We start from the raw sequence: 256,886 nt of genomic DNA on the forward strand, positions 1-256,886 counted from the left end.
CGAATGGCGCCGTGACGCGACGAAAGCGAGCATTCAACTCCCCTTTTTCCGTCGTTGGCCCCGATACGATCCTGCGAATATTTAGTTACCGTGAACTACACTCGTTACCGTTTCATCTTCTTCTGGCAGGTACGTGCGACGATTCCTTGAGTCCTTTCACCCATCCCTGTGTGAATCCATCGCTTCCATCCCCGCTTACCTTAACACTCGCACTCGCGACCTCCTCTTCGCTTTTTGCTTGTCGATCGTCGGTCTGGCGAGCACGTTTCGTCTGTAAAATGCTAAGCGTATCCTTCTGCCTCCTGTGTTTCACTTTGCTTCGTCCTTCTTCGACGCTTTTCACCTCGCACTCCTGCGTTTCGCGCACCTTATCGTTCTCGACTACGTGTTAACGCGCTGACGATTAATTTCGACAGACATAATTTCCTGTCTTCCTGAATGGAATCTCTTAAGGGAATTTCTCTTCCTCGTTTGTATCTTCCTGAAACGTGAGGTTAACGTGGCGTGTACGAGGCCGCTTGATTCCTGTTTTGATGGTTGAACCAGACAACTTCTTTCATATCGCGATGAACTGTTTCAAATAATATTTACACCCTTTTCAGCTGGTTAATTCACAAATTATTTTCGTTCATTATTTAAGTCCCATCTTGTTACTCGATGTCGTTATTGCGTTATAAATATTAGTGTTAAGAGTAAGAATTAATTTTTTCTGCAGAGTTTCTATACTATATAATGGGAATTTTCATCGTGCCGTAAAATTACCCGACAGATCTGTAAACATTTAACTAGAAGCTCTTCCAAAATCACCAACAAAATTCATTAAACCGGAGCGTCTTCAAATCTAATGTGGATGTGGTACCAACACAATAGTCTAGCGTATAATGCAATTGTTGCAGGTAATGTGCTTTGTACAGTATACCATAGTCATTGAATTGGCCGTGGTAAACCGAGAGCTTGCTCTGCTCGTTTTCCTATCCCCCTCCTCTCCACGCTGTTTACCCAGATATTACAACACACTAGAAAATATGAAGCGACGAATTATTAATACAAATCCTCCTCAAGATCTAGAATGTATATATAATATATAAAATGCTTAAATTTTATGCTCCAATGTAACTAAAATATTAAATCTAATATTTATTGAAGTCAAATACTTCAATTACAATAGAAATGAAACGGTATTTGTAAAACAGTATTATTTTGAATCCGATGAAATTCAAAATGTTCGAATAAGTTGTGATTGTTCAATAAATAATCAAGAAAATTGGCAAAACTGCTAAAAATTAATGATATTAAACTTGGTAGTATAAAAATATCAAATAATAACGAAGAAACGACATTTAAATAAAACTCTTAAAAAATTCAATCATGGTAACGTATTTATATGATTTATCCAGCAGATATAATGTGATTGTCAATTGTCTGTCTTTCAAATCATCAATCCACACTATTCTTATCGTATCCAGAATGCATTTCGTGCACAAAAGCATTGTCCCTCGACGACGGGAAAAAATTGGTCACAGCCAGTCGTGCATCAGTAAGACTGCGTCGAGGCCGCTTTAAAAGGAAACACGCGTGTATTTCACCGAGGCTCGTGTGTATAAATACATAAGAAAAAGGCAGGAAAAAGAGGTGGTGACGAGAAGACTGACTGGTACATAATCGCGTCGCGACAAAGAATCCATAAAAGGTTGGGCTGCTGCGTTTTTCGTATAGTACCGAAGAGAAGAGAAAAGAGGAAAAGAGAAGAGAGGAGAGCGAGAGAGCGACTCTAAGCTGAGCCGTACTCGGGTTCCCGTGAACACAATAATGCTCCGCTATTAACCGAGAGCTTGTATTAAGCCCTCGAAAAAAGCTTTCATGCACTTAACGACAAATAATATGAGAAGTGGTACTACGCAGCCGGGACACCCGTCTCGCCGACTTTCTACTACAGATTTCACGCACTCGCCTTCAGTACCTACAAAATAGAATTCGTAATTGTTTCTACCAGTTTTCTTTTTTGATGAAACCCACCGTTTTCTTTTCTCGCTTTTAATTCGATCTGTCAATCTTCCTTGATTTTTAAAATCACTTGTTATACATTTCTTATTTTTGACAACCGCAAACATGAAATCTTCTAATTGGAATTACAGATTTTATTCAAATTTAATGCATTTAATAGAAAATATCTTAAACAATGTAAATTTTGTAGACTGATCCATTAAATCTAATACGTGTAACTTGGGAGCTTTGCACAGATAGAGCTGAATAGAAGAGCTATAAAACGTAAAAATAATGCGTTCTAAGTGAAGTTAGAAACTTTATCTATACTTTCAGGCGCCCGAAATCTTCAGCAATTAGTAGTGTTGTTCCAAATTATATAATGTTATTCTATTCTATATAATGTTATTAAAAGCTGTTGTTCTAGCAAATATAAAATTAAAATTTACGCAAATCGATGTCTTAGAATTTATTAACAATTATTCACATTAAGAAACTGAAATATGATGAATTAACATTAACATAATACAATAGGATATAATAAATTGGGATTAAAAAATTATTGGATCTTAGCTTTTTAATTAGATTAAGAAAATTAATAAAACTACAACATAATGTAAAAGAGATAAAAAGCACAGATACGTTTATTATTTAATTAATACAATAATAGTTTAATATATTTGAACCTTATCGTAATAATTTTCCAGTTTTCTTAAATATTTCTTACTGCTACTTACCTCCTTCAAAAAAATGTATTTCATACATACCACCTCGTATTAATAATTTCAATACAAATTTATAACTTTCCTTCATTTATATTACAGTAAAAACAATTGTTTTAAATATCATAATCCTTGTTCAGTAGAAGCTATCACTATTCATTTTTTAGTAACTAATTTAACGTCAAACTATTCTGACACAAACCAAAAAAATATTAACAGAAAACAGAAAACTTACGTGTGTATGGCGCACGCGCGCGTGTAGTATATAATGATAATGATGATGATGATGATGATGATAATAATAATAATAGTAATAATAATAATATATAATAATATATATTATATATGTACACATATGATAACATCAGTTGTTTTTACTGTATCTATGTACAAATTTTGAAAAAATTATTTGTAAATGATGAAATTATATAATCATTAAAATTAAATCCATCAAGCTTCTTGAAAAATGTAAAAAATCTATCATTTATAAACATGTTGAAATTCTCTTTAAAACTACGAATAAACAAATTTGGAAAGACACAACTCAAATATTATAAATCGTAATTACAATTTGTATTTAACGTTTCAAGTGCTACACATTTAGTTTACCTATCAATCGAGCAACATTGTGTTTTTCGTCTAGCGAAAGATCCTACAAATTATATATAAGTAATCATGTATTAAGGTACATAACCTAAATAGTACAATTTTTAACCAAAGGAATTTGATGTGTAGTATAAATTTTTAAGTCGATTAGTACTTTTTTGAATTGGTATTTCATTTATTTAACTAAGCCCATTTTTTTAGCTTCCACTTCGTAAATTAATAACCTCCACATTTTGACAACAAAAACTTCTGCTTCTTCATCCAATACCTACAACGTATGATATTATAAAATCAATAACAAAAATATTATATAAATAATAAATAATAATAAAATAAAAATTATTTACCATCTGTACATCATCAAGTATGCCCTGAGGCGAGCTGCCGGCCATTACTTTGCTACAAATAAAATCTACCAATGTAGGTTCAGGCTCTCCAATGTATTCAATAATCTTTTTATTAATCCACGGCCTTATCCTCTTTTCCATTAATGTCTATAAAAATAACAAAAATTGATGAAAAATTAATTCATAAATATTCATTCATAATATATATCTTACATTATCTATTACTGCCCAATCAAGTTGATAGCCAAACAAAGCATTTTTATCTGTAGGTATTTTGTCAATGAGGGATTTTATGTGCTTTCTTTTCTCTTCTTGACTTTTTGTACTTTCTTCTTTTCCAGCTTTAGGAGCTTCTTCATTAGATTTTTTCTTTTTCTCCTCACCATAGTCTAGAATAGAATTCATATAAAAATCGTATATTATTGTAATATCGTAGACGAGAGGCCTAAAAGATATCGGGCGAACCATAAACAATGTCGCGAGAAAGCCTAAGTGCCGACAGGCCAATGTATCGTCGATCCTTCAATCGAATAGTTACGCAGAAAAGGCCTGCGTGACCCTAGCTACGAGCGGTCAGTGTTAGTTGAGAAGTCATAGAATGTGAATCGAGAAGTCAGAGAGTTCGAATTGCGTTGTCGAGAGAATGTGGTCCGCGTGAGAGAGTGTTGGAACCGTGGTGACGAGAGTTGCAAATTAACTATTTAGTTGTCTTAATTATAGCACGTTATTGTATTTAGTTCACGTTAAACAACCATCGTTTCCTGTTTAACCAACACCTGTTTAATCCATTTTAAATAAACTAATTGTAGTAAGATCCTACATTATCTAAACGAAAAATATATTTATACTTTTTAATTACCTAAAGGAACTAGTTTGCGCTTCTTTGCGTTATTAGCACCATCGTCATCATCGTCATTATTAAATACGTCTTTAACATCGATCCGACCTTTCTTTTTATTCTGATTCGTTTGTTGCGTACTAACATTAATAGCCGTGCTTGGACTAGCAGGAGTTTTATTACCGATACCATGATCACCTCCACGATTGCCTCCGCTTCCCATGGCGAATGGCACAAAGTTACCTGTAATAAAAGTAAAATGTGGCACACAAATACAGCGTTTGTATAAGTTAAATAAATCACATCGTTTACTCACTACTACCAGTTTTTTCTGGTTCGCTAACGAGAGACATACGCGAATCTTCATCTAATGTGGGTGGAATGGACTGAACTGGTGTTGTTACTGTTTGATTAGAAGGTGACGATCTTGTACCCTTTACACTTTCTCTATCTGTTTCTATAACTTCTTCAGTTTCTTCGCCATCACGATGATGATTCTGATGATGACGATGATGTCTTCGATGATGGTGGTGATGCCGCGGTGGTGTTCTAGATGGTGCCTCTGACTGAGAAACATCATCAAATTGCACACATTCGTCACTATCACTTTCAATTGGTTCAGTTTCTATGGGCGGCATAACTTCTTTTTCCTTTTTCACCACTTTTTCATCCTCTTCGTCTATTATCGTGATAACCGGTTTAGGCTTATACTGTTCCTCCCGTTCAGCTTTTAACTGAAATAAGCAATATCTTCATGTAGAAGGAATAGTCTACATACAACGAAAGATAAATGCATATTACATATCTTAATAAAAATCAATATTATAATTAGTCATAAACCAAAATATCACATTATTTAGGAACATTTTACCCTTTCAAACTCAGCCGCTGGATCTGGATGAGAAGCGTCAGCATAAAGTTTATCGCGAAGGCGTTGAAGCTCTTGACGCTCGGCACAACGATCCCGCGAATCAGCTTCTGCTTCCAGTGCTCTCTCTTCTAGACGACGTGAAAGTTCTTTACCTTTATAATATTTAGCGTCGTCTCTTTCATCATCATAGTCTTCGAGAAATTCTTTCAAGCGTTTTGCTTCCCTTTCTCTCGCTTCCCGTTTTGCTCTGCGTTTCTCCGCTTCTTTCTCATATTCCTTTTGTTTGCGACGTTCCCGTGTCTCCCATGCTCTCAAACGCTCTTGATAAGCTGCTTCTTTTTCTCTCGCTCTTCTTTCGTTCTTTTTCCTCTCCTTCGCCTCTTCCTCTTCCTCCCTTTCACGCATAATTTCTCTTTCAGTTTTCCTTGCTTCTTCTCTTTCACGTTCTCTTTCTCGTTCCCTGTCCCTTTCCCTTTCTCTATCTCTTTCACGTTCTCTTTCCCGCTCTCTTTCGCGGTCACGGTCTCTTTCTCGTTCTCTTTCTCTATCTCTTTCTCGATCTCTATCTCTATCACGATCTCTGTCGCTTCTCTGACGATCCCTCTCTCGTTCCTTAGATCTTAAGAAAAATAGAAAATACTTACAATAAATTTTATATTGTAAATTAATGAATTTTTAAACACTTTCCGGAAATTGTTAAATGTTAATACCTAGATTTAGACCGCCTTTTGTCTCTTCTACTACTTCCGGTACTACTACTGCGACCTTTATGAGACGTGGGACTACCAGGATCGCCGTCTTGATCGTCTTTAGTGTTACTGCCATCACGCCTGTCTCGTCGCTCTTTTTCACGTTTCTCCCGTTCTTCTTTCTCAACAGCTTCTTTCTTCCGTTTAACTTGAGCCTTCTCCTCCTCCTGCTTCTATAAAAAACAAAAATAAAAAAATAGGTGAGACCAAATACTCAAAGCAAACTTATCAGGCTGTGATAATAAAACGCAAAAACTAGCAATCGTATATCCTCCTCAGTTATAAAAATTAAAGGGTAGAAAAAGGTTACTGTAAGTGTAAAGTTAGTTAATGAATATAAAAGTGGTAAAATATCACTACACTATAACAGTGCAGTATTATCATTTCTTTTCTTGAATTCAAAATATAGATGCCCTGATACATACAAAATATTTGCACAAACAATCGATATTATTTAAAAAGTAATATTATACGAATCTTTATATCAACAAAATGATTACTTGAAATAAATACTTCAAAAAGAAGTCTTAATTCGTTATGAAAATTCTTTTAAAAAATATTTTTAACATTTTGTATATTTTTTAAACATTTACATTTTGTATACAAATTTTACTTTAATTTTAGTATCTCTAACATTACAAAGATTGCAATGTTGAACGATTACTAGTTGTACAAAAATTAATCACATATCAAGTATCATAATTCTGTTCATCTCAATATAGTATACTCACTCCTCTGGAGTATGCTCGCTCAGCAGCATCTTACACGAAATCTTGTTTACATATCAATTACCTAAGTGCAGGTATAAATTTTGGAAACAAGCATAAGAAATTTCTTAAGCTCTACTTAAATTAAGAATACCTTAATGCTAACAGACGCATTGTAGAGGCCACCCAATGTACTTACAACATTGCAAATGTGCCTGTAAATCAATAGTGTCTAAAGCTATATAAGTCTAAGAGTTGAAAGGGGTGATATTTAGATTTCTTGTCAATATTCAATAATTATTAGAAAGTATTATACCAATCAGAAGCGGAGTCATCACGAAGAAGGGATTCCACCAAAACACCTTTCATTTTTGCCAAGAAACTGTCACACGTCTGTCAACTGTGTTTTCTTCTGGCTATGCAGTTGATGCAGCAAACTGTTGGATATCAAATGCACAATAGTTTGCCCACCCTTATCGTCCAGTATTATCAACGTAACGTCTTAGAAATAAATTAATATGGTTCATCCTTACTTGATATAATAATAACAATAATGGGTTACTGCTTGGAGAGTCCTAAATCATAGACTCTAATGAATATTACTTTCTAGTGACAAAAAATTATGAAACCTAACGCTGCTTATTCCTTCCTGCTTATGACATTGTTAATAAACCCTATATAAAGCTATCAGTGGACTATGCTATATAAGAAAAAACATATTCAAAATTATGAACTGCTTTCTCTTAGTTTTCAAAATTAAATATCCATACAATAACCCATAGTATTTTAATCTAATAAGGATAGAGTAACTGAGTGCATAAAAGTAGATGCACATATGAGGAAAAAAACAGACTGTTGAAACATGAAATATCAGTGGTCATAGGTATTCAGATGGGCAGTTCACTAACAAAACTACAAGAACCGAATGGTTGTGTTGGCTCATGGTTGTGGAGTTTACTCACGGTGTGAAGTTGACTTGGTCAGTCAGTGTGGTGGTACCGGAGAATGGAGGACGCACCTAGGTACTACATGTCTGATCGAGACGCTGACAGAAGCTGTTTACACAAAATAAAGACAACAACTGAACAGTCGCCATTGTGAAGACAAAATCATTTCATTGTGTGTAGGATTCAGAAAGTCTCGATCCTATTAATAATCTATCTAAGAATATATTATAAAATATGTCAGCGTCAAATTTCTTTGTTCAATGTATAACATTTTTTACCGATCCTAAACAATGTGTAAAAACAAATGGAATGGCACTTTGCTGATCTTCTATATATCTGTACTAAACTGCTAGACATTAATACAAATATAAAAATAAATTGTAATTATCTTTCATAAAAAACAAATAATACAACAATCTTCATTAATTTTATAGTCTCACTCAATGAAAAATTGAATAATCAAATTTTCTAAGAATATAGTAATCTATAATTATTAATTTAGTATTATTTTTTAAACTTATTCGTGTCAACCTCATATAAAGTAATTCTTTTGCTAATTGACTCAAAGAATATATAATCCTCATAGTGATTGACAGCACTGCCATTGAATCAATTAATGAGAGAATCATCTGTGTTATAGAGAACCTTTTTATTACAATTTCAACTATATAATTATAATGTTGCATTTACTTTAAAATATTACTAAAGCCTTCCAACTCTTTATCCTTTATTATTTTGCATTCTATAATACCATTACACAAGTTCTTCATTTTTTAAAACTATAAGAATTGATTTTGTAATGTAATTTCTTTAAAACTAAGCATCATATTATATAAAAATACATTGCATTTTTATAACAATATTGGTGCCAGCAGTTTAGCACAATAACTATAGAAACAGGTAAAGAAATTTGATTATATGGAATAACTTGTATTTAAAATACAATAGCATTAATGCTATTAATATAATGCAGAATTGTATGCGATGAATTAAGAAAATGGAGTTTCAATAGAAACAGATTTATTGGCTACATGATGTCAGCATGTTGTAGAGTTACGAGATTCTCCCGTCTTAATATTGCACATTTCTTGTTTTTTCATGTTTTGTTGGTTGGATATACTCTGACTTACCGACGAGGCTGCAGCTGCCTGCGAAAATACGAGGGATGTGCTGTGATTGACTCCCTTCAGAGCCAATGAGTGAGTGAAAGAGTGGTCCCCACACACAGCATTCCTAGGCGTGTGCGTTTGCTGTGTGCGACGCACGCTGCCTGTTATTATAATTATAGCAACGAGTCACGGCTCCAATTTTTTAGAGCTAACATAGCACACACGCACTTTATCACAATATACTTAAAAGCTAAAGTTTACAACTATACACTTGTAATCCTCTTTTGCCTGCCCAAATGCATTTAATTTTCTATATAAATATGTTGCGAGTTCGATCAATAATTGTCTAACATGAAACATAGATATAATCAAATGCATAAAACGTGTATAAACGTTTATAATACATATTTACAATGCATTTCATTATAGTATTTAAAGCATAAAAACATCTAAATATTTGTCACATACAAATTGTAACTTAGTAACAATACAATCATTTAAAAATGAATTAAACACAATTCATGAATTCACTAGCCATTGATATAATCAAAAAATATTATAAACTTGTTAAACTTAGTACAAACTCTTCACAACTATAATTTAAAAACACATTTTTTTTATTAAATATATAGTTTTTAAAAAAAGTTAGTATATTTCATGTTTTCCTATTTGTAAAGTGATTCATTTTATTTCTTTATTTGAAAAACGAAAAAGAATATTCATATCATGTTTTTTAAAGATAATAGAATAAATACTACAAAGTATTACAAACATATTCTTAATCATTTGCACAAAACAGAAACAGATAAATATTATCTTCATAACACTTACATATTAAATGCAGAAAAAAATAAAAGCTCTATAGTAATATAATATATTGCAGTTAAAATTTTACTTTCAAAGATATGATTCTTTCTAGCAAAAAATTTAAGAAATTAAATATGCTGTCTATCACATACACAGAAGAATGTATAACAAATACTATTGTCCATTAAAATAATTTATATTAGTTAATATAGTTTTTCGCATAAAATAATTCTTTTTAGAGAAGATTACAATATATTATAGAATAATGTTTATAATGCTTCGTAAAAAATTCACATAATCGACACTAACAATTTTACAATAATTGTTAGCATTCTTATACCTAAACTTTTGCAAAGTTTTTACCCAATCCTATTAGACCACAATTCATAATACCTTCTAATATCTTGGTATATCATATCCGACCAAAAAGAAGGGCAGAAAAGTAGGAATGACATAACAAGATTTCTAAAATAATTATGAAAATAATTACCTTCATAACCTCCCTGAATTTTCCAATTTCTCGTGTAATCAAGTCTCTTTTACTTTCTTCTATTTCTGCATCATCCAGGTTCAAAGACTTAGCAACCATTTTTATTTGATGTTCTTCTATAACATATAATTAAAGAATATTTGTTAGTTCTCCAATTTAATTCAATACATTACTATGAATAGAATTAGTACACTACCAGGTGCAGCTTGAGCCATTTCTAAATCAGCGGCATGTTCAGCTATAATTTGATTAATACGTGCTAGTGCATCTGCATCCACTACTCTCATACCCTCATCCATGTAATCTTCACCTTCTTCTCCTTCTGCCCCTTCAATTGATGTTTCATCTTGTAGAGGCGATTGGCCTCCTCTTAATTTTTTCCTTCTTTCTGCTATTATACACAAAGAAGTAACAAATCAAAATAAATGATTAATATGTATATATGTAAATACTGCAAGTATTTTAAATTTACCTTTGAACTGATCCAAAACGACTTTAGCTTTTGCATCAACTTTGACAACAAGCTTTTTTGTACCTATTTCCATGTCATGAAGTAATCTAACTGCTCTAAGACCTGCATCAGGACCTGCATATTCGCAAAATCCAAATGCTTGAACTCTCTTCCATGAAAGCACATGACCACATGCACCCAAAATATGTCGAATCATCACATCAGGTGCTCTTTCCATAATGTTACCAATAAATACGGTAACTGGCGGACCAGATTCTCTTTCACGACGACGATTATTGTCATGACGATTTTGGTTACGTGCATACCGAACAGCTGGAGCTGAGGTCTGCATCGCAGATACGGGTGTTGGAATCATCTATGTTTTATAAATGGTAGTATTCTTAATAATGCACATCTCTACTCATGCAGTCCAGAATCTCCCCTCCCCCTAATAGTATGTTAACCTTTTTCCTTGTATTATATTTTATTATAAAGATAAGACATGCATATATCAAATAAAAAGAACTTAAGATGAAAATTTGTGCCAGAAAACATAACTTTTAGAAGACGTCTCATACAATAATCCTATAGCATAAATAGTTAAGTAATATGCATTCCATTCATAGTGTAATTTAAATACAGGATGTTAATACATTATACAAAACAACTGCATTAACATATAGAAAAATGTTTAATTATGATATAATCAGTGATGTTTAAATTAATAAAATCAAACATTACATGCTTTTGATTTTTCTTTTACAGTAACTAAAGATGCTTATTATTTTTCTTTTAACATTTCTGGCACTTGAATATATTACTTTTTATCTTTTATTTAAGAAACAAATAGATTATATAAAGTAATTACATTATTACGAATTAAATAATACATCAATTTTTAATTAATATTTTAATTATTTAATATATAATCGTTATCATTTGAAATGAACAAGAAAAATGACACATTAAAATATTAGGAGATTAATCTAACAGAGAAATTATATTAAGTTACATTACTTTGTATTAGAGTTTTAGTTAATAAAATAATTAGTTTCTTTATTGAAACCATTGAAAATTTTATTGACAGCAAGTGCAAACGATTGGTAACAGGAGATCATAAATTTACCAACAGCATACAAAACAAACATGCCCAAATTTTAGAATATTTAATTTTATATTTACTTACATGTGCCATAGGCATTACACCACCAATTATTGGTGGAGGTGCACCAACCATGTAAGGCATTGGTGGCATGCCTGGTATTCCCATTGGGGGCTGACCAGGGTAAGACATTTCTTATTTTAAATAATACTATGGCAGTGTTCTCACTAAAATATGTAATACAGTTATTTAGTGGAAGTAATATATAAAAGATATAGTTTTATTTCAACATAGAACTTTTATTAATACTGATATATATATTATTGTAATCCATACTTACAATTATTAGATTTAAAAAAAAAATTTAATGATTGCAAATAAATGAAATCTAATGTCTGTAAGTTGTATTATGTAGTTACAAAAACATATTTTAATCATATTGTACTTGAAATATTTAAAAAATTGACATTAAATAACCTTTGATACATAACAATCTTCTTAAGCACACTTTCTTGAGATATAATAAAATACAAGTATGAATTTAATACTCTAGTAATCAATATTACAAAACAAATATTTGAACTATGCATAGACATATAAACATTACTCAACATGTAAGTTTGCTGTGTGAAAACATGTTTTTCATAGTAATACTTATAGATATCAGAGAAGCCTCTAATGGATGCTTTGGTATTCTAACCATTAAAATGATCTCAACAAAGAACCAATACTGTACTTACATAATATATTTGAAAATAGAAATAAAGCATCAACCATCATTTAACAAATATTTACGTCATTTTAATAGGACTCTAAAGCTAAAGGAATATTACAATAAACACACGAACTGAAACTTCCACTTTCACAAGCCGTCAGCTAGTAATTACTTCTTTTCGTCCATTACGGCTTCATGCGCTGATTGCTTCTAGAAGGCTATGGTTGATGTTACATTTCTCATGGGTTCGAAGACTCATCGTAAAAGAACCAAGCTACATATGCAGCAACTTACGACTTCCACTCTGTAATTTATTGAATTTTTGATAGAACATATTAAAACAAAACAAATTAATATTAAATATTTTAAATTGTATACAATTATATCATTTCCTCAGTAGAGCAGCATTTAGTTTTAATTTTAATTTCAATTTTCATTTTCATTATCATATTTTGTTGTACGAGAGACACCATTAAAATGATATGAAACAAATCTATGTTTAAATAAATTAATGCCAGAAAAACCGGTTTACTTACACATTAAATTGTATTATAATTATATAATTTTTACATATAATTCTTTACAATATTGTTTTACAGATCTACAAAATATTTAGAATTGTGTTGTAATTCTTTTTTTTTATCGTACTTTTCATTATTTACTTAATAACCTTTATACTGAAAATGTAAAAAATAATTACGAAAACATTGAACAGCATTACTAGATATTTAAATAAACATTTTTATACAAAATCAATTAAGGAAATTAATTAAAATACAGTTGACATTTTTCATTTATATACATAAAATTTATATAAATTTGTAATATTCAATGGTCATCTAAGCTTGTAGATGTTACCAGATGCTAATATTATTATAGATGATAATATTATTACATTAGAAAAAAATACATTAAAAAATATATGTATGTAAGAAAATTCATTAATTCTCTTTTCTCTAGGCATTACATTTTTAAAAGTGAACTATCTATAATATAGTAAATCAATTATTAAAACGGATGCTATTAATAAAAATGAATATATTATGTAACAATCATAACTCATCATGTTAGATTAAAATATTGGAAATATAATAAACAATGTAGTGGACAGTAAAATAATATAGCGGGTTTTTTATTGTCAATATTAGCGTTATTTAAATGCTTAGTCAAGAAGATATAAATTTAAGGACGCCCTCTTCAGTTGATCGGTTTCCGTTAAACTCCTTAGTTCATGAAATGGCAGTGTGGTGTATTCTTACGCTAGGTGAAGTCTTTCTGGAGGATAGTCAGAGTTTCAAAACACAAAAAAGAAATACTTTAAATTATTAAAGATTCCGATGTGCCAAACAATTAAAGAGATTTTGTGCGATGTCCTTTAATCCGTCTTCTAAGGTATACAAGCTAAAATGAAAGAGTATTTCATGCTTTTTATTAGTTAATTATTTTAGTTGACAGTTGAACATGGAATCCTTAAAATTATATTTTTTTGTTTAATTTACACAAATAGGAAGTAATATTTTGTAAACCAAGGTAGTGAGTTATATATGAACTCTTGGGAAAGTACTAGAAAAAGCGAAGACAATTTTTATGATAATATTTACGTAATTTGTATTTATTAGAAACCTTATTAGGTAGTATTTAAATAATGCATTTTCTACTGCATCAGTGACGACTGTTGTACAAAAATATAGAAAACACATTTCTACTTTTTTCATCACTACTATTGTACTGTAGTATTGAATTATAAAATTAATTATTATATAGTAATGCATATCTATCTATCAAATTATTATTTTATTTAATTAAAGGGATAAATAAGATAAATTTAATTACATTTATAATACAAAATGGAATTGTTTACAGTATAGGTTATACATATTCAAATATTAATTTGAATAAAATGTATTATTATTTTAGCGTAAAAGTTTAAAGATTTTCATGTTGTAATTTCATAACATATATTAAAATCTTCTATTCAGTTTAAATATATATATAAAAATAATAATTTTATATGTTTCAGTACATAAATATATAACTTTTCTTTTGTATAATTAACAATGTGTATACATAATCAAAAAATAATCAAAAGGATTATGTATTTATATATAAACTCATTGCATTCAACCAGATTATACTTATTTTTTATATCTTATTTATATTGAACATTTCTACTAGTGTATTCATAACAAATATAAAATTTAAATATAGGTTAAAATATAATTTATTTTATATAATGTTTTAATTCATATAAAAAGCAATTATTTGCAGTTATATGATCATTTTATAATTTTATGTATAGAAGAATTTTCTTGTGAAATTATATAGAATTTATAATAAACTATAATATTGTCCAATCTTTTATTCTTAATAAATAGTTAATATTTCCATCATAGTGTAGTGTACAAGTTAATAGAATGTTGAATTTTATATAAATAACTATATAGCGATAATGGCACCAAGACGAGGTGAAGAGATATCTGTTAAAAGAGTAGCAGCATTAGGTTGCAAATTACCTGAACAATTGCCAGCTGGGGAGATATTAACAGATATTACTCAAAACAAATGGAAACTAGGACATGCAATAGGATACGGTGGATTTGGTGATATATACTTAGGTAGTATTCATTACTCAAATACCGTTTGATTGAAATAAAATTAATGCCAACCACGATCAAACAAACAGAAACATATTTTAATAAATTATTTAAATGTTGTATTCACTATTTCATTATCTGTTGCTATTAATATTAAATTTAAAAATTTTACATTACAGCATCAAATGACATTAATGTTCCAATTGGACAAGATGCAAAGTATGTGATAAAAATTGAACCACATAATAACGGTCCACTATTTGTTGAAATGAATTTTTATATAAGAGCAGCTCGTAAACATATGAGTAAGTAACTTAGTTGTATATAACATATATAATCTATGTTTCATATATATCTCCATTATTATGAATTTTAGTTGATACCTGGTGCAAATCACAAGGAAAAAGACGAATAGGTGTTCCAACATATGAGGGATCTGGTTCTCACATATATCGAGGGCAAAAATATAGATTTTTAGTAATTCCAAGATATGGCATTGATATTGGAAAATTGTTTATATCAAATGGGAGAAAATTACCAATTAAACTTGTTAACAGGCTAGCTGTTCAAATGGTACTTTACTATAAAAATAGAAAATTTAGAAATTAGTTAATAATTTTGTAATTTCATTATTTTTCACATTTTTATAGTTAGATGCACTTGAGTATATTCACAGTCAAGGATATGCTCATGCAGATGTTAAAGGATCCAATATTTTGTCGTCCTTAAGTGCAGAAGATATAACAACAAAAAAATTTCAAGCTTATTTGGTTGATTATGGATTAGCTTATCGTTTTCGTACAAGTGCAGGTGTACATAAGCCATTTGTTCATGATGAAAGAAGAGCTCATGAAGGAACATTAGAATTCACATCAAGAGATGCACATCATGGAAGTGAGTTTTATAAATTTGTTATATTTCATTTTTTACAACATAATTACACTTTAGTTTATTACAAATTGATATTACTGTAGCACACTCAAGAAGAGGAGATTTAGAAACATTAGGGTACAATATACTACAATGGTTGTGTGGCAAATTACCTTGGGAAAAGGAAGATAATAGTGTAACATCAGCAATGGATCCAGAAGAAGTCCATGCACAAAAAGAAATTTTACTTTCAAATTTATCATTATTTATGCATAAATGTTTTCCTTATAAAAAAGAACCACCTGGTAAGTTATTGTACTTTGTATATCAATATTTCAAATATTTTTAAATATGAAAAATAATGTAAACCCATTCTACTTTAATTAGACAAATTGCTACTTTAAAAATATTCATGACTGATATATTTAATAAATTTTTAAAATTAAATATTAATAATTAATATTTTTTACCAGCTGCCATTATGGAGTATATGAAATATATTACTGAATTGGGATTTGAAACTAAACCTAACTATTCCTATCTACGTAGTTTATTTCAGTCTGGTTCTAGGCAAAAAAATGATGTTCCTACATGTTTGCACCCTTTAAGAGAATCTAATGAAAATATTTCTTATCCCATGTCTTTCAAACGACCGTACTTACGAGAAAGGAAACCTTGTAGACCTGTAAATGGCGAGGTATACTTTTACATTCTTTATTAGTATTAAATCTTATTTCATAATAAAATAATATGCATTATTATTTTTAGATACGCATAACTCGAAATACACAACCTAAATATCCAGTTGAACGAAAAGAATTTTGTTGGGAAGCAGTGCTAGCGCTTCATCCTGATAAGCTCGCAAAGATTAGTCTACAAACTCCACCTTCACCACTTACACCACCTCCTTCTCCACCTCCTCCATCCTTACCTACGTATGCCATGTTAAGCGTAATTCAGAGAATGAAAGAGAAACAATCAGGCGCATTTCGACATAAATCTTTACCAAAAACATTAGAGTGAGTATATTTAAATTATATACAATAACAGTGTAAAATAATCCTTTTTTTAAACAGAGATCTTAAAACAAAGTGGATGACACCAGCTATGGAACAAATAGTTCAATTAAAAAAGAAAAATTCCTTGACAACGCTTTCTTTAGCGAAGGTTTCACCACGTGTGACACGCTCCCGAGGGGCTCAATTAAAACGTAAGATATTCCTCAAATTTTTCTTATTTATGTAACTGTACTTTTATCTATATTTTATATATCTACGTTTTTTAATTCATTATATATGATCTATTAGGCCTTGGAAATAAAAAATCTTACAAACAAATACAAAGCAGCAAAAGAAAAAAAGGTCCCTCAACATGAGTATGACAAACTTTGCTAAATATTATACGTTTTCATTCCTTGAACAATGGAATCACAAACGAGTTATCTAAATAATGAATGAATTAAGTATTATTTCCTATTAATTCATTTAGATTTTGTAAGAATATACTCTTGATTAAACTCCTGTTTAAAGGACAAAATTTCATTTATTAGGAATGTCTCAGGTGTATTTAGAGCACCAACTTTTGTAAGACTGCTTATATATCATGATTTATTGTTTAACAAACTGTATATTAATATAAGATTTTTTTTTAGTAACTATATCTCGAACAAATGATTATAAATAATTCAGTGGACACTTAAAAAAATTACATTGCTTCCTTTAAGAACATAATTTCAATACAATTCAAAGAAGACTTGCTAACAGGCACAATAATGAGAAATCGTTACTTTTGCATATAAAAAGTATGCAATTTAATGTCATAATAAACAAGTGATCTGAATGTTGCATCGAAAACACATTTCATCAACTTTTAAGAATTATTTGTTTATTTTATAAAATGAGTCAATAGCATGATATGCTGAATAGATAATGTCAATATTTCATTAAGTTGCTTTATTAAAATAAGGTATAGCTTTAGTTTTTAAATTATATTTAATCTTTTTTTCTTTTTTATTGCTATAATTATTTTGTAAGTTATAAGTGACTGTGAGTAAACTATTTTATTATATTCGGACATTGCTAAAGTAATCTAATACTTTGATTTTGTGAGCCAGTCCTAAATGAATTAGTCCTAATTCTCATAAAAATATAGAGGTTAATTTATTAGCAAAAATTACGTAAAATATTTCTTTGAAGTATCACGATATATATTCAAGCATAGAATCCCTAAATATTGTCTATAATATAAACGAAGTTGTAGTATACTTTGAAATAATACAATTAAAAGTAGTGAAATGTAGGTAAAAATAATACAACTGTAAACTGTTATTAATTCTCAGTATTAAGCCAATAAATGCTTACATATGATTAAAATATAACAGTTTATATTTGTTATTATAGTTATACAATATATCAACAGGAATGCGTGTGTAGTATAAATAATATAACTAATATTTTTATTTGGTTCTAGATTTTATATATGTACAACATGTAACTAGAAAATACACAGTTATGCTTCTAATATGTTGCAATATCTCATGTAATATTATTTTATGTCATTTTTTAGTAGAACTTAATCAAACTTGTATTGATTCAGATCTAATATTTACATAACATTGTTACATGAAATACATTATATACTTGTATATATTTATATCATAAGAGCCATGTATAGATGGAACCGTCGATTTATTTACAGTAAATTTGTGATAACTAATTTGTATTTTTTTAAGTTACATGTACCTGTGCCAGAAAAGCAGTGTTGTTAAAGACTTAAAAGTGTATTGTAATTAAATAAATACATGTGCATTTGTAATCTTTTTTATAATGCTAGTATTTCATCATATTCTGATTTATTATATGTCACTAATGTAAGATACCTGACATGAGCTTTTTTTATTTTCATGAATATTATTCTAATTTAGTTATAGAATATGTGATTAAACATTTACTATATTAAGCAAACATTACATATATATTTATTAACAGCACTGCACAAGATTCTTAAAGTATTGTCAACAAGATTATTATAAAAAGAATATAATAAAATTTACTTGCTAATTTGTACTGCATTCTAATCAGGACGATTACTAATAGTATGAATGAATAATAAATAAATAGCAAAAATAATGCATATATACCAGGTATAGAATTTAATTATATGTGTATGTTATACATTTTATATATTATTGTATATTATATTTGAAAAAATATAAAATGTAGTATATAAAATATATTGTTTAAATAAATTTATTTAATTATCTTTTATTTATAGTTACATACTTATTAGTTAATGATTAATATTATTATTGGTAAGATAAGATATTAAAATTATTTTTTGATGTGATTTGATTACATTAAATGGAAGGAAATTTATTGTACTTTGTCACTATATAACATTTATGACTATTTTAATGAAATTATACTCAACTTTTTACTTCAAAAGATCAAAGTATAAAATTATCATAAGTATCAAAATGAAATAAAGAAAAGGTGTCCAAAAATTTTGTAAAGAATAAATATTAAATACAAAAATGACACGATATTTAAAACTAATATCTAATATGTATGCTATTACAATATCATTTTAAATTTTAAATATTACTAGCGCCACAAGTGAATGAACATCAATCATAATCATAGTAATGGGTATAGGTAGTAAATAAGTATACGTACTTAGATGCTACCACACCCGTGAAATATTTTGCGACTTTTAATATCTCACTCAGTATAAAGATTCTTAAAAGTTGTCACTAATAATAAAAATGATAAAAAGCCAAAGACTATATTGTTTTATCTTAATAATTACGAAGAATAAAGATCAGTGCACAGTTAACCTTATTTCTTCGTTTTAAATATAATGTCACCATTCGTTTAGTGATTCAGATTTAAACTATCCTGAAAGAACGTCACACTAATATCTGCAATGTACTTACAATTAGTAGTATAAATAAAAATTGAATTATAGGAATTGTATTTATAAAACATTACAATATATAATGATAATATTATTTCTACTTTTCTATTTCTGTGATCATATACTTAGCCAAAAATATGAGGGTTGTTTTCGAAGTTCCGCGTTGGATCCCGATTTACCAACCTTAATATTAAATCATGCTAATACACCTACAGAATGTATCAAAGAATGTCGTTCACGTTATTATATGTAAGTTATTGTTGTAATATTACTATAACGTTTGTTACAAATGTTATAATATTTAATATTTTTAAAGTAAAATTTAATATTAATTCACATTAAAATTAATAGGTTTGCAGGATTAATGAATGGTCAACAATGCTTTTGTGGTAGTAGGTACGGTAGGAGAGGTATATCTACTTCTTGTACTTTTCTTTGTATTGCTGATCAGAACAATTATTGTGGTAGTCAAGATGCAATGAGTATTTATTCGACTGGACAAACAGGTATATTTTTTAAAAATACTATGTACTTTCATTCTATTTTGATATTTATAAACTTAAAAACATATATCCAGGTCCTAGTCCACCAAGGAGTGCACAAATAATTCACAGTGGATTTAATAATTTGCAAATTACATGGGAACCGCCTAATATCAGAAATGGAAATATTACATCTTATACTTTAAAGGCAGTGGTTGTTGAAACATTTGCTTCAAATTTAGTACCAGCCGTAGAAAGTCAGATTCAAGGAGGAGCTTCAAATAGTACCATTTTACAAGGCTTACAACCAGGCACAAAGTATAATGTATCAATCACTGCTGCAAACACCCAAACAGATAGTGAACCTACATATATTTTGGGATGGACTTTAATAGGACCACCTAATAAGCCAATAATGCCAAAAGTAATAGAACAAACAAGTACCACAATAACTGTTTTATTATCAGAGGGAAGTAGTGAATATGGTCCTGTTAGTACCTACCAAGTATTTGTTTGTCAACCTGGTACAATACCTCCATCAGGTCCTAATGTAACTTATTACAATTATGAAACATCAATACAGCAAAGTCTAGGATATTATATTACTGGAGAATTTGAATCTTCAGAATTTTACAAATATACAAAATTTATAGTAGGAGATGGAAAAATGATTGGCGCATATTATAATGCACCATTAGATACTCAAGTAATGCCACAAATAGGCTTAACAGTAGTTTCTAAATTTCAAAGACAAGTGCAGTATGCTTATTCAGATCTAATTAATAAGCTGACAATTTATAATGAAAGTGGAAATAACAGTCTAAATTTGACAATTTTTATACTATGTATTGCAATTGCTGTTTTGGGAACGTTACTTATAGTTTCAATAATACTTTATTTAACATTGCAAGAACGCCATGAAAAGTTTCGAATAAGGAAACTTCCAGAGCAACAAGAACTTACATTGCAAGGTCCATTGTACGAAGTTGACAATTTAGCATATATTCCAGAGGATGTACCTGAAAGGGTAAATCATTATCAAGAACTGAAAAAGAAGGTATGGATTATACCACAAAACTTATTGACGATTAATGACACTACGATACGTAGAGGGCGATTTGGGACAGTACATACAGGTGTTATTCAAAAAAATGACAAATCTTGTAGTGTAGCTGTTCATAGTATAGCTGACAAATTATTGAAAGTATCTGACAAAAGACATATGTTACGAGAACTAGATGTTTGTATTAAAGCATCTCCTATGAAATATCTTGCAGATCTTATAGGAACATGTGAAACTCATGATACATTACACGTTGTACTTGAATTACCACCTCAGACATTAAAAAATTGTCTATTAGCTGCCAGATCTGGGAACACATTTCCTGTTGAACATATTCTACCTATAGGATCTATGATAGCATCTGCTTTACAACATCTTGAAAATTATAAAATTATACATGAATATCTTTGTGCACGTAGTGTAGGTCTCTCAAATGAATGGATACCTAAACTAATGGGACATGGAATATCCAAATATGCTTTAGAAGATATAAAATATACTCGATGGATGTCTGTTGAGTGCCTTGGTAATAGAAAAAAACACCAACCAGCAGTAGTCTGGGCTTTTGGTGTACTTTTGTGGGAAATGCTTAGTATGGGTGGTACACCATATTCTAATTTTTCGCTTGATAGTGAAGTGGAAGAAGCAATTGAGCAAGGAGTTAGATTACCACAACTACCAGATACTCCTGATCCACTTCACGAAGTTATGTTATCTTGCTGGAATATGGAAAGTCAGGAAAGACCAACATTTGCAGAATTAATAAGATTGGTAGGAATTATGTTTCATTTTATTTTAAATGCATAGAAATAAAATATTTTCTATTTCTTGGTCTGACTATCCCATTTTGCATTTTCAGGAAACCTTAAGCATTTGTCCAGTCACTGCAATTACTGAACCATATATCCCAGAATTAGAATTAAATTAATATCATTAATAAATAAGTGTTCATATTCATGCATTTACGTGACATTATATATTGTATATAACAATTTTGTTAAATATCTTCAAAACCTATTTTTATGTATTCTAAAGTTACCGTTGCATGTAATTTGTGTATACTAGATTTTATATTTTTTTTATAACTTTTTTATACTATAGATTTTTATTTTATACTTCCGTATTTTTTTCTTATAAAACAAAGTATTATAGAAGTATTATTAATACCTTTCCGTCCACTGAAGTGAAATCGAAAAAACGTACGATTTTCATAAAATATAAATTTCTACTTAAAATATAATATAACACAAAGTATTCCTACTTTAAACTTTAAACACTCATAGGTAATGATTATCCGTTTTGTGTTAAATTTCATAATAATTGAAAAAAAACTTCTTAGCATAATACTTTAAATTTTATATTATTGTAAAACACTCGTAGTTTTATTGAAGAAAAAATTTTCATATTTTCAATTGTAAAAACCTTTCTTATGTATATAATTGATAATTTTCTCGCTGGATACAAATTTTACACATTAATAATTCGATTTACCTATATCTAAAAAATTATAAAATATCTATAAATAATAAAACACTGATCTTAACTTTTATACCTGTAAACAATGTACTTACTATTAATGTTCATTGTAAGACTTTATTAGTAGACATTAACTTGAATAAGCATAAACTCTATTGCTTTGTATTTAAATATAAGAACATATGTATATTTTAAATTGTGTAATGTCTCAATTTTTATTTAATGTCACAGAGAAAATGTTACAGTTAATGTTAAAATTAAAACTTTTTAAATTACTTTTTAATCCAAAATATTTTTATAAATGATTTTATAATTATTTATTTCATTATATATTATCTTTCACAATTATATTTGATAAATAATGTTAATATAATTTTTTACAATGCATTATTAATATATTATAATTTCTCTATTCCTCCATTGAATTACAATAATAAAAATAAAAATTTAAAATATTTTACTATTTCTTCTTTAAAAAACATCTTTTAATAAAAATATATATGTTACAATTATAAACTTTTATCCTTAAACTAAAAAGTTATTTGAGAAAAGATATAATTTTAAATATGTATGTGTGTGAAATATACATATACATATGTATGTGTTGCATCAGGTGGTATTGATACATATTTAGTTACTAATATTTACTTTTAATATCGGCCTGATATCACCAAAAATACAGAACGTTTATTCAGCAAGAGTGTATGGCAAAAAGTAATCGTACATAATACATAAAATGTGAAATAAAAAGACATACGATATTATCATTAGATTCATATCTTCCTGGAGCACATGATAATTATTTATTTCCGAAATCCATTTTAGTTATTAATCGATAAAAATGGCTATGTTGATGTTTACACGTTTCATAAATTTGCGAAACGTAATAAATATTAATAATTTTGGTGCTATTGGAAGTATATTAAATATTACACAATGCTCGGTAAATTAAAAATATTAGTGTTAATTAATTCTTTCAATAAGTATTCTTTAATTACCAAATAATTTTTATAACCTTAAAAGTAATAGTAAATTAGACAGTAATACAGATTTTATGATTTTAGGACGTTATCTCTAAACCATATTGTATAAACATTAATGATGACATTATTCCTCATAAATCTGCAAAATTAACTGGAAAAAAAGTTAGTAGTGCTATGAGAGCATACTTAAAACGATCTAATGACTATAGTAAGTTATAAACATATCATGGTACAAGTAATTTGGAAATTTTAAAACAAATCTATTAAATGATAATTATTTATTGCTTTTAGAGGAATTTATGAAAAAACAAATAGCTGAGTATGATATTGGAAAACGATATTTAGCTAATATAATGGGCGAAGATCCTGAGAACTTTACACAAAAAGATATTAATGTAAATTATATTTCTTATTATTATAGTTAATACTCTCTTGATCAACTATTAATATTATTAAAATTGAGTATTTATATATCTTCAACTAATAAGAATCTAATATATCAGATTCTATTACATTATATATTGCAAATAAGAAAAGAGTAATACAAGGAATTGATATCTTTTTAAATTTAATTACTTTTATATGCTAAAATTTGAATTTGTATAAGAATTATTACTTTTAACAGAGTGCAATAAGGTACTTATTTCCATCTGGTTTATATGACCAAGGAGCTCAACCTATGATGCTTCACCCTATAGATGTATATGGGAATAGGAAGGAAGCAGAATTTGATGAAACTGGTAGACCACATCATTTTTTGTTTTACACTACTAAACCTAATTATTATGAAATACTTCATGTAAGCTTTTTTTAAATCTCTTTCTCTGTACATTTTATATGAACACATTATTCTTTATTAAACAAATATCTTTACATGTAGAACATTGCAAAATCAATGATTCATTTAAACAAAATAGAGGACCAGATATTGGAAAGAAATATCCAATCAGCACCAGAGCATAAAATGTAAATGTGCAATTACTTTGACTATATTTATATTTCTAACTCATTCTAAATCGTAGATAAAGTAATATTTTTTCTTTTTATTACTATTGTTTCAGAAATTTAAGTGATTCAGAATGGCTACAGAAGAAGAGCTTAGAAAAGATATTGCTTGAAGAACTTTTAGACAAAGAAGTAATAAATGATATATAGCTCTATAGCTTTATTTTGTAAGCATAATACCTTAAATTCATTAATTTGTTTTAGTATGATTACTTTATAAAAAGTATGCAGAGATTAGTTGATCATCCTGTATCAAAGCATGCAGAATCTTTTATCATGGAATATAGAAGAAAATTACCAAGTATTAATCAGGATATAAAAATTCCACAAGTATGTATATTTTTTGTTGTATCAACTATCTTTCTTTTCTCATTAAAAATGAACATACATTTTATTTTTTTATAGCTTGAATATGATAGTGATAACAGGCCTTTTGTACTTATCGACAGTAAGTATAAAATAAACTATCAATAATATTCCCATAATATTGTAATTGTATGGTTTAAGAACATTAAAATATTATTTTCGAAATTAGAAAAATTATTTGCAAGGAAATTGTTTATTAATATCAAAATTCAAAATCATGACTCTTTTATAGGATGTGCAAGAAAAAATACAAGAGGTGAGGTTAAAGTGATAGGCAATGGATCTGGAAAAATTACCATTAATGGAAAGGATCTCGCGTACTTTGATGATATGCAATGTCGTGAACAGGTACGTATGAAAACAGTTTGAATAATTTCATTTTGCAAAATGTGATAATAGTTCGCTGTTAAAATAATTTAAGTAACTATTTATAATATTCGTATGTGTTCTACATATGAATAATTACGACTTCATTGAAAAATCATTTTATGATACACAAAAAACAAATATTGATAAGAAAATTACAATACACAAAAAACGAATATTGATAAAAAAATTACAATACATATTTTTTATATGAAAATAGGTAAGTATTCTAAATAATTAATATAAGTTGATACTGTTATACAACATAATTGAGGTAAGTACATATTATGTTGCAGAGTATTAGTCAAACTTATTAATTTCAATTTATTACATATCAATTTCTAATGCACATGTAAACAATTTTGTCTAAAATAATATTAATTAGGCATAGTAGTTAATACTATTTTATACTGTACATATAGAGATATATAAAAGTTAGTTATATTAAAATTAGTTTGTTTGATCTCAAAGTTATATTAAAAGTTATACTAAAATTTATAATATATAAATGAAGAATGTGTGTGTGGTTCACACAATGGAATTTGATCAAACAGTTATTTCAAGGACAAATAACTTTCCAATGATGATGTTGAAACAATATATGTTTCTCCGATTTGTTTTTAAGATTTTAACTAAATTTGGGCTAAAAAAGTTATTAATGATAATTATCGTTTATTTGAGATTTCTTAATTTACTGCTTAATCTTCATATTTGATTCCTTTCATTATAAAGAACAATTTAAAAGACTTATTGAAAAATAAGAAAAGATAAGCAGAATTCTCTTTTTTAATCTCCTTTCTGAGATTAGAAAAGAGAAGTACACTTTACATGTAAAAAGATCTAAGAATATATATAACGTGCCTATAGATAAACTTAAAATTAACATTTCAAATTTTCCGTTTCCCGCAGTGTTACGTGTCTTTTCCTCTTCTTCAATTGCAATGAAAAAGATATGTGCAAGGTATCGCGAAAACTAGTAAATATAAATACCAGTCGATCAAATTTTATGGTATATTCATTATTAAAATTTATGAATACAGGATAAACATAAGATACAAAGATGAGAAAGTCCCTATAAATGAAAACGAAACCAAGCCTCGCGAATTGCTGATATTTCTGATGTATGCGATTTATCGTGGTCTCCGCGATCTCAGAACAGACAATGCGTCTAAGAAGCTCGATTCGAGTTCAGTATCAATCGAGTCGTCAGATGGAACGACAGGCTTATGATGTTGTAACAATAACACCTTCACATTGAGTAGTACGGTCGTTCGTTCGATGAAATTGATCGTATTCGCACGTGAATACGATCGAGAAGTGAAGAACGGAGAGAAGAACAGTGATCGATTTTCTTTTCGATATTATTAAGCTATCGGTAAAGAGACAAAATTGTTAAAAGTTTGCACCATGCATCGAATATCGAAACGCGTTTGTGATGAAAAGTCAGTGAAAACTCTTTTTTCGAATTTAAAGAGCCATCCTATGAATTTTGAAATAATTGTATCTGATAATACGAAAAAGGACTTTAAATATTATCTGTTAAAAATATATAAATTCAATCTCGAACGATGAAAGTTGATAATGAAAAGTGTAAATGTTTAAAGCTTGTGTATGTATAAGCAGGATTTGATTTTGGACATATAATAAATGTAATGTGACGAAATAAAGTTACATCCGGTTATTGCAATTTTGTTTTTAATAACATTTTTCAAGTGTTTTCTGTTTTTGTGATATTGAATCATCAACGTGTTTCAGAGTAACAAAAAAATTATCGTTGAGTTAAAAGAAATGTTTAACTACGACTCAAAAATTTTAGTTCAACTTAATTTAGAATACTTTACGAAAATTAATATTTTCAGGAAACTTGCAGAATTTTTATTAGAAGAAACTTTTGATAAAATTAACTTATATTTTAATTAGTTACGTATCACTTAATATTTAAAAAATGAGCTTTCTTTGTTCGCTATCGCATTATTAGATGTATTTAATTTACGTAATTCGTACATTCCTTCTTCATTGCGTAGTTCCGTTAAACGTATATATTTTCTACTTTAGTTAAAAGCTTACATCCTGGATTCTAATCATTTAAGAACGCGAAATACATATGTGTAAACGTCATTCCGTATAGTTTTGTCATGCTTTCAAAATTGAATCGGTATGTCGAGAATGTTTTTGTCTTCGATACTTGAAGGACTCGATCTGTAAATAAATAATATCAGTTTAAAGGTAACGGCACAGCACTTCGCAGTCATCAGTCTATGTGCCCGATTTTCCAATTGTCATTCGCGCCTCGCGTGATACACAGTCAGACGTCATCAAAAAGATCATCTTATACTTTATTGATGGTAAAATTGAAATAAAGCTTTGAAAAATGTTTAAAAACTAAATAAATTTCACTACGATGATTGCGATCAATTGTAAAATTAATGATTTTTCCACTTAGTTTGTTTGCATTTGTAAGATTTTTGAGCGACTTTAAATGCTATAAATGTCTTAATAACATAATTGAAACAAATTGTATTCGAAATCATGATATTATTACCTTTTAACTTTTGCTGCATAACACCATAGTTACTAAATTGAGTCCACAATGCATATCTAGGAATATTATTAAATACATTTTTATAGGATAATAAGATAGAGATTTATAGGATTTGCAGAATAATAAAATATAGATCGCAAAAATTTATATAATGTTATTCGCGGAGGATACAGAAATTTATTATAAACAAAATAGAACGATTTCATTTTACTTTAAATTGAAAAACATTTTAATAAAATGCTGACTATTAGTAAAATCAAAGGATGACTCTTAAACAATAATAAGAAACTGTCAAACTGTCTATGAAAAGTATAGAGTTTAATAATAATTTTAACGTATCACGAACGCTCCAATCGAAGTTCACATTTATTAAAAAAATCTAGCTTTTGTTAAAGGATCCTTAGACGATCCGAAGTATAAATGATAATTTTTCAACATACAAATGCGTCTGATGAATAAGATTCAACAGGATCGATCGATTAAGCAAAGCGACGTCACATAATTTTCTACTCAATGCACGTTCACGAATCCCCATCGACTTCATTCATGAATTAATACCTCGCGAGCCCTTTTACTACTCATGACAATGCTCTTTGTAGATCGATGATGTAATCGCGTAAAGCGCTAACCGAGAAGGATGGAGATGAACCATTCGCAGGCCTCGAATTCGCCACCGGCGAAAAAGAAAGTACAAATGGAGAGGATCATCGATATGGAGGACGTAACGGTATCGATTCCGAATAGTTCAAAGCGTACGACCATGACTTCTCTACTCTTAACACGATGGTTGGCGTCGAAGAGCCCGCATCATACAGAAGTAGAGACAAATTGGTCCTCCGATGACCAAAGTTTGGAATACGGAACTCCGCCTCCTATCGAAGAGCCACATTGCTATTCTATGTGTGCCAGTGAGAGCTCTTGTACAGAGGAAATAAATTGCACCTTGCAGGTAAACAAAGATATAATCAAGAATCTATTAGTGGAGCATATGAGACACATCGGTGGTCGATTGCAACTCCTTGACGATCTGGAGGAGAATAAAATGGATCTAAAGAATCCTGAACATTTCGTAAAATACTATAAACAACAAGAAGTAAACGCTTTGCTACTTCACGCCAGTTTCCTTGGTCGGATAGACGCGATTGCTGGATTGCACAAGTGCGGAGCGGATTTAAACCACTCGGAACAAGGACAAGGACTAACTCCGTTACACTTATCTGCGTTCAGTAACTCTTTAGAGAGTGTACAATATTTGCTCACTAACGGTGCCAACATTCGTCTGGGACGAACTCATACACCCTTTCATTACGCTGCTTTTGGAAATGCTTTTAAAGTAGCTCAATATTTCCTTCAGCTAGGCGTCAGTCAGGAATCTCCTTGCGGAGAGGAGACCGTGTTACACACTGCGGCCAGATCAAACGCTTACAACGTATTAAAGCTACTGGCATCTAATAATCATACCTTGAATAATTTAGACTGTAATGGGTACGCTGCTATACACCACGTAGCGGACAGAGGAGATCCAGCTGGCTTGTTGGTACTACTAGACGCAGGTTGCGAGCTAGATCTGATGACTAAAAAGGGTGACACTGCTCTACATCTCGCAGCGGAGTCTAGTTGTGTGGAAAATGTCGATCTGTTGGTAGAAAAAGGTGCAAATGTTCACTTGAAGAATCATAGAGATCAGACAGCTTTACATATAGCTTCTCGATCTCATTCCTTGGAATGCGTGGAAATATTGCTAAAGAAAGGTGGCTGTGATCCTAATATCGAAGATAGCGACGGAAGAACGCCTTTACATCTCGCATTAGGTAGATCGTTGCTGGCTTATGACGTGACGGAATTGTTAATAATGTGGAAGGCAAATATCAATAAAACCGATAAATACGGTTATACACCGCTTCATATCGCTGCTCTGAACGAATTGTCTCAGTGTGTGGATATCCTGATACAGCATGGAGCGGATCTTAGCGCTAGAACGAAAGGCGGGACTAGCGCATTATCCATTATCTTACGTAAAACGCCGACTTCTTTGAACGTCTTTAAACAAAGATTAGATGCCTCGATAACGCTTCACCAGCATGGTTCAGCCACCGGAGAGGCGGAGCTTCGTCTCGACTTTCATCCTCTGCTGATGCACCAACAACAAGGCGAAATAAGATATCTCGGGACATTCGTGAAAGAAGGATACAAAGAGATTCTAGAACATCCGCTCTGTCAGGCGTTTCTCCATTTAAAATGGCAGAAGATCCGAAAGTATTACGTGGGCAGGCTAGTCTTCTATCTATTTTACGTTCTCATACTTACAGGATGGGTAATGACTGCTTTAGCGCATAACTGTTACAATGAGTCGCACGGTCAATTAGACAACACTCAGCCACCATTATGTGCAAATACCACTGGTATCAACGGGTTTCTTTACAGGCACCCAGCTTTACTCGAAATGGAATGGTATGCATTAATGGTGCTCACGATTCTCGAAGCATTTCGCAAATTGACCAGCATTCCAACGTACCCCTCCGTCCGCCAGTTCTTCACGCAGGCCGAAAACATGGTCGAATGGTGCGTGATCCTGAGCGTATTTGCCACTTCTTTTATCTATACGGGCAGAACGTATGCGTGGCAAAGCCACGTAGGTGCATTCGCCGTGCTTTGCGGCTGGAGCAATCTTATGCTAATGATAGGACAATTGCCAATATTCGGAGCGTACGTCGCGATGTTTACCAGTGTTCAAGCACAAGTATTCAAGCTTTTATTAGCGTATGCTTGTCTCTTAGTAGGCTTCACCGCAAGCTTCTGCGTGATTTTTCCACGCTCGAAATCGTTTAGCAGCCCTCACATTGGTCTGATCAAAGTTTTGGTCATGATGACCGGAGAGTTAAATTTCGAGGACCTGTTTTTTCCTCGGGAAGAAGATGGGAAATCGATCGATTCAGGCGGTACCTCTTGGATTCTACTCCAAGTTTCCGCACAGTTGTCATTCGTGTTGTTTCTTCTGTTCGTTACTATCGTGTTGATGAATCTACTGGTAGGCATCGCAGTTCACGATATAAAAGGACTACAGAAAACGGCGGGACTTGCAAAACTCGTTCGCCAGACAAAGCTTATTTGCGACGTCGAAACGGCGCTTTTTCTCGGACTGATACCAAAACGACTAACGAAACTTTTACGATGGACAGCTCTGCTGCTACCTTCACCCTTGAGAGCAGTTTTAACCGTTCGTCCCCTGAACCCGAGAGAGAGTAGATTGCCTCGTGATTTGTTATCCGCTGCGCACAAGGTCGTGAAGGATAGGAAAAATATGTCTGGAACATTGTGCAGCAGGAAGAGCAACGCTACTGCATATACGTATTTAAAAAGCGAGCCATATTCGACATTTCGTCGACGTTCTCCGGAAGAAGACGTATCCGTCGATGATTACTCGGTCAAAGGAGATTTGGCAGAATTGAAAAAGATTTGTGATAAAAATCACCAACTTCTTCAGGATGTCGTGATGGCATTAATGAATGACAAGCGCATCGTTAACAAAGAAAAGGATGAGAATAATTAAGTTTTTACTCTGAGAATTCTTAGAATCTTAATAGCAAAGATATATCGTGTGAATAATCTGAGGAAGCTTAAATCACCCAATCGACCTTAGAAATGCAGGAATTGCGCATACGTACGTTTAGAATTTTAAGAGTAATCCTCAGTCCATTTTATAATACCATATTTTTCACAATCTTGAAGATTCGCTTATAGAAGATGACAATTACGTGCTTTTAATATTCGGATCAATGTGTATCGACTATCGAGTCCTCTCTAAAATTTTATAAAACGCAACATAATCTTCTGGCAATGACAGAGAATATAAAGTGGAAAATACAAATGATTAAAACGAACGTGTGTAATCAACATTGAGGATCGTTGATTAAACATATGTTTTGCATATTTTTAAAGCAAAATTCATAAAGAGTCATATATGGAGTGGAAACATTATAATTTAACTACTAAATTTGTTCCGTTCCTTTCTTTCCTGAATTTTTATAATTCTCATGGTTGGTGATTTTAAATCCTTTGCGTGTCAGGAATGTCACGAATTTGTGATAAAAGTTGAAAAAGAAGCTTGAGATGAAATATTTAAATAATAATATAACGATTATATTTTGATGTATGGGTTTGTACCCAATATTTGTAAAATGTTGTATTACAACGCATTAAAGTCCGTCCATATTATAAACAAAACTATAAAAATACCTAGAAATCAGATAGAGAACTAACAGAATAAGCTGAACACAACAAAGTATTTTAATACTATTTAATTTTATACTTATAAGAATATCTTAATTGTATAAAAAGTTGTGTAAATAAGACCATGTAATATATATTTTAGCTTTTTTTTTAATCTTAATTTATTACTTATTATACGAAAACATGCAAATAAAGTGATTCTGAAATATATACCTTTTTTAAACAGAAAAATATTTTTTTAACAACAATATTAAGAAAATAGAGTTTCATCAAAGTAATTAGTGCGATAGGTGTTTGGAAATTACTCATGTCTAAATATATAAGAAAGAAAATATAAATATTTATATAATGAAATCTTTCAAAAGGTACAATTTATGCAACGACACAAGCATCGAAGCTTCAAAAACTTATTATATCGTATCTTTTGTAAAATCTTTTAAAGTTAATTGTACGTCGAGTTTAGAGTAGCTTCATTTAAATATTACCTTCAATATTTGAAAGACTTTGCTAACAATATTAACTTTAATTTTTTTTCATATATAATAATAATCATAGTGTAATGATTGTATAAACATTATGACAACGATAATTATAATTGTAAGTTGAGGTTTAGTTTTTTCGGTATATGAATCATACTATTCTGTATGTATGTATTCGACCTATGTATGTACCTGTTTACAACTTTAACCGTAAATATAATTACATGACAGTGATTGGAATTCGCGATAGCATTCATTCGTGGTAATGATTCATTATCCTAGAAAGTAACAATTAATTATTGAACACTGCAATTTTTAACTTTATTCAATCGATGTGTATGTATTTAATAAGTGTTTTAAACATATCTCTATTATGCCAAAAAATATTTATACTATATTTCATAAAATATAATTATTATATATCATAAAATATTATATTATATCTTCTCCAAAAAATAAATAAATATTTTCGTCCTTGAAGACAAAATATTATGATCCAGTTTTGTCCACTCTGCAATTTCAAGAAACGCGTTATTGCCCAACATACTTGCGGATACGTTAGAGAAACGATATTCCTATAGGCTAAAATACGTTTCGAAAGGTGTGTAAGCATCAGACATCAAGAAACATTTTCAAACGGAAAATACAAATCGACATATTAATTAACGTGTATTTACAGTTTGCATCATGTGTTCTATAAGAAGACGATTTTTGTGATCCTTTAATCGTGTCATACCTCGCATAATGACTTTTTTAGATGGAATTTTTTATCTAGTGAACATTCGCCATGCTTTCTAATATATTCTACCGATGTTTCTTAAAATATCGATGTTTTCAACGTAACAGTGACGGTCAATTCAGGTTCTCATATTAAGTGTTTTAATTTACCTGGCAATATCACTGGAAACAATACCTCTATCCTAACAGTGACTTTCAATTTGTAGTTTCCATGTCGAAACAAAAAAAGAAAAGATTGTATTGTAACAAAAAACTGCGTTCGTTTAACCAATAGTCCGAAAAAAGTGCTTTTCTGAAATGACCATTAACATCTTCACCTATAAAAACACTTAACCGTTTCTGGGAATCTGACTGGTAATTAATCTTTCAGCGATTCAATTGTTACTTCTTACAAAGCTTTTTTAATTGTTTCTCTCGATATCTATCCCTTTGATCTGATATAATCCCTAATAAATTTTAAATGTGATCTAGAATTTTCACACCAATTAAAGAAAGAATCTATTTCTATAGCAAGAAGTACGATTCTGAAGTACCCCCATTTATCGCTAATTGAATCGATATGCTTCAATACGGCAAAATTTACATATAAAAGTATATAGTAACGCAAAAAAGTTACCTAACTAGTGCCGACTGCTCTAACAGCTTTAGTTATTCGAGTTTCATTGGTTTTCCATTTGATCGATCGATACAACGAGAGAGCAGCAAGTTCCATTATGCCTTTCGTTCTTCCCACACGATAATTCGCGTATTAAATCATATATACTTTTCTTTTTAAATCGCCGCAGGCTATAAATTTACTTTAACTTGTCTTTTTTTGGACGCATTCAAATTTAGTCATTGGTATTCACGGGATATTCAAGAGCTACTTGGAGGAACCGGTTCCAATTCGTAGAAAATCAGGATCTGAACAACTGGTATACATATATACAGCCTATATAATGATAGAATATAATTACTGACCACGGTGGAATTGAACAAGGACACTAAGTTTCACGTCCACGAGTGTATCTAGATTTTACGGGAATATCTTAAAGAGCGGCGAATCTGTGAAAAGACTCACATGCGCGCGATCTCTTGCAGCGTCTGGTGTTTCGGCTTTAGAGAGCGGTACCCAATGTTGCGTGATACTGGCTTTCTCCGTATTAATTGCCAAAGTATTCAAATAAATTATCGGTGAATTTTAATTTTTTGCTGATCGTAAATGAAATCGTAGAATTATCGTCTAATAAATTATTGTCACAGAGTGTTACAGTGAATTTTTTTTTTTTGTATATGATCCTGTATAGCAAATGCAAATGGAAAAACTGGAAGTTGTAAAATTGGATGAAAAAGCATCGAAGTTGGAAAATTTTGTAAAATAGACAGTGAGATAACAGAGGATTTATAATAGGAAATATAAGTGATTTTTTGTTTGATTGTTGCGTGTTAATGTTGAATTCTTATGTTAAAATAAAGATAATAATGGAGAGAAGAAAAAACCATAAAAAGTATTCGAACAATACGAGGAATACACTGAAACAGAATCATGAAAAAAGATACAAAATTAAACCCAATGATTTTCATAATTGAAGTGCAAAGAAGAATTAAAATAAGAATTACTTAATAATATTCTCTTTTTTTTAAATTTCCTACAAATTTGTTGAGATATACGTTGCATTAAATTTAAAAAAATAATTGATAAAACCAGGAAATATCAAATTAGCACTAACATATTTCAACGAAACATTGTTTCATAATACTTGAACTTTAAAACACATTTTTTTGTTATCATTGCCACTTGTTCTATTGCGAGATGATAGCCTTAATACAATGTAAATACAGGCTTCGTTGTTAAAACGTCGAAAAAAATTAATCAGCATATGACGCAAATAATGGTCATCGTTGTTACATAATCCAAGTTTCATCCTTTGTTTTTATGTAAAAACGATGATTATAAATTCTAAATTTAAAACTACGATAAATAATTATCATAATGAAATAAAATAAAATTCTAATATGCATATGTAAACATTGGGGCTTGGGCTTTAAATGAAGAAGAAGAATTTTCTCGAAGAAATCTTTATTCTATCAAGGATTATAGAGTGATTAACTTACAGTATGAAGAAGGAATCAGAAGAATTCACGTGTACGATAAATAAATAAGAAAAGAATATTTACTAAAAATTGTTTACCGCAACGTTAGTTTAAGTTGATGTGACCTCTATCTCGTTTAGTTTTTAAGTTCAAGGTCCCTATTCGAAGGAGTACTGGCTCCTCCAACGGAAGCGTGTCTTTTCCTTTGAACTTATATATAGAATGAATCCATACGAGTCGACTAATATAAGTCACTCGGGCGAGTGACTCCGGTAGTCGCGTGTGCTGCAATGACGAGAGCATTCTCTTAAAGTGATCTAAATGACTTTGGGACGTGACGTGATAAACGAAGAAAAGAGTGAGGCCGAGGTATGACGATTGGAACGTTCTTTCGAGGTGATCCACGATAGTAGAGTGTGCCTTGTGTTACGTCGCAGTTTCTTCATCATCCTGGTTACAGACGAAAAAAAATTCCTTTCCGACGGATAATGGACGATAAACAGATGTACGAGAACTCCAGCGACATACCGAAGATTAACGTGCAGCGTGCAACGATTAAGGTTAGCGAGGAAAGGCTGCGGCGATACTCGTTAACCAGTTTAAGAGATTGTCGTCTCTCGGTTGACGAAAACGACTATTGGAGAACGGTAGAAGGAGACGCTGGAGCACATGAAAATGTTGAAAAAACGAGTCAGTCAAAAATGAAGCCGCTGGCTAATCACAAAAAAAGGACCAGGCATTATTCATTGACCAGATTAAGAAATCGCCGTTCTTTTCTAAATTTCGATGATGACAAAAACATCTTGACAAAGACAGGTGTTAACGAGACTGCTAAAGACAAAACGACACAAACTTTGAGGCTACCATTACCTGGTGAAGGAAAAACGATACATTGTTCTTTGTCGAATTTGAACGATCCATCAAACGATCTCCTATCCACTAGATTGGCTTCCTTTAGATCCGTCAGATATCGACAGTCGAGTAGCTCGGAGAAAATCGTGATCGATGATATCCCTTTGATCGAAACCACGAACGATCACGTGGAAATTGATGCCGGTACACCTCCGCCAGTTGACGAATCTCTCTTCTACGATAATCTCGACGTATTTAAACAAGCGCAGATCAACAGTAACGATCTTAGATCGATCATGTGGTCGATCTTTACGACTGCAGAAATGAAGATACTGCTCGAGCTAGAAAAATGCAATACTTTGCCGACGATGCCGCCGGGAGAACGAATGAGGAATATAGCGTACATGTGGTCTTGTTACCGTGGTTTAGTGCATCTGCTACCGAAATTGGAACAATCAGGCGCGAGACTCGATTACGTGGAGCCTTGTACAGGCATGAACGCCATCCTAGCTGCTTCGTTAAGCGGTAACGTAGCTTGCATCGAGCATTTGATAAAAAGGGGCGTTGATATCAATTACAGGAATCCAATCAATCATTATACGCCTCTTCACTTCTCTGTCCTCGGAAATTCGCCGGATGTAGCGCGAATACTTCTTGATAACGGCGCAAAACCGAGCACGTATCTTTATCAGGAGACGGTCGAACCAGTTTTACATTGCGCTATCAGAGCAGGTGCTGTAAAAATAGTGAAGTTATTGTTGGAACAAGGAGCAAGCGTTGTCGAAAAGAATCACATGGGCGAGACGCCGCTTCATGTAGCTTGTTTCATTCAGTCGATAAAATGCGTTGAATTACTTCTAGATTCGCCTGGTACCAACATCAACGCGGTGGACCGAGCTCATAGAACTCCTCTACATTTCGCTGTGATGACTACTTATTCTTCTGCGAAGCTCGTAGAACTTCTATTAAAACACGGTGCCCTAGTGAATGCCGCAGACAAAACTGGCTTCACTCCTCTTCATGTGGCGGCCCTGAACGAACAATCTCACTGTGTCGATGTACTGATTTGGGCCGGTGCAGACGTTAGTGCGACCACCAGTGCCGGACTTTCCGCCTTGAACATTATACTTAGGAAGATACCAGAATCTCTTCAGGTGTTCCGACAGAGATTAGATGCCTCGATAACACTCAGAAGACCCGTTCCTCATAACAGAGAGTTCGAAATGAGGCTGCACTTCGATCTACTCTTCCCCAGTGGCAATCAATGCGAGACCAGCTTCATAAACACGTTTGTCCAGGAACGTCGTAAAGATTTACTATCGCACCCATTGGTAATGGCTTTCTTGCATCTAAAATGGGAAAAGATAAGAAAATTTTATTTACTCAGGATCCTAGTTTACGCCATGACCGTGATCTGTATGACGACTTACGTGCTCACGGCGCTAGCTTACAAATGTTACAACTACGACGAGGCAAATAGCTCTAAGATTTGCAGCAGCAAACGTATTTCTGGATTTCTGTTCAGACGACCAGTGATTGAGATTCAATGGTATCTCTTATTAATCTTCACTTGCATCTCCATTCCTAGGAAGATATTCGGTTTCATGGTGTACACATCCGCGAAACAGTACTTTTCCAATATCGACAACGTGCTAGATGGCATCGTTATAATTAGCGTTTTTGTTACGTCATTCGTGTATACAGGACGTACATACGATTGGCAAAATTACGTCGGAGCATTCGCGATACTGTGCGCCTGGACAAACTTAATGTTGATGGTTGGCCAACTTCCAGCCTTTGGCACGTATGTAGCGATGTTTACCCACATACAGTTCGAATTTGCCAAGCTGTTACTCGCTTATTCTGGATTACTGATAGGGTTCACTATTAGCTTTTGCGTAATTTTCGTCGGTGAACCATCTTTTGGCAACCCTTTCACAGGACTCATTAAAGTGCTGGCGATGATGGCCGGAGAGTTGGACTTCGAGGGACTGATCACGCAAATCGATGAAGGTTTAGAAGGAAGCTCCGAGGGACCTTTCGTTATTTATCATCCATTGTCAGTATGCTCTCAGATCCTCTTCACGCTATTCATCGTGTTTGTCACAGTGATCTTAATGAACTTGTTGGTTGGGATCGCTGTTCACGATATTCAAGGATTAAGGAATCATGCTGGTCTCACGAAGCTTGTACGCCAGACAAAATTGATCCTGTTTACGGAGATGGTGTTACATAATAGTTCGATTCCATACGCTTTTCGAAAGTGGATGTCCGATCACAAGATTAACGTGGAAAACAGAAAAAGGGTTTTGGTAGTGAAACCGTTGAATCCTTTGGAGAAAAGGCTTCCGAAGGACATTCTAAAGGCTGCTTATGAAATCGCACAGAAAAACATACCGTTTATGAACGATGATAACATTAATCTGAGCGACCATGTAATGAGGATGAGACAGCAGAGCGAGGACTGCTTTGACTCAAATTTACAACTTGTTATCGAGAATCTGGCCAACAAACTACAGTCCTACGAGGACACGATCATGTTGCTGAAGGAGCAATTATTAGATACTAATAAAATGCTGGAGAGTGTTGTGAAAAATCTGACAAAGGAAAAGAATAATTGAGATCAGCTAGGTACTGATTGAATTGAAATTACCAAAATGTAGTTTAATCTTTGGGAACCATGGACACACCTTAACTGTAGTTAGTTAGTAATGTGCATGTGAACGATTGCAAATGATCAAAAACATATTTTGATGTTTAATGCATCGATCGAAATCCGACAAAATCGATCGACTTAACTTTCTTAGTAAATATAAGTTTAAGTATTATAACGAGTGACATATGGGGGCACAGAACCGAAAGTGAAAGTGAAAGTAGAAAGAGAAATATATTTAATAACAATGAGACATTAAGATTAATGGTATTAACTTCTATTCTTCTTTTTGTACCTTTTAGATAAACTCTTTTATATTCCATATTTGTAATACTTATCAAATATAGACATTAAACTTACAGCAATAGTAATTATAAAAATATAGATAAGTATTTGATAATGAGAAAATGTAGCAACGTTATTCAAAGTACGGTGTTTATTAAATGTATAAAGTACATCACGTTCGCAACATTTTAAAGGGAGAGGAAAGTTGCCAAGAATCAATACCTTTTGCTAACGGACACATTTCACTGTAAGAAATTTTGAATTGACTAGGTAATTGAATTGACTAGTGCATTTTTTAATGTTCAAAACTTTTGCAAAACAGAAATTTTTTATATAGGTATAAAAAATCTTCAATTTATGCACGTTATATAGTAAAGTAACCACGATACGCCCTGAGGTACATAAATTTTAATGATTCTCAAACGAACGCTTAAGTTTTGCTAATTTTAGAGGCAATAGAAATTATTCTTAACTGAACCTATTTTGAATTACAGATCATATTTCCATTAATTTTTACGGAAATGATTGACAAAGTTGATATTGAAGCAACTATTTCTGGTGGGGGTCCTACTGGACAAGCTGGCGCTGTTCGACTTGGTATTGCAAGGGGGCTTCAAAGCTTTGTCGATAGTCAAATGAGAGAAAGAATGAGACTTGGTAAGGAGAACCCAATTTTCTAACTACTTATTTATCACGGTAATTGTTCAATTTCTAGATATAAATTATACTATATAGGAATAGTACTAATTGATTTCATGGAAAATGTGAATTTTTTAAGCTTTCTGAATGTATTTTAATAGTGCATATATTCAATAATGCATTGATTTTCTAAAATATGTATGAAAATATTTCAGAAAAATTGGATTATAAAAAATTTGATTAATATTGATTAATTTTCTAATTGCAAATTAAATTACTTATATTCTTTCTGATAGCATACAATTTTATTTGAAAACACCCTGAAATTAAACTATTAAAAAGGAATTAAAGCGAGTCACTTAGCAAGAATTAACTTTCATCTTGACCCTAATTATTTTAAGCTATTGAAAAGAAAAAAAGTTGTAATTTATTTTTCAGAAATATAAGTTGTACTTTATAACGAAAAATCTTACTACTGTGCATATTAACTGCACGTCCTCTATTAGAACAATGATTTTTACATACAATTTATAATTACAATGAAGTCAGTCACTGAATTCATTCAGCTATGATTATTTAATCGAATCCAAAAATATATAGTCAAATTATCGTTTTGTAAAATTCCTAAATAGTTATGTGCTATAATGAAATGTAATATTTATTATAATTGAAAAATTTCTTCTGTACTATTGTACATTTCAAGAAACATATCAGACAACCCTTACAATTACAATGTTATAAAGCATACTAACAAAATTTTATATGCCTACTACAATATACCCTTTTTATATCCTCTATAAATGACACGTAATAAAATATTCTTGAATTAAAATTAGATTTTTGCAGATAATACACTCACTACAATTTACTGTGTACTCAAAGGATGTAACTGAAAATTAATTGAATTTATAATTTGAATTTTTTGTTATTTGATGTTTCGATAATAATGGAATCGATTAATAAGTGAAATGTCATTTGAATTTATCCTCAAGACTTTTAGTTGTTTCAAAGTTTAATAAAATTTTGTTTAGTTTTACAAATTATCAATTTATTTATACAAGAGAATTATTAAAAAATTACTTCTGTTAGCGGGCCTTCTAACATATGACTGGAGGAGGCGTGAAAGGAAGAAGTGGGGTCAGGAAGGAGCTCGCAGAAAATTTACGTGGAAAAAGCGTTAATTTTCCTTTTAATTTTCCGCACATTGAAATTTATGTATTAAATTTAAATGAATTTTTATAAAATACCCATTAAACATTTCGAGATAAAATGCATGTTAATATAAAGTGGATGTTCTGTAGAAAGTGGGACAAAAAATGATTCATCAATAAAATTATTAACTAAAATTTTTTTAAAGATGTTATCCTTAACCTTTGAAAAACATTATATAATACACATTCATGACCATGACGTTTAAATTTATTAAATTAATTGTATTATATAACATTTTCATTTTGTATAAAAGTTTTATTTTTCCATTTACATCTTTTCAAGAGGTGTTAAGCCGAGTAATTTCATACCTTGGGCAAGAGTAATTCTTGCTATATGAAATAATAATAATCTTTGGTTTCCTAAGTCATTTGATTGGTGTTTTACACTCAATTTGTGCCAAGCTATATTGATAGCTTTACTAGAGAAGAAAAATATAAAAAATAAATGTATAGAAAAGACTATATAAAATTAATGTATTAAAATTTTTAATATACCTATTTCATATATTTATACTAACCATAAATGGAAAAGATAAATTGTTAATACACATGGTTCTAATTCTTCATAGGATTTAAGTACAACTTCATCAAATTGACTAATTAGTAAAATTAATTGATCAACTTCTGCTTCTTTTAAAAGACTTGAATCACACTCTTTTACTAATGTAGCACCAGATAACTCTTCCAAACTGCATAAACGGCAATGAGCATATTGCAATTTTATTCCAGAATTACCTTTCATCTGATATTAAAATATATATTTCACTAAACAACAATATATCACTAAATAGCTTTGAAATATTCTTTAAAAGATTTCAACTTATCTAAATAACTTACATCAAGCATTAAATTCCAATCAAACTCGTAACTGTTCATTCTACTTTGTTTTAAATCTTGAATAATTACACCAGAAATACCCAATATATCAGAAGTCTCATCTATTTTATCCAATGGAATTTTAGTTGCTAAAATAATTGTATAATACGGATATATTTCATTACCACTCCTCAATTATATTTTATGTATGACTATAGATAATATAAACTTACTCTTTGCATCCAATTGTTTTTGTTTCATAATTTCCTTTGCTTTGTTTAAAATATCTTCTAAAAATACCACTGTACCTTGTCGTGTGCTCATACCATGTACTCTTCCAAACTTAACATGTTTTAATCTATTTACCCAAGGTAAATTCATTTTATTTAAAATTTGGATTAAACTAGTAAAATGGTCAGTTTGACCATTTTCTACAATGTAATACATAGCATCAAATTTGTTTCTCTCAAATCTATCAATAGCAGCAGCAATATCTCTACTTATATATAAACTTGTACCATCACTTTTTATAATAGGAACACTTTTTTCTTCGCTCAAAGGCATTACTTTCCTATTTTCATTATCTAATTTTAACAGCTGCATTTCTCCCATCTTATCAATTATCTTATTTATTTTTTTAGCTGTATACATAGATTCCCAATCATATCGATCAAATGTTACACCTATTCTTTTGTATGTTCTTTCCAATTCTAAGACAGTAAAGTGTTTGATTGATTCCCAATTTTTATAAACTTCATTATCTTCTAATTCTAATTGTCTAAATATTTCCTTAGCACTCTCATTTATACTTGGATCATCTTTAGCTAATTTATTAGCATTAACATAAGCTGTGTACAATGTTTTAATGGGATCTGTTTGCATTTCTATATTATCAATGTTTGCCATTTTCATTCCTATATAAACATAACCGAACTGTGTACCCCAATCACCTAAATAATTTATCTTTGTAACTTGATTTTGGCAGAAACTATTTAAATTAGCAATGCAGTTTCCTATAATTGTAGAACGTAGGTGTCCTATGTGAAAGGGTTTGGCAATGTTCGGTGAACTAAATTCTACTATAATGTTTTTATTAATATCCACAAGTGGTGGTCTAACACCAGAAAGATTGCTTTCTAAAATTTGCTTTATATACTTATCTCTTAGCACATTGAAGTGTATAGTATTATCTTGGACTGTAATATTATCAAAATCACCCTTTAAATCATTATCTGTAATATCTTTCACTTTATTTGTTAAATTATAATCTTTTGATTTTAAAGGAAGTACAAAGGTATATGTATCAATCTCCTTATTAAATGTGATACGCAAATTAGACATAATCTTATATTGACATGCATTGTCTATATTTTGTAGTTGTTTTATAATCTAAAAGAAAATCAATTTATATAATTACACATAATTTAATAATTTATTGTATTATAGATATGTAGGAAATTTTTAAATATGATCTTTACGATATAAAAGTTTATAACGTGTAAATATAATGTTAATGCTAGTTACGTTTAATTCAAAATTTAAATAACTCGCATTAAGAATAAAATTATTTCATCCATATATGTAACATATACGTTATTAATTGTTTAAGTAAAAATAAATAGTATATTTAAATATAAAACATAGAGTTATAAAAATTAAACTTCTTAAGATATTAAACACCATAACCAAGGTAATAACATTAAAATGATACCTTTTTAAATATTGCAGTCCTTATGAAGTTACTCATGCTGCAATAATAAAAATTATTCTAAAATAGATCTCTTAATCCGTAAGGCATAAAATCCATTAAGATTAATACAAATATAAGTTTTGAAAACTCCTTTACAGTATCCTATGGAAATCCTTGTCCGTATCGTCATTACGACATATGTACATTTCTACTTATTCTATTTTTTTTCACAAAAATATTTATGTATCGTTTAATTAAATCCAAATTTTTGCAAAGTATTCACATCCATGACATACAATATATTATAAGAATTATAAAAATAATGGTATATGTCAAACAACAATGAAATTATAACCTCTCTACGAAGTCTGTTATGAATCCTCTAAAAATTTTTTAAATTCATTTTCATCAATGCTTATAGACATTCAATTACGTTAATCAGCTAAATATATAAATCATTTGTGTATATTTTTTAAATACAAAAGATTCGGGAGATAAACTTTTCATTTTTAGTATGACATATGACGTGTATTTAATTTTTGTTATTTAAATAAATCATTTATGTAAATAGTACACTAAATCAAATTTTGTAAACGTAACGTATTTGTATTAAAGTATTTTCTAATTTACAACAGTGTACTGTTTTATTTACATTTATTTATTATTTAATATAACTCTGTGTGGAATATATGTAAATATATGTATGGAATAGAAAAGTATGGAAAATCAAATTCACTCTGAACTAATTGTAAAAGAAGAGGAAGAAGAAGACGATGAAGAAGAGAAAGAACAAAAATGTGATACTCCTACTAATGAAACTAAAAGTATTGTGCGTGATGGAGAATCAACAATTGGTATCAGACCAAGACCATTAATTTGTAAGCCAGAAAATGTAAATATTGGGTGCAAGTCTGAACCTATAGAAACTAAATGGCATTGGGCTCCAGGAGCATGGCAAGATGCTACAAGAACCAGTGCCTTCCAACCATATAAGGTATATATAATATCTATATATATCTTATTTCAAATGTTTAAATAAAAGGCATATTATAAATATTTCCCTAACCTAATATTTTTTCCAGCCTCCTACGTTACTTACTAATTTACAAAGAGGTAATACACAAACAGAAATATCTCAACTTTATGGTGGTAGCGATATTACATTCCATACATTAGCTGGCCAAGGTGAACTTACACCTGAACACATACATCCAAGTATGTTATTTTTTTACAAACAAATGGTAATACATATTGTAGTTAATAATTGTTAATAAATTGTTATAAAGGTACTGTTGATACACCTGATGAAAAGGGTTTAACTGGTCTTATGTGGGCTGCGAGATATGGACAATTAGGCAGTGCAAGGCAATTACTTAAAGCTGGTGCGAACAAAAACTACCGTGGTCTCAATGGAGAGACTCCTTTGCATTTAGCAGCTGCTTATGGACATCATGATCTTGTAAAATTGTTGTTAAACCATGGTGCAGATTCCAATGCAAGCGATGAGGTACATGTTACATATAGTAATTTTTCTTACTAAATAAAAATTTTAAATGTTGATTTTTTGTTTTTAATAATAAAGGAAGGAAATACACCTTTGATATATGGAGCAAATGGAGATCATCCACATGTATGCTACGAATTATTATCTAGAGGCGCGGATATAACGCGTCGTAATATGTATAATATAAGTGCTTATCATGCAGCAGTATTAAATAATTCACTAACTGGTAAGCAAAAATCATACAATTAATATTTGCATACACTATATGAAATATTTAAAAAATTGCTTGATTTAATTTTTTAGCTAAAGCAGTAATTGAAAATTATTTGATACAACAAGTGGTAAACATATCACCAAATATATTGCAATAAAGTAATGCAATATAAATAACGTAAATATAATCTTAAAATTTGTATAGGTTTTAACAAATTGTACAAATTACATAGTGATATTTACACTCGAATATTTTAATAAATATTTTTTATTTTTAATTCTATATAATTATTTATAGTAAATGTCTCCTGAAAAAAAGCATATGAATGAAATTTATATTCTCCTACAAACAAATATTCTTTTACGGACAATTTGTTGATTATTTATACATATTTAATAAGTAAATTAAATGGTAAATAAGTTTTTTCTTATTTATAAAAGTCTAATTTAAATAAAATTCTTTGAAAACTATTTACATGCAGTTATTGACTACATTAATTCCCTTCTTTTTTTTATCTACAAAAATCTGTCATTTTTTAAAAAAAAAGTTAGCAAGAAAGTATATAAAAGTACTAGACCTGAAAATAAAAAAATATTTTTGCATTTTCAAGAATGAAAGATATCAAAATATTAAATGCTCTTAATAATAATATTAAAAGAAAATAACAAGAATAAGTGAATGCAAATATGAGAGTAAATTAATGTTTTGTTAAAAACCTACCAATTATGTTCGTATTATTTCTTTGTAGTTAATTATAATGTTCATGTATCTGTGCATGTATGTGTATATATGTATACGAAAATTAAATAAAATTATTTAATATAACATAATTCTTGTACATTGATATAAGTGTAATTCATAAAACTTCTCGTATTCTGTATTTACCAATTACAAAACATCTGTATACACTTTTCTGCAATAGTTCAACATTAGACATGTACTAAATTAAACAAATCGTTTCAGAAGTATGTGTAAATTGCTGGAAATACATTCAAGCATCCATTGATAAAAATAAAGTTTATGTGACAATAAAATTGTAACCTGAATATAAATAAGCTGAAAATCTTTATCTTCAAAATTCCAATGGATAGTGTCCTGTATTTTTGTACATAGCACAAGCAATTATCTTACTCTTTAATAGATACTTTTATACCACTTCGTAGTTATCAGTAAAGAAAACTGTTTCCACTGAATATTTGACCGGACTTTCATCTTCTACAAGTAAAACTTCGGTTACCTACGAAAAATATAAAATTATTTAATTTTTTATGAACATATGAATGTTGAAATTTTATTCCTTGTTGTATATACGTAATATGAACACAAGAGAGTTGCATACTTTTATATTGACATATGATGTCTTTGATGAGAATGAAACAAGAAGGGGGAAGAAATCTGCAGGAGTAGACGACGGTGCTGAGAATTCCATTGAACCTGATTTTGACGTTGCATCAACCACTGGTAAAGACCATGCAAGCATATTTCTTCGTGCTTCGTATGTATATTGACCATCACATTCGTGTACTATGGGATTGCATCCCATAGGTAATGGAATGTTTATCTGAACATCATTTAATTCGAGGTTAACTTGTTCTAATTCATATTCTATGTTCACGTCACATCCACCTTCTCCGTTCTCAGATGGCCAACAATTAACTGTTTTAAGTAACAAAGAAGATTATTTCTTTATTACACAATAATGGATAAAGAATATATCCAAAGCTATATATAATTTGTATTTAGCAAATTATTCCTACTTGAAATAGGTAGTGCTGTTTCATCTTGAGCTTGCAATCGCCATTTTAATACTCCAACATCAGTATTCAATGGAAACGGTTTTGTAGGAATTTTTAAACCTATTTGACCACGTGTCCTGAATAATTCTTTATCTACATTTGGATGTGTTTGTAATTGAATTCCTCTTGAATCTCTGTTTTCTAATTGTACGCGAATTCGACCCCATTTTTCATCCGAAATATGTAATGTTACTAAACCATGCAATTCAAAGTGTTGTAAGCCACCGTCTCGACCAATTCTTACATTAAGACGTTCTTCTTGCCGCAGGTGGACTCTTAACATAAAAAAGCAATTGTTTAAAATTTATTGATAGTACATATACGTATATAAATTAAACTAATTAATATCTTACGGTTCAGTATTTATTATCTGTGGTGTAAGTGATGTTGATTTTGCTCCTGTTGTAGGTAAAGGTGTTGTTACAACATTTTCTCCTTCTTCTTTTAACTGATCTACAAAAGAATCAACATCACGAGATCTCCCTCCTAATTTCATTGCTCCTGGTCCAGTATTAACAGGCTTTCTGTATATACATAAAATAAAGATATGTTGTAGAATATAGTTTTTAATAAAATTACATTTACATTACATTATTTCTTACTGTGTTGGTGTATATGAAGGTCTAACTGGTTCTGGTACAAAATTGGTAGTATCTCTCACACTAAGTGATGATGTAAAGTTACCGCTGCTTCCATAAGAATTACCAAATCCAGGATTTTTAAGACCACTTTTTTTAACTGCTTCCATTCTTTGTCTTTGCAATTCCTTTGCTTTTTCACGCATTTTATTTCTAGCCTCTCTTTCCTGAGTCATTCTTACAGCTTGATAAACTTTTTCTTCGTGTGAATCCATTTCTACAAATGTTCTAATCTGTGCTAAATTAACACTTTCTCTATATCCTAATGCAACTATTTCATCAAATGCAAATATCAAATTGAATGCATTTTCAGCTATTTCAAGCTCATCCATTGAATTGCAATACTCAGGAATCTGTAAATTTATTATGTAGACTTATTAACCAAATTATTAAACATTAGTTAGGAATCAATTGAATAAACAAAATTTAAGTAATAGATACTTGTATTAATTTTAAATTTACAATATACTTACAACTCTTGCAAAAAGCCTCAATGTTTCTAAATCTTCTAATATATTACTAGCTTTTGTTGTAATTAATAACATATATACTTTTTCCAAAGGTTGATAAACATATCTCACAGATTCTGTTTCTACAAATGTATGTTGTTTACCAGAACTCATTAACTTTGGAAATGCAGCAAGCAAACCTTCTATTCTGGCCTTTGTCATTTCAACAAATTGGCGAGAGATAATAGCTAAAATTCATAAAGATTATTAGTTTGTTCATTAATTACAAGTAATATTTAAAAATGCATTTGTATAGAAGAAGCATATCGTATATCACATTTTTTATCCTGAGATCATAAGATATCAATATTTTAAGCATACTTACTATAAATTGTTATTTAATAAGTATTTAAAAATTTATATAAAATAATTAAACATAAATTATTAAATTTACATTATTTAAAAATATCTGTTTATTCATTTATATAATATATAACAATAATATTAAATAACTAATTCAATACTAAATTTATAAATGTTACAATTAAAAAATTAGAAAAGTAACAGTATATATAAAACAAAATAAACAGCTGAATGTATTAAACAAATAAGATCAAGATTGCCCGACAATTAAGACGGTAATAATGTTTGATATCAACACATTTACAGAACACACATATATGCATAAACAGGTGTGGTCAAAGGAAATAAGTATTACTTACTTTTGCCTGCTTTTGTGCAGACTGCTGCAGCAATAAGTACCTAAAATAATACAAAATAATGTAATGTTGAAATACATTTTAATTTTATATGTGTTTAGTTTAGAACCACGAGCAATGATTGACATCTGTGGCAACTTGTACCGAACGGCCTTGTCATAAATATTTTTTACAATTTACGTACATTGTTAATGATTCCAAATTAATGATAGACGAATGCTTACCATTTTGCTGAATTATTTAGTTATATGCTGTACGATTAACCCACTACAATTTTTACATAGGCCAATCTTCCATATACAATAAATATGAGATTACAAACAGAGGGCGCAGTATTCTGACGCGTGGCATAACGAAAGATATGAAATGAATGTACCATGAATTAGGCGATATTATAGAATTGGTATCGTTTTGAAATTTTCTGGTATGTCACAGTATGTTTATGATATAAGTAAATACATAACATGATGTATATATTGATATTTAAATTTGATATATACAGGGTGGTTGGTAACTGGAGGTACAAGCGGAAAGGGGGTGATTCTACGCGAAAAAAGAAGTCGAAAATATAGAATAAAAATTTTTCGTTTGAGGCTTTGTTTTCGAGAAAATCGACTTTGAATTTTCGCTCGGTACGCGTGCGGTACGTTATAACGGATCTCACTGTAGATTGTTGTCTTAATGGAAAAATTAAAAAAAAAAATTTTTTTTTTAATTTTTATTCTATATTTTCGACTTCTTTTTTCGCGTAGAATCACCCCCTTTCCGCTTGTACCGCGCCAATAATTTATCATATCGTAATATTGAGCTAAAATTTAAGCTTGTATTATCCCAAACCTATTCCAAACAATAGAAATACGATATATGGTATTAAAAATACGGTATATATGCATATATGAAATGTGCACAGAACGTTGATTTTGACATGTATCAGTGTCATCGTAATCGGCAACCGTTTTGTAAATAAGTATTCAGAGAGAACCAGAATTATTCGCTTATCTCTTGTGTTAATATAGAACGCTGCAATGACATTGTTTATTATATTAATAAAGTAAAATGAGAAACTACTTAATACTGCACGTATACGTAACTAACGAAGGATACTGTTGATATGAATTAAGATTAATAAATGAAATTTTCCAGCTTGGGTATATGTAGCCAAATATTTTAAGTTAATACTGTATTATCTTTATTAACATCTGTAAATTATGATACAATCACAAAAATCTCGCGACCTTAAATTAGAATATAAACTACATCAACAAGATAATTGTTTTGGATTAACAGAAAATGCAATCTTACCAAAAAATGTAAGTGTATTTTACTATTATGTTATCATTTAACGTTAATAATTGATATATACTTTGTACATAACACTTTATATTATAATGATTTTGTAAAATTTAGAAAGATAAGGAAGATTATAAACCAAGAACATTAATTGATCAAACCTTGGAATTAATTGATCCAACACCCAATATTCATACATTGTTTGTACAATTTAATGAGCATTTTTTCTGGAATGTTTTGCTTCCTGTGGAAGTTAAATGGAGTCCTAAAATGACAAGGTAATTTATTTCATTCAAGGAATACTAAATAAGATAAAGTGTTTATTATACTATATATTATATTTATTCTTACATATTACAGTTGTGCTGGTATATGTACTTTTCATCCTCGAAATCGACAATGTATAATTTCACTTAGTGCACCATTATTAAAGCTTAGACCAAGGAAAGATCTAGTTGAGACCTTACTAGTAAGATTTTTGTAATATAATTATCTTTGATTAATTATTAAAGAATCTAACCAAACTTATTAGCTTTTCTTGAATATATATTACAGCATGAAATGATTCATGGGTACTTGTTCCTCACAAACAATAATCGTGACAGAGATGGACATGGTCCAGAGTTTTGTAAACATATGAACAGAATAAATAAAGCAGCTGGTACAAAAATAACTGTATGTATCTGTAATAAAATAAATATAATAATTTATTATATAATTTTAGCAATTTTTTCATTTTTTAAAATATTTGTTTATGTAGATATATCACAATTTTCATGATGAAGTTAGATTATATCAACAACATTGGTGGAGATGTAATGGTCCTTGTCAAAAGAAAGCTCCATACTTTGGAACGGTACGCAGAGCTATGAATCGTGCTCCAGGTCCAAGTGATTTTTGGTGGAAAGAACATCAACAAACTTGCGGTGGCCAATTCATTAAAATTAAAGAACCAGAGAATTTTAAAACAAAATCTTCAAAGAGTAAAGAGAAAACAAAGTCTTCTCCTAAAAATTATAATCAACCAAGTACTATGTTCAATTGGCTTATGAAAACTACTTCACCTATCACAGAATCAAAAATTGTATCCATTCCAAAAAGTATCAAATCAGTTGTAAATAATCAAAATTCTTTAAATGGATTTAAAAGACTTGGAACTGGTACAAACAATGTTCATGGTTGGGGTACAGGAGGTCCAAACTGTTCAAGTAATTCACAAAAATATGGTAGTCCTAGTAGTATTACTAAAATTTCTAGTACATCTAAATTTTCATCTTCTGGAGTTGTTGGTGGCTCTAATACAGGCCAAAGTAATTTATTGAACAAATTATATAATGTTAATTATAATCAGACTTTAAATAAAAATACTACACCAAGGAAAACAATAAATTCATTAATTAATGCTGTAGAAATGGAGAAACCAATTGCTAAAAATAGTAAATTATTAAATGAAGTACAAACAAAACTTGTGAAATGTCCAATATGCGATAATTTTGTGCCAAATAATGAGATGAATAAACACATAGATTTTTGTTTAAGTTCAAGAAATGAAAAAGTAGATAAAAGTAAAGAACAAATTACAATAAAAAATTCTAATAATGGTAATTTTGCAAATTTAGAAATAAAAGCAAATAATTCGCCATCTGCTAAAAAAAGAAAAAATGAATCAAGTACTTTTTCAAGCAAACAGCTAAAATTAGATCAGTTACAAAATTCTAGGAAAGTAAATTGTCCTATTTGTAGTAATAGTTTTAATCTTATAGATATAAATGAGCATATTGATAAGTGCCTTCTAGAAACAGATGATAACTTAGTTATTAAATTAGATGATACAGATGATAATAATACAAGCATAAACGAAAGTATAATTTCTATTAGTAGTGCGTCCAGTGACGATTCATTCAGTTTCTCAGTTACCGAAAATTCGAAAAACGCTAGTCAAAATACAAAAGATAAAAAAAATAATGTAATGAATACTGTTCCACATAATTGTTTAGTATGTAATGAATTCATTCCTTTTGGAGTCTCATTAAATGATCATTTAGAAGATTGTATTGGGAATGTTTTTAACGACGACATATCTTCATCAATTCATTGTAATAACAGCGAAATGTTGAGTGCAGTTCCTGAAGTATCAATTGAACAGAATAAATATCCTTGTCCTGTTTGTATGAAATTAATAATAGAATCTCAAATGAATCAGCATTTAGATGTATGTCTCACAAATACGTGAATACAATAAATCTATAACATTTCAGTATGATTTGCGTTAACTAATAAGTGTATGGAAGTAGAGTGATATGAATGTTATTTTATAATATGTATCTAAATCCTAAAATTTTGTATACTCTATCGTTTTGTATTATTTAATAAACATTTTTTCTATAAATCTTACTGTTTCATATTTAAAAATAGTAATTAAATTATGTTATTTGATAAATATACAATAAAAGCCGAAAAATATATTCCTTTTAATTTAAGTACATTACAGTAAATAGGACGTAATAATTAATAAGTTGATAGATTACGTTTTGATGTTAAATTTTCTTATATATTAGAAAAATAAATTACAATGAAAGTAATTATAGATTAATATATAAAGGAAGTATATTTGTAAATAACAATATTAAACTTTTGTACAATTTTTACAATACATTTTCTTATCTTATGATCATATATTCATTAGAAACAACAATTTCTAATCATGTTTAAAATGTCTTGTATGTTGATGTACGAACATAAATTACAAAGTAAATATTAAATCACGTTGAATAGTTTTTTATATTAAATCAATTTTTTATAAATAAGATATTAATTTTTCATAAAAATTATAGTTTCTCATATAAATTATTACTGTCAAGAGTGCCTAATGCACATATACCACAGGTGAATTCTAACAGATATGTTGGAAAGAACAGAAGAATTTGTTCTTGTGTCCAATGCATATATAAATAGAGATTAGGAATTATAATATCAATAGTATTGCTGTCCAATCTTACTCTGAAATATAATAAAAATTTATTAAATATAATATAAATATGTGTTTATTGTAGTATTTAATATAGTATAAAATGTTATAACTGTTTTTTAGTATAGTTCTTTTAATTACCTTTTTGAACCTAGTGAATGAAACATGAAGCTTTGTGGCAATGGAATATATATTGTATTATTGTATAATGTTCCTCCAGTTTGATTAGGTATAATTCGTACTGTATCTATTTCGTCATATATATTGATATTAATACCATATAAATCATTTCGTGCCGTCAATGCATATTTTGGATTTTCACTATAACACTGGCCAAGCAACAAAACTTCACCTTTATTGTGAAAAGGATAAGTGATGTTGTGAATTGATTTTATATAGTCTGGTGTCACGACACACGTGCCTAAATTTGGAAGTGATTAAGACAGGTAAGGTACTGTAATCAAATAGAATGAATTCTGCAATGAACTATCTCTCTAAACAATTGTGAATCATGAAAGAAGAAGAATAGCTTACCAAAAAAAGTCTTCAATATTGACAGATCCATGTATTTATGAATTCTAGTTCGAGTTAAAAAATAATCTATAAGATTATAATTATATTCAATTGCTACTTTGTCATTATTAAGCGATAATTCACCAATATCTGATCCTTTCGGAAATGTTGCTGTCACAATAAATTTTTTGGAATTAGGATCTGAACTACTGTTCCCACCAATTAGGTCATAAAAAGCTCGAAATTTCCAAGCTAATCTCATTAAATTTTGTGGTATCTGATTATAATTACATAATTAAGATTAATTTAAAACAATATTTTGAATTATAGATTATTAAAATTGCATTTAAATTATTAAAATTACATTTTCATGTTGTGCAACAACTTGATATTTTCTCAAGGTTGATAATTCTCTTGAAACTTCATAGCAAGCATCAGAAAATGGAGTAAAACGTTTCCTTTTAGATTGTTCTCGACATTCTTCATAAGGCCATTGTGATTCTTTAGCAATTTGTAGCTGCTTTTCACTAATTTCGCCAAGTAGATCTAATGTAATTGAAGATCCATCACATTTGCCTTTTGCTGCATCAGAATATCCCCAAACAGCATTTAATGTAATTCTAGCAGGATCACTTGGCTTAGTGCTTAGGAAATCCCATTCCCAAGGTATTGCTTTTTCTGCTTCTAAACAAAACTAAATAGTAAAAAATGTTGTTATCTTGTTTTATATTTCCCTTAAATTATAATGTTGCATATAAATTACCTTCAAAATCTTTTGACCTGGTATAACTTTAGTCGCTTTAATTTTAATCGTATCGGATATCCAGCTGGTAATCTCGTAAAGTGCGGCTACATTCCACTGTTGAAGAATTTGTGATGATTCTATATTGTAATGTGTTAAAGACAACATATGATGATTTGAACCTTTAATATATTCAAATTTTACCTAATAAAACATGTTCAATGTAAAATTTATTATTTTGTTCACAATTAAAATATAAAAAATTTTAATATACTAACTTGAGTACGCTGTGCATCAATTGTACTAATATATGCAGCTAAACCACAGCTACCTTTTGGTGGTACATATGTGTAATAATCTAAGAAATGAAGGGCTGTTAAAGCAAACTCCAAAAATGGCCATATACTAGAACAATCCAGAATAAACATACAATAAATGATATTCATTGCCTAATAATGTTTATAACAAAGAATATACAGATACATTAATATTTAACTCACGGATAATTAGCGCGATGTGAAGAAAACACATCCTGAATTAGTTTCTCTCGTGATATTACATTTTCACAGTCAAAAAGTTTTACATATACTTGACCTCCTAACTCTGATAATTCAAATTGAAATAGATCTATTGTCTGTAAGAGAGAATTAATTAATATTTGAATGAATAATATTTTTATAGAAAATAAAACTTTTAATTAGTATCTACCTTTGGTTTATATGTTGGTGATTTTGTAATTATATATAACTGAGGACAAGTAGGACAAATTTGACGTAATTTTGATTTAATATTTAATCCTTTTATATTAGTGGATGTTCTAACATGAGCTGTAATTCCCATTTTAAGATGTTCTAAAAAGGTATAATATAAATAATAAAATTCTTAATAAATTCTATATCTGAATATTATTAATATCATACCTCCAGGAGTATTATATGAAATGAATGGACGATCTTTAAATCCAAGTGTAATATTGACTGGAAGATATCCATGAATAGAATGTGCCCTTTCTGCACTATGCCATGTATCAATTAAAGGATTATAATTTTCTATTATTTCTGATTTATGAATAGATGTTCTGAAAATATCAATTGCATAATGTAAAACATTGCAACAAACAAGTGAAATTATAAATTATTCTATTATACCGTAGTATAACATGATTATTACGACCAACTGAAACATGTGTAAAATTCCCTCTCATAGAGAATAACGATGTTGCAATAACTGCAAGTCTAGCATTTGCTCCCAGATCTGTAACTTGCACTGATTCCATTGTTAATGGGATATTAATACGTTGTTGATTAACATGAAACTCCATGTTTTGATATATATGATATATATTATCAGGTAAAGAAGACAAATCTAAAAAAATACATAAAAATATAAATATAAAAAGCAATAAATATTTAATTATGTTCGAAATTTTCGGGACAGATAATTTATAAACTTACATTTAAATCCTTTAATAATATTTGTTTCATTGAGATGAAGGCATAAAACTGTTTTTTCCTGAATACGTGCAATTACTTCTAAATGTACAGGTCCATTTTGCTTTTCATCTAACTTAAATTGTTTTAATATATCCTTCACTTGTGTTGGACCATCTAGATGTGCTGATAATGAATGTAGAAGACCTTCAGCTTTAATATATAACTATATATACATAATGTTTAAAATATTAAAACATGTCACCTTACAGTAATTAATTAAATAATTTTAAATCAAATACTTACAGATACATGATTGATACTAACTCCACTACCATAAGTATTTACAGTTACATATAAAACCTCAGGTATGTTTGTTAAAGGATTAGCAATAACAATACCATGTATCATAGCACCAAATTTTCTATATGTATCTTGATAGTCAAATAAATAGTTACCAGTAATTAAATATGAATTTGTAGTTGGACGAAGTACTCGTGTAAATTGTGCAGCGATCACACCTCTACACATTAGAATCATATATGAAAAAGGTATTTCAGAATTTTATTATTCCAAAAAGGAATTGTATGAATTATGGTCTTACATACATATGAATATAACAAGGATGGGTGGTACGTTCCATAGATTTCAAAATAGTATAAAAATAATTATATAAATGTTGATTGGGTTCACTTTGCATATACCAATATAATGATATTAATCTACTTGGTGTAGGACTAGAAACAACAAGTAGTGTCAATGCCGCTACCCTCATTTCTAAATGCTCAGTTCTATTTATTAAAATTGGCCAATAGACAGGGTATATCTGTGATATAAAATAAAATAGAAAAGTAATATTTAATAGATTTTTACATTATTATCAGAAATTACTTACAACATCGGGTCTTAAAGGAGCAGTTGAAAGTGATGCCCATGCGGCAAGAACACGAAAATGACGTGATTCTGCATTGCTACCACTTGCAATAGGTTCTAAGAATTCAACTACTCTTCCTAACTGTATATTTGCTAATCCTTCTAGCCAAATCATTTTTTTTTCGTATTCCTTTGTCTCTATGAATTATTGTTTTATTATAATACTAGAATAATAATTAAAACAGATATGCGAAATTTAATATATATTTATCACGTACCTGTAAATTTATCAAGATATAAACGTACGTAATCATCTAACATCTCATATGGGCAGTACAATAAACAGGTCTTGTAAATCAATGTGCCATATGTAAGAATAGCAGTATTTTGGACTTCAACAGAAATTTTTTCTGGCAAATTTAGAAACGTTTGTAAATTTACTAATAATTGAACGTCAGGTTTTCGTATATGAAATGGTAACTGAGTGAGAAGTTGAATTGCAGACATATCCGAAACTTTTCTATCTTGGATTAATTCTAATATAAACAATGCAGCTTCTTTAGTGCCAACTTGTGGAAGTGCTTCAAGGAACATATTTCTATAATAACATGAAAAAAATGACAATATATTTTATATGTTATATAAATTACTAAAACTTTAAAGAATTATTAAAAATTTTGAACACCGTATTGTTTCTTCTTTATAACTTGTTCCTGAGATTTTTGTGTATGCATTACGTAAATCAGCAACATCCAGCATTTGAAGATAATAAAGCAATACAGTTATCGTTGTATTATGCAAATTATCAGCCTCTGTATCTAAACCAGGATTTTCAAGTCTCAGACTTAATCGATCTAATAAAGTCCCTATCTATAAAATATGTAATAGCATTATTAGATATCAGTTATAAACGAAGAATTTTTTTTAATCAATAACTTACAGATTTAAAAACAGTATTCTTGTCAAGAGTACCTCTACTTTGAGTGAGATCAACTTCTGGAAGTTCATGTTGTAGAACTTTAAAATATAAGTCTTTAATAGGTATCTTATCTACTGTATCTTTCACCGAAATTAATTTAAAGATCTGTCTGTGTATATCAAGAAATTAATATGAAAGTTTTGTTTATCATAACAAGTTTCTTAGAATAAAATAATTTTCATTTCTTAAACATACCTTGTAAAATGAAAATGTGCTTCTCCAAAACTTTGAAAAGATTGAACATATATACCTCCAGAAGCATTAACAAACAAAATCTCATTTAAAGATCCATTCATCTTAATTTTATATAATCTCTCACTGGACTTCAATATTGGATTCTACACATATATGAAATTTATTGTGTTATAGTAGAAAATAATAAGATATTTGGTAAAATAAATAAAGGTACATATAACATACTTGATCTCCATTGGGACACAACATGTTAGGAACATTTGACCATGTATAATGAGGATGCCCAATACAAGCTCGTGGATCAAAAAATTTTCTTATTATCCATTCATTTTCTTCTTCAGGATTGACAACATATTCAATATTGCACTGACCATAATGATTTTTCTATAATATAATATATTAGTATACTATATTACTGTAAAAATCCTTATTAAATGTAATGACTTACTTCAGTTGAATGAAATGCTGTTTCCTTCTCTAAGTTAGACAGATCTAATTGTAAAATTCCTGCTATACTCCTTTTTATATTTACAGACCATGGTGATATTGCTTCTGTACTAAAATTTTCAATAAGACCATTTCTGTATATAATTTGAAATGGTTTTAGAAGATCAGTCACATCTTCTGAAACAGCTTGATCTTCTCCTTGATCTTGAATTTTACCATTCCAAATAGTCATCTTCAATGACTCCAACTGTATATAAATATCACATATAAAAGATTTTAATAAAATTAATTATTAATTTTACTGTTATATTGTTGCAGATAATATTATAAAAGCAAAGAGAAATATGAAATCAATTTTTTAAATTTTGCTATTTATCAGTTATAAAATTTACCTGCATTGTAGCAACATTTTGTTCTGCTTGAATTTTAAGTTTTCCATTAAAACCCCATGAAGATGATGCGCCAGATGGTAACAAAACACCAGAACTTGAAAGTGCATTGTACGAATATATATACTCTTTTCCTGGTTGAAATATACCATTTGTAACATGATTGTTACAAAAAAGAAAAAATAAAAATATAATATTCTTTAATTTGTGCATTAGTATTTGTAACACATAATTAATATCTGTAAGTAAATATTTTAGATTAATAATGGCTGAAACATCTTTGCTCCACGTAATTTAATTTCATTATTTTATATTCAACTATATTAAATTATTTTCAATGTTTAAATAAATTCAACGAATTACATTATTTATAATACGTTATAATTATGAAGATTATATAAATTTGATTATATGTGTACTTAAGTAAAAGGTACTTATTTATAAAATGACAACAATGAATATTTTGTAATATGGCTTATGCACTATTTAATTTGAGTTATATATAACTAAAAATGTTTATTCTGTACCTGTGAATCTCATGGTGTGCAACAGTAGCTTAACAAAAATGAACTGAGTTCATAGAAGTCAAGAGATGACCCTTGTTGTCCCTATCTCTGTGACCCATGAACACTTCTTCACTATCTATGTGAATAAAACTTATCTCCTGTCTAAATTATCTTCAATCGTATAAATCAACCTACTACATTTTCTCTGTATACTTTTATACGATGTGCAAATCATACATCATAATTTTTCTTAATCATATAAATAATCACTTCAAACAATAACTTAAAACAAAATAATGTTTAACTTTCACATTTCCTCAATAGATTTTAATTATAGTATAATCTTACTCATAATAACAAATGTTACAAAAGCACGATATACCATATATTACTTATATGAATGGGTACACCAGTTTTATATAATAAATGATTTGTTTTTATATAATAAAAGAATCAAAATTTATTTTTTCTACAAAATAAGTTATGTTAAAAGGATTATACATTAGAAACTTTGTTGAAAACAAAAATATTTAGATAACTATGGACTGTCACTATTATACAAAAATATATATTAGCTTATGTACTATACAGTACAATAAATAAAATGAGAAATTTATAAGAATATTTTCTTTAGTTATAATAGGAAAACTATAATAGACACAATCTAATATTTACATATTTATTTTGATATATTTCTATTTTCATTATTTACAAATTACTATTGGAAAGTATATTATATAATCAGAATCTTATTTAATTTATTTCTATACAAAAAATTACACTTTTATATATTATACACTAATTGTACTGCAATTTTTCATATACAAGACCTTTTCAATACAAGTATAAAATTATAGATAGGCATTATTAATGAATATCATAAAATAAAAATACCATAAAATATGATTAAGAAATGCATATGTAATTAATACATTACAAAGGTTTAATTATTTTTAAGATGGACTTCGAATATTCCCAGGCTTCGCTGTAAAAATGAATAATTAATTTAAAATACACGAAAATTTAAGTTTGTAGTTTGCTGATAAAATTGATATATTCTATATATAAAAATAATCTATTCTCAATATACAAAATCTAAAATATCAGATATAGTATCTATGATTATTTATTTAATCATTTATAGCAATTATATATTATAAAAAATAAACTATTACGACTCCAACATAAAAAAGCTTATAAAATTTATACTTACTTATGCGCTGGATTTGCTTGATCTAATTGTTCACTAAGTTGCTGGATAAGTGTAGCAAACATTTTGAGATGCTCTATCGTTTCACCCTGCAACCACGCACGAGGTAGTGTACTCATTACCTATTATATAAAAACATAGTATTATAAAAAGATATTTTCTGAGTAACGTTTACTTAAAAGTTTAAAGAGTTATGTGAAATATGTTGAAATGAGCAGTATGAACATACCATATTTGCTTTAAATAATGCATCAGTTGGAACAGATACTCTTAAACCCGCTAAAAGATATCTATTTAATAATGAACCAAGAGCTAAATTTTTTAATTGTGTGTCTCCAAGAAGACCTTGCCAGCTCAATAAATTTCTTAAAAGTTTCACAGCCATTGCAAACTGCCTTTGAAAAAATTGATGTTTAGTATCTAAAACTCTAAAATATAAAATTAAAAATTATCAGCATTATTACAAAAATATTATTAATAGCTTTAAATAAAGATGAATATTATATACTAACTGTTTTGGAAAAATTGGTATAAATACATCATTTTCAACTGCTGATTTAATTTTCTCCAATATGGCATTAAATAATGTTTCTAATGGCTTGCTTGTATCATTTAAATTTGGATATTCCCTAATAAGACGATTTACTGTGCCTACAAGTCGTAATGTTTGTGATGTAGACATTGGATCCCATATTCTTTCAACTATAGCTATAAATAAAAAGTTTTTGTAAATTATTGCAAACTTCTTAACTGGCATTTTAATTATACTAAATAAAATAATCTTACATGTCAACTTAGGTATAACAATTTTTTCTATTGTAAATGGTACTAATCTGACATCTGGATCTCTTTTAAGTGACTCTTCTGTTTCTTTATTATTTAATGCATATAAAAGTAAAGTGTTATACCATTTTGTTCTCTCTATATCTGCACTTTCCTAAAAGAAGAAAAATTTTGATTTAGAGTTAGTATTTTATTCCGTTATTATTACATTTGTAACTAAAATATATGAAAGTTTGATATAATGCACGTACCATAATAGGATTCCATGTCAATAATAGTAATCTAATAATCGGAGAAATAATTTTAGGTATACATAAAGATACATAAGCTTCCATATAAGCATCTCTATCAGTTTCTCTCCAAGACTCCAATTTTGAAAGTATTCCTCTTATTGTGCAATATTCGTCCATGACGTCAGAAAATATTTCTTTACTGTCATTATCAATTTCATCTGAAAATAAATATAGAAAGAAGACATTTTATAAAAGATAAGAATTAATATATAGTGTTAATCCATACTTGATAGACAATAGTAAACATTATAAATTCTACTTCTTCGTAAACTAAATTTAATTAAACTTGTTAAAGTACAACCTTTTGTTTGTTTAAACGCGAGATTTTGCTGCTCAGTAACTTCGTCATCGCTAGACATTCCATCAATATGTTTTGGTAATGTAGGAGCTAATTCTCTAGCTCTTCTTCGACGAGCTCTTCTTCCTTCTCTCTCTGTAGCTCGACGGATACGAGCTTCAACTTCTGGCCCTCTTCGTATAGGTTGTCCTCCTGTAATTTAAAAAATAATTCATATCTAAATTATATTGATCAAAATACACTTTTCATTATATTTTTTATCAGACACAGGTAATTATATATAATACTGAAATAACTGACTTGCAGCTGTTGTAATCTCTTCTGCTTGATCCCTTGTATCTTGTCGTCTTCTTTCCATTAGTTCTATTGCACGTTCATTATAAAGGTTTAACCAGCGCTGCTCCAATCCAATGACCAGCGGCAACTAACAAAAAAGTTACATGTTAACATTGACACAGTAAATTAACTCAATGACATTGAGAATTGTGTTTGTTCCAGAAAATATTGATATCAAAGTAGTAATATTTTAATAAATATGTTTTAATATTTATTTTAAATAATTTATAAAAGGTGAAACAATATATGTTTTTAACATTTGCTGGAACTTAATCTGTAATTCCACAATCATTGGATATCTTTTGCTTAAAAAATTGGAAATTAATATCACAATTTACTTACCACACATATTAATATATCTTTTCAATTCTTATAAATACTTAAAAATATTTTTACTACACAGTAAATAATTTCTTTATACAGAGAAGATACAGACCCCCGGCAATGCAAATATACATTACATAAATGCTATACTTTTTTCTTGCAAATTCCATTCTTTAGTTTAATATGCATTTTTCTTCTTTTCTGAATCTTATGATATATATAAAAATATCAAAATAAAACAAAATAATACATTTAATAATAATTAAATATCAAAATAATACAAAAAATATGTAATAATAGAGAGAGAAATTCTAATTCATTAATAGATACATAAAATATCCTTTAACTTTTATTTTGTAATACATATTTTTAATATTTTATGATTTATTTAAATATATATATAAACTAAAAGGATATTTTACATTTTTTAGTATTTGAATATAGTACTTTTTAATTAATTATATACTCAGCAACAATTATCATAATTTTAGCCAATGAATACATAACAAAAGTGTTAGCAATATAAAATATTTAAGAACAAAAATTCTAATACTCTAAAGGAAAGCTATATTGCACATTTTTCATCAAGAAATTTACTTAATAAGAAAAATGCATTGTATATATATTTCTAATATGGCTGAATAATTATACAGCCAAAAATTGCATGGAAAACCCCAGTGCACATAAAAAAACGTGACAGCGTATAAACCCACCTTCTCATCAAGACACTCTACCAAGTCAGTGACATACCCACGCAACTCTTGGTAATATCTGAAGCGCTGCGCAAGCTGCGGTGCACGAATTTCAGCATCATCCAGTTCTTTCACAGTTTGTCCTAACTCTTGCTCTAAACGATCCTGATCTAATTGATGACGTCTATGCACTTCTTTTAAACTGTCCAATCTACGAATTATATTTTTCATTCTGATTTTATAGGAATAAAAACTATATCCATGTTTTATAAATTTTAAAAGTTTCAAAACTGTATTAGATCAAAATTTTAATTTAGTTATTGTTACCTTGCACGCATTTTATTCACAACCTCTTGAGGAGTGATTGGTACTATTTTTGTAGGATCTGGGGGTTGAATCACTGGAGGGGGTGGTGGAGCTGGCATCATTACCATTTCCAGAGATATTCCACTTCCCATCATTGAATTTACGTTCATACCCATTGAATATTGTTGTTGCATCATGGAATCTTGTTGCGCTGCTGCAATCTGAACATTTTTATTTATATTATAAATGTAATAGTGCATGCTGCACAATTTTTTCAATACAAATATTACCTGTGCACCAGTCACTCCTTTCCTAATTTGTTGAGCTTCCCACTCTTCTTCTTCGTTTTCGTGTTCACTTTCATCATCAGAAACTAAAAAATACATACAATGCATTCACTTATCTATTTAAGAAAAAATCGTAAATAATAAATAACCAAAACCTAACGTTTTAATGGTACTTGTGAAGCAAGGAAGGCTTCTCTCCTTTTCTCTTTATCACGCGCTTCAGTGTTAACAGTCATATCAATTCGGTCTTGTGAATCATCATCATCACTTCTATCATGATCTTCTTCCCTAATAAGTCTTGATTTACCTTTATCATCGCTGAAAAAATTAACATAGTTATCAAATGTTTTGCAAAATAAATTCAACATTTAATAGCAGTTAATCAAATTGTATAGGGGCTATACCATGTTAATTATGCTACAAAACATATTACCTTTGTTCTTCTATAGGAATATAATCAGTTCCTAACTCTCTTGCCTTTTGTCTGCATTTCCTAGCTGCATGGATCATTGCAGCATCTGGTATGCAACCACCTTATAGATACAAAATAATATTTGTAAACAATGTTATTAGAATATTTAAAAAAATAAATATAAAAGATACAAAATAATGAAAGTTTTGAACATTATAGATACAAATAAAAACATTACATACTTTCAAGAAGAATTTTCATTGTGTCAGCTTTATCTGTATTTCTTCTAAATTTATGACTACGCGGTTCATCTTCCTCTTCATCAGATGTATAATCATCCTTTCCAGCTGCCAATGCAGCTCGTCCATTCAGAATTAAAGGTCCTGCATTTTTTATTTTTACCTAGTAATAAAAAATTTTAACTTAATAGAAGAAATAATAATTTAATCAATTAATTGATTAATAGTTATTATTGAACAGACATAGCTAATAACATATTATATTGAAAGATTAGAAAGTATTTTTGTATTTTAGAAAAGTAAAAAATTATTAAACATTGTTAATATGTAATATTAATATCTTCCTTATAAAAAGATTTAACTAATTGTACACATTTATATTTTAATAATTATATGTACATACATACTTAATATATTTAGAACTTATTTGTATTGCATTATATGAATGTATGTTTATTATGTTAATAGAATCACATTTCACATAAAATATGTTAAAACATTTTCACATTTCAAAAATAACACAGCTTACAAAAAGTAAATTCTAACAAAGTTATATTTGCACATATTGACAATCTTTGTTATACTTTCAGTGAATACTAAATATGAAGTATTATAAAGAAATAAATTTTGATTTAAGAATAACAAAATGTTTTACGTCTGGGAAATTCTAATAATAATAAACATCATAGAAATAGCTTACTACTAGATCATCTGTCTTTATTTCTAATTCTTTTTCCACTTTAACGGACATGTGCGGTTGCTCAGAGTCCATTTGCATTTTCTCTTCACCTTTCTTTTTTCTCCTTTCGTGATCTAGTTGTTTCATCAATTTTTTGCTCCTAGATGATTTCTTCACTTTAAAGACTTCTCCATCATCCGCTGTAAGATAACAGATTATTAGATTTTTATTATATGTAATATTTGGAACCTCTCCAAAGAATTTTATAATTACTGAATAAAATATGATTAATTGAAATGTTTTTAAAATTGCATTAATTTTTTATGATCTCAACATTAAATATAACGAAATTCGTAATTTTAATATCGTATGCAACTTGTTTTAGCTGAAATTATTATAAACATAAGATCCCGAAACACATTTTCATTTTATGATAAATGCATTTGTACATATGTACGTGCATGTACAATCTTCAAAAAAATTACCTTCTTCCAGCTCCTCTCCAAAACTGAGGAGCGTCTGCTTTGGTTTATCCTTCTTCTTTGTTTTCGATTTTACAGGCTGGGTGTCCTCCACTTCCATCCTATTTTCATTATCTTCATCATCGTCGTTGAAAGGTCGACGGCGGATGTTTCTCTTCGGTTTATTAAATAATGACATTGTCCTTAACATCAACCAGTCTGTTTAAACTATTCACACATATATAATATCCTTAGGTTAACTTCTTAAATTACTAATGTTAAAAAAATAATTTAGAATTTCATATCATGTAAGCTAATATAACAAAAAATTTTGTAAAATGTGCATTTACGACTTCATATAACGTATTTTAAATTCATAAATACGCAACATTAATAAAAAAAACGGGACACCTTTGTGAAATCGTAATATGGATTATCCGTTGAATAAGAATCGTTGTAGAATCGGCTCGAAGTAAAGCTTCTAAACTTTGTACACATGAATTTAATGCATTTCTCTGTTTGAGTTACTGATTGGCTTACCTTTGCTTATTTTCATGTGCATTTAATTTTTAGATTAAATTTTCATTTCTTTCGCTAATTGCTTCTGCAATTTTATGATTTCTAATTCTTTTTATATCAAGCTTATTATTTCATATTAGGCTTTTGTTATCATAACATTATAATGTAACTTGAAGAAAATTACTATAATATTACCAGTGTAGACAACACTTACTATAATTTTAAAATGTACTAGAGACATATAGTGTAAATTGAGCGATTATTTTGTATGAAATTAATAGAAATTATTTAACATGTTTTTAATATAATATAGGTATGTTTTATTCGTTAAATTATGTTTATATCAGTACTATAAATTTTATACATTTTTTAATACTTGTAATTTAAATTGCAGATAACCTAGCAAATATGAAAAATCATTCTTGTGTAGTTACTCACGGTCATCATACTGATATTGCTTTGAAGATTTATAGGTAATAGAATAAAGAATATATTCATTTTTGTTTTCATAATTTGTATTTGTTTTAGATAAAAATTATAGATTTAAACTGCTTAAGAATACTTTTTTAAATCTCAATAACTATTTATATTTGTTTTTAGTAACCGCATATTATTAATCATAACACATTTTAAAAAATTTGGATCACTGATAGCCATAAGCCGTGGATCTTCATTCAATCAGTATAATAATAGTACATATTCTACCAAGTAAATAATATTATCATTATGTAACGTATCTATAGTTACAAATTATTTTAACAGTAAATGATAACATTGATTTTAGAGTATTGTTTGGGAAAGATGATGTTGAACTTGTGGCAGCTGCCCGATATATAGCAGAGCAAATTAATGTAGATAAACCATTATTAATTTCAATATCTTTAAAGGATTATGAACCAGATACTTTAAAACCTATAGTTGCAGCTATAAATGATATGAAAGTGTGAGAACCAAATATGAGTTTAATATTTGGTCAATTAGTTATTGGCCCACCTGGGAGTGGAAAAACTACATATTGTTATGCTATGGCCAAATTTTTGGAGAAGCTTGGAAGAAAAGTAGCTGTTATTAATATTGGTAAAAGCTAATAGTATTTTAATGATTAATAGTAATTGAAACCTTACATTTGTGTATTTAAACAAACATACTATTATGTTACAGATCCTGCAAATGAAAACATGCAATATACACCAACAGTAGATATATCTGAATTAATTAAACATGAGGAAGTAATGTCACACTATGGACTTGGTCCAAACGGAGCACTGGTGTACTGTATGGAATTTTTAGAAGCTAATATAAAATGGTTAATTACAAAAGTTTTAAATTTGAAAGATCATTATCTTATATTTGATTGCCCAGGGCAGGTTTGTATTTATATATATACATAAATATTGCACTACTAAGATAATTACATATCGTATTCATGTTTATTAATAGGTTGAGTTATATACACATCACAATTCAGTTAGTGTAATTGCCGAAAAATTAGGACAAAATTTAGTAAGATTATGTAGTGTGCACCTTGTTGATTCTCATCATTGCAGCGATGCTGGTAATTTCTATATATAGTACACCATAATTTGACAGACTTGTAATTAAAAAAGATATTATATAACTTTTTTTTATTATAGGTAAATACTTATCTTCTTTAATTCTTTGCACAACAACTATGTTAAAATTAGGTTTACCTCATGTTAATGTGATGACCAAATTTGATGAAATGAAAAAATTTAGTCACTGCCTAGATTTTAATATAGATTTCTATACAGAAGTGTTGGATTTGAACTATTTGCTAGATAAATTGGATGAAGGCCCTTTTACATCAAAGTAAGATTTTCTATTAAATTTTATTATTTTTAATAAATTTCTATGAATCAATCCAAGTATAAAATTTGAAATATTTTACATTTATAGATACAAAAAATTAAATGCAGCATTTGTATCACTCATAGAAGATTATAGTCTTGTTAGCTTTATACCATTAGATATTTCTAATCAAACATTGTTATTACAAGTAAAAAATGCAGTGGATAAGGCTAACGGTTATATTTTTGGCGGTAACGAACCTCAAGATGTTCAAACTTTACTTGCTTGTGCTGTAGGAGCAATGAGTGAAACTGAGAAAATGTCTACAATAGATGCTTATTTTTAAAGAATTTATTTTATAAAAATCATTGTCCTTATTTTTTTCCTTTCCATATTTGTATTCCTTAATATATTAATAAACGTCTATTTATTTAGTAAAATATATTAGGTTAATGAACGTAATTTTACTAACTACTTAACCTTTTGACTAGTCTATTTGGCTAACAAATATTTGTGCCAAGTCATCATAATCATATACCCTCTTCAAAAATGTATCCGTTAATTTTAATCCCGAAATTGTCTAAAGTATATATAATAGTATTAAATAATATGCTGAAATATTTATAGACATGCGTTACGAAAAGTAGTACGTTCCATTTGTCTTACGAAGACAATTTTCTTTGGATTCTGTGACCACGAAAAGCAGCGCGTTTCAATTGTAAATCGAAAGGTAACATGTTCTTATTTATAGCGACAAAGAATAACTCGTATTGTTTTTCCGCTATAAAAACTACCACGTTTCAGTAGTTGTCGTGAAAAACAACATGTTCCACTTGTAGCTGTTAAAAATATTATGTTAAATAGGTTGTCTAACATTCTACTATAAGAATAAAAAGGTAAATGGTTCTTTTAAGTGAAATAAATGTCTTTAGTAAAATAAGTAGAACTTAATCAAATATAAACAAACTAATTTATTTAATTAATAATATTACTATAACATTGAATACATTCCCTTAGAATAAGACCTTTTAAGCACTAATGCTGATAAATTTTTAATAATTGAATTTTAGTATCTTATACATTTTATAATCTATATTCCATAATATCCTACTTTGAGACGTACCGTTTCAAAATTTTCATTTACGTACCTTCTTTATTTGAATCTTCGTAGGACATATAAAACCTGCCACTCTTCGCCACAATGTTCGAAATATGATATTGCTCGTGGTGTACTGTGAATCGTGCTCCTTATCGTGATTAATGTTAAACATGCTAGTTATTGATGGAAATGATGAAACGTGCTAGTCTTCATAAGACAAACGAAATGTACTACTTTCCGTAACGCACATCGTAACGTAACATCATTATAATGTTTATACAAAATACTTACTATTATACCACTACGTAAGGGAATTAAACATAAAGGAATATCTATCGAAACACCAGGTTTCAATGTTCCTATGATTGTATTAGATATTCCACACCATGCTATAGAGTTACTTGATTCCAAACTTAACATTAAATCCATGCTTCTTTCACTAATGGTAATGATATAAATATTTTAATCAGTACAACTATTAGAATTTAGAACTATTTTTCTTCTCTGTATCATATATATGTACATGATATAAATACTTACGACGTATTTATTATATGACAATTGAAATTCACTGATTGTTCAAGGTAAACTGTGACAGGAATATTTTTCATTGTAACTCGTATATCACCAAATTCAGGTGCCTAAAATTAGGTAAAGGATTACAAATATGATATATTTATGAATGAAATGATAAACTACAAACCATTCTTTGTAATTGACTTGTTTGTAATCTTCCTCTTTCCCCCAAGTTACTTCTCCAAACAATATCTAACTTTCCAATGTTTGTTGCATTATGCATCATTTTTGGATCTTTTAATAAACTCAATTGTGGTTTTAAACAATATAAATATTGTCTACTACAATCGGTATCTAATATATTAACTAATCCATAAATAGATTCTCCCTTTTCATTTGTATTTAACGTTGATACTAGAAATATAATAATTATCATACAAATTCAGGTTCATAATCATCTAAACCAATCATTTTAAGTGAACCCACCACTAAATAAATGAGATGATTCAAGCGAAACCTTTTCTAAACAAATTGGGCCAGCTGTGAGATTCTGTATTTGTGCTTCCAGATATACTTCATCTGACTTCAAAAAGATTATACATATCATTTTAATCAATTAAATATTACTATTATAAAAAAATTATTACCATAATATTACCTCTGCATTGTAAAATTTTGTTTTAACATCTAATGGTTTTACCACTTGAAATTTAAAATACTTTCTAAATGATTGTGCAGTGCTACTTAAATTTCCTGGGGTGTAAGTTACTTCACATACTAATCTGGAAAAGTATACATTGATTAATTATTTACTCAACACATATTACAATTTTAATGGCTGGCCTCTTACATATGTGTGCCTATTTCTTTTACTTCGTGGTGTATGACTTCATCAACTGTACTGTCAGGTGCTAAATCTTTCATTTCTCCACTATTACCACAAAGAGATATATTCTGTGTGCTTGTTTGTAAATCTGCCTACAATATGAAATATATTATCGTTTATAAGTTTTATATGACACATAGCATACATACAGTTATTATATCTTATTGACTAATTTATTTGTACAATTAACTTACTTTAACAGTAACATTCTTTGCGATCTGATTGCTGCCGTTATGTACACAAAGATAACTTGAAAATATTTCACCTAAATAAATGTTACTGAAAGAATATACATACATAAAATTTCAACATAAATTATTTTTTGTGAAATTATATTTAAGTAAAATAATCATATACATATATTATTACACTGTATAATTATCATTGTTCATATATGAAATATGGATAATTAATTACAAATTACGTAGCTCAAAAGCTCAAAATAAATTTTAATTATGATATATAATCATGTACATACCCAAAACTTTGCGGTAATACCATAAACTGTCCTACTGCAAGGGTTTCCATTCCTTGTAATGCAGTACAATCATTCTTAAGCTCATTATTTAAAGTATTACCAGGAAGATCTGTTGAATCACAAGTAATAACTACTGGACTTGCAAGCGTAGGTCGTGTTAACCTCATTACTAAAAATGGTAAAAAATAAAGATACAATTATTAGTGCTATATGTAGTATACATATTGCTATACGATAGTCTTAGTCAATATATCAAAATAAACAATATGTTTTGTTTTCTTTTAATTTAAAACGACATCAAAATCGTTTTTATTACCTTTCAATTCTAGTAGATGTTCACTTTTTGGTTTAGTTTCCATTTAGATTGTGAAAGATAAATAGCAGAGATGTTTACAAAAATAAATCTTTATTAATGTCAAATGAGAATAGAGCTATCACTAAATGTCACTTAGAAAATACATATAACCTACGCCTGTGATACATAATACACATAACATTCAATTCGATTCGATTTATCAAATCGATAGTTTAACAAAAAGCATTAGATTATCTTTAAAAATAATATTTTAGAAGCATTCTGCTAATTTTCTTGATTTTTGTTTTTTAAATTCAAAAATAGTTATAAGTATTATAATTGTAGAAATCTGGGAGAAACATGAAAGAAAACGATACAATACTTTCGATTTTACAGAATGTTTATGATAAAAGATATCTGTAATAAAAATTAATACAATCTATAATATATGATAAAATGTTTAAATATTAAATATACTACATTTAACATTATAGGACTTTACAGCATGTATAACATTGAAAAAAATAAAATTGAAAATTTTATGATGCACTATATAATTAAAACTTGACAAGAGGGCGCACTTATATGATGCACCGCACACCGCACCCTGAATGTGTCAACAAATGTATCATAATACATTTGTAATTCAAAGATTGAATGATCATTTATTTATTTTCAATTGTTTGAATAAGATATGTGTATGTATAATAGTATCACATATATTTCTTTAATTTGTTATTTGAACTAGTATTTTTAACTTCTCATTCGTAATCCTTATGTTCTGGAGATAAAGAAAAGAATGTATTGATCAGAAATACAATAACGAACAATGATTACATACTAACAAAACTTTTGTTACAAAATATGTGTACTACATCATACAAGCGTGGTATGTTTAAAGCCACATATGACACCAATTTATTAATTCATTACAATATGTAATAAAATGAAATGATCTTATGGAATGGCTGAATTGCATATAATTGGTCGAATTTCGTCCGCAAAAGATTTCACACAAACACGACTTTTATGCAAGTGGAGTTTTCACGCCGGTAATGGAATCATTATCTTATAAAACGTTTATTATTATTTATTATCATATACTTGATAATTTTATTTTTTTCATAGGTAGTGGATGGAAAATTTTAGATGGTTGTGAAGAGGGACAAACTCAAGAAAGTTGTGATCTATATACAAATAAGCCAGTTTGGGACCATCCCATAGATGTACACTATACAACACAAACTCTTCAAAATTCACCAAAACTTTTGTTACAGATATTTCATAGAGATACACATGGAAGAGTATTATTTGGGTCGTATGGTGTTTGTAATATCCCTTTATCTCCTGGATTGCATTCAATAAAGTGTCATACGTGGAAACCAATTGGTAGGTTGAATATTTTTTAATGAAATTTTATTAATACCTTGTTATATTTCATGTTTATTTTGTTCCTGATATATAGGTAATTGGAAAGATAGACTAAGAGATAAGTTTTTGGGGATAACTTTACAATTGAAATCACCAAGTGTTTTAGTTAATTCCTTGGATAGATTTGAGTTACTTACAGAAAGTATGGGTACAGTCAAAATTGAATTGCATATAATTGCACGACATTTTGAAAAATATGGATGTCATGTATGAATGTACATTATTTCAATATATCGTATAGTTAAAGAACATGGAATAGGAATTTATTTGTCAATAAATATATCCTAAATTATAAAGCATATAGAAACAAAAGTCAACATGTTTACAACAAAATTTATGTTAATGGTTTTATACCTTATATTAAATGAATCAATATATGCAAAGAAACTTGAAGAAATATTTACATGTATGAATGAAACAGAATGTGATGAACTAATAGAAAAGGACATTTTAGAAGAAACTTCAACTACTGCTGAAAATATTTATAACACAACTAATAACATTATCAGTAGTTCTATGTATCCAACGCAAAGTCCAAAAATTCAAATAATACCAACAACAGAGATGCCTCATAAAATACAGTTCAATAATGAATTCAGAAACCAAAGTGTATATAAAATGCATTCTGATATATGTGAATGTGATTTAACAGTAAATTTTTGTTTTTTAATACCTTATACAATTTAGGATTAAACACGTAATTTTTTTAAGTTAATTTAAAATTTTTTGTTTATATAATAGATATCATCTTGTGACATTAATTGCTGTTGTGACAAAGATTGTAACAGCTTCCATTTTACTGTGTTTTCATACTGTGAAAGTCATCAACCAGAATTATTTGATAAACGTTATTGTTATAATAGAAATTTTATACAACGAAATAATACTCCATTTATACTTGAAAAATTGGCAAATAATCTCTTTTGTATTTTATATGATAATCTTCCACCTACTTATGATATTAACAATAAATTGGTAAGATTAGTATGTATACATGTCAAATTACATTTTACTATAAAATTATAATTTTTATTTTACTTTATTTTATATAGGATATAAAAACCGAAAAAGATTTAAGGAAAGCAATAAATTCAAATAGACCGACCTGGAAATGGGAAGACCAATTACATGTACCTGGATATAATACTTTTAGTCATTATCAAGATGATGGTGTTATATGGATAGTATATAATAATTATATTCAACCTTTTGGTATATATAACGTTATTTTTATTAGTATATTAAAATCTTATTAAATTAATATTTCTTTATCAATATCTCTTTTTTATAAATTTAGAAATACTACAATCTGGATTTACTCCATTGTGTTCTTTTAAGAAAACTTTAAAATATCTTCATGGTTGGAAAGATCAGTGCTTGCAAACTGAATTAATTAACACAAATAAGTTTTTATTTCCTATGGCATTTAATAATTTTACAGTTATAGTATCTCCTCATTTATTAAATGAAACATATATTCAAGTATTGGATCAGGTATATAAAAGATAGTAACTATTTCTAAAAAGTTATATATCCAATAAAAAAGTTAATAACATTGAAATTTATAATTTCCAGGTTTGCCCCCAAAATGTATGTTTATCTTTAACTAGTTATTATTGTAAACATTATTGGAAATCTTGTAGCAATAATACTGTATTAGGATCATGTTCCAATGGAAAGTGTTATAACATTGTAACAGGTGTAAAGTACTTGATTGTTCACAATGGCTCTATGGGAATTAATAATGTTGACGTATATTTTAACATAGGTAATGTTTCTCGACATTTTTATCAACAATTTGAAGTAACTTATGAATGGGCAGAATTGGATAAAGAGAAAAGCTTCTTTCTGAGTGGTAATCCTGGTTATATTATTGGAAGGCCGTTAATTATTGGCACCTTAAAAATAAATAAGACTAATAAGGTGGAAACTAAATACATCAATTTTAATAAAACTAGTAGTTTTTTGACATTACCTATAGCTACAAAAGCTGGCGAATGTAATAAAATCGATAGGTATACTCTTACCTTTGGAGAAGATATTAAGCTAAAGTGCTCTGTATTTATACACACTAATAATTTTAATACAATGTCTTGTATAAAGTTACAAAATCTTACTATGCATTTTTTAATGAAAGATTCTCTATTTAATGTTACACAAACAGACCAGTACAATATTTATGTTGCAAAGACAGGCAATTTTTCCAGCAATGATATCACTGATTGGACACAAATTTTACTGGATAGGATACCACAAAATGTTACAGTAGCACAGGTTGTTAATGGTCGTTTATATTGTTCAGGACTAATAACATCTGTACATTTAAACATTTTATATTCTGCTTTAAAAAAATCCGAGACATTAAACAATTACATTATAGTAGGGATTGGTATTAAATTTTCTGCAGAATTCAATATGTCTTGGTCTAAGTGTTTATACGAAAACTGTTCAGATATACTTAAAACAGACATTATTAGTTATGTTACATTTCATGATATATCGAAGCCATCAAAGTATTACTTTGCAGGAGGACCTAACTTAGATATTACTTTGCCATATGATTTTTTTTACCCTTTTTTGAGTAGTTCAACCTGTATTAAGTCAAGTATCTTTTTAATCAGTATAATATCAACTGTAGCTTTGCACAATTTATCTTACTGATCTTAATCATTAAAGTATATATTACATTTTTGTACTTAGGATACATATTTATTTACTATAATATTAAAAGTGTGATTTTGTACAATTTATCTTATTGATTTCAAAATCTCAATGATTACACCAATTTGTTATCAAAATGTATGTTTTATCAAAGTACATAAGACACATATTACAATTTAAATTATGCACATGGGATAGAATAAAAGTAATTTTACATTTGTAAATAAAAGAAGGAGAAATCGTATAAAATACTAAAACTGCTATTTTATGATACATTTAATTTATTTTACTCATGAAACAATGTGTGTTTAAAATAAATAAATGGAAAATGCTTTGTAATAGCTCGTTTCATTCCCCTAGTAATAGAAAATATACATATATTTATATTTTTTAATTTTTAATATTTTGTTATCGCCGATGTAATTAAAAAATTTTTTTCTGGATCTATTGTTCCTGAATCAAAATCTTTTCTGTTTTGTATTCAAATGTATGACGTCGTTAACTAAGTCCTGCGAATCACTCGTAGATGCTGATAGGCTATAGCAGTTTATATTTCGCGCCGATTTTGTTCCGTTTCTCGAAAATTAGCCATTTCCGTTTTTCAAAAAGAAAAGTTTTTGAGTTGCATTATCACATGAGACGAAAAGTGGATACATTATTACAAACGAAGTTATTTGGATGCAAATATACTTCATATATTCCAAGATACAACATCCACGATCATAAAGTAGTTTCCTGTCTACCGTAGAATGGAAAAAGTGTAATTTATTATGAATATTTGATGCTTGGTAAAACATTCAAAGCTGCACTTTGCAGTCACCAATTGATGAAAAGAAAATGAAAGAAGAAACGTTTTTCTATTGTTACTGGTGTCAAAGCGGTCAGAAGTAATGTTGCAGCTTGATAATGCTGGATTGCACGTTATTAAAACCACCTCTGAAACTATATCAAAGTCGGGATGAGTTCTTTCTCACCTTGCTTACTCCTCAGTTAGTGTACCTTTGGACAACTACCTGTTTCAATTAATGCAACGATTTGAAAGTGTAGCTCATCAAAAATGACCATGAAGTGAAGAATTGAATTGATAATTTTTTCACATCCAAGGAATAAGCATTTTTCTATTGTGGAAATAAGAAAAGGTAATAAAAGCTAGAGATCATTATTTCAATTGAGAAAAAATATTTTAATAAATATTTTCCGGTAAGAAATCTGCAAAGTTTAGTCAACGATTTAATAACATTTATCTTTATCTATGTGCATATTATTGCAGATACATTATCCAATGATTCAGTAATATTTTAGAATAATATTAAATGATTGGTTAAAAACTGCATCAAACGCATTTCAAAAGAATCATCATAATATGAAAGAAAATTCACTAATGTAACGTTAACCAATGCGAGTCGTCCGTTTAAATCGTTCGCCAATCAAACTTGGTTTGTCTCTTCTCTAAAATCTTGCCACTATAAACTTGGTACGAGCTATATGTCTATGGTACGAGCTCCTGCAGCTGTCGTGTTGCACTATGGGACGTTGGGTTGTGCTTGGCTCCAATACAAGATGGCTGACACTTGTTAGTAGTGTATTTTCGTTTTATCGAATGTGTATTTTATAAAAAAATCAGTGCCTTCGTATTCACGTATGGTGCGTGCATGTTTGTACAACTAGTACAGAAGTGCTCTTTCTTTTTTTACCAAATAGTTCCCTTATCATGTATTATCAAGAGATATCAAAATGTGCCGTGAAAGTGCTAGAGGCAGAATAATTACCCGTCACCAGCCATATTCATATGTGTTCTTTTGTTATGACAATTGTGATATAATTCTTGTGGAATATAGTGCCAAGGTGAAGTGATATCTCGCTTTGTTGCGCTTCTATTCCGTCACTAGTGTTTTGTACAAGATTCGTTCCACTACAAAATAGATTAAATGAAAGGTATGTATGTATTTGCTCTATCTTCGGTACGCCTATTCACGAGATATTCTTGAAACCGTATATTCGTGTATTTTCTCTTTTTTCGATTGTCTTTTTCTATAGCTCCTTGTGCTTACAAAGTATAAGAACCGACTGACCTATTAACCTGTTATATCGATTAACATGATGTCATATATGGTTTCTTAGCTTTTCTTTGACATATTCTTTCAATTTTAGTTGCTGTCATTGTTTTATAATTTCTTAGAATCGTATAATTTCCAATTGGCGGCCCTTTAACGATCGTCAATGACTGTTGCAATGTATTATTGAAATAAACCCTCGATTTTTAACATTGCTTTAATATAATTCTTATCCGCGTAATTCTATTGTTTACGATACCTCGACATAAAAAGTCTTACAGTTCAGGGACGAGAATAAGCAAACTAAATATGGCAGTAACATTAGTAATGAAATTTAATCATAGTGCGTTGTTAGAAGAAAAATATTTCGGTTTAATTTGATGTCTTATGGAACTTTGTTTATTTTATCCTCAACATGATTTTTGACAGGAATAAATATATAGAAAATTTTGGAATCAGCATTTTCTGTTTATTCTACTTAAATATAATGATCTATATACTAACTTTAATATTGCATTTTATGCAAATGTTTTCACTTCTTTGAGGAGTAATATTTCGTTTATAATATATAGACGACATTTAAGAAAGAAATATTTTATATTAAATTTTTATAAGTACCAAAAAAAAAAAAACAAAATTTATCACAAATTAAATATTTACTATAATCGTTCGTTACGAAAAAGTGATTTAATAAGTTGGTGATCTTGATAGTAACAATGGTTAACAAGAAAAAAAGTTGTTCAGAACGTCATTACTGCGTACGATTCGTTCAAAATTCGTCGTAAGAGGATTCGGCTCATGTTTTGCACAAAACATGTGTGTAAATTACCAATATGATATCGAAGTTACTACTAAACCGACCTTACGATAAATTGATGTGATGTATCACCAAGTTTAAATAAAAAATTGAAAATTTTCGATGACTATATTTGCTATTTATGACGAATACTTTTAATATGTACTACGATATAATATAATTTAATAAGTAATTTATAAGATTTTTATTCCTCGGTTTTTATCTGTCATGGTAATTTTAATTATATGGTGATTTTATGGTAATTTCCTATGCAACTATTACAAAAAAAGTAATTTTCGTTTCTCGCACTCATAACTCATAACTCATTGTAATTATTTTGAAATATTATTTTTAAAATCTATATAATATTCTATATTATATTCTAAGTTCTTGTTTTATTATCATAGCTTATTATTTATTAACGTAATATTTGATTTTTTAAAATTTAAATTATGGTGTATAATATCACATAATTTACGACCAACTCAATTAAATTACGAGTTGTAATAATTGCAGTTACTTTCTTTAATGAGGTATAAAATTATTTACAGATTACCATAAGTTCCATTAGATATTTAGAAGAATTTGTGGGCAAAAGAATAAAATCGCGTTGAAATGTTCTCGTCCTTAATTTAAACTAGGCATCGAGTGCATTAACTACTTTGAACACTATGTTATATTACGGTATATCACTTATAAAGAATTAATTATCATTTAATTTTCAGTAATGTTATACCGTTTCATACTTAGGCATTTATAGAAAACCTTTTTTCTTTTTAGTCGGATGTGCTTTAAACATTTTTTTATTATTTTACATAACGATCGATATCGTGGAACAAAAACAAAAAATAAAAAGCTTTTTTCTGAAAATGTAACGAGAAAATTCACGAAATCAAATATAAAATAATTTTCATGCTAATGAAATCAATTTGCTTACTTTTAGCATGATAATAATATTTGCCGGAGCAATAAAGAAATTATTTGTACAAAAAATCTACTTCGTCAGTAAAGAAGCAATTATTATTCTATTGTTTACGTTCTATTAAACTAGCTTCAGTAGCCATAATAATCGAACTATAAAGGAGCATAATATGAAAATTTATGCTCAACTATCTTATTAATGAGAACTGACAAATCATTAAATTTTCAAAACTGTATTTATGGTATCATTGAGTTATTTGTTTATTAGAAGTTAATTAATTACACGCATTTTCTGTCAAAAGAAACGATACGATTCTCGCGTATATAAACTGAAATGTCGTATACAGTTTTATTTTATTTGTCTTCACTGGACAAATTTCAGTGGGACGTGTTCTTAAAATATTTCAGTCGGATAAGGGTTAAATATGCATCTAGTAGGCCAGTCTTGTGCTATTTTAAGAATAACAAGTATATAATAACATCGAATATGTCCTGATGTGATTATCGATCTTCTATAGGAAAACAATTTTTTATCGAAAAAGAAAAAATGGATAAAGTATTGGATTCTAGAGATTTATCTGTAAGAATACAAGTGTAATAAACATCTCGATATAAAAGTTCTCTTTTAAAGAATTACGATGTGCACAAAGCGAATCGTTAACTCTTTCTAATCGTGCTTCACCAATGATTCGATAAGTTTTTATAGTCATAACTATATAATTATCATAGTTATTAGAATCTTCTAGAATTATTATTTATATGGGACAGTTAATAATAAATCTGAATAGATTGTCTTTACTGCTGAAAGTATGAATAAATCTTGTAAAAGTTGAGTACTTCTTAGAAGACACGTCTTCTACATACGACACTTTTATATGTAATAAATATTATGTAGAAATTTAATTCTTTGATTGTTTTTTTTTTAAATAAGATAAACAGAAAAGATATTTTTTTAATAAGATTTTATTGAGCGCGTTAGTTATTTCTAAAAAGCATCTTATATTACTAAAGAATTAAATAACGATTCATTTTTTCAATTTTACATTGTTCCATTAACAAGAGTTCTTAAGAAGTTTCATTACTTTAGGTTTTATTATATGACAATTAATTGAAAATCGTAAAACACATAAATTCGGGATATTTATGGATGACGCAGTAATAATAATAATTAAACAGGGACGTAAAATATATATGATTATAAGCTCGTGAAAGTACACAGCAACGATAGACATAATCCCGTTGATAAGGGGACATGATTATTTATTAGCTTCGTACGCCGTAAATGATCAAATATCCTGCATTCGTTAAGGAGCAATTACTCTTCAAAATATAACAGTTGTTTTAATTCAGATACATACCCTCATTTTAAATCATGATCTGTTAATTAAATCAAAATATTTTGTATTCGACAAATTTAATTGTATTTTAGATAATTTTACAGATTTTATTCAATTTGTTTGTAAATCAGTAGAATAAATTTATAGAATTTTATATATTAGATAATTTCCATATTTTATCGATTTTGCATTGAGGTAATGTTACAAGTGAAAAAGATTACGATCCAATGATTACGTAACTTCCGTAGAAAGAATTAAGTTCAAAGAGCAGATTTTCGGACTTGAAAAAATTCTGGTGGAAAGAAAATTTTGTTACATGTTAAATTATTAAACACTGAAAGTTTCCTTATGTTTTCTTTTATTGTTTTCTCCAAAAAATCTTAATTTTCAAATAGTCGACTATCTACAATATTTATTAATCTTATGTGATAGTAAATCTTATTTGTTATTTTAATTTCGTCCATCCAATATTTAAGGATAGAATATTAATTATCACTATACATATACAACATTCTTTTTATCATTCTTCTAAAGCCAATATCAACATTAATAGTTCTATTCACTTAAAATCCATCTCTGTAATATTACATTTGTCGTGACTTAACATTCTATTTCTGTAATATTACGTATGTAACTGGATTGCATATATATACAATCTCTTATTATTAATACAAAACTATCATTTTTCCAGAAAATCTTCTTTATTACATTTCTATAAACATTTATATAACGAACTAAAAAAAATATTGTCGCATCTTGCTAAAATGAAGTGAACTCTTAAGGGGTTAAAAACACGATAAAACTCGTATTCCTACCTCTGCTGTTTAAAAGGGTCTACGAAATCGATGTTTCCCATCAACTGTATTTTCTCCCTACTTTCCTGCTCTTCGCGCAGAAGCTTTATTTTTCTCGTAGCAATTGTTCGAGTCGCAGAAAGAAAGAGAATAATTGAAAAAAAAGCAATAGTTTATCGAATGACGATTATTCGACTTTCGGAAAGTTGTTAATATTATTTCATTTTGGTTGCAGGTCATACAGTCGTGCTGCAGCTGGGGCAGAGGTGAGGGGAGGCCAGGCGGAGATCGAAGAAGGGATGAATGGAACGGCGGCGTTGCGACGCAGCGTCGGGGGTGGCGGAGGCGCCGCCGGGGGTGGAACCGTCGAACCAGCACCCGTTGCCACCCTCGTCGTCTACAAGGACGAGGCCGGATACGGGATGAAAGTCTCCGGTGATAACCCTGTCTATGTTCAATCTGTGAAGGAAGGTGTGTTGTTGGAGTTTTAACATTCGCATATAGTCAGTTTTTCGTTTTTAAAAAAGAACAGTTTAGAAATATGTTAATACATTGGATTATAATAATCATGATAGAATCGATTTCACTGGTGGCTTTAACAAAAGGGTTTAGGGATATGATATTACATATGTTGATCGAAATAGATGGTGGAAATTATACTGGCAGAATATATTGAGTATTTTTAGTGAATATTTTAAATAATGATGTGCAAGATATGAACCAGTGGAGCTATTATTATAATATACTGAATTTATATTATTTATTATATTTTGTTGCGAAAATTTTAATAAATTATGCAAATTTAATTTGGTTTGAATATTAGAGCGAATTTAGTGTCCTTAATTTTGTTATTATGTTTCAGGTATTTTGTTGAAACTTATAATTTACTGTTTAAAAAAGTAGTCGTTCTTATTGTTCAGAACAACGTATTATCATCTTCTTTTAATTACATTTAATTTATTAATTGTATTTATTTAATTGTAACAGTAAGTTCACACAATACTGATGTTACAAGTTAGAGTGTATTAATAATACAAGCGCTACTACTACTTAGTATGATACTAATTGTCCTGAGTAATATAAAGTGATGACATTTCATCGAGTTATATTCAGATACTTAACACATTTACCACTAAAATTAATTTATTTAATTAATGGGATGTAAAACAATTTAGGCTACGTTTAAACCAACATTGTAATGTATGTTTTCACGATAAAAATTTTATCTTTTAAGAAATACTATCAATTTATTTACAAATAACATAATATAAAATCTGTGCCAATTTTTATATAAAGAATTTTTTTTCAATGCACAAAATTTATAATGGTTCACATACAAAATTATTTTTGCATCATGTCTGTATTTGTATCAGAAAATTATTCAATCTTTATTCCAAATATTGTCTGCAAATTGTAAAAAGTGATAGAAGTTAAGGTATAATTTTGGTTAAGGAAATGGTTATTAAATTGTTCGCAAATTTTTCTAATACTTAAATGTCTCGATAAAGAAAAGAGTTAAAAGCAAACAATGATATATTGTAGGCGGTGCAGCCGCGAGAGCTGGCCTTCACGCGGGCGACAAAATCATCAAGGTGAGCCTATTTCGAATTTACGTTATCACAAAGTAACACTAACTAAGATATTTCTAGTGAAATTATCGAGCGAATGTAAATTATGAATCAAAATATTTATTTTTGAAAATTTAAACGATCAATAAACGCGTACCATGTGTGAATTTAAATTACTTGCGTCTATAAAATGTGTATTTGCTGCGATATATTTTCACTATTTATAACCATGATTGGTATTTCCAGGTTAACGGCGTGAATGTAATGCAGTCCACGCATACGGATGTTGTACAGCTCATAAAGTGTAAGTTTACATACTTTCTTTCTTTTCTACGACCTCTTTTTTGTTCTTTCTCTTTTATTTCCAAGACGTGGGTACGTTATTTGGCAGCGAAACGGAATAAATGTTTCTCTGTGAAGAGACCGACATATTATAGAATCGGACACTATCTAAATGTTAAAACGTTTCAAAGTACTTTTCATTATCAATAGCGGAAAGTATCAATTCCGTTATAGAGAGATTATAGAAAGATCTCGGTTTTGTACCAAATGATATTCATTATCTTTTATTGTTTAATATTAGGTGAAGTAAAAAGTTCTGAGCGCTTTTTCGCTTTATTTCGACGATGAAATTAACATAGTCAAGATTATTCGATTTAGATTAAATATGCGCCGTTTTGTTCGATTACTTTTGTCCATTTTGAAGGCAATTTCATAATTCCGCGGTTGAAGAAGTCCTCGTCCCTATTGGTAAAAAACTTGACCAGCTCATTTTCACAAGCCTCTCTTGAGGCCAGTTTTGTACCATCAAGAAAATTTTGCAAAAACTTAAAAAGGTGATAATCGCTTGGTGCCAGGTCTGGACTGTACGGCGGATGCGATAGAACCTCCCAGCCAAGCTCTCGGAGCTTCTGACGCGTCGTTAAAGATGTGTGCGGCCTGGCGTTGTCTTGATGGAACACAACACCTTTCCTATTGGCCAATTCTGGCCGCTTCTGGTCGATCGCCTGCTTCAGTCTGGTCAGTTGTTGACAATAGAGGTCCGAATTAAGTGTTTGCCCCGATGGGAGCAGCTCATAATGGATGATTCCCTTCCAATCCCACCAAACACACAATAAAACCTTCTTGGCCGTTAATCCACGCTTGGCGATCGTTTGGGCCGGCCCACCGCGATTGGACCACGATCTTTTTCGGCTGTTGTTCTCGTATGTGACCCATTTTTCATCGCCAGTCACCATCCGCTTCAAAAATGGGTCGATTTCGTTACGTCTCAACAAAGAATCGCAGGCATCAATTCGGTCCAAAAGGTTCTTTTGCGTCAATTCATGTGGCACCCATACGTCGAGCTTCTTCTTGAGACCAGCCTTATGCAAATGGTTCCAAACGGTTTTCTGGCTAATCTTCAGTTCCTGGGCAATGGAATAAGTGCTCACATGCCGGTCCGACTCGACGATTTCCATGATTTTATCCACATTTTCGACGATTGGCCTACCAGAGCGTGCCTCATCTTCGACGTCCATATTACCAGAACGGAATCGTTGGAACCACCGCTTTGCTGTTGCATTCGATACTGTACTGGGTCCATAAACAGCACAAATTTTTTTGGCCGCCTGCTCCGCCTTTTCACCTTGGTCGTAGTGGTACTGAAGAATGTATCGAATTTTCTCTTTTTTTATCTCCATTTTCGAACGCTGTAACACACAACTGGCTTCACCGAACACAAAACTGACAAAGAACCTTTTTGATGCGTAATATCACCTTGAAATCGGTGTATACTATGACTCGATGCGATGTGCACATCGTGAGATATGGCTCACTAAAGACATCTAGCGAAAAACGCTCAGAACTTTTTACTTAACCTAATATAATCAAAATTTGATCGCTTAATATTTTATTAATAACAATATTATTTCCTATTCTAGTTTTCCTTTATATACTCACGAATACAAAGGGGAAGAACATTTTTTCTCCATGATAGGATTTTCCCGTCGATTGAGCATTTTTACGTAGTCAGTCTAGTAAACTTGTAATATAAACACACATGGGGTAGTTCATACTTTCTAAGGTATTCTTATGTGTCGTTGATCATCACAAGGGGTGCGTATAATTCAATCTAGCTTAGTATAGGCCAGGCCATTGACCTGTATTTTATAAAAGTAGATAAAGTACTTAGGTATTATGTTTTAAAAGAATTATCTTCAAAGTAACAAATTGAGATAGAAGGGTAAAATGGTTAATTATTTTTAGATAATAAAAGCATCTTGTATTTAGAATATTAATTAGATATTAAAAGAAAGAAATGTAAATTGAATAAATCGTTGTATATCTAATAGAACTATAATTGATATCTTATTGATATAAATGATTCTCTGAACAAGATTAAACTGCAATTAATTTTATTGAATTACATTACGATTCATTTATTCTAGCTCTCACAAAACTCTGTTCAATTAAGCGAAATCGAGTAAAAGTAGAGTCAAACCTCATATTGCTTTTCAATGTTTTTTGTTTTTCCATACTCAAACTGGTGCTTGATCAAAACCTGTCGGGGTATATATGCCTGGAAAGCTTTTATCGAAATTGATCCGTAAAGCTCATCGATTTGAGCGGGCAATGCAATTTAATTTGAAGCTGTATCACAGACATTGCGTAAAAAAAGAAGGAAGCGCGGAGGCTTGCGAAAGGAAGTTCATTCTACGTGTAGTTAGGATAATCAACGTTTGAGTATGCGAAACTCCATCGAGCAATCTGTCTCTGTCTTTTCTATAAATTAAAGCAAGTATCTAGAGAGATATGTCAAGTGCAATGACGCATGACCAACGTTTATATATTACAAAAAATCGAAAAAGAAGAGTTAAGTTTGTTTGTTGTATTTGAGAAAAGAGACATTTATAAAGATCACGAATGATTGTCGGTGATTTTATCTTGAATATACCGACGTCAACGAAGCTTCTGTGGCGACGTTTCCAGTGATGTAAGCATGCGAGTTTATAGCGGTGACGGTTGGTTCATAGAGTCTATCTTCCTCCTCCTAACAATTCAGGTACAACACAATGACTATAAACGTGTCTTTTCCATCGTAGTTTTAACTGTGCTGTAATTCCACAAAATTCTATTACGTTTCAGGCATAACGCGTGAACAAAATGAAACGAGAGTTGTTTCAGGTTGCGTTATTCCCTCTTATTTTATCACGTTGCGATTAGTTCCTTGAGATACTGAAGTAAAATAAATTTCTTTGTGTAGAAAGCAAATAGTTTTCCTTTTATGTCGTGTTCATTTGTATATTTGTATTCACTCTGTAATCATTATTGCTAGCTAATAATTCAAAAGTAAAATAAATAATTAGAGAGTTGTAAAAGAGTTTGTAACATGTAAAAGATTTCGAAACCGGATGCAATATGTCGCGTAATCTAACACTTTTTGAATGTGAGATGGTGTTGTGTATCCAAATCTAATAACTTTCCAAAGTACGCTAACTGTCCTACTTAATCATTTCATAAGGCAGCAACTCTTACACGTATTCAGATTTCGCTAGACTCATGAATATTTAAAATCGATCCAATACAAACATTTTTTAACAAATACAATAAAAATCTCATTTGCATACCAAATCATAACAGTATACCAAAGTTTGTGAAGTTTTTCCGTGTAATAAACGCACTTCTAAAGATGTATCGGTAAAATAATTTGGATTTGGAAATTAGAAAACTTGCAGATGTTCAGCGTGAGAATTACCGAGAACAAACAGGGTATAGACTAGTATGAGTATTTTAACGGGAATTAACCGTGTTAGAACGTTTTACTGGCTGAAGTAACTTTTGTCTTGTGAAAATAAATAAAGATAGTTTTATGAGGAATGGCGTTCATGTGCAGAATACGAGAAGATCCTTAACTGACCGTTAAATCACTGCCATTTACAGCTGAGTCAATCTTTCCTTCGGGATTTTCCAAATCATTATGCTAATTTGTATGACGTTTCAAGTACTCAATCATACAAAAAAATGGAAAGAAAGGTCATCTTAATTTTACCAGATATAAAGTTTATATAAAGTTTCAGGAAAATTCTAATCTTTTAAGAAGAAAATCCAATCCTGTATCATAAGCTTTTTTTTATTTTATAAATTAAAGTTCTTTGGTTAAGAAATTTGATTATTAGGTGTAAAAGGAAATTATGTACTTCCTTATCGTAAACAAAACGTATCTTCATTCATAAAAATTGAAATGTTTTCTATAAAAAATTGTCTAAAAAAATAATTGAAACTAAAAATAACTACAGCAATACCTTGTAATAAAAGACAAAAAGTAAACTTTGCTGAAAAACAAAACACACACTTAGGAGATTTCCATCGTTACGATAGGAAAACATCCGTAGATCTATTTCCTAGTAATTCCCAGTTATCGAGATTTTTACGTTGCAGAAACGAATTATAGTATTAAAGTGGGTTTACCGAGGTGTTATAGCATATAGTCAAATGACGAGATCTGGTCATATATCGAGGATTAGTCGTATACGCGCGTGTAAACATAAGAATCTCGTCATTCATATTAATACACGTACCTGGGGCCAAGTTTCTCGGTACGAATGTCTTTACTGCTCCACGTATCGCCTCGGTCATCGCCAATCGTTTTACGCAGTTTTGCAGACGACACGGCTCTCGATGCGCGTGATATCTCTCCGTGAAACTGTACATCCTCGAATCCTTGATACCAAAATTTCATTGAAAGATCGATTTACCGGTTCGAACGTGTTTGTTCTCGTCGACGTTGTGTATCTATATGAAGACGCGAACCACGTATGACCTCAGGCAAGCTTGGAAGAAAGCTCGTGCGAAAGCGTACTCTGGTATTTTCAGCTTCTTCTGAAACGTTTACGTTCATGTTCGCAATTATGTAATTTTACCGTTAGGACACGGATTATTGTTCTTTGGAATTTTACTTATTTCTCGTACGATCATTTGTGATTCCTTCGTATCAGAGAAACACGAAATTGCATCCGTTACAAACTGTGTAAAGTTGCAGGTTCCTCGAGTAATATATATATTCTCTGAATCCATAAAAATGCAAATATTTGGCAAGTTGTGCATATTTTCGGAGTGCTTGTTTAGGCAACAACTTTGAGGAAGAGATACCACGATACACTCGCGTTTTCGAAATCCAAGCTGTTGTTGCGGATTTGTATATCGGATTTGAGATTTTGATATCGGTTTTGTTAATTAATTTTCTGATACGGATATGCATTTCCAGAATTAGAAAAATATAATGACGTCATACGTCTCAGCTGAGCGTAGGAATGAGTCATTGACGGCGTAAGCAGAGACTAGATTTGTAGTTAGTTCTATATAAACATTCTATTCATGATAAATGTATTCTGTTTACATTTTTATTCACTATTACAATTTTTTTTGTCTGATAAGAGATCTAGGAATTCCTTTATACTCTGTTTGGATAAGTAGTTTTAGGTCTATCGAAAATTTGTCATCGATAAATTTTAACAGTTTAATCCTTTACAAAGTATATATATACTCATTGAAGAATATTTTAATTATAGCCACGACCAAGATTACTTTCAGTTCTTTGCTTACAAGTTTGCTATATGACTTTACGATTTCTTAATGAACATTTGGTTGTCGCAATAGCGTATACACAACCTGTACTTTTCAGATTACTTATCAGATATTGCGTATCAACGATCGCATGATCGTTTATTAAATACATACAAATAATTAAAAAACAAAACACACAATTTACATTAAACATAAAGGCATGTCAAAATCTTAAAATCAGTACAGTACAATATTACTGATGATTTCAATTGACAAATTTTCGTAATTACGTAGTATTTAGTGTACACAGATTATCCATAGAAAACATTTAATAGTCGAGAGGAATCTAAATTCTTGTGAAAGAAAATACAAGTACTGACTGTTCGAGCAAGTCTCAAAAGAAAGGTGGAGGGTCAAACGCGGGGGAAGGACCGGCGGAGGTATGCGAAAGGTGACTAATCATCGTCCTTGAACCCTTGTTGCAGCTTCGACGCAGGTGGTACTGACGGTACAGCAGAAGCCAGTTGCAACGAATAGCGCGACAACGACGGCCACAGGGCTGCAAGTTGGTTTGGCGGGTGGACACCAGCGACCAGTTAGTTTATCAGCCGGTACCACGATGGTATCACCCTCGCAACCGGCAACTTCCTTACTCAGGGCGTCGACTGCTCCAGCGACCGGTGCACCGTGTAACGCACGTATTACAGGACCTCAACCCGTTGATGTAAGTCGATATTTTTTGCTTTATTTACGAAGGGATTTATGAATTGGATTCAATAGCTTTTTAATATAATAAAAGTATAATATAATACAAATCCTTTTCTTATATTTTAGCATGAGAAAAAACGGCAATTGGAAACTCAGCGCGTTCATACATTCCAGCTTATGTTGGAGAAAGAACAAAGTTACGTTGATAAGCTTCGCAGCGAACTCGCGAAAGCTAGTACTGGTAGTAGTAATGTTAATGTTGTAGCACGACAAACAGAACTAGCGGGCGCCGAAAGGAGGGTACGCACTCTGCAGGACCAGCTAGCTGCTATTACAACCAATGAACAGGTATGGTTTTTTAATCTTATGGTATGCTTTAATAATATGTTCAAGTTACTTTGAAAATTTCTAATTACTGCATTAATATCCTGCATTAATTTTATACCAGTAAACTATAATTGTTCATTGTTCATACATATATTACATCATAAATATTATGTTATTATTCATAATCTTATTCATAAAGATGTGAATTCGTTTTAACGCTTATATTCATTAACATTTCTTATGTCCCTATATATTTTATTGTGTCTTGCTTTTATGTCAGTGTTTGACAGTCCCAGTTTATGTTATTCAGTGTATTAAATAGTTGCTCGGCATGATATTATTGAGATGTTTATTTTTATGAATGGAAAGCATAATGATGAGAGTATGAATATAAGTTTAATCATTGATTATTATAGTAGTTCGGTAATCTTTGATATATTTATTAATAGCTTACAGTATATTATGATAAACAACAAGAAATAACAAAGCCTATGTTCTGCTTTTATACATATATTTTTTGAGCTGTATAGATACAACTTTTATACAATGTGTGCTTGTATTACAATTGAAATTTTCAAATGCAGCCATATAGGGATGTATTTAAGCTTTTGCTAACTTTATCTAACCAGCTTTTGTTGTGTCTTACAGCTTTGCTCGTTGGTAACAAACACCTCGTGTTCCCCGGGTTATTATTCACCCTTAAGTAGTAGCAGTGGTGATGTACCACCGCCTCTACCATCTCGTAAATCCTTGTCCATGCAAAGCCTGTCTCCGCCACCATTGCCTCCCAGACCTCCGCCTACTACAAATACGCACCACGTAGCCCAGTTGGAGCTGGAGCGTCATCTGTTGACTCATTTAACGCCCTCAACCACCAGTCATGGCATACCTAACTCTGTAAGTAGTTTAATCGCTAAGTCATTAAATAAATAATTTATATCAATGTATGCATGGTAAAAGAGAAGTACCACAGAATCACAATGTGAATACCTTTAACAGATATTTATATATTGGATAATTTATACTTTTATATTTTAAAATATATTTTATAAATATCATTCCTATTAAATTTCATATCATTTAATACATCTATCACAATTATGTTAAATAATAATCAAGTACCTATGTTATAATAATACTTTGTTTTGCTTCTTTTGCAAATACCTTATGTGTAGTTCCATCAAAAACTTATGACAAATATTACATTTCAGAAACTGTGCTTGTTTATTGAAGTGTTGCTTGAGTAATATATTTTATTAAGTAATGTATTTTAAGTATGTTTGTGATATGTACTGAAATATACTTTATGTGATCTAAGAAAAATTTATGGTTATGCACTATGTACCTTTAAACATTGTCTGTTAAGTATATGTTTTATTTCGTTTACTGTGATTGCAGTGTTTAGCAATTCTTATGGTGTGTGGTATGAAATGCATATAGTACAATTTTATAGTATTTCTGCATAATGAATCACTCAATATTCTAGTTTATTCTTGTATTTAATTTACTGATATAATGTTCTGATTATCTATTATTTAATAAATAAGTATTTAATTTCCTTATAGCTTTCACAGGGTGCAAATTTGGGTTCCTCAAATTCACTTAATAAACATCAACGAACGAAATCCAGTCCAGAACAATTGGGAACAACAACTATTTCTCCATCAGAAGCTAGTAGACGTTTAATAGCATCAGAGTCAATGAATGATCTTTCTCCTCCAAGGCATGTAAGGCATAGTGACATTGATATAGATGAATTACCTCATATCACTCCTCCAGGAACTCCACCTCCACCATATCCAGTTGCTAGTCCAGGAAATGATACCTCCAGTTCTACTATTAACGATGTAAGTTTTTAATCAAAAAGCTGAGTTCCTTAAATAATCCGTGATACTTACCAATGTATTTTTCCTTCTTTAGACAATATTAAATGAAGGCATTCCTGGACTGCCAATATTACAGCAGCCAATTATGTCAATGGAAGACGATGATATGAGTGATCAAGAAGTTGTGAGTTTTATAAATTTTATATATAGTTCTTTGTTTTTAATTTTAAATGAAATCATTCATATGGATTCATAATTGCTATGTTAATTGTCGTTGTAGGGACAGTTAGAAGACCATGGACCATTCAAATCTTTGTCTCGATTATGGGGACATCATGCACACCTTGCTGTATTTATTAATTATGTTTTGTCAAACAGTGATCCCTCCAGTCTGGTAAGTATTATGTCATATATAGTGGTGATGTCTTCGAATATTGAATTTTATTATCCAAAGTCAGTTTAAATTATTATATTATTTTAGTTGTTCTACTTAGTAACGGATCTGTACAAAGAAGGCAATGCAAAAGAAATGAGGAAGTGGGCATATGAAATTCATTCTAGTTTTTTAGTACCTGGTGCAGTAAGTAATTTGAAAAAGATATCTTTTTTCTCTTGAATATATGGGGATCATATTTAACTCAAAACCGTTTTATATATAGCCTCTCCGTCTGCATAATGTAGACGAAAATGTAGCACATGAAATAGACGACGTTCTTTTAAAGGAATCTGATAAGGAAGAGATTCTACGAAAAGTATGTGTTATGCAAAAGTATATACGCATCGTTTGCTGGATATGATTATATAAAATATTGTATTCTTGGCAGATATTTTGGAAAGCTCGTACACGTGCAAAAGAAGAGCTAAACGAGCAACTTGCAGACTTTCAACAAAAGAGAACTGCTGGATTAGGTACGTTATTTGGTCCAAGCGACGCTCAGTTGGATGAAAGTGCATCTGATAAGGCGCGAGAAACAAAAATCATAGAAACATACCTCTTACCCAAAATGGAGCCTTATTTGTAAGTTCATTAACAGAAAAATATACATAGTTTTAATTCTTAACATATCATGGCATATAGCGTTACATTATTATTTATATAATGTTTCAGAGAAGATATTGAAAAAGAACACGTAGATTTGCGACAATTCACAACAGCAGCTGGTTTGGCAACAATATTAACAAAAATTTTTCAAGTTCGACCAGTATCGCTTGATCGAGTACCTACTTTTGTCGCAAAAGATAAGTCAAATCTCAAAGCCCGCCTGCTTACAGGAAAAACAAGAAAAATGACAATCAGAGGTCATCATTTTGTAGCTCATCAATACTTTACTATTACTTATTGTAATCATTGTCAACTTATCATTGGTGGAATTGGACCTCAAGGATATTTATGTAGTGGTGTGTAAATTTATATAGATATTACTAAATTAAAAATTAGAAAATATAAATTTGAGATCACGTGTGAATATCGACACAATTAAAAATTGAAGCAACTTTTCCATTTTGTTACAGATTGTTCTCTAAGTGTTCATCGTCAATGTGTTCGAGTAGTAGAAGAAAATTGTCCTGGACCATTGGTTAGAAAGGAAAGAGGCAATGATCGTATAAGCAAATTAATGGAGCGTATCAGGCCTGAAAGGAAACCACCATCATCACACCATCATCATCCTCAAAATCACATGTTTCATGGTAAATAATTCGAATTTTACATTACACTCTATGACAGAAATATTTGTTGTACTGCTTCCCTTCTATGTACACGTATATCGTAAATAAATGTACAAATGTGAATTTTGTAGGCTTCTTTGTCTTTTAATAGTTTGTTTTTATAATATAGGATATTTTATTGTTACAGACAAGATTAAAAGGAACGAGGAAGATACTGGTACATTGACTGATGGTGAAAATGGTAAGTTTGCTACTTGCATTAAACTATTAAATGAAATAATATTAGAAAAATATACTTTTAACTGCAGCAATCGTATAAAACAATGGAGTTTGTAACTACATACGCCGTTGCGTTAACGTTATGATTTATTGTTTAATCATTTATTGTTTGTTGTTTACAAAGTTTTATAGCTATATTTTGTTCCAATCAAAGGAAATAAATTTTGATATTTTATATCTTGTAGTATACAATAACATATTTATTGCTTTATTTTTAAATATATGATAATATACTAAAATTTTTTAAATCTCATGATAGTCAAATATATTAATTCATGGAAAATCGACAATAAATCTTTTTTTTTCATATTATATATAAAATAAGAATACGTCTATATTAATTAGTTCATTCGTTACATAGCGTGATAACTTTCCAAATGCTATTAATTTTAGTGTATTTCTCAGAACAAATCTATATTTTGCACCGCACACGATGCACCATAAATAATTTTGTGCTGCCAAATACAAGTATACGTACTTTGTTCAGAGTGACAAAGTACAAATAAATTCAACTTTTCGTTAAACATACATTTTCCACGACGATAATATCTATATCAATTCGCAATGTTTTGTTGTACATCATACTGTCGTTGCAACTTACAATTACGTATGCTTGTTTAACTATGTAAGTGTGATGCCTATATATTTTTCTTCCTTTTTGTTAATGTTATCCGTTATCTCGTAGTTTACTGTCTTCATTTCGAATGAGGCGTTCCTTAACGAACGCGTCAGCCATTGTTAGGATTGTTTGTCTCGTCGGAAGCACTTAACATTTATTGTAAATTAATGATAACTCTCATTCTCTTTCATTAAAAAATAATTTAAAGCATATCGCCAATGGTGAAAGAAGTGTAATGAAGTTAGTTGTGCAAAAATTCCCACTTGAAAAATTCGTTGAAAATTGTTTGTTACGACCCTCGATGGTTCTTTATCGACATCCTCTCCTCAGCCTTTTAAATTGATAGTGTGTTGGCTTGATAAAACGTTTTCGTGAATATATGCAAGTTTTGTAAAAATACATCGATTCGCTACAAAAATATTAAGGATTATTCCACGTTTCTAGTGACGATTCTATCAAAAGTAGTAATTATTTTATGTAATGTTATGCGTATTAATAACAATATTTTCGTGTTCTTTAATATTTGTACAATCGTTTAAAAGAAAAAATTAAAGAGAAGAGTGTCAATGTTGAAGTACATAATCGATATTTCATATGTTTGAGACGGAGTGTAGGTTTTTATCAAGTTTCGTTGTTACAATAATCGCGTTGTCCGATAAGGAAGTTTCGCAAAACGAATTGTGTTGGTTGTGCACTGCGCTCTTTTCTACTGAATTTATAAAAGAGAAGAGGAAGGAAGGAAGAACAGAGAAGAGAGGAAACTGCGGGAAGAGGCCTAGAATCACAACCACATAGATTTGTATTTATATACAGGGTGTATAAGCAATTTGCTGTTTGCTTAAAGATAATACGTATAACTATCTTACAAAAACTTTCTGTTGTAAGTTTTCTAAATTGCACATATAAATTAAACGAGTTACACTTGTAACAGTTCAATTATCATTTTGTTAACTTGTTCACTTATTATTTGTTTACTGCTTATATTAATTTTCAAGAATTTTATAATATTTAGAGAACCTTGTACATGTTATCACAATCTATTCTCTGTTAAATACGAATCCGCAAATTTCTCAAAAGTATCCATTCATAAAACCAACGACTACGTATACAAAATTAACGAAAAAGGGTCTCAACAAGCTACAAAGAATTCCACAGCGATCACTTTTCTCATTAACGTTTCTACGCTCGTAACAAACAACGTAAACAAGTAAAATAAAGCTGGGGTCTGGCAAGTAGTATCTCTCGGCGCTGTAAGAGGTAACAGAAGAAAAGTTGAGCAAGAGAGAGCTACCCTTTAAGAGAGACTTTAAGTACATCAATATCTTGAACGTGAAGATCGTCCTTGATGTTCCCCGAGGGTTAGGTCGGAGGGATTTGAAAATCAGAATCACACGCACACCCTGTACATTCGTGAATACACTTACGCGTGAACGTAGTTGTAAAACGAGCGGGGGGCGGTCTGGTGGGGTCTAACCGGAAACCAACGGCAGTCTCCGAGGAAAAGAAGCGAGAGCGGCTTCAAGGGAAATTAGTGTCAGCTCGGTTGTTGCCGCGAGAAGTAGAGAAACCACCCCGATTATTATTTTCTCGGTGGTGAAACATCGAGGTGTGCACATGGTCGAGGTGCAACAGTTGCGTGATCCCTTGCAGGGGGAACCGGACTGCAACCCTTACCCAACGACCACCAACCCCTCGCCCCTGATCGCTGGCTTTGCTAGCTTCAGGCTTTCCTCGGGAAGATGCAGGAACAGATTCAATCGGAAGCTGAAGGGTGACGGTAAAGATGGCGTGAATATCTAATAATTCATTTGGATCGAAGAGCCTCCTCTAGGCGGCGCGTTTTATTGTATTTTTTCTTCTTTTTGATAATTACGTGATGCTAGTGACTAAACATTCTGGTTTTCATTATCGTCGTTTCGATATCATTATCGGAACGTTCATGAGGAAATACGAAGATTACTGAAACAGTAAAGTTTGTGCTGATATGTATTTTTAAGTGAATACTATTGTTAAAGATTGTAGCGATAAATTAATTTAAGAAAAGAAACTAATTATACCAATGTGAATAGAATTTATCAATATAGAAGTTCACTATTTAATATTTGATTATGAGAAGTTGTAGCTTGTAACTTTTTAGCGTATGTCATGTTTCACATTATGATTCATAAACTATTGCAAGAAATCACAGTTCTCAGAATCAGTTTTTGAAATAATTAATTAAATAATAACGTATCTACTAAACACGAATGGAGATTCTTCGAATTTCAAATGGATTCTACAATGAATGTTTGGATTCGCGAGAAACGTTAGAAAAATATATCAATCGGAATAGGTTCGATAGTGGTGCGCGAAAAAGTAAGCAAAGACAAAGTTGCAAAGAAAACGAAGCTGAAAACGATCAAGCAGAGAACCGTGGTGCCACACATGAGCAAAGGCTCATTTGCCGGTAAAGTTTGGGAGACTTTTGCCGCTGTGAGAAAGACACGCGAACCGAGCAAAATTATAGAAACAGCTTTGATCGTTGGTTTGGATCGTCTAAATGTATCAACGTGTTGTGAAAACGTGAACGATAGTGTATTCTACGATGGGACTGATTCTTCGAGCAAGCCTGACGACACCGGTTTGAAGGAAATTACTGGTGTAGAGAAAGAGACAGGTTTGTTTCAACAGTTCTCGTTTTGTCTTTCGCGTCTGCCAAATAAATGTATCGGATGAATGTGAAAAACGAAAAATCAGAAATCAAACAAGAAGATCAATATAAAATCGAAAATCAAATTTGAAGTATTTCTTCGAGTCTTGTAACTACTTCTATATTATTCGCGATATTTTTGAAGGGATTCAATTTGTTTGGTTACTTATCGATCTTTGCAAATTTTCATAAAATTGGATACGTTCTAAAAGTTTTGATCTGTACGGCAATGGTAAACTCTGATTAATCAAATTTTTATTAGTAACATTGAAAGTTGTGAACTTTCGGAAGGAAATGTTTCTCTGGCGCGTAGGAACGTTTCGCTGGAGTCGTAGAAGTTAAAAACAGGAATTGCGAAGCTTTAACAAGCCACTCAGTAGAAATTCTTGCCGCGTGTTGCTCGTCAGATACGTTCATAAATTTTCACTGCGTCTATAAAGCCAATATTGAAGATGATATGGGTGGCTATTTTGTCGTCATCTTTGGCTTTTCTCCGGCAGATATCTCATGAACGGGGAACCTTGCGGCTATACAAATACTACGTGTCTAGACAAAATTAGACCAGAATGTACTGGAAATCGCACGCAGTCATGTAGACGGATTGTTTATTTTTTGCATCTATACATGCTTCTTCGTGATTTCATTGAAGAAAAACATGGATTTCTTTCTCGTAAAGAAACATTTCAACCTTTGAATTCACTCTTTCATTAATATAAATTTCATCGTTCTGTATTGAGTATATACAGGCATAATTATAATGATCATGCTGTGATGCAAATTATAAGTATTCACGTAGTTAAGGATGAAATTTGGAATATTACAGAAAAGTATTTTAAGCTTATATGAAGATACGAGTATTTTGGTCCCGTATTAAATATAATACATTGATAATTTTTATGATGAAATATCTAAAATAGTTCGAAGCAACTATCAAGGTGTAACTTGTATATAAAATGCAGAGTACAAAACAGAGGTTATATATTTAAGTATTGTTTTTACAAAACTGGTTAATTCTGTATGGTAAAGACATTTTCTTTCTTTTCTTTATCTCAAGTTCAAATGGCAACATATGATATATTATTAATATAATAATTAAATAATTTGTATGCAAAAACAGATTTTAAAGATTTCTAAGGTATGAAAAATTGTTTCGTATGAAAAAGATTTTCCGATAGTTGGATCGCCAGTTTTCATTTCTGACTGAGTGACTTTATTTGAATGATGATTGTCATTTGCTGTAACTATGTGGCAAGTATGCGTTGAAACGAGAGGAAAGAAAATAAGATAGATCTTGTGCGGCACGAACGCAGACGGCAACGACAACAACGAAGAAGAAAACGGGAAGGAGGGGCCCACAAAACGATTTCCGGCCTCTGCGACACGCGCCTACATCGCCCTATCTAAAAATACTCGAGACTTAAGCTTTTCCTTCGTTGCATCCCCTCAGCATACCTACCCCTGCTGATCTATAACTATCTGTCTGCTTACGAGGTTCAAGAACACCAACTTTTTTACGATGCTATTTTTAGGCGGTACCGAGCCTTCATTGGATATTTATTTAGCCATTTAACTTTTTTTCAGTCAGCGAAATGTTGACATCGGTGGTCTTTGATGATATTACGATTTCACTCGGATTATTTGACCTCCTTCCTCGATCTTCAAACTTCACGGGGTTAGCGATGCTTAATCATCGTCCACTTGGTCTTTCAGATAATTTAGGAAAGGAATTGTGACAAACGTTAGTTAAATTCATATTGTTGGATGTTAATCTAGTGGGTGATAGCCTTCTAGACCTCACGGCTGTAACAAAACAATTTGCTTATTATCGAATAATTGTTTAGTTTTCTTTGAACGGAACGAATGCGAAATTTTCTACGAAGAATCTTAAATCGGCGATCATAGACGGATATAATACTATACACTCGTGTATTCAGTCAGCTCAAAAATACCTATTTAATGTAGCTGATTGCATGTTGTCTACAGTTAGAGAATTACGTTAGAATTATGTCCCTTTCATCGATTTACGGTATTTTATTGACGCGATAAATCGATTTTGATCTGTGTATTTGCTTAGCTAGAGATTAAATGTAACCACCCTCTCCGCACACGTTCTCATGATCTGCTTTTACCCTGAGCCGCATTCCTTACCTGATAAGCCTCCACATACGACTGGATAGTTGGAGAAATGCCAGACATCATGGACCGTGTTAATTTGATGCTTGCTGGCATCAAATAGACGAGTTAAATCGAAATATTCGTTTCATTTCCATTAACGCTGCGATAGGAAGACTCTTTCGTATTATTATGTGGAATTTCTGGACAAAATTAGTCATATCTTTATATTCGACATACTCTAATTTGTGGAAAAAAAAATCGAAGAACAGCAATCTTGTCTAATTATCATGATTGCCTCTAATCGATTCTTCAAGTAATATGCACGTTAAATTCAATTACGTTTCTTTTTTTTTCAATTTATACTTAGTACATTTATTACATTAAGTTTGTGTGAATTTTACAAGTTGGAGAAATTTCTATAATAACAATGAGTATTTAGAGATCCATTTGTATTTTTAAAACACTGTTTATAAATTTAATGCATTTTAAAAGAACAGTATATCCGAGAAGGAAAAGTAAGCGTACAGAAGTATAGTATCGAAAATCGATAGGTTCGCTTGTAACACACCTGCGATGGCCTTTTTTATGGTGCATTCATGCGAATCAAAATAATTTAACTATACTGTGTTACCGATTCTGTTACACTACGATTTCTTTATCCTATTAAATGCTTTCATTTCTTAACAAAAACGGAAGATAAAATAAACGCATATTGAAAACTACAATCGATTCTTCTAACGCTATATTCAAATTATACTGAAAAGTCTAGAAGAGTCTTTGATATCCTATAAACATTATGTATAGGAAAAGTAATCTATATAATATAAAACAAAGTTGATTGAATATAAGTAAATTAAAATTGAGAATATATTTATCGGCGATTAGCCAAATTAGTGTATTAGACTAGTACAGATATTGAAATAATTAATGAATACGTTCGTTTATTTCATGTTTTTAGGAGAGCATCGCGGGGGCGTTATAGCCGGAAACACGCGTAGTAGTAGCGAAAGAGGACGCATTTCCGCTTACAGCGGAGCCTCCGATCACGCCGATAGTATGGACAATCCTTCTTCGCGGGAAGATATTTCTGAAATGTATGCACTTCATACTTGCATGAAATTGCTAAAAAGAACATTTTCTTTGAATTGCTTCAACCCTGTTCTATTGATCCCTATAATAAAAAAACATGTGCAACTTATAGGAATTCTTGTAACAAATCCTTGCGTTTCTTTTATTCGTATTTCGTCACAACAATTTTTTAAATCGTTCAACGGTACAAGCATCTTATAGAAATTTGTTTTCAAATTGTTTTCATCCCGTAGTTATCGCATCAATTTCATAACTTTGTATTTATAAGATCCGCATTATTTTTTCTAACATGTGATTTTCAAAGTGCTTTGATTTAGTATCATAGTTTCATCAATATGTTTTCATTTTATTCATCGCAGTCCTTCAGCTGATTTTTGTTATAGACATTAATTTATGCTTTATTAATTACGATTACTTAGGGTGCAGCAAAATATTTCCAGTAAGCCAAAGACGTCAAACATAAACAGGTCTGAAAGTTACAAGGAGCGGATACATCACAAGGTAAGAATTTCAACAACTTTTATTTCGAAATTTTTCTAGCGTGTAACGTATAAACAGATGATTCGTGGAACGAATTAAAATTTCAAGACCGGAAACATCGTTTGAGTTTCGCAAAATTGATTTTTACATAAGCTTCGATGAAACGAGATTTCATTTCGGACGAATTAATTTAGTATTTATCGTTGGTATATATGTCTGAGTATCATGTGACTGTTTTCGTTATAGCGACAGTTACGAGAAAAGAGGAAGACCAGCGATCCAAATCTCTCCAAAACAAAGTGAGTAGACAATGTATTTGATATACGCATGATAATTGATAATACGAGTGAAAACTCTAATTTCCTAACTATAAAAATTTGAGTTTACTCGTAGAATTTCGATAGTTTATTAGATTTAATATTTCACAGATTTTCTATAAATTTTATTTTAACGAAATACGCACGTTCTTGTCGATGCGAAACAATAAATTATTTCTCAAATTGTTTCTACTGCTCCGTCAAACTGTCACTGCTGTTTTATTACGCAATTGTATAATTGCCAAAATAGAAACGTTACGAAGTTCGGCACTATTTCTAAACGAATTTGGATTTCACATTGATAGCTTGCGTTCCCCGATGTACATATAAGAAGCCTTTACTGAAAAATATGGGTCTACTCTATACGATTTCATTTTATTGAGACTGTTTATAAATTTATGAAGCAACAATATTAATTGATCGAATAACATTTAACGAACTTCCATCATTTTACTTTGATTATTCTAATTTGTATATCCTTCCTACCTTCTCGTGCAATTTATCTGTGAAAGCTGAAATATACAAGTTCGCTCAATTTCTTAGTGAAAATATTTAATAGCGATAAAATTGCATATATAAAGATTGTATTGCTTGATGATATTCCTTCAGGCATCGTCATTTGCCGTCTTGTATTTCACGTGCTTAGCTGGAACCTAATAAATATAGGGTATAACTGTAAAATCTTAAAGTTAAGTAAGTAAGGAAACTACCTAAGAGGCAACGTATTTACGTTTCCCATATTTTATTCGAATATTTCATTGATGACATGTTGACCACAGACGGACAGAATAATCTATGCCAAAATAATAAATTTTAAATGTAAGAAGTAATGGGAAAAAACATCATAAAGATTTGTTTACCTCTATATTTTACTATCTTTGAGTATTTCATTTTTATGTAATATTATAACTGACTGACTTACCAAAACTAAAACCTACATTTCATTTGTCAGATATATTCCTTTACATCATCTCCTTCATCATATCTTCATTACATAAAAAGCCATTCGATTATCTTATTTTAACAGTATAGTTTCGAAGACTATACATATATCCACAATTTCAACATATCCTAATCCATTAAATATCTAATAAAGTCCTTAATACCTCCCTTTATTTCCTGACAAATTCATCTCCTCCTTTTGTTCGCCCATAATATCAGACGCATGTTTGATCCGTAGTTCAAAGATCAGCTGGAAAGTCTATTCCCGGCTTTTCACTCGGGCCTGGAATTTTGCAGACACACCGTGTATAGATTTTTGGCAGAGTCCTCCGGTTCTTAACCGGCGACTTCTCGTTTCTTGACGCTCTAGATCCACGTCCACGTGCAAACAGCGCAGACTCGACTCGTTGCTCTTCCTCTGGCAAAGGTGTATATGCATGCCAGTCAGAAGACCTTCAGTCTGACGTTAAACGTTCAATTCCGCGGGTAGCTATTGCGTCGCTTCGACAGTACGAAACACCCACGCGTTCACCCGTTCCGTTTTCCCGAAACGCATCGAACATCGATTGTTGTTCCACGGTCTCGTTTCGCGATTTCCTTCTCTATGTCGACTTGACTTTTACTTGATCGTTTCTAACGATCGCACGTGTTGTCCGCGAATCGAGATTAAACTCATTGGGGTGTCTATCGATCGATTTGTTCTTCGTGTAAATTGATCGAACGATCGCATTTTTTGTGCCAGACAAATTTTTAACTTCGTACATTAGATTATATAATTGTTCGAGGCTGTGATGCATATTATGATTGATCCAGTTGGAATTTTAGCCAATAGTACCGACGGCTGAAATTGGACTTTTGGAGGGAACGAGAGTAGGTTTTCATTAATTTGAAAATAAACAGACGATGATTGTGAAACGTTGGCATTATTTAAATATACAGTAATCAGAGTTGAAACGTTGTAGTGGACGAAGTTAGTTTTTAATTTACGTTTTTTAATGTTCGAATAAGATCAGGGGATCGATCGATTTCATTTGACGATTAACTTTTGTTATAAATTACAGATACTGCAAAATATTTTAGTAAAGAACCTTTCTTAATTTTTTGGACAGATGATTTTAACGATATCATAAAAATTTCGAGTCTCTATTTGGTGACTTCAATGCCTTTTCTTCAGACAATGTATATTGAAATTTTTCACACAGAATTGTTATATAAAGATATCCTATAATATAGTAATATCGTACAAGTCTATACTTCTATTAGAATTTAATTCCTAATAAAGTAAAAATTGAATTGAAAAATACAATTTGCTTCGAAGTTCAAATCCAAATTTGCTGTGAAATTTAAAGAATGGAGTAGAATAACTATAATTGTACAAAGCATTAGCGCCATGAGATAAAAGTATTTAAATTAGTAAAATTAAAGGAAGTGGAAATTATTCCTAAACTACGCATATGGATGTCACTCGTTTTAATCACACACAACATTGTCACTTACACGCTATACACGGTGTTATAAATTGTTTAATCGTAAATTTCAGGAATTCTTTATTAAAACGTTTAAATTAAAAAGAAAATAGATATCTTGTTATAATAAGTACAATATTATAATAGAATGAAAAAAAACAAACGAATCCATACCGACATTTCACAATCATTTATGGTTCCAGTTACAATTTCTTTCGTTGTCAAAAATTTCCAAGTTATTAGTACTTTATCGAACTCACCTATTTTATCCTATTAAAACTAACTAACTAACTCGTTTATTCAGAATCCAAACCTTTTCATTCCATTTTTTAGAAACATATCTGAACAGTTAAATTGTATTTCGCGAGTTGTTCATCCATTATCAGTCTATGAAGAACAATAGGTGCATACGAACGATGCGATGTCATTACGATCTCGCATTAGTGACGCTGCGTCAATGAACATGATAACGCACTTTGGAGTACTTACAATTAATTGTATTTTAGTTACTTCATAGCATGAATAAAATTGAACATTTACATTAAACAACAAGAATTCGTTGTTTACTATTTACCTAATTTTTTTTTAAATTGGATTGAAAAATTTATTGAAGCTTACATTTCCTTTATTACGAAACTAGATCCATCCTTTCATCAGTATTCATCTTTAGGAGCAAATTTCTTCGATAAAAAATTCAAAGAATGTTCAATACTTAAATTCTGCATACCGATAATGTCTGCAATTTTTTATTATTTTACAATTCTACAATTGTGACGTGCGTTACAGTAGTTTTAAATCTACAGCATCTGCAGCATCGTTGCAATTTTTTATTAGTCATTTACAGCGGTATACATTCGTATCGCATTATTGGAAATGTAGGTCGAATCACATCAGCTTGACATGGTAGTGACATCGTATCCCTCGTGTGCAGGTAATGCTCCAGAGCTTAAGTCGATGTCAATTCTCAACGAGGAAACGGAAGAATAATTATTGCTTCGCGTTTAAAATCCAATGAATCGACGATTAATCTCGCAATGAATTCTACTCGCGGATTGTTAATGTTCTTGAAGATTCTACAATCCTTGGTGCATTTTTATTTCCTTCTTTCCCGTCTTTCTTTCTTTCTTCTTTCTTTTTTTTATTGTCTCCTTTCTCTTTCTTTTTTTTTGAAAAACTACACAAGATTATTGACCTCACGGAACAACTGTGAAGTTCACTTTTACTTGATGAAGCATGAAGCTACATTGCGGCTCTTTGAGTCCGTGGTTCGATAAATAAATAACTCGTATCGGTATCTTCGTCATTGTCGTGCGTTTATTTTTGGAAAAACGTGAACGATAATAATTTCGTGATATCATTAATAAAAATCAAGCCACGGCGCGCGCATTCGTTGTCTCTAGTAAAAATACACGTGTAGCAAGGTTTGCGGCTAATGCGTTGGTGATTTAATGATTCGAGTATGAAAGACGTAAAACGCCTTGCAAGCACGCGTTGGGAGTAGGAATGTTATAAATCCTCCGTCATGAGAGAGATGAAAGTCTCTTTATTTCTTTTCCCATAATTTTTAAAAGAGAGAGAGTGCTTGCAAAGAATTTCACTGTATCTCGACTTTATTTTCGTTTGGACCGCCGTCAGTGTCGTCTGTGTTTAAACGTCATTCAATGAATATTGAAACCTGGTTGGATTGTTGTGAGTATAGAAATTACTGCAAATATCTGGTGGATGAATAGGCATTAGTAAAAACTTTTCTATTATTCTTATTATAGTTTTAAGTGAAGGAAAAATGTTCGATCTGTTGGTAAAATAATATTTAAAGATAATTAGTAAAAGTAAATATCGTTTAAATCCTGAATTAGAAATAGGCGTCCCTTTTATGACTGTTCGATAGAACATGCAGACGAGCACGTTAGATCCTAATTTCAGCGAGGTACATTATGGTTAATTACTCTTTTATAGCTTTCTCTTCCGCCAACAACGGTACGATACCTTTTGTTTTTTTTATCGCACCCTAGTCTTTCTCTTTGTTCGTCGACTTATTGAAACATTTGATTACGTCCATCAAACATGGAGAAAAAAAATTCTCAACGATTCAGTGCTTAGCTTAGTGATGCAAAGAATCGATTTGGGGGCAATTAGTTCATTGAAAATTATTAACTTTGTATGAACGCGTTTCGCATAATGGAGGGATAGGTTTCTGGGAATAACTGTCCGACATATGGGTCACGTTCATCACAATTAAAATCAATAGACAACAATTAGAAAATGTTCATGACATTGGCAAATTTCCTTATCTCTCAGAATCATTCTTCTTCTCTCTTTTAAAACAATTATGGGCTTGAATTAAATACAAACACTATAATGTCAATGATATTTCCTGAAACTTCTAATATAATTTTATATCTCTTTTATCATTTTTAATTTAAGTAAATAAATAGAAGGAGAAACGAAAAGCTTAATGCTTCCAAAGGGTTATAGATAAATGCAGTGCAATAGAGAATTTACTTCCTCTATCTCACGTATACATTTTTAGTCATTAATATCTCATGGCTGTTAGTACGATTTGCATGAATTAGCCGGCTAATGCATCTGGTTTTAAAAAGATCGATGCGCATAAATGGGGAGGAAAAAGAAAGTGATCCGTTTTGTATCGATCCGGCCGTAATACGTGTACACGGCTGTAAACGAGAACCAAAATGATATCAGGCTACGGATAGATGTCTTGTCCTTTATTTTTGAGACAATCGATACTTTCGAATCAATACAGCGGCCGTACGCTTAGCTTCTTTTGCAGCCTCTTTATCGTTGGCCCATTCTGCACACGCGTCAATTTTTTCGTAATCGAAATCGTCACCGATAATTCATCATTGTTGGATGTCTCAATTAAATTTTGAGACTATGCCAGCTACAATTAACTGGTATCTTCAAATTGAAAGAAACTATTCGAATTATTGATAAACATCGATCGATGATTTCGCCCAGTAAAAAATTATATATTTTAATTCCTAGCTAAGAAATCATTAATTTGGTAAAATTTGTCGAGTCGATAAAAAAGCTCGATTTTTTGCGCGTGATTGCAAAAGATTTCATAACAAATTCCAAACGTTTGTTAAAGGAGGCATCAACGCTAAACAAAGAACTATATATGTCAATTTTGTACACTTCGGAAGAATAGTCGTACCATTGATGAGTACGTACAACTGTATGCATAAGGTAGTGTATCAACCACAAGTCGATGTCGTTTCTATATCTACGGGGTTGATTAAAGTGATGAAGGAGCGGCTTCGATAAGCCTTAGTTTGATCGATGTCGATTAAGCTCTCGTTTTTACTTGATACATCTTATCGACCACACTATTCGATTATTTCAAATAAATAAAAAACCTCTCAAAATCTGGTGAAAATCGTTCAGTCAATTCATCATCAATCAATTATTTAGCAACTGATATCTGAATTGTTTTATTTTTAAAATATGAAAATAATTATTTTTCCTGATGAAATTTATATTTTCGTATATCGATCGTAACTAAATACGTCATAATTTTAAATTACCGAAGCATTAAAGGGGTAGTATTTTCTTTAAGATCTCCTCGCTTTTTGGTAGTCGTCTTGGAACTCGGTGGAAAGGGTATGCAAGCAAAGGTATAATAAATGCGACAATCTAGCCAAAATGCCAATGTACTGTCAACCGACTTTTGTCGTAGAAAGAACGCGTAACCTTTAAGCTGGTGAAATCTTCTAACATAACAATTTGCTTCTACCAATCCACTTACAAAATTTATTTGTCAGTAAAGTTATGGGTTATTTCAAACGTTTGGTATTTATTGCTATAATACGGAAAGTATCTACAAATTAAAAAGGTATCTTAACGAACTAAACAGTCTCATCTTCATGCACCACCAAATTTTATCCAATCTAATTGCCACTTACAATTAACTCTAAATTACCGACCTCTCGTACGCTACAATAAATATCCTACATATACCATAGATGAATAGAATTAAATTAGTAGAATGAAAATAAAAAAATATATAGATGTATACAAAAAGTCTCATTTAGATAATTCTAGTCTTAAATAATACAAATTCTAATCTCTCGTTTAAAATCTTAAATCGTACACGTTGTTGAATAAAGAAAAAAATAAAGGAAAACGGAAGAAAAGAATCAGTGGAATTATTCGTGGATGTAACGTAATATTCCTCCATTGGGGAAGTCCCGCACAAAAATGTCCATACGTAACATCATCGCGTTTACAGCAGAGGCAGCACATGCCTGCCAGCTTTACCCCATCAAGGAAGCCCTTTAGGGCTAAGGAGATATAAAAGATGAGACAACGTGGTTCTCGACGTGTCCGTCCTCGACCTAATTCTCGCGGCAACGAAAATTTAACTAGTCCGATATCCTCTACGGAACCGTCATCTCCCTTTGATCAGTCAAACGACATTTCACCGGGCTGCTCGAACATCGAAGAACGGCTACAAGAACTTCCTAACGACGCCCCTAATCACGAGAGACACGGTGTTAATGAACGTCGTACAAGGTCCGAGAGGTATAATTCTTTATCTAACGCTTTGTTACTTGTTTGACACCCTAATGATTGATTTGTATCTACAAGTTTACAACTTTTATATTATTGCTTGAAAAATGAATATATTCTTATAAAAAATTAGCGGAGATTAGACAATGTAGGTAATTGGGGACTGAAATTTGAAAGAAATCAAAGAAATCAAATTTGAAGTCAAAGATTAATAAAAAGGGAAATTAATACGTACAATTTTGATGTTGTATAAATTTGCTTTTGATAAGCAGTGAAGTTTGACGCTTGGGCAATTTATCAGAATTAGTGAAAATTTAGTGAAACTGTGAGAAAAGTTCATTGATCAACATTTGTGATTTATAGAAAATTTGATCGCAAAATACCTTATCATACCTATAAGTATACAAAATCGATAAAAGCGTATTTCTTGCTTTCATTATATTGACTCAGTAATCGTGTCAGATACAATTAACAAATATTCAATTTAAGAAAAAGAAAGATTACAAAGAAAAGAAAATATTATAGTAGAAATAGATATAGCACTCTTTGTTATAAAATATATTTAACGATAGTCTAATTTCCGAGGAAATTCGAGGAAGCATAATTGGCAGTGACATCAGCGAATTTGCGTATAGGTATTGAAAAGGTTTCAAATGGCTGTGGTAGCAGTACAGTTTAAACGTAGTAGAATGCTTCATTCGCTAACGATTGACTATAGGGCTGGTTTCAGTGACTGCGAGCAAGCTGGGACATTTCCTGGGAATTCAGCAGGCAGTTCGTCGAACAGTAGCCTGTCGACGAGAAGTTTGGACAGTCCCAGTACCAGCCTGGAACAGGTACACCCAGCAACCTCTGCAACCAACACATCGACCTCGTGGGACAGCGATGTTGATGTTGAACCGGATCCACCAGATTGGAGTCAAGGCGTTGCCGAGGATGTACTTGCGCGACTCAGTAACGCGGAGAAAAAACGACAAGAAGTTATCAATGGTTTGTTTCTCCTTCTATTTCATTGTGACATACATAGACGACCCTTTGTCCATTTTTTTTATTTAACCCTTGTGATGACACTATTTTTCCCTACAACTCTTAAATTATTCCTGATGTGATTTAATTCATAATTATTAATAATTAATAATTAATGAAGTTGTTAGCATACGTAAAAGTAGGAAAAATAAGTGTGAAACAGTAGGATTAGTAAGACGAATTAGTTTTATTAAAAAATTATTTTATACTTTGCTATAAAGGCTTTATCTTAGGAATTAGACATTATTCTATATTTCTTGTGAAACAAGGAATAATTAAAAAAGTTAAGTAAAAGTTCTCTGTAAAACGTAATTTCTGTGTATTGTTTTTCAGAACTCTTTCACACGGAGCGATCACACGTGCGGGCGCTTAGAGTGTTGTCACACGTCTTCCACAAGCCGCTCCTTGAATCTCAAGTACTTCCCTTAGACCAAATACAGTTACTATTTTCCAATTTAGACGAAATGTTAACGATTCATTCGCGCTTCAACCAAACGATGAAACGCAAGAAGAAGGAAAACCCGTGTGTTGGTGATGTCGGAGATCTTCTCCTAGAGATGTTCGACGGCGAGAACGGAGAGGCGTTTGAGAGAGCCGCATCCACCTACTGTGCGAAACAACAAGTAGCCTTGGATGCCTTGCGAGACCGTCGTCGCAAGGATCCGAAATTGAATTCCTTTCTGAACGAGATCGAGGCTAATCCTCTTTGTCGAAGGCTACAGCTCAAAGATCATATCCTGACGGGAATGCTTCGATTGACCAAATACCCTTTGCTCTTTGAGAATTTGGCGAAATTCACGCCAGAGAGTAACGAAAAGGAACGAGCCGCGGTTTTGCGAAGTCTCGATCGAAGCAAGGAAATTCTCAGTTGCGTTAACCAAGCCGTACGCGAGGCTGAAGATTATCAAAGGTTGGCAGAAATCCAACGTACAATTGATAGATCTGCATTCGATAAATTCGATCATCCGACTGTTCAGGAATTCAAGAATCTAGACATTACGAAACGTAAATTGATATACGAAGGTCCGTTGCAGTGGCGCAGAACTGAACAAAATCGAGCGAAACCGGTCGATCTGCACGTTGTGCTACTCGACGATACGATACTCCTGTTGCATCGACAGGACGAAAAGTACCTGCTAAAATTCATCAACCCAAACCAAGCGAACTCTGTATTGAGTCCTATCGTAAAGGTATCCACTGTTCTCGTCAGGAATAACGCCGTGGACAAAAATTCTCTCTATCTGGTCAACACATCGCAAAACGGTGCGCAAATCCATGATTTAGTCGCAGCTTCGCCTGCGGAACAAAAGCAATGGTTTAAGCACATCTCCGAGGCAGCTGAAGCGTACAAGGCTCGTGATAAGCAAGGCAGAAGACCTACTCCGCCTACTACACTGCCAGAAGAACCTGGACCTACAATTGAAGATCCTTCTTCAATGGAACATGACAATATTCCTAATAAAACGGATCAGGAACGGGAGCATGAACTAGAAACAAAGGAATCTACGCAAGATACTAACGTGGAGCAAGAAGGAGAGCTGCCTAATACTTCTGGGCCTGAGATTTCAAGGACTGATCAAACGAAACAGCAACAGCCACACCAACACTCGTCTGAACCTTCGACAACAGGTTTTGTGTCTTTTATTATGATCTAGTATATTGTTCTGTTGTTTTCTGAAGTAGAATTTCAAAGATTATCTTGTGTAGAATATTTGTTACATAATGTGTGATATTTTTTTTAATTTGGTACAGGAGAACCATTACGATTAGTTACTTGTACACAAGCATCATTAATTGACCCGCTTGAAGTTCACGTAGAAGTACCACCTGTACATGTTGCGGAACCGGTGCTTACACCAATAGGTATGTTATTTATTTGTTTATTATATGATATGTATCTCTTTTGTTAGTTTAACGGTTGATATAACAGATATTTCATAAACGACGTGATTGTTTTCTCTAAATTTTCAGAATGTCTTAGAAGAAAAGACGAGATTATTAAACAAGCTTTAATCGAAAAACAATTATTGGTAGCAGATATATTAAATATTCCGAAAGAAGATTTCGAACATGTAGCAGACATGGCGTCCGAGCCATCGAGCATGGAAAAAGAGCCTTCTGAGCTTATACTCGCTGCTATTAGTCAAGGTATTTTTATTAATAAATAATGTTTGTTTTATCATCATATATAAATTATCTCTCAAAAATTTCTCGAATAAATTGTTAGTCTATTAATCCTATCAATATTTCTAGAGATATGTAATATTTTATTTTATTTTCGCAGCGAATCAATTAGTAGGAATGTTAAATTCAGCGTTAAATGTAAGTGAAACGGAAACTGTTCTTGCATCGCGTGGGGTATCGGCATTAACAACACCACCAAGTTGCGAAGCGACTGGTTGTCCATCACCACGATTGCACCTTCATCCTCAGCAACCAGCGATATCAATTGCGAGTTTACAACCAGTGTGTCACTCTTTGACCTCTCAATTGTCACAATTACTGGTAATACTCCACTTTTGACAATGTACCTGTGTATTAGATTGTCCCAAAAATTTCTTTCGTTTTATAAAGTAATAAATTATAATTAGAAGTAATAAAAGAACAACATTCTATGTTTTGTTCTATAACCAAATGGACCATATATAATTGAGTAAAATAAAATAAAACAAAAAATTTTGTGCATCTATTACTTCCTTATAAAACGAAAAAAGCTTTTGGGATAACCTAATACTTAAAGTTGAAAAAAAACAATGCTTTTTCAGTAAAATGTATTTTCTTATATATTCTAGGAAATTATAAAAGAAAGGGAAGAGGAACGTGAAACGTTGAGAAAAGAGTTACGCAGAAGTAGAGAACGTCTTCATGCCCTTGATGCAGATATACAACGTCGTGAATTTTCAGAAACATGCACTGTGTCAAGTCAAACACAAACGAAATCCAGTTAGTTCATTACTTTTTCAATTTTTCAGAATGTGGGTTGATAATATTCTTTGATCTACAATGACGACCATATACTTACGTACGGTTGATAAAATTAAATTTTACTTGTTTTAATTACAAAAACTGCAACGTACATAAGTAGGTTGTCCGCTATAAAGTCAATAGCTTGGGTCATAATACTTACAAAGCATCTCATTTCTTGGAATAAAGATATTCTCGGAATATTAATTTCTTTCCTTTTTTGGGGGGGTTTTTAGGTGAAGTTTTAAATGCAGATAGCAGTATTGACGATCCCACTCGTGATGTAAGGATCTTAATTTAACGTGCTAGTAAATTAATCCCGTTTCTAACTTCTCCTTAGACTATTTATGTCATAAATTTAATATTACTCTGTTCACAGGAATTTGTGGATGCACGTGGTGAATCTGAGACAAATGAAGAATCAGAACACATAGAACATGAAACAGAAACAATAGTAATGGGGGATAGTGTTGGTTGAAACGTGCATGATTATTGTATCAAAATAATGTCGACCAGGTGCATTTTACGAGCAAAATCGTTTCCGAATGCTCATACTGGAAGAAATCAAAATTATGTAAAAAATGACAAATGGCGAGTAGCTGTTTATGGAATACAATAATATTAGATACATATTTACAGAGTCATGGGTCAATGATTAATCATACCTTTGCCAAAGATTTTATGTAACTGGATCTACATGACGTAGTAGCATGGCGCGCATACGTCATATTATATCAATGACTGGAAATTACATAAATTTTTTATTACCAATAGTATAACGACGGAATTTCTGAAATAATATGGTGAAGGAAATCTGTTCAAAAAGAGAATCCCATATAGATTGCTATAACTCAAGTTTAATCTCTCTCTCTCTCTCTCTCTCTCTCTCTCTGTCTCTCTCTCTCATATACTATACACACACAAATACATAGATTAATAATTTAAGTAGGAGCTTTATATGATTATTGAAGAATTCTTTTACTGTGAATTATTTTAAAATCTACACTGTTATAGTACTCTAATAATACTTATTGTATAAAAGTTGTTACATCATGTCTTGAATGATATCGATTTCTATAACATATTATTTTATATACATCGATTTGTATACTGAAAATCTTTCCTTAAGATGCTTTTTAGGAAACAAGTCAACTCTTTCGAAGTTACTTTGAAATACTTATTACTAGTGCATTTTATACAGAAACATTTACGTAAATGTGTTGTATACGTTTAGCGCAACTTAGTCGTTCGTTTCAAGAAACTACCTTTTGTGATCTGCTACGGCATATTTGGAACCAACTGTGTTACTATAATAATTCAATAGTCATGAAATATAATTTGCATTTATATAAAGATATATGATCAGAAGATGCGTCGATATTTCAAAGTATAAAAAAAATGCAAAGCATATATTAATGGAAAATAACGATTTTCAACTAGTTATCATTGAATAACACGCTTTTACATACTTTCCTTATATTTCGTGACCAAATGTTCAGGATATTCGATCCAGAGGCGGAAATGCTGACTGATTTCTAAATTGTATCAATTAAACGAAAAGCACCTAATGGTAATTATTAACATAATATATCATATTATTTCTGTTATGATACAAAACATAAGGCAAATGTGTTTGCATCCTAATGTTTATTATTATTATTATCATGACTATGATTATTATTATTAAAATTATTGCAGCCTTGAATTATTATTATTTTTATAATTTATAGTAATTTTACAACAATTACAATAACTTAAACCAATGTAAAGTCAATTCAAAAAGTTACTAAAGTTAGTAAAACGAAAAGGAAATAGCTGAATTTCATATAATGCTAAGAATAATTCTATTCTATATTCTTACTAATAGTTTACAATAACAATATGTTGAAAATAATTAAATTTTGACCAACAAATTTATTAAAAACTTTGTTCTTAATATGTAGTTAAATGTATTTAACTTTTAAAAGATAGAAAAACAATTAAGTTATTAAATTTATAAATCACATTAATACAGTGTATTAGTTCATAGTTTCATTTCAATTCTTTTGTCAATACTTTATTTAATTATTTAACCCTTGTTTTTTTCCTTCTTCTTAATAACTTGAAAAGCACAAGCATTTAATTCGACATAAAATCTAACATAAAGAATCATAAAAGTGTGTTTACAAAAATTATTTAAGAATTTTTAAATACATGTTACTAATAACGAACTTGTAATAAAATTCAAAGAATTGTTTACAACCAAATCATTCTAAGTAATAATTCATAAAGTATAATTAAAATGTACCTACTTGTAATGCATTAGGCATCATAAATCACACGTTCTGGATCTTTTGTAAGAGAGATCTTTTACTTTCTTTACAATAAGATTTCCTTTTAGTAAAGATTAATTTATAACATAGTATTTACTTATTATAGAAAAATCACGAAATTGAAAAATTAATATCTATATCATTTATACAATCAGTATGCATATATGTATATATAATGATGCTTTTCATTATTATGTAAAACTGCATAAACATGAGAACAAAATTATGAATTTGTATCTATCCTGTTGACTTTTCCATATTATTTACTAACAACATTTGCTTTGAAAAACAATATTTACCTCTTGGTGCTATACTTGCCTAAATGAACAATCAAGTTCCTCTTTTGATTATAATGGAATTTAGAAATAGAAATAAGAAAGTAAACAAAGATTTGTATACTATTTGTAGACTCCTGAACATGATTGGTAACTTCAAAATTATCAATATTCATAGATAAAAAAAACTATAACTAATGTAAAACACTTTCTCAAATGAATTTATAATAAATAAATATATAGAATCATGCATAAGTGAAATATTATAACAAATATTTTACTGCTGTTTAATTAATACTAATATTGGTTTATCAATGATACTTTCGAATTAGAAAACACAGTTGGAGTGACAAAATGTACTTCTTTTTGTAACAAAGGACTGATCGTGCGAAAAAGACTTACCTGTTTACATAAAATCTTTGCTACTATTAAATACTAATAATTCCTTAATGATAAAATGCGAATAATTATAAATACATTACTATGTATATGTATAAAGTATTTAATAACATTATTAGTTGATATTATTGATTATTATTATTATATTATTATTGCATTAAAATACTTATAAATTGTAAATTATCTTGTAATTCTTTTACATTCTTTTACCTGCATAAACAAATCCTAGCATTCTTTATTTTCCTATAATTTTAAATTTTTGTCATGTATTACTCTATACATTTTAAACTTACATCATAAGCTATTGATAGAAGCATCAGAAAGTCAGGATCTAAATAGATTTAATTTGTTATTATTGCTTTAACTTTTTTATACGTGAATATTATATGAAGATTAGTTTCAATAATTTATATATTATATTTTGTCTGTGTTAATAGACAAATTCAACACATTTGAAATACAGTTTCATTATCGTTACCAAAAAACTCCTCTTCAAGTTTATTTTAATAACTTTTGTAATTTGGTTCTAAAATGATATTTGAAATATGTAAATAAATGTAAAACTTATCTATCTGATAATGTTAATTTTAAATTGAACATTTAAATTATTTCCAGCATTATTAAGGCAAAGACTAAAAGAGGACTTAAATGTTTTCGAGGTGTGCATTTGGTTGTGATGAAAAAAAAGACCTGTAAAGGTCATCTTGATAGTGTTTCAAACATTTCATTAAAATTTGTTTGTATGTCAACATATATTTTGCATAATGCGATATTGTAGTATACGTAAAAATAAGTTTAGCAACTTAATTACAATGACCTTGAAGTGGTACCTTGCAAACGAAAGAATAATTTTAAATTGGAAGGATATAAATCACATAAATTACATGTTTTATCGACAGGAAGTAAAATTAAAAATTCTTGGTTGGACGATTTTTTAAACTTGCTTGTAACTAACCTTGCTTAATTGATTCCTTAGATTCTGAACTTTCATTTCAGCCTTCAAAAGTTAAAAAATTCTGCCCAGCAGCTGAAAAATTTGGATTTTCTGATTTTGCCACCTCGATTAGTTTCATCTATTCACCGTTAGATGGTAATAGTATTTTATAGTCCAAATATTGCCAACGTTAGGAAAATTTTAGTTAGAAGATCGTACACTTGATATAAGAATTTAACCCTAAAAATACGATGTTTAACACAATCTAAAAATATATATTATTCGTACATTCAAAACTAAATTTTGAATACAAACTGCAGAATGTCTCTTCTGCGCAAAGGACAGGTTAGCTTTTTTATTTACTTCATTTCATTATTTATGTTTTCTCAAATTTTGTAGGTTAATGAATTTAAAAACAATCTTTAAAAATTTTTTCGTTAAATGCACCTTAAATGTCTGTCACTACATTTTGATATTACACTAATTAATTAATTTATCATCTATTCATTTCACTTCTAGCATTGGGGTACTTTTGCATGTGTTTGGCACATTTTCGATGCAGCTTGGCAAAATCCATATAGAAGTGCACATTTGATAAAAAAATACCTTATGGGATTATACAAACCTATATATCATCCTATGAGTAAGTCAAATGAAATATATACATATGCATATAATAACACAGATTGCAAGATTGGCATAAATAATATTCTAAATGTTAATTTTTATATAGACCAGTGTGGTGACCACGTAATAGTAATAAATAGCAAAGAAATTGCATTGCGTGGAGATGAGTGGCAAAAGCGAGTATATTTTCATCATACTGGATTCCATGGTGGAGCTACTTGGACTCTTGCATGGGAATTACATAGTAAAGATCCTACTATGGTAGTTGACAGATTTTCATAAACTACTAATATATTAAAAAATTTGATTGCATTATTACAGTATATATATTTTTTTATTTGTAACATATAGATTGTTAAGAAAGCAGTTTATAGAGCAATGGATGGAACTCTGCAAAGAAGATATACCATGCAGAGGTTACACATTTTTCCTGATGATAATGTACCCAAAGAAATGTTAGATAATGTTACCAATCAGATTAAACAATTAAGATCTGTTCCAGTTAAACTGTATGATATTCCACAAGAGGAAAGAGATAAAATTCCACGACTTATAAAATATCCTAGTGATTACCAGCTCAAATAAAGTTATATATATAGATTTAAAATAAATTATCACATTATTTTAAAAAATTTGTTTGTTTCATTTTGATAAATTGTCACATAAAAGTAATGGAAAGATATTGAAAAATAAAGCAGTAAAATTTATATAGCATATTTTACTTTTTACATTTATTTACAAATTGTGAAATGAATTAAAAAATATCATTCATTGATAATTGGCAACACACCTTTAGGTTTCAATTGACTATCCAAAATTTTCTGTTCCTGTTCTTCCTTTTCTTTCAATAATCTACTATGTCGTTCAACTGCAAAATCAATTTCTCCAACTAGTTTAATAATTTTTCTCTGTAAATTAAGCATTTTATTTATTACGCCATTTTACTGAAAATTTTATTAAGAAAATAATATTTGAAATAATACCATATATTCTTGATGCTTTTGTATACGCTTCAACTGTCTTGAAGCATATGGGACAGGTTTATTATCTTTAAAAGAATAGTCAGACAAAGTAACCAATGGACCAGTAGTATTTGGATTTTTTGTCAAGTTTCTTCTGTAATTATTAAATCATATGACATTTCACAACTAATATATATAGATATAAGTTTATATTTTGCATAAAATTTATCCTTACGCTGCCCTCCATCTCTGATCCAAATATATTGGGAAAGATGTATGAAATTTATTGATAGCAACAATAAAATCTAAAAAACAAAAATATAGTTGATATCTGAACAAATTTTTTGGTTATTGTATAAAAATAGTAAAAGTTTAACAATTGTGATGGAATATATATGGTTTTGGTAGAGTAATTATTTCATCATATTGTAACTATTTTAAACAACTATTTTAAATAATTTCACACTAACGCGTCGAATAGCTTGTTCGAAGTATTGTTTTTGCCGTAGATAATGACATTTTATTTCGACAATATTTTTAAGGAATATTTATAATGCAGTTCATTTAAGTGATACCTCTGGTGATACTAGATACATAAACCATAGAATATGTATTAATGAGGTAGACTACATTTAATGTTTATATTTTACATAATAAAGTAAATACATAAAGATATAATTTATTAATATTTTTTATATAACTGTACCTATTTTATATGTATATTAAAAATAAAGTCTTTTATACGTAACTTTTTATTGTTGTCAACTGGTGGCTCCCTTTAGTGTGAATATTTTGTGTGATATAGGGCAAATTCTAATGTCGCGAATTTAATTGTACAGCGGCGTAGCTGATACAACGAACAAAAGTTATTTAACAAGTTTATCGATTAATTTTAAAATTATTTATCAGTAACAACTGTGATTACTCTCAAATTTCATATATATTTTCCTTACCATGGGACAGAACATTGTCAACAAAGCATAAATCGCTCGCTTTCTAATATTGTAAATTCCAATCAAAATAATGTGTACTAGCATTAGTTAGTAAGAATTTGTCTTATTGGATAACAAATTAATCGTAGATTCTCATGTAAATCCAAGCGAATAAATGTGACCCAAAACTCATTTGGGTCACTCTGTGACCCAAAAAATAGAGAAACGTTAGAATCATTAGATCGTTAGGACCGTTACGCTGAGTTCAGTGTCTAAATAAATTTCATTAAAGCGCAAATCTTGTTAAAGTAGTCAATCTATTATAAATACTTAGTTTTAAATATAATTAGTTTAAACAAAAATTATTGTTCGACTTAATCTTTATTGTTATGTATTTCTTCATTTAAACGTCGAATTGTTTGAAGTTGCAACACGAGCAGAGTGCTTCAGCATTTCACGGGCTGCAACCGTGCCAAATTCCCCAACTGTTGGGAAAGCCACGCAACACTATCAAAGAATCTTCTGATTTCACTTTGTGGTAGACTAAAACGAATTATAAAGTTGGCAATATGATATAAACCTAAGTGACTAATCCCAGAACTGTTATTATTGTCTTACCGACACAGTCCTGAGTCCTTGTGCCCTGGTATGAGAATATATACGTAGTATAATTTGAGTTTAGAAAGAGAAGTGTTTTGTATCTAATACGTTAGTGAATATCAAAATGACATCTGTGGATTCAGGAATCGAAACAAGTAACAATTCAGACGATAGTTCGATCGCTCAAAGTGAAGATATGACAATGGAAGAAATTAGTAATGCTAGTTCAGCTCCTACAATAATAACCTGCAATAATAATCACAATGAAATACAAGAAATTAAACCCGGCATTGTTCACACTATATTTAATCCAAATTCGTCTGTTTGCTTATCAAATATGCACGATGGTGTTCAAAATTCTACACCAGCAAGTAGTTCAAGACCATATATTGGTGTATCCCCTAATGTAAGTATTGTTTTTTTATATAAAATATTTTTACATACTTCTATATTTTGGTGATCACCTTTGATTTTTTCTCCTCTTATTAATATGAACGCGTTTAATACTTTTTCGTTATTTATAATGTAATTATTGTTAGTATGTGAAATTATTAATTTATGCTATAATAAATTATAGCGAACAATTAGATTACTTATAATAATATAGAAGTGATTAATATAACTACTTATTTTTCTTATTAAAAAAATATCATACAAATTTTGTGAAGTAATCACAATATAACGTATAAAGTATATAAAAAATAATTTGTTGCAGGTTTTAGAGGTTAAGTTCCCCTTCAGGTGTAATTCTGTTGGTTCATCAACAGCTAGAACATTTTTAGTAAACCGTAAGTTACTGTGTAAATCCTTTTTAATTATGATACCTTCAATTCAAATTACAGAAATCCAGATTTTTGTGCAATAATAATTAACAAAATATATAACAAGAAAATATTAATGATTACCTTATACATATTTCAACAACATAATTATCTTTTTCTAATAATGTTCTGCATTCTTCTTTTTAGAACATGTTTATTGTAGCAAAATAAAATTGACTAAAGAAAAACGCAGAAACCGTCACTGTGTTTCTCTGGTTGATGATTACACTCGTCTTGTTCAACATAGAATGAGAATTGCAGCAGCTACAAACAACACCATGGTGATGAAAATTCTTTTAGATTCTAATGTTTCACCTAACAGTGGTGATAAACAAGGACGAACTCCTCTTCATCTTGCCTCTTGCAGGTAAATTTGACCCACATAACCAACACTAAATTACCATTTTTTAATAAATATTTCATAGTAGTAATATTATATGCTATTACAGGGGTTATACAGACATGGTTCGTTTGTTATTGGAATATGGCGCAGATCCCAATCTTCGTGATTCTGTAGGTAATACACCATTACATTTAGCAGCCGTGACAAGCAAAATATCTGTAGTTACACTCCTTTTAAATGCCGGAACGGATCCCTTATGCTTAGATCAATATGGTTATAATCCATTACACTTAGCACAAACAAAATTAAAGTTATTGCAAAACTGTAAAGGGAAGGATATGATGAAGATCAAAGATGAAGTGCAAAGCATAATTAATATGTTGTTGGCATATTTACAAAAGTATAAAGATACTCACAAAAGTATGGAAACCTTGAGTAGTTTGTGTTCACGTTTATCTTTATCAAACACGTCAAATCAAGTTCAGGATGATGTGAAAGATTTATTGGCTAATTTAGATGCTCTATCTATAACAAAGTAATCACTTATTTACTTTACCAAACTAATAGTTTTATAAATAAATTGATGTAAAACAAAAAAGTGATTAACAGTATGCGTTAAATTTAGTTTGCTCGTAATGGGTTCATTTTAATCAATTAATTTACACACTGAAATTTTTTTTTTAATTTGTATAAGTGCGCAATATAACGGTAAAGTTTTGATATACAGTAGAACAGAGTAGAGCTATAATTTGGAAAGTTGTGCGAATGTTAATAAAGTAAGGTATTCGACTTTGACTCATTGACGATAAAAAGAAATATTTACATTTTCTTAAAGTCAAACTATATTTCGCTCGCTTATTATTCTGACTTGATTCTGTATGTTTCTATTGACTACAAAACAAATCAAGTTTCGATAATTAGCTAATAGGTATTTTATGAAACGCATTTTATAAATTTCATTTTGGCCTCGGAGTGTTATACTTTTGTGTGCTATATTTTCATGTTTTTTTAAATTACTATTGTTTTGGATTTATTGTATTTACAAAACTTAATGCGGATTCCATACAGTACAAAAAAATAAATCGTAGGATATCACATCATTAAATCAAGTATGTATTTGATACAAACCATAATCCTCATAAATTTCATAATCCTCATAAATTTCATAATCCTCATAAATTTCATAATCCTCATAAATTTCATATTCATCATAAATTTCAATTCATTATTATATATTATATATTAACTATACACTAATATGAAAGTTTGTATTTTCCTTTTCTTCACTCAACTAGTTGGTTTAAATAATAATCGCTAAATAACCATAGGATTATTAATTTAAGAAATTATTATGATTTGATTTTGATAAGTTGTTATGCATATAATGTGCAAATAGTTTTTCTTCAAGACGATTAAAAAATGTTGTGCTACATAAACTTTTTTAAGTTTATAAAGCTGCAAATAGAGTGCAAAAATAAAAGCTGAAATTTATACAATTTATATAGATATTGATAGAGTAAGATTGCTCATGTAAATTTATCTCTATAAATTTTGAAAAAAGGATTTTGCTTTATTTTTTATATATTTATTTTACATAATATACATATTTACATGTATATTATTTTGTTTTTCAATAATTTCTTTTTATATTAATATTTTCTATACATATCTTCTGAGTTATTAAATATCTTATTGATATTGAACTTTATGTCCCCCTTTTTAGGTTTTCAAACAATACAAAACAATAAAGATATAAAAGTAGGCTGCAAGATATATTGTAGCATATACATACTTCGTACTTTCATTACTATTTTAGGATGTATGACATTTTTTAAATTTTAAATAAATACATAAGCTAACAAATAAAGTATAGTTGTAAACATATATCCTCATTCATTCTCATAAAAAATTTCAAATAGAAAGAATCTTAAAGTGCATTCCTAATAAACGTCTTCAAAATATTTCGATTCTTATATGAAATATTGTGTGCTACAACAGTATCAATTTTGTTAAATATTGTAGTTGTCGCATTGTTGTATATATTCTTTCACTCTGTTTGCAGCCTCAACACTAACTATGGGAATTATATAAATGTGTGAACATATGAACAAATTATGTCGAATTCAAGTTGTTAGCATTTACCTTGTAAATATATATCTTTTACATTGATATTCCCAACTAAAAAAAGAGTGAAATATTTAATCTTTAACATTGAACATAATTAAGGTTTTGTATAACTTCTTGCAAATTATTCATTTACATAACATTGAATGACATTAACTAAATGAAATTCTGTTTGAATCTTACAGTACTTTTTATTCTTATACAATATTAAGATGATAGTGAAAATTGGTGTAATTTTTCAAGTATGATGTATGATGCCTGAATTAGAGTGATATTTCTAGTGTATTATTGAAAGCTAAGTTCTATATATATCATGATACGAGTTTTGCTATGATGGAAATACAATTTATGGTCGCGATACTTTTGTAAGACTAGAATTGACAATCGTGAAAGATCATGTTTTGTGTTCTCTATCCATATATAAACTTATAAGCAACTTATGTGTAACTACTTTATATATAAACTGTAAATAAGTGATTTCCCTGTTAGCAGTACTTACGGCAGATCTATAAATAAAAAAAGAAGTATCTTGTTTCATACGAATTTATGTATACAGGAAAACTCTAATTTTTCCTGTGTATAAGCTGCTTCAATCAAGTGCATTAAAGAAAACTGTGAGTTTTTCTTATATTCTGATATATATCAGTTCCTTTTCGTTCATTTTTTCTGGTTATGTCGTAGCTGTATGCAAATAAAAATATGTATAACATTGGAAAAATTATAGTTGTATCAGATTGAAAGAAGCTTGGTTTGATTAATCAGATTGAAAGAAATTTTATGGTGATTTTCCTTGTATCAATATCGAAATAAATAAGTGATAAACTAGAGTTTCTTTTTTATGTACATAATTTTATAAGTGTGTTAATGTTTTTGTAAGTTACAAATAATTTGTAATTAATTTTTGTGCTATCATCGTAAAATATAGATAGGAATGTCTTTTTATAACTTGCAACTTCTGTAATACTCATTAAATTACAAATATGATTCAGGATGACTCACATTTATATTGGTATACTCTAATATGTTACACACTGGCAACTATAAATATGCAATTTTTAGGCACAGAAATAATATTCATTAACTACAATAGTTTTAAGCAAACCACGGGATGATAGAGGTTTTATGTAAAGAAATTTATTATCATATATATTTGCTATCATACTAAATAACTTTCATTATTCTCAAAAACATTAACGATCGTTCCGCAAAAAAATAGCGGAATAACAAAAATCAATATACATTACAATATTGATCTCATCGATGACAAATATTTTTTCCTTTGAGCGGTAATGTAGCGTTTCTCTAAGAATATGCAAAAATTTAGCGCTTCTTTATTTTTTTATAACGAGATGACTATTTGTCCTATTTTTAATGTTATAATATATATTGAAAGGAACTAGTAAAAATGAAAAAACTTAGAAAAAGATCATGTGTAACACAATTACATTTGTTGAAAATTTTGGGACAAATATCGAACAAAAATGTCATTTACAGCCTTATGCTTTAAGTTAAAAACCCTTATTAGTCACATTTCTACAAAAAACATTTTTATAAAATAATTGTTTAATCATTATAGTTAACCTCAAAATTTTGATTATCGATCCTTAGAGATTTTAAGCATTCTTCAGTATTTACAATAGTTTCTTAGCTCATGACTATATTGGTACATACATTCGAAAAAATGTGTCTTAATTGAAGTAAATTCATTTCTTGGAAAAATTTTATATATACTTAAATTGATACCAAAATGATAACATTCAGGAGCATACAAATGTGTTATGTGACTAGAAAGGATCAACTAGAACTCTTCCTAGCAATCGTAAACATATCTCCAATTATAAAGAATCATTAATTTTCTATTACAAATGTGCCATTGAAATCTTATCCATACTGAATTTGCAATATATTTTGTACATAATTTATAAAATGATAATTTTGATTTCTTCTTGTTGACTGTGCTATAAAATGAAATTGATTGTCCGAAGATAGTACAAATGGAACTTTGTCAATATTATTTACTGTTCTTTTTTGTGCCTTTTGTGAATAAAATTCTTGTGTTCCTTTGATTTTTGGGAAAACATTAACAATTTACAAACCCTATTATACTGCACAGCATGTAACAATAAATAAAATAATAAATATATATAATTGGTTTCTTTGTTTTGTGAAAAGTTTTAACCCTTGTTAGTTAAGTTAAGATCCTTGGCATTTATGACACAAGCAGAAACACAAGATTTGGCACGAAACTAAGGATAGAATAATAAAACCTTAAAAGAAATAATATAGAGAAAAAGAAAATCATCTATATACTTCTTAATTATCTTTACGCATCTCTTGGCACAAATTTACACGTATAAAATAATACAATTTATACAAATTATAATCATCGCAATATTTGTTAAACGTTATATCGATTATCTCTATAAAAATGCTTTTAGCAACTAAGAGAACATCGATGAAATTTTTCTATAATAAATGAAAGTTCTTCGTTTCGATATTAAAGCGCAACTATATAACAGTATCAAACACCTCTCTAGTGTCCTCTCGATATTAGTTCTTCTTTTCTTTTTAAATTGTGCACTCTTATGAATCAGATATTGGATCTTTAACGTGCCGCATATTATTTGTTAATTATTATGATATGTTCTTATGTCGTTCTTATAGCGGCTAATGATGTCTCGAAAAAATATTTCGTAAGCGTAAGATCAAAAGACGGTATCTGTGCGTTGTATCGAAAGATTGACATGTTCTTTCTTTAATCTAAAATGCGTCTAAATGTACAAAATTTGAGAACTATCGCGATTAAATCAATACTGTATGCCAGCATTTAGACCGCGTGATAATAACAACCTGGTCGATAAAATGCATACAAGCTTAAAAAATTAGAATCTTTACAAATTCGATCGAGAAGATCGAAATTAATTCTTTTATGCTTACAATGGAAGCTACAACGTATTATATGCTATACAATCGTTTAAGAAATACAATACATGTACTTATTTACATCGCTGAAAGAACAACCAGAAGGTATTGAACGGAGGAAATTATCGTTAATCCTTGATGAATTTTAATAATACCCTTTGGTAAATAACGAGGAGGAAGATACATCTAATCATCGAATTACTCAACTTATTATATTGTTATAATATTGATTTCGATTTATATCTAACTTTCATGACCAATTCGTTGTATAAATCGAGGATTAGGAAAACTAGCATAAAATCCATGAAATATTTTGAAGTTATACTATTATACGTTGCATAGGAAACAGTCCAAAAAGTTAGGATTTAGGCTAATTAATAAAATTACAGATAACTAGTTAGTAAGCACTATTGAACGGTGTTATATGGTATGGTTCATCAACCGCATCCGAAAATTTTCAGACGTTTTGTACATTTTAAACAATTAAAAAACTTACGTGTTTAAGATACTTATAATATTTATACATTGAAAGGTTCTAAAGTGAATTAAGCTATACAATTTTTATAGTTATACAAAGGAATGTTAAATAGCTGTTAATCTTTAAATGACTTTTTTTGGAAACTGAATGCGTTGTAGGAGAGAAATTACATGAATTTTTGAAATTTTTATCTCCTTTGAATCCAAATTCAATCGAGTTTTATTTATGAGATGCAATTAGGAATGTACTTAAAAATGCATGGGGAATACTTTAATTTTTATTACCGTTAAAACTACTGATATAAAATTATCTCGAGATGAAAAAATTAATGAAAATAAAAAAAGGTTTTAATCTAATTAGTATTTTCAATGTATTTAATTTTGATGCGTAAACCACGTCTGTAAAGTTTCAAATAACAGCATCGGATTATGTCGTACAAACGATAAACCTCTAGGAAATAACAAGTTCAGCCTATACAAATTATGGCTACATTAATATCGCTAATTTATACATATGTACTCGTATACATCTGATGAAACGAATTAATATCATAGTTTAGGATGTACATCTATCGCAATTCTTTGAGCTAAATCGTATTTACGTATTGCGAACTGGAATATATTAATACAGTATTGTCACCAGGCCATGCTACCATAACACATATCTTATTGAACTTAAGATTTTAGGATTGTACAATTTGATTTCCATTGCTAACTCTGTACGAAGTGTAATGCTAATTTGTATCAAGGAGACATTACCGACGCTAAAGATGGGAATATCTCGGCTTGCAAAGGTCCATAATCTACTTTTTCTCCATCCACCGTAATGTAACCGTTCGCTCCTTCTTCTGGTTCTATTCGAAACGCTTTTACCGGTATCATGTCGACGCCAGACCGTGTTACATGGGTACCATTATTTAATCCCAACAGGAACTAACAGACATAGTAAATAATTCTTAATATGTTGATATCGTATTTATAATATGTTGAATCTGCTTCTAACTTCATTTTAATTCCATCATAATTACATCATAATACCTTATAAAAAAAGTTGCATTTTCTTACTTATATTAGAATGGTTAAAATTTTTCATATGTTAATTTAGATGTCTTATAGTAAAAATGACTAGTTCTTTGTGATCAAAGTTTTGGCAATGTACGAATTGTTTCAAGATGTGTTTCAATAAAGTTGTTTAGATTTGTTGGTTAATAATAACTTGATAAATTGCTAAAACAGTCTAAGCACGTGTTTGATAGGCAAGCATAATCTTGTTTACTTTTCATTTACCTATCAAGCTCGTATATTTTTAAAGCCTGTTTTGAATCACAGTTGAGCTATGTCACTGAAAAATTCGTAAATCTATTTGAATCGCGGAAGCACACCTCCGCCAAAATTCTCATTCCTGAACCAACCGCCATTGAACTATGTGTATAAATTGTGAAATTCAGATGATGGAATTCAGATGTGCAGATCTTTTGGCAACATAGCTCAGATATGTTTTTATGATAATGTTCTTTATAATTTATATATATGGGTATATACCCAAGATAAATCGAGAAATGGAAGTTCATTGTATTACTTAAAACAACGAATAGATCACAAAGGGTTAAATTACTTTATCAATAAATAAGGACCTAATAAGCGTTTCGCTTTTAAAAACATTTCACTTGTTTGGCAATGAATTAGAATTAGATAAGCCAGAGATATTGTTTTTAATCGAACTATTTACCTGGAGTAAATTAGCTCGAGTAATTCCGGCTTTTATTATCATAAGCCAAATAATGCCGTCCGCCAATTTGGCACGAGGTGCAAAGAAATAATCCTGGCCCAAATGAGACTGATATGCCGCGTGAACCATAACGAACTCTCCTGAAATTTCAAGCACACAAACAAATTTATTAAATAATATATTCATTGATTTATATTGAAAATATCATTTAAATTAAAATATCCTATTATAACATCACTTAAATTAGGCACTTAAGTCTAGAATACTATTGTGTAAATGGGATAATAACGTTGGTACATTTGTTTGCACATTTTCTTAGTATATTCCAGTTCTGTTTATATTGTACGCATTTTTATAGCTTTACTCACAAGCTAGCTGTGTACACTATGTACAAGTATGGGTTATGGTTAGTAATATGATTTGCAGCAATGTTTGTCCTTGCGATGCTGTTCTCGATGCCGTTTTTCAACGGGAAGCAAGTGTACCAGCATTATCAAGTTTAGCATCGTGGCAGATAAAGCTGCGAATTACATAATGTGTAAAGAAACGCAACGTAAGATGCATGCAGACTATTAAGGGCTAAACTAGCATATATTTGCCTTGCATAAATTGTAACTTATCATCTGATTTCATATGCATAGACTTTGAATATTACTCTCTATTTTAGCGGTACTTTTTATTACCTTAGGAGGTAATTATTGAAAATAATAAAAATTATTATTTGTTATTTTAGAAACTATTAAAGATATTACCTTCAATTTGCGTCCAAGAATTTGATACTTCTGAAGTTAGAGCGGGCAGCCTTGAGGATGGACCATACATAACTTGACTACTGTTCTCTGGATCTTAATTACAGACATATTATTATTTTAGGAAGAGGTACAGAGTACAGAAAATTTAAATTAATTCGAATGCTTGTAATGTACTAAATTAATCAAGAAATTAGACCAACTTTTTTATCTACTCTTAGTTTCTAAGAACATAATATGTAATAATACATAAAACGTTTACAAGCGAGCATCTTAAAGTAGATAAAGTAAAAATATGATATGCGAGTAACAGCACACAATAAGAAAAACGTTTTGTCGAGATATGAAAATTATTAATGTATGAATTAAAAGCTTACCAATATCTTCATTATTGGGATCATCGATGCTATGGTAACTAGAAATTGATCCCGTGCTAAAATAAGTTGACTTTGCGGATGTCGCAGAGTAGAAGCTGTCTAGCCTCTGTCTTCTCTCAGCTTCTGTTTCCAGAGTGATATTATCGCTTATTATTTCGTTATCATCACAGCTATCAAACGATCCATCAAAAATAGCAGGATCTCCATCGATTGCATCATGGAAGCTTTTCGATTCACTGATTTTGCTGTATCTAAACATATGATAGAATAGTATTTTAAAAAAACTCATATTTTATTACTTTTTTTAAAGCATTTTTTAAGAATATGCAAACCACAAATAAATTTTTTATGAGTTCTTGATGTTGGGACTTTAAACGATTGTTTTCGGTGTTATTTTTATCTGATTTATTAAGAATAAATTCACAAAACAGATGAAACCTTGAACGAATTATATCATATGTCATTTTAAATTCAGATAGAATCTCTCCAATATTCCAGATACTGAATACAAAAATATCTCTCGTTTGACATTCTGCGTTATTTTACGGACATTTTACGTAAGTCTTTTTTCGTGATAATAAGATTCTTATTACATAGTCAATAGAAAATTAATAGAGACCGTATCTCGTATGATAACTACATATGTATGTATGTATTTATTCAGAATATTACGTAAACTCGAGACATCCATATGCAAAGTATCATTTCAGTTTCTATAAACTTACGTAAACTTGACAAGCGTATTTACATATTTCTTACGACTTTTATAATACATTAATCGATATAATACTTTGAGAGAAAGTGAGATGTTTACACAAGAGTATCGTTACTTCAAAGAACAGATAATTGAAGTTTGCATTCGTACTAGTCTGTTATCTATTAAGCGAAAATTTTCACTCCATCTTTCCCATTTGACCTCAGAATTCTGTCAAAGGATTATCTTGTCGAATATGATGCTTGTTTCATTTGGCATTTTTCATGCGCAAATAATAGAGGTAATGCGTGATAAGACAACAACGTACCGATCTAAATCATCGCCACAGCTCCTTGAATGCGATATCTGCGTTTCCTGTGCGTACTCATTGTAGGCCTTGCCATTACCCAAATTCTCCACGGACGGTACTTTATCGCAAGCTAAATAAGATACTTTTCCTTTGTATGTCCTCAAACCTATCAGCCGGGCGATAGTCCATATGGTGAATCTCTGACCGCCTATTGCACGGAGACGTTCACTCTCAATGTCAATGTCGGCGAGTAAACCCCAGCCGACCGATAAAAACGAAAATAGAATCTGATTCCTTGTTTCAACGCGTACCAGGTCCATCTGCGCCTTTTTAAACTTCACCACGGACAGTGCACTGACGAGAAGAGGATTATAATCGTACGGCTCCCTGAAATAGAATCCGTTACTATAGGTAAATGCGCATGATTATTATTTTTAAAGCAAATTACGATTTTTCTTAAATAAAATAATTCTAATTATTTAATTATAGCATGATTTCCATTGCCCCTGCTATTCTCCTCACTTCTTCTATACGTTTGTATCGTTACAAATGTTTTCTTTTTTAGGGTACTTTATCTCATAAAAAGCGTAAAGTACACAAAAGCTAGTAAAATTATATTGAATATAGAAACCAAATATTTCCTCTGTTTTAGTAATATTTATTGAAAGATATAACATCTATTTCGGGTGATATATTTAAACGCTAAAGAGAACGATAGGGTTAATTTTATTATTATTAATATAATTATTCGATTTTTTAATTTTCTGTGTACGAAAATGAAATGAGAAATTTGGAACTGTTTGTGTTTTGTAACTAAGAATCGATAATATTACGGATGACCACAAGAGAATAATGATCGACTATCTAGTTTATTTAATGCTGCATCAAGAAAATTGAATCTTTCTTCCTTCCTTATATCATAATTACTATAATTTTGTAACAATGAAATTTCCTTTACAATTTTTCTCTTTTCGCTAAACGCGTATTAAATAACTACTTTTTGTCGTTATCGTCGCGTTTCATCCAATTGTCTCTATTTCTCAATGTAAAATCGATACTAAGCTATGTGCTTAAAACAGGAAACGCAGAATAATCTCAATTGGAGCTTTGTAATATTTAATTTTTGTTCACATACATTTTACAAGTTTTACATATGTCTGTGTGTGTATGTGTGTGGATGGGGGCCATTTATAGTAAAAGAAATGTCCAATAATTTAACCGCAAAGTCTATAATTTTTCTAGATAATCAACACAAATTTTATGAAACGAATAGTAGTTTCAAGTGACTCATAGAATAGCGTATGTTTTATAAAACGAAGTGTTGTGAGAAACCAAAAACGTGTTCGTAAAGACCGATATCGAATGAAATGAAACAAGGTCATTTACAACGCATTACCTCTCGTTACGATTTAAGAATAAAGTTTGAACAAAAATTGAACTCACGTATCGACTTGTGCACAACCTTATCAACAAGCTACATATGTAGTTCGAAAGATATTCTACGTTAAATATCTCTTCGATCGTGCAAATTTCTTTCATTATCTGTACCAGGTACCATGAATATTGTTGTTGGTATTTTTCATCCCAGTTGTTGCTTGATATGATCATAATTACAATATGGAAAGTATACTTCAAGGATGGTGAAACACATTGAAACGTTAAAACACATTAGTATTAAACGTGCGGGAGTAAAAAACGCTTTAGTTTTACATCGATATGATAGTGTTCTCTTGAGTTACATAAGATACGTAACGTCACCCGATGAGAATCCCGATGACATTACAATGATAAGTTAATGTAAATAATTTTTATCTTATAATGTGCAACTTAGTTTTTTTAAAATATTCATGAAATTAAAGTATTGGTTTTTTAATTACAAAAATATTAGTGAAAATATAATGAACAAACGATGGTTTTTAAATTATTAGAACAATAATGCTTTCAAACATGAAGATTCAATATACCTACTATAGCGTAGAATGTTACTGATTGTGTATTACTTTTTTTTTAACTTTTTATTGCACAGATATTCAACAAGTGGCTTACGCATTTTTAATAACAGTAACGATAATGATAAACGATAACAACATAAAAGTATATGAATATTTTTTGTCTAAAACATATTTATATCTCATTATCGTATATATTGTCTGGTTGTACAACATTTTAACGAATTTTTTACGACTATTGACGGTAACAGGTGAGCAGTTAACAAGCGGAAAAATCCGCGTGATTCTTTAAGTAGGTATGAAACCCACGGATATCAAGAAATGTGCAAATTTCTTGTTAGCTTGATGCTGATTAATCTAATATACTTCTGCTATTTCATAAGAAATAATAGCATACTTATTTCGATACTATCTACTCGATAATACTTCAAAGAACAAGTATATATGCAATCGTTATATTACAATGTTATTACATTATAAGTTTACTTAAAGGAAATTAAAAATAAATACGAGTTTAAAATTATTGCAGTTTTATAATTTGTCGCAATTTTTTATCTAATAAATATTTTCAATAAATTTTTAACGTCGGCAAAACGATGATAATATCATAATCGTTTTATAGTTTCATGATTCAGTTTATGAATATGATGTAGGATAGATATTAGAAATTTGTTATGACGTAGGAAATATGAACGAGAGGAAAAGCTAAATGAAAGATAATGAAAGCAATTGAATTTGAGGAAAAATGCAGGGGCACGTGTAGTCCTCGACGCTTTAATGGCTAAACGAAAATTAGGTCGATTTATCGTTAGTTTACGGTGCTCATCCGAGTTATCGTCCGATCCTTAAAAACGCGAAATTTTATCACGTGCATATCGTTGTAGAGAGTAGTCATAGCTGCTGAAAAATTACAAATTCATATATCAGAAAATTTGCAATGCACCGAGTTAATCATCGTATCATAAATCTAAGCCAGTGGACCTTGAATATTTCATCTTATGTATGTATTAATGCAAGGATAAATAGATTACTGCATATAAATTTTCGTTTCGGATATTTATAAAAATTAGTTTGATTCGATTTAGATCTTTTTTATCCTGTTTATCTATCCTAAAATTCTGTTTAAAAGCCAAGAAAAATTAAAATAAATGATACAGACTATGTGCTTGTAACAATGCCTATGCTCAAAGATTGCAACTTGCCTGTCGCGAAATTCATACTAATTCACAGAATAAATTGATAACAGTGATGCCTGTTAAGCGATGTTATGTCGCTCACATGTGTATAATTAACCCTTTGCTCTGCAACAATATTCGATACAATGAACCAATATGGTGCAGATTGATGCACTCGCTTACTAATATCTTCTTTAAATGGCGCCTGTATCTGTTTTCTCTATGCGATCTTCCATATTTTATGACAATTTATTTATCAAATCACTCAATCTTTATTTTAAGTGCTTTTTAAAATAATTTCATTCTTGTGACATACATGTAACTATCATTCTAATGTCCAACAACATGTTTGAAGCACGATAACGGTATAAGATTATAAAATTTTTCCACAGAAAATTAAAAGAATGAGGCAAGAATAGCGTACAATTACAGTACGTTATATAGTACAAAAAGATGGCTACAAAATATAGTGGTTACAAAAAGAATATTCTTATTTGCCAATAAAACATCTTTTTATCAGGTTCTATATTTCATTTTCATGATACTAATTTTAATATATTTGAACTTAATTAAACAGTATATAAATTCTATAATACATAAATACAAGGTATACATGAGTGAAAAGAATTTTCTCGAAGATTTTAGTAAAATCATTATTAAAACAAATCCATTGTCTGCCGAAATTGCAGAAACGCCTTTCTACGAGCATACATATAAATTGAACGAGGCGGTTGCGGGCGGAAATAACGACTTCCTCGGAACGACCGAGCTAGACACATAAAATAAATCACGAACCCGGATGATCCTAAAAGAGACTTACTGTTTAGCGTACGCGATGGATTTCGCCAGACCATTACCAGAACCACAGGGTATCACACCAAGGGATAATTCCTTCAGAGCTTTCTCCCAATCGGGCCTTTGAAAAAGCCCATTTACTACTTCGAACACGATACCGTCGCCTCCGACCATCAGCAGCCCGCTCCATTGATAGATGTCCCTCGTACGCACGAACTCGCGTGCGTAATTGGGACACTTGGTGATGTGAACATCATAAGGCCTCTCAGCTTCCGATAGAATCGGATGGATCCTTTTCTGGAACGTTTCTCGACCTCTTCCTGGTCCCGACTTTGGATTCAGCAACACCAGAATCTTTCGTTGCTCACCTGGACACGCTGCAATCAATTCAAAGGAGTTTTTGCTTCCTTTTTCCTGTTCTGTTTCCATTTGTACACTGCTATGTCATATGGCGGGTTGAAGATCATAATAATGTAAGCGATGATTTTGAAAATTAGGATTTAGTTGTGTTTCAACTATTAAAACTATCATTTAACTTTAGTTTCATAATTAATTAAGTTATAACTTCATTCTTAACCGTGTTACGTTTTCATGACTTGAAAAAACTAAAATGATTTTTTTTATGAAAAATGAATGAATCTAATGAAAGTGGAGACTGCTACTTTAGGAGAAACAATTTTTCTTTCGTTAAAAAGTTCGATAGATTATTATTTTCCAAGTTTATATTATGTCATATATTTTGTATTGATTTCTCTAAAAATATTTCTTCAGTATTTGATTTGTTTAGTTGGTAATATATCAAGATACAATCACGTTTACTCACATACAGTCACGTGTTATGCGTACAATTTATGGGTGATTTCTTATGAAACCGTGGGCACATTATGCACGTCATTGCAATTCCTAAGTGCTGCAATACTGACCGTTTTCTTGACAATCATTTCAGTTTCGAAGTCACACGAGTAATTCATGCTATACTTGAAATTGGCTTTACTTCCTTTTTGGTTCTTTGTGGCCTTAGTGTTTATGTTTACTGAAACTTTTCCGTTAATTTTAAAATCTAAAATATTTTTTCTCAATCTTACAGTAGAAGACTAGAATCTATATATGTTTCAGATCCGAGTTTGATTATATTTTGTTAATCATGAGGTCCAGAATATCTTTGAAAATTTTATGAGAAATCTTTGGCCATATAATCTCGTACAATAAGGAGAAGTTAATCGAGGGTAAAGAAAATTTCTACGAAGCAAGAAACCCCTGGATGATTACGTGACGTGTAACGCAACGAGCGTGTTTTAATCTTTGGAAGACGCCCCTGCAGACGCCACCGCAGCAAACCCCTTTGCAGAGATTTCTCTGCAGTTCAGTCGTCTTCGATTATCTTGAGTAATTTCTTACAAATGTATTCTAATGTAGTTTTTATTTTATCATGAAGCATGCTGTTTATTTTTGCGTAAAATATTTGCGATACAATTTTCTGTTAATTATATACGATTATTGGTTAATTCGCTTATAATTTATGCATTTTTATAAAATTATATTTCCTATTTAATAATTCTGAATTGCATGAAGGATTTCTTTGCTCGCAATTGATTGAGATTGAAATACGATAAAAAAAGAACAAGGGAATTGATTACTGCGATAATAATTGAGCATTTCTTAATTAATCGAGATGTATGGACTATCATTGGAATAAGCTTACTACTAAATATTTATATAAATGTGAGTAACTGATTTTATGAAAGTACATAGTAACAAATTTCTAAAAATTATGTGTAGTATAATCAAATAAATATTTTGTACGACTTTACAAAACACATTTTATACCGATGGTTGCGTTTATTTATATAAAACCTAACAACGTAAAAAATCTGTGTTCGATCGAATTTATAGAACAAGAAAGTCCACCTTCTGAAAAAAGGATTGCCTACATTTCCGGGAGAAAAATGGAGGAAATAGATTATCAAACTTACGAACGTTACTATTTTCTGTCTGAGCAGCAATTTAAACAGGTTCTGCTTGTATTTACGTAAACCTAGGAGTTATGGATAGTTAAACGCAACTAGTGAAAGTACAGATAAAGTAACACCAACTATAAAAGGTCTGAGAGTCGAAAGAAAACTTTTGGAGTGAATTAATCGTATATCATATTATATCACCCCTCGAAGCTTCATTTATATAATTTGACAAAAATTGTATTCAATATAGCGGATAAAAAAGGTATAATAACACAATCGTCAAACAGCATGACTGTTATTTAATCTCTTTACAATTTTATGCTAAACTTTGCAAAATTATCTTGCGAAAAATATGACATGCGCGATTTAGTTTCCAAAGTGTATTTAAGGCTAATTTGACTTGTTTAAGATTTTTAATCGGAAGATAAGAATTTATTAAAACAATTTGCGACAATTGTTACTAGAAACTGAAAACAGTTTTCAATCAAAGTCAAAGTCAAAAAATTTTAGCATCGCATTATAAAAATCGCTTTTTCTGCAAATTGGAATTCAAGGTCGACGACAATAAAGTACATGTGTATTTTGCACGGATTATTCTCGTACCACCAGCCATCTTTCGCATACTGATCTACGCCATATGCTATACCTATACGTACAATATACGTATATATACATGCATAGATACATAAGTGGAAAAAAATATATTATCAAAGATAACAGATATTGTGAAACGATTCCTGACCAAAAATGCAAATGAATTTCGCCCTTATCCAATTTCATCACAGAATCGGCTCCGATTCGAGGAGCAACAAAGCGAAAAGCTTTGGTTCGGACAACTGAACCAATATTCGATAACCGCAAACAACGAACAACGATCGATCCCTGTAACGAGATGCAATCAGCAATTTTATGTAGGTCATTTTGAATTAATTTGGCTGGTAGCCACATGGTCCGTTGCTTGAGAAAAATGTCGAAACACTTCTGGCGACGCGAAGACGCGACATATACACGACCCAATTGTTCTTTTGTCTTGCGTCTTATGTACGCACGGTTTGCCACATTTGTTTCGCGTCGATATCACCAATAACCTCATAAATAAAGGATCTATCCATATGGCCGAATGTTATATAACGGATGACCACGTAAGTAATACGTGGCCATTCAAACGCGCACTGTAAACAAACTTGTCAAGAGAACAATTTGAGAATTGACGGAATCAGCCAGTCGCTATGAAACTTTTAGCGTATCCCGATCACCAACTATTCAAACCGGTGGTCAGGTTTAAGCTATGAATGTATTATTTCCGATTCCTAATGCTATTCATATTTTCGCGTCATATCTTGAATAGATGGAAAAAGAAGGAATTGTTCATCATCGTTGTTACGTGTTTGGACCTACGGACTTCGACTATTTACCGATTGATGTTTTATTTTTTTACTGCTCTTTTTATTATTGGCATTTCAAATAACACATTGTTTCGCAAGAGTATTTGAATACTTATAGAAACATGATAGACTATACTATATATGTTTACTGTATCTACTTATGGAAGCTATCAACATATTATAAAAAAATAGTTTGAAATTTCATTACTACAGTAAAACACGGCTCGTAATTATATGGGTAGAATTTGAAACGAATCTTACGATCCTATTGATACAAAGTTTCTATACTAAGTATTCTAATACTTTTGTAAGATATAAGTATCATCCGCGTTTTAAATATGCTAACTCACAACAGCATTTTAATTAAAGTTATTACTTTAAAGCACCTCCAGGACTTGAAAGTCTGTAGTTCGCGTGAAATCGACGTCACTTTAAAGCCTTCTAAAAAAGCTGAAAATCACACACGAATAAATATTCTAGCTCCACTCTGGTAATCATTCGTGTTCCAACGTTGCAACGACGCACGAGAGAATATTTGACGAGGAAAGCATGCCTCTGTTGCATTTAGAAATTAGAACCCTGTGAATGCACGGACCACCACAATACTCAAGCTATATGCGAGTGTGTAATATATTTATATATTTATGAGGATGAGCATTTTTAGAGTTGAACGGTACGTGGCAAGTGTAAGTTTGCAAAGAAATTTTAGAAAGCATTATCAAGCGAAGCGTATCCTTAGCGAATTCAAAACGGTATGTATTGTGCAGTGAATAATATTGTGTAATATATTAGTAAATATTACTTAATAGCAAAATAAATAATATTAGATATGTAATAGCAGAACTCCGTATAAATTTTGCCAACATATTTTATAATATTATACCATATGGACAAAAGCTTTTAAAAGCATTATAAAAGCCACAACAAAAATATGGAACGTGAAAAAATGCTAATGATTTTACTCTTAATATATTACTTATTACAAGATAAATAATTCATGTAAACATTATACGTTAAAACAAGCTAGACATACTGAATTAATGTTACGCTTGTGGAATATGCTCAACAGTATGTTGATGTTAGGGATTAGCATGTATCGATACAGGTGAATAGCACACTTTGGAATGTGAAATAACATGTGGTCAGCGTGTAGCATCGACCAATTTATTATTTAATATATCTAATCCACTAAACCAATATAAAATAAACACACCATTCATCCATTCGCCATATATTATTGAATTATATAAACGATACTTTATCAAACATAAAAGTTCTCTAAGTATACTAATATAAAATTTGAAATAAATTAAAAAATATGTACAATATGTAGGTACCTACATATTAGCCACTGTGATCTGTATATTCGAGACTATGTTAAAAAATTAGTGTGAATTATTGAACTACATCGATCTCAAAGGACTGTGTCAAAAGAGGAGCAGAGTAGATGGACGGTTATTTTCGTCAATGCACAATAAATCAAGGAGTGACGTAAACGGAATGCACAGCAATAGTTCAATGTATTTAGTACGAGGCCTTGTGTTTTATTGAACAACAGACTGATAAAAAAGCGGAGAAATTAATCTTTGCAACTGTATCCTTCTGAAGAAAAAACAAAGAGAAGAAGAAAAGAAGATCAAAATTTGAGAAAAAAACATTTTTCATAATATGTATTTCCTCTCGTTTAGTCTTCTTTTCTATTTTCAGAGCTCCATTAAAGTTACCATGTCCCATGTTAAATGTCTCATGGTAAAACATTATTCTAACGGAAACGCACGTTGGAACTAATGGTTAAACATTATCATGCAGGATAAATCTCTTCCTCTTAACCAATATCGATTGCCTTTGCGTCAACAATAAAATATAAATTAACCTGCAGTTTGATATAAAGCGAAACTGTTTGAATGAAAACAGGACGTTCCGGAAAACATGATATTTGAAATATTGCCTCAATTATTGATTTCGTGGGAGATGAAAAAAATGTGTATATTTATTTTATTATTTTTCGAATGAAATTCGATTTGATTAAATTATCAAATTAAAACATATTAAATTTGGTCATTCTGTATGCAACAGCCATTAAAAAATTGAATTTCATCACTGAAGATAAATAGCGATGAAAACTCGGAGATACGTCATTGTGTACTATCGACAAATAGTTTCCAGGCCAAAAAATTTATAACAATTTTACTGATATGAATAAAAAACTATAATGGTATAACATTGTATTATGCATAATATTATACTATCAACGAGTAGACTTTGGCAGATATTGTAATGAAAAAATTTCACTAGTGCAGATAGTAATGCTATATACATTATAGTATTAATACACTGCACCATTGACGAGCAGAGATTTTGTATTGGTTACAACTTCATATGTATATACTTTGTAACACGCAACATCGAACAATATACAAATATATACACATATGTATGTATGTAGTATGTAGTACTTACATAAGAAGCGTTAAACGTTTTTTTTTATAAATTAACCGCTGGCAGAATATTCAATAAGATATTAACATGAAAATTCACGCTATACCAAATAAATACATGGGTATTATTTGAAAAAAGAGACGGAGAAACACGAAATGAATAGGCTGCAATGAAAATTAACCTTTTTCACTCATTCGGTTAGAATCTACACATCGGTGAATTGTTTCATTATTATGCGTCGTACAAGTATCATAATTCATCTATAAAAAAGATATGCTGGTTTTTTGGTTGTTTATTTTATGCAAATTAGTTTAGTCTTTTTACTATATTACACTATTTATTATTGCATTTTATTTATTCTATATATTTTACACTATTGTACATTTTATAATATTAAATATGGATATGCATAGATTCAAACATCAATACATCAAGCATGTGTATATGTTTACAAACGTTAACAAATAAAAAATATTCAATCTGAGGAAAATAAGCTATCGGTAGATCATTCCAAATATCGAACTTCGACTGAGTCCGACTGCCGCGATAATTTTCTTGCCTTGGACATAAATGCGGTAAATTTTTAGCAACCATGGCATGACGGCGTTTTAATACTTATGCATCTAATCGTAATAAGCAGCGAGACCGACGTAAATATTTTTTATGCAATAAAATTCGTTTTTCCTTTTGCTTCGCAAATATTAGTTTAAAAAATTCACGATTCGAAAATACTAATTATTTCATAATCATAATAAAAGAAAGGAAAAAGATTCTGGTTATTATAAATTTTTGTAAACATAATAACGATAAAATAAAATATTACTAACATACAATAACGTTTTGATTACTGCAAAAGTCTGTTTTCTCTAGATTTGCTAATTTGTTTTTTTAACTAAAATACATGTATATCGATGCGAATAAATTTCCATAGTTTATTAAAACTCTTTCTTTATAGATAATATCAGTGTCAAATAGATAACATTTTTACCGTATTAGAGTTTAGTGCGTCATGTAGCGCTCAAATTAGCATTGCTATTATGTACTGTTTTTGCGCAAAGTGACGTAAAAAGGATGTTATAAAACAATTTGTAATTTTTCTATAAAAAAGGAAGACTTTTCTTTTTTATGAACTTTGCTAATGTTACGATATATGTTGATCTATGCTTATATCAGTGATTAAAAATACCAATTAAACCTTATTTTTAATTCTATATAATTTGACTTGAAAATTTAATAACCATAGGTCTATAAATAAACAGTTTTACACTATCATTAAAATGTTAGATCTTTTTATAATTATAATAGTATTATTATTGACATTAACCAACTTTTCTTAGTAATAATTGTATTCCTGGATGTCAAATTAAGGAACTATAATTAATAGTAAGTAAATATAGGACTTTAAATAAATAAAAAATCTTTACAATGAAGAATCATATAATGCAATAGAAAAGTATGTCATATCATAAATTGTAATACTGACAAGACAGACAATTGCAAATAAAAAAATCTATACATGTATCTATTATAAATAATATTTGATCAAACTATTGATAGTATTGGAATATTAATAGCATTGAGACTAACACCACTGATAGTACTATTCACAGCAATAGTTAATACTAAAATTATTTATATAGTTTGCAATTTACAATATTGTATGTAATTTAATTACTATTTGCTATTATTGTTGTTCAAAATCGAAAAGATTAATAGCAAGTATTTATTTCTAATCCTTTTTCCTATAGTTCCTAATTTTCTTATAGTATACAATTTGTCTACGTGAATTCAAAATAAACAGAATATAAATCAAAAATATTGCTGCTATTAATGTATTAAACCATCTTTATTTTAATTAAACTAATTCCTTACTAAAATAACTTTTTTATCGAGTAGGATAAAGATACAAAAATGTTATCATCAAATATTTTTGACGATTAAGAAACCGATTCATTAGCCACACAATTCTCACTATTCCACAGGTTGTTGGTGTTATTAAAGAGACAAAGTCTTGGCATTGATACAGCAAAATCTTGGAATCAGTTACCTTTGAAAGTCCAAATAGTAATAATCTCGTAATGGGTTAATAAATTTCAATTTATATCTAAATTTGTTGAACGTATAATTTCATACCATATTACATATATTTCTTTAAAATAATATTAAATAATAAACAAAATTTAAATAATTATTACATTTGAATTTTTCCATGGAAACTCAGTTCTTCCTCGAATTCATAAAAATGTATCCTTATTACAGAATTGCATCATACCAGACACAATTACACGATCTTTTTATTGCGTTATACAATTGAAAACTAACATTTCATGCATCAGGGCACAACGCAATGCTTGTAATAACGAACCAACAACGAACAATAGCAGCAGTACTGCAATTATCAGTAAATACTAATTATTATTTAAAATAACATTTCATAAAACATCGAAATACTAGATACTATTGATTATTACTATTCTGAATTTTCATTATTTACTATCATCGTGTATTTTATCATTACAAAGTATAACTTATTCGAAACTTTTGTTAAAAAGGTGGATTGCATACATATGTGATGAAAAGATTACTCTCTTGTGTTTCATACTTTATACTGAACCGCTTTAATTCGTGCAACTAAATTTCAAAGCGTGCTATAAAAAAGGTGTACAGTTGTACAGTTGTCTTTTTCTTCTCAAGTGGAAACATATGCGTTGTATACACACAGTGAAGTGAAAATTCAAAGTGAATCGCATTCGATTACGGTAAATTAAAATATTTCACGAAGCCTTGCCGAGTTATCAAGCAAGGGAATCTGATATCAATTTTCAATGAACAAAATATTTACGAATGTGAAAGTTGATAAAAAACGGGGTACTTGAACCTAATGAATAACTTTTATCGAATAACATTTCAACAACGTATTGTGTATTTATGTATTGATTTTCAATTAGTAATAAAATTAGTAATAAAATAATATTGAAAAAGGATGAAGACAAAAGATTAAAACTTTTTCGAAAATAAATTATGATTACGAATTTTATTGGCTTTTTAAAAATTTAACAAACACATGAGTTTTTCATTTCTCAGAATTTTTTCACATTTGAAATTTTCAACACTTAATGAATAATCATAAAACGATCATATTCTGTTTACAAGATAAGTAGTATCATTATTTTGAATATTGACTCGCAGAAACGTGTTACATTATCTATGACATAAGCGATCTCATAAGCATTATTATAGGAATATTTTGTTGATATATAAGATTTAATTATGTAATGTTGTTAATTATTAATTTACAATAACGTATGCCAGACCACTGCTATTTTGATAAAATGATGTTTTATTAATATATCATTCTCGGTATTATGATATATCATTCTCCACAAAGAAACTAAAGTTATAATTTAGCTTACTGCAAAACTAAACACATGATATTTTCAGCAGTTGAAAAACATGATTAATTCAAATTCTCAGAATTCTGACTTACAGTACTGACGTAAGAACAAAATCGATTGAAAAGCAAAAAGAGAAATAATGTTTATTTAAGCAAGTAATACTAATTCTAAAAATGTATATCTATAACTGAGTTATCGTTACTATATGTATAATGTATTCAACATATACATAGAATTATGTAGAAACACACAGCAAAGATGAATTAAACGAGGAACAATGCGAAGCTGAACTTCGTTTAGTTTTTAAACTAAGATAGTTCAGTTTCGGAGAAGTCATAATGACTTTATTCGATATTACTTCGTTTAAAGTTCTGTTCCTGAAAAACATCATTCACGCTTATTATTATCATGTTGTTATACTGTCTTGCAAATAAATGCAATGACTAGCAATGTTCTTGAATGACAAGCATGTATATATACGGGAAGTGTAATAATTACAGCATACCAGTAATTAGTAAATCAACAAGTCCTATTATTATCATATCATTATTTTTAGTCTATACCAAAAATATGGAAAATCATAATTTTAAAATTACTTTTTAAATAAGAAATAAAAAGAGTATGGTATAAAAAGAGCATTGGGACGATAAAACTAAATTTTTGCTTTTAAGAAATACGATAATGCTTAATTCTCCTATTTCGAAATTTTAATAATAAATTCCCAATATAGACGCGATTTATTGCCTTTAATTTATAAATGGGCATAATCAGATTCGATTAGAAGTTACATAATTCCGAGATTTAAATAGAGAGAGATTTAAATGTGTAGCTTTTAAATTAACATAATATTATTGACATTGTGAACCAGAGAAATATTTCAGTCAAAATAAATATTATTTAAAAATAAAATGCGGAAATATAATCCTCGCTCTGACGATTCTTAACGTCCAGAAAACTTTTAATAACCGGAGGTAAGCATGACGCATTAAAGGAGATTGAAAAACTTTTGATGGAAATATGTTGGCAGACATTTCGAAAATACAGAAGGGTAACAATATTCGAAAAGTTTGAAGTAGGACGAGAAGAAACATAAATTCTGCAAGAATTATGATTACGATTCAGAGACGGTGAATAATGATTTTTTTGCTCAATTGCAAATGTTCTATTGTGTAAAATAAGGTTAAGGAGAAAAAATGGAACAGATATGTAAGAAGGTGAATCTTTGTTTTACGATATTTCGAAAATTCAAAAAGAGCATGGTACATATTCCGAAAGTTTGAAGCAGAAAGTGGAGAAACACGAAATCTGTAAAAATTTTCAATTGTTAGTGTTCTAACACTAATAAGACAAGACTTATTTATTCTAATAATATGTAAATACAACTTTAAAGATGACCATATGGTAGTCGTTGCAACTTTAAATAAAATATTTAAAAAACTTTAAAGTATATTGTTCAAAGTAACTAGAACATTTTATTTCCACGAAATAACACAATATCTTTTCTAAGCATTGGATCTGTACTGAATTTTACAGTACATAAATGTTTCTTTCAAGATACTGATTTAAAACTTTGGAGTTTACACATTTAAATTGTTTTAAATCCAATTAAAGCAAAAAAATCGTCTTTGACGCAAACACTTTTTTAGTAATGTATTTAATAGTTCTAACGCATCTTTTATGTTTCCGGAGAAAATGTAAGTACAAGAAATATTGGAACGAACGTACATAATACATAAATGAAAGAAAACATTGAAAAATATGTGAGCGTATGAATCTTTGATTTCCACATGATTGCAATATTTATAAATGTGGTGAGTAAATGCATTTTAAATGAATGAAGTGATTAAAGGCGATATGAATCTAAATTTTGTTCCAGTTTTTTAATTTTATGAATAAATTTTAAATAAATAAATTTTTTCAAATTTAAAAATTAAATAAGCAATGGTTATGAATCAAGATATAGAAAATTATTGTATCGTTTTATTGTATCGTGAAATAAATGTATGTGAAAATTCGTTCGTATGATATTGCAAATGACTGATAGCGTGCGTATTAAAAATTTCTTTTGAAAATACAAATAAAAGATCTTAATCTTTGCATGAATCAACGTAAGAAACTTGTAAATTGTTTTGTGTGTGTGTGTGTGTGTGTGTGTGTGTGTGTGTGTGTGTGTGTGTGTGTGTGTGTGTGTGTGTGTGTGTGTGTGTGTGTGTGTGTGTGTGTGTGTGTGTGTGTGTGTGTGTGTAATTTAATATTCCTTTAGATATAATTAAGGAGATAGTGCGCAGAATGACGTGCGCATAATCTAACTCCGTATCTGGGATTCTTTTATTCATGCAATCATATTTGTTGAATTTCAGATATATTAATCATTGTAAAAATGTACTCATATAACGACAACATACAACTTCCTCCGTTTCGATATTGCCTTACTGGAACATTAAGTAGGATTCTACGTAATCGATTATTAAAAAATTTAACTATCATTATTCAAACGAATATATTTCTATAAACAATAAACAATAATGTATTTAAAAAGGAAAAAAATAAATGTTAAAAATGATGTGCAGAAGAAATGTTGCAAATGAAAGTACAATTATTCTTAATACACATTATCTAGAATCTAGACCTACTCAAGAAAAGAAACATTGGCGTTTGGCCTGCATATATTAGATATTATAATAGAAAGCATTTCACATAATAGAAAGCATTTGAGATGACTACATATATAACAATGTACCTACTATAATTGAAACTATATTTGCGAAATAGTTGATTATATTTACAAATATTAATTACCATTAATAAACAATATTTTATATTAAATTACCTTTCATCCCATATTACAATGCCATTCCCGATTTATTAACTATTCTCATTTCAATAAGATACAATCATGTTATTGAAATTAACATTCAATCATTAATACCTAGATTCATCCATAATGTGTAAGTTCATTAGCGTAAATATGTAGAAGGAATTTTAATGAAGCTTCTTCGCGTTTTATTATTTCGTAATTTCTAGCATTGATTACCTAACATGATCCTACCTTAAACGTCTTCGTTAGAAGGGTGGGAAAAGAAACATAATTTATCGAATTATCGCTATGTGAATGTCTTGGTACGATGAAGAAGAAAAAGAAAACGAAATAGAGATTGAACTCACCGCTAATCAACGATTCCAGATTCTCGTGACTGGGGCTCATAAAACTTTTAGGCACAGGCAAGCCAACAATGAGACATTTTATAGCTAATCGCCACCTGCTGGCCTCTCGTAGATTATCTTCGTATTTGTCAAAGCTGCGGAATCGTAGCGTGATCGTGGTCCTTTCTCGTCTCTTGATACCTTTCATACGTGCCTTCTTCAGTGTGTACGCATAAATATAAAGATAGGCCGAAGTGTCAAACTCGTCGTAGGATTGATATGCTTCCACAGACTCGACCAGCTTAAATTGAGATCTCGAGGTACCTGGTCCACAAACACAGCTTCCCGCGCTTTTGCGTTTCGAACGCATACATCTGCACCCTATTATGTCGTTTAGAACGATCGTTTCAACCTTCGTCGCACCATTATTGTCTTTCTCTAAGCTGAGACCCTTTTCTGTTAGTCTCACCTTGTAGTAAGTGTTTTTCTTCGACGTAACATAAAATGTTTCCTCAAGAAGAGTGTTAGAATGCACTTGACCACCGTCCTCCATGACACACTGATGATTGTCTATCATTCAGTAAGATACGCCAATCACATTGATAATCATACCATAAGAAGATCATTATTGTGGTAATTAAGGCACATGATAAACAGACATCTCTTTCCTATCTTGATAAAGTTTCCTTTATTGCCACGGTAAAGAATTGTTGCTTTGTACCATTCCATTTAAGAAAGAGTTCCCAATTCACTTAACGAGTTAATTTCTCTTGTTAGATTCTTTCATTCTCTCAGACATTTTTTCATCATCTAATTACTTGAACTGTTGTGTTGCGAATTTAATGACGCACGTGCAGTTTCCCGAGTAATACACTCATAACATTATCTCTTATTAAAGAATCCATTTTACGGGAGGACGGTATTTAAATCGCGACCACAAAACATAGTCAAGGTTTTTTCCGAACCATGTACGATTAATCAAAGGAATGTACTACTCTGTATTTCGATTAAAAAAAATTATCTCACCATTATCTCGGCTTCTTCTGTACTTGCGCGGATTCGAACATCAAACTGCTTCGAACACACCGAAGTCACGGCATATACTGTTTATGTGAAACTTGAGACTTGACGGACCGATTGATGGAGCACCTCAGCGCTACCTTGTGTTGGTAAATTGCAATTCACCAACATGTTTTTTGTGCAAGGAAACTACATATGTATATTTAGTATGACGGTGAAATTTTGTACAGTTGGTAAAAACGAGTTGACGAAATCATAAAAATAATCGCAAACTCTACTAAACGTTAAATTTACATGTTCCGACAATCAAAACAGGAATTTAAAACCTATTGGGGTAGATAAGGAACCAGGGCCCTGTTCAGGACCGTACAATGTAAGAATTGTTTCTTGTTTTGTAGTATATTTAAAAAAAGTTTATATAATAATTCATTTTAGATATACATAACCTGGTATTCTTTACAGAATATATATATATTCAATCAATATATATATATTACATAAAATTTCCAAATACCGGCTCTGAGTAGGGCTATATCAATCGATTGTTGACATTTAGTATTTTAATTTATGACTTTACTATATGGGTTCTACAAACTATACTTATGATTTTTGAGTAAAGCTTCAAAAAATAGTTCGTTTTCATTATAAATTGTCTTTATAAATTATAGATTTATCTAATCTGTAGAATTAAGACTGTTTTTATATACATATTTTCTCCATTTTTGTTATTCTACACGTGCAATATAATCATATTTTTCTTTGATAATACTAAGTAAATATTTCAGTTTTAATTTCAGTTTATTTTCTTCTCCGACATATATTGAATACATATATTGTACTATATGTAAAAAAATTGTTCTAGTTGTACATATATATAAATGTATTTATAGTTAATCAAATTGAAAATGTATAGAACTTGTTTCTATCTTATTCACTGCTTTTACTAAATGAAACATACATTTCCTTCTAGAAATTAATTTATTTCTACATAAATAATATCGAGTGAAAATTATAAATTAATTTCTTCAAAAAATAGATTAAGAAAAATAGGAATCTAATTTACATTAATTTAAACCGTATCCAAACATATGTATGTATAATATACTAAGCACATTACTGAATATTGTACGTAACTTAAATTAAATATTTAAAAAATGATTGTTTTATTTCTTCATGTAAAAATGTATGTGTTAAAAAAGTTATATATATATTTTTTAACGATTGTATATAGTAATTTCTAAAATTTATATTAAATAATTTTTTTTCTTTATCTTGGCAATTCTGATTTAGTGATACATTTATATACGCATTAAAATTACTAACCTAGATTTATGTAAAGAATGAATAAATTTGTTTATTGTTAAGTTTATTTCCACTTTCATTTGGATGAAAAATTAACATAAATTTATACATTAAGTTGTTCACTCCATAGTTTTTACGTAGTTAGTATTCATCGTGCCAATTTTCCATTCTCTAACAGCGCCCCCTTGGATATCCGTTTACACGGGTCTCTATCTGATTTGTCTATAAGCTCGTCCGTTTCTTTTCCGGTGTATCGAAATGGTAGGGTGGTGCAGTGGCATTGTTATATTTATAAAATCAATAGAGTTTTGATTTATCTGTGTTAATCGATATAAATAAAGTTCTTTGTTAAATTTGAAAAATGTTAAAGAAAGTTAACAGAAATTATTTTCTTTACAGGGTATCGATATAAACCATAAACACGATCGGAAGGTTCGGCGCACAGAACCTAAGTCGCAAGATGTCTACTTACGACTTCTCGTCAAAGTAAGTGTTTTATATGCATTTCTAAATATATATATTTTTTATTACCTTTAATTTTGTACCATTTGTATTCTATATTTTATTTACAAACTAACGTCACTCTTGTAACATCTGTTGAAAATTAATTGTGTATTACAACTGATCTAATACTATATTGTTGTCATAAACACGTGAGTTTTGAAACAGATAAATTTCTTTTGCGAACCGCACTCTGTGTCAGTACTATCATAGTCTGATCCAATTTGAACGTTCGCTAGAAAAATTTAGTCAACTTTCCTATTCCGTCTTTTTTCTTTATATAAAAGACGATTATATTAGCTGACACAATGTTACTCAGAAAGTTTATAAAAGTTCATATTTCTTATTGAGAAATTATATATTATTGCGTTTTAATGCAAAGTTTGTATTGTTTTTTTTTTTTATAATTTCGTAATGAAACTGATAAAACATTGTGACTTTTTATCAAAATATCTTTTTATACAATAAAAATATAGAAGTATATGGTTTTATTTTTGTTATAGCTTTACCGTTTTCTGGCAAGACGTACAAATTCTAAGTTTAATAAGATTGTTCTTAAGAGACTTTTTATGAGTAAAATACACCGTCCTCCCATATCTCTTGCACGTGTTGTCAGGTTTATGAAGAAACCTGGACGAGAAAATGCTATTGCAGTAATTGTTGGTACAGTGACAGATGATGCTAGAATTTTTGAAATTCCTAAACTTACAGTAAGCAATAGAAACAATTATCAGAATTTAATTTTGAGTTTGTATAAATAAAATGCTATTTTGTATTTGCTTGAAAAAATTATTAATGTATAATTTCATAATTTTTTATAGGTTTGTGCTCTACGTGTTACTGAAAGAGCCAGAGCACGTATATTAAAAGCTGGAGGCGAATTGATCACTTTTGATCAGTTGGCATTACGTACACCTATTGGAGAACGAACAGTTTTAATGCAAGGTCGTCGTAAAGCTCGTGAAGCAGTGAAACACTTTGGACCTGCACCTGGTGTACCACACTCTCATACAAAACCATTAGTACGCTCAAAGGGTCGAAAGTTTGAAAGAGCAAGGGGACGTAGGCGTAGCTGTGGTTATAAAAAATAAATTTTGTTTATTTGCCATCATTTATTGTACCATATCCTTACATTGACTTGCAATATTTAGACAGTTTGTCTATTTCTATATTCTTTCATATAGCAAGTTTAGGTGGCTGGAAAATAAATGTTGGCTTCATAACAATATTTTTATACATTATTAATTCCTTCACTTTTTATGAAACGTACAATTGAAATTATAATTTCAAATAAGATGCAAATTTAGATACACCTGTAAGTAATATTTCATGTTTCATTCTTGTTTTCTTCCGCATTTTCTATTAACTCTTCCGGTTTTTCTTCGTCGTCTGATTGTGTTTCTTCGGAAGCAGTAACATCTGGGAAGTATTGTTTTGATTCCTCTATGCCCTTTTCCAGATTTTCACTTACATGATAAGGTCCAATACCTGCAAATCCTAAAAACGCTTCACATTCTACTTTTTTTACAACACATACAAATATCTCGTATCTGAAAATTGACATTACATTTTTATTTTTAATTATAAATTTCAAATTTTTCTTAATACTTACCCTGTTCTTTCTCTTGTATTCAATTCAAATTCCGTAATATTCTTTGCTATAAGTTTTGCTTCTAGTGGCTTATCAGATTCAAAAATGCCAAAGTTAACTACTTCGTCTTCAAATTCTTGTAAAACCATTTTTAGCTCATTCTTTCTCATGTAGTCATATTTGAATACTACTATAGGTACCTTCGTAGTTTTATCTTCATACTTTAAAATTATAATATATGACATAATATTTATATTAGATATATTAAAATTTAAAACTTACGTGATATGTAGTATTGGTATATGTTGGAAAAATAGTGCGAAAAACAATTGCCTTATTTCGACAATTTGGTGGTGTCCATACGATTGGAAAAATTTCATTTCCGCTTGTTATGTACGCAGGGCGATGTCGACCAGCGTAACTAAAGGAAAAAAGGAAGTTGCTTAAATTTAGATAAATGTGAAAGTTAATTTTAGAATTGTCTTACCACAAATTGTATTATGAAAGACATATAATTTTAAATATTATATGTTCTATGTATTTACGTACCATTCTTCATTAAGAATTGTTTCCGTATTGGGTAATTTCGGTTCTCCAAATAAAAGATTTAACAAGTATTTATGAATATCAATTTCTGGCTTTGTTTCGCTAACTTTTAATCGCATAAACATACATTTCCCATCTAGAAGTAGTTGTTTAGCATTTGGTGATAATACGTAATGAGACTGTAAAATTGTTTAATTTGGAAAGTCTGCTTTTGAATAATTTTTGTTAGTGACATATTAAATATATTACTTCATTAAACATCGTAGATAGAATATCTTCATCGAGTCGTTTTCGTATTTCTTGCTCGATGGTGTAATTTCCTATTAGTATTTCTTCAACCAATTCTATGTACGGAGGGCTAGATCTTTTATCTCTTTTATGACATTCTTCATCCTTAAAAACCCACGGAAAAAGTAAAAGGCAAGTTTCTTTGCTTAGTGAAGTAGTCAGATACAACATTTCGGCTTCATACCGTGCTATAGCTTCCGCTTCTATATTAAATAGAAATTACACGAAAATTTATTATTACAAATAATGAAAATTAGACATTTCATTGTAGCGTTACATTTATATATATCTAATAACCAATTAAAAAATAAAGCGTGCATTATGTGACTCCAGGACAATAGAGGTTTTTCTTTATATAAAATTGAAAATAAATAAAGAAATAATGATCTGTTTGTATGTGCGTGCAGGGTAATCGTTATAGTAATATATCTGTATCTTTTTTATGAGAGATCTTGCGAAACCTTTTCGAGCCTTCTTTGCCGTTTCTTTAGCTATTCTAGTTTCTTCAATAATTTTTAATCGTTTTATTTCTTCTGGACTTCTTTCCGATACATCTAAAGAAAACCTACACGTGTACGTTTATTTTAATAACTTCTATTTCAACAATGCTAATTTTTAATGGCTACTTGTTTTACTAAAAATTATGTATTTTACATACTCGTGTTCCTCGTTATTTTGTACTCGTTGCAATTCCATTGTTAATACTTTTAATAATTGTGGGCAGTCAGCACCAAATATAAGATTTACCATCCGACCATTCTAGTAGGATTGCATTTATTGTAGCTTTAAAATTTATCTTAATTATACAGGGTGGTTGGTAACTGATGGCACAAGCGGAAAGGGGGTGGTTCTACGCGAAAAAAGAAGTCGAAAATATAGAATGAAAATTTTTCGTTTGAGGCTTTGTTTTCGAGAAAATCGACTTTGAATTTTCGCTCGGTACGCGTGCACTTTATCACGTCTCGTTATAACAGATCTCACTATAGATCGTTGTCTCGATGGAAAAATTAAAAAAATTTTATTCTATATTTTCGACTTCTTTTTTCGCGTAGAATCATTCCCTTCCCGCTTGTATCATCAGTTACCAACCACCCTGTATATTAAACTTACGTGTATGAACATCCATGTTGGTTCACTTTTCCCTTGAAAACGTTCTAAGTTCGTGATATAATCGCACATTGCCTATATTTATAGTAATACATAGTAATTATTTACTTAACATCTATAATTATTTACAATTATAAAATTACCATGGCGTAACTCAACGTATCTCCTCCAATTTCCATTTTGATTTTTTTAAGGGTGCTTACCATTCCTGTGCAGGGTCCACTCCATTCTGAATATATGTCGACTACTGAAAAATTATTAAAAACTTTACACTAACATTTTTTAAATTTCTATTCAAGCTCAGTTTTAAATAGGTAACTTATACATTCCTATTAACCCTGGTTTTGTAAGAAGCTTCTCCCATTCCTCGTTATTAGAAATTTCAGTTTGTAATGCCGCCGGTGTTGCCTTTTTAGCCATCTTTCGCGCAGTCTTTAAACCACCCTATAAAAAATTAGTTATTTTTTAGTTCTCAAACCCTAATAGTAAAATCTATTTAATGATCGAAGATTTTAAATCATTTCACTAAAGTACACGAACGGAATGGAATTTAAAAATTAATTATAATTTGCAATGATCGGAAGAACACGGGTAAAGAGCAAAGTACCCTTTTTCGTCGCATCATGTTTGAAGTATATTAAACTTTTTTTAAGATCAAGATATTTTGTTTTTTAATAACACTGGATTTAAGTTACTATTCCTTTGATCTGTCTCGAACGAAGTGCATGGAGGAACTGTAGTAACAGAATATCTCGGAGGAGGAGGACCATTCCTTTCCGATTTATTGCACGGGGACATCGGTGACATGGAGAACACGCAAACTCTACCGATTAAGTTGGCTTCTCGCTGCACAAATACACGCACAGATAATTACAGTATACTAGTAGCCTAAGGATAATGCGGTAAGAATTTCCTACGTTTTCCTACCGACATGAAATATTAATGTTGCTCTAAATTCTGCAATTATAACTGCGTGTATCGGTACTATGGTTCATAAGGTAGCACGATTTATCGAGCTACATGAATAGTTGCACGATAATCCTACTACATTATGAAGCTCCTGTCAAAAGATATAAATTTAATCATTGTACATATTAAATCGATCATGAGACAGCAGGAAAGCTATTCTTTTTCTTTTCTATTTGAATGATGGATAGCGAGACCGCGTGTAATGTATTACTTTCGTATTATTTTATGATAGTAGAAATTCACTTTCCTTTCCTTTTCGTGAAGAAATTTTCTTGTGGAAAAATCTTTCTCTATTTGACTTTATATTTTATTTTAAGAAATGTATATTTTAATTCCGGTTATTGCATTCTTTTTGGTTAAAAATACTACTGAAAACAAAACTTTAAATTACTAGAAAAAATTAGGTCATGTTTTCGTTACATATATTTACTTAATAAATCAAGAATCAAAGTAAATAAATTAAAACTTTGCTGATATTTGAGCGGCGTTGAAATGTGTACGCGCGCCAGTGCGGTATTGTAAAGCGAATTAAGAAAGCGAGTTGTGTAGCGCCGTCGCACACTTGTGACGTCACGATGTTCTTCGGGTATATTCGGTACATGATCCGAAACGTTCGGATTGTTTAATTTTTAATTGCTTATAATTTTTGAAAAAAGAGAATACGTATCTGAAATTTTTGTTTCCTAAATTCATCTACATAATCAGTGAAAAATGAAATATGTTCCATTAAAAATTGTATACATTTATATCTTTTTCCCTCTTAAATTTATGTTTTGTCACATAATTATATAGCATGTAAAATGTTCGTGTCTATAAGTTTTACTTCTGTTTGCTAGATAACGACATAATTATGAAGTAACACGCAATATAGACATGCTAAAATTGCTCGTGTTGAGGTTGTCTGATAGAGAAACGAGTGAATGAATTTATAATAGAAAATATATTGAAATAAGTATAGGTATAAGTACAGGTATAGTGTATGCTGATCCAGATCCTCACTCTTACAGTGTTACAATACAACAGAAAAAGCTATGATAGCATATATTTATAGCAAAATAGACATTACCAAAAAGTTAACCTTGTAGCTCTAGCTGAAGGCTACAAGAAACAGCAACAGAAATCTACTTATAGCTCTTTTGTTTCTAGACCTTGTAAGCCAAAACAAAATTTATATTCAAGGGCACAACAATATAGACCTCTCCTTATTTTGAATTTTTTGTTTCACTAAATTCTATTCTCTTCATAACAGCGACCTCCAGGTCACGGATATATAAAAGAAAAGGTGTAGAGTTTTTCTTGAAGTAATTACTTCAACAGCTCAGTTAAAATTAGTGATATCTCTTAAGAATACAATAATATAAAATAAATACAATAATATAGAATAAAATAAAATGTATACAAAAAAAATTTTTATTAATTTTTTGAAAATTATAGGCTTGATTAAATATGAAGTTTAAATTTGTTTTTGTAACTCCTTAAATAAAAACTGTTATGAATTATTATGTATGTTGTTGTGGACATACCGATTCAATTTAAATAGTATTGTACTCCTAGGTGGCGTTAGCATCAAGTGGTGGAATTTTATAAAAACACCGCTCTTGTAAAGTAATTTCTATGATACTAATGAATGCATCAGTCTCCGCGTAGAAAATAATGCATCGATTGATATAATATACATACATATGTATATATTCATAATATCTTTCAATGGTAGCTTATGTTACACAAAATATATAACTTTATATTATATTCCTCACTAACATTATGGCATCTTATTGTGTTATATTAAATATTTAATCAGCACTTTAAAACATAATAATAAAACGTGATAAAGATAATAATTTCATTTTATAATATTCAGATATTTTAGCAGCATAACATTTCAGGTTGTACAATACAAACTTGTGCAGTGTTACCACTATAATAATAAATAAAATTATTTACGTTTTACATTAATGTATATTTAATTTATTTATTAGAATAGTCCTTTTAATTTTTTCAACATTCTTAAGTTAATCTTCATAACTTACATTTTTTCTTGCATTCTAGGATTGAGAAAGATGTTATGAAAAATTCTGTTGTTTATAATCAATGTAGAGCTATGTAGTTTTAGTTTAAATAGTTTTTCCATTAAAACAAAAGATATGATTAACACGCAATCATCCATTCACATATTTTGCATATACATTTACCGTTAACAATACAGATGAAATGAAATTTGAACATCAATTACGCCATCTAGATGTATTTTAGATACGAGTATTAGAGTTCACTTTTCTCTTATTCTCCCCTCCTTTCCTACCATTTCCTTATCTGAATCAGCTGATTATTGTTTTCGTATTTTCAACGAATCTGACCGTTACAGTAGTTATGATACGTGATACTTTCTAACGAACGACTTTTCGGGAGAACCTCATCGGCGCGTCAAAACGGAGAGCGGATCTGACGATCTCTTGCAATAAGGAGCACCATCGACGCGCTTGAATATTTCGAACAAAAAGATTAACGTTTCGCGGGCGGGGTGACATCACTATCGTTTTCTGGTTGTGTTGTGTCAGTCACTTACAGAATGACGCAGTAGAAGGTCGTCTCAGAGATGGCGAGCTTCCCAGTATGAAAATACAATTTTATGGCGAGGTAAATCGGAAATTCTATTTGCTGTTAATCCAAAAACGATCGAAACGGAAAAAATTTGCTTGTGAGATAAATAATAACGGCGGTCGGGAAAAGAGAGATAGCTTTGTTGTGAGAAACTGCCTTCTACCCCTTTGTTCGACGAAATGTCAGGGTCGTTATTTTAATGTCAGTATTTATTTATTTTATTCAAATTTAATATATTCGTATTATTGCAACAGAGATCATGAAAGTTTTCGTTTCATCGTCTTTTGACATTTGTGTTTCTTTTTTACTAATCGTCCCTGAGAGTACACGACGAACAGCTGTAGTTGGATTGTGTAATATTCTTTAATAAGTAAAATAGATTCTCCCACTACTTTTCTGTTACTCATTTTTATATTATCAAATATACAGATATAATATTTCGTAAATTTCCTTATACAAATAATAACAATATCTTTGATTAATTATTTATTTCGTCGTTTCGCTTAATTTTTATCTGTTATATCTCATATTATTATTAATAGAAATGTGTGTTGCATATATTTGATATTTATGCAAATAAATTATGAATATATAATGTATACAGATTCTTAATCTATATTTTTTGTACATTACTATACTTTTTAATTTAAATACTTGTTTTAGGTTTATATAATGTGATATTTTGGTCTTTAAATTTACAAGTTTTTCTGTTTTATATTAATACAATGTACGTAATGTATCATAAATTTAAATTATGTTTCTTCAGAAATATTTATAATTGAAATATGACCTTGTTATATAGTGATTTTTGTTAACTTTAAATAAATTTTTAATGAGAAGATTTAACAACACAAAGTATCGAGTTTATTCAGATTACAGTTCATTTATTGTTTGTGGAAATTATTAAAAATTGTTTGATCATTATATTTTTATAATAATAAATATAATAAAAATAAATGTACAATGTTGTTTCCATATATTCATCCATAATGATATTAATATAATTTTCTTTTCTTCATGACTTATTAAATATTATAAATGATTATGTAATTATTCTTTGATGCAGTAATATGTAGTTAATATTACTTTATATGTATTTATTGTTAGGTAAAAATATTCAGTTTGGGAAAGAAAAAATGTCTGCAGACTCTCCAAGGCGTGGTGTGCATAAAGGAGTACAAGTTGTATCACCTCAGCCAATAGTTGATCGTTCAATTATAGATAGTGTTGCAGGAATAATTAATGATATTGTTCCACAGGTTGGTACATTAAAATATTCTGTTGATGATCTTTTATTAAGATATATATTACATTGTTTAAATATAGGCTTATACTGGCACACCAAATTCTGAGAACAAAGAGTCTATATCATGGGCAAGGTTTGAGTATGCAGACATTAATGATCCTACCCTGTATCCAGACTACAATGAAGGCTCTAATACACCACCTTTATTATTGGTACTTGGCTATACAACTGGAGTTCAGGTTTGATCTTGTTCACTTGTTCTTTGAGTATTTACATTACTTGTGCAAAATATTGTGTATTAAAATAATTTTTTGCAATGTCTTTGATGTTTTTTAAAGGTTATACGCAATTTAGACAGTCTTAAAGTAGGAAATATTCTTCAAAGAACATATATGAATATGTATCAATTGAAATATGATTTTAGTTAAGTGTACATATTAGATACTGAGCATGAGGGGTCTTTATAGATTTATCAAGTTTCTAATTATAGAACACTGTTCTTGTGTAGTAGCTTTAAAACTGTGTCTGTGTTTATGAATGACTTGAATCTTATTTTATCTAGGAGGCATAATATGTAAACAAGCACATTCATTATCAAAATAACAAGGTACATGTAGTTTGCAGAGATAATAATATGATATTTGAAGTTTGATCATATAAAAGAATTCATATATTTAAGTTGAGCATTTATGCTTTAAACTTTGTTTAGAAGACTCATAATTATTATAGAATATAATGTTGTATCTTATATTATAATTTTGTTTTAAAAGTGATATTGTAAAGTCAAAGTAACAAATATTATTTAATATAGGTATGGTTGATAGCAGCAACCGGAGAAGGAACTGAAGTGTTATCATGGCGACAAGGTGTTGTTCGTACTCTGAGAATTTTACCAAATCCAAAGACTGATGATGAACATGTTGATTTGTTTGAATTGAAACGGCCAATGGTAGCAATATGTGATTCAGCTGGACCTGGATCACAATTTTGCAACATTAGTTTCATTTCATTAAAAACTGGGGAACAAGCTAAAAGCATAAAATTTAAAAATCCTGTTTGTGACATATTGGTAAATAAACGATCCGTAGTAGTAACATTTTTAGAAAAGATCGCGGTGTTCGATGCTCGAACATTGGAAGATGTATTAACAGTTACTACTTGCTATGCCAGTCCTGGTCCAAATCCAAATCCTGTTACTTTAGGCACAAGATGGCTTGCTTACAGGTAAAAATCCCCACGATTATAAAATCTTAGCAGTTATTTAAAGTAAATTACATTTTGTTATAATAGAAAATATTTTTAGTGAAAAAAAGTTACTACCAGCAAAAAGAAGTAGCGGTGGTTGCGAAAGTGAAGGAGTTCAAAGTTATACAGCAACTGTTCTATACGCGGCAAAATCTTTAGGGAAAGGATTGCGTGGTTTGGGGGAAACAGTTGCATCCAGTTTAACTGGCAATTCAGTGTCACCAGTAGTCATTAATAATACCAGCAGTGACGTAACTCAACCAGGAGTGATTACGATATTAGATCTCCAAGCAGCAAAAGAGGAGAAAGAATTAGACGATGCGAATATAGAGACTGTCGTTGCCCATTTTACTGCCCATAGTGATGCAATCGTTGCTATGACTTTTGATTTAAGTGGTGCATTGCTAATGACCGCTGACAAAAGGGGGCATGATTTTCATGTATTTAGAATTCAGCCACATCCAGGTGGTCCCACTTTGGCAGCAGTACATCATTTGTATATTTTACATCGTGGAGATACTACTGCGAAAGTGCAGGTACATATCTCTTTAAATCAAATTTTAATGTCTGTGCTTTTAAGACTTTATGTATTTTAAAGATTCGTGTTTTATTATAATAGGATATGACTTTTTCGAGTGATACTCGATGGGCTGCGATATCAACTGTGCGGGGCACTACTCATGTGTTTCCTGTTGCACCTTATGGTGGACCAGTAGGAATACGAACTCATTCCACACCTCATGTTGTAAATAGACTTTCAAGATTTCATAGAAGTGCAGGTTTAATGGACGACGGCACCAGATCTCATTCTCCTGTATCTCATACAGAGTTGCCTTTATCAGTGTATCCATATTCTAATCCAAGACTCCCTCCGTACCCTCATCCAACTGTACTACATCCTCTGGCACAGATACGACAACCATCTTCATTAAGTCATATAAACAGTCAAGTTCAACAAAGGTAATTATTAATTATCTACGGAATTTACTATTATTGGGTAAATTTATTTGTCGTATATTATATAGCAGGCCACAGCAACGACAACGATTGCATTCGGACGATAGTGGAACATTACCATTAAAAATATGTGCTTGTTTTGCACCTCCAAGAGCTTGGATGTATGCGCAAAGGGAATCTACTGCAAAAGTTATGAAGAGAGCAGTTGATTCTTTGTTTATTATGGCGTGTCACGGAAATATGATACAATATGATTTAGAACCTAAACCAGCTGCAGGTGAATAAAATATTAATTTAAGTCAGGATTAATATCAATATATATTTATTATAATATATAAGTACTATTTAATGACACATTTTAGGTATACCAAAAGAAAAAGTATGTGACGATACGATGATAGAATTAGAGGTCGAAGCCAAAGGTCAATGGCCTCTTCTAAGATCTCCGAATTCTTTAGAGATTGTACCACCTTTGCCAACGTCTAGCCCTTTACTAAATGTCAATATTATACCGAAAGACAGTCAAGATGACGATTTAGCGGAGGATCGTTGGTTAAGTCAAGTAGAAATTGTAACACACGCTGGTCCACATAGGCGACTTTGGATGGGACCTCAGTTTGTTTTTAAAACCTATAATGCAACTAGTGGGTTAGTTTTCTAGAGATGTAACATATGTAACATTGTTTTTAAGATTGTAACATCATTACAATAAAATTTTATTAATGTAGAGCTACTGTGAATCTTGTCGAAGCAGAGGCTGTTGAAATTGGAGTAACCGGTGGATCTCGTCCTGCGAGATCAAATCCAGTCAATATGCCGCATGCTGCATCCAGATCATTGGTACCTGTGGTCATTGATGGATCAGGAAGTAAGTTTATATTATTTATTAAATATTAGCATATTTATTTTTGTTGTTAAGATTAAATTTGTATTCAATTCATTTAATATTTGTATTGCACGTTCATGTGGATTCCTTTTATTGTTTAGGCAGTTATGAGCAGTCTCCAAGATTTATGGAAGCGTATGGTGATCCCTTAGATAGTGAAAATGCTGGTGTTGGTGGTGGTGAAAATCAATTGAGAGAAGATTTGGCCGAAGCTATGCTAGAAACATCGATCGCACCACACCGTGCTCCAGGTAAGTAATCATTACATGGAACTTGCGATGCTTTGCTTTGAAGTAGAAGATCATGAATCCTGATATATCCCAATTGCCGATATTTCGTAAAATTTCTATACATTGTTGTGATTAGTAAGAAGAACGAAAGCATTTTATATGATTTGCATATTTGGAAACTTATATTTCTGAGTGCCTCAAATACGCGATTTTAATAGATTCTTGAATTTACGGTTCTTACAATCGTGAAGATCTTCCTGCTAAATGCAGTAAAGTTAATTCCAACGTGACTAAATAAATTTCATCTGTTTAAACGATCATCACTGATTTCAATTACGTCTTGATGGGAAAAATTGTAAAACGCAAAATATAGATCACGTTTTACTTTATTCTAGAAACTTGTAATTTGAATTTGTGGGAGTATTTGATAATTTTTCCAAGCACGTACTTTTAAATACGGATACGATACTCGTGCTTTCTGCATTTGGTGACGGATGATTGTTAGATTGTAAGTTTGTGTGGATACAGAACTGGCCAGAGGCAGGTATCTCCGTTTCCCCCCTCCCCTCCCCTTTATCGATACTACATCTAATCACTAACAACGATACATTTTATCAACGTCTACCCTTTAAGTCGAGGTAAATAGTTGCGAATAGCTGCGGGCAGTCGCAGTTACTAATCCTATAAGAATCTTTTTCTTTTTGAAGTACCGATGAACACCAAAGAAATTACATAGGTTGAAAGCAACTGTTCTAACTTGTTCTCTTTATAATGTATCATTCGATCTCGACACGTATATTGTGACGTGAAGTTTGTGTTTTTGTGGTGTGCAGTGTGACGACTCGGATCGAGTATATATATATCAGCTTTACATTAGAAGTCAAGATTAATTACTCTTTTATTTTCTCTCTTTCTCTCTTTATCTTTCACGTACCCCGTTCTCGTAACTCTGTATTTCCTCATGATGCAACATTTGAATTAGTATTCGGTAATGTCACTTAAAATCTCTCTCCATTGCCGAGCCGTATCGAGAACAGTAATACCTCATTATACCTCAGGCGATGCATCTCATAAAAAAGGCCAAACAGAAAAACAAACAAGGGAGATATTGTGACTCGATATTGATACCTGCCAACGGCTTTTTCTGTTACTAGGGAGGCGATCGGTATTTGAGAGGGTGGGTCAACCGGTAACTAAAGTCGTCAACCCTCTGGGCACCGTGATTACTGTATCGGCCGATAAGGAGGACATTAACTCTAGTCAGGAGTTCGATTTCGCAGAGGAGAGCCACGTGCCGGAACCACCTAGGAGCGTGTGCGCCGAAGAAGGTCCGGCTTCTCTCGGCAATTTCGAGCCGGAGAGTCAAACTCTGCGCGGTCTCACCGAGATCTGCGCGGAAATGCGCTCAGCTGGCGAGCCTGCGATCGACAGCGTGCCGGACGAGAACATCTGTGAGGTGAAGGAGAGAAAAGCGTTGTGCGTCGAGATTGCTTCTATTACGAACCCTGGGAACTCTACTATTGACTTCGAGAAAGAAGAAGCCTTCCGCGATGTACCGACCAGTCTGAGTCTGTGCGTGGAACAGGGTGAAATCCCCAGCAGTCCTATGACCCAGGCAAAGGAAGCTGCTTGGTGCAGGAAAGTTGATAAAAGGGAAGACAGAGGGGCTCACGAGAGGAACGTATCCGAGGCACAATACGTAGTCAACTATGATGAGGATAATGTAGTTTTGATGGAAAATAAGGTAGCTCATGAAAAAAAGAATACGTCGGTGCATTGTAAAACTGAGAGTAAAAAAATTTGCGAGTTTGAAAAGGTTGCGAAGAAGTCGGAGAAGATCGGGTCCTCTGTATGTCCTAGTAAACGAACCGAGACTAGGAAGTATATTCTAAAAGAACACGGAGATAGCATCATTATTGAAGACATTACTTGCGACGATCCTGGGAATGATTGCATCCAGAAGGAAGGATGCGGAAAAAGCGTGATCGAAGATACGGACAGTAAAAATTCTGAAAGTAAAAGCAGAGAGTATTTGAAAGAAACTGTAATTGGGAAATGTAAAGACAAATCAAAGTCTTCCACGGCTCAGAGTTACAAAGAAAAAGTTGAAGTTCTTGCAGAAAGCAAAAGTTCGTTGAAGCAGGTAGAACCGACCATAGAAATAGATGTTGTAATCGAAGAAACCGATAAGAAGGAAGATTTCAAGCCGACTGTAAGTGCGGATGTATTGACTAAAGAAACCGATAAATATAAGTCATCGACATCGGACTCGAACGACGAATTCAGTTCCAGTGAATATCACATCGTAGACACACCTTCCAACAATGGTACTTCGATTCAGTCCGACGAAGACATTGAACATATCCAAAGCTCCGAGATCGCTCAATTACAGCAGGCTGAATGCATCGACAGCGATAAATGCGTGGACGTGATAAGTTGCGCAGGTTCTTCACCTATTATGCAGAGGAAGAACAGCAAGACTACGATATCTGATGACGATATAGAGTACATACATGCTTCTGAACTAGTAGAAACATCTGACAAAATTTGCAAAGAAGATTCGAAATTTGAAATTAGTAGAGCCAGCGATAGTGAATCGACCACGACAAGGATTAAATCTTCATCGTCTGACGACGATATGGTACACGTACACTATTCGGACGTCGATGATGTACCATCTGAAAGACCTGAGGATGCGTGTGAAAGAAGCACGAGGAGATCTCAGGAGATTACAGCAGAATCGGCGTTGGCATCTAAGAATGCTAAGAAGACAAAGGATATCGTGGTGATCGAAAGCGACACATCGGATGCTGATGTGACTGTAATCTTTAAACCGGGTGATAGTCGGAAGAATAAGAATACAGAGAGAAAAGAGGAATTGGAAGAATCTGATAACACAAAAGATATCCCGGCTACTGAAAATGTTAGTCCACTAAGAAAAACTAAGGTTCGTTCCGCTAAAACATCTCCTTCAAATGTCGCATCTAAACGATCGCAAGCAGGGATCGAAATAATCGACATCGACGCGATGCAGAAAGCTGAGATGAAAGTACTAATCGATACTACATCCGTTTCTGAATGTAAGATCCTCGCTGGACCCGAGGTCTGCGGGACTCGTGCGAAGAAGTATCGGAAGATTAAAAAAGCCACCAACGAAAGCAACGTACAAATTTCCGAAGCTTCCATCGAGCCTGTAAAACCTGTCGAAGATGTTTCAAAGGAATTAAGCTCGCAAGAGCCGTTGCCTGAATTTTCTTGGAGCGCTGTAGTAAAGAAGAAAAATGATTCTCCCGTGGCTGAGTCAGAAACGCGAAGAGAAGATAAAGTCGAAGATGATAAGCTGAAAACCGGATCGTTCAATCCTATCGAAGTCTCGTCGTGCACGCCTATCTTGGAGAGAATAGAGTCTTTGAAGAAGAAGATACACGAGTCTTCGTTGAGGAAGAATTTAGACAAAAAGAGTTCGAGTTCTCAGATGGTAGACAAAGTTCGAGAGGGTAACTTGGAATTATATCCCAAAGAGGAAATTTCCTGGAGCTCTATCGTCAAAAAGAAAAACACTTCCTCTGCTGAGAATGAGACAAAGAAGGAATCTGACCTCGATCTAATAGCGGAAGACGCGAGCAATGAAGAAAGGAAAATTTGTCGAAAAGAGGAATCTTTGACTGATTCATCCTCGACGATGGTGAATCAATTGAAAGAAGCTGTTAAGGAAACAACCGTGGAAGAATCATTTGTACATGCAACAGAAGGATCTGGGAGTTTCATCGTTAAAAAAAGATCTGTTTCCACCACAGAAAGCGAGTCTACGAGAAAGAAAATTGGTGAACAGAAAATTCACAAAAAGTTGCATCTACCGACCAATTTGTCGGAAATTAAAAATGAGCACGAGACAAACTCACCTGCAAGTGAAAGCATCTCATCCGAGAAAGTTTCCAAATTAGAAGCTGTAAGCGAGATCGATGAAAAAGTTTCAAACGATTCAAACAAGTGGAATGTCGATGGACCGTTGGTAGGTGCAACATTTGCGAAAGAAGATTCCTCGGAACCTGAAAGAGATACCGAGCCAGAGAAGAGGAGCGATTCAGAGCAGGAGATCGTGCCTGAACGTTCGACTTCTTCGGACGAGTTGAATCCAAATGTGGTGCTCACGAACGTCGAAGGAGAGTATTCGGGTCGTGAGACAGCTGAAAGGAGCGCGACGAATACCTCAGTTTGCGCCACGTCCAAGAAAGGCAATAGGTCGAAGAAAAAAAAACGCAGATGAGTAGAGGATTGCATGGATGTACCTAGGGCCAGCCTTGCCCTTTACATACTCCTGATGCAAGTAACTGGAGTTGATTAGCAGGAGTATAAACCGGGAACAATTCGCGTTTCCGATTTTCATTCTAATCAAGTTAGCATGCTCGTTTTATGGAAGAACAATTATCTTAGGAAGCACGTGTTATATAATCACTTTTCACGAGTGGAGCAAGCTGTAGCTCCGTTTTCATGGAACGACAAGTGTCTGGCATCTTGTCAGATTTGATATTTTTGAAAATATTTTCTAAAAAAAAAAAAAGAGGAATTATCGAACAAATAGAAATAGCAGTAGTACATATATGTTGATTTAGTAACCGTGTTAGAAAAGAATCAACATGAAAGAACGTTCTAGAGGCACTCGATGAAATTTCCTATGATAAGAACAAGGGCAAGGCTGTAATCATTGGATTTACGTCCGTTAATATTCGAGTTGAATTTGTGGAACAAATAAACAATTGGAAATAACACACACACACGAACACGAACACACACGAACACAAACACACACGAACACGAACACACACGAACACGAACACACACGAACACGAACACACATGAACACGAACACACACGAACACATTTAACACTCAGCCAACCGCGCGCGCCGCAGCGAGCTATACGTTTCTACCGCGTTCGGATAAGCCAACCTATACGCTGTCCACCGCGCATTTTTCCAAGTATCGAGGACTAATATTCACTACTTAAAAAACACAGAAGTCTAAAAGTTATTTAAATGGTTAGTTATATTTCGCGGTAAAGATTTATTTAAAAATTATTTATTTCACACAGAAGTCTAAAAGTTATTTAAATGGTTAATTATATTTCGCGGTAAAGATTTATTTAAAAATTATTTATTTCACATATTGTTTATATAAAATATTAAATTAAAAGTATATATTAAAAGTATAAAAAAATATAGATAAAATTAAAAACATTAAAGATAACACGAGTTGAGCGTGAAATTAAAGATTTATAATGCATTTTAATATTTTTTCGCAGCGTAGTATTGTTTGATTATAATTTTATTTAGTTGTAATTGATAGTGTAACTTTTTAATTAATTTTAACACCGCTAAATTGGTGTATTTTATTATATACCGTACTTTATAAAAGTAGAAAAAGTGGCGCAATTAATTGGGAATAATTCCAATAATAACTGATAATAACAAAAAAAAAAAACAAAACACGTTGCTAAAGTCAAAAAGGGAGATCTCTCCGTTCGGTCACGCAACGATGCTCTTCACAGAGGGGAGATTTCCCTATTCGGTTGGCTAAGTGTTAAAATAAGAAAAAAACTTCTATATACAAAGTATATCATATGGGACCTACTTCAAGAGTGGACAGAAGGCATAAAAACAATGAGAAAGGTTCATATCAACATATATTTTATCTGACCTTATTTCAAATTTATAGCCATTTTTCGTTTTAAATCCATAACTGCTTATCTTCATAGAAGATGGTCCATACTCAATGGCCATCCTCGATCTGTATTATTCAACATACACGTGGAATTTTTGGAAAATTGCGAAATTCTTTGACACGACGAAAGTAGTCATTTCATTGAACAGTTGCGGGTTATTGAAATGTTAAAGTGGCTATAAATTCGAAAGAAAGCCAGATCGGACTCATGTCCATATGTGAACTTTTTTCATTGTTTTTGTGCCCCCTGTTCACTTCTGCAGTCGGTTCCACATATTGTGATGCACCCTGTATATGTAAATATATATATACGTACACATAGATATCTAAAGTAAAATCAAAACGAGAAAAAAAGAGAAAAAAAAATGAAACACATATAGCGATTTCTGTTCCGACTGCCTTACATCGACGTCGAGTCGAACGAGAATGCGTTGTACGTTGTCCGTGTAGTGCATACGAGAAGTGTTCTAGCTTTTTATTACGATCGATGAAATTCAGATGAAACGGAAGAATCGATTCGTAGCCATTCACCGATAATTTAAGCACTTTAAATACTTCTTTAATACGGCGATTGCCTTGTGTTTCGATTAGTACTATTAAAGGATTTTCACGTTATTAGTTCCAAGAATCTTTATTTATAAATGATATGAAACTTTCTGGAGAAAGAGAATAGCGAAGATTAAAATTTTACTACATTTTATTGGCAATATAATGAACAAATTTCTTTAATCTGACATGGTTTTTACGTAATAAGTATGTGCAGCCCTAACACAAAGAACGTACAGTAGTATTTTTATGAATATATTATGTGCGATATATGAAACTTTTTAAAATTTCACTATCATTGTAGTGACACCAGTTCGTGATTGCATTTGTAAAATTTGAAAACCAGATCAATCCAAAGCTATATATAAAAGTAACAAGACATTTCTTACAAACATAACACTTAGTAAAAAATTACTATGCAGCATGAATCATGATTTTAAACATACAGTTAGTACTAAAGATAGTCTCACTAATTATTGCGTCTTGTTAATAACCGCAATAATCGTGTCTCATTACAATGTTAATAAAATTTCAAAATGTTTTTTATAAAACATACAATATATTCATAAAAAGTTTCCATAAGTGTTCAAATATTATTGTGAGCTACTGTAGTTACAAGGACAGAAAAGTGGAAATTCTCATTCTAAAATTGAATTTTAAAATTGAATTTAATATTGAATATAAATTCATTATCATCAGTGTATTGCGTATAAAAATTGGTTAAACGTTGTCATTCCCTATTTTGCTATCAAAAATCTATTATTTAGGAAAAATACAGAGGAAAAGAGAAAAAGAAAAAAAAAAGATATTGAGAACTAATAGCACGAGCAAGTTGTATACATATGAGCGGGTCAGAAGAAGCCGCATTGATCAACTCTGTAAGTTGAAAATATAGAAAAGTGATGTTATAAACACTGTTTCTTAGATTTACCTTAAAGTTTACTATTATTTGTGTCATGTTCTTGTGATAAATGAATTTAAGAATTGAACATTAATCATGAATTTATCTAGTAAAATTATATAAATTAACAAAAAGTGGAATTCGATCAGTGTGGCTTTTCACAGATTTATTATAATATACGTTTCGGTTTAGCACAAAGCTACTCGCATCCTCCTCCATACAAAAATGTGTCCGATCGAGATCGTCGCGCTCGTCTCTATTTTTTATATCCGCCGTAGAGACATGCTTTCCATGAAAGCCATCCGTAATATATTTTCCCGGATCCAGACGAAATTTGTTGGAACCGATTAATCGCGTTTAACGAATGAAAACTTCCCTCTGGCTGTTCCGAGTTCTCCGGAAATTTTAACGATTTGTTTATGCAACAGCCCTGTATATTGCGAAGTGAGATATCTATTTCTAATATAGTAAAAGATCAAGTTTCGCTAAATGGTGTTCAGACTTGGATAAGATTAGCTGAAAAATCGTTGTTCTTCGTTTCTGTCGATTATTATATCGACCGTCGTATATCTGAACGAGGAAATGGTCTTTGGTTGATATTCGTGGAAACTTTTTTTTTCTGAATGAAAGAAATTCGTTGATAACGCTTAGTTTAGAAACGGTATCGGTAGAATGAAACGTATAAAATAAGTGTTATATAAAGTATACCTAAATTGTATTACATTGCGTTATACATATATGCGTATCTACGTATTAAAATTCGACTATTTTGCAAAAAAATTTGCTTTTGAATCCAAAGGATTTTAGTTGATTTGAGATACAAATCGTGCGAAACGAGCGAACATTCACTGCATATTTTATTGTGAAGATCATCGATGGTATAAATCCATAATTCATATAATGATTGGATGTTTGTCGTGTAATATCGATGTGCGTAAAGTACGAGCGTAATAATTCTTGCATCGTATACGAACAAGAGTTTGTCGTGTAATATCGATGTGCGTAAAGTATGAGAGTAATAATTCTTGTATTGTATACTAGCAAGGGTTTGTCATGTAATATCGATGTGCGTAAAGTACAAGCGTAATAATTCTTGCATTGTATACGAGCAAGAGTTTGAAAAGGGAAACGGGATTCTGTATGTATGTCATATCGATCCAGAATTTCGGTTCCAGTATGCTAGATAATCTTTTCATTTGTCGTACCTGGTTACGTACGCATGTTCTTGGTTCTCTTCAAAAGCTTTCGAATTTATAATATTTAATATCTTAATAGTTTCCATTCACTAAGGACGCAACAGATAAATTCACCCCATTGATTCAATTCTCGAGATTACTACGTTTGTCGTGTGGTAGATGTCAGTGGTTTCAGAAACTTCTCGAAATTGTAAATACTCGAGGTTCTTGCTACAATCTCTTACCTCGATATCTTTTCGATACAATTTCTGCGTAGGTGTTAAATCACACGAACGACGAAATAGCATATATATATTTTTGACACGTTTCATCACAGATAACTACCCTCTTTAAACCCGTAACCGCGAATTAGGTGTTGCTAGGTAACCTTGGAAGAAAAAGGCGAAAGAATTCCTGAAGAGCCAAAGATGGGTTGTAATCGATTAGTTGCATAAGCGGAAACGTTAGTAGTGTGGGGACTATAGTTTTATTTTCAGCACTTTAATAATCCAAATGACATGTAATTTCGTGAATAATACCTTATGCCGCAGAATTGTTCGTTTAGTTTCACGGAGAAGTTGTTAGTATCGCGGATCCTTAGTGAAAATAGGTATCTTAGAACAATTTTAACAAATACACAATAGCACTGTACAGTTGTATTACGCGAATCGAGGAATATCGTTATTGTTTCTACGTTCTATTTAATACTTTCACGGAGAAGAGGTTCTCATTTCATATAAGGTATTTTGTAGTTGGTGGTATAATCGGCAAAGGGTTGATTCTACACGAAGAAGGGACTTTGTTTCCGAGAAAATTAATTTAAAATATTTGCCTGGTATATCTGAGTTAATCTTCGCTTGATTTTTACCTATCTAGCAATATTAAATTCATTATATATTCCGAAGAAATTAAAAGTATCATACAATCAAAATATATGATTGTTTTAGAGTTGGAGCAAAATTTTAGTCTATCTTCTTGGCTTATTTTTTCATGCAGAATTACCGCTTTCTGATTGTACCAACGATCAAAGAAAATCGAGAAGTCTTTGACCAAGATCTTCGACTCTATTGCTTAGTCCAATTCTTTTCTGTACGTTTCCCTATTTTTTTTCTACAAGTAATCATGTTCTATTTATATGTTTTCTTTCAGAGGGTTTGGTCAAAATCTCTGATATCTCCTCTTTCTTCCTTCCTTTTATGTTTTTTTGCCTTTTGTTGAACATTTTGATCACCGATCGGTTGAAACCACTCTCGTGTTTAATAGAGAATCATGTGTCGAGCAACAAATCGATTGTTCGTTTTTATAGATATAAATATATATATATAACTTCTAACTCGTTAGAGTTTGTTGCTAGTACAAATGAAAAACGATGAGATCTTTTCGGTGGAACGAACAAGGTCTCTTTTCGAGGATTTAGCCGTGAGATTTAGTACAAAGCTTCTAATCATCACTTTCGTCCTCGTAAATGCTGTGATTATGTTTCGTGATTCACTGTATCTATCCGCTGCTACGTCGAGGGAAACGATATTTCATGATATTTTTCCCCTTTCTATTTTTCCATAAAGAAACAACGAACAAAAATGTTGAAAAATAGGTGCAATGTTTTTAAGGATGATATCGTTCCTCAAGCTTATTTTTATTAGAATTTGAACGACGATTTTTTTAATTCCTTTACTGATGGAAGATTTCTTTACGAGTGTAGTATGTAAAAATGATGGAATGTATTTATTAATTCGAGTGGGGCAATCATTAGCAGTAACTTACTTATAGTAATTTTTTGTCACGTGTACGCTATTTTTGGTGCGATGAGTTGTCTTTGTTAACATTTTCCTTGCTTCGTTCCTTTTTTATATTTTTTCGAATTCATGTGGTTTTGAAGGAAAGCAAGAATCGAAGGAGTAAATAAAATTTTGTACGATGAGATTGATCAGTTGTTAGTATTACAGAAATATCTGCTATGATGCTGTTTGTTTTTTTTTTTTTTTTTTAGATTTAAATTAATCGTATTCTTTATTATTACATATTGTCGCGGTTATAAATATAAGTAGATTACAATTTTAATAATTACATTACAATTGAAGGTGATAGAGAGTACGTTGATACATTTACAAAGTTTACAAAAAGATTAACCTTGGTGTGTAACTTTAACTGAAAGTTATCAAAGACAGCAATAAAAATCTGTTTATAGCTCTTTATTTCTGGACCCTATAATTCAAACAACATTTACATTCAAGGGCACAATAATATTGGCCTTTCTTTTTGCTTCACTAAATTCTATTTCCTTCGTAGCGGCGGTGTTCATGTAACGGGTATACAAAAGAAAGATGCAGAGTTTTTCTAGAAGTGAGAATTACTTTAACATATATTTCTTTTTACTGTCTGTTTTTTATTCATTTATGTTACTAAATGCAGTAATTATAGTCGTATAATAAAATCGTGAGTTTTTTTAAATTTATGATCTTCACTTACAAAATCATAACGTTGACTGCCAATAACAAACATGGTATTCAAAAAAATAAAAATTAGTTTTTAATAAGCGATTTGTACTAATCAGCATTGATACATCATACTATTCTTTGTTTCTGATATTCTTGACTCATATTCATATATTAATTTAAAAGTCAATCATATTTATCATGAAAGTGCTAATGTTTTGTTATATGTATAGCGTTTGAGGTCTTTTTTAAAGTACAATCTTTTGAGTGTTATATTTTGTTATTATATCAATATTTAATAAAGTAATAATGTTCTTTGAATATAGAGATATAGTCATACAAATTTTGATATTTTTTGATGTGAGCAGGTTTCCTTCATTTAATTTATGTGATGTTTTTTGTTACATTTTTAACTTTTTATGCTAACAATCATTTTTGTGGATTGATCTTGTGGATATGTGCATTCTAGTATTTTCTTCATAATCAATATATTTATAAAATTATCGCGATTCTATAGAAATATAATGTATAAAAAAATACTAATCTTATAATGAAGTATTAAATATCAGAATATAAATATTACATCTGTCTCAAGTGAAAATCTGTAAAGTTTAGGCTAACTTATAAATCGTCTTTTTATCAAGATATAGTAATAACATGATTTCTGCCATAGGTATATATAATTATAAAAAATTAATTTTAATAAGATCATTCTATTATTCTGTGAATAATATAAAAATAAATAATCTTGGCTGATATTAGGAAGAATTTTATCTTTAGACGCGTTTTATGTGTTCAATATAAATTATTCAGTGAATATATAATATAATTTACTAACTTGGTGATAGATTTTTTAGTGTATATCGAAAGTAGAATATTGTTCGTTTTATTTGTTTTTATGTTTATCGAAGAAGATATCTGTAGTTTGAATGTTTCGTTTTGCATTTCTTTATAGTGACTAATACGGTAAACATAGCTGGTTGCTAGTTATGAAATAATTAATATTAAAATTTATTTTTTAATCAAAAGTCAACCTAATATCTATTAGGAATATTTTAGTAACATATAATTTCATGCGACGCACGTGATAATATTTCAAAAGTTGTTTTATTATTAATTTAAATTTCTAGGTACGTAGTTCGTAGTTGAACCTTTTAAAATAATCAAAGGCGAACCATGAATGTCATTTTTCTCATAAAACGAGAACAATGATCCTGTATTATGAAGTATTGGATGGATTTACTGTTCGATAACTAAAAGAGTTTGTGCTTCTCTCGACGTAGCAAATGCAGTGTCATCGAGGGCATTCGTTGGTATTAAAAAACGCAGAGATTTCAATGTTGGTGCATACCACCAGAATACTTTTATTTTGTATTATAGAGGTTTCGTTAGAATGCAAAGTTACACGTATAATTCAAGCGAAAGCATATTCATCCCTTTATCGAATAAACTTAGGTACCAATTGTCTGCAAATCCTTGAATCCTCTATCCCTCCTTCGATTTCCGCAAAAATCGTTCGTAACGGACGAAAAAATACGAAACTATTTGAGTGAATGCCTTGAATTTATTATAAATACTCACAACTTGATGCGAAAACGAAAAAACCGACGAATTATACACATAGTATCTAACAAAATACGGAACGTTGTATTTCTTGGTAGAACGTGTGACTTTTTTTTTGCATAAAGTGTATAGCAGACACACGACTCTGCTTCGAGCAAAAGAATTAATTTTTCGAGAGAAAAAAAAGATCACAAGTTAACACCAAATTGTGAAATTTTTTTGCAATCCTTTTCTTCATATTATAGTATAACACACGTAACTCTCTCTTTCTTTCTCTCTCTCTCTCTCTCTCTCTCTCTCTTCTTTATTTTCGCTACCTCAGCCATTCACTTTTATCCCATATTTCTTCCAACGAAGAAAAATGATAGTAGTGTATTTATTTCGGCGATTTAATCCTCTAAACGCCGGCGAGAGTCGCGTGGACCGTAGATAGCTTCGAGGATTGTGTATTTTATACGTTATATAGGTCTATGCGTGATTAACACGTTGACTGCTATGAAGGTCTATAGTTGTCACTGACCTTATAATCATCATTGATTGTTATTGGCCATGTTGGAATTAATTAAAGCGTTTAGATGAAATAAACAGTCATATTGGGAAAACCTTCGATAATTATTCAATGGTACAATATAAAGCACAACCGTCCCTTAATTTATGCGAGTCTTTCTTTTTACGCGAAAGATTATAGCGCAATTTACGCGGTAGTTTTCATGCGCGATCTCAATTTACGCGGCCAGAAAGTATATTTTCCTAGAAGTTTGAAAAGTAACAAGTGTAACTTATTCTGTTGAAACGCGTTAGTGCTGTATGAGATAAGAATGAAAGTACATTACGTTGCGCTAGTCATCATACGTGTATATATTTTTTCTTTTGTACTGATAGACTTTATTTACGCGATTTTGAATTTACGTGAAAATGAATGCACATTGAACGGATACTCCGCGTAAATTGAGGGACGGTTGTATTAAACGAATCGTGAACAGATTAAAGAATCTTAGTTTTTAATAAAGCGAAAACGTACAAAATGTAGCTATTCGGCAGTCAATGCGTTGATAATAACATTTACCAATTACTTAGAGTAATAATTGACGATTTATAAATATATAACAATATAACGAGAAAATATAATTATTTAGCAATTGTTTTAGCAAAATGCGTTTTACGCGTAGCTTTCTTTATCATACGAACAATGAAGAATGTAATTATTATACTCGATGTATGTGTACGTATGGATTGTAATATCGTGTTTGTGTTAATGTGCTATCGATTTTCATCATTGTTTTGCCGATTCTATGGGTTAAAAACAGAAAATCATACCAGGTGATATTCTGCAACAACTGCCCATCAGAGAACAAATCAGAAACAAATGGTACTATTAATTTATCATTTTAAGAGGTCCCAAACACGACACGTCGTAATTATTCTCCGGTCGTTAGAAGATTAAGCAGCTTCGACGAAGTACTTAGTTTAATAACCTTTCGCGAGAAAAGCGAGCATCCGCGTAGATACTGTGTGGTTCTTGCATTACGATCACGTGTGATGAATCTTTAGATAATTACTGGATTACATGTATTCGAATATTATTTCCGTTATAACTTGCGAATTAGACTTATCAAGCGAGTTTTATGTGATTGAGAAACCTGTGTTTTGCGAATGACAAACGACTAACAATAAGAGATTTGAACGTTGTGTGATAATTTAAAGTTAATGCCCAATGTTCGTAGAAAATTTGTAAATTTCTGTCACGAATGTATTTACTTTGTTGATACAGGAATCGTAAAGAAAAGAGGAAAATTTTTCTGCGACATAGGACAGGACATTGATCACTGCGCAAATATTTATGAAAATTTAAGATAATAAGATAAGATGCGAAACATGCTAGAAAGTAGTTTGCATTAAGTCACATGTAAATCTGTTCTTCCTCATAAAATTATATCCCATTTCAATAGATTGCTATATTACAGAGCACAATAAACGATAAAGATCAACACCAGAATTACCTAAGACTAAAATATAAAATTTGTGTCAAAGAGAAAACAAACAGGCACGCTAATGAATTTACAAAATTTCTATAAAAAGAATACGAATTGCTAATTTTGATCATTCTGGTAGTTTTAGGATTAATCGTGATAACAGTGATTAATGTTTCAACCTGTTCTAAATATCCTACGATCCATTAGACGATCAATAGCGATTCAGACAAATTTTCACGCTAAAGAGAAATCATATGATTGAATTGTATCTATTGCGTATTTAATGCGTCTAGCGATTTTATTGTATATTTTTACCTAATCCCAATCTAACGGTCAGTTTCATCGTACGTGAATACACGGATCGTATGTGAGAATGTAAAAAAGAAGGAATGTGGAAAAAACGAAAAATGCGACGCTATCGTTTTCATTCGTTGTTGACAGCCGAATAGTTGAGGTTGAGATTCGAATGCCCGGGGAAAAGATTTATTGTAATGTAAAGTGCACGATACACATGCATATATGTATGTATGTAATTGTTTTTAAAGATAATTGTGAACAAAAAGAGAAGTATAACAAAGATAAACTGATACGCAGAATCTTTATTTACGAAAAGGAGCAATTCGATATTACTAGATTTATAATAGGGGAGAGCACAGAAGAATACGACAGAAATAAAAATATTAGCGTCACACCCACGCTTAGTCTGCTTCATTTTCGGAAGCTATCCGCTTTTCAGCATACAACAATTTTGTCTTTCCTGATTTTTGTGTCACCATTGGTAAGAAGAAATTCGAGAATCCGTAATTCAATTTTGAATGTAAACACACTGTGTGCGTGTGTGTGTCGATTAGTTATCTAAAGCAAGCATGTACAAAATACACGTTAATCGTGATATTACATGAGATAAAATTTGAATTCTAGTAAGTAAAAATCCACTAACGAATAAACGATAGAACTACGATTACGAAAATAGATCTCAGAAAATTGATTTTAATAAAATGATAATTACGAATTTTCTTATTGTTTCCTGTTTAACAAATTGAGATCTTCCATTATATACGAAATACAACTCCAACATTCTTTAACACGTTGATTGCTACGGTAGTCGCCGGTGATCGGTGTTTCTAAATATTTTAGAATGATAAAAATGAATGTTTAGGCGAAACATATAAATCAGCAAATGTATGGCCGGAAAATCAATCGATATGAAGACGTGAAAAAAAAAATTGGTTTTATCTGTTGCAGGTGGTAGCCAATCGGTTGCCAGTTACGAGGACCTAAGTTCGAGTAGCTTTAGTTCGGCAAGCAGAGCTTCCCTGGATGCAAGGGGTTCGCCAACACCTTCCTATGGTGCTGAAAACATGATGGTCTTTCCTGGTGATAGTAGCGGATCCATTTGAGATTATTTGAGATGCGCAGCCCTGTTACCGAAATGGTTGCGCTGTCTCAGATAAATCGTACGAGAATCGTTACTGGCTCTGTGCCACTGCAAGTAATTCCGATTTTCTGCTCAAACAAGCCGGGGACTTGCGGAGATAAAAAGGAAAAGGATAACTAAAGAAACAACAAAAGGAAGTATACCGCTGTGCCATTTCTGTGAGCTTTCTCTTCCCTCTCCCAAAAAATCTACACGCGACACTCGCGCGGTAACCAAATTTCTTTTTACCTCGAACTTTCTTAGAGGGACTATAGAGAAAACGCGAGTCGACCGAGGCGTTCGCTTGGAAAGAAGAAACTTCGAGGGTAATTTTTAACACTTAGATAAGATGCAACTAGGGTTTAGAATTTTACTTATTTATATACGTTGATCGCTTTCTCATTAAAATTGGGGTTTCCGTATTTTTCTATCTTTTTAATGGATTAATTCGTTGACTTGTACCGTTAGATTGGAACAGAAGTACTCATCTATGGTCAACGATACCAGGAAAGGTTCAAGCGATTATCGTGAAAATATTCCACGGGGTTTTATTAGGTCATCCCATAAGTTCGTGCCGTTTTTCGAGCGGTTATATATGTTAAGATTGTTTACATATCTTTCATTTTCATGAAAAAATGTAATCCCCCTCTCGTTGTACAACTTCTTCCCATTTTTCTGGTAGGGCCATTATTCCGTCTCGATAAAAGTTCTCTTGTTTTTCTTTAAAATAATTTTCTAAGCTATTTTTGAGAATGTCAATATTTTCAAATTTTTTACCTACTAAAAAGTGTTGTAATGCTCTGAATAGGTGGTAATCAGATTGGGCAATGCCTGGGGAATATGGGGAATGTGGTAAAATTTCCCAATTAAATTCAAACAATTTTTTGTAACGCTTTTCGTGACAATAGCGTTGTCGTGATGGAAGATAACGTTGTTCCTATTCACTAAATCTGGTCGTTTTTCAGCTAGTGCTTCCCTTAATTTTTCTAACTGAGTGCAATATTTGTCTGCATTAATGGTATCACCACTAGATAAAAGTTCAAAATAGAGTATTCCTTTATAATCCCACCATACACACAAAAGAACTTTACATGGATGTAACCTTGGTTTTGCACAGCGTTGAGGTGGCTGATTTCGTTGGGACCAGCTACGTTTCCGTTCAGGGATTTCGTAAAGTATCCACTTTTCATCACCAGTTACCAGGCGTTTAAGGAATGGCTCATGTTTATTACGCGCAAGTAATGACATGCACGCTGTCGTTCGTTCAAGACGGTTCCGTTCCGTAAGTTCATGGGGCACCCAAACGTTCAACTTTGACACCATCCCCATTTTTTTAAACACCTATGAATCGTTGTCTTAGGTATTTTCAGAACATTTGACATCTCTTGAACTGTCAAACTTCGTGATTTTTCAACAAGATCCCGAATTTTATCTTCGTCTGTCTGAGGAGGACGCCCGGAGCGTTACTCGTCTTCTAAACAGAAATTCCCAGCTCTAAAACGTTGGAATCACTTCCTACAGGTGCGAGATGAAAGCGCATTTTCTCCGTAAACAGCACATATGTTTTTCGTGGCAATTGTTACAGAACTTCCTTTCTGAAATTCATATAACATGAGATGTCGAAAATGGATACGCATTTCACTCATGATTTTTTACTGTTAGAAGTCACCGTGTTCGCTATATTACGATCTTATACTCCCGAAAATCTGCTCTAGCCTGTTCTCGATCACCTAAACTCAAGTGCATTGGCTCCTTATCGCCGTATGTTTATAAATCGACACATGAAATGTATACACAAAAGTCGGCACGAACTTATGGGATGACCTAATATATAGGTACGTATCTTGCTCGAACTTTTAACTGTTCTGATAGATCTGTTAATTCGATCGATCCTTTAGCGACTGGAATGGAATTGACCATAGAATTTGTTAACACGTTTATTGATAAAGAACAGACCATGATAATTAAAAAAATGTATCCATTACATTCATGAGTATGTTTCTTGTTTCGATGAAGGACGATATTTTCTTCAGGCTAATTTTATTTTATATAATAAATAATTGATGACTGTTATAGTATCGAGTGAGTTAAAGAAAAAGATGAGCACTATGCGAAAGACTTACAACGGGGTTTCCGAAACTGAGTTATTATTCTTCTTTATAATAATTCAAATATCTGCGATCCTTCGTTACATTCGTATAAAAAGGCATTCTAAGATCACTTCATTTATTTATAAAAAAAACTCAGTGTTACAGTCATATAAAACTCAGAGTAATACTGAAATAAATAAATGCTGAAAATTGTGATGACAAAATTTCCTATGAAAATAATTTCGGTGGTGAACAATTTTCTGTAAAAATATTCTGCAATCGTGCTGGAAATTATGATAGTTTGAGAATCCCAGGTGTAGAAGAAAAAAGTCTGCTTACACGAGACACGATATCAATTTTACAACGCGTGAAGTATTCTATTTTCGTACGATATTAGATATGCGTAGAAGTCGAAAGGAAAGTGATAAACGGAGTCGAATAAATTTGTTTCTTCTTTCTGGCCATGAAACGCTTCGGTCAGTGCATCATATAAGATTGTACAAAATTCAGTGGCATAGGAGCAAACAGCGTTATTTTTGTTCGTTCTTGAATGGCACATGCTGTTCTAGAACACTAAGAGAAAAAAAAAAGAAAAAGCAAAAAAAAAAATATGCGAGGTGATATAAAATCGCTAAATCTTTCTTTTCTTTCCTTTTTTGAAAGTTTTATATCATAAGGGTAATTACGCATGATAACCGACCGTTTTTAATCGTATCTTCGTATATTACGTAGCTTTTGGTAACCACCGAATGACGAATGTAAGCAAAAAAGAAAAAAATATTCTACTTCCAGTGGTAAAGCAAACAAAAAAAAAAGGATATAATTGCATTTTATACTCTTTAAGCGTAAGCGCGAGATTCGATTGTTATCACTATACATATATAACGAGATTTGCTGCTTATTACGGAGCTTGAAAAATGTTCTTCGATCTTTTAATCAATGCATTTCTTCTTTTATTGATAACAATTTTAGCCTTTGTACGCGCCAAATGTGAGGGTATTGGGACGTGTTACGGTTATCGTTCAAATCTTTTAGTTTCATGCCACTATACGAGTTGCAGTCATGGCGCATTTTTTCTATTACAAAGAGGTTCCTCTCGTTTCTTTCTCTGATCATTTTGAGGATTGATAGTAACCTCATGAACGTTTATACAAATTTTTCTCTTGCTTTAACTTTCAATTGCTTTTCAATTTTTTTCGATTTTTCTTGTTACATTTGAGGATTTTGTATCCAAGAGAAGATCCAATGACTGCCTCTCGTATCGTTCGATGACCAATTTTTAGTACGAATATTTAAAAGAGGAAGTAAGAAAAAAAAGTAAAGGAAACTGAGACATTTTATAAAAAAGGAAAAAAGAAAAGAAAAAACACCGAGAAAAATTGTTGAACAGTGGGAAAAAAAGAAAAAAAGCAAAAAAAGATAAGAAACAATGAAAACAGAGTGTAGTCACACATTTGTACAAACGAGATCAGTTTATACACGAATGGTCGAGTTGCTTTTATGCGAAAGAATGCGGAGAATGCTGTATCGTGCGAACGGCCAGAAACGAAAGAGCCGTGTATCTTTCTCTATCTGTCGATTTCCTTCGATTCTTTTGAAACCATTCCCTTTTTTTACATCGATCCACCTGTAAAAGTCGTGTAAAAGTCCAAATCGAGAGCGCGTTTGTAAATGTGTAGCACGTCTGAAAGATAAAGAAAAAACCGCCGAATAAAAAGAAGAAATGGCAAAAAAAAAAAAAAAAACAAGAAAAACGGAAAGAATCACTGCATAACGTTTTCAGAATTCGCTCTGACAGGACACAAGGGTTTAACAAAGTTTCCTTGGTTCTGAAAGAACGACAAGAGTGTGCTAGCGAAAGCGAATCTCTCGTCCTCTTTCGGTGTTTCGGTCGATTATTCGACAACGAAACGATTCGGTGGCCGCTTCTTTTCAGGTTCGTGCAAAAAAGAAACGATATAACAGTAAAGGAACAAATTATTCAGAAATCGTGCTCGCGATCTGCATCTTCCGGACTCGAGAAAGCAATGTAGCACGAAGTTGATCAGCCACGATGACCCTTCGAGTGTTGCTTTTACTGCAAGCGTGACGTTTAACGAAAAGATTCAAATTTTGGAATGATTCGAAAAGTAGAGAGAAAAGGACCAAGGAGAAGTTTTGCGAAGAAGCAACAGTGGAAGGAGTTTATCTAATAAGCGAGGTTTTTTATTCGAATGTGTCGTAGTCGCGTAGAATGAAAGTGGTGCTCTGTCTGTTGGGAAGAGTTTATTACCGTGTTGCAGCGCGATGGACCCCGTACTCTTCGTTTTGATTTTTCTCATTGGTTATAGAAAAGTGTAATCTAGAAAAAGAATAGTTTCATTTCTTGCATTAATATCTGGATTATCGTAGGCAAATTATACGATCTTGCTGTAAATTGTATCCTTTTGGTAAATAACTTTTATCGTTGATGCGGCTAGTTGAATCGAAAGTTGCAGATTTTCTTTTCTGTTTGCTGTCTACTGTGTAATAATAAGCGATAACATATCTTATACTAGAATAATCTATCAGCACTGGTGTCTTATCCCAGGATACTGTGCCAAGATCAATGCATCTCATACCACTTTATATTTCCAAATTCGACAAACTAAAGAGCAATTCTGACAAAATTATATATCAAAAGGGCACAATTTCTATTTAGCAGTTATAAACTTATAAGTTATAAACAGTTATGTTTATCATACACGAATAATAATCCACTTCTATGTACCGATTTTCTTGTATTTATGTGGTTTCAGTATAAATTAGCATCGTTAAAGAATAAAGTATAATCGAAGAATGTTCGATCGATAGTGGTAGTGTAAACTGTAAAGTACAAATAGAAAATAAAATCTCCGGAAGCGGTGCATAAGCGAAAGGGGTCCATCGATATTTCAGAGCCAGTATAACGCGAAAGAGCGTCGTGTGAAACGTTGAAAATTCGACGGATTGAACGATGTGATGAGAAAAACACGATAAGAGAACGTAGAAAGCTTCGTAGAGACTGTTAAAAAATTCGCATTCCCCTTTTACCGTAAGTTTCTACAAAGCTCAGCGTGTATCCGCGGTGGGTGAACGAAGTGTCAGAGGTGAAAAATAGAAGAATACAGAGGACGCAGAATGAAAGCTTTCCAAGGACACATCTGCTCGCGGCACGAGATCACAGAGAAACGGGTAAAGCGGCGTATGCAATATATTTTTCTACCTTTTACTTTCTAAAACGTCGTCTCATGTCGTTGAGAGATTCATTTTTATAGGGATCATAAGCGAGTTCGCAAGCTCCGATACGCGATGCACATTAGCAAGTCACACAATGACGGTCATTGAATTATATTGTCTAATATCGTATCCGGGTCACGTGAACGTTCTGTCAAGAGATCGGCCGATCGAAATCTATAGCTAATAGCTAACGATTACGCCGCGGATCTTTATGCAGATTCATGTCTTTACAGATACAGACAAACAATTTCAACTCGAATGAAATAATGTTCTATTTTTTAAATGCAACAATATGCATCATACTTTTGATTTTTTTAGAATTTGCATTTGTTCTTGTACATTTTTGCATCATTCATATTTCTGATAAATGCATAAATATCCGCATTTTACTAACGATTAACACGTTCATAATTCGTTAATAATAAGTTATGATATACGCCATATACAAGGATGTATGAAATTTCAAATAATATATGAATCTGAGAAACCAAATTAATTAATTAACTCTATTTTATGTTACTTTCTCAATATCATTACATAAGTACGCGCTTAATATTTAATTCCCGAGAAACAAATGATGCATATTTGTAATAGCATCACTTTTCGATTTATGGGATTGACCAACGTGTCTTCTGAACGACCCATATTTCTGACGCAAGGGCTAGTTTCAATCAAGTTAAATCTCGGATACTGGACGTGTTAATCTAATAGAGAGCTTTAAGAGAGTTATATAAGTAAGTGTAGCCGTTTCTCATATAAGTTCCCATTCATAGGCTTTCTGCGACTGACCTATTACGCGAGATTCTCAGATTTTTGAGTCGATATTATTCTTTTTGCTTCTTTAATTGGACGTATCGAGCAGAAATTCCGGGAGATCTTCGCTAATTAGACGCGAGAAATTAAAACTTACGAGGACAATAATTATTTTTATAAAACTTTTACGTGAGATCGCGAGGATTTTTGCGACTTGTGTTAACGAACGAAGGTTTTAAGCATTGACGTTTTAGCGAAACAAAACGGAATGTGTTTGAATATTCCTCGTATTTTGTTCAACGTTTTTGTTCTAACTTATCCGTTTGTTCGAATATTGTCGGACTTTTCTTAGTGGCATATAAGCGCATGAAGGAACGAGCTTGATATTCTCGAATGCTTCTCGACTTCGCTTGCAGCGTGGCTTTTATCCGATGAAGAGAATGATGAACAGCTATTTTGCCGTAGCATGTCCACCAATGATTTCTTCGAAATTTAATACATGTTCCGTTCACCTTTCTTTTTTAGCGATTTTCACATTTAATTTTTATCGACGGATTGCATTTCGAGAGGTTGCAAAGAAAATGGTATGCGTTTCTTGGCTTGATTCCATTCCGCATTTCTTTAATGTTACCTCTAAAAAGTGCCAACGATCGACAAATATTTTGTGTTTAGTAGAAATTTATTGGAAGTTTCAGAAAAGCTATACAGAATGGACTGAGAAACGGCAATAGAGTCGAAAGGATAAGATCGTGTCTCTCGTGAAAAACGAAAGAAAATCTTCCTGTCGATAATAGTACTGTTTATAGAATTGATTTCTAGACTTTGAAATTTAACAAAAATTCAACTTAGCTTACGATTTTGGGAGATAATTTTCCTCAAATATTACCATATTCAATAGATTTTATCAAAAACATTCCTTCTTTCTTATTCCATTATACATTCGGTCCATACTGTATATCACGAGGTAATCGATATTTCTGTGTTTCCACAAACGTAATGCTAACGATCATTTATAACGCTGTGCCGTGATAAAGTAAGTTTATTAAGCGAATACTTCGATTCAGTGTGTCGTAAGTCACAGGAATTAAATCTCAAGCAGATATGTGTATGTATGAAATTCAATAGATTCACTGTATGCTTTTATCTTTCGTACTACCAATCGACGAATTGCCTCCCCTTGTAAATCAACGTCTTTAAATACTTGAAGCAAAAATTAAGATTTTGAGTCGTTTAAAATCAACGTGCATTTCCATGTCTTTTGGTGGTACGAATGTCGATGTTTGGAGGAAGCGTTCAATACACACGAGTTACCAAATTAATAATAGTAATACGCTTGCAGAGTACAAAGATAAAGTCAAGAAGAAAACGGGGATCTTCACTTGGACGGTCAATTTTTTGGTTTTACACATTTAAGAATACAATATACGCATTTCTTTGTATGATAATATAAATGTTTGTTAGCACCATCGCTGCAAGTTATAATTTTGTCTATCGATTCTTCCAGACATGAATCTTCACCTGAGATTTGTTCGGTAGATCGGACCATCAGACTATCATACGTATAGTAACCTATTGTACTGTTATCTTTTGTTTGCTTTTCAGTATAAATTTCATACTGTGTCCATTATACACAAGGAGAATTTCATTTATCTAACTATTAGAGGGCAAATGTTTATATAATACACGAACGTAACTAAAGAAATGGAAAGTAATATCATAAAGAAGTTATTATATCATAACGAATACCTTACTTTGAATATTTTATACATTTTTGTATATTGTGTGTATTTTTTTATCTTTAAATTTCCTATAAATATATAAACACTCGCAATTATGCTGGAATTTTTGAACGATATTCCCTCGATCATCGTATCGATGTTGATCAGGTTTTTCAAATCTGGAAGGGTCACGTACACTTTTTTAATGGTACAATTGCGTAAGACACAATCACACTCGATGTTCGTGGAAATATTTATCTTTCGGTATAACGAACTGAGATAGTTCGTTGCAATGAGACAGAAATAGTGGAAGAAGAATGGATGTTACGGACAAACATTCGTAATTTCGTTTCAGAGACGGGTAGGCTGCTTAATCAAACACGTGAGACTATTTGTACGAGGACAATTTTTACGAATTCATCAATCTTTTTCCTAATTGTACAAGCATATTCGGAAGATCGAGTCTAAATCGAATCGTGTTAAAAATGGTTAAAAATGAAGACAGGAAAGAAGGAAGTGCGAATTCTTTTTATTTCTGTTATTTTTTCTAGATGTTAATATTATCGAAATTTCACGATAAATTTGTCGGATGAACTGATTGTATTGCGCGCAAATTGTGTTTTATAAATCCTTAAGGCTGAACAGGGTTGTCGTGTGCTTGGACTTTTATTGTCTGTTTATTTCGTGTCACTATTTCCAGGTCTTCACACTAAGTGCTCTCGTTCAATTTCAGATACGAATACTTTATTTAAGATAAGTATGTATTAAAGCATTTACTATTATCAAGCATTTCTTTTTTCTTTACCGAACTTACGATAAGCACGAACTTTCCATTTTTGAAACACGTCTTTTCAGGAAGCTTATATCGCGAAGACACCCGAGAACATAGTTACAGGTAATAAAAAATGGTTAAAAAAATTTAACGCGTGACCTCGATTGTTATCATTTTTATCGTTTTGCATGATTGATAGGACATTTACTATTTCATTGTGAAATATAAATTTGACAAAAATATATTTTGATATGCTTAAACCGAAAATAAAATAAATGAAAAATGGTAGCATAACCAACGAACTTGAAAGATTTAAGCACAGACAGATTATGATAGAAAAAGTTGAATCACTATTACGAGATTGTTTCTGTTGATTATGTAAGCTCACAAGCATAAGCACTTAAAAAAATGTCAAATGTTTGACGCACCGAAATAATTAATTCAAGTAGCCGAGTATGCCGTTTTCCGTGGGATAAACGGAGAGTGCATCCTCATCCCTGGGTTTCTGGGACGAGGACGTGATCGACCTCGAAATCTCGAGAAAACGGGGTGATCTTGCGCGTCATCGGCCATCGCCGATTATTAATTCGATCGTCGATCAATTATTGCTTTTCTCCGAAATGTTTTCCTTTAAGTAGTTCCGATAATTGGTATGTCATAATTCTCTAGTAAATTACCACGATCAGTCTTGTATTTCAGTGTCAACAATTACTTATAGTACCTTAATTTTGACAAAGAGAGCATGTTCTGTATAAAGATTGAGATATAGTCGCAAAGCAATCCATAGGGAACAAATCAACAGAATATTCAACATATTACACATAGAACGAAACAAAGCGATTACGATACTTTGTATCAACCATGCAATCTCATAACGTTATCTCTATCACACGCCTAATAATTGTACCCGTATACCATCATCGGAAGACCTATTCTCTTAAAAATGCAGTAGCTACAAAAAGTATTTACATATACGTTTCTTTCATGAAGCATTATTTTTTATCGAGTTCTGTATACTTTCGTAATGCATAAATTTTTGTAGTCATAAGAGTACTATCGATACGAAATTTGGTAGACGGTTTAAACAATTAGTATGTAAATGCTAGAATATATGAAAAATATAATGGTGAAAAGGTACTTTTTATAGCCACTGTATAGATCTGTCTCTTCTAAAATCCACTTCAGGTACGTCACTGAATGAAATCAAAGAGAGAGAGAGAGAGAGAGAGAGAGGAAAAAAGATAGAATGTTGAGCGACGAAAAGCGAAAATTGGAGGATCGAGTGGCAACGATAGTTCCAGGAGTCCTGTTACCTTACTCTCCGGCGAACCAGAATTCTCCAGCAGGAGCAGCTACGTCGGCAGTTGCACGACAATTGGCAATCGGTCGAAAATAATAGACAGGCGGTCGGCGGGGTAGAGTTTCGGCTGGGCGGGGTGAGGGAGGGGGATGAAAAACGGCGTGAGGTCAGAAGAAAGAGGAACGGGCGTGCTTATCGTGCATCGTCTCCAGCTGCCTCGAAACGCTTCTCCAACGGCAAGCTAAGCCCGACCGGTGTTCCTCCACATCCGACCGTACTTCTCAATGTGCCTTGGCCAAGAGTACCTCAGCTGACATCGCAAAAACACTACCGATGGCACGACGTGTGTCATCGTGTACTTACACTCGACCGCAGGATCTTCCAACCCATTCTCCCTAATCTTCTTTGACCATGCTATGTGTCAACGTTCATCGATAATATTTGCTTCGTTAAATATCGTAACATCGATCGATCGTCGTTACATCAATGATCGCCTTTTTGATCGTCGTTGTGTCTGTCACGTAATAAATGACGAGGTAATATATATAATATAAAAAAAAGGAGAATGAACAATAGCCCGTTCGTATACTTTATTCACAAGGCGAAGTTACACTTCAATAGCAAAATACAGACTGATTTACTGACTAAAGGACTGGGATCTTTACCTCCTCACTATGATTCATATATCTCACGGGTGGGAATCCGGCTACTGTCTATTCTCACTGCTATCGCATGACCAGGTGTTATATGCATATCCTGAGGTCGGCGGGATTCTTGGCTTCTGGGCGACGTTACATGTCAATCATTATTTCAATGATCGTTCAATTTTCATACTCGAGGCTTAATTTCGGTATGAACTGCGTCCGTAGTATTGTTGTTAGATCTAACGGAACACGAACGAGGCACTGCTACCTCGGTGTTTACCTTGTGATAATTTGTCCATTCATCTATAAATATTCATCTGGATTATTGTTCACCAATTCGATCAAACTTTAATTGATTAAAAGGAGAAAGCTCCTTCTGATATAATAATGGTCATTGTTTCGTTCATCGACATCGTGTAATCTCTAAACATTTGGCAGATTTTGAGATATTACCTTTGATATAAAGATGAAATGAAGTTATATAAATATACTACGAAAACGTACGTCCTACACGAAGAAATATATACATATTCATTTTATGCTGTCGACTGACAGAAGCGATTTCGCGTTCGTGGGATGTTAGGATATGTATTCATTACTTTCCTCAAGATCGAACTTCGACCGTAGAATGAGAAGATCATGCCTTAATATTTCAGGGAAATATTACGAAATTGATCCTTGTTAATTCAAAGAGTGACAATTAAAGAGACCCCAATGATACTTGATTTATTAATTACAACGCAGTTGATATACTTGAGCAGTGCATAATTAAAAGAGAAAAATGGTACGATCGTGAAAACAGAATGAATTACGTAAGAGATCTATTGATCGGATAGCTGAAAACACGATGCTTAATCCACTAAGTACCAGTTGTCTATTTATAGGTGAAGACAAACTTTATATTTTCGGAGATAGCAGATGTTATGGTATTCTCGTTCTGTGAGTCTTTTTCTTATAATTAGAGGTACGTGTCACAGTTACAATGTCTTATGAGCAGGTATTTCTCAAAGTGTGATTGATTTTAATATAAATCTATTGATCTTTTGATTATTGATCTATTGATCTATTTAAACTATTGATTTTAATAATCGATAGATATCATTGGTTTTACAGACACTTTTTTCATGCGATTACTTTGTAAGAACCTGCCATTCTACGTTTAGAAGACAGATAATGTCTAATTTATAAAATTTTATAGAAAATATATTTCTATAAGGAGATGCAAGGTATAACTTTCAATATAAATGAAAATAGGAAAACTGTGGTAGAATGAAATTTATGTTTACTTTGGTAAGTATTATCGTTTGCCACCATAAAATGAAAAATTTCTAATTGTGAAAATAATTAGGGCAATTATACTTGTAATCATCATTCGAGGGATAGAGTACGTGTAATCTTAAAATTTGTTCTACATCTTGATATTTGGAAGATATTATTCAACGTTCCCTTGATGCGAAATTCTTCGTAATTCTTTGTAGTAAGATCGAAAACGACCAATATAAAAGGGCAGCTCTATGTTTTCTCTGTAAAGGAAAGGTTTTAGAACGCAAAACATTTCAATACCGATCTTTCCTTTCTTCGAAGACAAATGACTTTTATTTGCAGAAAAAAAATATATTAAACATTTAACGTTTTTAGCTGACATTCTAGCTCATTGGGTGACGTCATACAGTCTTTGACGTAAATGCTTCGCCGTTGGTGATCGAAGAGAAGCTGGCAACACCTCTGCCACTTGAAACGAGTTCGATTTTTTAAACGTTCATCCCCGCGTTCATCCTCGAGCGAGTCAAATATAGATCTTTAAATTCGATAATAGGATGATCTTGTTCCGATAATCGCTTCCTCTTATCGGGAAACCTCCACCAAAAGAAAAAGTGTTTAACAGCATGCGGAAGAAACGATAAAGTTGCTATCTTTGACGTATTAAACCGTAGAAATATGACTTTTTTATACTTTTCAATTAACAAAGTTAATCAAAGTTGCTTCCTAATAGCTCATATATGAGAATGAGCTTGAAAGTTTGAGATAATCCTTGTTGAGGTTGACTGATAGAGGAACGAGTGGATGAATTTGTAATAGAAAATATATTGAAATAAGTATAGGTATAAGTATAGGTATAGGTACAGGTATAGTGTATGCTGATCCAGATCCTCACTCTTACAGTGTTACAATACAATAGAAGAAACTATGATATCATATTTATAGCAAAAAGGACATTACCAAAAAGTTAATCTTGTAGCTCTAGCTGAAGGCTACAAGAAACAGCAACAGAAATCTATTTATAGCTCTTTTGTTTCTAGACCTTGTAAGCCAAAATAAAATTTATATTCAAGGGTACAATAATATGGACTTCTCCTTATTTCGAATTTTTTGTTTCACTAAATTCTATTTTCTTTGTAACAGCGATCTCCAGGTCGCGGATATACAAAAGAAAAAGTGTAGACTTTTTCTTGAAGTAATTACTTCAACAATAGTCCCCGTAATACTTCTAGCTAAGAGAATTCAGATTTCAAGAATAATTTGCGTCGGATAACATTTCTCTTTTCCATGGTAAGAAATTTTCCCGAAAATCAGAACCAAGATTACACCCACTCTTAAAATTTTATCATACTCATAAACTGAAATTTAAGGATAATACTTTACAAACTATTCCATTGTATTTTTCAATGACACAAAATCACCTACCGAAGAAAGCTGTATCGTGCTTCTGAAACGTTACACATATCCTGTAATCAATCATCCAAGCTGCCTTATTCATGTATCATCGAGTATCGTGCAAGATTTTCAATTCATGCTCGTCGACTCAATTTGTTAGAAGTGGTGAGCGAGTTACACGAATGGAATGGTCTCGAAGGAATAGAAAAAATGAATTCGAAAGTGGTGGCAATAGACGGCGAGACACTTTTTACTGGTGGAAATGCCGCAGACATGATCCTGCTGTCGGGGGACGGAGAGGGGCGGTTCGTGGTAACGAACCATCGAGAGCAGCTTCTTTTTACCTCGACAATCAGGTCATTGGGCCTGCAACACCACTGGGAATAGCCGAATGCCGTGAACCACTCGAATCGCTCCTTCAGCAATCCATTTCTCGGCTCTTTCCTTTCTAACGACAGCCAGCTGCAGTATCGACGTCAGTACTACGAAAAATGACGTCACCAGACGCATCGAAATATATATCTGATTTTGGCATGTGTCATGTATGTTTGTCATTGTATTGCCGTAGACCTAAGAATATCGATCAATATCGGTTTTATTCTAGCGAAATAAGGGAGTTTTTCAAGATATACAAAAAGGAAGTATCTCTTTGGGAATACATGTACATCTGGCTGCTATTCAGTTGGTTGTTTATATTCTTTAATACAGTAATTAGGATGTTTATACATTTATGGGGAGTTCGAAAGTGCGGTGTATTTCATTGCTCTTTACGAATCATATATAAATCATACTTATCAATACCATAGATTGAAAAGTGAAAACAAAAGCGATGATGTTATTAACATATTCTATGAAATTTACTTTAGAATTTACAAATAAAACCTTGTTTTAACGTTGGTCCTCAATGTTAAATGTTAAAGAAACGCTACCACACAACCGGAAACAAAGTAAAATATTTCCAACAAATAAAATTTATTTTTTTGAGATTACTAACACTAATGGCCGAATATGTTTTAAGTTTCGAATGTAATATAAAAGACACAACTAAAGCAAATCCTATAATCAATATCATATAATCAAATGATAATCAAATCAATGTCAGTGTTTCTCTTTGGAGGAAGAATGCAAACTCATCTTTCAAGACAAAGGTACCGATTTCAAGAGATATTTATCGTACTATCCGGATGTAGAAGCAACATTGAATTTTTTATTTTTCTTGATAATTTTCATTCTCAAAGGAATCCAGACGTAGCAACGTCTGCGCCAATGTGTTGCCATATCGCATACAGCACTCAACAATTAGAAAGGCATTGTGGAAACGCGTCTTTCAAAGAGGCTGGTCGATACTACGACTTAGAATCAGTGAAGGGAAAAGGAATTCGTTCTTATCATTTTCAAGGTAATGTCACGAGGTCAAGGTAGAAGTAAATATACTCGCCCTGACTAAGTATTATTCATTAATTATACGACGATACTAAATTTCTACTTTTCTTTGCGATTTCATGTTTTGTACACATTCTTTGATCAAATTTCTCTTAAAGTGTTTAATTTTGGATGTTCACAATTTGTTTGTAATCTTTTAATTAATAATTTTAATAAACTGTGGGATCCCTGGCATTTATAAAAAGATCAATGATCTTATGATCTTCATAAAACTTCTTTCTCCCTTTATCTTTTTAGCTGTTTCGTGTTCCTAAAATGAAAGAAAAGTTTTATACATGAAGAAATACGAAAAATTCTTCGTACATTGTTGAAAACACCTATAACGCTTTATTACATCAAAATTAAATAATTCATTTTTAAAGATGGACGTTACACATTACCCTATTAAATGTACGTATACGTAAATCAACAAAATTCGATCGGGAGGAATTTTCGTAAACATTATCGTAACGTGAATTACGATTCCACGTAGACGAAGAGTATCAGGATTTCTGAGGAAACTTATGTCGTTAATTGTGGTGGTATATACTAATGAGAGCGAACACAGCTTCTTCCTCACGTGTCACGTGGTAAAGAAGTGTCATTTTAAGGTAGAACATTGATCTTGATTATCCTCTGCTGTTAATGATAATATCAGTATCATTCGTTTAATGAGAATAGTTATATGTAATGATTATTTGACTATAAGCTGAAAAATAAGAACGATTTAATACTTCGAATGAAAAACATTTCCGGAAATACGGAGATGTATCGCTGATGAATAAGTGTATTTTACATCGGTGGTTCCAATTACTTCTAATATGCATACTAAATTCTCTACTCTAAATAACAGTCTTTCGATAGAAATAATATCTCCCTCCTCCCTTATTTTAAAACTATTATGTTTCAAACGTTTCATATAAAAGGCAGAATAGATGCACTTTTTGAATGTTGTGTAGGAAAAATAACGACCTTGTTCTTAAAAAGGTGAACATAAAGTGATGACTTCAGGATAGGGACAACGACGAGCGTGCTTTAGGCTATTGATAACAATGCAAAGTTTCTGGGAATCATTGATAACGATCGGGGCCACTTTTGATGTCGTGCCACCCCTGCAGAGAAGTGCATTTCTATAGTGAGATATACCGCAGGTGGCTCTATCTCCTCGAGTTTCGACACCTATCTCTTTCTCGTCACTTAATATTTCCCGCTTCCTATTTTATCTTTTACACAAGAGGATTCTAAAAGGTAATACTCTATTGTTAATACTTCAGGCTTCCAATAAATTTCTAAATCTCATTGTTAACGACCAATAGAGACATCGTTATGAAAATATATTTCACAGCAGGTGTCGTAAAGACCACGCACTTATATACAGGGTGGTTGGTAACTGGTGGTACAAGCGGAAAGGGGGTGATTCTACGCGAAAAAAGAAGTCGAAAATATAGAATAAAAATTTTTTTTTTATTTTTTTTTTTTTTAATTTTTCCATCGAGACAACGATCTACAGTGAGATCCGTTATAACGAAACGTGATAAAGTGCACGCGTACCGAGCAAAAATTCAAAGTCGATTTTCTCGAAAACAGAGCCTCAAACGAAAAATTTTTATTCTATATTTTCGACTTCTTTTTTCGCGTAGAATCACCCCCTTTTCGCTTGTACCATCAGTTACCAACCACCTTGTATATGTTAGTGTCCGTAATACTTTTTAGGAAGTTAATTATTTAACTTCTTTCTTAAACTACGGATTTCCTCAGTTGTATTACTTTTCTTCCGAATCCCTCAATTATTAAATGACGTTGAAACTCATTAAGCCTGTGTATTATAGGAAAAACGAAAATATATTATACTTTGAATATTCTATGATAAGTCTGATTTAGGAAAGTTTATATTTAAGGTTCGTAAGTGTCCGGTGACTATAGACGGGATTGTATACATAATTTCGGGAAAGTGAGTGAACATGTGTACGTGTGCGCGCGCGAGAGTGCTCATGCGTGTCTATATATCTTCTCGAAGAGCGACCACTTCACGATGTACGAGCGACGCGAACACGTAGCATTCTATTCGCGGCACAATTTTCGAGGATCGATATATCGAGCGGCATGTCCCGTTGGTCGACGACAATGTCTTCAAATAGCACGGTAGTTAACGTCTCTGAGAGTCACCCTTAAGGAGGGTGGCGAGAGCGAGAGGAGAGATTGCAGGACCCATTCCTTTCCTTTCCACCTCGATTCTTCTGCTTTCTCTTCCTCTCGTCAACGATGACGTGCTTCCTCTCCACTCTTCTCTTCTTCTTCCTGCCCGTGTTTTCATCGTAATTTCGATTGGTCTTTCAATTTTTCATTGGGTTCGTTCTGTCGATTATCAGATCTTTGATTTTTGATGATCGCGTAGCAGTCGTTTTGGAGAGTTCGAAGTATCAATTATGGAAATCTGTCTTTTTCTAATTATTTTGAGATTAAGAATGCATGTATGCATCAAGCAAAATTCACGATCTTGGCCTTTGAACGAAGTCTGTAATTACCTTTTATTTAAAAAAAAAAAAATATGTGTCGTAGTTAAATCTTCTTTGCAATTCGAAGATTGAATATTTCAATGGTTTTATAATATTTCTAATATATTTGGTTCGTTTTGGTGATATTTTGTATATGAAATTTCAAAATATCAAATAAAAATTATTTTTCGTTAATTACATTAAACGTTTTCTTCCTAACCCTTCTTCGTCTTAGAGATCTTATCAGAAAACGTAAGAAAACGAAGGGTGGTTTTGGCATGTACACGTCCTTAGGTTGCAACCACATCAAAGAAAGCTGTGCTTGATATTCTGTTCTTCACCACTCGTTACACGCTTCTCCGTGGAGTATTCTAAACCTAGCGAATAGACACGTTTTCATCGTGCGGAATGAATTCTGCTAATGAATCTCCGGCAATGAAAAACAATTTAACTGTTCCACTGACACCTCTGTCGTGTTGCTTTTAAGTATGATGTTCTTGTGAACAGAGAATAGAATAGAAAGTGAGTGTGAGAAATTAATTTGTGCTATTCTATCAACGGCTTAATAATTTCTGTAAACAGCATTAAATCCCAAGTGCTCTTTAAAATTCCAGGAAACAAGTCTACTGAGAAGAAAAATACGTAATGACATCATGATGTAACGACGCGATGCGGGCGAACGAAACACGTGCGAATTCCGCATGGTCCCTTATTCATCGGTGCGTTATTCTTACCTCGTAGTATTCATCGTGGCAATTAGCATGCGGTGGTGGAGTGTGTTGCGAGTTGTGCGCGATTACGGCACCTATCTAAAGCGGAGGATGTCACGGACATGCCGCATTGGAGTAAATTCGTGTCGTCGGAACCATCTCGTAACGCTTTAGGGACCCACCGGGGATTACCACCACTTCTTTCAACACGTCGGTCCTCGCGCGGTACTCTCTCTTTCTCGACCCTTTCCAACCCCTGTCTTCGTTTTCTGTACACGTCACCAAGCTCGCGAGAGAGAGTTACCCCTTCTTTCCCCTTTCTTCATCCCTCTGTATCGAGTTAAGAGGAAGAAACGGCGGGGTGGCGGCGAGGTATATTGGGATGTACCTCCGGTGGTACTTGCTGGTCCACCACCTCCATCGCTACCACCACCGCGCTACCATCGAGCATCCACCTCCACCTCTGCCTCTCTACGAAGCAACGATGAGGATTCTGCAGCTTCGGCAAAGTCGTTTGAAGAAGTCAGTCGACGGTTGTACGTCCTCGCGATTCGGGGAATAGCGGTCGGGGGAAGAGAGAAGAAAGAAGCAAAGGAATCGCAGTCACTGTCACCAACTGAGAACCGCCTTGTCTTCTAGCCAGGGGCTGCCGCAAACAACGTTCTTTTCTCCTTTCTCTTCCGTCTCGCCTTCTTCCTCGTTGTTCGTCTGTCGTCTCTCCTGTCCGGAACCCTTTTTCGCTGTTTTCCGCTTCGCTGTTGGTTCGTTCCGCTTCTGCCACAAGGAAAATGCGCTGAGAGCTGATCGACGAAGAATGTCGATGGATGAGACGCATGGAGGCAGCATGGTTTCCGCAATCCTTTTCTCGATCGTGCTTCTTCTCCTGCTCGGACGCACCGCAGACGCTCAGTAAGATTCTTCTCCGTAGATGGCCTCTTCCTCTTCCGCTTTTACAATCGACATTGCCGGCCATCTTAAGCTCTTCCGCAAGGCCAGATCCTCTCCTTCGGTTTATATCTTTGTAGCAACATTGTCGGGAATTCCAACATCTTAACGATATATCTCGTTGAAGGGACGTAATTGTAGAATTTTCTTGTTTTACGAGTAATTTGTTCGTAGGAAATTTATTGTTGGTAAGAAATATTCCCCACGAATGTAGGATTCTCTGACGCAAAGATGCAATAACTATACCGAATACCGTTGTTTTTGCAGTTATATTTTTTCCGTGTCTTAGAGTTTGTTGGTTTTCTAAGTGGAAATTTTTGTTATTTCCTTGAGTAAAATTTTAGTTCTAATAAGGTTTTTTTCGATAAACAATCTGGAACAAAATTGTAATGCTTTTTGTTTACTAGCAAAATATCAATTTTTTCATATTCAGAATAATATTCAGGAAATTGTAACACGTAGATATTTTTTGATTACTTCTAATGAATTTTCCTTTAGTTATATCATGTTCTCAATTATTCATTTTCCAATGAAAAAATAGCAATAATACATACGTAAAAATTATTAATGTAGGCATCTACATGTTTTTTCAAATTTAAATAAAATATTATATTTAGTCGGTATATGAAATCTTCAGAACACCGCAAACAAAGGATTCCAAACCCGATGAAATCACCACGAAGAATTTGAGATGCTTTCGAAGAAATTCGGAAGTAAAAGTTTAAAGTATTAAACAAAATTGCAGTGAAGTCGATAAAGCGCAGTGTGTATCGTGTAATAAAACTGTTGTTCATGTCAAAATAATTTGATAATACCTACGATAGTTCCAAGTAGTTGTGCAAATATGTGTATGATATTAAAGTGTCGCAAAGCAAAGTGTTAAAAACGGTAAAAAGATAATCAACGATGCATAATAAACGAACGCTAGAGAGTGTGGAGAAGCAGTTCTGAGCTTTTATGAATTTCAGTCGTAATTTTTCGCTTCGTGTGTTTCGTACACAGTGTGTTAAGAAACATTGAAACATACAGTGAAATCTCATTTTTCTTTCGCGACGTTAGAAAACTGCAAGTTAGAAAATAGTGAAACGCTTGTGAAACAAATTTCTGAAAGTGAATCCGAGAAAAATCGCTTAAGATTTTGTTTCGTTATAAAATTTTAGTGCTAACAAGATATGAGGATAATTCTGATTTATGGATTACTATTAACACAAAATATTTATGTGGAAATTTATACATAGATTATATGATTCGATTAACAAAATGTCTGAACTTTTTTGAAATTGCGACCCGAAATTTCAGGAGGAGTTTGGAGTTCTTCGATCTGCTGCCGGAAGATCCTAAACTGTACGATAAAATGCGACCGCCAAAGAAAGATGGACAGGCGACTATCGTTTATTTCCATGTTACTGTTATGGGTCTTGATTCCATAGATGAGAATTCAATGGTAAGATGCAATTTTTAAATTAAAAGGCTTTTTTAAATTCATTAACCATTATATCGTTCTTACACTGCTTATGGCCTTAACATGGATATGATTTCAAGTTCAAAGAGATTAATTTTTACATCGCCGAAATGATTTCAAAATGTTTACTTTAATCGTAAATGCTATATTCTGTTTCACAAAAGAAATTAGAGTACTTAAACTTTAATGGGTAATTGATATTAAACTTTGATATGTCGATTTTCGTGATTTACTTTTGCAGACTTATGCAGCTGATATATTCTTCGCTCAAACTTGGAAAGATAACAGACTACGGTTGCCAGAAAATATGACATCTGAATACAGGTATGTGGAATTATCATGATTTAATTTAAAAAATATTGTTTTCTTAGTCGAAAATTCCAGTTAAAGGAAAATATTTTTAGGCATAGTGTTCTTTATACTATTTTTTTTGTGCTTTATAAATATACGTGAAAAATGATCAAATGTATCGTTCAAGATTGCTGGAAGTCGATTGGTTGAAGAATATGTGGCGGCCGGATTCGTTCTTCAAGAATGCCAAATCGGTGACTTTTCAAACGATGACTATACCGAATCATTACTTATGGTTGTACAAAGACAAGACTATTTTATACATGGTCAAGTAAGAAAACAAAAGCTCCAAGATTCTCAATACTATTGTCGATCATTTTTATTCTACTTTTACAATGGTAGTAATAGTAGCATAATTTGTTTTAGCTCTTGATTAGAAAGCTTTTATTTCTCACCTCTGTCTCTTCTTTTTCTTCATTAAAGAAACAAAATTTTTGTACGATGTTTTAGATTAACGCTGAAGTTATCCTGTGCCATGAACTTCCTGATCTATCCTCACGACACGCAAGAGTGTAAATTACAAATGGAAAGCTGTGAGTGACATTTTCCCTCTATATCAACTTCTAAATCCTTCACTTTATATTTTATCTGTAGTAAAATAGAATGTTAGCGCAACTTCCTCTTATATCTTCCATCGTTACCATACACTTTATTTTATCCTCACTTCATAACGATTGGTCTTCATCATCTTTGCTCTAATCTTACCATTTAATTCATTACAGTTTCTTCCATACACAATTTTCAGGACTTTTTACGATTTCCTTCTATTATTATCACACAGTCTACTTTATCTCCACTTTTCGATAATACATTTTTATCCGCGTTCCAATTTTCCATCCAATTCATCACGATTCCTTAAAACATAGTCACGTCTTTGAAGCAAACATGGAAAATGATCGATAGATATCGATAGAAAATGCGGTGTCGCTGATATAGAGTAAAAAAGTCCTCGAAAGACGTCCAATATTAGCGACAATCGAGTTGAGTCAAAGGAGATCGGACAATCGTGTTTCATTTCGGAACGGTACCGTAGACCTGCATGAATATTCCTTTAATTTTACGGAGTGAATGCCGTGCCATTTCACAAGGACAAAACAACTCGGTCAACAGTATCGCACACGACGGATGAAATGATCTTCCAATGGGATCCTGACGTGCCACTCGTCGTCGATGAAAACATTGAGCTGCCACAGCTGCAACTGGTTAAGAATTACACGGCCGACTGCACGCAAGTCTACTCTACTGGTAAGTGACGCTTCGCGTCGATGTCGTTTTTAGCCATGGAAGAAAGAACGCTCTTTTCCTTCCTAATTAACTGTTTTAAATCGAAATCGAAGAGGAACGTCAACCAAGAATCAGTTTCGCTTGAAAGTGACTTTCGTGTGAATGGTGTTGTTCGTGAATAAATGTTGATATTTGGCGTGTCTTCGCGTTATTAAGAAAGGTTCAGAGTCGAGCGTAGATGAATTAATAGAATTAATTGAAACTTTTTAATGTTCAGGTAACTTCACTTGCCTCGAGGTAGTGTTCGTCTTGAAACGTAGACTTGGCTATTACTTGTTTCATACTTACGTTCCTACCTGTCTAATCGTTATCATGTCGGTAAGTCCGAAGTTGAAATACGGATAATAAAAGATGTCTTGTTTTTCTGTTATCATAGAACACACTATGCTTTTAAAATTATTAACATCCTAGATATTTTTTCTATAATGATTAATCTGATTTTTATTTCATTTCTACAATCCTGCAATCTTACTTTGTCGTATTTAAATATAGACTAATCGATCTGTTTCTTAAAGATATAATCTCTTTCTTCATATTTCAAACTTTTGATCCGATCTTAATTATACTTCATTTAACTTCTAACTCTTATGAGGACAATTTATCATTTATTTTAATACTTTTCCTATTAATTTTGTAACATTTATAACGTTACCTTTGTTTCGAAATCAGTTACTTATATCTTGCGTAGTGGGTTTCCTTTTGGATAAAACCGGAAGCGGCGCCAGCCAGGGTAACGCTAGGTGTAACTTCCTTGCTGACCCTTTCGACGCAACACGCGAAGAGTCAAGCTTCTTTGCCTCCTGTTTCGTACCTAAAGGCCGTGGATGCGTTCATGTCGGTTTGCACGGTCTTCGTGTTCATGGCGTTGATGGAGTATTGTTTGGTCAACATCGTCCTCGGCGACTCGGATACGCCTCCGAAACCAGCGTCCCCGCCTCAGCCGCCATCTTCCAGCGGCACCGATGCCGCAAAGCTCGATAAAATTTTCGACATCGCTACTAAGGTAACGCCTGGATGAACATCTAAATGACTCAGACAGCTTCTGTGCCTCGGAGAAAGAGGATAAAAGTTCGTTCTATCGTTTGCGTCTCTGAAAATTGCGTAGAAAGTATGATTGGCTTAAAGAAAGTTGATTTATCCAAATTTATAACGTTTTACGTCCATCGTATCATCTTTTACAACAAATGTTGATACCTTTTTATCGTGTCTTAAATAATATCCCAGACAGATAGTTGTTGGATATTTTTAAAGATAATTCTAACGTAAGTAGTTTTTACAATTATTTGAAGAAGCTTGTTACTTTGCAAAAACTTTGAAATTAAATAAACTTTGATTCAAATCGATAGCTAAAACACAGTCATCTTCTTTAAGAATCATAAAATGTAGATACAATGATATTTTTTACTTCATCGTGCTTTTACGAAAGAGATATTAGAGCAATTTTATGTTAACATCTGCAACTTTGAAAAAAAAGTATGTAAGATCGTTAATCACGTGGTAATTCAGGTGATGATTCTGATGTCTGAAAATCGAGAATCGATTTTCAACGTCCTGAGCTACCGATCTTTCTCCATCAATCCTTAATGTTTTGAATAATTACTCTTTCTTCTATGGTTTTGTCTATCTCTGATATTGCTCTCTGACCGTCTGTTTGGGAAATGAGCGTCTCTCAAAATGGCTGTTCGTAAAACAAAGAAAGTCGTGCTGTCCGTGAAACGGAGAAAGTTCCTATCACTCTTGAACTCTAGGGAGTTTTCAAGTATATTGAAGTTAACTTAGCCCAACATTTATTGGCGCGGTGAAGAAGAGAAAGAAGAGAAAGAAATTAGAAGACTCCTCTATAGAAGGTACGAAAATTATTTCACCGCGTCATCGACCACGCGTTCATCTCTCCGCGGCTCCGAGGCACAGAAGCGTTGTCTGCACAGCGGCAGTTCAAGTTGCGATCGTTATCACGCAGGAGAACACAATATTGTTATCCGGCCGATCGCAGAAATCGACAACCGGTCCACCGCCAGGCCCTACACCTGCCCAAAGGGCGCGAATGCGTGCCCTCAACATCGATCGAGTCTCGCGTGTCTTCTTCCCTTTCTTATTCGCCGTATTAAATGTAACTTACTGGATAATGTTCGCCGAGTACATTTAAGCTATCGTGGAAACCGATTGCAACGAGCTCGAACAAATAGAAACGGAAACGTCGATGTTGAAAAACGAGATATCAGACGAAAAGGAAGAGACGACGCTGGAAGAAGATACTGAAACGAATTCTGATCGTAGCTATATTCTTCAAGGATACGGCCGAATACAATGTTTTGATTGAGAAAGTGTTACAGATCGAAAGTCGATTCTGAAAGTGAATCTTCATTGATATGCTTGTTTTTGTTCAGGTCGTTGCCCTAATTGATAGAACAGTGGTAGAGATCGAGGGTTTCAAGTTGCATAGAGTAGATGGAAGAATCTTGGTACAATGAAGAAGAACGTGTAGAAGCAATAAACAAAAGCGTTCTCTTCTTATAAAAAAGGAACGTTGCTCAAAGTATTTTGAAAAATCTAAAAATCGGAAAAATTGTTGAGGTCTTGTATATATAATTTTATAGAGTTTATGTTTGAATGGAAGTAAAAAGTATCAAACTTAACTCTTTCTTTGTGGACAAAAATTGACTTTCTTCTCCATTGCACCGTTATTTTCAACCCACTCTACTTAATGAATACACGTGATATATACTTCGTATAATAAAATCCATTGATTACAAATATAAACTGTGCGTTCATTTATCGAATCGTAACTCAAAGGAAAATGAGAACAAAATAACAGCAGAAAAGTGATACGAGAAAATAAGCGATCGTTAATTGTATTCTTTTAAAGGCATCGATTAATACGCTGTTTATCCTTTTCATTACGAGCGAACGAAAGGAGAAGAAAAAAAGAGAAAAAAGATACGTGAAACAGTAGTCAACGGTGATCGATGCGTCTGAGTGAATATTAAAGGCTGTATGACTGTATCGAAGAATTTGCATATATATTCGTTCATGATAAGTGGAATATGGAACTGTTTGAATGCACCGTTTGACCTGTTCAATAATTTCACAATCGTCTCACATTAGATTACAAAAAGTGAAATATTGAGAAAGCATATTAAAATATTCGAGAATCTACTATTAAATTGTTTTAAATTTATAACTATACTATTGTTAAAAGATAACACGTGTTTTGTTGTAAGAACCTAATCATTGGTGATAAATGTCGCTGAATTAATTGTTAATAATTGATAACTGTACAATTGTTAACGTAAATCTAATTAAACTAACTAGTAAATTAACAGTGGACAGGTGTTGTAACAAGATCGTTACATTCTGCTCGCTGTCTTTCCGTTTATTAACGATGATTATCAAATACGAGAAGATATTACTCAAGATTATTCTCATATCTTTACAGCTAAAACGTTTCTGTAATGAATATCCTTGTTCCGAGAAAGCTTGATCGTCTCGTTGTAATTTTTGAAACTTTTGCTTCCGAGATTATTTGTAACATGTTTACCGCATATGTCACAGTGCTAAGATATCAAAGTAATTGCAAAATACGGAATTTAAGTGAAATACATGTCGTTTCAGAAACTTCGATGAAAAAATATCAAAATTGTTATAGAATAAAATTCTAAACTCTAAATCTTTCTTAGCGAAATTTTATCGCGGTGGCACGAATGAATAAAAAATGTAGACTATATATATATATATAGTCTACATTTATAGATACATATCTATATACATAAATAATCTAGATATACAATATAATATATATATTTATATTTATATATAATATAAATATAAATTACAATAATTAATATAAATTATTATTTATATTTATATATAATATAAATATAAATATATATTATATATATATATATATGTATAATGTAGTCATGATATTAAACAGAAGAAGGAGAAAGAGAAGAGAATGCAGTACTAAAAACGTTCACAAAAATACGGGAAACATTGAATGAAACGTAACGTAAAATGGACTTAAATTAAACGTTTCGAATAGAAAGATTCGAATCAGTTATGTTATAAATGTCGAAAAATTGTAGAATTATGGATTTCTAGTACGTTATTTAACCTAATTCAAATCTCCAGTATTTACGGATTTTTACATAACTCTGGTTCGAAGACTTTTAATTAACGCTATGCGTTGAACGCACTTGTACAGCAAATAGACGTAGCAGAACACTTGTTTCGTTTGAGAAAACTGGTACAATACTATATTTACGACTCCGGCCGAAATATGATGACGTTTACTCGTAAATGTGTCATACTGATTTTCTCTTTTTGGTCTTTCGTACAAGGGGTGCCCAAATTTATTTCTGACTGTCATAAACTTTATGCAGCTCTATATTTGAATTTTTTACTGTTTATCTATACTATGGATCATAAGTTTTATTTCCGATTACCACCTTTACCTATTATCATAAAAGTTTTTATATTTTCTAAAGTGTATATTATATTTCTTAATATTTCAGACATTTCATGGTTTTTCTTAAAGTTCTTGTTTTAGTTGTACACACACGCAAATAGTACATCATAAATATAAAATCAACTTTTTTTTACGCGGGGAACTCCTCATGGACCGCGTGGTAATGTCGGACTTACCGACTAAAACCCACGATGATCGTACCATGCGCGTTGCGGAGGGGGCCCTGGAAAATATAAAATTAATCTAAATATAAGTTAATTATACATATTGGTAATATAGGATTAACACTATCTTTTTCAGTATTACAATTTGAAGGATAGTAAGTAAACAGCTATATTTACAAATCACAAGTAATTATTGTTTACCTGCATGCAGTATATATATGCAGTATAGTTTGATTCGATTTAATTATTATTTTGAGCAATGAGACACATAATAATAATGCACTAGAATTCAAAGACAGGTACGTTTGAAGTGCATGTAGATTAGAAATTACACAGTTAAAAGTGGTCGTTTTAATAGAAGTAGGAAGAATTTTTCTTCTTTAAGTAACAGATAGATCTGCGCGTGAATTGTTAAAATTTCTGTAAACTAATTCCTTAAGAGGTGGTATCGAACTTATGATTGATAGTATGTGTAATACTGTTAAAACCAATAGGTTGAGAAACATTCAAGATGCATTCATTTATTTAAACTTATAACGCGTAACAAATTCGGAAAAATGTAAACATAAAAATAAAAAATCTCATAATTCGAATTACGAAAAAATTTACGAATCAATTTTTATTTAAATATATTTGTTTTATTAATTTTTCAATTTTTTTGCGATTATCGGATTACCGTTACTATATTTGAACTCGAACAAAAGTTCATTATTTATTCTACGTTTAAAATACGTTGAGGGATGTCCTAAATATTAAAAATTGCGTTGCTGTTGAGCATTTTTTCCGCTCTTTTATCTCTCACTAAAACACGGCCACCTCAAAGAGTTAAAAGGTGACGCGCAAATAGACATCCCTGTTCTATATTTAAGAAAAAACAATATACGCTGCGGTAATTTCTACCATTTTTAATTTAATATTACTACTATTTCATTTCATTAAAAAACTGATTGATAAAAACGATATATGATATCGTTTTGAATACTCACCATGATCGATTAAAATCGATGTTTTAGTTTTCTCGATACGATATTTATTTTAACGATAACATACTTTCGATAAAAAATTAAGGACGTTAATACGATTGTTTTCGCACTTTGAATGAAATAAAATTTTAACCAAAACTTCAAACAACCTATTGTAGAATATAGAGATCCAATCAATCTATATATATTATGCTATTAATTATTTGCTAGTTTTTTAAAGGTACGAAAAAAATAAAAAAGTTTTAAACTAATACCCATAATACATACAATTATTGAATTTAAAAGGAGTTCGTCTGCTGATCTAAGCGGAAAGAAAGAAACAATAAGGTCTATTAGCAAACGTAAAAGATTGCTTTAACATTACGTTTCCTTTAGAGCAAAATCATTTTCAAGCGCATCATTGTATATTACATAATATTTAATATAAGAATAACGTCGCCTATAACATATTAAATTGATAATGATAACTGTATCAATTTTGTGGTTGTTGAATTCTTTACTTTTCTATTTTCTTTTACTATTTTGCTTTTACCTTAATTTGGTATGTGTTTGATTTTGTTAATTAGTTCATTTAGTTTAGTTTATTCCATTTACAGCGATGCGATTCATTTATTCTATTTCGGATTAAATGTTTAGAAGTCAGAAGGAGAAGGTTAATACGTTGATTACAAACTCCCACTCAAATTTTTAAATTTTCAAACTTAAATTCATATTTTATCTCGTCTTGATTCAAATCTTCAAATTGTTTAGCTAAGTTTATGTTGGTAGAGAGATATTGGTTAGGTTTTAATCATAGACGATATACTGCATAGATCTAGCATCTCGTACAATTTAATATCATGGAAACCAAAACACCGACCATATAACAAATTTACGTTTAATAAATTACATATATATTATTTATATTATATATATATAATTATATTTATATAGATAATCATATATATGTATATATCCTACCACTGAAATTGGTAAAATGAATATCGTTTTATGTCATTTATATAAAAAAATATATCTTTTCTGTGATAAATTAAACTTACTCTGCGTTAGATCGGTAATGTTGGAAGTGATACGAAAATGGTAACAGTTTGGCTAGTCTTTGAATCATGTGACGCAATGTACGTGTTGAGCTGTTAAATGATAGATCTATCTTATGCTTCGTCTATGGTAGTTTAAGTATCGAGTACAAAAGTAGTATACAAAACCAGTATTCGTGAGTGATTTATATCAAAATACAATAATTATTATTATAAATCATTAACAATGCGTAATATTGAAATAAAAGCAAAAATTGATGATCCAGACCTTAAGATTTCTCGAGTTGTACAATTAACAAAGCAGAACAGTATCGTGAAAGTCATGAAACAGTATGATATTTTTTTTAAAGTCAAGGAAGGAGGAAGATTAAAATTACGAAAATTCCAAGTAAGAAATTAATTACGTTTTTACATAGGATTGTTACTTTCTTATTTTTCTATATACATATATATATGTATATATATGTATATATATATGTATATATATATATAAACTATATACATATAAATAACAGTGTTTATTATACAAGGTTTTAGAGAATAAATAGTTATACATTTTTTAATTCCTGTTTCTATTTCCTTCCCTCTTCATGTAACAGTAATTATCAATTCGATAGAAATATATATTAGAACCAGATGCAAAAGATAAAACAGGTCAAAAAGCAATGACGATGCTTTCAATGACACAGTAAAATATGAGAGGATAACTACTACTATTGATCTTAACAATCATCTAATTATGTAATAAGATAAATATTTTTCTCACATAGGATGATTCAGGAGAATTAATTTACTACAGAAGATCTAATAAGTTTGGTCCAAAGCTTTGCGATTATGAAAAAGTAACCCTAAACAAATTTGCTTGTAGTCATGTTGGAAATATTTTAAGTGCATCAAATGGTCGTCTAGGCATTGTAAAAAAGACTAGAAAATTGTATATGATTGGTCAAACTCGTGTACATATTGATGATGTTGAAGGTTTAGGAACTTTTTTGGAATTAGAGGTTCGTAGAACCACAAGGAATGGATCATTACACATTTGCACCTGTAAAATAATATAGTAGTGTCATTATTTTAGGTAGTCTTGACTGATGAACAGGATATAGAAAGTGGTGAGAAGATTGCTCAGGACTTAATGTCTAAATTAGGTATAAAACATGAAGATTTGATAGCAAATGCCTATATAGACCTACTACTTAATGAATCTATTAATGAATCTCCTAATGAATCTACTAATGAATCCAAGTTGTAATAAAATTATATTTTTTACACATTAATGTTTTTGTTATATTTTGTATGATTATTAAAAAAATGTATAACACAAACAAAATTTAATTTTTATTTTACAAAATAAAGATGTTACATTTGTTTTAGTGCCAATTAAAATAATAATTTTATTATTATTGAATGTTATTTGTACGTTTGAACAGTTTTCAAAGAATTGTTATATCAATTATAAATATTTCAGGGAATTCTTTTAAAAATTAATTATCGAATGTATGGGTGATTTTATTAGTCGTTGATTCTGTGTCGGTGTGTTAGTTAAAAAAAAAAGAATAGGGAAGACATGTAAAAGAGAAATGGCAAGAATGAGGAGACAATCGTACGTTACTATCATAACCGGGATACGTTATAGTGATAACACAGCCCACACTACTCTTCCTTCCTTTTCGATGATCACATTCGTTTGTCACATTTCGCGTGTACGAGTTCTACTTCATTATTGCACTTCTGTTATAAAGGTCATTGTATTCTTGTTCCATTTTGAACTTAAAACAAAATTAGTCGATATTTCAAAATATGGCAGATTAAAAAGATACAATTTTAAACAATTTATTATATAACCTTTATATAACCTTGGGCAGTAGATACTAAAGATTTATCAATACTATTTGCATAATATTTTAATTAATTTTAATATGTTATAAGAATCGTAGATATTTGTAATTCTATCTAAATTCAAAAGGAGGAGGGGACTTTCTCAAACGATTGCACTAAGTCGTTTTTGTAGAAAAGACCTCCGATTATAGCCAACAACCGAGATACTGGTCAGTCAGTCAGTTTCAACAGTTTGGTGTGCCAGATATAAACCGAAGCGAAAAGAAATAAAGGAAACCGAATACAAGTGTGCTGCACATGTGAACTGTAGCCAACTGGTTGATGTAATGGACACCGCAGCGCGACACAACGCCTTGTGAATATCACAGGACAGCAATCTTTTATGTATTATGTACCTTTTATGTATGTACATATACTACTATATCAGCAATAATTTTGCATTTTTACACGATAACTTTTTACGTATTACTAATGCCCGGATATAATTTTTGTTACACAGAGACAATCTAGTTTTTCAGTTTTAAAATAATAATAACTTATCTCTTCCTCTTAACATACATACATATATGTATGTACATACATATGTACATATGTACATACATATATGTATGTATATATAAAAAAAACCTTGACGCTTGGAGCGATCGTCTAACTTTTGTCACCCTCGATTTTAAGAAGAAAAAGAGAAGACATTTGAGGGTGCCATAAATTAAGCTGTTTCTCTTAGTGCATGATGGGCTAAACGGAACACGATGGTTTACCAAAAGCTTGCTCAATATACATATGTACATAGTCTGAAATTAATAATTTACAGTGATTATGGTATTTTAAAGATCATATTGCTTTATTGTTAAAGATTCTATTAATTTTATACATATAAAATATAAAAAAAATATACATATAAAATATACACAAATGTAAGTATATAAATTTTTAAAGAATTTTTAAATACCTTTCACAAAACAATTTCTCAGACCTCTAATTAAAAACTTAATACATCAATTCCCACGAATGGAATCCTCGAAACTAATAAATACACAACTTTTCTGACTTGCCATTAAGTCTAAGCCAACTATAATAACCGGTGAATCACTTCGTCCATCTTTCTCAATTCAACCTTTCGTTTAATTTCGTTTAGGATCCTTTAATCTATCAAATAAACAAAGAGAAACAAAACGAGACTCCTCGTTTGTAGATAAAATTATTGCAAGCGGCTAATCCCTAAGTAAACCTTTCCTTGATAGACGCCCCCGCATTCGTTCCCCTACTCCGGTATCGTTCTAAGAAACTTCGCTTTGCCCCTCAGCCTGTGTCAGCACCCTCGTCACGAGCCGGCAAAGAAGGGACCTCATTCTACGTACGGCACTGGCCACTGTCGGAGGTTCTCCTTAACCGAGAAACACCGTGAGAGAGGCGCGTCACCAGAGGCGTTCACAACGACTTTGTCTCTCGTCCATTCCTCATCTCATTGATCGGAACGGTGTATCGCGGGGATCGAGTGCACTCTGGATCATTGGCTTCTCAATCAGTTTACTTGTGTCGTTCGATTCTCGTCGTGGATCTATCGAGGCGTCTGCCAGGTCACAACACGAGACACTCTCTCAAGGGAGATACACGATACACCGAGTTAGGTAAGACGTTTCTCGCAGTTTGTTCTTGCTATTCTCATTTCCTCATTCGACGCTGCTTCGCTCTCGGCCGTATCAGGATCGTTTACTTGTCTGTAAGCCTCATCACTTTAGAAATAACGGCTTACTGCTTTTTTTTTGTCGAGTAATGATGTATTAAAAATCTGACAGATACGAAAGAAAGCTTATGTGCATATATGTATGTGAATGCGTATGTGTGATTTTAATTAGACGCGGTTTATAAATTGTGCAAATATTAGTTGTTGACATTGTCCTTCTGGATAATTGCATGGAAGAATTTGACGTTTAACAATAGGTACCATTTCGGAATAGAAATATCGAATGACCAAAAATTGTTGATATGTAAAGTGTAAATTGATTTAGAAATTAGCTTGAAATTTTAGAATTGCAAATTGAGAGTTTTGTAATTTTAAATTTAAGATATAGGTTTGATAAGAAGTATTTGTTTATATGGAAATGTGTAAAACTTTTCGGAATAAGGAAGTTGGAATAAAATAAAGTGCAGTAATATTTGAGTGTAGTATAGTAGAGGTAGTATATTTTGAATATAATATAACAAAGACAATATTTGTGATATACAATATTTGTGATTATTACATTCAATATAAAGTTGTCTTGAATATAGGATACTTTTTTATATGGGAGATAATATATGTATTTTTTAATATATTGCTAAAATAATGAATTAGGACGATCTTAATTACATTACTTAAAATATTCGAATCTAAAACATTAAAAAAAAAAGATGTTCGTTGAACGTGAACATTTAACAACTTATCAGACGTTCCAGATCTACGAAAGCGTTTGGTCATTGAACTATGCGCGATAAACATTTACAAAACTGAAGTGCATTAGTAGTGATTCTTTTTATACGCCAATATTATATAATCGAAAGACTAAAAAATTTTATATATATTATCGTTTATAAAAATGTAGTAATAGCTAATATGGTTCTTTGTTCTCATTTCTCATTGACGATTCGAAATATGTATGGCAAACATCGTGATTCTTAATACATTGTAGATAAATCCTACACTTATTTATTGCTCAGATTGTTTAATATGCGAGCATTATGTTTGTTTACTAGGTTTATAAATTTATGTGAAAGCAACTAATATTATTGATATAAAACTGACGAAATTTGAATTCTAGTTTTTTGGGAAGCTCTTATAACACAAAATACACATTGAAAATAAAATTTCACTGGGTATCTACAACCGTGGTGATTCATTACCTCTTCAAAAAAAATAGTAAATATCAGATACTGGAAAGACATAAGTCTTTCTGACTGACAGAAACACATTGTAAAATCTACAGCGTTCAAAGGAAATTTTCTCTATAGAATTTCAAGAAAATAAGAATTCCAAGATTTCAAATCTTTCTGGAATGGACTTACCTTGAGATAAGTTTGGTTATTCATCGAACTTCAAAGAAAAATTTTAGCTATGATCGCTTTTAGTATCATTTTGCCATTGTTGTTCAAAGACGAAATAAATTTTATTTGTAAAAAGTAAATGTTTTTTGTTTCCAGAATATATTGCCGATGGCTTAAATTCTGTTCAAGAAATTTAAACGATAGGGGGGAGGAGCAAAAATGGCTCGAGCATTTTCTCAGGCAATTTTTGCAATACTATTACTTGCAATAATTATTGTGTCGGGTAAGTATTATTTATTAATACGTTTAATTCAACACATGTTTGCCGCAGTTATCATTAATTTTTTCGCATTTATACTTATCGAGTATTGTATCATTTGTATACATGACTTTAATAAAATTTTGTAAGATAGAATAAGATTATAAGATAATAATTATTTCGAAAAAATTGGAATAAAAATTTCCCGGTGTCAACTTAATATATTTGTAAAATTACGAAGTTTTCTTTCATAAAGATTGATTAAAGAAAATTGAAGCTTCCTAAAATTTACTTTGAATATTTCAATTGTCGGTATGTGCTTCTGGTTGAACAAGAAGAAAAAAAAATTAGGTTAAAACAGTATAGTTGAAATTCGTCTTGATTTTAAGTGCTATCCAGTTATTATTCTTAATGTGGCCTGGAAGACACTTTATCCACACGATTAGATAGCGATTCGACCCCTCGACCTGCCTTTCTTCTGAATTTCTCAAGCTTATTTCAGTCTCCAAAATCTAAGCGCTCTAGAAATCTCAAGTAATAAAATCAAAAGGCCTTTAGCATCAATAGATCATTAAAAAATGTTCTTGTAAAGCATTTGCTCGTTTAAATCTTCCATTTTATCCCAACATTTACAATTTAAATATTTTAAGAAAATATGGGAAGATATCTAGTAGCATTTTATTTTCTTTAAAATTATAACTGTTATAGAACAAAATAATTTTATGGTGAAATATTTTATGCAAATTATATTGAAATATTTGTGTATAATAACGTAAGAATTTAGAAAAAGTTAGAATTCTTATTAGTGAATAACATAATATAATAGAGTTATCAGAAATTTAAAATCAATAAAACGTAATTTTTTATGAGTTTTGGAGAATTTTCATTCATTTTTAACGGTCTCTAGAGAAGCTACATCATAAACATCCGGTTGTTACTTGCGATAGCTTCAACCGGTAGTAGAACTCTACGTGATAACTGAATAATTCTATCTTTGTTTAAACTTTTCTCCGAAAAATCGTAGCTATTAATTTTCATCCTATATTTATTATCCATGTCCAGCGTCTCCAAAAAATGAGCAGTATTCTTTAGATTTGTAGATTAAAAAAAAAGTGTTAAAAGATTTCCCATATTTTCGTGGAAATTTTTAGTAAAAGGAATTCATGTTGATTATTTTATGTAAGATAGTCTGCATTTATCGTTTTAAACGACGAATGATAAAACATGTACAGAGATATTAAAGTCTACAAAATAGTTTTTTAACCAGATCATTTCCGCTTTCAGATATCGCAGAGCCTCAACATGGCAGGGAAAGGGTTATTCCAGCCAGAGGTGAGTTTCAATATCATTTCGATTACTTTAAAATAATAAAAAAACAATAAAAGAATCGGCAAACCGTGAATGCAACTCAATGATCAATATTTCATTTCAATTTGAGAACATTAGCATTTCTGATATAAATTACAATACATATATAGTTTTTATATACACATATACAGGGCATAATACATAGGAAATATTTTGGATCTCCAAAATATACATTAAAATAAAAGTTTCATTTTAAAGAATTTATATCAAAATAAAGTTTGGAACAACCGTTAAGAAATTCTTTGTAAGAATACGTAGAATCGGATAGCAGTGAGCATTGGAGATAAAAGCGGGGTGTTATAGGATCAATCCAGAGAGGAGATATGTCACCTACGGAGGTGAGCGAAGATCGCCATTATTGGCCAAGGCAGATCATTCACAGTCCAAGAGGTAGTCCGTTCTCGCTGGTTTCAAAAACTCACGTTACTCATTGTTTACAGACAATTATAACCAGCATGATAGAGCTGCTCTATTATCGTTATAATGATAACGTTGCTTAATCTATTGTCTACATGGAATGACATGATTAAACTGTCACAGGTGTACATGATTAATATCGCCAGTATTTCTTGTTGATTAAAATAATTTTTGCTACATCGTTCGAACGATCTAACATAGATCTTTCCTGTCTTATGCAAGTCGATGACTTACATTCACGTTTCATCTTTCGAAGCAGAAGGTCAAAAAGATCAGCGAGTAATCCTACATTTCTTTCCTCGTATCTTTTTAATTTGGTTGAGGCAATTATATCTGGACACTATATTTTTGATCACTAACTTTTGGTATCTGGGAATCTCGTTAACCCAGTGTAAATAACAAACAGTCGATTAACGTAATTACCAATTGACGATGTAAGGATACTTGAACTGGCTGAAGGGGATGGAGATAAATTACTAAAATAATAGCTAACTCGATTCTTCTTTCGTGAAGAAATTTGTTGAAATTCGATTATGTTCTCTTTAGGCGCACAAATAAAGAGGAAGCATCCCTGCGAGCAGAGCTCATGTTACCCCTCTACAGGAAATTTATTAATCGGTCGAAAAAATCGATTGTCCGCATCATCTACTTGCGGTCTTACAAAACCTGAAAGGTACTGCATCGTTTCGCATTTAAAGGAGCGGAAGAAGTGCTTTTTTTGCGACGCATCGTCGCCCAACAAGCAACATAACATCGAAAATGTAGTTACCGAGTAAGTAATCCATTAAATTATACGTTTATGTTTTTCAATTCTCCCTTCTTTTTTACAAAAATATCTTTTATCACTTCTATTCAAACACTTATCTTGAATAAGAAAAATAAAATTTCTACTTTGGTACTATTAATTATATTTATATCATTCTTACATAATGGCGTCGTAATTTTACTCGTTTAATCCAACAGTAAAAATTGGTGGCAAGCGGAAAATGGCGTGGAGAACGTAACGATACGCTTCGATCTGGAAGCGGAGTTCCATTTCACCCACAGCATCATCCGTTTCAAAACGTTTAGACCGGCGAAGATGTTGATTGAACGATCGTCCGATTTTGGTAAAACGTGGCAAGTGTATCGATACTTCGCGCACAATTGCGAAAAGTACTTCCCTGGAGTATCTACGGAACAACCTCAGAGACTGACGGATGTTATCTGCGAGACGAGGTATTCCGCCGTGGCGCCATCGTCTGGAGGTGATGTTATCTTTAGGTATGTAAATAACGATAACCAGGGATCATTTAACTTCAATAGCACAACGCTGCTTTTAGATACGTTGCATGTAACTGACATTTCTAATAATTACATCTTTTAGTGATTAATTTACAGAATACGTGTCTTGTAATTCGAGATATGATTTTATGTATATGATTACTTTGATGGAAAATAACTAAGAATCGTTGTTGTATAAAGAAAGTGTGACAGATGAAAATGATTTTATGTTTACATTTTTTAAATTATGATAAATAATTTGGTTCTCAGTGGATTAACACTTAGCCAACTGAATAGGGAGATCTCCCCTCTGTAAAATACATCGTTGCGTGACCGAACGGGGAGATCTCCCTTTTTGACTTTTGCAACGCCTTTTCTTCTTTTTTGTTATTATCAGTTATTGTTTACCTGGAATTGCTTCCAATTAATTGCGCCACTTTTTCTGCTTTTATAAAGCATAAATTTTATAAATACAGTATATGATAAAATACACCAATTTAGTGGTGTTAAAATTAATTAAAAAGTTACATTATCGATTATGACTAAATAAAGTTATAATCTAACGATACCACATTGTAAAAAAATATTAAAATGCATTATGAATGTTTAATTTCACGTTCAAGTCGTGTTATTTATCTTTAGTCATCTTTACTGTTCTTAATTTTACCTATATTTTTTATACTTTTAATATATACTTTTGATTTCATGTTTTGTATAAACAATATGTGAAATCTTTAAATAAGATTATCACCACAAAATATAATTGACCACTTAAATAATTCTTAGACTTCTTTGTTTTTTAAGTAGTGAACATTAGTCCTCGATTCTTGGAAAAATGCGCGGTGGACAGCGTATAGGTTGGCTTGTCCGAGCGCGGTGAGTAACGTATAGCTCGCTGTGGCGCGCGCGGTTGGCTAAGTGTTAAACACAATTACTTTAATTATCCGAATAACGATTGAATAAATTTTTCATTGTTTCCAGAGTATTGCCTCAGAATTTGGAGATAGACAACCCCTACTCCAAGGAAGTGCAGAACCAACTGAAAATAACGAACCTTCGCATAAACATGACTAGGTTGCACACTCTAGGAGACGATCTTCTCGACGACCGCGCAGAAATTCGAGAGAAATATTACTATGCCATTCAAAACATAGTGATTCGCGGATCTTGTTCCTGTTACGGTCATGCATCTAGATGCCTTCCGCTTCCTGGAGTTCCTGATGAGGAAAATATGGTGCACGGCAGATGCGAGTGTACTCATAATACTACGGGATTGAATTGTGAAAAATGTCAAGACTTCTACAATGATCTTCCGTGGAAACCAGCTGTTGGAAAGCAGACGAACGCTTGTAGACCTTGTATTTGTAACAATCACACGAACTCTTGTCATTTCGACGAAGCTGTTTATGAAAATTCTGGAAGAGTATCTGGCGGTGTTTGCGATGACTGTCAACACAATACTATGGGAAAGAACTGCGAACTCTGCAAACCATTCTTCTATCACGACGTGACCAAAGATATTACTCATCCTGAAGCATGTCTGCGTAAGTTGCTTATCTATTACTACTGTCAATCACATCTTTGGTAGATTCTGTTTCATTAGAAGACTTCGAATAATAGATGTATAAAAATACATCTATGGGAAATTTAACGATACTCCAAATTTCTCTTCATAGTGTACTTCATGATAAATGGAATTTTATACTTTCTTTTTTCTTATCTGTTCGTAGCTTGTGATTGCGACCTAGGTGGTTCCTTGGACGACGGTATATGCGATTCGATAACCAATCCTCTCACCGGAGGCGAATCTGGCCGCTGTAACTGTAAAGCAAATGTCGAAGGTCGTCGTTGCGATCATTGTAAAAATGGTTTCTGGAACTTCGATCCTGAAAATCCCGAGGGATGTCAAGGTATTGATTCGTAAACGGTTCAGCACGAATTTTTCTTTCACAATTTAGGATACTTCTGTTTAAATTTTTCTCCAGATTTTTCAAGCAGCAGATGATATAAATTTCCAAAATTAAAAAAGAAGTGAAAATAAATTGTTCTGTTTAGCTTGCACCTGCAACATCCTGGGTACCATCGACAATCGTGGATGTAACATGGTGACTGGCGAATGTACTTGCAAGCGTTACGTTACTGCTCGCGATTGTAACCAATGTCTCCCAGAATATTGGGGACTTTCGGAAGATCCAGACGGTTGCAAGCCTTGCGATTGCGATCCTGGTGGTTCCTATGAGAATTCTTGCGACGTAGTCACTGGCCAGTGCCGCTGTAGACCTCACGTCAGCGGCAGAACTTGTAACCAACCTGAACAAAGCTACTACACTGGATCGTTAGACTTTCTCATTTACGAGGGTGAATTATCCAGAGCCAGCGATGTAACTATTCAATTTTTTTTTGGTTAAAAATAATTAAAAAGTCAACTTATAGATTGCCGAAATATAAAACACAATTTTTTCTTGCAAATATTTCTATAACTTTGTTTGTAATACAATCTATTTTAGAATTGCCAAGTGGTGATAAGAGAGCCCTATCGCGATGGAAGGAATAGTACGTGGACCGGAACTGGCTTTATGAAAGCGCTCGAAGGTTCAGTGTTGAATTTCACGATCGACGATATACGTAAAAGTTTATGGTACGATATCATCATACGATATGAACCAATTCAGGCTGGATCTTGGGAGAATGTTCAAATAATCATCGAGAGAGAAAGTCCAGTGGATCCGAATGGTTCTTGTGCCGAATGGAGACCAGAGTACGATCAACTATACGCGCAACTTCCTTTAAGATCGAGAAGCGTCGTTGTGCAACCATCCGTTTGTTTGGAAGCAGGGAAACGATACAATATTCTGTTACAATTCCGTAAATTCAATAATCACATGGACACACCGTCCGCGTCTATTTTGGTCGACTCTATCGTTCTGAGACCAAAAATAGACTCCATTCCTTTCTTTAAAACGCCGGTAGTTGGCGAACTTCGTCGGCAGGAATACGAAATATATCATTGTAGTGATTTTTATAACGATTTTAACGCCATAACGAATAATATCCCGGAAGTTTGCAAGAAGTACCAAAATAGTATCGGTTACTACGTTTATGACGGAGCACATTCTTGCGAGTGTAATCCGACTGGATCGCACAGTTTGCTGTGTGAAAATTACGGAGGCACGTGTCCTTGTAAACAAAACGTTGTTGGCAGGCGTTGCGATCGTTGCGCGCCTGGTACTTACGGATTTAGTCCGGAGGGTTGCATTCCCTGTGATTGCGATGGTGTAGGGGCGCTGGATAATTTTTGCGACATTGAAACAGGTCGATGCAAGTGCCGACCAAATACTTATGGTAGAACTTGCGGTCAATGCGAGCCTGGCTTCTGGAATTTCCCTCATTGTCAACGGTGCGAGTGTAATGGTCATGCTGAAAGTTGTGATTCTAAGACTGGCGCCTGTATAAATTGTCGGGACTACACGACTGGACACAATTGCGATAGATGTATCGAGACGTATTACGGTGATCCTAGGATTGGTGTGGATATTCCATGTAGAGCGTGCCCTTGTCCGGGTAAGTTGGATTAGATTAGTAATGATATATATATATTTATACTGTATATTTATCTATATATTATATATATTTATACTGTATATTATATCTATATATACTATATATACTATATATAGATATAAAATTTCCATGGTATCTTGTCGGCTTTTTTGTATAGATTCCACACGCATAATTTTTATTTACTAAAGTATTATTCATTCGCCAATTTTTCACAAATTTACAGGAACCATAGACTCTGGACATTCGTACGCCGAGAGTTGTTCCCTAGACCCGGTGACTCACGACGTGATTTGCGAATGTTTCGATGGATACACCGGTCCACGTTGTGAAAGTTGCGCGGAGAACTATTTCGGTAATCCTGAAGTTCCCGGTGGTAGCTGTGAGTCGTGTAATTGCAACAATAACACGGACTTACGTCGACCCGGAAATTGCGATCCTGAAACTGGACGCTGTCTTCAATGTCTCTACAACACTGATGGAACCAACTGTCAGATTTGCAAGGCAGGATTTTACGGAAATGCTCTAGAACAGGATTGCGAGGACTGCATGTGCGACGTTTTGGGTACAGATAGAAACGCTGGTCCTTGTGACCACCGAACTGGACAGTGTTCCTGCTTGCCTCACGTTATCGGTTTACTCTGCGATTCTTGTGAAGAGAATCATTGGAGAATCGCCAGTGGCCAAGGTTGCGATCCTTGCGAGTGTGACGCGGTTGGGAGCGTTTCCGACAGGTCCGTATGCCAATTTTTATTAAATATTTAAATATTTTCAAACAAATCTGCCTAAAAATATCGATTTTTAAAATGTACTTTGACCTGTTTTTGTCGATAGATGTAATCCGTACGATGGTACTTGCGAGTGCAGACCAGGTTTCGGAGGAAGACGTTGTAACGAGTGTCAAACCAACTACTGGGGAAACCCTAATGTCGAATGTTATCCGTGTGATTGTGATTTAACCGGTTCTGCCAGTCAGCAGTGCGACAGAGAAACAGGAATGTGCGTCTGTCACAAAGGAATCGGTGGCGAAAAATGTGATCAGTGCGATCGTGGCTACTATGGAAATGCGCCTCAATGCAATCCTTGCGGAGAGTGTTTCGACAATTGGGACTTGACGCTGACTGGTTTGAGAAACAAGACGAATCTTGTGATCGAAGAGGCATCGAGAATTCAAAAGGTTGGAACGACCGGTGTCTATAGCCAAGAATTCGACGACATGGTCGAATCTCTGGATCAAGTCCAAGCACTGATCAGTAACGCTTCCATTAGAAGTCAAGATTTGGACGAATTAAATGACTTGGCTATAGATTTGAATAATAAGAAATTAGAATCCACCAAGAAATTAGAAGAAGTGAACAATCTTTTGGAGAATGTCAGTCAAAGAGTAAATCTAGGGGATGCTGCTCTTAAAAATTTGAAAAATAGAACGAACAATTTGCACCAAGCTGCTGCTGATCTTAAAGAAAATGCGACTAGATTGCAGGAAGAGAATGTCCTAGGCGCTCTTAACGTTACCCAGCAAATGGCGGAACAGTCTAGACAAGCGGAAAAAATGGCCAACGACACTAGCAACGTTCTGGCTGACGCTGAAAGATTCCGCAAACATACTGAGAGCTTGTTAGCTAAGAATCGTGCTTTCGTGATAGAGGCACAGGAGAGAAACCAGGAGTCATTGAATAAAATAAATGAGGAATTGAAGAACTTTGATGGAATTATGCCAGGATTAAATCTCGAAATGTGTGGAGATAACGTAACGGATTGCAGCAGCGTCTGTGGTGGCGCTGGTTGTGGTTTCTGTGGTGGACTGTCTTGCGACGCGGGTGCTGTGACCAAGGCTAATCAAGCTCTGGACGTAGCTAAGAAGCAGGCTGCTGAGATCAAGAACCACAAGGACGAGGCAGAACAGTTACTTCGTAATGTAAGTTATGACATATTTTTTCAATTTCGTTTCATAAATTTGCTAAAACGAACCTTTTATTTCGAAGTTTCCTATGTTGATCCAAATTTTGTTTGTCCAGATGGTTCAAGTGAAACGCGATGCAACGACAGCCAGGTCGAATGCTCAAGATGCCTTCAACTACGCCTTAAGAGCTCGTAATCTAACCGATACCTTGAGCAAAGATCTCGCTGACATAAACAAACGAGTCCGTAACATTTTGGAGGAGGACCAACCCACACCAGCTATGGTCAGAGACTTGGCCAACGAAGTATTGGCTAAGAACATCAAACTAAAGCCCGACGAGATCAAAATATTAGCCGATCGTATTAAGAGCATCGTCGGTTCCTTGACCGATTCCGAGAAAATTCTCGCGGATACTAGGGACGACCTTCAGTTGGCCGAAAAGTTAAAGAATGATGCTGACAGAGCAAAAGAGGAAGCGATCGCGAAACAAAATCTAGCTAACAAAGTGGTAATTTTATTGAGTGATGCTCAGAGGGCTCAAGATCGAGCACAAGCAGCTATCGATCAAGCTGAACGCGATGTCAGGAGATTCGAAAATGACTTGGAAGAGATAGCCGAGATGACCAGGGGAGCTCAGATGCAGGCAAACAGCACCACTCAGACGGTCGACTCTTTGGACGCTCGCTTGAAACAATTACAAACGCAATCGGTCAGAAACGATTTTGTTTTGAATGAAGAAATCAGGGTCGAGGCGCGGAAAGTAGCTGATGAAGCGCAAAAGGTAGATGCTAAGACGAAGGAACTCGCTATGGAATACAGAAAAGCGGACGAAGCGTTGAATTCGAGGGCAAACAAGAGCAAAGGGAATATATTGAGGGCGAAGAAGCTCTTACAAAAAGCCTCCGAGTTGACAGCCGATACATCGACGAAATTGAAGGACTTGGACGGTATGGAGAGTGTTTACAGAGATAACGAAAGAATGCTATCCGATTTGATGGCGGAGGTTGATTCTTTAAATGGAGAGATGGAGAAATATTTAGCGGAAATCGAACAGAAAGCCCAACGGTACAAGCACTGTACTCCTTGAGTGACTGTAATTAAAACGTAAAGAAGTAACATACATTACTATGACCGAATCAATGTGAATATAAAGAAATAATATATAGAATATAGGTCACTTTAAAGAGAGGATCGTGAAATCTTAAACCGAGACTTATTTTTCCTAAGAATTATTCGGATTCTATAATAAAGTATATTGATTCTAAAGAAACGAAGGAAATAATTTTTCCAGTGCCATAGTGGTAAACGAAGGGGCCATTTATTTGTTGACATATTACGTATTTTATACACGCATTCGTACGTAACTTTTCGAAAATCTAATAATGGAGAATTCTTTAAATCGTTTTTCAACTAACCGTAAAAAGTGCCAATAAACGAAAATCGAATTTTCTCATTGCATTTATTATCATGGACCAAATATTTTAAAATGAACCGAACACCGCATAAACCGTCTACTATTCGAGAAAAATGATTGAGCTAGTTAATATATAATAGAAATTAAAGTATCAATATCGATTCCTGATTCACAATAAATGTTATTGTTATATACATCTCAAGATAAGATTTGTACTTATATAAAATGTTGCATTTATTACATACATTGCATTTATAATAAGACACGGGTGCAATAGATAGATACAATTTTTATGAATAGTATGTAAATATATTATTACGCCTTTTCGCAAAACTGCATTTTTCATTGATTACATATTTTTAATGAATATAATCGAATTTCGATAAATTATTGTAGAATATTAGGCAGTTGTATAAATGTGTTATGTTATGGAAGCCACGAGATTTGAAATGTACGAATAATACGTGTCGAGGAAGTTATTAAAAATACCAAAAAGAGAATTCCTCGATAAAAAAGCATTATAGTTATTTATAAATCTATGTTTTAGAGTAACAACCGAACTATTGATATTGTCAGTAACGGCTATTATTGCATATCTGTTCTTGTTCGGGTGAGAAATGAAACAAAGCTTTAAGCGAACCAAACGATTTTTAATTGTATTTAATGAACAGCTACGTTTGTACAACGAGAGAGAAATACAGGTTAAAAAAAATAAATAATATTGAAAAAACACAATTTTTAATTTCATTTATTAAAAAGTTATATTTAACGTTATTTTGAATTTGTAAGAAAAAACACAAAGAAAATCTTATCCGACGATAGCACGATAACATGAAACATCGTGGATTTCGACGTGATAACAATATTTCCTTAACGTATGGCTGTGTCGCTGTTAAAAGACGGAAGGACTTGCCGGAAACGTGGAACCGCGGTGATAAAATATTTTCGTTGTCAAGATTTTATTTTAAATAAAGATCCCGTGTTAAAATATGTACCTGATATGTTCTGTATTATTCGAATTTACTCTATGTCGTAAGCATATTATTAATCATACAGCATATTAAAGCGAAGCATTATTAGCTTGAAAAATTATTTGATATATATCATAAGTGAACAAAAAATTCTTATTTGAAATATTTTTCATAAAATGGATTTAGCAACTTTGAATTTTTTTGTACTTATTGTTAATTCTTCCTATAAGAGAAAATTAGGATAGGTTGTCAGGAAAGTTCCCAGCATATTTCAGTTCGGTTGATACATGTGTAACGACTCCTTTATAAAAATAGTATTTGTAGTTTATTATCACGGAGTCTGGTTTCGATCCACACGTGCACCCCGCTGTTTCGTGCCCCTGTCAAAAATCTTGACATCGTGTCCCGTCTGTCTGCATTTGAACTTCCTCAATTCATGTCGAATCTAACAGAGGTTCTCATTTAATCAATTTCCACATGATTTTACTATTCCTTTTATTTTTTAGAAGTTTAGAAACAATTAAATAAACGAATTAAGAATTATAAACATATATCTGAAATTATTGCCATTTCGTCAGGAACCAAATGTAAAGAACGCACGCGTCAAAATAAAATTTTTATGACGATGAAAAAATTGGTTATGTTTTAAAAAGCACTTACATATCTACCGTCGAAGACTTCTCTTCTTGCAGATGGATCTTTTTCATTTATTATTTCGACGCACCTATTCGTACTTAAGCCTTTTGGCTTTTAGAATCGACTTCAGACGCTGTAGTATTTCGTGAATAGACAGCACTGTTGAATTGAAATGGTGTATGGGCTCCTGGTACTATGCATAATGAGTTCATTCAGGACGCGCACCAGTGGTTGTCCGACATTACTATTAGAAACAGAATTTTGAAATTCTAAACAACTTGAAGCAAGTACATATATTTAAAAAAATGATCATTTACGTACGCATGTGAAAATCGTTTAGTGCAAATTGATGAAAATGCGTAAGCTTGATTCGTGATATAGGAGAAAGTATCTCAGTCTAATGGTGATTCATCATTAACAAAGAGTTTTTCAATGCACAATTCACGACCTTTATCATTGATGCCTCGTGAAACTTATAAAACCGATTACTTTTATTGGACGAAGATTATGATTATCTGCAAATGCATATATATTAGCAAGTATTACGTACGGTCAGATTCTTAGTCTTTCCGGTCAGGATGTAAAGTATAAAGTTACAATCGGTTGCCGTAAAGAAATTGTTAATTATACTTCGTAAGCAGTAAAATAACTTTCTTATAAGTATATATGGAAACCATTGTAAATATTAACGTGGCCATTTTCGCTGTTGGTTATTTTATTCTGTTTCGTTTTAATATTTTTATCGTATTTATGTTATCGATATTTATATCTATATTTTATCGAATAATTGAAAAGTGCTAAATGGACACGGAAATTATAAAAATATTGGAACTGTACCGGTTTAACACGAGTTATAGACGAAATTCATCATTTTTTCAAGTAATTGTTTATTAAATTTACTCGTAGTGTATGAATCGAATATTGTTATAATACACTATTATAGTATGTATTCAAGTAAAATAGTAAAATTTCTATATGAAAGCTTAAAAGCACCACTGTTAATTGAGTAGAAAAAAATTAATCAGTGTGAAAGTGTGAATGCATATAAGACGAGTCTGCTTTTGGATGCTTTATCGTAGATAGCTTATCGGTAATAAATATAGACGACGGAATTCCGGCGTTTTTACACTAGCATTATCTATACATTTGCCTCAAATATTTGGAACACAACCAAAAAATCGATAAGAAATAAATAATAAATCGATGAAAATCGATAATAAATGCAATTGAAAAATTTTTAATGGTTCAGAAACATATTTACGATATATAATTTATCCTAAGAGATATTTTCAGCGAAAAAGCCCTTTCGAATTAGTTACACAATTTCAATTCCATTCCCAAGAATATTTGCCAATGATGTAAAACCTAGCTAGTTTACAGACGCAAAAACCTTCCTGTAATCATAAAACAACAAGCTATGTAAATTGAAAATTATTTCCGAAAGGACGAAAGCGAAAATAACGAGATGAATTTGTTTTTTTCTCAAAGATAAAATATTATCGTAACGATAACGAAGGTTTAGTTAAAATGTCCATTGTATGCACAGTCTGATTACACGAACCTTTCGCCCTAAGTTTAAAAGTTTAGTCTTCGTTGTCCTGAAAACGGCTATAAGAATACTGTTCTTCTCACGGTGCATTCCTTTACTAGCCAGGTTACGTGAACCGGTCCAATCGGGGTTGGTTATGCAAAACAGCTTCGGTTTGGAAGGTGAGGCGATTTTCTGGTATTTTCGTGTTACTTTGGAGAAAAGAACGAATTCGTATGGAATTTTCCTGACAAAGGAACGAAAGAAAAGCATTGCATTAAAATGTATAGATGTTTAGGAAGACGAAAGAAATAAAAAGAAGAATTAGTGGAATTAGTAGAATATTCTATAACAAAAAGGTATGGGACACGTGTCTAGCTTTAAGGTTTGGAAATAAATTCTATAGAATTTAATGTTAACGATTTATATTATACTTTCTTCAAGCTTTTATTGCTTCAATCTTCCGTTTGTTATGGAAGAGCAATTTTAAAATTTGATACGCTGTTAATCAGTCCTAATATTATTTTTTACATCGTTTTGAGATTAAATTGTATTTTTGCTACACATTGGTTTAATTAAATTTTCTATGTAGATTAACAAATGTAGAAATAGAAAAAAGGTAATAATAAACATTGGGATAAAAAGAACAGATATGTATTTCTCTTAGTTTTTGCGAATTAACGATTCTCGGATTTAGGATCGACAGGCCAACGAGAATTTTCCAAGTTCACTTTTAATCACAGGGTAGAGGACCAGGTGAAACTTATCGAGGGGATGAAAGGGACGCGGAGGGTAAGTTTTGTTTGTTGGACCGTTCCTTTCGATTGTTAAGCTCTGGCTTTGTGCCGAGTCCGCCAACAGCTGGCCTCCGGGGTGGTAAGTTGTCTTTATAGCTATCTTTTAACATCAATGGGGAGTTAAGTTGCATTGAAATTTTTCATGAGAAAGTCGACGCATAATTACGTTTACTACGCTTGATGGGACTCATGCTGTGGATAAAAAAGTACGATAAAATAATAATATAGTAATACTGCATTGTCCTAACTCTAGTAAAAATTATACGATTATTTCTTATCGTAGTATATAAATAATAATCAGGATATTATTAAAATATTATTTCATATTTCGTCTGTATATGGGTGTAGTTCATGCTCCATATATTAATTGAATCCTAACAACTGATTACTGTTTAAAGGCTCAAATAAAATGATCGAGTAGTGCAACAATATATTAATTGAATATTTAAAATAATTCTCGATTGAGAACAAGCTTGAAAAAGTTTAAACAAATTGAAGTAACTTAATTTTCCGACTATTGAGTATCCAATGAAGAATCAATTAATTAATCTCCATCGAAAGTTCAATGATTTTTATACGATTCGTTCTTCAAATATCAAGTATATTACATACTTGTTTTCCAATTGAATTATTACATTTTCATCGGATAATCGGCTGATAACAATATAAATAAGTTATTACTCGACACTTTGCGCCAATAATGTCCAATCGATACACTAAATTAATGGAAGAATTAATGGCCCATGCAGGAGGAAAAATGTGCAAACGTTGCCATTCATCGCCACCCTCTGGCAGCGGGTTGACCGCGTTAATTCCAGCGCGTGTTAATCGTGACACGACCACCGATCCCTCGACTATTTCGCCATCAGTCCGATCTCACTATAAGGAACAACCGTCAGTATGTGAAACGCGTGCCGCGAGGAACGAACCAACCATGAAGCTTGGAACTTTAGTGATCGTGTTTTCAACCGAGTCGTTTACAGGGTGAAACTTTCAACGCAATAACAACAGTTAAAAAGCAAGACTTTAATAATTCAAAAAAATAATTCCCTTTCGATTTTTGTCACTGCATTTATGTTACATGTTTCTTCCTTTACGTTGAAGTAAATTGATTTATGGAAAAAGAGAAATGTGAATGTGATGTGACTCGTAGTTCTATGTGAAAAAGAATGTAGTTGTGCTTCGAATAATTCAAGTAGGATTTAAAGTAGTAATTAATTATTATTTAATTATTCAATTAAAGTAGTATTAGATATAGTAGAAGGATCTCAATTTCGAAAAATTAAACGTGGACTTTCGTTTTGTGGTTATCGAAGGACAGATTGTAATCGAGAAAAATGCTACTGAAGAATTGGTGATTCTGATTTGAGGTAAATGCCGAAGACTTATAAATATATTGTCGCAATATTTGTTATGTTGAGACTCGTAATTTACGTAATCTTTTTCTTTAGACTATTTGTAAAAAGAAGTATATTCATCAATATATAAAAAAATATTTTTATCAAGGAAAATAGTTACTATTCAATACATACAATTTTTAATTTACATTTATATAGCAATGTTTCATTTGAAAGACGTAAAACATTTCTTAAATCTAAATAATTTTTTATCATTTATTTGTATAAACGAATAGGAAACAATTTATTTAGATATTGTTTGATCTGAATGTACGTTGTAGATGTTGGAAATAATTTTTATGTCTCATTTTTTCACAGTTTACCTTTTCTAAACTGGATTTCTTATCTCCTCGCCAAAAAGATAGCCCAGATGTTATCTTTAATTTCTCAATAACGCGTGTAAAGTTTTTCGTCTGTAACGTATAATATCAAAACATTATGAGCTTAGAATATGCGGCTTGCTGGAAATAAGTCATAATGTCGTAGATGTTTGTATACAACAAAGAAAAACTGTTCCATACTAAGGTCGAAATGATAGCAATTTCTTTAAAAATGTTGAAGATTATGACAAAAAGAAAAGTACTGGTCGGCCGTCATCGTTATCCGATCGTGATAAGCGAGCAATTTTGGGTGTAGCTTCCAACTCGCAGTTAACAATGAAACAAATAATGGAAAAATCTAGTGTTAGTGCTAGTGTTTCAAGTGTTCGTCGAGTTCTATTATCCTTTATCTATTTTCCAAAAATATTAAAAGGCTAAAATTGAAAAAGAAACCTTCGTTAACAACGAAACACAAAGTAGAACGTTTACGCTTTGCAAAAAAAAGAGTGCATTGGAAAAAGAAATAGAGAAGGGTACCATTTACACAAAAAAAGATTCAACTTGGATGGTCCTGATGGGTTCCAATATTATTTTTATGACATACGAAAAGAGACAATATCAGTAATTCGACGACAAATGATCGTTTGGCATCCGTTATTTCGACAAGACAAGTATCAAGTTCATCGTTGGGAGAATGAATAGTGTCCGATACATAAATTTAATCAAAGAACAAATAAATAATCATGCAGAACGCATTTCTGGACCTGATTACATCTTTTAGGAAGATAATGCATCTGTATACACATCAAGATTGGTTCAATCATATTTTAATGAAAATAATATATCTATTTTGCCGTGGCCTGCACGTTCCCCGGACCTTAATATTATTGAAAATAGCTGGGCAGAACTTATTCACGGCGTATACGCGAATGGAAAGCAGTATCAACACGTACAAGAATTAAAAAATGCAATTGTACGCAACTGGGATACGTTAAGTAAAAATTATATCCAGAAGCTATATAAATCGATACCAAATCGTACAATAGAAGTAATAGGAAATAAAGGGGAATGTACCCATTATTAAATAAGTATATATGTTTGATAAGTAATTATTGTTAGTTACAATTTATGTTGATTATTATTTTCTTATTGTACATGTGCTATCATTTCGTTCTTAAAATAAAACAATTCTTTTTGTTACACATTAAATCTCATAATGTTTTGATATTATACGTTACAGACGAAAAACTTTACACGCGTCATTGAGAAATAGTACACCTGGGATATCTTTTTGGCGAAGAGTGTATGTGTTGAGTGTTCAGAGTTTTGCTGCTATTCAAAGCGGAAGTACTGCAAAGTAAAGGAAGATGTGGTTTAAATCATATATGAAGTTTCAATCATGAGGTGTAAATAATACTAAAGAAGATGAATGTAAAACGGATAGCAGAGCAAAATTAAAGAAATTGACTTCACCAGCATATATATTCATCAAGTAGAAGAGAGAAATTCATATCGCTATTATCTACCCTCGTGACGTTAAAGATCTTTTTTTATAAAAAAACTTCTCTAAATTTATGAATATCATTCCCTGTTTAGCTATTTACGTATTATCTTTTTACGTAATGTTCGTACGTAGTATTGATTTTTAAAAAACGATCCACATTTATTTTATACAACTAAAACATTCTTGTTTTCCTTTAACACGAACAATCGAAACATTTAAATGATTCACTTTGTAATTTTACATTCTTTTTTATTTTTTTACATTACTTTTCTATTACACAATAATGTAGTCATCGCGTCATGTTCGTGAATCGGCGATGGCAACAGAAAAGAAATAAATTGAAACATCAAGTTTTACTATGACGTTTGTTGTACTACTTTTCCCATTATATATTTATAACCATCTATACACAAAAAAATTTTTGTAAAACAAAAATTTTATAGAAAGGAAGAATATCCGGAATTTCGTATCGATCATATTATTATATATTAAATAAATAGGATCTTACGAATGTCTTAAATTCTATACAAATTTGATTTCGAAGTTATTATTTTCTATCAGACAATATGCTAATTTTAACAGACTATTAAACCTACGCAATCTACGCAGACTCCTAAGGAAGCAATTTTAGCAGATTAGATAGAACACAAGTGAAATGTCTACTCGTAGGTAGTAATTTTTCCACCTCTGCATAATATAGTGTGTCCATTCACAATTTTTACCTTCACATTGTATATGATGAAGATCAAATTGAATGCTTTGTTTCATTAGCATAGAAATAACAGCTAATGAGAAAATTTAAAAGTTAAAAGTTAAATATTCATTCTTTATATTAAATTTAGTTCTGACCTATTATAAGCATATCTTTAAATTTCACATATAATCCCCCCCCCCAAAAGAAAAAAGTAAACGGAGAGAATGAATAATAAATAGATAGCGGACTTTTATGCATCTATGGAGAATTCGTAGATGCTGAGACGCATAGAATGTACATAATACACAGAAATATATAAAATATTCAATATAACACTCGTTATAATATCTAGTAGGTGAAACAAATCTGTACCTAGGTTCTAGCTTTTAGATGTGTTTATGAGAATATGAATTTGCATACGGATTTGCTGTCTAATAATAAAGTATGCGAAGCTTAACTATCGAAATAAAAAATAATAGAATGTGGAATATGCAAATCGGAAGAATTCCGTTGCTATGGAAGAGAAATCGTTTGAAAGGTGCAGAATAAGGATCCGAGAATTCTCACGACACGACGCGACGGCCAGCATAGCTCGAGGAGTAGTATCATTTCGCTCGATTGTACTTGAACGATGCTTGTACTTAACAATGATCTCCAAAGAGAGATTAATTAATTATGATTCCTTGGCGGTAGTGGTACTCGAGTGAAAGAGGCAAGGGTTCGGAGAGCGGAATACGAAACAGCCGAAAAAAGGCAGCGGCGGAGGAAGCGAGAGAGTTAAATGAAAGAAGTGGCAGATAAGGAGACCTCGTGTATTACTCGTGTAAAAGGGGAGTAATACGTCGACCAAGTTGGTCAGTCGACGAATGTTCGTTGTGCCAGCTAGACTACAAGACTCAACGAGTGTTCTTGTCTCGAAGAATTGCCGGAAAATTGCAGTAAATTATAATTGTACAAGTTTCTTTTTATGGACAAAATGTGCTTTAGAATTTCATAAAATAATATCAATACTATATATGACAAATAGTTTTCTTTTTTGTTAATTCTAAACGACAGTTGTTTTTACTTAGATATTTTTGTGAACAAATAATGAAGATGATATAAATAGTCGAGTTACGATTGGTTGAGCAAATGAAGGTTATAGAATTAGGATAACATGTTATCGTGTACGTCGAAGCTGTTTTGGTAGTGAAGGATGGAATAGTGAAATAAAGTGTGCTACTGAACAACAGGCATTTGAACTGAATGCGACCCTTTGTGAAGCGTTATCGATAGTGATTTGATATAAAAAGGGAAGGAAGGAGTGAGAAATTAAAACTACATAGATGGCTGAAAATATTCTAAAATAGCTATCTTCGAACGATTATCTTTTCAATCACGATTGCATTTGCTTAATCAAGCCAGAATCGTGAAAGCGATGATGCCGAACGAAGGAATTGACAGGTCGCTATTACGATATTAATTCATTTAAAAATACTTAATTCTGAATTTGTAAGACTATTAGGACAAATTAAAAATTAAGAACGATTCGAGATTTTCAATACGTTCACCGACTGCTTTTCAAGATTACGAAAGCGTTTCTCAAGACCAAGAAGAAAGTGATTATCGACGAATACGAGCGTATCGTATCAGAGGAAACGCGTCGACAATATTTCCGAGAAAGCGTCGAAAATCAATTATTTTCAATAAGACAAGGTCGAAGTTCATCGGACTTTGATAGTTCGGAGTAGAAGGCGGCTGTCGCAACAAGTTGAAATCCCGCCTGAGAGACGAAAGGGCTATAAGAGGAAATTCTTTCCTCGAGGTCAACGTCTAAAGGATTCTCTCGTCCCGTTTTTTTGACATCGCCACAGAGATGGCAAGAAAATCGACGAACGATACGAATAGAGCGAGTTAACGAAGCTGCTAACTAACGAGCAAAAAGAAGACGAAAAGCGTAGAGAGAATCATATTTGAATGGTTTGCCTCGGATAAGGAACCCTCGTGCGTTTTATCGTTCCAGACACTGTCGAGGGCGTCGGAGCAACGACTGTATCGTCGAATGCATATGCAAATCGAGAGTGGCACTTGTGTGTCGTTCGAATAATAAGAGATGTTGTGGCTAATCGGATCGTTGGATTTTCAGATTTCGTTTTCCGTTTCCGAATTGCTGAATAAAGGGATCTTGTCCGTGGAAACGTAACGCTAGTATGTTTTAAATAAATGAAACTAATTTGTTTTCTGATACCGTATGGATCTTTTTAATTCGTGTATAAAGATAAGAAAAGGATTGATGTTGTAACGAAGGAAAGTTTTGCAGTTATGAAAAGTGCTATTCGCTTGAAAATGATTCGATCAAAAATTTGTTGTTATTCATCTTGATTAATAAATGGAGATTTTCTATTAATTATGGATAATAAATTTAATCACAGTACGTGGTTGCTTCTGTTTTAGAGGAGGTACTTTTTATGGAGTCAATGGAAACCATTGGAAAATTCTTGACTGGTAAATATTTGTTTTACGTATTTTTATGCAGCGATGCTGAAAATATTGAGTACGACATAAATGGAATCTCGTACAAAAATTTCGAAGTGCATAATTGGATTATGAATTTTAAAGAGAAGAGAATCGAGACGTTGTGATTTTACGTGAAGATAAGATGACTAATATTGATACCGACACGTAAGTACGATATATATTTAACTCAAATCTAAAAATTACTTAGAATTTTATATATACGTATACGTCGTATACAACGGTCAGAGTATATTGTAAATATCTTGCCATTATTAAGCTCAAGTGTTCTTTAATGACATCATTTCCTTTTTTTAAAGCGTGTTCATTCCGTCTTGCATTTCACTTATTGAAAACATGTCACAACGAAGGAGTATATGAACACGATACAAAATGGACGATTCTCTAACAAACGGCACAATTTTTGATCTCGAATCCGGAGATGAGAGCCTCAAGCATTTTCCACGATCAGTTACTATGGCAGCTGCGATTTGTGCGATAATTTTTAGCATCGTCGGAGTTGCGGGTAAAATCCAGTTTCTTCAACTTTACGCTTGTAATATGTGTGATCATGAATGAGGTTCTTTAAAAATTACCTTATCGTAATTGCGTATACATTACTCTTTGTCACAAACTATAAATAGAAAAGCTGCAACGAAATTACAAAATTAATTAATCAAATATGGAAGATACAGAAAATTAAGTCATTCATAAGTTTATGAAATACGATTTAGAGCAAAGATTAAATTTGATCATAACGTTCGTAAAAGTTTGAAAAATTTATTTTAAAGATTCTATTGTTGGAAGAAGTTCCAGAAATATTTGTTATAGTATACGAAGAAAATAGCCTACAGATGTAAGTTCATAATGGATAAACCCTTAATTGGACGTTTAAATTCTATGGTTAAGTTCTCGTTGACCCATGGGTGGCATTTCTCGGTTTATGACTTATTAACGCCCCTAATTTATGCCAGAGAGTGTCAAGAATTAGACCGATTAATATCTCCTTTTTCAATTGTTCACTTGCTTCTGCACTCTCTTTATGGTGACAATGTTTCAGTTGTAATCAGGAGAATTATTTTGAAGAAATACTTTCAGAAATTCGTTGTTAAATTTCTCTGTATATCTTTTTAAACACAATACTATTCACATGTTTGAGAATGACAGAGCGTTGAACTAAAATTTGAATAATTAATCATTTATCTCTGAATGAAATTCTTAAAAATGAATACTTATAGCTTCCACTTTACCCTTTTTACATTTCTTAACATTTTCTTACATTTTAGGTAATTTGGTAACGGTGATAGCACTGTTAAGATATACAAGGCTGAGACGGCATGCTACGACCGCATTTGTGATAAGTCTTAGTATTTCAGACTTGATTTTCTCTGCCGTAAATTTACCATTAACTGCAAGCAGATATTTGAAGGAGGCGTGGGTACTGGGTGAAACCCTATGCAAAATATTTCCGCTCTTCTTTTATGGGAATGTAGCAGTGTCTCTGCTTAGTATGGTGGCGATTACGATCAATCGGTTTGTATAAAATAGCTTTAATCATATTCGTTATAGACTTAGAGCATATTAAGAATTATTCTATTATTTCTAATACTTTGGCGTATAACGAGACACCTGGTCTCGACAAAGTGCTTGGTTCAGTTTATTTTGAGATATGCTGACGAATTATACTATTGATTTTACAAAGTCAGCATACTTCTGTGGAACTTAATCGTTTATTGCTCATCTGAATAGGATCAAATGTACGCATGATAAATCCAATACCAACAGCTGCTCCTGATATTGTATTAAATTATCGGCCTCATTGAATTTGCATCGATACCTTTATTAAAAAATTACAACTATTCGTTGAAAAAATGTTTTAAAGACACAAGTCTGTCTGCTGATATTTTTTTCAAAATAATGTTTCGCATCTAATATAATATAAAATTCATCATATTTCTTCTAAACCATGGAAACGTATCGTAGTAGAGAATAAAGTTCTAAATTCGTAAGTAATTATGAAACTAAAGGAACGATACTCTTAAGAATTGAGATGAAAAATGAAATGAAAATCAAAATTTTCGCTTACATCACTGTGATTTTTAGTCCGCCAAATTATGAACAGATACTAACTGCATTAACATCGATATTCTTTTTTCTATAAATATAAGGGACTTTAGTATATTGCCAAAGTGTTAGAATAAATCCGCTTCTAGTAACAATTGCAATAGCTCAAATAAATAAATAATAAATTATTGGGAAAGGAACTCTAAATGTAAAACTGATTAATCGATAAATTTCAGGTATATACTGATCTCAAGATCAGAGATATACGCTCAATTATACACCACGCAACGGATTATTCTAATGCTGATCGCCATTTGGACACTGAGTTTCTCCCTACTTTTGCCGCCATTACTCGGTTTTTGGGGGACACTCGGCTTAGAACCATCTACATTTTCCTGTACGATTCTAAAGAAGAATGGTGCGAGTCCAAAGAAATTCTTGTTCATTCTAGGATTTGTCGTGCCTTGCGTGGTAATAAGCGTATCTTATCTTTGCATTTATTGGCGTGTAAGAAAGAGCAGAAAGAATCTGGAGGCTCATACTGGAGCCTCCAGGAGGATAACTGGAGGATTTCAACGAAGAGAGGATTCCAGAGTGACCAGATTGATGTTGACCATATTTTTGTGTTTCCTTCTGTGTTTCATGCCATTGATGCTGGTCAACGTGATCGATGACAAAATAAAAGTCCCGGTTTTCCATGTGATAGGTTCTGTACTTGCGTGGGCCTCCTCTGTAATTAATCCTTTCATCTATGCTGGCACTAACAAACTGTACAGAGAAGCCTATAAGCAACTTTTGTGTCCAGTTTCTAGCAAACTACCGACCACTGGACCGAAACCGACGCATTCTCACTCGAGTAAAGTATCGTCACCTCAAGCCACTTAAAATTCAATAACTTTATATTCCAATCGACGGTTTATTGTTGTTTGAAAGACTTTTTTTTATCTACTTGGGTACTAAGAAATATCACGACATAGGTGTATTGAAAATTATTCGAAATTTGCGTGATAAAAATATTCTAAAGGTATTTTCGTGACATCTAAATTATCTAAAATGGTTAATGGTAGAAGCGAAACAAGTGAAAGATGTTTAAAAATTTTAGAGTAGATAGTAAGAATAGTAGAATAAGTACTTTGACCAAAGTTGTATATTTTATTAAAAAAGAAGTTTATGTTTCAATTATCTATAGTGAAATTTCTCTCGATTAATTTATAATCTTTTGAGAAATGCGGATAAACAAATCCTTGCGAGGAGCAATAAGTGTACGTAATTATCACAAATAATTCAGCTTAGTTTTAGTTCGTTGGGCATTTATTAGGATAAATTTAAATAATGATTTTTGTAACTTAACTTCATATTGCAAACAATTGTATCTGTACATTAATATTAATATTGCTTCTTTATGCTTATGTTAATAACAAAAGTAACATAAAGATTGAAAAACATAATACAATACTTGCTAGATTAATTGTTGCGAAACTAATTAGCGTAGTAACGTTAAATTATAATTTTTTCATTTACAAGATTTCTGTGTACGCGATACTGAGAAGCACATGTACAAAGCATAAAATCTCACACTAATATTCTGTGTAAATATATTATAGGAAATAAGTTATGATAAATAATACTATTTAGAATGAAATACGTTATGTGTCGTATTTTCTAGTTATAATAATTTCTGTAAAGTCTGATCTATGAATTAAAGCAAAAACCAATAAATTTTATATATACATATTAAGTAATATAGAAATTACAATATTATAATACTTTCTCTACTTCTTGTTCGATTTTAAAGTTTAATAGTAAAACTTTGTATAATTCCAGTTTATCTCATTTTATCTATCGACAATGATTTATTATTTTTAGATAATGTCTACACGAAAACCTAGATATAGCATAGATGTATTACCTAATAAATCTTTTTATCCTACTCTACTATTTTGTGTCATTTCCAACATTACCGATTGAGCGCAGAATGAGATTCAACCATCGGCAGAGTACAGAACCTTCGATGTTCAATTCCATTTCTGGTGATTAGAATTAAAGTTGAATAAAAACGTAATCGCGCTCGCAACCAATCAAATTGTATCATTTGCTATATAATTTAAAATTGCATCACCTGTAATGAAAATAGTAATTATCAAAATATCAAATAATATCGATTGCACAGGTTTCACCATGTCGAGGTTGCTGCGTATGGAGACCTACTTTAACCACATTTTACCCATATGCTTTTCACGTACGAGAATTTACCCACCTAAGATATAAATTTGTAAATAAATTCTCAATTATAAGCAACCTTTAATATCACACTCTCAGTTCAAAACTCAATAACTGATTCTTATACAGGTTGTGTAGAAATGAAATATAAAAACCATCGTAGCGTAATTTTACACCTCTGGATTGATAGAAATTGATAAAAAAAGTTCGTGCAAAATTGACTTTGAGCATGATTTTCAAGGTCAGCATTTTTTTTATTGTAGTATATTCTATTTATCAGGGAAAAAAATGTTAGTTTTAATAATTTTTAAATGGCTTTATTCACAATATGTTTACATTCTGCAGTCAGAACGTAGATTTATTTGCATGTAGATATTATTGCCCTAGATCCGCCATGTGAGGAACAGGTTTGCGTTTTATCCAAACATTTTGTTTAACAATTGTCGTACCGATTGGCTATAGTGAGATGAAGGCGTATACCAGAGTGCATACAATGGATGAAATGACAACTCTGGCGTGGTATAATTTCGCATAATTCAGTTAAAAGGTATGAGCGTAAAAGTCACAAATATATTGCACTTGTAATTGATGTAAGTAAAAAGATACAGCCAATAATATAATATCCAATAATTCCTGCCCATACGTTTATGGCGAATCGTTCGTGGTTAAATCCATCAAACATTGCATGTAAATTTCTTTAAGTTCAAATCCAAATTTCGTCCGTAAACTTTCATCCGTAAATAATACACGTTAATAATAATAATACGTTATAAAAAGTGCAGAATCCATTGTAACTTATGTAGCACTCAATGGCAAAATCTTCGTCGAATGCATAGTTATTTGTATACAATAATAATTCCTGATCACTTAGTTGTTAACTTAGCCGCTGAAAATCGCATTGTCACGGAATATCTTGTGAACGCAGAGATCTCCCATTATTCCCATATTCTGATGCTCTTGATTTCATTGCTTTGTAAATAGCATGCTACTTTCTTATTAAATGTGAATATAAATGTAAATACATTGTAATAAAGCCAGTTTGAAAATTATTAAAACTGTAACATTTTCTTCCAGAAAACGAGGTCATTTATGACCTATGGTTGGTTTAATACTTTCGTTCTTCGTTGAGTGTGGAGTAGAATACGTTGCAATAAAACGATTTTCACTTTTCAGTTAGTGATACTATATGCTTTGTCTTCCGCTCGGCACGACGGAACCGCTTTATATTATACGTATGCGATTGTTAGTCGTCAGCATTGAGTATCACTGTCGCCGTCGCCGCATATTTTGCCAAACTATTTGACTTTAATATTAGAAACAAAACATGATTGCACTTTCTAATATCATTTGGAACACAAATTTTTCTAATGTATACCATTTTATTCGGAAAAGTCCACAAAATTTTTTCGTTTCAATAGCAATTGAATAGGAGCTACAGTAAAAGCACAAAACATTTTCAAACTTGAAAATTTGCAATTTGAAGAAATCTGTATTCAACTCACAAATATTTACAAGCATCGTGTATCAAAGGTTACAAAATCGGAAAAAAATTCAAATTTGTTTATCAGTGTTATTTGAATCTATAATAATCATAGTTCGGGATCTTTTTACAATTTATATCCAAGCAAACTCCTACCAAGATGTAAGTCTACAAGACATTAAACTCTTTCATTACTGCTAGCTATCGTTACATATCTATCACTTAACTCATATAGTTTGCAGTACACTGCAGAACACTTTCCATGCATACCTGTCTGTAGCTTCTCTTTGATAACTGGAAATAGGCATCGTCTAAGAAACAGTTATTATTTCGTTGATTCTACATATTCGAAGTACACGTTGTATTTTTACGAAGCAGTAAAATAATTACACTCATCGACGAATCTTGATTACATGGTATACAAGCTGCGTGTTATTTATCGCGCATTATTAATGTCCCGTTTGATGGAATACGAAGAAAAGTACGGTACCATTCTAAACTGATAGTAACATTGAACATCATCAACCGACAATACTTTATATTTTGCAACGTATTAAAAAATACAGCAAGCTTTTATGGTACAAGTACCCTATTTGTGTATGTGTGTATGTGTGTATGTACTTTGATTGCAAAGTACCGTTCGCATTACATTCTTACCCTTCGTGAATTACTGGTCTCCACGTGAAAAATAATAGAATACTTAGACGGTAAAGCTAGAATAGAACACCTAGTGTACCGTACTAACGTCCTTTTAATATACACGTAGTCGACGTAAAAACAAGATGGGAAAACGAGTTGCACAGTTAGAGAGAGCGATTTTCTTCACGAAACTCAGCGTCGCTTTGACGTGTTCCTGGCCGCCTTCTCCTTTGACAACTAAAAATCGACTTCTGTTATTTAATACATTATGGTACACGGCGTTTGCTAGTTCTGTGGCGTTATTCTTACCATTGTTGGCCGCGATTTACGAGTACTACAAAAGTCCTATTATTCTTGGAAAAACAGTGAGTCTTGCCTCGGCTGTTGCTCAAGTGGTAATCAAAATGATAATATGCCGTTTGCAGCAGAGACGTTTTCAAGTAAGTCGATTATTCTTTTTCGGATAAAGCACAAATAAAATTTTTTATTTTCCGTAGCTGCTTGAGTATGACATTCCTGTGTATTTATATTCTTTGAATTTTATTTTACTCACGTATCGCCGTATCACTCTATTTTATTATCTATTCGTAGCAATTATTGGTTTCCAACTTTCAAATCAAAGCAAGAGAAATGTAATCATGTAATCATAATTCCTAATAATATGTAATGATATATAATAATAATAAATAGAGGATCGATTAAAATATTTTAATTAAGCGTTGTCGGTAAAATAATTTCAGATGTTGTACTTCGATATGGAAAATTTCTGCAAGCACGCCACAAAAACGGAAAGAATGGTCCTGGAGCGATACGTGGATAAATATAAATATTTCCATTGCATTTACATACTATGGTCTTTCATAACCACGGCTTTCGTCATATGTGGCCCATTATACTCGTCTCAAACGTTTCCCACGCATGCGATATATCCGTTTTCAGTGAAGCACCAACCATATAATAGTCTAATTTTCTTCCATCAATCGTTGGTTGGTTTCCAAGCATCGTCAGGTATGGGCATCGATACACAAGTTGCTCTTCTTTTACGATACGCAACTGCCAGGTTCGAGCTTTTAGGAATCCAATTACGCAACGCGAAGAATAACAGTGAGCTCAATGTCTGCATACAGAAACATATTAAACTTTTAAGGTATAATATTACAAACTATTTTATGTTGAAATGACTGTCAAATATAATACTATACGATGCGTCTGTTACGCGTTAGAATAATCATTCAACTATATCTATAAAGCCCCGTTTAGATTAGTCAAGTTACTCGAATTTGAGCAAAGAACTTGATCTTCAATTCGAGTTACTTGATTTTCATGTACTTTGTAATTATTAAGACCAAGTTATTTGACCAGTATTTACTTTTTGTCAGTAGCACAGTTTCCGTGTTAATTAAAAATATTGTATGTAATAATACATAATTTGCATAACTTCGATATACATATTTAGGTATACGAAAGAAATCCGCTTATCTATCAAGTATCTAGTTCTGGCGACAATCGCAACAACTACTATCGCCGTGATTTTTGGTAGCTTAAACTTAATCGCAGTAAGTAAACGTTTCTTACTTTAAGTACAATAGTTGAATATATAAATGATGGTTTCGAAATTTTATATAGAACCAACCGTTAATTTTGAAAACTCTATACGCTATCGTAGTGTTCAGTGCCAGCGTGGAACTTTTCATGTACGCTTGGCCAGCCGATGGAATGATGCGTATGGTAATGAAATAATCATAGTGCATATTTCAATTAACAGCGTGAAACGATGAATTTCATTTTATCGTAGAGTGCGAGAGTTGCTACAAGCGTTTACGACACGGCTTGGTATAAGAGAGATATCAGCGTGCAAAGGAAAGTATTCCGCATTATTTTGAGATCTCAAAAACTTGAAACTATCGGGATCAGCGGTGTTGTACCGCAACTTTCGCTGTCTCATTACGCGAAGGTAGTATGTTTGTTGCATTCTTGCATTCTTGATTAGGTACTAATTATTTTCTTATCTCTTCTAGTATCTATACACATCTTTATCGTACTTTAACGCACTGCGTATTATGGTCGGAGATCCATCTTCACTTTAAGCTCTATGGAGGAAAATATATTACGAAAGATATCCATGGAAGTAATCGCAAATTGTATCTATGAGAATCTTCATGAAAATTTGTCTTTCATGTAAACAATATACATATATGAAGAAGTTATGTGACGTACAAAGATTCAGATGGCCAATTTACTGCAACAATGGAGTTTTCTTCTTTTATTTTCTACAAACATGATTATGTTACTATTGAGAAACGTTAAGTTGGTATGATCCTACAAGCTAAGGTGGTACGACTCCTAACGATGCTCTTTTGTCTTAGGAGTCGACCACGTGTTAATTATCTAAATACATCCGGTGTGTTCAGACGTTTTGTACGAGGTGGTGAAATATAGAAAGTAAAATTCGATCTGAGTGAATCCATTAAATATCAACCCCAGACCTATATTTAATAACAGTTACCGAGAAATTACCATATAACGACGGACGAAGAGGATATGAATCCCGAGGAAGAAGTAGAAGAGAACCAACAACACGAATTAACGCCATCACTGGAAGACTCCTCACAATTACCATCGGATCAAAACTTGGACTAAAGGGATATTTAATAGACACGGGAGCCGGAATAAACATAGTCAAACGCTCAAAAATCATTTCCACTCCGTTAACAGACGACAAGAAAACATTCTTTATGGACAATGACAAATACGAGACAGACGAATACATTTACCTTAGAATCTGTGATAAAAGAAACAAATTCTACATAGTACCTGACGACTTCCCACTAATTGAAAACGGAATCATAGAGTTATCAATGCTGGAAAACTATCGATACAAAATTACAAACGACCAAATCCAACTCAACGATCATGTATTCTTATTTCAGCCACCACAGGTAATTTCTCCAGGACAAACCAAAGTCGAAACAATTTATCTGGACAAGAGACCAACGCGAGTATGCTTCTGCAATACTGGTGAGCAACCAATACCAATTTCTAACGATCTTTCTAATGAAGTTGATCTCGAACAAATTCAAAAATTCAAAAACATAATTAGAACAAGCCATATTGAAAACAACTTCCGCATTCCTATCGAAAAAATCCTCTTACACTACATTGACGTATTCAACTTAGACACAGACACTTTACCATGCACCGATTTAACAAAACACATCATCACATTGAAAGAAAACAAAATCATAAATACAAAATCTTACAGACCACCCGAAGCACACAAATTAGAAATCGAAAAACAAATCAAAGAAATGTTAAACAAAAACATAACCGAAGAATCAGACTCACCATACAATAGTCCAGTATGGGTAGTCCCCAAGAAATCGGACGCCTCCGGAAAACAAAAATGGCGCATAGTGAAAGATTTCTGTAAATTAAACGAATTAATTGTTCAAGACGCGTACCCTTTGCCAAACATTGATGATATACTCTCACAATTAGGAAACGCGAAATTCTTTTTTGCACTAGACCTCTCTTCTGGCTTTCATCAAATACCAATGGACGTAATGTCAAAGAAATATACAGCTTTTAGTACACCTCAGGGACACTTTCAATACAATCGAATGCCATTTGAATTAAAAAACGCCCCAGCTACATTTCAACGCATGATGGACACAGCACTTCGCGGTTTATTAAATAAATATTGCTTCGTTTATCTAGACGACATGATAATATTCGGAAGTACGATTCAACAACATAACGACAACCTTGCCATTGTATTACAGAGATTAAGAGAATTAGGACTAAAGATTCAACCAGACAAATGTGAATTCTTAAAACTAGAATTAGAATACCTTGGACATATTATCACATACGAGGGAATAAAACCAAACCCGAAAAAGATAGAAGCAGTCAAAGAATTCAAAATTCCCAAAAACCCAACCATTAAAAATCATTTTTAGGACTAGCAGGATATTATAGAAAATTCATATGTAACTTTTCAAAGATAGTCAAACCTCTGACAGACCTGACAAAGAAAGACATACCCTTTCATTGAACAGACAAACAACAAGATAGCTTTCAAACTCTCAAAGATGCATTATGCAAAGCCCCAGTATTGACATACCCCAACTTTAACGAAACATTTACATTAGCAACCGACGCCTTTAACGAAGGAATGGGCGCTGTTCTTTCACAAAGCGACTATCCTTGTTGTTACATCTCCAGAACACTAAATCTTCCCGAAAGAAATTATTCAACCACTGAAAAAGAACTCCTTGCAATCGTATGGGCAGTAAAACGTTTAAGACAATATTTGCTAGGAAGACATTTCCTCATAAGAACCGACCACCAAGCTTTAACTTGGCTTAAAAACTGCAAAGATCCCTCATTACGACTGATTAGATGGAGATTAAAGCTAGAAGAATACGATTACGAAATACAATACCACAAGGGAAATGATAATACGGCTGCTGACGCACTCTCGAGACTCGTAGAATGACCTACAAAACATAAAAAGTTAGGCATAGGAGACAAAAGCTTCGATGAAATCGAAAAGGCACGAATAAAAATATTTTTGATGTATGTTAACGACAAAATAGAAGAAATAACCTTTGCATACGACCCGATTCAAATTCTAACAGACGAACAAGTTGACGCGATTATAAAAGAAAACCATAACGATGTTTCAGGACACTTAGGTATACAGAAAACTTACGCAAAAATCAAAGAACGATTTAAAATCCCACATTTGTTCTCAAAAGTAGAGGAATTTATAAAAAATTGCGTAGCATGTCAAAAACAGAAACTTGTCAGAATCCGCGCGAAGGAAATTCCCGTAATACCTTAAACCCCCACTAAACCAAACGAAAAAATAGCAATGGATATAATAGGTCCCATGCCGAAAACTAAACGAGGAAACCAATATGTTACGTCGCCTAAAACATCTGCAGGCCAGCCCGCGCGACCGGACAACAACCAGCCTGCGTAACGTCACTTCGACCCTCAATAAACCTAAGGACCCACCATAACTTTCACTTCCCTGTATTGTTTCGCCATGTGTCTTCAATCCGTTTGTCTTGAAGAATTTCTAAAGCTTAAAAATATTCTCGAAACACAGTCGGTTTTTAGAGAGGTCCTTGGGTTTATTAGGCGTACTTAAAACACGGAGAAAGCGGGTATGCACCCATTAGGAAAATCCGAATAGCCCTCTAATAAAACAAGCTATGTTTTCCTCACGCACACAGTCATCTATCCACCACGATGGTAGGAGACTTCCTACTCATCCCTTCGAGCAGTAGTGCAGGTCATGACCAATCGACACCGCGGTTCGTTACCCTCACTTTTCCTAACGAAAGTGGGAACAACGAATCCGCGTTCTTTAGGCACAGGGGCACACCCACACCGAACTTTTCTTCCGTATTAGAAAAAGAGCGACAGACAGTCTAAAAACTAACGCCTAACGCGGCAGTCTACACATAGCGCGAGAGTCGCATACTTCACGAAAATCTTTTGTCGGTTCTCGGTGTTGTCGAACATACATCTTCTCTCCTAAATATATTATAGTGCTAAGTCCATTAATACATTAATTTCCATTATAAGAGCCCTGCTCTAGCGTACATATCTATCACATCTTCGTGCGACAAGTTGTTAACTATTTATTTCTCTACGTCAGTGTAATCTAAGTGTTGGAAATATATAATTTATAATTCAGTGAATCACAGTGTTATACAAACTCAATCACCCCTATTATCTCAACGGAAATCAGGGGATCGATCAATTCGTGGTGTCGATTGTTATAATCGTAACGGGGATTTACGACCCCCGTTGACGTCTCTCCTTGCGATTACGTCTCCCCGCGATTGGTCGAATAAACAATTTATATTTAAAAAATTTAAAATCTAATATATATAAATATAAAATTCTATAGGGTCTTATCGTCCCATAAATATATTTTAGCATTTTTACTAAAAATTTAAATTTATTATATATATATGAGACAGTATATATCTCATTAATTCTTTCATTCCAGTTTTTAATTAAAAAACAATTGATTATGCTACCTTTGTACAGTCAATTATACTGCAGCCATTAAATTATTAAATCATTGGGCAGATAGACTTAAAATTAAAATCAATAAGCCATGTTTTTGATAAACAGGTGAATATATTCAATTTGCCTAGTTCCTTATATATATATATTTACAAATTCATATAAAAATTTTAAAACATATTCAATTACTAATATAATCATTATTTTTAATTAAAATATATTATAAATTATTTTTTTTTAATAAATATATATATATATTTAATTTTTATATAAATTTTTTAAATTTTTAATATAAAATTATTAAATTATTAAATACTCATTAATAAAAATTATTACTAAATCAATATAATTATAATATAAACTTAATAATAATATTAATTTAATTATATATTTAAATTTATAGTTTATCCCATAAATTTTTTATTTAACAATAAAAAAATTATAAAATAAATTTTTTATATTTATTATATATAAATTAAATTTATTTCAAAAAAAACTAGATATAAAAAAAATCTACTAACATTTAATTTCTAAATATATATTATAATTTTTTATTCTACAAAAACATAATTATATATTTAACTCTTTTTCTTTCGAGAATATTAATATTATTAAATTATATTAATTAACCCTGATACAAAAGGTACAAAATTTATTTTACTTATTTAATTCTTTAAAATTTCATTCACATTACTAAATCTATAAATCATTATATTATTTCATAAATTATTACTTTAACAATTATTTATTATACAACTTTACAAAAATATAATTTAATAAATTTTAAACTAAAATATTAAATTTATTATTTAAAAAAAAATTCAATTTAAATAATTTTCATTAAAAATGAAATATTATAAAAACTAATTTTTTATCTAAAAACATTTTCCAATATTTTTACTATGTTACGACTTATTCCACAAATGAAATTGACGGGCAATTTGTACACTTTTCAAAACTATTTTCAAATTAATTAATTTATTAATTTTACTTTTGAATCCTCTTTCAAATTAATATTAAAATATAATTATTAAAAAATTAAATTTATTATAACTCATAAATTCTTAAATATACTACATTTTGATTTGAATTAAAATTTTCTATTAAATTTTTATTAAAATTAATTTTATATAATAATATACAACAATACATAAACATCTACTTAAGTTTATCTTATCGTGGATTATCAAATTAAACTACAAGTGGCAGATAGCGCGGAGACAATGTATCTATGTGCTGAATCAAAAGTAAAACTTTTTTATTTCTAACTTTTCCAAAATTAAACTTTTACTAATATATTTGTGATGTTAGATTTACTTATTGATATGTATTTAATTATCATTTACTCAGTAAGCAAATGTGCTCCAAATTATATCGTGCTTGGTCTTATCTGAATGAGAAAAGTGTGACAAATATGTTGGTAAATGATTTCATTTACTACAATGAATCAAAAATAAAAAGAATTTGATTTATGAGTTGAGGGTCTCAGCTTGTGGGAAGTTTTTAATGTTTGCGTAATGTACGCCTAGTATAGGTGCTCACATAAACGTTGCACTTCATACTACCATTTATTGACTTACAATGTAACCATTCCTTAGACTATGAACTTACAAACTAGTATAGGGAGGCCCGATATTGTATTATGGATCGCTGACATTTTAGGAGGGGGAAGAAAGAGAATAAACGTATGAGATATATAATTACGTATATATGATTACACAATTGCAGGGAACATTTTCTTAATTTAACTGTGTTTGTATAACGTCAATTCACATCAGAGACCAGGCCACACACCGCGGGCAGGATGGCGCCCAGATGTCTGCACATCCTTGGCGCGTGCCCTCAGTAGTCCTAAGTACCCACCAGGGGTCTTGGAATTTTCATAGTTAAGGTCCTTCAGGCCAAGCGAGTATCTCTTGTCTTAGATTTCCTTTTACGTTTATTGTTTACTACGGGTTAACAGGGAAAGTAGGTTTTCCTCGCGTCTGCTATGTTGCGTTAGCAACTTTCTCACGAGGGCGGCTAAAACCCTTCCTGGTCCACCAACCGTCTTATTATCCAATCGGAGAAAGATGTCTACTACCCTCACTTCCTTAACAAAAATTATCATCAACAAGTCCGATAGTCCCGTGTCCTTAGACACACTCATCCCTAGCTTTCCCCAGACACAGTATCGTCAGTAAAACTTCACTTATTCCGTATCCTTAGAATAGTCAACATATCTTTACCGGTCTCTATCCTTATAACAGTCGCGTACTTAACGTATCAGTGTAACTAGGTTTTACATAAGGTGATTGGAGTGAATTGTGATTTGTGTGTGTTAATTCAGTGTGTATTTCATTGTGATTGCTGAATTCATAATAAAGATTAATGAAAACAAAATTAATAGTTGTGTTACGACTCAGCTATTTTATTTTATCGTCTAACCCTCAAGTTTACGTGACATTTGCATTGTTCTTTTGTGATCTTTGCTTACAATCTTTGGTTCATTTACTAACTAAACATACGGTTTTCTTATTGCTATAATTTAATTTTCTACGGTGGTTAGCCACCAATATTTATCTTTATTGTCTTTGAGTGTCTCACTTAAATCTACGGTTGACAATTTATACATAAGTCTTATATTGCTATCCTTATGGTCTATGTCGCTATCGTACAGTATTTTTTATTATTACGTTTCTGCTGTAGTGATAGAATAATGCTAAGTTATTATTGTTTTGGATTAATTTCACGCTATCTAAACAGGTGAAGGATTCCGGGGGGAAATAACCTGCTTTTTGAACGTGTTTATGGTATAACGGGTTTGACTATAGATTGTGGGCGACGATGAAGTTTATGATTATTTTGTGTATCTTTGACCAGTGGTCTGACTAATTTAAGAATGAAGAATCGATATGGATTAATTTGGGCTCTTCGTATAGCTTGTGATTTGCTATATTTGCTAAATTTCAATTCTGGCAATCTATATATTCCTAAACATGCTGTGATGTATTTTCTTTCAATGATTCTTAATTTTTCCGTGGCGTTGACACTTACATTGAAACAGATTTAACGACCATACGTTAGAATGGTTGGTCTAATTAGTGTTTTGTAGCAGTGAAGTTTTATTGATCTGTGCGAATCTTTCGAGTAAGGTAGTCTTATGAGCTATAAGAAGAATTTATCTGCTTTCTATAACTGTGTCTTTATGTTGTCGTTGTGATTTAACCCGAAGTTTAGATGGACTCCGAAGCATCTAACTTTGTTTGCATCGGAAAATTTTCCGTTGATATTTTCTGTTGTATGGAAGAATATTTTCGAATTTATTCTCACGTCGTACTTTGCTTTTGAAGTTTTTGAAATATATGGACTGAACGAGATTGTTTCACATTTATGGGTGTAGATTCTTAGCTTCCGTGTTGGAAAGCGTAATTTTCTACTTTCTTGACTAGGTCTTGCAGCTGGATTTTTATTTGTCACGGTTTATTGTTTCTGATGTAATTAACATATCATTTACGAATGCTATTGCTGATTTATTATTTTGATTGCCGTTCTTGTTCATGCCATACATTTATAATAGGACACTAAACATGGATATTGAACAGGATAGGCCGGTTTACCGTGTCTTACTGTAGATCTCGATGCGTTTGGTCCTTTTGCTTGATCCCTCTGAGAGGTAGAAGTATCTATCATTTTCTTTTTAATTTTTCCTTTATTAAACGTTCTTATTTGTTTCTACAAATACTTACATTTTTGTATCATTTGCTAATTACTATAGCATGGGGATTTCTGTGCTATTACCCATAATAAAAAAAAACAAAATAAAATAAGGAAGGTTTTTAACGTTTTAATTAGAATGTATGGGTGTGTGATTTGTCAATAATTGAGGATGAGTAAGGATAACTATTATCATTATTATTATCATTATTCTTATCATCATCATCATCATCATCATCATCATCATCATCATCATTACTATTATTATTATTATTATTATTATTATCATCATCATCATCATCATCATCATCATCATCATCATCATCATTATTATCATTATTATCATTATTATCATTATTATTATCATTATTATTATCATCATCATCATCATCATCATCATCATCATCATCATTATTATCATTATTATCATTATTATTATCATTATTATTATTATCATTATCGTTATTATTATTATTATTATTATTATTATTTTCCGTGTCCCTTGGTTCTCCTGTTATTTCTCATTCTTCTATTACGTGTCTCAGGTCTTCTTCTTTCTTTTTACATAGCTTGCATCTTTTTTCTCCCTCTTCTTTCCAGTATTCCCTTGATTTAGTCTCGTTTCCACATCTGAATCTTGCTAATATTTTTCTGTCCTTCCACTTCATCCTCCCTTCTAAGTATTTTGCTAACTCTTCTTTGGCGATTTTTCTATAATGTTTGTCATATTTTGATTCCCTTATCCTTTCCCCCCTCTCTTCTGCTTCTCTCTTTCTCCTTTCTTCTATAATTTGGTCTAGTGTCATCTTTTCTTGCTCTTCTCTTACTTCCATCTGTGTCCCTCCATTTCTCATCCTTTCTAGTCCCTTCTTTCTCTTTCTTGCTCTTTTCCGTTATTGGCCATTTCCCCAGTTTCTCTCTCTTTCCTTTATGCACTTCTTTACTAGTTCCTTTTTTGACTCTATGGCTTTCCCTTCATATCTTGCTGCTCTTCCTAATACTTTTTCTTTGATTTCTGTTAGCTTACATTCTTCTATCGATATATAATTCGGTGTTGTCATATCTAAACCTAAGCTCCATTTCACATATCTTCTTTGTATTCTATCCAGCCTTTCTTCCATGTTCCAGCCTCATACCTATGCTCCAAACAGCGCCACGTTCTCTACCAGCGTTCCAAACATCTTCATTCTCCTCTTGTTGTCCTGTTTGGAAATTTTTTCTTCCACGCTCCATGTTTTCTTCATTGCTATTCTTGCTCTCTTTTTCCTGTCTTCTATATGTTTCTCATCACTACCGTTTTTTCAGTAGTATGTACCCTAGGTATCTTATCTCGTCCACTTCTTCTAATTCTCGTTCTCCCCATTTCCATTTTCTTTGTCTCCTCTTGTTCTTTCGTTTTTTTCGAAAACTACACTCTTGGCCTTTTTCGTGCTCAGTTCCAATTCGGTTTCCTTTAAAAATATTTCGAATCCCTTTAGCATTTCCTTTAGCTTCTCCTCTCTATCAGCCATCAGCACAATATCGTCTGCATATGTCAATGACCATACCTTTCTTTCTCCTGCCACTATGCCCCCCCCCGACTTGTCCTTTCCTTAATTCTTCTTCCAGCCCCGCCACGTAGATGTTAAATAGGGCTCAACGGGCATCCTTGTCTGACTCCCCTCACTGTCCAAAATTCTTTTGTGTTGTTATTCTTGATTCTTACCACATTCTTTGTTTCTGCGTATATCTCTTTATTCCTTCTGGTTAAGTTTTCGTTAATCCCCATTTTTCTCATTTTCTCCTCCAATTTCTTTCTGTTTAGCCTGTCGAACGCCGCTTTTAAGTCCGCAAAGCAGGCATGTAGTTTTTCTTTTTCTCTACTCAACTGTTTGTCTATGATATGGTTTATCACAAATACCGCGTCTTTCTTTTCTGAATCCGAATTGGCTCTCTTTCAGTTTGTTTTCAATCTCTGCCTTCAGTCGTTCGTGCAGTATCCCTGCACAGATCTTGTATGCTGTATCCATTAATGTTACTTTTCTGTAACCCTTCCCTACTCTCTTGTCCCTCTTTTTATATATCGGACATATTTGCTCCTTTTTTCCAATCTTCTGGTATCCCCACCCCATTCCATATTTTCCTTAACAGAGCCCATAACGCTTCACCCACTTCCTTCGGTGCATACTTCCATACTTCATTTTCTAACCCGCCTTCCCCCACTGCTTTCTTCTCCTTCAAGTTTCTTAGTTTGTATATCACCTCTTCCATCTCTATATATTATCTTCTCTCTCCTCCATTATTTTCTCTTCTGCTCGATGCTCCTCTTTTTTCCTGCCCTCTTTGTGCTCTGTTCCTTCTAAAATTTCCATAAAATGATTTTTCCACTCTTCCTCGCTTATTTCATATAATCTTCATCTATATTCTCTCTTCTCCTTCTGTATTTATTTATGTATTTCCACGCTTCTTGTTCTGTTTTGATCTTCTTGATTTTCACTATTTCTTCTTCTTCGTATCTTTCCTTTCTTTGTTTGCACCTCTATTTGAATGCCTTTTTTCCTCCATAAGAGCTTCTCTACTGTATTTTCCTTTCATAAACTTTGTCACCTTCCTTCTCATCTCTCTTTTACTCTCTTTTCCTCTCTCTCTGTTCCTTATCTTTACTTTCTTCTTTTGCATTGCTTCGTTTATCTTCTTGTTGATTTCTGTCCACATTTCCGCTACTGTTCTTCCGCTGCAGGTCCAGTCTTTACATTCGTCCAAGTATTTCTCCACACTTTTGTTTGTCCATTCCCTCTTCTCCTTCTCTTCTTCTTCCTTTTCCTCATTTTTTTGTAATTCCGTCCGCCCCCCCCCCTATTTCTATTTCTAACGGCACGTGGCCTGACTCTGTTCTTTTTCCTATTTTCACGTAAATTATTTCTTCTGTCGCCTCCTGATTGCCAATCACATAGTCTATTACTGAGTTTCCTCTCTCGCCAATATATAGGTCCGCTCCTCTCCTTCTTTATCGCTGCCATTGATTATCTTTAGCAGTGTTCTTCCTTCCATGTTTATTGTCTTGTCTCTTGATCGTCTGTTTTTTTCTTTCCCTACGTCCTCGTTTATCGACCCTCCCTCTTCTCCCGTTCTTGCGTTCCAGTCTCCGCCGATGATCACCACTTCCTCTTCTCTTCCGTCTACTCTTTCCTCTATTTTTTTCCATGTCCCTTATGTATCTTGATTATAAACCATCATTATCCTATACGTCTTGTAATTGTATATTATTTTTCTTCCAACTATATTATCACTAATTCCTTTATATCCTATTTCTCTTAGGTTTTTATTTATACCCGTTGTTATTCTTCCCTTTGCTCTTCCTTTTTTCCTTACTGTCATTGCTGCCCTGCATTTCCAGTCGAATTCTCCCTTCACACTTCACTTTTTCCACAGAGATCTCCGTCCGTGTGTTACCCTCGGCCCGAACCGAACCGAAAGCCCAAGTAAGGATTACTATTTTTGGCAAGCGAGTTTATGTAATTGTCCATTTTGTCGTGATATGCTTTAGAGAATTTTGTGTGCACTTAGTATCGATGTTAGTATAGTTGATATATATATATATATATATATATATATATATATATATATATATATATATATATATATATATATATGTATATGTGTATATTAGTTAGTTAGAGGAGGTAGAACAAGAATTTTCGCGTTGATGGATTGGATAAGAATGTGAATATTCGTTGTTTGATATATATTTATTCCTACGTTTGCCTTCTTCTTCTCTTTTAATTTCGCTATAGTAGTTTGTCGTTAGAACCAAAGCTCAGTTCATTTACTACGATGGTTTCTATTGCCACAATTTTCTTGCCCGTCGAGTTTAATAATCGAGGATGATTCCAACGATCCTCTCTGTGTGGGGTTCGTGTGGTTTCGCAAGCCTTGCCCAAAGACGGGCAATATTTTGACAACAGTGGGAGGAGGAATGCGAAGATCGATGGGTGTTTTCGATAATCGAAAACACCGTTTGCACAAGCCAACACAGCGAACGATCCTTTGGTTAAATTTTCGAAGGGAAATTGTTCTGCTATTTCTCTCTTACAATCGCATGCAATGATGGCAAGAATATCGGTAAATAGCAATGCCGGTATTGCTCTTAATTTTCGATTGACCCCGACGATGTATTTAATGGTCCTCTCTGTGCGGGACTTGTGTGATTTCGCAAGCCTTGCCCAAAGACGGGCAATGTTTTGCCAACAATGGGAGGAGGAATGCGAAGATCAGTGGGTGTTTGAGTAGCTGAAAACACCGTTCGCACAAGCCGACACAGCGGACAACCCCTTTGTTTAAAGTTTAAACAATGATTCTATCCTCAAAACCGTTCACGAAAATAAAACGAGATCGATGATAGGAAGTTCTAATTCGATTCTCGAGGGCAACGAAATTATCAGAGAAGAAGGAAATTTTCAAAATTAATTTTCTTACCTTGAGGAGTAGGTGCTGTCTGGCGCCATTACCTCAGCTGCTCCGGTGGTCGTCGATGTTTTTGTTGGGTTTATTACTTGAACTCGAATATAGTTTACTATCAACTTTTACTTTATTTATCTATTTCGATACAGACTGAACAATTTACTAACTGGATTAATACCGCAATTACAATGCCCGTTTCTGTCTAAGCGATGAAATGAGGACTTCAAAGATAAAATTTTCTTTTTACTTAGTCGCGGCTCTCTTTTCTTGACCGAAAAACTAAAGACCCCGAAACGCAAAATACTATACAAAATTTTTAAACGCAATGATGAGCGCAATAACGAACGTAGTAACAATGAACACAAAGAGTGAACAAAATAATAATGAACCGTAATAACAATGATCACTAAGAATGAATACAAAAATAATGAGCACAATATGGTACGTAAATTATAATGAGCACAAAGAATGATTAAAATAATAATGAGCGCTGCGCCATGTTGCTACGCTTATTTATAATGCCATCCCCCACGGAGTGGTGGTCCACTGGGGCTTCACTTCCGTGGGAATCGGGATGTTGCAGTTTGGGTTTCCTGAAATCGTACGTGAGACTGTCTTCTCATATCTATGATTCTTACCTCTGAATGAAAATCGACGCATCATAATAGTGTGATGCTGGTAGTGAACATCTTAAGAGAATCTTAATTAGCCTAGGCCCTGTTTTTAATATTTGATTTCATTCGACTGCATGTGGCCTTCTTTCATCTACTGGCCGTCGGTTTTTCGTAATCGCCACGCAAGCACGTGTTGCCGTACGGGTATATGTGTCGCTATCGAGTTTTACTGCCTCGGCTCCCATTGTTGGCATAACATACGGTCAGCGTTACAGTTACGTAATTATTTCATTCTAACCACTTCTAGTTAATTATGATTGCGACAATAGATCATGGGAGTTGTGGTGTCTTCACAAGAGATACCCTGCTTTCTCCCATGGGTTATTTACATTTTCCATTTCTGCTGCTATATTTTTATTGATTGTAGTATAATTTGACATTAATTGATGTACGGTACAAGGAGAAATGAGAACATTCTCCCATGAGAATATTATATGTTTTACCAGTTTATATTTTTTAAATGTTATATTTTATAAATTATATACATGCAGAAGAGATATGAAAGTTATAGAAGGAAATCTAAATAGAATCTTGTTATATTTTTTATTGATTACTATTAAGGTGTTTTGAAAGCAAAATGATAGCTTATACGCAATATTTTATTGTTTTATTTCTCATTAAATTATGCAAGTAAATCAGTTAGTCAATCAAAGTAAGACTATATATACATTACAAATAACTGTAACGTCTTAAAAATTACAAAATTCATTAATGGATATTGAAACATGGTAACATAATCCTTAGGAAGGTCTGTGAAATATAACACAAGGGTGAGCAGAGAGCAATCGCCGGTATCAACGAATGCCAAAGGATATGCCAAAATAGTAGGTCTTATTAAACGATCTTTTATTAAACGATCAACGCTTTTGCAACGATGTAAACATTTCAAACATCCAACACTGAAACGCTGGATATTTCTCGCCTCTCGCCGTAGAGAAAAGCTATAGAAGTTACGAAAGTACGTATGCAGTGTAGGAAGTATCGAAGAAAGGATGTATTTAGTGATGGAAAATAATTCGACTCGAATGCGTTAGATGTTCCTAAGAATCATGCAATACTAAACCATTATTCAGATAAAAGGAAAGGAGAAGAAAAGTGGAAAGATTAGAAATGATATACTTGCGTTGCGAACTTTGGGACGGAAACGGAAAGAAGATGCGCATGATACGTTTAGAATATGAACATGTTGGGTAGTGGAGAAATGACACTTATAGATATATGGAAGGAAAAAAATAATAACGGATAGATTCTTTCGTTCGTGCACTTAAATCAGATGATCATGTGGTTAGTATGAATTTCTGTAATAACGTCATTGGAAGAAATGGAGTTAATTATTCCTGCGCGATATAAAACGCAGCATACGCCAACCTCCTAATTATGGAAATTTTCATCACTTTATAGACGAATATATTTGTATGATTTGAATGTACAACTATCTCTAAAGAAATTACATGTAGAATTTTAGCATGTTTCTCTTGGCATAAAAATTGTGCAATATGATCAAGCAACAGTGATATAAAATAATATCACGTTGCAGTTTATCTGAACGAAAAAACGAAATATTTACTTGTGTAATATTCACAAATAAAACTATGCAATTACCAGAGATATCGCAATCGATCGAAAATGTTGCACGATTCAAAACAGTTTCTTAAAAAAAGTTGAAAGAAGTGTTGGTTTATTAGATCATGTGAAACAAGAAAGTATTCACATAATGACAACTCCGAGGCTCTACTTCCTAGGATTATAGGATTTGGAGGTGCAGTTCTACCCCAGAAATGCTTGTAGAGCCTCTTCACCTCCCTTGCCTCTGGCGGTTGCCTGCCTGGTTCTAAGTAAGCCAAGTCATTGTTAACAATTACATCGGCCAACATCCTTGGACACATTTTAAAGATCTCCTGACAGCATGCGTTGACCCAAGATGACGGCATGCAGATAGGTTGTGTTCGCGTCGCTTCGTACACTGTCCGTGTGTACAAACAGTACGCCACGAATGTAATCCAGATGTCTTCACGTGGGCAGACGCCACCCGCCACCCGCCACCCGCCACGAATGCAAGCATGGTTTTGCAACCCTTGAAAACGCAAAAGCCTGAAAAAGGGGCAGAGTGGTCAACCCCTAAAGATACTAATATAAGCGCTACACCGATAAAGCAAAACAGCCCAGAAATCAAGAAGCGGTCTGATGAAGAGAAGGAGGATACTAAAGAAGAATCGCGGCCAATACCCGACATAAGGAAACGAGCTAGCGATATGGAAAAGAGGGTCCTACCATTCTGCCACGACCCGAGCAACAAAGTTAACAAGGGCAAACCGCAACGATAATGCGTTACTTTAAGGATATGAGAGGATTTGTGGAGAATCTCCTGCTCCACAACTGTCATCTAGCCGGAAGGCTAGAACAAGCTAAAAGCTAAGAATAAGGAAACTGCGATATTAAGCGCTGTGAGTAAGTCGCTGGAAGCCAGCAAGCGGCTTAAAACGGCCGTTAAGAAAACAACGAAGGCCGAGTCAAAACAGCTCTCGTACGCGGAAAAAGTGAAGATGGCCAGCAATAAAGCGGACAAATGGCGGTAAAACCACCGAGAAATGTGGTTATAATCCGGTCGGAAGTTGAGGATGGTGAAATAAGAACCAGCGGAAAAGCGCGCGACGCGCTATTCACGCTAGTAATCCCCCGTAAAGGGGGAATACAAGTCACAGCAGTTGAAAACAAAATAAGCGACACCGGCCTAATCGTGGAAACGACGAAGGACTGAAGCCGGAAGGACTGAAAGCGTTCACAGAGGATGTACAGAATACACACATAACGTACGGACATTCGGAGAAAAAATAAAATAATCAGATGACTCATGCGAAAAATCGTTCTTCACATAAGTGGATGAATATCTGAAAAATATTCGAAATTCGAACATCTTACACATGTTCGCACATTTATCGAGAAGTGAGTTGTGTATTATACAATTTTTCTAGATGTATATGTTTTTTTGTCACATAAATGTTATTAGGCCAGTTGCTGAACAAGAGCATAAAGATTCATCACTTTGAGCAGAGGCATATGCTTGTACGAGTTTAAAATAATCTTCTTACCATTGAAATCTATCCATAGTTACGCTATAAATTATAATACAATTTGTATATTGTATTTGTATTCAACAGTACATCTCAACTGAACAAATGTATTGCGTAACAACTATTTATCACTAAAGCGAAGATGTCTAACCCAATCGAATTTTATTGTCAATGTTAGTATTATTTTAGAAATGATATAAATAGTAAAAATGAAAAGGAAACAACTTTTAATTCTCTGATAATTTAATAAGAGGAGCATCTAACGCTCCTTTTCTCTCGATCTGTTTAGCAATAATTTTATTCACTAATTTTTCGAGAGCTTCAAATATGATCTCACTGCGCTCAAGACTGTCAATAGACAACGTGCGGAGAAAACTTTGATGCCTCATCTGTGAAATGCTGTCAAAAAGGCTTTAAGTGAAAACATACATACATGCCTGTATGAAAACTGCAACTGCTCATGAATTCAATTTCGACTCGGATTTGAGAATCCTATAAGATATCATTTTAAACTATACTAAATATATAGAGTACGCTGTCCCGCGTATCCTGAAGATATCTTTAAAATGACGGTCCTACCAAATTAAATTCAGGCTGTTTTCTGAAACTGCTTAATCAAATGATGCATTGATTTATTTTTATAGTAGTAAATCTGGGCATCAGAAATTTGCTTCGTCCATTTGAAAGTCCATCGAACTCGGTCTATTTATCACCGTTATGAAACATATATACTCTAGTAGGAACATTCCTAACACGATAATGCTTAGAGGAAAGCACGCCAGAATCGCTGTCTCTCAAATCCATTCAATGAATAAGAGACGAATGAAGATGCGTATTATAGTTATATGCAAGTATCCGTAAAGTGGTGTGAGACGTTCGAACAGGTTTGTTCGATGAAAATCAGCTACATACTCTGTTCCGGGTGAAGAAATGAGCCGCAAGTGGAAAAGGGTGAAAAGGGAAGGGGAAATAAGGAGAATACAAAGAGTTGATGAATGTAAGGAATGGAAGCTGAATCTCAAAATAAAGAACAAGAAAGAACAAGCTACTTACGATAACACGATTGCTAGTCATCTGTTCTCGATGACGATTGCCTATACCACCGCCCTTGTTGAATATTTTAGCAGTTCTAGTATATTTGAGCATATTATATTTATATTTCGATGCACACTACCTCTTCGACCATTTATTTCCGTGATTATGACTGAAGAACAAACAGAAGATACTTATCGTAAATGAAATTTAAGCAAGAAGGAACTTTTTGCGATGTTAACTCCAAATGAGAAAATATGTATATATCAGTATGGATCATGACCTGCCTATTTTTACATTAAATGTTTTGAAAAGTTGTATTTCAAAGCATGGCATGGTTTTCGTCGAAGGAAATCGTTTCGTGGAAGGAAATAGTTTCAAATAGTGAAAGAGCAAAATTATATAACTCTGAAAGAATAATATAATTTAACATGAAAATATTAGAAAACTGAGTACATCGAAATATAATAGATATTTTACAAGGGAAGTAAAAATATAGGTAAATAAATATAAGTAAAAAAGTATAAGAAATCATTTATTTTTTCTAAAATATATTTTGTATGGCGCGTGCTATCATTTTGTTATCTCAAATTTATCTTCTATTTATATTTCTTTACATAATTTTCACAATATATTTATGAATTAGATGTATTTTCATAACCTACTACTACCGTTCTACTAGCGAGTTTTCGCATGCTCAATGAGATATGTAGTATAGGAAGTGCATAAATATATATTTTTTATGTATCTTCAAACACGAACTAGAATATCGAGCATGTTATCATTTTCCTGTGGATTGTAAAATGATCAACCGTGGTTGATAAATTAACAAATTGTAAAAATTTGTCGATTTGTACTACGAGTGCGGAGTGCGAGTAGTAACGATAGTGAACACACAATTGAATACCCAAACGACAAAACTCCTGAGCTTTATACTTATTTTTACGTGGGTCCAAACTTTATCGATTCGATATAGGCTCCGACCGCTCTGGGTTATTTAAAATATATGTCGGGTTAAGATCGGAATTTTGGGCGCGTGACAACTCTTCGCGTGGACTAGCCAATGTATGTCCCATTGTATCGGCACCTCCGAGGTAACCTCACACGTGGCTAGGCCCGCTCTCGAGGCCGCATGCCGCCACAATCACACTTCTCGGAAAACCCATACAACCACTCGTCAGACCTCCGTTAGGCAAAACGTTTATCTCGTGACCGTGGCTACGTTCGGCGACCAATTGTCACCTCGAAGCCAATCTCGCTATCACTAATTTTAAACAATTACAGCTATAATAAAATCTAGGCTAAAGTACTAGAGGATGTTCCGAAAATTTCCAAGGAAAGGCTTCGGCTTTCCTTTCATCTCCGACATATAGGTAGAGAAATAGGAAAGGATAGGGGAAGACGTTTGGATATAGTGGATTTGAAGTACAATTTCATTCGCAAAATATAGCGAACCAAGAAAGAACCGTGGAAAGATTTGGACATTTGTGCGCTTCATGTGACGCTGGAGAGAAGAAAAGAAAAAAGAAACGAGAGGGAAGAGACCAAAAGAATGAAAAATGAAACCTTTCTTCACAAAAGACAGAAAAGATTCACTATGCATATTATTCGCTTCGCCTTATCGTTATCCACGTACGCACGCACGCACGCACGCACGCACGCACGCACATTCACGGTTTCACCTTATACACTTGTTGTGTACTATCGTATCATTTTACCGACCAGTAGCGGTTGAAAATCCTATGTACTGTCTACCTCTCACTCGGTCGCAGATACATCGTTGAAGCCAGTTTAGACTCTAGCTCTGTTTAGACTCTAGGATATCGCGCGGGAATATACGCGCTCTTTCTCATACCTATAGAAATGTTAACTCAAATTTGGCGAAATTACTTATAATATTTATATTGATATTTATTTGATCTATTAGAATCGTTTTTAGATTAATATTTATATAATATTCCATAATCCATACAATGATTTTCCTCAAGCAAATAATAATTTAATATTTTTTTAAAAGTGTGATATCGTCCAAAACAATCGCTTCTGTGTAATGGAACATTGCAAAATTTACAGACAAAACATATTCTACTTCTTTTCTTTT

General features: G+C 31.8%; 28 protein-coding genes and 3 long non-coding RNA genes across 58 annotated transcripts; 20 read left to right on the top strand and 11 right to left on the bottom strand.

Annotated features, from left to right (window-relative positions):
• Positions 1–3,256: 3,256 nt before the first annotated feature.
• On the bottom strand, positions 3,257–12,669 carry LOC117215052 (RNA-binding protein 25). 2 transcript variants are annotated; one of them, XM_033461466.1, is made up of 12 exons: positions 12,470–12,669; positions 11,814–11,956; positions 10,649–10,973; positions 10,373–10,567; positions 10,177–10,292; positions 6,078–6,289; positions 5,368–5,986; positions 4,813–5,230; positions 4,518–4,739; positions 3,872–4,047; positions 3,659–3,805; positions 3,257–3,579 (listed from the first exon to the last, which is right to left on the bottom strand). In XM_033461466.1, the coding sequence occupies exons 2-12, from the start codon at positions 11,919–11,921 to the stop codon at positions 3,487–3,489; spliced, it is 2,631 nt and encodes an 876-aa protein (XP_033317357.1). In that variant the 5' UTR covers positions 11,922–11,956; positions 12,470–12,669; the 3' UTR covers positions 3,257–3,486. The 2 variants fall into 2 exon arrangements, with proteins under 2 accessions (XP_033317357.1, XP_033317356.1); XM_033461465.1 differs by having other exon boundaries at positions 10,649–11,003; positions 12,470–12,668.
• A 940-nt stretch (positions 12,670–13,609) lies between these two features.
• LOC117215059 (serine/threonine-protein kinase VRK1-like) lies at positions 13,610–17,458 on the top strand. The gene is made up of 10 exons (XM_033461476.1): positions 13,610–13,836; positions 14,889–15,059; positions 15,218–15,343; positions 15,415–15,611; positions 15,689–15,932; positions 16,013–16,213; positions 16,382–16,605; positions 16,677–16,927; positions 16,985–17,118; positions 17,216–17,458. The coding sequence occupies exons 2-10, from the start codon at positions 14,894–14,896 to the stop codon at positions 17,281–17,283; spliced, it is 1,611 nt and encodes a 536-aa protein (XP_033317367.1). The 5' UTR covers positions 13,610–13,836; positions 14,889–14,893; the 3' UTR covers positions 17,284–17,458.
• A 2,062-nt stretch (positions 17,459–19,520) lies between these two features.
• LOC117215054 (putative tyrosine-protein kinase Wsck) lies at positions 19,521–22,619 on the top strand. The gene is made up of 4 exons (XM_033461469.1): positions 19,521–20,072; positions 20,175–20,329; positions 20,401–22,139; positions 22,228–22,619. The coding sequence occupies exons 1-4, from the start codon at positions 19,906–19,908 to the stop codon at positions 22,294–22,296; spliced, it is 2,130 nt and encodes a 709-aa protein (XP_033317360.1). The 5' UTR covers positions 19,521–19,905; the 3' UTR covers positions 22,297–22,619.
• Positions 22,620–23,463: 844 nt separating this feature from the next.
• LOC117215051 (28S ribosomal protein S9, mitochondrial-like) lies at positions 23,464–41,405 on the top strand. 5 transcript variants are annotated; one of them, XM_033461463.1, is made up of 11 exons: positions 23,464–23,787; positions 23,909–24,035; positions 24,119–24,222; positions 24,453–24,626; positions 24,708–24,793; positions 24,889–24,964; positions 25,037–25,162; positions 25,238–25,280; positions 25,431–25,546; positions 39,911–40,073; positions 41,145–41,405. In XM_033461463.1, exons 1-11 carry the CDS (start codon positions 23,686–23,688, stop codon positions 41,234–41,236), a joined length of 1,209 nt encoding a protein of 402 aa, XP_033317354.1. In that variant the 5' UTR covers positions 23,464–23,685; the 3' UTR covers positions 41,237–41,405. The 5 variants fall into 5 exon arrangements, with proteins under 5 accessions (XP_033317354.1, XP_033317355.1, XP_033317353.1 ...); XM_033461464.1 differs by lacking the exons at positions 39,911–40,073; positions 41,145–41,405 and adding an exon at positions 28,706–28,871 and having other exon boundaries at positions 23,686–23,787; XM_033461462.1 differs by lacking the exons at positions 23,464–23,787; positions 23,909–24,035; positions 24,119–24,222; ... (5 more) ...; positions 39,911–40,073; positions 41,145–41,405 and adding an exon at positions 28,706–33,055.
• An 86-nt stretch (positions 41,406–41,491) lies between these two features.
• LOC117215058 (probable arginine--tRNA ligase, mitochondrial) lies at positions 41,492–44,278 on the bottom strand. 2 transcript variants are annotated; one of them, XM_033461474.1, is made up of 6 exons: positions 44,128–44,278; positions 43,794–43,830; positions 42,316–43,471; positions 42,104–42,231; positions 41,785–42,008; positions 41,492–41,685 (listed from the first exon to the last, which is right to left on the bottom strand). In XM_033461474.1, the coding sequence occupies exons 2-6, from the start codon at positions 43,827–43,829 to the stop codon at positions 41,535–41,537; spliced, it is 1,695 nt and encodes a 564-aa protein (XP_033317365.1). In that variant the 5' UTR covers position 43,830; positions 44,128–44,278; the 3' UTR covers positions 41,492–41,534. The 2 variants fall into 2 exon arrangements, with proteins under 2 accessions (XP_033317365.1, XP_033317364.1); XM_033461473.1 differs by having other exon boundaries at positions 43,794–44,278.
• A 117-nt stretch (positions 44,279–44,395) lies between these two features.
• LOC117215066 (DNA-binding protein RFXANK-like) lies at positions 44,396–45,732 on the top strand. Its single transcript, XM_033461487.1, has 5 exons — positions 44,396–44,766; positions 44,855–44,987; positions 45,059–45,279; positions 45,355–45,502; positions 45,580–45,732. Exons 1-5 carry the CDS (start codon positions 44,491–44,493, stop codon positions 45,645–45,647), a joined length of 846 nt encoding a protein of 281 aa, XP_033317378.1. The 5' UTR covers positions 44,396–44,490; the 3' UTR covers positions 45,648–45,732.
• Positions 45,733–46,334: 602 nt separating this feature from the next.
• On the bottom strand, positions 46,335–49,472 carry LOC117215060 (coatomer subunit delta). The gene is made up of 8 exons (XM_033461477.1): positions 49,317–49,472; positions 49,096–49,135; positions 48,398–48,621; positions 47,889–48,277; positions 47,640–47,810; positions 47,248–47,561; positions 46,830–47,146; positions 46,335–46,727 (listed from the first exon to the last, which is right to left on the bottom strand). The coding sequence occupies exons 1-8, from the start codon at positions 49,317–49,319 to the stop codon at positions 46,638–46,640; spliced, it is 1,548 nt and encodes a 515-aa protein (XP_033317368.1). The 5' UTR covers positions 49,320–49,472; the 3' UTR covers positions 46,335–46,637.
• A 393-nt stretch (positions 49,473–49,865) lies between these two features.
• LOC117215055 (sprT-like domain-containing protein Spartan) lies at positions 49,866–52,645 on the top strand. The gene is made up of 5 exons (XM_033461470.1): positions 49,866–50,402; positions 50,500–50,660; positions 50,743–50,851; positions 50,938–51,057; positions 51,143–52,645. The coding sequence occupies exons 1-5, from the start codon at positions 50,301–50,303 to the stop codon at positions 52,613–52,615; spliced, it is 1,965 nt and encodes a 654-aa protein (XP_033317361.1). The 5' UTR covers positions 49,866–50,300; the 3' UTR covers positions 52,616–52,645.
• A 545-nt stretch (positions 52,646–53,190) lies between these two features.
• LOC117215049 (vitellogenin-4-like) lies at positions 53,191–59,745 on the bottom strand. 2 transcript variants are annotated; one of them, XM_033461458.1, is made up of 22 exons: positions 59,446–59,739; positions 58,922–59,157; positions 58,531–58,776; positions 58,308–58,466; positions 58,083–58,225; positions 57,849–57,996; positions 57,594–57,778; positions 57,187–57,506; positions 56,931–57,106; positions 56,644–56,861; positions 56,342–56,558; positions 56,060–56,261; positions 55,754–55,970; positions 55,526–55,683; positions 55,314–55,456; positions 55,106–55,239; positions 54,884–55,010; positions 54,627–54,809; positions 54,228–54,557; positions 53,885–54,140; positions 53,492–53,771; positions 53,191–53,382 (listed from the first exon to the last, which is right to left on the bottom strand). In XM_033461458.1, exons 1-22 carry the CDS (start codon positions 59,456–59,458, stop codon positions 53,211–53,213), a joined length of 4,263 nt encoding a protein of 1,420 aa, XP_033317349.1. In that variant the 5' UTR covers positions 59,459–59,739; the 3' UTR covers positions 53,191–53,210. The 2 variants fall into 2 exon arrangements, with proteins under 2 accessions (XP_033317349.1, XP_033317350.1); XM_033461459.1 differs by lacking the exon at positions 53,191–53,382 and having other exon boundaries at positions 53,492–53,804; positions 59,446–59,745.
• Positions 59,746–60,309: 564 nt separating this feature from the next.
• LOC117215053 (PAX3- and PAX7-binding protein 1) lies at positions 60,310–66,234 on the bottom strand. 2 transcript variants are annotated; one of them, XM_033461468.1, is made up of 17 exons: positions 66,156–66,234; positions 65,769–65,972; positions 65,305–65,483; positions 64,608–64,767; positions 64,387–64,486; positions 64,114–64,271; positions 63,957–64,039; positions 63,688–63,887; positions 63,382–63,571; positions 62,309–62,432; positions 62,012–62,200; positions 61,669–61,868; positions 61,421–61,571; positions 61,147–61,342; positions 60,864–61,062; positions 60,638–60,756; positions 60,358–60,409 (listed from the first exon to the last, which is right to left on the bottom strand). In XM_033461468.1, the coding sequence occupies exons 2-17, from the start codon at positions 65,953–65,955 to the stop codon at positions 60,358–60,360; spliced, it is 2,487 nt and encodes an 828-aa protein (XP_033317359.1). In that variant the 5' UTR covers positions 65,956–65,972; positions 66,156–66,234. The 2 variants fall into 2 exon arrangements, with proteins under 2 accessions (XP_033317358.1, XP_033317359.1); XM_033461467.1 differs by lacking the exon at positions 66,156–66,234 and having other exon boundaries at positions 60,310–60,409; positions 65,769–65,955.
• Positions 66,235–66,419: 185 nt separating this feature from the next.
• LOC117215065 (GPN-loop GTPase 2) lies at positions 66,420–68,437 on the top strand. Of its 2 annotated transcripts, none has more exons than XM_033461485.1 (8): positions 66,420–66,576; positions 66,658–66,736; positions 66,864–66,971; positions 67,048–67,346; positions 67,425–67,630; positions 67,704–67,818; positions 67,898–68,093; positions 68,181–68,437. In XM_033461485.1, the coding sequence occupies exons 4-8, from the start codon at positions 67,220–67,222 to the stop codon at positions 68,416–68,418; spliced, it is 882 nt and encodes a 293-aa protein (XP_033317376.1). In that variant the 5' UTR covers positions 66,420–66,576; positions 66,658–66,736; positions 66,864–66,971; positions 67,048–67,219; the 3' UTR covers positions 68,419–68,437. The 2 variants fall into 2 exon arrangements, with proteins under 2 accessions (XP_033317376.1, XP_033317377.1); XM_033461486.1 differs by having other exon boundaries at positions 66,421–66,576; positions 67,048–67,340.
• On the top strand, positions 66,672–67,210 carry LOC117215083 (proteasome assembly chaperone 3-like). The gene is made up of 3 exons (XM_033461513.1): positions 66,672–66,736; positions 66,864–66,971; positions 67,048–67,210. The coding sequence occupies exons 1-3, from the start codon at positions 66,672–66,674 to the stop codon at positions 67,208–67,210; spliced, it is 336 nt and encodes a 111-aa protein (XP_033317404.1).
• A 12-nt stretch (positions 68,438–68,449) lies between the features above and the next one.
• LOC117215062 (trafficking protein particle complex subunit 13) lies at positions 68,450–71,824 on the bottom strand. Of its 2 annotated transcripts, XM_033461483.1 has the most exons (10): positions 71,368–71,824; positions 71,052–71,220; positions 70,768–70,852; positions 70,538–70,665; positions 70,346–70,469; positions 70,174–70,270; positions 69,875–70,101; positions 69,712–69,812; positions 69,463–69,610; positions 68,450–68,652 (listed from the first exon to the last, which is right to left on the bottom strand). In XM_033461483.1, the coding sequence occupies exons 1-10, from the start codon at positions 71,408–71,410 to the stop codon at positions 68,560–68,562; spliced, it is 1,215 nt and encodes a 404-aa protein (XP_033317374.1). In that variant the 5' UTR covers positions 71,411–71,824; the 3' UTR covers positions 68,450–68,559. The 2 variants fall into 2 exon arrangements, with proteins under 2 accessions (XP_033317374.1, XP_033317373.1); XM_033461482.1 differs by lacking the exon at positions 68,450–68,652 and having other exon boundaries at positions 69,024–69,610.
• Positions 71,825–72,081: 257 nt separating this feature from the next.
• Positions 72,082–75,638, top strand: LOC117215084 (tectonic-3-like). Its single transcript, XM_033461515.1, has 8 exons — positions 72,082–72,398; positions 72,475–72,735; positions 72,812–72,987; positions 73,066–73,428; positions 73,519–73,752; positions 73,830–73,989; positions 74,075–74,271; positions 74,353–75,638. The coding sequence occupies exons 1-8, from the start codon at positions 72,311–72,313 to the stop codon at positions 75,436–75,438; spliced, it is 2,565 nt and encodes an 854-aa protein (XP_033317406.1). The 5' UTR covers positions 72,082–72,310; the 3' UTR covers positions 75,439–75,638.
• Positions 75,639–76,948: 1,310 nt separating this feature from the next.
• On the top strand, positions 76,949–112,582 carry LOC117215048 (rho guanine nucleotide exchange factor 11). Of its 5 annotated transcripts, none has more exons than XR_004489013.1 (27): positions 76,949–77,373; positions 81,576–81,811; positions 82,883–82,932; positions 83,155–83,212; positions 88,938–89,176; positions 89,287–89,508; positions 90,136–90,384; positions 91,053–91,334; positions 91,408–91,497; positions 91,594–91,707; positions 91,795–91,893; positions 91,973–92,065; positions 92,138–92,331; positions 92,422–92,711; positions 92,826–93,002; positions 93,169–93,222; positions 99,642–99,777; positions 100,192–100,273; positions 100,499–100,551; positions 108,229–108,500; positions 108,870–110,165; positions 110,289–110,399; positions 110,508–110,684; positions 110,821–111,041; positions 111,329–111,511; positions 111,737–111,783; positions 111,880–111,945. XR_004489013.1 is itself a non-coding variant. In XM_033461454.1 (27 exons), the coding sequence occupies exons 2-27, from the start codon at positions 81,640–81,642 to the stop codon at positions 111,976–111,978; spliced, it is 5,028 nt and encodes a 1,675-aa protein (XP_033317345.1). In that variant the 5' UTR covers positions 76,950–77,373; positions 81,576–81,639; the 3' UTR covers positions 111,979–112,582. The 5 variants fall into 5 exon arrangements, 4 of the variants coding, with proteins under 4 accessions (XP_033317345.1, XP_033317346.1, XP_033317348.1 ...); XM_033461454.1 differs by having other exon boundaries at positions 76,950–77,373; positions 111,329–111,479; positions 111,880–112,582; XM_033461455.1 differs by having other exon boundaries at positions 76,950–77,373; positions 108,241–108,500; positions 111,329–111,479; positions 111,880–112,582.
• A 3,012-nt stretch (positions 112,583–115,594) lies between these two features.
• LOC117215068 (39S ribosomal protein L13, mitochondrial) lies at positions 115,595–116,752 on the top strand. Its single transcript, XM_033461491.1, has 4 exons — positions 115,595–115,765; positions 115,940–116,063; positions 116,154–116,308; positions 116,399–116,752. Exons 1-4 carry the CDS (start codon positions 115,742–115,744, stop codon positions 116,630–116,632), a joined length of 537 nt encoding a protein of 178 aa, XP_033317382.1. The 5' UTR covers positions 115,595–115,741; the 3' UTR covers positions 116,633–116,752.
• Positions 116,746–117,627, bottom strand: LOC117215069 (39S ribosomal protein L52, mitochondrial). The gene is made up of 4 exons (XM_033461492.1): positions 117,480–117,627; positions 117,245–117,314; positions 117,031–117,163; positions 116,746–116,955 (listed from the first exon to the last, which is right to left on the bottom strand). The coding sequence occupies exons 1-4, from the start codon at positions 117,526–117,528 to the stop codon at positions 116,812–116,814; spliced, it is 396 nt and encodes a 131-aa protein (XP_033317383.1). The 5' UTR covers positions 117,529–117,627; the 3' UTR covers positions 116,746–116,811.
• A 667-nt stretch (positions 117,628–118,294) lies between these two features.
• LOC117215064 (ankyrin repeat domain-containing protein 54-like) lies at positions 118,295–120,810 on the top strand. The gene is made up of 4 exons (XM_033461484.1): positions 118,295–118,947; positions 119,257–119,329; positions 119,510–119,729; positions 119,812–120,810. Exons 1-4 carry the CDS (start codon positions 118,666–118,668, stop codon positions 120,242–120,244), a joined length of 1,008 nt encoding a protein of 335 aa, XP_033317375.1. The 5' UTR covers positions 118,295–118,665; the 3' UTR covers positions 120,245–120,810.
• A 2,131-nt stretch (positions 120,811–122,941) lies between these two features.
• Positions 122,942–146,439, bottom strand: LOC117215057 (sphingosine kinase 2-like). 2 transcript variants are annotated; one of them, XM_033461471.1, is made up of 7 exons: positions 145,349–146,438; positions 133,032–133,383; positions 129,106–129,474; positions 128,084–128,334; positions 127,710–127,802; positions 126,958–127,097; positions 122,942–126,161 (listed from the first exon to the last, which is right to left on the bottom strand). In XM_033461471.1, the coding sequence occupies exons 1-7, from the start codon at positions 145,902–145,904 to the stop codon at positions 125,973–125,975; spliced, it is 1,950 nt and encodes a 649-aa protein (XP_033317362.1). In that variant the 5' UTR covers positions 145,905–146,438; the 3' UTR covers positions 122,942–125,972. The 2 variants fall into 2 exon arrangements, with proteins under 2 accessions (XP_033317362.1, XP_033317363.1); XM_033461472.1 differs by lacking the exon at positions 129,106–129,474 and having other exon boundaries at positions 145,349–146,439.
• A 1,388-nt stretch (positions 146,440–147,827) lies between these two features.
• On the top strand, positions 147,828–149,378 carry LOC117215067 (60S ribosomal protein L18). Its single transcript, XM_033461490.1, has 4 exons — positions 147,828–147,910; positions 148,049–148,135; positions 148,654–148,860; positions 148,972–149,378. The coding sequence occupies exons 1-4, from the start codon at positions 147,908–147,910 to the stop codon at positions 149,239–149,241; spliced, it is 567 nt and encodes a 188-aa protein (XP_033317381.1). The 5' UTR covers positions 147,828–147,907; the 3' UTR covers positions 149,242–149,378.
• On the bottom strand, positions 149,234–154,956 carry LOC117215061. Of its 4 annotated transcripts, none has more exons than XM_033461478.1 (13): positions 154,682–154,956; positions 154,175–154,569; positions 152,290–152,528; positions 152,012–152,126; positions 151,826–151,929; positions 151,686–151,757; positions 151,234–151,334; positions 151,037–151,140; positions 150,537–150,778; positions 150,291–150,466; positions 150,024–150,162; positions 149,763–149,962; positions 149,234–149,700 (listed from the first exon to the last, which is right to left on the bottom strand). In XM_033461478.1, the coding sequence occupies exons 3-13, from the start codon at positions 152,305–152,307 to the stop codon at positions 149,478–149,480; spliced, it is 1,494 nt and encodes a 497-aa protein (XP_033317369.1). In that variant the 5' UTR covers positions 152,308–152,528; positions 154,175–154,569; positions 154,682–154,956; the 3' UTR covers positions 149,234–149,477. The 4 variants fall into 4 exon arrangements, with proteins under 4 accessions (XP_033317369.1, XP_033317370.1, XP_033317372.1 ...); XM_033461479.1 differs by lacking the exon at positions 152,290–152,528 and having other exon boundaries at positions 149,466–149,700; positions 154,175–154,248; positions 154,332–154,569; XM_033461481.1 differs by having other exon boundaries at positions 149,466–149,700; positions 151,886–151,929.
• Positions 154,317–172,362, top strand: LOC117215071. Its single transcript, XR_004489015.1, has 3 exons — positions 154,317–154,335; positions 155,795–155,798; positions 169,465–172,362. It is a non-coding gene; the product is annotated as an uncharacterized LOC117215071 (long non-coding RNA).
• Positions 155,159–164,561, top strand: LOC117215047. Of its 4 annotated transcripts, none has more exons than XM_033461450.1 (11): positions 155,159–155,288; positions 156,360–156,511; positions 156,579–156,737; positions 157,310–157,722; positions 157,802–158,279; positions 158,363–158,703; positions 158,769–158,977; positions 159,063–159,348; positions 159,429–159,568; positions 159,688–159,837; positions 160,971–164,395. In XM_033461450.1, exons 2-11 carry the CDS (start codon positions 156,389–156,391, stop codon positions 164,081–164,083), a joined length of 5,412 nt encoding a protein of 1,803 aa, XP_033317341.1. In that variant the 5' UTR covers positions 155,159–155,288; positions 156,360–156,388; the 3' UTR covers positions 164,084–164,395. The 4 variants fall into 4 exon arrangements, with proteins under 4 accessions (XP_033317341.1, XP_033317343.1, XP_033317342.1 ...); XM_033461452.1 differs by having other exon boundaries at positions 158,772–158,977; XM_033461451.1 differs by lacking the exon at positions 155,159–155,288 and adding an exon at positions 155,306–155,453 and having other exon boundaries at positions 160,971–164,083.
• A 15,271-nt stretch (positions 172,363–187,633) lies between the features above and the next one.
• Positions 187,634–188,230, bottom strand: LOC117215070. Its single transcript, XR_004489014.1, has 2 exons — positions 188,185–188,230; positions 187,634–187,917 (listed from the first exon to the last, which is right to left on the bottom strand). It is a non-coding gene; the product is annotated as an uncharacterized LOC117215070 (long non-coding RNA).
• A 5,529-nt stretch (positions 188,231–193,759) lies between these two features.
• Positions 193,760–200,303, top strand: LOC117215093 (glycine receptor subunit alpha-3). 2 transcript variants are annotated; one of them, XM_033461531.1, is made up of 9 exons: positions 193,760–194,251; positions 195,587–195,731; positions 195,991–196,073; positions 196,228–196,371; positions 196,551–196,633; positions 197,211–197,345; positions 197,602–197,702; positions 198,073–198,387; positions 199,345–200,303. In XM_033461531.1, exons 1-9 carry the CDS (start codon positions 194,157–194,159, stop codon positions 199,528–199,530), a joined length of 1,287 nt encoding a protein of 428 aa, XP_033317422.1. In that variant the 5' UTR covers positions 193,760–194,156; the 3' UTR covers positions 199,531–200,303. The 2 variants fall into 2 exon arrangements, with proteins under 2 accessions (XP_033317422.1, XP_033317423.1); XM_033461532.1 differs by having other exon boundaries at positions 193,763–194,251; positions 199,378–200,303.
• Positions 200,304–204,011: 3,708 nt separating this feature from the next.
• LOC117215094 lies at positions 204,012–205,416 on the top strand. Its single transcript, XM_033461533.1, has 3 exons — positions 204,012–204,424; positions 204,807–205,040; positions 205,115–205,416. Exons 1-3 carry the CDS (start codon positions 204,263–204,265, stop codon positions 205,286–205,288), a joined length of 570 nt encoding a protein of 189 aa, XP_033317424.1. The 5' UTR covers positions 204,012–204,262; the 3' UTR covers positions 205,289–205,416.
• A 1,068-nt stretch (positions 205,417–206,484) lies between these two features.
• LOC117215092 (laminin subunit beta-1) lies at positions 206,485–219,813 on the top strand. Of its 3 annotated transcripts, XM_033461529.1 has the most exons (14): positions 206,485–206,660; positions 207,182–207,506; positions 209,056–209,182; positions 210,443–210,490; positions 210,830–210,916; positions 211,490–211,715; positions 211,907–212,206; positions 213,188–213,750; positions 213,937–214,116; positions 214,262–214,587; positions 214,714–215,767; positions 215,991–216,498; positions 216,599–217,682; positions 217,783–219,813. In XM_033461529.1, exons 3-14 carry the CDS (start codon positions 209,119–209,121, stop codon positions 218,752–218,754), a joined length of 5,412 nt encoding a protein of 1,803 aa, XP_033317420.1. In that variant the 5' UTR covers positions 206,485–206,660; positions 207,182–207,506; positions 209,056–209,118; the 3' UTR covers positions 218,755–219,813. The 3 variants fall into 3 exon arrangements, with proteins under 3 accessions (XP_033317420.1, XP_033317419.1, XP_033317421.1); XM_033461528.1 differs by lacking the exon at positions 206,485–206,660 and having other exon boundaries at positions 206,932–207,506; XM_033461530.1 differs by lacking the exons at positions 206,485–206,660; positions 210,830–210,916 and having other exon boundaries at positions 206,933–207,506.
• A 541-nt stretch (positions 219,814–220,354) lies between these two features.
• On the bottom strand, positions 220,355–220,926 carry LOC117215096. Its single transcript, XR_004489018.1, has 2 exons — positions 220,713–220,926; positions 220,355–220,497 (listed from the first exon to the last, which is right to left on the bottom strand). It is a non-coding gene; the product is annotated as an uncharacterized LOC117215096 (long non-coding RNA).
• Positions 220,927–224,005: 3,079 nt separating this feature from the next.
• LOC117215087 (protein trapped in endoderm-1) lies at positions 224,006–232,914 on the top strand. 4 transcript variants are annotated; one of them, XM_033461520.1, is made up of 6 exons: positions 224,006–224,383; positions 227,622–229,115; positions 229,362–229,589; positions 229,742–229,947; positions 230,708–230,954; positions 231,722–232,914. In XM_033461520.1, the coding sequence occupies exons 4-6, from the start codon at positions 229,815–229,817 to the stop codon at positions 232,368–232,370; spliced, it is 1,029 nt and encodes a 342-aa protein (XP_033317411.1). In that variant the 5' UTR covers positions 224,006–224,383; positions 227,622–229,115; positions 229,362–229,589; positions 229,742–229,814; the 3' UTR covers positions 232,371–232,914. The 4 variants fall into 4 exon arrangements, with proteins under 4 accessions (XP_033317411.1, XP_033317414.1, XP_033317413.1 ...); XM_033461523.1 differs by lacking the exon at positions 227,622–229,115 and having other exon boundaries at positions 229,362–229,412; positions 229,527–229,589; XM_033461522.1 differs by lacking the exon at positions 224,006–224,383 and having other exon boundaries at positions 227,322–229,115; positions 229,362–229,412; positions 229,527–229,589.
• Positions 232,915–235,935: 3,021 nt separating this feature from the next.
• LOC117215091 lies at positions 235,936–236,368 on the top strand. Its single transcript, XM_033461527.1, has one exon. The coding sequence runs from the start codon at positions 235,968–235,970 to the stop codon at positions 236,289–236,291; it is 324 nt and encodes a 107-aa protein (XP_033317418.1). The 5' UTR covers positions 235,936–235,967; the 3' UTR covers positions 236,292–236,368.
• Positions 236,369–236,618: 250 nt separating this feature from the next.
• Positions 236,619–237,600, top strand: LOC117215085. The gene is made up of 3 exons (XM_033461516.1): positions 236,619–236,971; positions 237,281–237,380; positions 237,451–237,600. The coding sequence occupies exons 1-3, from the start codon at positions 236,619–236,621 to the stop codon at positions 237,562–237,564; spliced, it is 567 nt and encodes a 188-aa protein (XP_033317407.1). The 3' UTR covers positions 237,565–237,600.
• Positions 237,601–256,886: the final 19,286 nt, after the last annotated feature.

Source organism: Bombus bifarius, unplaced genomic scaffold, assembly GCF_011952205.1.
Source record: "Bombus bifarius isolate JDL3187 unplaced genomic scaffold, Bbif_JDL3187 scf7180000009343, whole genome shotgun sequence".
In the NCBI taxonomy this organism is placed as follows: Eukaryota; Metazoa; Arthropoda; class Insecta; order Hymenoptera; family Apidae; genus Bombus; species Bombus bifarius.

What these genes read in the sequence shown, in the direction of transcription:
- LOC117215052 (XM_033461465.1), bottom strand. Translation starts at nt 11,921, where the DNA reads ATGTCTTACCCTGGTCAGCCCCCAATGGGAATACCAGGCATGCCACCA. An exon ending in CGTTTTGGATCAGTTCAAAG is followed by an intron (nt 10,568 to 10,648) that starts GTAAATTTAAAA and finishes TGTGTATAATAG; the next exon opens with CAGAAAGAAGGAAAAAATTA. An exon ending in ATTGGGCAGTAATAGATAAT is followed by an intron (nt 3,806 to 3,871) that starts GTAAGATATATA and finishes TTATTTTTATAG; the next exon opens with ACATTAATGGAAAAGAGGAT.
- LOC117215059 (XM_033461476.1), top strand. Translation starts at nt 14,894, where the DNA reads ATGGCACCAAGACGAGGTGAAGAGATATCTGTTAAAAGAGTAGCAGCA. An exon ending in GTAGACCTGTAAATGGCGAG is followed by an intron (nt 16,606 to 16,676) that starts GTATACTTTTAC and finishes TATTATTTTTAG; the next exon opens with ATACGCATAACTCGAAATAC. An exon ending in TCTTTACCAAAAACATTAGA is followed by an intron (nt 16,928 to 16,984) that starts GTGAGTATATTT and finishes TTTTTTAAACAG; the next exon opens with AGATCTTAAAACAAAGTGGA.
- LOC117215054 (XM_033461469.1), top strand. Translation starts at nt 19,906, where the DNA reads ATGATAATATTATTTCTACTTTTCTATTTCTGTGATCATATACTTAGC. An exon ending in TGTCGTTCACGTTATTATAT is followed by an intron (nt 20,073 to 20,174) that starts GTAAGTTATTGT and finishes TAAAATTAATAG; the next exon opens with GTTTGCAGGATTAATGAATG. An exon ending in TTATTCGACTGGACAAACAG is followed by an intron (nt 20,330 to 20,400) that starts GTATATTTTTTA and finishes ACATATATCCAG; the next exon opens with GTCCTAGTCCACCAAGGAGT.
- LOC117215051 (XM_033461460.1), top strand. Translation starts at nt 36,115, where the DNA reads ATGGACGATAAACAGATGTACGAGAACTCCAGCGACATACCGAAGATT.
- LOC117215058 (XM_033461474.1), bottom strand. Translation starts at nt 43,829, where the DNA reads ATGAGTAACTTCATAAGGACTGCAATATTTAAAAAG. An exon ending in GGACTGCAATATTTAAAAAG is followed by an intron (nt 43,472 to 43,793) that starts GTATCATTTTAA and finishes ATTTTCTTTTAG; the next exon opens with ATTATAAAACAACTACAAAA. An exon ending in AAAACAATTGGATGCAAAGA is followed by an intron (nt 42,232 to 42,315) that starts GTAAGTTTATAT and finishes CAATTATTTTAG; the next exon opens with CAACTAAAATTCCATTGGAT.
- LOC117215066 (XM_033461487.1), top strand. Translation starts at nt 44,491, where the DNA reads ATGGAAAATCAAATTCACTCTGAACTAATTGTAAAAGAAGAGGAAGAA. An exon ending in ACCTGAACACATACATCCAA is followed by an intron (nt 44,988 to 45,058) that starts GTATGTTATTTT and finishes ATTGTTATAAAG; the next exon opens with GTACTGTTGATACACCTGAT. An exon ending in ATTCCAATGCAAGCGATGAG is followed by an intron (nt 45,280 to 45,354) that starts GTACATGTTACA and finishes TTAATAATAAAG; the next exon opens with GAAGGAAATACACCTTTGAT.
- LOC117215060 (XM_033461477.1), bottom strand. An exon ending in CAGATAATAAATACTGAACC is followed by an intron (nt 47,562 to 47,639) that starts GTAAGATATTAA and finishes TTTTATGTTAAG; the next exon opens with AGTCCACCTGCGGCAAGAAG. An exon ending in AACAGCACTACCTATTTCAA is followed by an intron (nt 47,147 to 47,247) that starts GTAGGAATAATT and finishes TACTTAAAACAG; the next exon opens with TTAATTGTTGGCCATCTGAG.
- LOC117215055 (XM_033461470.1), top strand. Translation starts at nt 50,301, where the DNA reads ATGATACAATCACAAAAATCTCGCGACCTTAAATTAGAATATAAACTA. An exon ending in TGGAGTCCTAAAATGACAAG is followed by an intron (nt 50,661 to 50,742) that starts GTAATTTATTTC and finishes TACATATTACAG; the next exon opens with TTGTGCTGGTATATGTACTT. An exon ending in ATCTAGTTGAGACCTTACTA is followed by an intron (nt 50,852 to 50,937) that starts GTAAGATTTTTG and finishes TATATATTACAG; the next exon opens with CATGAAATGATTCATGGGTA.
- LOC117215049 (XM_033461458.1), bottom strand. An exon ending in AGAATACTGTTTTTAAATCT is followed by an intron (nt 57,779 to 57,848) that starts GTAAGTTATTGA and finishes CATATTTTATAG; the next exon opens with ATAGGGACTTTATTAGATCG. An exon ending in TCACATCGCGCTAATTATCC is followed by an intron (nt 55,011 to 55,105) that starts GTGAGTTAAATA and finishes GGATTGTTCTAG; the next exon opens with TATATGGCCATTTTTGGAGT.
- LOC117215053 (XM_033461467.1), bottom strand. Translation starts at nt 65,955, where the DNA reads ATGTTAAGGACAATGTCATTATTTAATAAACCGAAGAGAAACATCCGC. An exon ending in AAGGAGTGACTGGTGCACAG is followed by an intron (nt 63,888 to 63,956) that starts GTAATATTTGTA and finishes AAAAATGTTCAG; the next exon opens with ATTGCAGCAGCGCAACAAGA. An exon ending in CATTATTTAAAGCAAATATG is followed by an intron (nt 60,757 to 60,863) that starts GTATGTTCATAC and finishes TTTATATAATAG; the next exon opens with GTAATGAGTACACTACCTCG.
- LOC117215083 (XM_033461513.1), top strand. Translation starts at nt 66,672, where the DNA reads ATGAAAAATCATTCTTGTGTAGTTACTCACGGTCATCATACTGATATT. An exon ending in ATTGCTTTGAAGATTTATAG is followed by an intron (nt 66,737 to 66,863) that starts GTAATAGAATAA and finishes ATTTGTTTTTAG; the next exon opens with TAACCGCATATTATTAATCA. An exon ending in AATAGTACATATTCTACCAA is followed by an intron (nt 66,972 to 67,047) that starts GTAAATAATATT and finishes CATTGATTTTAG; the next exon opens with AGTATTGTTTGGGAAAGATG.
- LOC117215065 (XM_033461485.1), top strand. Translation starts at nt 67,220, where the DNA reads ATGAGTTTAATATTTGGTCAATTAGTTATTGGCCCACCTGGGAGTGGA. An exon ending in TGTTATTAATATTGGTAAAA is followed by an intron (nt 67,347 to 67,424) that starts GCTAATAGTATT and finishes ATTATGTTACAG; the next exon opens with ATCCTGCAAATGAAAACATG. An exon ending in TATTTGATTGCCCAGGGCAG is followed by an intron (nt 67,631 to 67,703) that starts GTTTGTATTTAT and finishes GTTTATTAATAG; the next exon opens with GTTGAGTTATATACACATCA.
- LOC117215062 (XM_033461482.1), bottom strand. Translation starts at nt 71,410, where the DNA reads ATGGAAACTAAACCAAAAAGTGAACATCTACTAGAATTGAAAG. An exon ending in AAAGAAATAGGCACACATAT is followed by an intron (nt 70,470 to 70,537) that starts GTAAGAGGCCAG and finishes ATACTTTTCCAG; the next exon opens with ATTAGTATGTGAAGTAACTT. An exon ending in ATCATCTCATTTATTTAGTG is followed by an intron (nt 70,102 to 70,173) that starts GTGGGTTCACTT and finishes TTATATTTCTAG; the next exon opens with TATCAACGTTAAATACAAAT.
- LOC117215084 (XM_033461515.1), top strand. Translation starts at nt 72,311, where the DNA reads ATGGCTGAATTGCATATAATTGGTCGAATTTCGTCCGCAAAAGATTTC. An exon ending in TCATACGTGGAAACCAATTG is followed by an intron (nt 72,736 to 72,811) that starts GTAGGTTGAATA and finishes CCTGATATATAG; the next exon opens with GTAATTGGAAAGATAGACTA. An exon ending in TAATTATATTCAACCTTTTG is followed by an intron (nt 73,990 to 74,074) that starts GTATATATAACG and finishes TTATAAATTTAG; the next exon opens with AAATACTACAATCTGGATTT.
- LOC117215048 (XM_033461454.1), top strand. Translation starts at nt 81,640, where the DNA reads ATGAATGGAACGGCGGCGTTGCGACGCAGCGTCGGGGGTGGCGGAGGC. An exon ending in CGGGCGACAAAATCATCAAG is followed by an intron (nt 82,933 to 83,154) that starts GTGAGCCTATTT and finishes TGGTATTTCCAG; the next exon opens with GTTAACGGCGTGAATGTAAT. An exon ending in TTGACGATCCCACTCGTGAT is followed by an intron (nt 111,784 to 111,879) that starts GTAAGGATCTTA and finishes CTCTGTTCACAG; the next exon opens with GAATTTGTGGATGCACGTGG.
- LOC117215068 (XM_033461491.1), top strand. Translation starts at nt 115,742, where the DNA reads ATGTCTCTTCTGCGCAAAGGACAG. An exon ending in CTCTTCTGCGCAAAGGACAG is followed by an intron (nt 115,766 to 115,939) that starts GTTAGCTTTTTT and finishes TTTCACTTCTAG; the next exon opens with CATTGGGGTACTTTTGCATG. An exon ending in ATAGTAAAGATCCTACTATG is followed by an intron (nt 116,309 to 116,398) that starts GTAGTTGACAGA and finishes TGTAACATATAG; the next exon opens with ATTGTTAAGAAAGCAGTTTA.
- LOC117215069 (XM_033461492.1), bottom strand. Translation starts at nt 117,528, where the DNA reads ATGTCATTATCTACGGCAAAAACAATACTTCGAACAAGCTATTCGACG. An exon ending in GATCAGAGATGGAGGGCAGC is followed by an intron (nt 117,164 to 117,244) that starts GTAAGGATAAAT and finishes TAATAATTACAG; the next exon opens with AAGAAACTTGACAAAAAATC. An exon ending in AAAAGCATCAAGAATATATG is followed by an intron (nt 116,956 to 117,030) that starts GTATTATTTCAA and finishes CTTAATTTACAG; the next exon opens with AGAAAAATTATTAAACTAGT.
- LOC117215064 (XM_033461484.1), top strand. Translation starts at nt 118,666, where the DNA reads ATGACATCTGTGGATTCAGGAATCGAAACAAGTAACAATTCAGACGAT. An exon ending in ATATTGGTGTATCCCCTAAT is followed by an intron (nt 118,948 to 119,256) that starts GTAAGTATTGTT and finishes AATTTGTTGCAG; the next exon opens with GTTTTAGAGGTTAAGTTCCC. An exon ending in TAGAACATTTTTAGTAAACC is followed by an intron (nt 119,330 to 119,509) that starts GTAAGTTACTGT and finishes TCTTCTTTTTAG; the next exon opens with AACATGTTTATTGTAGCAAA.
- LOC117215057 (XM_033461471.1), bottom strand. Translation starts at nt 145,904, where the DNA reads ATGATAGACAATCATCAGTGTGTCATGGAGGACGGTGGTCAAGTGCAT. An exon ending in TCTGGAATCGTTGATTAGCG is followed by an intron (nt 133,384 to 145,348) that starts GTGAGTTCAATC and finishes AATTGATTGCAG; the next exon opens with CGTGTCCAGGTGAGCAACGA. An exon ending in TCCCAATAATGAAGATATTG is followed by an intron (nt 127,803 to 128,083) that starts GTAAGCTTTTAA and finishes TCTGTAATTAAG; the next exon opens with ATCCAGAGAACAGTAGTCAA.
- LOC117215067 (XM_033461490.1), top strand. An exon ending in ACTTACGACTTCTCGTCAAA is followed by an intron (nt 148,136 to 148,653) that starts GTAAGTGTTTTA and finishes TTTTTGTTATAG; the next exon opens with CTTTACCGTTTTCTGGCAAG. An exon ending in TTGAAATTCCTAAACTTACA is followed by an intron (nt 148,861 to 148,971) that starts GTAAGCAATAGA and finishes AATTTTTTATAG; the next exon opens with GTTTGTGCTCTACGTGTTAC.
- LOC117215061 (XM_033461478.1), bottom strand. An exon ending in ACAATTCTTAATGAAGAATG is followed by an intron (nt 150,163 to 150,290) that starts GTACGTAAATAC and finishes TTTTTCCTTTAG; the next exon opens with TTACGCTGGTCGACATCGCC. An exon ending in ATACCAATACTACATATCAC is followed by an intron (nt 149,963 to 150,023) that starts GTAAGTTTTAAA and finishes ATAATTTTAAAG; the next exon opens with TATGAAGATAAAACTACGAA.
- LOC117215047 (XM_033461450.1), top strand. Translation starts at nt 156,389, where the DNA reads ATGTCTGCAGACTCTCCAAGGCGTGGTGTGCATAAAGGAGTACAAGTT. An exon ending in AGAACCTAAACCAGCTGCAG is followed by an intron (nt 158,978 to 159,062) that starts GTGAATAAAATA and finishes GACACATTTTAG; the next exon opens with GTATACCAAAAGAAAAAGTA. An exon ending in GGTCATTGATGGATCAGGAA is followed by an intron (nt 159,569 to 159,687) that starts GTAAGTTTATAT and finishes TTTATTGTTTAG; the next exon opens with GCAGTTATGAGCAGTCTCCA.
- LOC117215093 (XM_033461531.1), top strand. Translation starts at nt 194,157, where the DNA reads ATGTCGATGGATGAGACGCATGGAGGCAGCATGGTTTCCGCAATCCTT. An exon ending in TAAATTACAAATGGAAAGCT is followed by an intron (nt 196,634 to 197,210) that starts GTGAGTGACATT and finishes CTCGGTCAACAG; the next exon opens with TATCGCACACGACGGATGAA. An exon ending in GTCTAATCGTTATCATGTCG is followed by an intron (nt 197,703 to 198,072) that starts GTAAGTCCGAAG and finishes TATCTTGCGTAG; the next exon opens with TGGGTTTCCTTTTGGATAAA.
- LOC117215094 (XM_033461533.1), top strand. Translation starts at nt 204,263, where the DNA reads ATGCGTAATATTGAAATAAAAGCAAAAATTGATGATCCAGACCTTAAG. An exon ending in TAAAATTACGAAAATTCCAA is followed by an intron (nt 204,425 to 204,806) that starts GTAAGAAATTAA and finishes TTTCTCACATAG; the next exon opens with GATGATTCAGGAGAATTAAT. An exon ending in GAACTTTTTTGGAATTAGAG is followed by an intron (nt 205,041 to 205,114) that starts GTTCGTAGAACC and finishes TCATTATTTTAG; the next exon opens with GTAGTCTTGACTGATGAACA.
- LOC117215092 (XM_033461529.1), top strand. Translation starts at nt 209,119, where the DNA reads ATGGCTCGAGCATTTTCTCAGGCAATTTTTGCAATACTATTACTTGCA. An exon ending in AAGGGTTATTCCAGCCAGAG is followed by an intron (nt 210,491 to 210,829) that starts GTGAGTTTCAAT and finishes GGGGTGTTATAG; the next exon opens with GATCAATCCAGAGAGGAGAT. An exon ending in TCATCCTGAAGCATGTCTGC is followed by an intron (nt 213,751 to 213,936) that starts GTAAGTTGCTTA and finishes ATCTGTTCGTAG; the next exon opens with CTTGTGATTGCGACCTAGGT.
- LOC117215087 (XM_033461520.1), top strand. Translation starts at nt 229,815, where the DNA reads ATGGACGATTCTCTAACAAACGGCACAATTTTTGATCTCGAATCCGGA. An exon ending in TAGCATCGTCGGAGTTGCGG is followed by an intron (nt 229,948 to 230,707) that starts GTAAAATCCAGT and finishes CTTACATTTTAG; the next exon opens with GTAATTTGGTAACGGTGATA. An exon ending in GTGGCGATTACGATCAATCG is followed by an intron (nt 230,955 to 231,721) that starts GTTTGTATAAAA and finishes GATAAATTTCAG; the next exon opens with GTATATACTGATCTCAAGAT.
- LOC117215091 (XM_033461527.1), top strand. Translation starts at nt 235,968, where the DNA reads ATGGGAAAACGAGTTGCACAGTTAGAGAGAGCGATTTTCTTCACGAAA.
- LOC117215085 (XM_033461516.1), top strand. Translation starts at nt 236,619, where the DNA reads ATGGTCCTGGAGCGATACGTGGATAAATATAAATATTTCCATTGCATT. An exon ending in AAACATATTAAACTTTTAAG is followed by an intron (nt 236,972 to 237,280) that starts GTATAATATTAC and finishes ATACATATTTAG; the next exon opens with GTATACGAAAGAAATCCGCT. An exon ending in GTAGCTTAAACTTAATCGCA is followed by an intron (nt 237,381 to 237,450) that starts GTAAGTAAACGT and finishes AATTTTATATAG; the next exon opens with AACCAACCGTTAATTTTGAA.